Source organism: Martes martes (genome assembly GCF_963455335.1).
Source record: "Martes martes genome assembly, chromosome: 5".
In the NCBI taxonomy this organism is placed as follows: Eukaryota; Metazoa; Chordata; class Mammalia; order Carnivora; family Mustelidae; genus Martes; species Martes martes.
In genome coordinates this window covers 88225889-88490837 of record NC_137892.1, presented here as the reverse complement: position 1 = coordinate 88490837, position 264949 = coordinate 88225889, and the positions used below count along the sequence as shown (strand labels likewise).

Sequence of the window (264949 nt, the reverse complement as noted above, 5' to 3'; positions counted from 1 at the left end):
AATACTATATTATATATTTGAAAGTTGTTATCAGAGTATAGGTTTAATGTTCTCACCACCACAACAAAAACATAAGGTGGTAATTATATAAGATAAAGGATATATTAGCTAACTTTATTGCAGTAAACATTTTGCAAAATATACATATATAAAATCATCACATCATACACCTTAAACTTACATAATGTTGAATGTCAACTCTATCTCAATAAAGCCAGAAAAAAGTGGGGGAAAGCAGAAAAACAGAAAAGCACAGGTATAGGTCATAGCTCATGCACAGGCTCACTAAAGACTGAGATGTGATCATAAAATTTTAGAATACTTCCCCTCCTCCCACAACATACCACCACATCAACAGGGCCCCTGTATAACAGAAAATTGCAACTGAAAGTAGTGCATGACTCAGACCTTATTTAAGAAGGAGTATCAAAGGAAATCCAAAGACAACAAAGGAGACAAAACTAAGCACATTAGAGGAAATTTTAACCTCTGATACCTATAGCTAGATGTAAAAACAGCTTCTAGGTAAATGAAACAGTAAAAAAACAACTCCTGACAAGAAAATAAAAATTCACAGAAAAAGCCTATTTACTTCATTTCCTTTTACCTGATATAATATGTCCAGCTTTCAGAAAATTTTACAGGATATGTTAAAAGAAATAAAGACAGAGCAAACATTAGAACCAAATTCAGATATGACAGAGATATTGGAATTACAGTACTTAGAATTTAAAATAATTAGCATTAATATACTAAGGGCTCTAATAAAAAGGTGGAAAACACACAAGAGATTGATAATGTAAGCAGAGACATAGAAAATCTAAGAAAGGGTTAAATGGTAATTCTAGAGATGAAACCCAAATAAGTTGTATATAGTTTTTTTTTCCTTAAAGCAAAAACCCACACAACAAAGCAAATGTTTTCTCCAATTATCCCAAGAAAATTTGCTTACCACAGGGTGACTACTGCAATTGCTGCAACACAATCAATTGGAATTCGAATCTTCCATAAATTCGAAGATATGATGAAAAAGAAGCAATGCAAGCAAAACCTACCCTTAACAATAATCTAAAATGAGAATACTGAGATACAAAAACCTCTTTCATTCCTCTTCTCTTGATAGGCAAAAGTTTTAAAAAATTCATCTTTGTAAAAAGGCTTTAGATCTACGATGATTTGTTTTAAATATATAAGAAGATTTTGTTCTTTATCTTCTTCTGGTACTGATATGGTAATTATTTCAGGTGATAGATGTAACCTTCAAGATTTCATCAAGTGGGGTGGCCCAGTAACCTGGACTGCGTGGCCCAGTCAGTTGAGCATCTGACTCTTGGTTTTCCACTCAGGTCATGATCTCAGGGTTGTGGGAGTGGGCCCCACTTCTGGCTCTGTTCTCAGTGTGGAATCTGCTTGTCCCTCTCCATCTCATTGTCCTGCTTGGGCTCATTCTCTCTGTCACTGTCTCTCTCTCAAACAAACAAACAAATAAATAAATTTAAAAATCTTAAAAAAAGATTTCATTAAGTAATGTCTGACAATTCATGCTGCTATTTGTAGAAGAAAAACCAAATGCTTAAGGATGTGAACAAGAATGACAGCAATCTGTTATCAGATTTGGCACTTCCAGATTTGAGTAGAATCCATGTGATTGATCACTACGTACTCACTGAAAGAGTTGGCTAAATGGTTTTTTGGGAAGAAAACATTCCAGGCAGAGGGGAAAACCTAGAGCAAAGTTAAAAAAGAAGATATGTTCTTGATTTGTTCAAGGAATAGCATAAATGTTAGTGTGGCTAGAGCAGAGAAAGGATGAAATGAGGTCAGGATGGTAATGGGAGAACCAGACAATTTGTACTTGTTACAGTAAGGCTTTGACTTGTATTCTGAGTGAAATGGGAATCTAGTATTTCTCTTTTCAGGATGGGAGTGATATAGCTAAAGTCAGACTGACTGCCATGTTGAAAATGTAATGCAGGGAGGAAAGGGTAAAAGCAGAAAGATATAATAAGAGGCTATTTCAGTAATCCCAATGAGAGGTTATGATGACTTTGGGCATGGTGGTAGCATTTGGGGAAAAAATAGTGAGATTCTTTTGTGTTTCTTTTTAAGATTTTTATTCATTTGAGAGAGCAAATGAGAGCATGAGCAGGGGGAAGAGGCAGAGGGAGAGGGAGAAGCAGACTCCCTGTTGAGCAGAGAGCCTGATGCAGGACTTGATACCAAGACCGTGAGATCATGATGTGAGCTGAAAGCAGATGTTTAACCGACTGAGCCACCCAGGTGCCCCAAAATAGTGAGATTCTTGGTATTTTTTCAAATTTGAAAACTTCAAATCTATAGACAACTTGCAAGAATCGGTCAATGAACATTCACATATCCTTCACTTATATTTACTAATCATTAACACCACATTCTCTCTATATATGGAGATATCTATATATCTATGTCTATATTTGTTTATGTGTATTTGATGTATGTATACATATATATGAAATATATAAAGAGAAATAGAAAATTAAGACATTAAATGATTTTTATAATGTTACATGAATTTTACAAATGTTAAGCCATTTTATAGTCAGTTGAAGACATCATACTTTATACTGCAGTACTTTATGTATCTATTTCTTAAGAACAAAGACATACTGTGATGGTTAATTTTTTGTGTCAGTTTGACTAGGCCATGGAGTGACCACATATTTGGTTAAACATTATTCTAGTAGGTCTGTGAGGGAGTTTCTGAATGAGTTAACATTTGAATTGATAGACTGAGAAAAGCAGATTGCTTTCACTATTGTGGGTAGGCTCATCTGATCTTATGTTATTCCAATCTTAAAGATAATGCATGTGAAATTTCTATAACAAGTGTAATTTATGCTATAGTTTTTTTATGCTATAGTTTTTAACATATAATTTTTCAAGAAAATAAATATTCCTAAGAGTTATTTTTATTTTTTTTTAAGATTTTATTTATTTGACAGAGATCACAAGCAGGCAGAGAGGCAGGCAGAGAGAGAGAGGAAGGGAAGCAGGCTCCCCGCCGAGCAGAGAGCCCGATGCGGGGCTCGATCCCAGGACCCTGAGATCATGACCCGAGCCGAAGGCAGAGGCTCAACCCACTGAGCCACCCAGGCGCCCCATAAGAGTTATTTTTAATCAGAATTATGTATTTAACTTTACTGAATACTGTAGTGGGTTGATAAGTGGCCCTTCAAAAGATATGTCCATGTCCTAATATGTGTTCCCTCTGAATGTTACCTTATTTTGAAAAAAGACTCTGCATATGTAATTAATTAATCACCTTAGAATATCCTGGGTTACATAGGTGGACTCAAAATTCAATAGCAAATGTCCTTACAAGACAGAAGAAAATACAGAAAAGAGGAGAGCCATATAAAGGTGGAGGGAGAGACTGGAGCAATAGAGCCAAAAGGAATGCCAGAATAGAGCCACCAGTAGCTGTAAGAGGTAAGTATGGATTCTCCCTTAGAGACTCTAGAGGAAGTGAAACATTGCTAACACCTTTAATATCACAGTGTGGCCTCTAGAACTGTGAGATAATAAATTTCTGTTTTTTAAAGCAATCAGGTTTGTGGTAATTTGTTACCATAGCCCTGGGAAATTAATACAGATGCTTTTATGCATTGTATGGTTTTTATTGTTTAGTTTGTTTTTAATTGGGAGCATATTCATAGGGAAAATCATGTGTTTACAATGTTATTGGAAGGCTCTATCTAGTAAGCTACACAACCCCCCCCAAAAAAACTCCAAAAAACCCCCCACTAAGTACAAAAAAAGGGCTTACTATTAAAATTATTTCTTTAAAAAAACATTTTATTTATTTATTTACAAGAGGAAGAGAGAGAGAGTGTGTGCCAACATGCACAAGGCAGGAAGGGGCAGAAGGAGGAGCAGATCCTCTCCTGAACAGGGAGCCTGATGTAGGGCTCAATCCCAACAGCCTGGGATCATGACCTGAGGCAGAGGCAGACACTTAACTGACTGAGCCGCCCAGGCACTCAGTAAAATTATTTCTGCTTAGAATGCCATTAGAAGCATACCAATCTACTTCTGAAGCTTCTTCTATTTGTCACAACAACATTTGAACCCAGAATTCTGGAGAGTGTCCACTAAATATGTGATCCACTAGTTAAGGAATCAGATTAAGAAATAATACAGTTGTTATTTGTTATAATATAGAGGACAAGGGTAGATGGAGAGGAGAAGGGAGTTGAGGGAAATTGGAAGGGGAAGTGAACCATGAGAGACTATGGACTCTGAAAAACAACCTGAGGGTTTTGAAGGGGTGGGGGGTGGGAGGTTGGGGGAACCAGGTGGTGGGTATTAGGGAGGGCACAGATTGCATGGAGCACTGGGTGTGGTGAAAAAACAATGAATACTGTTACGCTGAAAATAAAAAAAAAAAGAAAGAAATAATACAGTTGAACTCAAGTCCTCTATTTTCAGAAATGATTGAAAGTGTGAAAGCATGCTTGAGAGGTGTCAGGTAACCCCAAAGGAATATTTTATCCAAAGTATTATCTATGACAATGACCACTTACAGACATTTAAAAAGTAATTCATATCCTTACAGTATTATTAGAACATTTTAACTGGTAACATCTGCATAAGTAATATCATAAATTTAACCTTTTTCTCAAAACTAAGAAAATTTTCTCTAAAAATGGTATAATCATTAAGAATGTGGAATGTCCTTCAGTAATGTGCATCAATTTACTCAACATAAGAAAACTCATAGTGGTGGAAACACAGTGAAAGTAAGGAATGTGAGAAGGTGAGGTTTTTAAATTTAATTCTGTCCTTACCAATATAGAGAATTCATATAGGGTGAAATTTTATAAATGTTAAGAATTTGAGAACATCAGGGGCTCCTGAGTGGCTCAGTGGGTTAAGACTCTCTGCCTTCAGCTCAGGTCATGATCTCAGGATCCTGGGATCGAGCCCTGCATTGGGCTCTCTGCTCATCAGGGAGCCCGCTCCCCGCCCCCACCACCACCACCTCTGCTTGCCTCTCTGCATACTTGTGATCTCTGTCTGTCAAATAAATAAACTCTTAAAAAAAAAGAATTTGAGAACATCAATATTTGTGTGGATAATTTAGTCACCACCAGAAAATGCACACTGGTGAGAAAGTCTATGAATATAAGGAATGTAGGAAGGTCTTTAGAGCTGAGTTTTCACCAACCAGCAAATTCATATTGCAGATAAGCTCTGTGAATATTAGTAATGTAGGAATGCCTTTACTGTGTGTGGACAAGTTACTTAATATCAAGAAATTACACTGACAAGAAACCTGGTGAATGTACAAAATGTGACATGATGTTTAAACTTAATTCAGTCCTTATTAAATATTAGAGAATTCATACTGGTGAGATTTTTTTTTTTAATGAACAGGAGAAATGCATTAATGTCTTTACTGTGTGTGGACAATTCATACAGGTAATAAATCATAGGAATATAGAGAATGTGGGAAGTTCTTCAGACCTGATTGAGTTCATCTTTCAAATCAGAGAATTCATACTGCTGATACATCCTGTGAATGTAAGGAATGGGGAAAGCCTTTACTATGTATGGATAAGTTACTCAACATCAGAGAATTTATACAGGTGAGAAATCACAGGAATATGAAGAATGTGGGAAGGTCTTTAGACTTAAAATTGTTCTTTCTTGCCATCAGAGAATTCATACTGATGATACTCTTTATGAATGTAAGGAATGTGGGACAGCTTTTATTGTGTGTGGACAAGTCACTCAATCCAGAGAATTCATACTGGTGAGATACCTGATTAAATGTAAGAAATTTGGGAAGATATTTAGACCTCATTCAGTCATTATTATAATATAGAGAATTCATACTGCCGAAAAGCTTTATGAGTATAAGAAATTTAATAAAGTTTTTACTGCATGTAGACAACTTATTTAACATCAGATTATGAATATCATTAAAAACCCATAACAATCCTATGAATGTAATAAAAATGGGAAAACCATTAATATGCAAAAACAAGTTACTTGAAAATAGAGTATTGGTAAAAAGCTCTTTGAATGTAAGAAATGTGGGAAGGCTTTTACATATCATTCAAAACTTAATATATGTTGGTGAATTTATACTGGTGTGAGTTATTATTGAATGTAGAGAATGTGAGAAAACCTGTAGTCAAGGAAGACACCCTCACATGCAAAAGAGAATTCATACATGTGAAAAACATTTAATATAAAACATTGTGGAGAGAACTTCAGTAATGGCTATCAAATTACTCAACCTCAGAGAATTCATATTTGAGAAAATCTGTGAATGCAAAGTATGTGAAAAGATCTTTCCAGTGGCAAACTTTCATTAATTGGTATGAATAGTTTTCCATCTTGAAATTGGACTCACTAAAATTGCCTCACTAAATAAATCCTTAGCTAAAGCAAGTTAAATACATGAGAAACTTAGAACTGCTTCATTTGTAGATCCATAAAACCTTGTTATACTTCTTTACCTATCTCCTACTCTTCTCTTACACTTCTCCACCTCCAAGACCTTGTTTAACTTTCTTTGATTCCTTAAATTTACTCCTTCTCCTCCTTTTTCTTTGCTCACAGTACCACCTTGATGTATCTTAAAATTGATATTCCCTTTTGGGGAAAACCTCAAAATCTAGTCATGTTTAGATCTTTGTGTTATTGTTTGGACTTCCCATATCCCAACATGAAAAGAGAAGTGCCCTTCAAGATGATCATGAGGTTTATAACTTTGCATTACCAGGATTACCATGATTAGTCACAATGCATGATTCTTTTTAAACATTGCTGAATTCAGGGGTGCCTGGGTGGCTCAATTGGTTGAGTGTCTGACTCTTGTTTTGGGCTCAGCTCATAATCTCAGGGTTGTGAGACTGAGCCCTGAGTCTGGCTCCATTCTCTGTCTCTTTTTGCCCCTCCCACACTTCCCCTCTCTAAAAAAAAATTAAAAAACATTGGTGGAGTCAATGTTCTAGTATTTTGTAGAGTATTTTTGTGTCTATATTTGTAAGAGAGATTTGTAGGGCTTTTTCCTTGTGATGTCTTTGTCTGGTTTTGTTATCAGTAGCCTCATAGAATGACTTAGGAAGTGTTCCATTCTCTATTTTTTGGAAGAGTTTTGTAAATAATTAGTGTTAATTCTCCTTTAAATGACTATCTGGTTCTAGGCTTTTCCTTGTTGGGAGGGTTTTTTAAAAAAAGATTTTATTTATTTATTTGAGAGAGAGAGAGAGATCACAAGTAGGCAGAGAGGTAGGAAGATGGGGTGGGGTAATCAGGCTCACTGCTGAGCAGAGACCCTGATTCAAGTCTCAATCCCAGGACTCTGAGATCATGACCGAAGGCAGAGGCTTAACCCACTGAGCCACCTAGGCGCCCTTGTTGGGAGGGTTTTTTAAAAAAATTATTGCTTATTCAATATCTTCATTTGTTACAGATATATTCAGATTTGTATATGTATTCTTGACTTAATTTTGATTGTTTGTGTCTTTCTAGAAATTATTCCATTTCACCTGCATATTTAGTTTGTTGGACTATAGATGTTCATAGTACAACCTATTGTTCTTTTTTTCTTCCACGTTTTTATTTCAATTCCAGTTAGTTAATATACAGTGTAATATTAGTTTCTAGTGTAGGATTTGGTGATTCATCACTTACAGACAACAGCTAGTGTTCATTACAATAAGTGCCCTTCTTCATACCCATCACATATTTAATCCATCCCCCCACCCACCTCCCCTCCAGCAGCCTTCAGTTTGTTCTCTATAGTTAAGAGTCTGTTTTATGGTTTGCCTCTCTCTTTTTTCCCCTCATGTTCATCGCTTTGTTCCTCTTTTTTAAAGATTTTATTTACTTATTTAAAAAAATTCATTTTAAATTCAATTAATTAACAATATATTATTAGTTTCAGATATAGAAGTCATTGATTCATCAGTCTTATGTAATACCCAGTGCTCATTACATCATGTGCCCTCCTTAATGTCCATCACCCAGTTACCCCATCCCTCCATTCACCTCCCCTTTAGCACCCCTCAGTTTGTTTCCTATGATTAAGAGTCCCTTATGGTTTGTCTGTCTCTCTGATTTCATCTTGTTTTATTTTTCCCTCCCTTCCCCTATGATCCTCTGTTTTGTTTCTTAAATTCCACATTCAAGTGAGATCACATGATAATTGTCTTTCTCTGATTGACTTATTTCACTTAGCATAATACCCTCTAGTTCCATCCATGTCATTGCAAATGGCAAGATTTCATTTATTTTTTTATTTTTATTTTTTTAAAGATTTAATTTATTTATTTGACAGACAGAGATTGCGAGTAGGTAGAGAGGCAGGCAGAGAGAAAGGTGGGGGAAGCAGGCTCCCTGCTGATCAGAGAGCCCGATGCGGGGCTTGATCCCAAGACCTTGGAATCATGACCCGAGCCGAAGGCAGAGGCCTAACCCACTGAGCCACCCAGGTGCCCCAGATTTCATTTATTTTGATGGCTGAGTTGTATTCCATTGTATATATATACACCACATCTTCTTTATCCATTTATCTGGCAATGGGCATCTGAGCTCTTTCCATAGTTTGGCTATTATGTACATTGCTGCTATAAACATTGGGGTGCATGTGACCCTTGGGATCACTACATTTGTATCTTCAGGGTAAATACCCAGTAGTGCAATTGCTGGATCATATGGTAACCCTATTTTCAACTTTTTGAGGAACCTCCATACTGTTTTCCAGAGTGGCTACACCAGCTTGCATTCCCACCAACAGTGTAAGAAGGTTCTCCTTTCTCCATATCCTCACCAGCATCTGTCATTTCCTGGCTTGTTCATTTTAGCCATTCTGACTGGTGTGGTGGTACCTCATTGTGGTTTTGGTTTGTATTTCCCTGATCCTGGGTGATGTGAAGCATTTTTTTCATATGTCTATTGGCCATTTGTATGTCTTCTTTAGAGAAATGTCTCTTCATGTTTTCTGCCCATTTCTTGATTGGATTATTCATTATTTGGGTGTTGAGTTTGATAAGTTCTTTATAGGTTTTGGATACCAGCCCTTATCTGGTAAGACATTTACAAATATTGTCTCCCATTCTGTCAGTTGTCTTTTGGTTTTGTTGACTGTTTCCTTTGCTGTGCAAAAGCTTCTTATCTTGATGAAGTTCCAATAGTTCCTTTTTGCTTTTGTTTCCTTTGCCTTTGGAGGTATGTCTAGGAAGAAGCTGCTGTAGTCAAGGTCACAGAGGTTGCTGCCTATGTTCTCCTCTAGGATTTTGATGATTCCCGTTTAGGTCTTTTATCCATTTTGAATCTATTTTTGTGTATGGTTCAATACAGGGAAATGGTCCAATTTCATTCTTCTTCCTGTGGCTGTCCAATTTTCCCGACACCATCTGTTGAAGAGACTGTGTTTTTTTCATTGGATATTCTTGCCTGCTTTGTCAAAGATTAGTTAACCATAGAGTTGAAGGTCCATTTCTGGGTTCTCTATTCTGTTCCATTGATCTATGTGTCTGTTTTTGTGCCAGTGCCATACTTTCTTGATTACAGCTTTGTACTAGAGCTTGAAGTCAGGCATTGTGATGCCCCCAACTTAGGTTTTCTTTTTCAATGTTCCTTTGGCTATTTGGGGTCTGTTCTGGTTCCATACAAATTTTAGGATTATTTGTTCAGCTCTGTGAAAAGTTGATATTTTGGTAGGGACTGCATTGAATGTACAGATTGCTCTAGATAACATAGACATTAAATAACATTTGTTCTTTAGTCCATGAGCATGAAAAGTTTTTCCATTTCTTTTTGTCTTCCTCAATTTCTTTGATGAGTGTTCTATAGTTTTCTGAGTACAGATTCTTTGCCTGTTTGGTTAGGTTTATTCCTGAGTATCTTATGGTTTTTGGTGCAGTTGTAAATGGAATCAATTCCTTAATTTCTCTTTCTTCTGTCTCATTGTTTGTTTATAGATATACAGTTGATTTCTGTGCATTGATTTTACATCCTGCCACTTTGCTGAATACCTATATAAATTCTAGCAATTTTGGGGTGAAGTCTGTTGGGTGTTCCACATAGAGTATCATGTCATCTGTGAAGAGTGAGAGCGAGAGTTTGACTTTGCCAATTCAGGTGCCTTTTATTTCTTTTTATTGTAGGGTTGCTGAGGCAAGGACTTCTAGTACTATGTTGAACAACAGTGGTGATAGTGAACCTCCCTGTTGTGTTCCTGGTCTTAGGAGAAAAGCTCTGTTTTTCCCCATTGAGAATGATATTCATTGTGGGCTTTTTGTATATGGCTTTTATGACTTTGAGGTATGTTCTCTCTATCCCTACACTGTGAAGTTTTAATCCAGAAAGGATGCTGTATTTTCTCAAATGCTTTTTCTGCATCAATTGAGAGGATCATATGGTTCTTGTCCTCTCTTTTACTAATATAGTACATCACATTGATTGATTTGTGGATGTTCAACCACCCTTACAGTCCAGGACTAAATCCCACTTGGTCTGGTGAATAATCCTTTTAATGTACTGTTGGATCCTATTGGCTAGTATCTTGTTGAGAATTTTTGCATCCATGGTCACCAGGGATATTGGTCTGTAATTCTCCTTTTTGATGGGGTCTTTGTCTGTCTTGGGGATCAAGGTAATGCTGGCCTCATAGAAAGAGTTTGGAAGTTTTCCTTCCATTTCTATTTTTGAAATAGCTTCAAAAGAATAGGCATTAATTCTTCTTTAAATGTTTGGTAGAATTCCCCTGGGAAGCCATCTGGCCCTGGACTCTTGTTGGGAGATTTTTGATTATTGCATCAATTTCCTTGCTGGTTATGGATCTGTTCAGGTTATCTATTTCTTCCTGTTTCAGTCTTGGTAGTTTATGATTTTCCAGGACTGCATCCATTTCTTACAGATTGCCTAATTTGTTAGCATATGGTTGTTCATAATATGGTTTTATAATTGTTTATATTTCCTTGGTATTGGTTGTGATCTCTCCCCTTTCATTCATGATTTTATTTATTTGAGCCCTTTCTCTTTTCTTTTGAATAAGTCTGGCCAGGGGCTTATTAATCTTATTAATTCTTTTAGGGGTTCCTGGGTGGCTCCGTCAGTTAAGCACCTGCCTTTGGCTTGGGTCGTGATCCCAGGGTCCTGAAAAACAGATATGCATTCATCAGTCAATGGAAATTTGGGCTCTTCCCATAATTTGGCTATTGTTGATAATGCTGCTGTAAACATCAGGGTGCATGCCTGGGTTGCATGCCCTTCAAAACAGTATTTTTTATATCCTTTGAGTAAATAGTGAGTAGTGCATTTGCTGGGTCATAAGATAGTTCTATTTTTAACTTTTTGAGAAACCTCAATACTGCTTTCCAGAATGTCTGCAACAGTTTGCATTCCCACTAACAGTATGAGAGGGTTCCCCTTTCTCTGCATCTTTGCCAAAATCTGTTGTTTCTTTTCTTGTTAATTTTAGCCATTCTGACTGGCATGAGATGGTATATTATGGTGGATTTTATTTGTATTTCCCTGACAATGAGTGATGTTGAGTATCTTTTCATGTGTCTGTTAGCCATCTCCTTAACTGGATTATTCATTTTTTGAGTGTTGAGTTTGATAAGTTCTTTATAGATTTTGGATACTAACCCTTTATCAGATATGTTGTTTGCAAATATCTTCTCCCATTTTGTGGGTTGCTGTTTAGTTTTGTTTAGTTTAGTTGATTTTTTTTTCACTCTCTGTGCAGAAGCTTTTTATCTTAATGAAGTCCCAATAATTCATTTTTGCTTTTGTTTCCCTAGCCTCCAGAGATATATCTAGTAAGAAGTTGCTATGGCTGAGGTCAAAGAGGTTGCTGTCTGTGTTCCTCTCATATTGAGTCATATAGTATTTGATGGTTTCCAGTCTCACATTTAGGTCTTTTAACCATTTTGAATTTATTTTTGTGTATGGTGTAAGAAGGTGGTCCAGTTGGGGAAACTGGACAATAACATGGACTTTTCAAATTTTCTGTCTCTTCCTGATTCAGTTTTGGGAGATTATATATTTATAGGAATTTACCTACTTCTTCTAGATTGTCCAATTTGTTGGCATATAATTTTTCATAATATTCTTTTAGAACTCTTTGTATTTCTGTGGTGTGAGTTATTTCTCCTCTTTCATTTCTGATTTTCATTATTTGAGTCATCTCTCTTTCTCTTTCTCTAATGAGTCTGGTCAAAATTTTATCAATTTTTTTTTCTATCCTTTCAAAGAACCAACTTCTGGTTCCATTGAACTGTTCTATTCTTTTAGTTTCTATTTTGCTTATTTCTCCTCTAACATTTATTATTTCATCCCTTCTACTGGTTTTAGGTTTTGTTTGTTCTTCTTTTTCTAGCTCCTCCAGGTATAACATTAGGTTGTTTATTGGAGATTGTTCTTGCTTCTTGAGTTAGGCCTGTATGGCTGTAAACTTCCCTCTTAGGTCAGGTTTTGCTACATACCAAAGATTTTGGACTGCTGTGTTTTCATTTTTATTTGTCTATATGTATTTTTAAATTTCCTCTCTGATTTCTTGGTTGACCCATTCATTGTTTAGTATCATGTTTTTTAACCTCCATGTATTTCTTCTGTTTCCAGATTTTTTTTCTTATCGTTGATTTCTAGTTTTATAGCATTATGGTGGCCCAGTATGACTTCAATATTTTTTAATTTGACTTATTTTGTGGCCTAATATGTGATCTGTTCTGGAAAATGTTCCTTGTGTACTTCAAAGAAATGTGTATTCTGCTGTTTTAGGATGGAATGTTCTGAATATATTTGTTAAATCCATGTCATCCATTCTGTCATTCAAAGCCACTGGTTTCCATGATTTTCTGTTTGGATGATCGGTCCATTGATGTAAGTGGGATGTTAAGGTCCCCTACTATTATTGTTATTACTATCAAACTTCCTTTATGTTTGTTATTAGCTTCTTTATGTATTTGGGTGTTACTATGTTGGATGCATAAATATTTACCATTGGTATATCTTCTTGTTGGATTGCTCTGTTTCTGAGTATATAGTGTCCTTCTTTGTCTCTTGTTACAGTCTTTGTTTTAAAGTCTATTTTGTCTGATACAAATATTACTACCCCAGCTTTCTTTTTATATCCATTTGCATGATAAATTCTTCTCCACCCATTTATTGAAAAAATTTTTTATTTTTTAATAGATTTTATTTATTTATTTATTTGTTTATTTGTCAGAGAGAGAGAGAGTGAGCGCACAAGCAGACAGAGTGACAGGCAGAGGCAGAGAGAGAAGCAGGCACCCCACTGAGTAGGGATTCCCCACGCGGGGCTGGATCCCAGGACCCTGGGATCATGACCTGAGCGGAAGGCAGTGGCTTAACCGACTGAGCCACCCAGGCGTCCCCCCTTTACTTTTTTTTTTTAATTTTAATTTTAATTTTATTTTTTTTAAAGATTTTATTTATTTGACAGACAGAGATCACAAGTAGGCAGAGAGGCAGGCAGAGAGAGAGAGTGGAGGAAGCAGGTGCCCCACAGAGCAGAGAGCCTGATGTGGGGCTCGATCCCAGGACCCTGGGATCATGACCTGAGCCGAAGGCAGAGGCTTTAACCCACTGAGCCACCCAGGCACCCCTACTTTTTTTTTTTTTTGAAGAAATTTTTATTTAAATTCCTGTTAGTTACCATACAGTATAACTTTAGTTCAGGTGAACACTATAGTGATCCAATACTTCTGTACATCATGAGGTGCTCATCACAACAAGTGCTCTCCTTAATCCCCATGTCCTGTTTAATCCACCTCCACCTCCCTTCTGGTAACCATCAATTTGTTCTCTATAGCTAAGTGTCTGAGGGGTACTTGGCAGGCTCAGTCAGTAAAGCATGCAACTCTTCATCTTAGGGTTGTGAGTTTGAGGCCCACATTGGGGTATAGTTTACTTAAAAAGATAAAATAAAGAGGCTGCTTCTTAGTTCGCCTCTATCTCTTTTTTCACCTTTGCTTGTTTGTTTTATTTCCTAAATTCCACATATGAGTGAAATGATATGGCATTTGTCTTTCTCTGGCTGACTTATTTCACTTAGCATAATACTCTCTAGCTCCATCCATATCATTGCAAATTTCATTCTTTTTATGGCTGAATAATATTCCACTGCCCATACACATTTACATTCAAAGTAATTATTGATATATATGTACTTATTGCCATTTTATTACTTGTTTTGTCATGGTTTCTGGAAATTTCCTCTGACCCTTCCTTGTCTTTCTTTCCTTCATGTTTTACTGATTTTCTTTAGAGATACATTTGAATTTCTTTCTTTTTTTCTGCATGTTTATTAGTGGTTTTAATATATGGTTGCCATTAGGTTTGTATATAACTTTTTCTGTATATAGCAATCTATATTAGGTTGATGGTCATTTAAGTTTGAGACCATTGTTTTCTCCTATCCTCCCCATGTTTTAGATATATGTTATTATATTTTATATTTTTTGTGAGTTCCTTGACTGATTTTCTTACAGAAATACTCATTTTCACTGTTTTTGTATTTCTTACCTTTAAACTGTCACTTTTGGTCTCTCCTTTCCACACAAAGTATCCCCTTTAATATTTCTTTCTTTTTTTAAAGTAAACTCTATGCCCAGTGTGGTGCTCAAACTCACAACCTCAAGATCAAGAGTTGCATTCTCTCAACTGAGCCAGTCAGGCCCCACCCACACCTATAATATTTCTTGCAGGGTTGGTTTATTAGCCATGAACTCCTTTAATTTTTCTTTGTCTGGGAAACTCTTTATTTCTCCTTCTAATCTGAATTCTTCTAGCCTTGCTAGATAGAGTACTCTTGGCTGCAGAATTTCCTCATGCAGTGCTTTGAATATATCATGCCACTGTCTTCTGGCTTGCAAAATTTCTGTTGAAAAATCTCCTACTAGTGTCCACAATAGCCAAATTATGGAAAGAGCCAAGATGTCCATTGACAGAGGAATGGATAAAAAAGATGTGATATATATATATATATATATATATATATATATATACACACACAATGGAATATTACTCAGCCATCAGAAAGGTGAAACCTTATCATTTACATAGAGATGGATGGAATTGGAGGGCATTATGCTGAGTGAGATAAGTCAGAGAAGGACAATTATCACATGGTTTCACTCCTGTGAGGAATATAAGAAACCACACAGAGGATCATAGGGAAAGGGAGGGAAAAACAGAATGGGAAGAAATCAGGGAGGGAGACAAACCATGAGAGACTCTTAACTATGGGAAAGAAACTGAGGGTTGCTTGAGGGGAGGTATGTGGGGGGATGGAATAACTGGGTGACAGGCATTAAGGAGGGCACATGATGTAAGGAGCATTAGGTATTATATGCAACTGATGAATTACTGAACTCTCCATCTGAAACTAATGATGTTCTATATGTGGCTAATTGAATTAAAAAAAAAGAAAAATCTGCTAGCCTTTTGACTTTTCCCTTCTAAGTTATTGATTTCTTTTATTTGCTGCTTTTAAGATTTTTTTATCACTATATTTTGCAACATAATTACAACATGTCTTGGTGTGGGTCTGCTTTTGTTGATTTTAATGGGAGTTCTCTGTCCCTCCTGGATCTGGATAGATGTCTGTTTCCTTACCCAGATTAGGAAAGCTTTCAGCTATTATTTCTTCAAATAAATTTTCTGTCCCCCTTCTCTCCCAAACGTTACTATGTTTGGTGGAGTCACTGAGTTCCCTAAGTCTATTCTCCTTTTGTATAAATTCTTCTCTCTATTGTTCAGCTTTATTGCTTTCCATTTCTTTGTCTTCTAGGTCATTGATTGGTTCCTCTGCTTCTTCCAGCCTACTGTTCATTGCATCAAGCATGTTTCTGATCTCATTTCTTGCACCCTTTATCTCTGATTCTTTTTTAACTCTTTTATCTCCTTGGTAAGGATCTCACTGATGTCGTCCATTCTTTTCTCAAGTCCAGTGAGTATCCTTACAATCATTGCTTTAAATTCTCCATCAGGAGTGTTACTTATATCTGTTTCACTTAGATCTCTGGCTGTGGCCTTATTTAGTTCTTTCATTTGGATAAAACCCTGTATCTTCTCATTTTGTCTAAGTCTCTACTTGCTTTTCTGTGTTAGAAAATCCAGTCCTGGGTCACCTGGGTGGCTTAGTCGATCATGCCTCTGACTCTTGATTTTGGCTCAGGTCGTGATCTTAGGGCCATGAGCTACAGCCCTGCATTGGGCTCTGTGTTCAGCAGGGAGTCTGCTTCTCTCCTTCTTCCTCTCCCTTTACCCTCCCCCACTGCAAATAAATACATGAATAAATCTTAAAAAAAAAAAGAAAGACCAGTTCTATCTCCTGCTTCTGAAAGTAATGGCCTAACGAAGAAGAGGTCATGTAGTGCCCAGGACCTGGCACTTCAGAGAGTATTTCCATTTTGTGCTGTGTGCACTCTGTTGTTGTGTTCTGGCTGCTCTACCCTTTAGGCCAATCATCAGAAGAGGTTCTCCTTGCTTGCTGTGAGCAGTGTTTAGTCCCTGGCCTGAATGTAGTGAGTTTTAACTAGGTATGCTCTGAACCGCTTGTGAAATGAGACCTGTCACTACTTTCACTGGAACTGAGGCCCAGAAAAACTTTCTGGTCAGGAGATGTGTGGGCAGGGGTTTGTGAAGGTCTTCTGGGAGAGGGGCCTTCCATCCTGGTGGAATGATGTAAGTGTGACGTAAGTGTGATGTAAGTGTGACTGAGAAGGGCAGTTCCTTTGGAGCACTGGGGCAGGGATGGGTGGCTTAGTGTACATAAGTTAGGCAGCCAGTGTCCATGCTGCACTTCTTCCCACAGGTGGCTCTGTGTTTATGTTGAGGACAGGAGAAAGAAATGGCACCTGCTAGTTCCTTTATTCTCGGACATGCTCTGAGAAGAGCAAATAATCTCCCTGCAGTGTGCCTCAGGCACTCTTCAGATAGTTCCATGCTGTATGCCCCTGGGGTTGTTTGCCTGCCTTCTCTCCAAGAGCAGCATAGAGCCCTCCAGGCTCTATTGTAGTCAAATCCAGTGACCATTAAGCTCCAGTGGTTGCAAGAACGTATGAAATTGGGCCTTCCTATTTTCCAAGCAATTGGCTATGGGAAAACATTCTTCTTGTGTGTTCCCCTGTGTGTTTCTCTCTCTCTTGCCCTTCTCCATGACTATGTCTCACTCCCCTCTACAGCAGCCAGCATCCATTTCTCCCCTAAACCATGTCTCTGAACTTCTTACCTTCTCCAATGTGGCCTTTCCTCTCCCTTTAGTTGTGAAGTCTGTTCTGTCAGTCTTCAGGTCAGTTTCTGGAGTGCTTAGGATAATTTGATAGTTACCTAGTTGTATTGATGGGATGAGGCAATCCTAGTGTCCAAATCTGCCATCTTCCTGTCATTCAATCCCTTTATTTTCAATCTGCATGTGTCTTTAGGTCTGAAATGAGTCTCTCATAGATAATATACAGATGGGCCTTGTTTTATTATGCTTTCCATCACCCTCTTTTGACATCACCCTGTGTCTTTTGATTAGAGCATTTAGTCCACTGACATTCCAAGTATTCATTTTCCCCCCAAAATATTTCATTTATTTTACAGAGAGAGAGAGAGAGAGAGAGAGAGAGAGAGAGAGAGAGAGAGAGAGAAGACACCCACAAGCAGGGGGAGCAGCAGAGGGAGAGGGAGAGGCAAGATCCCTGATGAGCAGGGAGCTCAATGTGGGGCTCAATCCCAGGACCCTGGGATCATGACCTGAGCTGAAGGCAGATGCTTAACTGACTGAGCCACCCAGCTGCCCCATCTGCCTGACTTATTTTGCTGAACATAATATACTCTAGCTCCATGCACATCATTGAAAATGGCAAGATTTCCTTCCCTTTGATGGCTGAGTAATATCTATCTATCCATCCCACATCTTCTTTTTTTTTTAGATTTTATTTTATTTATTTGACAGAGAGAGGGATAGAATCACAAGTAGGCAGAGCAGCAGGCAGAGAGAGAGGGAGAAGCAGGCTCCCCGCTGAGCAGAGAGCCCTATGTGGGGCTCGATCCCAAGACCCTGAGATCATGACCTGAGCTGAAGGCAGAGGCACCCAGGTGCCCCCATCCCACATCTTCTTTATCCATTCATAGTTGATGGACATTTGGGCTCTTTCCATGGTTTAGCTATTGTTGATAATGCTGCTATAAACTTCAGTGTACCTGTATCTCTTTGAATCTGTACCTTTTTTTAATCCTTTGAGTAAATACCTAGTAGTGCAAATGCTGGATAGTAAGGTAGCTGTATTTTTAACTTTTTGAGGATACTCCGTGCTGTTTTCCAGAGTGGCTGCACAAGTTTGCATTTCCACCAACAGTGCAAGAGGATTCCCCTTTCTCTGCATCCTAGCCAACACTTGTTTCTTGTGTTGTTAATTTTAGCCATTTTTTCCTGTTTGTTACTGTGTGAATCTGGCCATGTTGCTGCAGGTAAATCTCATAATATTGTGGAAGTCCTCCATGACTGCTTCCCCCTGGAGTTATCAACTCTCAGACTTCTCCGCACTGAGCCTCCAGTGTCTCATCAATTATACTTCAGTATAATTATCTTAAGCACTCTAGAACTTATCCAGAACTTTCCTTCTCCAGTACTTATTACCATGGTGGTTTCTACTCTTGAGTCTCTGTACCAGTAAGCTGTGACTTCTTGTATCTCCCTGTGATTCTCTAACATTGAAGTCATTGGTTTGCCCTATGTCCTCCCATCTTCCCATCTTTTACACATCCCAAAGAATTATTGATTTTTCAGTCTGTTCACCTTTTTTTACTTTTGTTGAGATGGAGTAATGATCTCCAAGCTCCTTACATTCAGAACTAGAAACTGGAAGTCTTTGTGGTATCTTTTAATGGAAAATATTTTCAATTTTTATGAAGTCTAATTTGTCTATCTTTTCTTTTGTTGTTTATGCCTTTGGTATCATATCCAAGAATCACTCCCAAACCCTATGCAGTTTTCCCCCTATGTTTTCTTCTAAGAAATTTATAATTTTAGGTCTTATATTTATATCATGGATCCATTTTGCACTCATTTTTGTATGTGGTGTTAGGTAAGGATATAACTTCATTCTTTTACAACCTGTTTTTCCAGCACCATTTGTTGAAAGACTCTCTTTTCTCCCATTGAATGGTCTTGGCATCCTTGTTGAAACCATTTGACCTTATATGTGAAGATTTATTTCTGGAATCTCTATTCTATTCCATTGGTCTAGATGTTTGTCTTCATGCCAGTACACCCTGTTTTGATTACTGTAGCCTTGTAGTAAGTTTTGAAATTGGGATGTGTGAGTCCTCCAGTTTTGTTCTTCTTGTTCAGGACTGTTTTGTCTATTTGAGATTCCATATGAATTTTATTTTATTTTATTTTTTAAAAAGATTTTATTTATTTATTTGACAGAGAGAGATCACAAGTAGACAGAGAGGCAGGCAGAGAGAGAGAGAGGGAAGCAGGCTCCCTGCCGAGCAGAGAGCCCGATGCGGGACTCGATCCCAGGACCCTGGGATCATGACCTGAGCCGAAAGCAGAGGCTTAACCCACTGAGCCACCCAGGTGCCCCAGATTCCATATGAATTTTAGAATGAGATTTTCTATTTCAGCAGAAAGCATCATTAGGATTTTGGTAGGGATTGCATTAAACCTGTAGATCACTTTGTGTTGTACTGACATCTTAGCAATAATAAGTCTTTCTTTTTTTTCTAGAGAGAGAGAAACAGAGAGATGGGAGGGGAAAGGACAGAGGGAGAGGGAGACAGAGAATCTTTTTTTGTTTTAAATGGAGCTTATTTTATTTTTATTATTTTTATTTTTTAATAGTACATCATTAGTTTTTTATGTAGTGTTCAATGATTCTTTAGTTACATATAATACCCAGTGCTTGTTACAACCCATGCCTTCCTTAATACCCATCACCCCGTTACTTTTTTGAAAAGATTTTATTTATTTATTAGAGAGAGAGAGAAGGGGCAAGAGTGAGCACACATGAATGGGAGAGGCACAGAGAAAGAAATAGGCTCCCCACTGAACAAAGAGCCTGGCACAGGCCTCGATCCCAGGACCTTGGAATTATGACCTGAGCCAAACAAAGACACTTAACCAACTGAGTCACCCAGGTGCCACTTAACAGTAATATGTCTTTCAATCCATGAACATGATATCTCTTTCCATTTATTTATGTATTCTTTAATTTATTTCAGAAATGTTTTTGTTGTTTTCATCATACAAGTTAAGTTAATTCCTAAGTATTAGTTAAGTTAATTAAGTTAGTTAATTCCTAAGTATTTTCATGGTATTGTAAGTGAAACTGTTTTCTTAATTTCCTGTTCAGATTTTTCATTTTTAATATATAGCAATGCAACTGATTTTTGTGTATTGACTTTGTATCCTGCTACTTTGTTGAATTCATTTAATAATTTTAAGTTTTCTGTGTTATCTTTAGGGTTTTCTACATTTGAGATCATATCCTCTCTGAGCAGAGGTAATTCTGCTTCTTCCTTTCCATTTTGGATGCTTTTTTTTTTTGGCCCAGTTGTTCTGGCTAGAATTTCTAATACTATGTTGAATAGAAAAGGTGAAAACAGGCCTCCCTGCTTGTTCCTAATCTTAGATGAACAACTTTCAGTCTCTCACCACTGAGTATGTTGTTTGCTGTGCGTTCTTCAGAAATGGCATTTTATTATATTGAGGTAGTTTCCTTTTATTCCTAGGATTTTGAGTGTTTTTATCATGAAGGAGTGATGAATTCTGGGGCGCCTGGGTGGCACAGTAGGTTAAGCCTCTGCCTTTGGCTTGGGTCCTGGTCTCAGGTCCTGGTATGGAGCCCTACGTTGGTCTCTCTGCTCAGTGGGGAGCCTGCTTCCTCTTATCTCTCTGCCTGCCTCTCTGCCTACTTGTGATCTCTGTCAAATAAATAAATAAAATCTTTTTTTTAAAAAGCAGTGCTTAATTTTGTCAAATGCCTTTTCTGCATCTATTGAGATGATCATGTGTTTTTTTGCTTCCATTCTGTTAGTGTGGTGTATTACATTGATTGATTTATGTAGATTGAATCAGCCTTACATTCCAGGAATAATCATGGTGCATAATTCTTTTAACATGTGGCTGAACTCCCTTTTCTATTTTTTTTGAGGATCTTAGCACCACTGTTCATAAGGGATATTGATCTGTAGTATTCTTTTCTTGTAGTGTCTTTCTCTGACTTTGGTATCAGGGTAATGCTGGCCTCATAGAATGATAGTGTGCCTTCCTCTTTGTCTATGTGGAGAAGTTTGAGAAGGATCATTATTATTTCTTCTTTAAATGTTTGGTCAATTTCACCAGTAAAGACATGGGGCCTAGAACTTTTCTTTGTCAGGAGATTTAAAAAAATTACTGATTCATTCTCCTTACTAGTTATAGGTCTACTCAGACTAAAAAAAAGGACTTGCTTATTTTAGAAAGAGAGTGTATGTATGAGTGGGGGGGAAGGGAGAGAGGAAGAGAACCTTCAAGCAGACTCCCAGCTGAATGTAGGAGCCTGATGTAGGCTCCACCCTACTGCCCATGAAATCGTGGTCTTAGCTTATCTGACTAGGCCACCCCGGCACGCCAGATCTATTCCGATTCTATAGCTATTTGCTCTGTAGTTACCATGGACATTGCATTTAATATCTTAAGGTTATCACAGTCTAATTTGAGTTTATACTAGCTTAACTTTAACTGTTATTTTAACAGCTCTGATAACAAATTTTGCAGGCATTATATTCCTGTTTATTTTTCCTTTGAGGATAGTATTATGTAGTCTTTTATTTTCATAATCACAACCATGTAATCCATGATTTACTATTGTTTTGTTTCAATTAATTGTCACCTAATCATTGTAAATGACATTTTTCTAATATTGAGAATATCTTCAAACTGAACAATTTTCATAAAAATAAAGAGGATGAAACATTACAATATGGCTGAAATTATATTTAAAGATTGTAGTTTTCAACATTAAAGCTTGATAATTATATAGTATTCGGTTAAATATACAAAAGGTAAAATAAGTGTTTAACTATAGAAAACAAAGTATATTTAATTCAACAGTTTTATGTTTGAAATATTTGGATGCCAGTAGATTGTGGTTAGCATTTATTCTATGTGTTCTTCATAGTAATAAAATGCACAAAAGGAAATTTATGCCACATTAAAGTACCTTGCACATTAAAATATTAACAGTATTGTCTAAATTTACCGGTATTTTTAAAAGTTCCAAATTCTGAATTTGCTTCATTTTGAGAATAATTGATATTTGAACTGTACCACTCTTTAAAAGACATAATTGAAAATGATTGCATTGAGTAAATTGCAAATGAATATATAGACATTTGGAAATCAATGAATGAATCTAAAATCTACACCATTAGCCACATGATGTCGCTGTGTACCACAAAGTCTTGTCATCAAAAACTAAAGAGGAAAGCTCCATTTTGTCACAGCCTGAGAGAAGACAAAAACGGCCGGGAGATATATTATTCGAGATATAAAGTAAAGAGAGTATGACTTTGAAGTGAGTGAGAGGTACCAAATTTGTAGTGGTTTTGCGATGCTGTTTCCCAGGCGAGAAGGCAAGGGAACCCTGCGCTTGCTGCTCTGCGTTCTGCTCCTCGAAGCCTGGAAGACGGGGAGTGGTCAGGTCCACTATTCGGTCCTGGAGGAGGCCAAACACGGCACCTTCGTGGGCCGCATCGCCCAGGATTTGGGGCTGGAGCTGGCAGAGCTGGTGCCACGCCTGTTCCGGGTGGCGTCCAAAGGCCACGGGGACCTTCTGGAGGTAAATCTGCAGAATGGCATTTTGTTTGTGAATTCTCGGATCGACCGGGAAGAGCTGTGCGGGCATAATCTGGAGTGCAGCATCCACCTGGAGGTGATCGTGGACAAGCCGCTGCAGGTTTTCCATGTGGTGGTGGAGGTGAAGGACATTAATGATAACCCACCGGTTTTCAGAGCAAGAGAACAAAGGTTTTTTATTCCTGAATCTAGACTGGTGGATTCACGTTTCCCGATAGAGGGCGCCGCTGATGAAGACATTGGTACCAACGCTCTTCTAACTTACACCCTCAGCCCCAGTGATTATTTCTCTTTGGATGTACAAGCAAGTGATGAACTCAGTAAGTCACTTTCACTTGAATTGAGGAAATCTTTGGATAGAGAAGAAACACCAGAACTCCATTTATTATTGACAGCCACTGATGGGGGCAAGCCAGAGCTGGAAGGTACAGTTCAGCTGCTGATCACAGTGCTGGATGTTAATGATAATGCCCCATTGTTTGCCCAGGCTGTGTACAGAGTCCATTTATTAGAGAGTACAGCAAATGGAACATTAGTGACTACATTAAATGCCTCTGATGCCGATGAAGGTGTAAATGGCGAAATTGTTTTTTCCTTTGGCAGTGATGTTCCTCTAAACATTCAAAAAAACTTCAAAATTGATTCCAGGTCAGGAGAAATTAGACTAATTGGTAGACTGGATTATGAAGAAACGAAATCCTATGAAATTCAGGTAAAAGCAGTTGATAAAGGAAATCCTCCAATGTCGAATCACTGCAAAGTTTTAGTGAAAGTGCTGGATGTAAATGACAATGCTCCACAACTGGCAATCACACCTCTGTCTTTGCCGGTCAGAGAGGACTCTCCACTAGGCACCGTCATCGCCTTTGTCTCCGTGTCCGACCGTGATTCTGGTGTCTACGGGCAGGTGACCTGCTCTCTGATGCCTCCTATCCCATTCAAGCTGGTGTCCACCTTCAAGAACTACTATTCGCTGGTGCTGGACAGCGCCTTGGATCGCGAGAGCGTGTCGGACTATGAGCTGGTGGTGACAGCACGGGACGGAGGCTCGCCTTCACTCTCCGCCACGGCCAGCGTGTCCGTGGAAGTGGCGGACGTGAACGACAACGCGCCGGCGTTCGCGCAGCCCGAGTACACGGTGTTCGTGAGGGAGAACAACCCGCCCGGCTGCCACATCTTCACGGTGTCGGCGCGGGACGCGGACGCGCAGGAGAACGCGCTGGTGTCCTACTCGCTGGTGGAGCGGCGCGTGGGCGAGCGTGCGCTGTCGAGCTACGTGTCGGTGCACGCGGAGAGCGGCAAGGTGTACGCGCTGCAGCCGCTGGACCACGAGGAGCTGGAGCTGCTGCAGTTCCAAGTGAGCGCGCGCGACGCGGGCGTGCCTCCGCTGGGCAGCAACGTGACGCTGCAGGTGTTCGTGCTGGACGAGAACGACAACGCGCCCGCGCTGCTGCCGCGGCCTGGCGCGGGCGGCGCGGGCGGCGCGCTGAGCGAGCTGGTGTCGCGGTCGGTGGGCGCGGGCCACGTGGTGGCGAAGGTGCGCGCGGTGGACGCGGATTCCGGCTACAACGCGTGGCTGTCGTTCGAGCTGCAGCCGGCGGCGGGGGCCGCGCGCAGCCCGTTCCGCGTGGCGCTGTACACGGGCGAGATCAGCACGACGCGCCCGCTGGACGAGGCGGACCCGCCGCGCCAGCGCCTGCTGGTGCTGGTCAAGGACCACGGCGAGCCGGCGCTGACGGCCACGGCCACCGTGCTGCTGTCGCTGGTGGAGAGCGGCCAGGCGCCAAAGGCGTCGTCGCGGGTGTTGGCGGGCGCCGCTGGCGCCGAGACGGCGCTGGTGGACGTCAACGTGTACCTGATCGTCGCCATCTGCGCGGTGTCCAGCCTGCTGGTGCTCACGCTGCTGCTGTACACGGCGCTGCGGTGCTCGGCTCCGCCCAGGGAGGGCGCGTGCGGGCCTGGGAAGCCCACGCTCGTGTGCTCCAGCGCGGTGGGGAGCTGGTCGTACTCGCAGCAGAGGCGGCAGCGGGTGTGCTCTGGGGAGGGCGCGCCCAAGACCGACCTCATGGCTTTCAGCCCAAGCCTACCTCAAGTTCCAGGCTCCGCAGAAGAAAGACAACAACCCTCAGAATCAGAACACTTAGGAAAGGTGAGTCTTTCCCCTGGATTCCAGAATTGCTCTATTTCCTTTATTTATGATTCTATTATTTTGATTCATAGCTTTGTTCTTATTTTTTTTATCATTATCCTGTTGTGCAATATATGGCTTGAAATAGAGGTTAATTTCTTCGTTGAAAACAATTTACTTAAATGGTTTTTTTCACATTTTTTTTCATAATTAAATCTGTTCGTGAATAATTGGAGCTTGAAGGACTGAAAAACAATTCAGCTACTTTTAAAAACTTATTTCCTGTAAATACTTTTCTCAAAATTAAAAAAAATCATAATTGGAAAAATTTTAAAGAGAATGAATATATAAAATGCATATTTCCAATTTACATCATCCATCCATGCTGTTAGAATATGAATAGGTGTATGTTATTTAGAATAGGTGTATATTATTTAGCTGGACGTTTTCTGAATTATTTTTTGATCAATAATTCATTTGTCTTTATCTGCTTGTGCAACAGGTAATAAGTTAGGTTTTCTTTTCCTTGTTTTTGAAAGCAGCCTGAATGGATCTTTTAATGCCAGGACTTCCGAAAATACCTATCGTAGGTCATTAGAATACATGACATCACTTAGGAATAACTGCTAATAATAAATATGTCTTTCAGTAGTCAAATAACCTGTTATTTGAGATAAAGATTTCACGCTTGCAAAATCTATAGAGTTTTAAGGCACAATAGAGAGTTCATTGAGAAAAGAATCCCCTCTCTGGAGCACCTGGGTGCCTCATTGGGTTAATTAATTTCTGTGGCTCTATCTGTTGGGTGCCTGACTCAATTTCAGCTCAGGTCATGATCTCAGGGTAGTGGGATCCAGCCCAGTGAAGGGTTCTGCAATCAGTGGGAAATCTCCTTGTCCTTCTCGCTTTGCTCTTCCTAGCCCCCCTGGCAGGCACTCTCTCTCAAATAAACAAAAAACAAATAAAATCTTTAGAAAAAAAGAAAAGAATTCTCTTTCAGTTTTGTTAAAAAAATATATATATATATTATTTTTTTTTGAGAGAGAGAGTGCAGCGGAGTGGGGAGGGGCAGAGGTAAAGAAAGAGAGGGAGAATCTTTTTTTTTTTTTTTTTTTTAAAGATTTTATTTTATTTATTTGACAGAGAGAGAGATAGAATCACAAGTAGGCAGAGCAGCAGGCAGAGAGAGAGGGAGAAGCAGGCTCCCCACTGAGCAGAGAGCCCGATGCGGGGCTCGATCCCAGGACCCTGAGACCATGACCCGAGCCGAAGGCAGAGGCCCAACCCACTGAGCCACCCAGGTGCCCCGAGGGAGAATCTTTTTTTAAAAAAAAGATTATTTAGGGGCACCTGGGTGGCTCAGTGGGTTAAAGCCTCTGCCTTGGCTCAGGTCCTGATCTCAGGGTCCTGGGATGGAGCCCCACATCTGGCTCTCTGCTCAGCAGGGAGCTTACTTCCCTCTTTCTCTCTGCCTACTTGTGATCTCTTTCTCTGTTTCAAATAAATAAATAAAATCTTTAAAAAAATAAAAAGATTATTTATTTATTTGTTTGAGAGAGAGAGAATGAGAGAGAGAGAGAGCATGAGAAGGGACAGGTCAGAGTGAGAAACAGACTCTCTGCCAAGCAGGGAGACTGATGTGGGACTTGATGTGGGACTTGATCCTGGGACTCCAGGATCATGACTCGAGCCCAAGGCAGTTGCTTAACCAGCTGAGTCACCCAGGCACCCAAGAGAGAGAGAGAGAGAGAGAGAAAGAGAGAGAATCTTAAGAGGGCTCTATACCCAGCTCAGAGCCCAATGAGGGGCTAGATCTTACAACCCTGAGATCATGACTTGAGCTGAAATCAAGAGCTGGACATTCAACAGACAGAGTCATCCAGGCACACTAAAATATTTTAACATTAAAAAAAAAATCTTAACATTAAAAAAATTACATTGTGGGGTGGCCAGGTGGTGGGACTTTTTTTCCCCCCAAAAGTGGTGAGTACTCTAGCCCCCTTGTTATGCTAGTGGGTTGCGCAGTCATCCTTCCCAGTATCTGTATCATTAGGTTAATGTATGCAGGCCTCCCACTGTGCAGAGAATGACTACCTGCCTCTGGCACCACACTCTATGCCTGGGATAACATTTTCCACAAGTGTGAGATCACTCACTTTCTCCTGGCAGCATCCATATAACTAAGGAAGCTGGAGTTTTCCCAAAAGGTGAAGACTGATATTGAAAGACTGCATTTTAATTGGAAACTCCTGTGTTGGGTCATTAAAACGTAAACTTGACAAGTAAATGTTACACATGGAAAGGAATTTTGAAACTTCAAAAGAAAATGTCTTAGACAGTGAAATAACTGTCTAAAACTGTCTTCTATTTTGTTCTTAGTTATTTGCTGTTTTTTTCCCTGTATGTATGTGAGTGGGTATTGAAGTGTAGAAATTGAATTGTAGAAATAACTTCCACTAAGTGATCTGGCCTTAGCCATTCAAAAGATAGGCCATATATTCATTTTCATCTGAGATCTGCTTTTAAAGGATTTGAGAAGTTAGGTGGGGAATTCTTTTTTTTTAATTTTTTTATTTTAATAAACATATAATGTATTTTTATCCCCAGGGGTACAGGTCTGTGAATTACCAGGTTTACACATTTCACAGCACTCGTGGTGGGGAATTCTTTTAAGGACAATCCATTTCTACAGAAAACTTCTTAGCTCCTGTTAATAAGCCTTAAAGTTTAGGGAGTATATATTTCCTGGGAATCAGAAAAGTTTATCTGAGGCTATACAGGGAAAAAAGTGACTTGGGCAAATAAGTAAGAAGCTCTTTCTTGGGAGGAGTCATCCTACCTACAATGTCATAGCTACTCACCACCTTTGAGACTTGTATGCAGAAAGCATAAATGATCAGGTGAACTCTGTACTACTAGAAGTTTGGCCTCTATGTTTGTAGTACAGGTAAATGGTAAGCTGTTAAAACTATATCCAGGTATACTCAGATCTCCAGGAGTCACAATCTGTCATTTAAATTCTTCTTGGTTTCTTATTCCTTATTCACACTTTTAAATTAAGTTACCTAGGGAGATATCTAAGTGAGAGTAGATATTATTCACTGATACTTTATCCACATAGTGACTCAATCTTCTAAACTCATGTGTCCTTTAGTATTACTTTCATTGCCTAATAATCATTATGGAGTCTACTCTATCATAAATTGCCTGTGTCATTCTACTTTGCAATTAGTGTACTCTCAAATGTCATGAAATGTATAATATTATAAGAAGTTGTCAGAGATATTCCATTAATATGGAGTCCATGATGTCTTTAAATTTATTTTTATTTTTTAAAAGATTTTATTTATTTATCAGAGAGAGAGAGAGCACAAGCAGAGGGAGCAACAGGCAGAGGGAGAAGCAGGCTCCCAGCTGAGCAAGAGGCCAGATGCGGGACTTGATCCCAGGAATCTGGGAACATAACCTCAGCCAAAGGCAGACACTTAACTGACTGAGCCACCAGGTGTCCCATGGAGTCCATGACGTTTTAAAATTTTAATTCTGTATCTCATTTTAAAACTAGCTATTACTTTTCAAGATTCTTCAAAGCACTAACTGGCATACAGGTATCTATAATTATTACCTTGATTCATGCTTTTCCAAAATAATTCTTAAATGTTTACTTAGTTCTTCTTCATTAACTAGTACAATAGAATCAATTAGAAATTATATAAGTTTGATATTAACAAATATCATTAATGTAACTTACCTCTTATGTTACTCAAGAAAGTTTAAAATACTCATTTATCCATTTAAACACTAATTGATGACTTATTCTGTTCTACACTTGATCTTAGCCAAAAGGCCGAGAAGCGATGACTTATTCTATTCTAAATGTGAATGATAAAATGCAAGCAAGTTGCAATCCCGGCATGCTTTCATTGAGTGCATGGGGGAAAAAGTTGGTATGAAAACTTTTCTCCTAATATTTAAATCATGTATTTGGTTTTATTTCAAGAAGCTCTGACTATAAGCAAAACTTTGGACATCCTCTTACCTCTCTACGTTCAACCTCTACCCATGAATTTTCTCTGGTCAACTTGCAAATATTCAGCAAACTTATGCCTCTTGCTGAATTCACAGAGACCTTTAGAATATTACATTGCCTCATCTTTCAGATATTGGATGGTGAATTATGTTCCAAAGTTACTTTTCTCTCTTTTCTCTACTGATCGGTTAAGTTACCAATACTTCCCAATGACAACTTTTTAAGAAACTGGGATCCAGAAATTCATCTAGAGTGGAGATCATTAAAAACATAATTATTTCATACAGTGACTATTTTAGGATAAGCAGGCAAGTTGAAATGTATAAATGGTGAGGAAATTTAAAAAACAAATATAGTCTGACTTGATGTCATGAATGTAACAAATATTTAAATCACATGGTATTGTCATATAGTAAACCAAATTTATAAAAGAACTGCACTGTAAAAATTAACCTTTGGCATCCTTATAAAATAACATTTAAGACAGACAGCAAGGATATAATCACTGGATAAAGTACACAAGAGTCCTTTATCCATAATAAATAAGTAAATAAATTTGGTAAATTAACAATTGCCATAATAATGTAGAAGTAAACATGTATGTGTATATGGATATGTATATACACATGCATTTTGTTGTTGTTAAGTATGATCCACACCCAATGTGGGGCTTGAACTCAGATCCCGAGATTAAGAGTCAAATGCTACACCAACTGAGCCAGCCAGGCATCCTATATACACATACTTTCAATGTCTTAATGTTTTGGTGGGCACGAATATCAAAGGCCTGAATTTTTTTAGGTCCTCTTTCTGGAATTCTTGTTTTAAAGATTTTATTTATTTATCTGACAGACAGAGATCACAAGTAGGCAGAGAGGCAGGCAGAGAGAAAGGAGGAAGCAGGCTCCCTGCTGAGCAGAGAGCCCGATGCGGGGGCTCAATCCCAGGACCCTGGGATCATGACCTGAGCCGAAAGCAGAGGCTTTAACCCACTGAGCCACCCAGGCGCCCCTATTAATTTGAGAGAGAGAGAAAGCAAGAGACAGAGCACGAGCAGGGGGAGGGGCAGAGGGAGAAGCAGACTCCCTGCTGAGCAGCGACTGGAACCTAGGACCCTAACCCAGAATCACAACCTGTGCAAAAGGCACACACTTAACCAACTGAATCACCCAGGTGGCCCTGATTTTTCCATAAAATGTAGACTTTGGGCCAAGTGGTAAAAGTTAGGGGTCTTGAATCAGATTGAGATCCCACCCTATTATCACTAGTTAATATTTTTAAGTTACTAACCGGTATGTGTTTTCACTTTCTTGTTTGTAAAAAGTGAATTGTATTAATACCTGTCTTGGGTAGTTGATGTGAGAATTTAATGGGGAAAAAAGAATTTAATGGGCACCGCCTGGGTGGCTCAGTGGGTTGATGCTCTGCCTTCAGCTCAGGTCATGATCTCAGGGTCCTGGGATCCAGCCCCACACCGGGCTCCCTGCTCGACAGGAAGCCTGCTTCCCCCTCTCTCTGCCTACCTCTCTGCCTACTTGTGATCTCTCTTTCTGTCAAAAAAAATCTAAAAAAAAAAAAGAATTTAATGGGATAACCCCATTAGAACACCATGCTTGTCACATGGGGAATATTTCACTACTGTTATAACGTTAATCATTCTACTGTATTTTACTGTCATGGATTGGAATCTTTGGAAGTGATGAATTAGTATAAAAGCTATATGGATGTATTTTTATAAATATAAAGAATTTGACAAGTGCTCGAAGGGAATTACAACTAAAATAGAAATTTTGGGAAAGATCAGACGCAAGTATACGGAGAAGGTTAAGTACATTTATTTAATACTTACCCATTTAGCCACATGATGTCGCTGTCCACCACAAGGTATTTCACCACAAAAGAAATGCCGCATGCGTTATGTACTCTGATGCTGCTTTTCCTCACCATCTCTGAAATACGGGCATGGTGAGGTTATTTAAAAAAAAAAAATGAGGAACTCAAATTCTTTTCTGAAGTTTGGATCGAGGCAAGAACGACGCCATATTTGGGAAAGGCTTGCAATGGTGTTTTCATGGAGAGAAGAAGGTTCAGGAGCCCGGCAATTACTGCTTTCGCTTCTGCTCCTTACAATCTGGGAGACTGGGAGCGGTCAGGTTCATTACTCAGTCCTGGAGGAGGCCAAACATGGCACCTTCGTGGGCCGCATCGCCCAGGATTTGGGGCTGGAGCTGGCAGAGCTGGTGCCACGCCTGTTCCGGGTGGCGTCCAAAGGCCACGGGGACCTTCTGGAGGTAAATCTGCAGAACGGCATTTTGTTTGTGAATTCTCGGATCGACCGGGAGGAGCTGTGCGGGCGGAGCGCGGAGTGTAGCATCCACCTGGAGGTGATCGTGGACAGGCCGCTGCAGGTTTTCCATGTAGAGGTGGAAGTGAAGGACATTAACGACAACCAGCCGGTTTTTCCAATGGCAGTAAAAAAATTATTTATTTACGAATCCCGGCTGCCTGGTTCTCGGATTCCGCTAGAGGGCGCATCAGATGCAGATATTGGAGCCAATTCTCTGTTGACCTACAGTCTAAACTCTAATGATTATTTTACCTTGGATATTAAAAGAAATGATGAGAATATTAAATCCCTTGGACTCGTGTTGAAAAAAGTTTTAAATCGCGAGGACACTCCTGAACATCACTTACTAATAACGGCAGTTGATAGTGGGAAACCAGAACTCACTGGCACTACTCAAGTGAAGATCACCATTCTAGATGTCAATGACAACGCTCCAGAGTTTGAAAGGTCTGTCTACAAAGTCAGTTTATTCGAAAATGCACCAAACGGTACCCTAGCAGTGATTGTTAACGCCTCTGATTTGGATGAAGGAGTAAATAAGGACATTGTATATTCTTTCAATACAGACATGTCAGCAGATACTCTTTCAAAATTCCACTTAGACCCAGTTAGTGGATACATCAGTGTAAAAGGTAATATAGATTTCGAGGAAACTAAGTTATATGAAATCCAGGTAGACGCGACAGATAAAGGAAATCCCCCAATGGCAGGTCACTGCACGGTTCTGGTGGAAATTTTGGACGTCAATGATAATGTACCTGAGTTGGTTATCAAATCACTGTCATTACCTGTATTAGAAGATACTCCCCTCGGCACGGTCATTGCCTTAATAAGCGTGTCTGACCGCGACTCTGGTGCTAACGGGCAGTTAACCTGCACCCTGTCACCCCATGTTCCTTTCAAGCTGGTGTCCACCTTCAAGAACTACTATTCGCTGGTGCTGGACAGCGCCTTGGATCGCGAGAGCGTGTCGGACTATGAGCTGGTGGTGACAGCACGGGACGGAGGCTCGCCTTCACTCTCCGCCACGGCCAGCGTGTCCGTGGAAGTGGCGGACGTGAACGACAACGCGCCGGCGTTCGCGCAGCCCGAGTACACGGTGTTCGTGAGGGAGAACAACCCGCCCGGCTGCCACATCTTCACGGTGTCGGCGCGGGACGCGGACGCGCAGGAGAACGCGCTGGTGTCCTACTCGCTGGTGGAGCGGCGCGTGGGCGAGCGTGCGCTGTCGAGCTACGTGTCGGTGCACGCGGAGAGCGGCAAGGTGTACGCGCTGCAGCCGCTGGACCACGAGGAGCTGGAGCTGCTGCAGTTCCAAGTGAGCGCGCGCGACGCGGGCGTGCCTCCGCTGGGCAGCAACGTGACGCTGCAGGTGTTCGTGCTGGACGAGAACGACAACGCGCCCGCGCTGCTGCCGCGGCCTGGCGCGGGCGGCGCGGGCGGCGCGCTGAGCGAGCTGGTGTCGCGGTCGGTGGGCGCGGGCCACGTGGTGGCGAAGGTGCGCGCGGTGGACGCGGATTCCGGCTACAACGCGTGGCTGTCGTTCGAGCTGCAGCCGGCGGCGGGGGCCGCGCGCAGCCCGTTCCGCGTGGCGCTGTACACGGGCGAGATCAGCACGACGCGCCCGCTGGACGAGGCGGACCCGCCGCGCCAGCGCCTGCTGGTGCTGGTCAAGGACCACGGCGAGCCGGCGCTGACGGCCACGGCCACCGTGCTGCTGTCGCTGGTGGAGAGCGGCCAGGCGCCAAAGGCGTCGTCGCGGGTGTTGGCGGGCGCCGCTGGCGCCGAGACGGCGCTGGTGGACGTCAACGTGTACCTGATCGTCGCCATCTGCGCGGTGTCCAGCCTGCTGGTGCTCACGCTGCTGCTGTACACGGCGCTGCGGTGCTCGGCTCCGCCCAGGGAGGGCGCGTGCGGGCCTGGGAAGCCCACGCTCGTGTGCTCCAGCGCGGTGGGGAGCTGGTCGTACTCGCAGCAGAGGCGGCAGCGGGTGTGTTCTGGGGAGGGCGCGCCCAAGACCGACCTCATGGCCTTCAGTCCCAGCCTTCCATCTGGTCCCATTGGCGGGGATAGAGAAGAGCAGCTGAATGTGGACGGTGATATTTCTGCTAAGGTGAGTACAGTTTTTAAAATCCTTTGAAAATGCCCTTGTTTATTATTCCTCAATGTTTTTACTCTTTTTGAACATGTTTTTGGTAATTGGTTTTCAAGGATTTTGTGGTTAAAATGTTTGAATTTCTTTTGACTAATGTTTTTGAACTGAATCGGAGTTAAGTAATGAGAACAATACTTGTAGTTTTTCTCATTGTAGTAGTAGTGGTGGTTGTTAGTAGGTGCAGTAGTAGGATTATTTTATTGATAATGTATGGATAGAAGCTAAATATATTTTCCTTGATGAATTGTACTGTTTAGAATATTTAACTCCAATTGTGGTGTACTAATCCTTGCTCAATGCTTCATTTGGAATTCATTTGGAATTCTTTCTTACATGTGTTAGTCCAAATGTCACTGGCCCATTTTATGAGTTTACCATAAATCTCACCACTTCCTGATTGTTCTTTATATCTTCAGTTCCAAATATTAGTTTATTAAGCTTGTTGTCTCCCTGAAGACTTTTTTACTCACTCATTTATGTGGAGTCTTAGTTCTTTCTTTCTACTTGAACATGATTCATTTTAGTCCTTGTGCTCACATTTGGTAGTATGTTGTATTGTTGCTAGTTTTCCAGTTGGGTAAAGAAAACCACATACACACACACTCCATAAAAATAATTTTATTACTTTAGAATCATATCTTTGTACATCTTAAGGTTCTCACTACTTTTACTAGTAAGCATTGAAAAAATCAATAGGAAGTGAAATTTTATACTTTCTTCCCTACATCATCATTTACAAAATATTCTTTCTAAAAGGTTATTAATTTTGTTAAGAATTGATTTCCAGGGGCGCCTGGGTGGCTCAGTGGGTTAAAGCCTCTGCCTTCAGCTCAGGTCATGATCTCAGAGTCCTGGGATCAAGCCCCACATCAGGCTCTCTGCTCCGCAGGGAGCCTGCTTCCTCCTCTCTCTATGTCTGCCTCTCTGCCTACTTATGATCTCTGTCTGTCAAATAAATAAATAAAATCTTTAAAAAAAAAGAATTGATTTCCATCAGAACAATTTGTTGAGAATACTACTCTACATCTAATTTAGAAACTATTAGGGGAGCTTGGGTATCACAGTTGGTTAAGCATCTGACTCTTGGTTTCAGGTCAGGTTCTGGTCTTAATGTCCTGAGATTTAGCCCCTCCTGGGGCTCCACCCTCAGTGGGGAGTCTATTTTTTTTTAAGATTTTTAATTTTATTTATTTGACACACAGAGAGAGAGAGAGATCACAAGTAGGCAGAGAGGCGGGCAGAGGGGGAGGGGGAAGCAGGCTCCCTGCTGAGCAGAGAGCTGGAGATGGGGCTTGATCGCAGGACCCTGAGGCTTAACCCACTGAGCCACCCAGGCGCCCCAGCGGGGAGTCTTTTTAAGACTGTGTCACCCTCTGCCTCTGCCCCCCACCCCTTGCTCTCTCTCTAAGATAAAAAAAATTAATCTTAAAAAAGACTATTCTATAGCAAACTTATTAATCATTAACCTATTTTGCAAGCAGTATTAAATATGCTAATGTTCAAAAACTCCAATAAGTTAATGTTATTACTCCTGAGTGTTTTCCTCTGAATACCAGCTTGTCCATTAATGTGTGTTACATAGTACATAAAACTCCAAATAACTGGAACCAAATAATACAAAATGAGATTATTTTGTAGTCATTTCCCTATTTGGCGTTTGATAATTTCTCCAAATAAATGGACTTCCATTCAAGTTTCCTTGCCACTGGAAACCGAATTTTAGCTATATAAGAGACTAGAAAACAAGTGATTATTTCTCAACCATCAAAGATAAAAATAGAATATTAACTTTCTTCTGGGAGGCCATTGGGTTCCAGTATATACAATTATATGGAAGATTTTACATAAATTATAACTGCAACTTCCTACTTCCTGTACAAGCTTCCTTGCTGAAATCTGGTTAATACTCAGTGACATTGTGGGTGAGGCTAACATATACAAGAGAGAGATGATCCTCTTTTTTCCCGTTTTCATTTCATTTTCTGTCACTGTCCTTTGTTAACCCCTGTCCATCAAGTTTTAGCCACAGCCTGTCCCACCTGAGTTCACATATTTTTTCATTTGGCCTGGTTTTCATCCTGTTGAAATTAATAGGGTCATCCAAAGTTCTTCTCTCCCAGGATGTGGGACTTCAATCTTCAAATTGAGCTCTCTTCTTCAAATTCTTGTCTAATAAGATTCTCTATTAATAAGATACTTTAAAGACTTTTGAGTTTTTCTCTTTAGAGATAAATTGCTGCTACACCAGAGGAATACTAATAGTTCTCACATAAATATCCTTTATATTTTGTTGCATTCCTCATCTATGCATTTAATTATTTTCAAAAGAAAGTAAGTGGACAGGGAGTCATTTTTGGTTTCTTCCAGTGTGTTTGACATTTATGATCATTCTGTACAAATCTACATTTTGGGTCCTCAAACAGAGAAATTACTCTGATTCATGTTTTAATTCAGAAAAGATGTTTTTTATATGTGTGAGTGTGGCTCTTCATAAAGTGGAAACATGAAGCTATTTCCAGTAGATTGATCTTTTTGTTCCAATAAACCATGAGGGAAAGAGGTTTATGAATGAATGTAAGAGGCAAAGAGAGTTTGAAAATATTTACCATCATGTCCATTTGTGTTAAGTTTCCTTATGTCAGGAAAATATATTGTGCTCTACTGATTGAGAATTTTTCATTGTGTATTAAAATTCAGGATGTGTCTAAGATCATGACTACCAGGAACCAGTATGAAAACTAAGCTAAAGTCCAGGTTTTTGATATGGAAATTGAAATATATCTTAAATATATCTTAACTAGGGCAAAGTAAAGTATTTTTGTGTCTCTGGAAAATTATAGAGGCTGCTGCTGAGACATAATATTTTCCTAACCAGCTTTGTGACCACCTTAATTTAATGCATTTTATTAGGCAATTGAAGAGAACCAAACTATTCTATAGGTAAATATTCAGCAAATACTAGGTTTGTATTCTGAGCTCTTAAACTAAGAAGACACAAGTATGCTCTTTAAAAGTTCATATTTTGGGGCACCTGGGTGGCTTAGTGAGTTAAGCTTCTGCCTTCGGCTCAGGTCATGATCTCAGGGTCCTGGGATGGAGCACCAGAGTTGGGCTCCCTGCTCAGCAGGAAGCGTGCTTCTCCCTCTCCCTCTGTCCTTCCCCCTGCTTCTGAACTCTCTCTCTCTCTTTATCAGTTAAATAAATCAAGTCCATATAAAAAATAAAAGTTTATATTTCATAAAAGAAGTTTCCAGTTATTTGGACCTTTGTGCTTTTTACATTACACCCATGTCATTAGACACACATACCTAAATGCCTACAAGAGATATTAATGTAATAAATTACCCAAATGATTCCATCTGTATGCTATAGTATATAAAAGAAAGTAAAAGTATCTGCTTAATTGGGTTATTCATGAAAGTCTTCATTTTATGAAGAGGTCAGTAAATTTTAAAATGGTTATATAATAGGGAAAATTGCTTTGTGAAGCATTTGGAAATGGTGGATAGTACTTAGAGGATGAAATGAGTGTTTTTTAAGTGAAAAATAATATTTGAAGCAGGAAATGATCCACTTTGGCTAAAATACATAAGCACAGAAGTTTATGCATCTTAGATACTGGAGAACAGGATTTACAAATTTAAGAGACAGGATTTATAAATCTAAGAGACAAATTGAGAATACCCAATCTTGCTTGTGGAAGTGAATGTATTTGTTAATAAAATCACTTGCAATACTTTCCCATACCAATTATATACCACAACATCCTACTTCCTTTATAACGCTCCTTGCACTTTCGGCCCTTAGATGAATTAACGACTTTCAGTTAAATGCTGGTGATTTTTCTTCCTTTTAAAGGACATTTTAAAATGTCCCAGCATTTTTAAAGTTATCTTTCAATGGCTTATTCTTGGCATTGGAGGTTTCCTAGATCAGAGGATTCTCTGAAGTCTTCAACACCACAAATATGAAATCCAAAGAGGAAGACTGTGTCATCATTAATAACTACTTCCCCCCATCCTCAGGAACACACAAACTCTGTCAAGAATTTTCATAATCAACACTTAACAATTCTACGTTTACAAAGTGTGTGTCAAGTACAGCTAGGTCTCTATAAATACTTAAAACCTTTGTGGAAAAAAGGATTTCCACTGAAGTAAAAGCTGCCTCTGTGGTGAAACTAAGGATCACAGTCAATCAACAGTACAACCCGTGGACCTTAATAATATAAAATGTGTTTCTAAAGTATGCGGAATGGCTGAAAGAAAAAGACTAGGGGTGGGGGCGCCCAGAAGTCTCAGTCCTTAAGCGTCTGCCTTTGGCTCAGGTCATGATCCCAGCGTCTTGGGATAGAGCCCCACATCGGGCTCCCTGCTCAGCGGGAAGCCTGCTTCTCCTCCCCACTCCCCCTGCTTGTATTCCCTCTCTCGCTGTCTCCCTCTGTCAAATAAATAAATAAAATCTCAAAAAACACTTATCGGTATCAGAATCCATTACTTACGGTTTGGAGCCACATGATGTCGCTCTGTACCATACAATTGATATTACAACGAAAGAAAAAAAAATCCCTTCTGCTCTTATAAAGAAGCTGCATCCACTATTCAGACTGAGAAATGGAGGATACAGCGTCATTGGACTGAACAGTTAGATTTGTCTTGATTTTGAAACAAGATCCCTTAATAAAAACAAAGCACTGCGGGCTGGAGATGGAGTTTTCCTGGGGAAGCAGCCAGGAATCCCGGCGTTTGCTGCTCTCTCTTCTATTCCTCGCAGCCTGGGAAGCAGGGAGTGGCCAGGTTCACTACTCAGTCCTGGAGGAGGCCAAACACGGCACCTTCGTGGGCCGCATCGCCCAGGACTTGGGGCTGGAGCTCGCGGAGCTGGTGCCACGCCTGTTCCGAGTGGCATCCAAGGGTCACGGGGACCTTCTAGAGGTAAATCTGCAGAATGGCATTTTGTTTGTGAATTCTCGGATCGACCGGGAGGAGCTGTGCGGGCGGAGTCTGGAGTGTAGCATCCACCTGGAGGTGATCGTGGACAGGCCGCTGCAGGTTTTCCATGTGGAGGTGGAGGTGAAGGATATTAATGACAATCCGCCTGTGTTCCCTGGAACGCAAAAGAATCTATTTATGGCAGAATCCAGGCCTGTTGACTCTCGGGTTCCACTAGAGGGCGCATCCGATGCAGATATCCGGGCTAACGCTATGCTGACCTACACACTGAGCCCCAACGAGTATTTCTCGCTGGAAAAACCGTCAGATGACGAGCGGGTGAAACGTCTCGGGCTACTGTTAAGGAAATCTTTAGACAGGGAAGCAGCTCCGGAGATTTTTTTAGTTCTCACAGCCACTGATGGCGGGAAACCTGAGCTGACCGGCTCTGTTCAGTTACTCATCAAAGTGCTGGACGCAAATGACAATGCCCCAACTTTCGACAGAACACTCTATGCGGTGAAATTACCAGAAAATGTTCCCAATGGAACGTCGGTAATGAAACTTAATGCCTCAGATTTAGATGAAGGCTCGAATGCGGACATTATTTATTCATTCTCAACTGATATTTTACCAAATGTGGAATCCAAGTTTCGCATAGATCCAATTACTGGAGAAATTATGGTAAAGGGATCTATCGATTTTGAAGAGAGCAAATCCTATGAAATTCTTGTAGAGAGTATTGATAAAGGACAACCCCCACTCTCTGGCCATTGTACAGTTATGGTGGAAGTTGAGGACACCAATGACAATGTCCCAGTAATGGAATTCAAGTCCCTGTCGCTCCCAATCAGAGAAGACGCTCCATTAGGCACCGTCATCGCCCTCATCAGCGTGTATGACCTCGACTCAGGTGCCAACGGGCACTTGACCTGTACTCTGTCACCTCACGTTCCCTTCAAGCTGGTGTCCACCTTCAAGAACTACTATTCGCTGGTGCTGGACAGCGCCTTGGATCGCGAGAGCGTGTCAGACTATGAGCTGGTGGTGACAGCGCGGGACGCAGGCTCGCCTCCGCTCTCCGCCACGGCCAGCGTGTCTGTGGAAGTGGCGGACGTGAACGACAACGCGCCGGCGTTCGCGCAGCCCGAGTACACGGTGTTCGTGAGGGAGAACAACCCGCCCGGCTGCCACATCTTCACGGTGTCGGCGCGGGACGCGGACGCGCAGGAGAACGCGCTGGTGTCCTACTCGCTGGTGGAGCGGCGCGTGGGCGAGCGTGCGCTGTCGAGCTACGTGTCGGTGCACGCGGAGAGCGGCAAGGTGTACGCGCTGCAGCCGCTGGACCACGAGGAGCTGGAGCTGCTGCAGTTCCAAGTGAGCGCGCGCGACGCGGGCGTGCCTCCGCTGGGCAGCAACGTGACGCTGCAGGTGTTCGTGCTGGACGAGAACGACAACGCGCCCGCGCTGCTGCCGCGGCCTGGCGCGGGCGGCGCGGGCGGCGCGCTGAGCGAGCTGGTGTCGCGGTCGGTGGGCGCGGGCCACGTGGTGGCGAAGGTGCGCGCGGTGGACGCGGATTCCGGCTACAACGCGTGGCTGTCGTTCGAGCTGCAGCCGGCGGCGGGGGCCGCGCGCAGCCCGTTCCGCGTGGCGCTGTACACGGGCGAGATCAGCACGACGCGCCCGCTGGACGAGGCGGACCCGCCGCGCCAGCGCCTGCTGGTGCTGGTCAAGGACCACGGCGCGCCGGCGCTGACGGCCACGGCCACCGTGCTGCTGTCGCTGGTGGAGAGCGGCCAGGCGCCAAAGGCGTCGTCGCGGGTGTTGGCGGGCGCCGCTGGCGCCGAGACGGCGCTGGTGGACGTCAACGTGTACCTGATCGTCGCCATCTGCGCGGTGTCCAGCCTGCTGGTGCTCACGCTGCTGCTGTACACGGCGCTGCGGTGCTCGGCTCCGCCCAGGGAGGGCGCGTGCGGGCCTGGGAAGCCCACGCTCGTGTGCTCCAGCGCGGTGGGGAGCTGGTCGTACTCGCAGCAGAGGCGGCAGCGGGTGTGCTCTGGGGAGGGCGCGCCCAAGACCGACCTCATGGCTTTCAGTCCCAGTGTACCTGACTCTAACGACAGAGAGGATCTGCAGCCAGCAACTGGAGATTCCCTTTCAAAGGTTAGTTTTAAATACCCTTTATTAATTTTGATTTTTAATCTAAAGTTTTATTTTCTGTATTCTATCAATTTCTTCCTAATTAAAAAACGCTCAGGATGAATCATTAATTATGATTGGCGTAGTTTAAAATAATCCCTAAAATTTCCTTTCTACTTCTCTTCCTTTATTATCTTTATCTGGATTAGTATATTTTAATTACTCATTTTCTCTATTATCTTTTCAAATATACAGTATATTCTTTTACTAATTTTTTAAAAAGGTTTTATTTATTTATTTGACAGACAGAAATCACAAGTAGGCAGAGAGAAGCAGGCAGAGAGAGAGAGGAGGAAGCAGGCTCCCCGCTGAGCAGGAGCCCGACGTGGGGCTCGATCCCAAGACCCTGGGATCATGACCTGAGCCGAAGGCAGAGGCTTTAACCCACTGAGCCACCCAGGCACCCCTCTTTTACTAATTTCTTTATTGATTTTCTGGATTTTAAAATAAGCATTAATAACTTATTAAAATTTAAATTAAATTAGTCCTTTTACCACTTTCAGACAATGGTAGGACCTTGAATAATAATTCCATTTGCCTGCTTCCACTTTTGCTTGGTATTATGCCTTTCAGTTATACATTTGTTCTACATACAGATTATGTAATTATCATGTTTTGTACAGTTCGTTCTCGGATCATTTTTCTCCTGAAGAAATTCTTTAATGTTTGTTTTACTGGTGGTTAAGCATTCTCTAACTTTTTCTATATCAGAATGATGCTTATTTCATCATCACTTTTGAAAAATAGTGTTGCTGAGTACCAAATTCTGAGTTAAAACTGATTTTTTTTCTGAGCACTTTCAAGGTGATATCCCTGAATATGAATGCCATTCTTGAAATAAATTGCTGTCAAGTTTATTGTTCAGGTAGTGTTCCCTTCTTATTTTCCTCCAGCTGCTTTTTATACTTTTCTTAGTTTTTGATTTTCAGTGGCTTTATTATATGCTGTTTTAGTTTTCTTTGGTTTTATCTTGTTTGAAGGATTGAAAGCTTCTTGAATATGTGGCTTTGTGTCTTTCATCAGTGCAGAAAAAATTTCAGCATTCTGCCTTCAAGTATCACTTCTGTGTCATGTTTTTTTTATCCTCTTCTTCTGTAACTCAAGGAATATGTGTGTAAAATATTTTCACCATATCTCTCCTATCTTCCATGCCACTTTCTGTTTCTTTTTTTTTTAAGATTTTATTTATTTATTTGACAGAGATCACAAGTAGGCAGAGAGTCAGGTGGGGGGGGAAGCAGGCCCCCCCCACCCCCGCTGAGCAGAGAGACCCCCCCCCCATGTTGGACTTAATCCCAGAACCCTGGGATCATGACCTGAGCTGAAGGCAGCAGCTTAACCCACTGAGCCACCCAGGCGCCCCAGCCCCTTTCTGTTTTTTAAAGATAATTTTTGGTCTCTTTATTACACGCTAGACATTTGTTCTGACTAATCTTCTAATTTATCACTTTTCTCTTCTTACTTCAATCAACTATTAAAATCATCAATGGACTCTAAACTTCAATTGTGAAATTTTTTAGCTTTAGAATTGTAGTTTTCCTTTTGAAAATAGATTTCAGTTTTCTGGTAAAATTCCTTATTTTAGTATGTGTTTATTTCAATACAGTAATCATAGTTTATTTGTGCTCTATCAGATCACTGTGATATTTTTTTCTCATGATCCTCTTGCTCGGTAAGCCTGATAGTTTTGTAGTGAGTTTTGGATATTGTACTTGAGAAGTTATATTGTTGTAGATGTCATTACTTTCCTTAAAAGGTGGATAACATAAATAAATATCTCACAGATATAGATTTAGGGCATTTATGGAAAAGTTTTACTTAAAATAAGTATTTTATTTCTTTTTCTTTTTTATCTCCTATAATGATGTCTATCATTATGAATCTTCTGAACATTTTTTCTTTCCCACTCACTTCCCAGTTCTATTATGTAGTATTTGAAATAAAGTTAATAGAATAGAAATTTTGTACCTTATTTGAAACTTTGTTTCTTCTTCCTCACTACTAAATCATAATAACCAAGCTTATTGAATTTTATTACTGTTTAATTACCCTGCTTTCTTCTTTTCCACCTTGGACACTGGCTAATGATATAAGAATCTTACACCTCAGCAAGTTTCTACTTGCTTGATCTAGGATTTTAAAACTTAATATGACCTAAAAGAGCGTAGTTTCTCTCAATTAAATGATTAATAAACTGTGCCCAGGACAAAAAAGTTGCTTGAGGCTACACGGATATTAATGTGAATACAGATAATAGAACCAAAAGTTTTAAATTTTAGCTCTCTTGTGTCTTTCTACTTTTAAATGAGTCTATTTGGCAGTTAGAAAGGCAATAGGACTGTGAGTAAATATTATACTTAATGTACTTTACTTTTTCATTTAGAGGTTCTTTGAAATTACTCTCAGATTTTTCTCCCCAGAATGCATATAAAATATAAATATTTTAGCACAGTATTTTATAGGGATGATGAACCATTAAAAAGTAATGTAAAGATATATACCATATGCACAAATGTGTTTTCATATGATAATTTTTTATAATTAATTTTTTGGTCAAATTTGACTCAGCTGCATAAATTATTTATAAATCCTTATAAGATGCAACTTCACCTGTAGTCTCTGGGCAATGTGGTAGAACTATGTAAATTTTTACAGGTAAGGGAGAAATATAGCTTATTAAAATTTTATTCTGGAGTTTTGTAGGTAATGAAGGGCATCTAGATTCCAATGCAAAGTTAAATTTTCTAGCATAGCTTTGTCTTGGAATACTTCCCATTGTATTAAGTAGAGATGCCTCAAAACTCTAGCTGATTTTCTTAACCTAAATTCATGGTCAAGGAAGGAGTTTAATTTCTGTAACAAAGTTTAAAAATTAAAAAGAAACTAGCAAGTGAAAAGATCAGTTAATAAGGTAATCTATAATATTTGATTGAAAGAATGGTTTGGAAGAAGATTTAAAGAATTTTCACTACCTATGGAGTTGTCTGTGGAATTAAGACAAGAGAATCTTTTTTTTTTAAGAGAGTCTTTAATTATTGAGAACTCAACCTCCCCCAGAACAGTTGAGCATTGAAAGACTAATGCAACCAGGTGGTGGGTATTAGGGAGGGCACGGATTGCATGGAGCACTGGGTGTGGTGAAAAAACAATGAATACTGTTATGCTGAAAAGAAATTAAAAAAAAAAAAGAAAGACTAATGCAAATGGCAATTCAAAAACTTAATATTAGGGGCGTCTGGGTGGCTCAGTGGGTTAAGTCGCTGCCTTCGGCTCGGGTCATGATCTCAGGGTCCTGAGATTGAGTCCCGCATCGGGCTCTCTGCTCAGCGGGGAGCCTGCTTCCCTCTCTCTCTCTCTGCCTGCCTCTCTGCCTACTTGTGATCTCTCTCTGTCAAATAAATAAATAAAATCTTTAAAAAAATATTATTTAACAGATGTGAAGATGGGACAAATGACAAAAGTCTTGTTTTCTCTTGAAATATCTATATATTTACATGAAAAAAATTACAAATGAGCAAGTATGTGATACTGTTGATGCCATTTTTTCCATTGTGTATATTTTTAAAATGTTGAAATATATACTGAAAATATTCTGTAAATCACCATGCATACATAGTTAACATCATACTGTCAGTTTGTCTGTTAAATACTTGACATTTACTTTTTTCAAAAATAAATTTATTTATAGTATGGTTTTGGAGTTTCATATCAGTCATGGTTCCATAATAGAAGATAAATAAACCTTAATTGATGATATTTTCAGCACATTTACTATTATTTTTGTTTTTTTAGCTGTTGTATATTAAAATGTTTTCCAATTATCATTATCGGTAACAGATAAGTAATCTGGAAAATTGATTAGTGTTCAGATTCCTTGGTGTTTGGGTAATCTGAGTCCTAAGGAGAAAGTCATATTAGTAGAGAGAGTAAGAATCTTTGAAAAACTAAAGGGAATGTTAAATTTTTTTTTTAAAGATTTTATTTATTTATTTGACAGAGAGAGATCACAAGTAGGCAGAGAGGCAGGCAGAGAGAGAGGAGGAAGCAGGTTCCCTGCTGAGCAGAGAACCTGATGTGGGGCTCGATCCCAGGACCCTGGGATCATGACCTGAGCTGGGGGCAGAGGCTTTAATCCACTGAGCCACCCAGGTGCCCCGGGAATGTTAAATTTACTGTTAAATATTATATAAGAAGTGAATCCAGTAAAATTATTCTAATTCTTGCCTACTTTGAATACTGGGAAGCAAAAGAATTTCAAATGATTTTGTATTTTCTAGTAATTTCTTATTTATCTTCTCACTATTCTTTATATTATCATTTTCCACATTTGTTTTATAAATTGACACAAAAATAATACTTCAAGTCTTACATGCAACTTAAACCAAAATTAAGGAATATATTTGGGGTTTATGCTTTACATGTAAAAGTGTCAAGTAATAGAATTATTGATCTCCAATGTCTTCATAAGTAAGGAGGATTTTTTAATATTTAAGGAGTTCCAGGTAGTATATACACAAGCAGAAGGTTAAATTATTTTTCAGTGGAAAAAATTGGTGACATTTTCTTTTGGGACATTTTCTTCTGGTCATATTTATAAGTAAGTCTAAGTGGTATCATGCAGTAAATCAAATGGGTGATTAAAAAGAGATGAAATTAACATAGTCCAGTTAGTAATGAGGTTTATTCTCAATGTTTTAATTTTTACTGGAACTCAAACATTTAATGGAGTACTCTATCTACAGGAAAATATTAGTATTTTGATTTGCTGCATTAAAACAAAGATATGTACTTTCACAGTTTATATGACCTGTGATTTATCAGTAGTTGAAGAAATGCTGCTTAGATGCCTCTAATTTGAAAAATGGTGTCAAGATACTGACCAAAAGTGTTTTTACTATGATTTTGGCTTCTAGAAAATTTACATTTCCACATACGATTTTTTAGTCAACATTAAAAGTAGGTGATATAGGGAGAAATTAAAGAAATGGATTTTTAGCAATTTGAATATCAGACTTGAAAACAGTAACTCACACAAGAACGCTATTCAAATAGTTTGTTACTTTAAATATAACATCAACAAAAAGCCAATATTAAGTGCTGCAAATAGGAATATAAAATTGTTTCATGAATAACATAGAAGTAGTGTACAAACATCCCATGAAAATAATAGAAAACACTCAAGAAATTTAATAAGATATATTTAAATATGGAAATAAATGAAAAACTAAAACCTTTAATTTTAGTTAGGAATTATAGAAAGCCACTCCCTAAATGGAATAGACCAATACAAATTACTCTAGTAAAGACTGGTGTGGCATGACTAAAGTAGTATTGATTTTGCAATATTTTAATGAAAACAGATATTCTTTATTATAGTCTTAACGATGCGTTTATATTAGAGATGAGGAAAATAAAGAACACCTAAAAGTCATTGTAATTGGGAAATATTTAACGAATCTAAGGCAAATAAAGCATAATAAAGTAAAAACTCACGCTTTCATCCACATGATGGCGCTGGAAACCGCAAGTTTGGTGGTTGGCTTTTTTTTTTTTTCTTTCCCAATAAAGGGATACGGTGAGTTTATTTTCCTTAGAAAGGAAAAGGCTACTCCGTGTTTTACTCTGCTGCTGAAGCTGAAAAGGTGAGCAAATAAAAAAATTATAGCAAATTGGGAATTAGGTTTCCAAAAGCTATTCTTGTTGTAGTACAATAGACATTTGAAAATTGCAACGTATTTGCGATGGTATATTCCCAGAGAAGTCCAGGTTCCCGGCGCCTGCTGCTCTCGCTTCTGCTCCTCACAGTCTGGAAGGCCGGGAGCGGCCAGGTCCACTACTCAGTCCTGGAGGAGGTCAAACACGGCACCTTCGTGGGCCGCATCGCGCAAGACCTGGGACTGGAGCTCGCGGAGCTGGTGCCACGCCTTTTCCGAGTGGCATCCAAAGGTCATAGAGACCTTCTGGAGGTAAATCTGCAGAATGGCATTTTGTTTGTGAATTCTCGGATCGACCGGGAGGAGCTGTGCGGGCGGAGCGCGGAGTGTAGCATCCACCTGGAGGTGATCGTGGACAGGCCGCTGCAGGTTTTCCATGTGGAGGTGGAGGTGAAGGACATTAACGACAATCCGCCAAGGTTCTTCCGAAAGGAACAAAGATTATTTATTTTAGAGTCGAGAATAGTGGATTCCCGGTTTCCGCTAGAGGGCGCATTTGATATGGATGTCGGAGCAAACGCAGAATTGAGATACAAACTAAATACTAATGAATATTTTGATTTGGATGTTAAAGCAAATGAAGAAGAAACAAGCATTTTAGAGCTAGTCTTAAAGAAAGCAGTAGATCGGGAAGAAATCCAGGAACATCTTTTATTACTGACTGCAACTGATGGAGGAAAACCTGAACTAACAGGTACAGTTCAATTATTGATCAACGTATTGGATGCGAATGATAATGCCCCCAAATTTGATAAATCAGTTTATAATATCAGATTATTAGAAAATGCACCAAATGGGACATTAGTTATTAAACTGAACGCCTCGGATGCAGATGACGGCATTAATAAGGAAATAGTATATCTCTTTAGTGATCTTGTTCTTGACAATGTTAAATCTAAATTTATAATCGATTCGAATAGTGGGGAAATAAGAGTTAAGGGAGAACTGGATTACGAAGACTGTAATTTATATGAAATTAATATTGATGCTGTAGATAGAAGTCCATTCCCATTAACTGGACACTGCAAAGTAATAGTAAAACTCCTGGATGAGAATGATAATACCCCAGAGATGGCCATAACCTCCATATCTCTGCCGGTACAAGAAAACGCTTCAGTGGGGACCGTCATCGCCCTGATCAGTCTGTCTGACCGCGACTCCAGTCTCAATGGGCAGGTGACCTGCTCACTAACACCCCGTGTCCCCTTCAAGCTGGTGTCCACCTTCAAGAACTACTATTCGCTGGTGCTGGACAGCGCCTTGGATCGCGAGAGCGTGTCGGACTATGAGCTGGTGGTGACAGCGCGGGACGCAGGCTCGCCTCCGCTCTCCGCCACGGCCAGCGTGTCCGTGGAAGTGGCGGACGTGAACGACAACGCGCCGGCGTTCGCGCAGCCCGAGTACACGGTGTTCGTGAAGGAGAACAACCCGCCCGGCTGCCACATCTTCACGGTGTCGGCGCGGGACGCGGACGCGCAGGAGAACGCGCTGGTGTCCTACTCGCTGGTGGAGCGGCGCGTGGGCGAGCGTGCGCTGTCGAGCTACGTGTCGGTGCACGCGGAGAGCGGCAAGGTGTACGCGCTGCAGCCGCTGGACCACGAGGAGCTGGAGCTGCTGCAGTTCCAAGTGAGCGCGCGCGACGCGGGCGTGCCTCCGCTGGGCAGCAACGTGACGCTGCAGGTGTTCGTGCTGGACGAGAACGACAACGCGCCCGCGCTGCTGCCGCGGCCTGGCGCGGGCGGCGCGGGCGGCGCGCTGAGCGAGCTGGTGTCGCGGTCGGTGGGCGCGGGCCACGTGGTGGCGAAGGTGCGCGCGGTGGACGCGGATTCCGGCTACAACGCGTGGCTGTCGTTCGAGCTGCAGCCGGCGGCGGGGGCCGCGCGCAGCCCGTTCCGCGTGGCGCTGTACACGGGCGAGATCAGCACGACGCGCCCGCTGGACGAGGCGGACCCGCCGCGCCAGCGCCTGCTGGTGCTGGTCAAGGACCACGGCGAGCCGGCGCTGACGGCCACGGCCACCGTGCTGCTGTCGCTGGTGGAGAGCGGCCAGGCGCCAAAGGCGTCGTCGCGGGTGTTGGCGGGCGCCGCTGGCGCCGAGACGGCGCTGGTGGACGTCAACGTGTACCTGATCGTCGCCATCTGCGCGGTGTCCAGCCTGCTGGTGCTCACGCTGCTGCTGTACACGGCGCTGCGGTGCTCGGCTCCGCCCAGGGAGGGCGCGTGCGGGCCTGGGAAGCCCACGCTCGTGTGCTCCAGCGCGGTGGGGAGCTGGTCGTACTCGCAGCAGAGGCGGCAGCGGGTGTGCTCTGGGGAGGGCGCGCCCAAGACCGACCTCATGGCCTTCAGTCCCAGCCTACCTCAGGGTCCCAGCTCTGCTGACACTGTGAGTCTCAAAAATATCTTTCACAATAATTTTCGTTTTACATCTTTAATATTTATTATTTCCCTCTCTCTTCTTTTTATTTTAAATTATGGTTTTATACTTATTATCTCATCACTTCAGATGTAAGTTTTGTATTGGTACTAATTCATTTACTAAATACTACAGTTATTCTTAGAATTAATTTTAATTTGTGGCAGACAATCGCTTTGCAGAATGAATTTATTTCAGGAACATTCCTCTTTTTAAAGTTTTAAAAGTTGGCGTGAATAGATTACTTTTCTTTGCATGATAGAAATTGTTTCCCAAAATAAATTTTAATAAATATTTTTTCAGTCTTTCGGAAGTGTTGTAGGGAGGTACTTATATGACATATTTGGAGTTATTTACTTTCAAATCTCATATTAGTACTGCACTGAAATGTTTTAACGTTTTTGTGTCACTTTCCCTTTTCTTTTCCATTGAATATCAATTATTTTAATGTTTTTATTACACCAATTTAATTTCCTTTTTAAGTAATATTTGTACACTGAATGATTCCTTTAGGTTTCTCTAAATGGTTGGCTTTCGCATACTTATGATGAATTTGATATTTATGTTTTTTTTTAACTGTAGGAGTTTCATTTATTTTTTCATATGAAATACACTTACATGGTTTACAAAGTTTTAAAATGTTTCCCTTCCACCTCCAGTATCAAGCCACTTAATGTACCTTCTTGGACATTTCTAAGGTGTGTTTTTTTTAAAGTAATATCTACATCCAAGGTGGGGTTTGAACTCACAACTCCTAGACAAGAGTCACATGCTCTACTGCCTGCCAGGTGCCCATCTTCCTTGACTATTTCAAATGTTGCAATTTCTTGGTTATCTTCCCACAGATCTTTTCTTTATATACAAATAAACACTCCTCTTCTATTTTAAAACATATGGTCATATAGCTTTTCCTCTGTTTTACTTAATATATCTTGATAATCATGATGTAGCTTCTTGAGAATATGCCATATCACTTTTTCCAGATTTTTGGTGCCCCACTTTGCAGATATATCATCATTTTACCCCTTACTCTAACATCAACATTTAGTGGAACAATGATTACTTTTTCTCTAACTTGCCTTTTTTTTTTCAATTGACAAATTATTATATTGGTAAGAAGCAATTCTGAGCTCTCACAGTTGGGGAAATCTTAACATATTCAAATTAGACATTACTGGTATGGTTTTTTTTTTTTACAATGTTATGTCAGTTATATTTCAATTTTAAAAATGCATACCAAATTTCAAAGACAGTACAAAACTAAAAATGAAAAATATTTCATCAGTACATTTAAAAGTAATATGTACATGTTGAAATGGTAGTATTTGGGATACATTCAGTTAAATAAAATATCATATTAAAATTTCACCTACTTGTTTTTACTTTTTAAAAATGTGGCAACTGGGGTTCCTGGGTGGCTCAGTTGGTTGTGTGTCTGACTCTTGGTTTTGGCTTAGGTCATGATCTCAGGGTCTTGGGATGAGCCCTACCTCAGGCTGGGCACAGCGAGGAGCCTGCTCCAGATTCTCTCTCTCCCTCCCCCTACACTCCCCCTTGCATTTTCTCTAATAAAAAAACGGGGCTACTAAGGGACACCTGGCTGGCTCAGTAGGTAGAGTGCATGACCCTTGATCTCAGGGTTGTGAGTTTGAACCCCACATCAGGTGTAGAGATTATTTTTAAAATGTGACTCCTTGAATTTTTAATTACACATTGGCTTGCAGCGTATTTCTTGTGGAGCTTAACAACATGGAGTTCTTTCACCAACTTGGTAAGAGTAGACTGCATGAGATTCAGTAATCCCTCAAAAATTGTTTATACTCAGATAAGATGGAATCATTATCTAATACTATTATGTCTAAAATTCAATAACAAAATTCACCAGTAAAATTCTCCTAGACTTTTAAAATGGGTCTTGCTTTAGAACACAATGATGAGTTTATGTATGTATATATGTATGTATTGATATACAGTGTTATGTTAGTTTCAGATGTACAATAGATTCAGCATTTCTATACATTATTCAGTGCTCTTCAAGACAAGTGTACTCTTAATCTCCTTCACCTATTTCCCATCACCACCCCCCTCCACTCTGGTAACTATGTTTGTTCTCTATAGTTAAGAGTCTGTTTCTTGGTTTGTCCCTTTTTTTCTTCATTTGTTTTCTTTCTTAAATTCCACAATATGAGTGAAATCACATGTTATTTGTCTTTCTCTGACTTATTTCACTTAGCATTATACTCTCTAGATCCATCCATGTTGTTGCTAATGGCAAGATATTTTCTTTTTTGTGGGTGAGTGATATTTAATTCTACACACACACACACACACACACACACACACACACACACCCCACATCTTCTTTATCCATTCCTCTTTTGATGATCACTTGAGACGCTTTGTAATTTGGCTATTATAATTAGTCCTGCAGTAAACATAGGGGTGCATATATCCCTTCAGTATAGTGTTTATATTCTTTGGGTAAATACCCAGTAGTGGAATTACTGGATCATAATGGCAGCTCTATTTTTAATATTTGAGGAACCTCCATACAGTCTTCCATAAGTGGCTGCGCCAGTTTGCATTCTCAACAGGAGTGCATGAGTGTCCCTTTTCCTCCATATTCTAGATAACACCTGTTGTTTCTTGTGTTCATTTTAGCCATTCTGACAGGTGTGAGGTGATATCTCATTGTCATTTTGATTTGCATTACCCTGAGGAAGAGTGATGTTGAGCATCGTTTTATGTGTCTGTTGGCCATCCGGATATCTTCTTTGAAGAAATGTCTATGTTCATGTCTTCTGCCCAGTTTTAATTGGATTATTTGTTTTTTAGGTGTTGAGTTGTCTAAGTTCTTTATATTTTTGGATACTAACCCTTTATTGGATGTGTCATTTGCCAATATCTTCTCCCATTCAGTTGGTCGTCCTTTAGTTTTGTTGACAGTTTCCTTTGCTATGGAGAAGGTTTTTATTTTGATGTAGTCCCAATAGTTTAATTTTACTTTTGTTTTCCTGGCCTCAGGAGGCATATCTAGAAAAATGTTGCATTGGCCAATGTAAGAGAAATTAATGCCTGTGCTCTTTATTGGGATTTATTGTTGCTTTTTGTTGTCAGATTTAAAAAAAAAAGGTACCACGATACAAAATCCCTATTGAGTTTGTTGTTTACCAATACAATTCTTTATAACAAAGTTGTAAGTTTGACTTTACCATAGGCAAGAGCAGTCTCTATCTCAAAAAACAATGTGGGTCTAGCAGATAATAAATGGCCCACATTTCATGTGATAAAAATTCAATTTCTTTTTTATTAGTTTGGCTATTTCTTGCATTCTCTACACGTTTTTAATTGTATAAATTATTTAATGTATAAATTATATAAATACACGTGTATCATACTATTTAAGTATTTCTAGTACTCTATTACTTTGAGGAAGTCCTGTACATTGAGAGGGAGTTCTCACCACTAAATTTGTAGTTAACACTTGTCAGCTTTTGAAAAAATTAAGTTAATTTATTTTTAAAATATAAACTCTTTGATTTATATTATAACTAAAATATTTCTTTGCTGGAAGAGGAAGCTGTCCATAAATTGACCAAAGTTTTTCTCTACATACTCTTTTTCCTTGACTGGAATGAAGTATTTGAGTAAATAAATGAACAAAAATATAAGCTGTTTCTTATGAGAGGACCAATATTTTCCTTTTCCATGTTTATTTTACAGGAAAGATTTCAGTAAAATTGCATAATTTTCTACTGGGAGCCAATAAACAGGATTATTACAAGAGTCCCAATAAACTAGATTATATATCACTCTTCTAGAAATTGTAATAGAGATTTGATAGTTAACTCTAATTAGCTAATTTTATTTATTTTTTATTTTTTTAAAGATTTTATCTATTTATTTGACAGAGAGAGATCACAAGTAGGCAGAGCAGCAGCCAGAGAGAGAGGGGGAAGCAGGCTCCCTGCTGAGCAGAGAACCCGATGCAGGGCTTGATCCCAGGACCCTGGGATCATGACCTGAGCTGAGGGCAAAGGCTTAACCCACTGAGGCACCCAAAAATAGCACCCCTATTTTTACTTTTTTAAAAAGATTTTAATTATTTATTTGGTAGAGAGAAAAAGAGAAGGGACACGAGTGGGGGGAGCAAGGGGCAGTGGGAGAGGGAGAAGCAGACTCCCTGCTGAGCAGGGAGTCCCACAAGGGTGCTCAATCTTAAGGATCATGACCTGAGCAGAAGTCAGATGATTAACTGACTGAGCCCCCAGGCACCCCTAATTAGGTAATTTTAAAGTTGAAATTCAAAGGCACTCTTCACATAGAGCCAAATTTATGTAAAATCTTAACCACTATATAGAGTATCCAAAATCTATAAAGAACTCAAACTCAAGACCCAAAGAACAAATAATCCGATCAAGAAATGGGCAGAAGACATGAACAGACTTTCCTGCAAAGAAGACATCCAAATGGCCAACAGACACATGAAAAGGTGCTCACCATCACTCAGCATCAGGGAAATAAAGATCAAAATCACAAAGAGAGATACCACTTCACACCAGTCAGAATGGCTAAAATTAACCAGTCAGGAAATGACAGATGTTGGCGAGGATGTGGAGAAGTGAGAACCCTCCTGCACTGTTGGTGGGAACGCAAGCTGGTGCAGCCACTCTGGAAAACAGTATGGACTTTCCTCAAAAAGTTGAAAATAGAGCTACCCTATGACCCAGCAATTGCATTACTGGATATTTACCTTAAGGATACAAATGTAGTGATCTGAAAGGGCACGAGCACCCGAATGTTTATAGCAGCAATGTCCACAATAGCCAAATGATGGAAAGAACCCAGATGTCCCTCAACAGATGAATGGATAAAGAAGATGTGGTATATATATACAATGGAATACTATGCAGCCATCAAAAAACCGAAATTCTGCCATTTGCAATGACGTGGATGGAACTAGAGGGTATTATGCCAAGTGAAATAAGTCAATCAGAGAGAGACAATTATCATATGATCTCCCTAATATGAGGAATTTGAGAGGCAGGGCAGAGGGTTGTGGGGAGTAGAGAGGGAAAAAATGAAACAAGATGGGACCGGAAGGAAGACAAACCATAAGAGACTCTTAATCTCAGGAAACAAACTGAGGGTTGCTGGGGTATTATGGGGAAAGGATAGGGTGGCTGGGTGATGGACTCTGGGGAGGGTATGTGCCATGGTGAGTGCTGTGAATTGTGTAAGACTGATGGTTCACAGACCTGTACCCCTGAAGCAAATAATACATTCCTTTAAAAAAAGGAAAAAAAAAAGAAAACTTTCAACAATAAGACTGCAAGTTAGGGGCACCTGGGTGACTCAGCTGGTTAAATGTCAGTCATGAAATTCCTGCCTTTAGTTCAATTCAATAATAGCTGTATTCCTGAAGATAAATATAGTGGTATGTGAAAAGACAGATGGACTGTTGATAGACTTTGAATAAGGCTGGTAAGGGAGGAGGACTAATAAAAAATTCATGGGGTGCCTGGGTGGCTCAGTGTGTAAAGCCTCTGCCTTCAGCTCGGGTCAAGATCCCAGGACCTGGGATCAAGCCCCACATCAGGCTCTCCGCTCAGCAGGGAGACTGCTTCCTCCTCTCTCTCTCTTTCTCTGCCTGCCTCTACTTGTGATCTCTATCTGTCAAATAAATAAATAAAATCTTAAAAAAATTCATGTAGGTGATGTGTAGAATGTTCATGCCATTAAAATAAAATGAGATTTTCAAGAGTTTGAATTTGTGGGTTAGTAATGATATCTACATAATCTTCAAATTGTAATCAAATTATTTTCTGAGAGTCATCAGCATGCATGGGTGAAAATGATAATTAGAACCATTAGAAAGGGGGGGTACCTTCGTGGCTCAGTGGGGTTATGTGTCTACCTTTGGCTCCAGTCATGATCCCAGGGTCCTGGGATCCAGCCCCAAGTCTGGCTTCCTGCTCAGTGGGGAGCCTGCTTCTCCCTCTCCCTTTGCCCCTCCCCGCTGCTTGCTCCTACTCGCTTTGTCTCTCTTTCTCTCTCTCTCTCTTGCTCTCTTACTCTCACTCGGCTGTCTCTTTCTCTCAAAATTAAAAAAAAAATTAAAAAAAAAAAGAGAACCATAGAAAGTGGGGGGAGGAAGATGTGCGTTTGGGAATACCTTCAGTAAAAGTCTCATTTGAAACATTGAGAGTGGATGAGACATTTAATGGAAAGCCTATACAAAGTTAAGATTGAGAGAAAAGGATAAACTCATTCAGGAGCAGCTGAAGAATCAGAGCCTGAAAGTATGACGGGTAGATATTCCACTAGAATTTGCAGTGATGAAGTATGTGAAGGAGAATTTTTTGAGAGGGAGGCCCGGTATAAAGTGTGGGAAAATTTGGAAATGCTGTAAAGAATATGCACTAAAAATTTCATCTTCCATTATTAAGTAAAAGAAAAAGCCTTAGGAGTGTTTGATATACATCAAAGAAAAAATGGACTTAAACAATCCATAAGGTTTTAAAACTGTGGATAAAATTTGTTAATTTAAAATTATATTCCATTCTTGGGACGCCTGGGTGGCTCAGTTGGTTAAGTGGCTGCCTTCGGCTCAGGTCATGATCCCAGCATCCTGGGATCAAGTCCCACATCAGGCTCCTTGCTCAGCAGGGAGTCTGCTTCTCCCTCTGCCTCTGCCTGCCACTCTGTCTGCCTGTGCTCACTTTCCGACAAATAAATAAATAAAATCTTTTAAAAAATTATATTCCATTCTTTTCTCAGAGCAAAATATAATAGCATGTCCTAGAACAGAAATATATACACATGTTTCTTCTCTACACAAAGAGTGTAGTATAGTTTGCACTTCTAATTCCCAGACCTACTTCAGATCACAAGTTTTCTGAACTGGCTGATAACAGTAATCAAATTATTAGGAGAGAAGTTGTTTTGCTAAGAATTATCTAATCCCTCACCCTACTCTAAATTAATAAAAGAAATCAGACAAGGTGAAACTGGCTCTGCAAATTATGAACATAAGGATATTTACTATTAAATTAAGGCAAAATAAGAATTTGGGCGGGGGGGCGGGTGGTGGTGGTGCCTGGATGGCTCAGTCCTAAAGCATCTGCCTTTGGTGGACCCCAGGGTCCTGGAATCGAGCCCCGCGCTGGGCTCCCTGCTTAGCAAGCTTGATTCTCCCTCCCCAATCTCCTTGATTGTTCTTTCTCTCTCTGTGTCAAATAAACAAATGAAATCTTAAAAAAAATTTTTTTTAACTTAAAGAACTACAGCTTAGTGCGGTTATGTGAATTCATTTCTTACCCTTTGTAGCCGCATGATGTCGCTGTCTACCATGAAGTCAATCTAGTTATTACAGTATGCAAAATCCATTCCTCCTATTACCGATTAGTTCCATGAGTGCTCAGTGATGGCAGGCCCAGAAGAATTGGATTAACAGACTCGGGATCGCACAAATTTTATCTTAGTTGCGAGACAAGATCTTCTGATGGAAATAAAACAAGTATTTGACATGATTATTACCCTGGAAAGCCGACTGGGATCTCAGTATCTGCTGCTCTCGCTTCTGCTCCTTGCAGCGTGGGAGGAGGGCAGCGGCCAGGTTCATTACTCGGTCCTGGAGGAGGCCAAACACGGTACCTTCGTGGGCCGCATCGCCCAGGACTTGGGGCTGGAGCTGGCAGAGCTGGTGCCACGCCTGTTCCGGGTGGCGTCCAAAGGCCACGGGGACCTTCTGGAGGTAAATCTACAGAATGGCATTTTGTTTGTGAATTCTCGGATCGACCGGGAGGAGCTGTGCGGGCGGAGCGCGGAGTGTAGCATCCACCTGGAGGTGATCGTGGACAGGCCGCTGCAGGTTTTCCATGTGGAGGTGGAGGTGAAGGACATTAACGACAACGCGCCAGTGTTTCGTTTAAAGGAACAAAGAGTGCTAATTTACGAATCAAGGCTGCCAGATTCTCTGTTTCCACTGGAGGGCGCGTCAGATGAGGATGTTGGCTCGAATTCCCTCTTAACCTATAAACTCAGCTCCAGCGAATACTTCGCCTTAGGTGTGAAAACCAACAGTGATGACAATACACAAATTGGGCTCGTGTTAAGGAAATCCTTGGACAGAGAGGAAGCTCCCGAACATAACTTACTGCTGACAGCCACTGACGAAGGCAAACCTGAACTCACTGGCTCTGTTCAGCTGCTGGTCACTGTGCTGGACGTGAATGACAATGCTCCCAGTTTCGAACAGACTGAATATGAAGTAAGGATCTTCGAAAACTCTGGCAACGGAACAACAGTCATCAGACTGAATGCTTCTGATCGGGATGAAGGAGTGAATGGGGAAATTTCATATTCTTTCAATAGTCTTGTTCCAACCACGGTTAGAGACCAGTTTAGAATAGATCCAAATACTGGAGAAATAGTAACTAAAGGGAATTTAGATTTTGAAAAATTAAATTTATACAAAATTCGTGTTGACGCGACAGACAAAGGCCACCCACCCATGGCTGGACATTGCACTGTTTTATTGAAGGTTTTGGATAAAAATGATAACGTCCCTCAGATTGCATTGACTTCCTTATCCTTGCCTATCCGAGAGGACGCTCAATCAGGTACTGTTATTGCCCTAATTAGCGTGTCAGATCTCGACATCGGTGCCAACGGGCAAGTGACCTGCTCACTAACACCCCATGTCCCCTTCAAGCTGGTGTCCACCTTCAAGAACTACTATTCGCTGGTGCTGGACAGCGCCTTGGATCGCGAGAGCGTGTCGAACTATGAGCTGGTGGTGACAGCGCGGGACGCAGGCTCGCCTCCGCTCTCCGCCACGGCCAGCGTGTCCGTGGAAGTGGCGGACGTGAACGACAACGCGCCGGCGTTCGCGCAGCCCGAGTACACGGTGTTCGTGAGGGAGAACAACCAGCCCGGCTGCCACATCTTCACGGTGTCGGCGCGGGACGCGGACGCGCAGGAGAACGCGCTGGTGTCCTACTCGCTGGTGGAGCGGCGCGTGGGCGAGCGTGCGCTGTCGAGCTACGTGTCGGTGCACGCGGAGAGCGGCAAGGTGTACGCGCTGCAGCCGCTGGACCACGAGGAGCTGGAGCTGCTGCAGTTCCAAGTGAGCGCGCGCGACGCGGGCGTGCCTCCGCTGGGCAGCAACGTGACGCTGCAGGTGTTCGTGCTGGACGAGAACGACAACGCGCCCGCGCTGCTGCCGCGGCCTGGCGCGGGCGGCGCGGGCGGCGCGCTGAGCGAGCTGGTGTCGCGGTCGGTGGGCGCGGGCCACGTGGTGGCGAAGGTGCGCGCGGTGGACGCGGATTCCGGCTACAACGCGTGGCTGTCGTTCGAGCTGCAGCCGGCGGCGGGGGCCGCGCGCAGCCCGTTCCGCGTGGCGCTGTACACGGGCGAGATCAGCACGACGCGCCCGCTGGACGAGGCGGACCCGCCGCGCCAGCGCCTGCTGGTGCTGGTCAAGGACCACGGCGAGCCGGCGCTGACGGCCACGGCCACCGTGCTGCTGTCGCTGGTGGAGAGCGGCCAGGCGCCAAAGGCGTCGTCGCGGGTGTTGGCGGGCGCCGCTGGCGCCGAGACGGCGCTGGTGGACGTCAACGTGTACCTGATCGTCGCCATCTGCGCGGTGTCCAGCCTGCTGGTGCTCACGCTGCTGCTGTACACGGCGCTGCGGTGCTCGGCTCCGCCCAGGGAGGGCGCGTGCGGGCCTGGGAAGCCCACGCTCGTGTGCTCCAGCGCGGTGGGGAGCTGGTCGTACTCGCAGCAGAGGCGGCAGCGGGTGTGCTCTGGGGAGGGCGCGCCCAAGACCGACCTCATGGCCTTCAGTCCTAGTCATCCACCCTGTCTGGTAGTGGGTGATATGAGCGAGCAACAGGATTTAAATGATGAGCATTGTGCCAAGGTAAGTGTGAATTTTCAAAATTACCAGTTACATATAGATGAAATAGTAAATCGTTTCCCTAGAATTTTTCTTTACATTATTCATTTTTAAAAAATTTGAATACATTTTCTTAAGATAATCTGTTCATTTTTCTGTTAAGTATTGTAATCTATTTAGTTTGTTATTAGTCTTAAACTGGAATCAGACATTCATCTATTTGTGGTGCATTTTTAATATGCATAAGTAGTAGCATTTTTCTAATTATTATGTAGAATTTTCATTTCTTTGCATTTGATCCAAATAGTGGTTAAATAGAAATTCAAGGGAACTTGCACTTTGATCAAGTAAATTCATATAAAATCTATATTCTTCAGACACTGCACATCTCTTATGTGAATTTTATTTGGTGTGTTGCTTTTCATGGATATATTTCTTCTTCTTCTTCTTCTTCTTCTTCTTCTTCTTCTTCTTCTTCTTCTTCTTCTTCTTCTTCTCCTCCTCCTCCTCCTCCTCCTCCTCCTCCTCCTCCTCCTCCTTCTTCTTTTTGATATTTCTTCTTTTTAAAAAAGTTTTTATTTGGGTGCCTGGGTGGCTCAGTTGGTTAAGTGTGTGCCTTCCACTCAGATCATGATCCCAGGGTCCTGGGATCAAGTTCCCATTGGGCTCCCTACTTGCTTGCTGTCTCTATCTCAAAAATAAATAAAGATTAAAACAAGTTTTTATTTAAATTCCAGTTAGTTAACATACAGTGTTATGTTAGTTTGATGTGTACAGTTTAGTGATTCAGCACTTTCATACAACATCCGGGGTTCATCAAAAGTAGACTTCCTTAATCCGGGTCATCTATTTAATCCATCACTCACCCACCTCCCTTCTGATAAGCATCAGTTTGTTCTCCATGGTTAAGAGTCTGTTTCTTGGTTTGCCTCTCTCCCTCTTTCTCTTTCGCTCTTTTTTCCCCTTTGCTGATTTGTTTTGTTTCTTAAATTCCACATATGAGTGAAATCATATGGCATTTGTCTTTCTCTGAGTTATTTTGCTTAGCATGATACTCTCTAGCTTCACCCACGTTATTGAAAATGGCAAGATAGTATTCCTTTTTATGTGGAGTTATATTCCATTGTGTATATATATGTATATTAACAAATATATATATCACATTTTCTTATCCATTCATCAGTCACTGGACACCTGGGCTGTTTCCATTTTTGGCTATTGTGCATAATGCTGTTATAAACATCAGGGTGCACGTATCCCTTTGAATTAGTATTTTTGGACCCTTTGGGTAAATACCCAGTAGTGCAATTGCTAAATCATAGGTTAGTTCTGTTTTTAACTTTCGAGGAACCTCCATTCTGTTTTCCAGAATTGGTTGCACCAGTTTTCATTTCCACCTACACTGAAAGGGAGTTCCTCTTTTTTCCCGGTCCTGGCCAACACCTGTTGTTTCTTGTGTTGCTGGTTTTAGCCATTGTGACAGGTGTGATGTGATATTTCATTGTAGTTTTGATTTGTATTTCCCTGATGATTAGTGACATTGGTTATTTTGTTGACACATATATGTCTTTGAAAAAATGTCTATTCGTGTCGTCTGCCTATTTTTAAGTGGATTTTTCATTTTTGGGTGTTGAGTTTTACAATACTTAATGTATTTTGGATACCAACCCTTTATCAGATGTGTAATTTGCTAATATCTTCTCCCATTCTGTAAATTGCCTTTTAGTTTTGTTGATTGACTCCTTCACTATGTAGGAGCTTTTTATCTTGATGAAGTCCCAATAGTTTTTGTTTTTGTTTCTCTTGCCTCAGGAGATATATCTAGAAAGAAATTGCTATGCCCATGTCAAAGATGTTACCGCTTGTGTTCTCTAGGATTTTTATGGTTTCAAGTCTCACATTTAGGTCTGTAATCCACTTTGAATTTATTTTTGTGTATTATTTTATGTAAGAAAATGGTCTGGTTTCATTCTTTTGCATGTTGCTATCCAGTTTTTCCAATACCATTTGTTGAAGAGACTGTCTTTTTCCCACTGGATATTCGTTCCTGCTTTGTTGAAGATTAATTGACCATATGGTTGTGTGTTCATTTCTGGGTTTCCTATTGTGTTCTGTTGGTCTCCGTGTCTGCTTTTGTGCCAAAACCATACTGTTTTGATCATTACAGCTTTGTAATATAATTCGAAGTCCACAACTGTGATGCCTCCAGCTTTGCTCTTCAAGCTTGCTTTGGCTATTCAGGGTCTCTTTTGTTCCATACAAATGATAGGATTGTTTTTTCTAGCTGCGTGAAGAATGCTGCTGATATTTTGATAGGGACTGCATTAGATTGCTTTGGGTAGTACTGACATTTTAACAATATTTGTTATTTCAATCTATGAGTAGGAGATATCTTTATATTTTTGTCATCTTCAATTTCTTCCATCAATGTTTTACAGTTTTCAGAGTACATGTCTTTTACCCTTTTGGTTAGGTTTATTCCTAGGTATCTTAATGTTCTTGGTGCAGTTGTAAATGGGATTGATTACTTAATTTCTTTCTGCTGCTTCATTACTTGGTATATAGAAATGCAACAGATTTCTGTATGTTGAATTTATATTTTGCGACTCCAATGAATTCATTTATCAGTTCTAGAATTTTTTTGGTGACATCTGTTGGGTTTTCTATATAAGGTATCATGTCACCTGCAAATAATGAAAATTTTACTTCTTCCTTGTTGCTTTGGATGCCTTTTATTTCCTTTCATTTTCTAATTGCTGTTTGGGACTTTCAGTACCGCATTAAGTAACAGTGGTAAGAGTGGACATCCTTGTCTTGTTCTTGACCATAGAGGAAAAACTATCAGTTTTTTCTCATTAGGATGATACTAGCTGTGGGTTTTTCATAGATGACCTTTATTATGTTGAGGTATGTGTCCTCTAAACCTACTTTGTTGAGAGTCTTTATCATGTACTTTGTTGGATGCTTTTTCTGCATCTACTGAAAGGATCATATGGTTCTTATTTTTTCTTTTGTTAGTGTTGTGTATCATGTTGACTGATTTGTAAAAATTGAACCACTCTTTCAGCCCAGAACTAAATATTAATTGATCATGGTGGATGATTTTTTTAATGTATTGTTGGATTTCGTTTGCTAATATTTTATTGAGAATTTTTGTATCCATGTCCATCAGGAATATTGGCCTGTAGTTCTCTTCTTTTGTGGAGTCTTTATCTGGTTTTGGCATGAGGGTAATGCTAGCCTCACAGAATGAGATTGGAAATTTTCCTTCCTATTCTATTTTTTGGAATAGTTTGGGTAGAATAGGTATTAACTCTTCTTTAAATGTTTGGCAGAATTTGCTTTGAAGCCTTGTGACCCTGGACTTTGTTGGGAGTTTTTGATTATGGATTCAATTTCTTTACTGGTTATTGGTCTGTTCAAGTTTTCTATTTCTTCCTGTGTCAGTTTTGGTAGTTTCTATGTTTCTAGGAATTTATCCATCTCTTCCACGTTGTCCAATTTGTTGGCATATGGTTTTTCATAATATTCTCTTGTAATTGTTTATATTTCTGTGGTGGTGGTTGTTATTTCTTCTCTCTCATTTGTGATTTTTTTCATTTGGGTCCTTTTGTTTTTGCTAAGTCTGGCTGAGAGTTTATCAATTTTATTAATTTTTTTGAAGAACCTACTTCTGGTTTCATTGATCTGTTCTATTGCTTTTTTAGTTTCTTTGTCATTTATTTTCTTTAATGTTTATTATTTCCTTGTTTCTCCTGGCTTTGGACTTCATTTGTTGTTCTTTCCTAGCTCTTTAAGGTGTAAGTTTAGGCTATTTATTTGAGATTTTTCTTGCTTCTTGAGTTAGGCCTGTATTACTATATACTTGCCTCTTAAGACAGCTTTTGCTGCATCCCAAAGGTTTTGGACCATCGTGTTTTAATTTTCACTTGTTTCCATGTACTTTTTTAAAAAATCTTTTCTTTGATTTCCTGGTTGAGTCATCCATTGTTTAGTAACATATTGTTTAACCTCCATGTATTTGTGGTCTTTCCAAATGTTTTCTTATGGTTGACTTGTAGTACCATAGTGTTGTGGTTAGGAAAGGTGCATGGTATGATTTCAATCTTTCTGTATTTGTTAAGGACTGATTTATGACCCACTATGTGACCTGTTCTGGAGAATGTCAAGCCCCACATCAGGCTCCACACTCAATGTGGAGTCTGCTTGAGATTTTCTTTCTCCCTAAATAAATAAATAAATAAATAAAATCTTTTTTTAAAAATGGAGTTGTTTTCTCTGAGAGAATATGGAACATGATGGGCATTCCTGGGAACAGACAAACTTAAGTAAATATGTACACAAAAAATTCCAATGTGTCTAGAAACAGAATAGTCTGCTTTGGTCAAAACATATGGTTCTTACAGGAAAGAGTATGAGATAAGGCAGGAAAAGTAACATGTGAAAAAGGGTTTGGATAAGTTAGAGTACTAGACTAAGAATTTTTTAAAAAGATTTTATTTATTTATTTGACAGACAAGTAGGCAGAGAGGCAGGCAGAGAGAGAGAGAGAGAGGAGGAAGCAGGCTCCCCGCTGAGCAGAGAGCCTGATGAGGGGCTTGATCCCAGGACCCTGGGATCACGACCCAAGCTGAAAGCAGAGGCTTTTAACCTAACCCACTGAGCCACCCAGGCGCCCCTAGACTAAAATTTTGACCCACCTCTAAAGTCATCTGAAAACTAAAAGTGTGAAGCAACAGGAATAAAAGGTGTATTTCAGGAAGATTTAGTGAAGGATAAATGGTGTTGTGGCAAAATAACACAATAAGAAGCTATTGAAATAATCCAGGGTAGCAGCAATATTTAGACCTCATTTAGGCAGAGTCAGGAGGCAGAAGCACTATGGAGGGCCAAAAGGTTGTGGAGCCTCATGCTGGGCTGTTTGGTGGCCTCTAAGTAGTGCCCCCTTTGAGAATGCCATCCCACAGCAAGGAAGTCTCAGATGTTCTTGTGGCCCTGGTGACTAGTACTGAACATAGTTGGAACAGAAAATTGGAACATGGCAACAAACCCTTCAGGACAAGGTTTTCAAAACAAAAACAGAGCTGCAATCTTGGCAGAAATGGGCAACAAGGAAAGAAAATTCCTAGTGTAACCAATCTTCAACCAGATCATCCTTGAGCTAACAATGCCCTCTCTTAAGAAGGACTTTCAGGGGCACCTGGGTGGCTTAGTCAGTTAAGCGTCTGACTCTTAATTTCAGCTGAGGTCATGATCACAGGGTCGTGAGATGGAGCCCAGTGTGGGGCTTGCTTAAGATTCCCTCTCTCCCTCTCCCTCTGCCCTTGCCCACCCATGCTTTGTGTGCACATGCTCCTTCTCTGAAAAAAAAAAAAAAAAAAAAAAAAAAAGACTTCCAGGTCATGTGAGCAGCAGCATATAACAACCCAGCAAAAAGTGAGTTTGCAGCATGCATGCACACGTTTGTCTGGATGCTTCATAACTCAAGATTCTGCATTTGGAATCATATTCTTCCTCTTTTACCTCTCCCTGACCTAGAATTAAGGAAATATTTGTAATGAAAGTGACTGTAATATCAAATGCACAAACAACTATCATCCAGATACTATCATTTAGAATTGAATTCAGTGACTTCCAGAATTTTATTGAACATTCATAATTTTTGCTTATTTAATAGAAGGGTATGTGTAAGTCAAAACAGAAAAGAAGGGTCACCAGGATGATGTAAGCTTTGGAAGTGGTATTATCTGAGTGACTGATTATGTTACTTATGGCTGTAAATTTTATGTAATAAACCTTGATTTTTTAACTCTAAATTAGGCTCTGATTTGGATGGTCACATAATTCACTCCTGCACCCCCAACTAGTTGGACTAATATGTCCACAATAGACTTTCAAGAACCGTTTATAGTACTTAACTTTAAACAAATGAGGATTCTTTAAAAATGTGAACCAGTAGACTTAAATTAGTTCATATTTATATATAAAAATATATATTAAATATAATATATTAATATATTTATTATTATTTAATTATTTATTAATATATTTATAAATAAATATATATATATAATATATATTTTTTATAGTATTCATATTTATTGTTTATAGAACAGATATCAATGTACCTTTTGAGTTTATTTATTTTTTAAATCTTTTTTTTTAAGATTTTTATTTATTTATTTGACAGAGGGAGATCACAAGTAGGCAGAGAGACAGGCAGAGAGAGAGAGGAGGAAGCAGGCTCCCCGCTGAGCAGAGAGCCCGATGCGGGGCTCGATCCCAGGACCCCGAGATCATGACCTGAGCCGAAGGCGGAGGCTTAACCCACTGAGCCACCCAGGCGCCCCTCCTTTTGAGTTTATAGTCAACATACCATCTTGAAATACTGTTTAACTCACAACTAGCTCCCCTCTTCTCCATTTTAAAAGGAAATCTAAGTTAAGACTAAGACTACCAACCAATCTTAAACATTTTTATAAAGCTACACCACTTAAAGTTATATGACTAAATGGTATTAATGACAATTAGTTTTGAGAAATGTGGTTTTGAAAATTCTACCTTTTATTTAGTGTTACTACATAAATGGTATGCTTCTGTGTTTTTATTGTCAATTTTTTGCTAATTGAAAACATATACAAGTTGAAAAAAACTCATTTAGGCAGGTATCAAAACTGGAAAGCAATATGGGTGTAATGGAAACACAAGAATGAAACATTCAAGAAAATTTGCTCTGTGAAGTAAAATTAAAAAGGATAAAATACCTCAAACTTGATTAAAGGACTGCTCTAAGTCTGACAAATGAGCACCAACATTTATCTAATGAAATAAATTTGTTATGAAATAAGAATCCAAGTTAAATTGGAGGTTATAAAAAACAGGTAGATATTCATAAAATGTGGAGCTTAGAAAGGATGGAAAGAATAAAGAGGTAAGAACGATGAACTTTTGGAACAAGGTTTATAACTTCTGATGAAAAGAGAAATTCAGAATACTTCCTCCATGCAAAATTCATTTAATACAAATGATTCTTCTTCAAAGATTCCCTAAACCTTCTATTATTGAATTTTTTCAGAAGTATATGAATTAGTTGCTTATATCCCTTGATTCCTAAAAACAAACAAATAACGCTTCTAAGTTTTTCTTCCACTAGTAAATATTTGAGATCTTGGATTCCTAAGAGGGACCAAGAGTTCTCTTAACAGAAACCTAAGAAAATGGAGTAACCTGAACTCTGAACAAAATATTTTAAAATATTTTAGTGTTCCTGCCGTGATTCACTTTATTGTCAGATTTTTATTTTTATTTTAAAACTGTAAGAAATGTGTTTTCAAGGCATAAGGAGACCACAGTAATGGTCACACTAAAGATTTAGAAGTTAAGTTTCTTACTGCTTTCAGTAAGCATGGGAATTGTGGTCCTGTGCTTTAACGAAACTGAAGGGAAAAAAATCAGAGGTTAAAATAAAACTTATCACTTATTAATAGAAAGTTGGTATTTGTAGTCCGTACTTACTATTTGGCCACATGATGTCGCTCTTTACCGCGAAATTTTCTCATTCAAGACAAGACTAAGTCACCCGTTTTCATACTGGAAAGACTCCTCATTCTGTTTCTCTAAGCCGACGAACAATGGCGAGCGCTTCAGGATAGTAAGGAAGAGATGAGAAGATTCCTCCAGATTTTGAGACACGTTACGATTTGAATGAAAAAAAAAAAAAACCCAATTAATTTGAAATGGTGTACTCGAATCGAGGCGACCGGGAGCACCGGCATCTACTGCTGTTTTTTATAATTCTCACAGTCTGGGAGACTGGAAGCGGCCAGGTCCACTACTCGGTCCTGGAGGAGGCTAAACACGGCACCTTCGTGGGCCGCATCGTCCAGGACTTGGGGCTGGAGCTGACGGAGCTCGTACCGCGCCTGTTCCGGGTGGCGTCCAAAGGCCACGGGGACCTTCTGGAGGTAAATCTGCAGAATGGCATTTTGTTTGTGAATTCTCGGATCGACCGGGAGGAGCTGTGCGGGCGGAGCGCGGAGTGCAGCATCCACCTGGAGGTGATCGTGGACAGGCCGCTGCAGGTTTTCCATGTGGAGGTGGAGGTGAAGGACATTAACGACAACGCGCCTGTGTTCCCCCAGACACAAAAGAATCTGTTTATAGCAGAATCCAGGATGCTAGACTCTCGGTTTCCACTAGAGGACGCTTCCGATGCAGATATCGAGGAGAATGCTCTGTTGACTTACAGACTGAGCCCGAACGAGTTTTTCTCTCTGGACGTACCAACAAATGACGAACAGGTAAAACCTCTTGGACTTGTATTACGGAAACCTTTAGACAGGGAACAATCTCCGGAACTTCATTTATTGCTCACGGCCACTGATAGAGGCAAACCTGAGCTGACCGGCTCCGTTCAGTTACTCATCAAAGTGCTGGACGCCAATGACAACGCCCCCGCTTTCGATAAAACACTCTATGCCGTGAAAATACCAGAAAATGTTCCCAATGGAACTTTGGTAATTAAACTTAACGCCTCAGATTTGGATGAAGGCTCGAATGCGGATATTATTTACTCATTCTCTAGTGATGTTTCCCCAGATATAAAATCTAAGTTCTACATTGATGCCATAAGCGGAGAAATTGTAGCAATAGGACATATTGATTTTGAAGAAAGTAAAACCTACAAACTTCGAATAGAAGCGATCGATAAAGGCTTCTTACCACTAGCTGGTCACTGTACAGTTCATGTGCAAGTTTTGGACGCTAATGATAATGCTCCTGAGTTGACAGTTACTTCCCTGTCTCTCCCTATCTCAGAGAATGCTCAGCCGGGCACAGTCATCACCTTGATTAATGTGTCTGACCGAGATTCTGGAGCTAATGGGGAGGTGATTTGCTCACTAACACCCCACGTTCCTTTCAAGCTGGTGTCCACCTTCAAGAACTACTATTCGCTGGTGCTGGACAGCGCCTTGGATCGCGAGAGCGTGTCGAACTATGAGCTGGTGGTGACAGCGCGGGACGCAGGCTCGCCTCCGCTCTCCGCCACGGCCAGCGTGTCCGTGGAAGTGGCGGACGTGAACGACAACGCGCCGGCGTTCGCGCAGCCCGAGTACACGGTGTTCGTGAAGGAGAACAACCCGCCCGGCTGCCACATCTTCACGGTGTCGGCGCGGGACGCGGACGCGCAGGAGAACGCGCTGGTGTCCTACTCGCTGGTGGAGCGGCGCGTGGGCGAGCGTGCGCTGTCGAGCTACGTGTCGGTGCACGCGGAGAGCGGCAAGGTGTACGCGCTGCAGCCGCTGGACCACGAGGAGCTGGAGCTGCTGCAGTTCCAAGTGAGCGCGCGCGACGCGGGCGTGCCTCCGCTGGGCAGCAACGTGACGCTGCAGGTGTTCGTGCTGGACGAGAACGACAACGCGCCCGCGCTGCTGCCGCGGCCTGGCGCGGGCGGCGCGGGCGGCGCGCTGAGCGAGCTGGTGTCGCGGTCGGTGGGCGCGGGCCACGTGGTGGCGAAGGTGCGCGCGGTGGACGCGGATTCCGGCTACAACGCGTGGCTGTCGTTCGAGCTGCAGCCGGCGGCGGGGGCCGCGCGCAGCCCGTTCCGCGTGGCGCTGTACACGGGCGAGATCAGCACGACGCGCCCGCTGGACGAGGCGGACCCGCCGCGCCAGCGCCTGCTGGTGCTGGTCAAGGACCACGGCGAGCCGGCGCTGACGGCCACGGCCACCGTGCTGCTGTCGCTGGTGGAGAGCGGCCAGGCGCCAAAGGCGTCGTCGCGGGTGTTGGCGGGCGCCGCTGGCGCCGAGACGGCGCTGGTGGACGTCAACGTGTACCTGATCGTCGCCATCTGCGCGGTGTCCAGCCTGCTGGTGCTCACGCTGCTGCTGTACACGGCGCTGCGGTGCTCGGCTCCGCCCAGGGAGGGCGCGTGCGGGCCTGGGAAGCCCACGCTCGTGTGCTCCAGCGCGGTGGGGAGCTGGTCGTACTCGCAGCAGAGGCGGCAGCGGGTGTGCTCTGGGGAGGGCGCGCCCAAGACCGACCTCATGGCCTTCAGTCCCAGTCTCCCTCCGTGTCCTGGATCTCTAAATGCAACGGAGGATCCAGAAGCTTCTTTGGAGTCCTCTGGAAAGGTGGGTTATTCACATATTTTATTCATTCATATATTTATTTTTCAAGTGTGAAAGACATTCTTATTTGCAGACGGGTCTTTTGAATAGTTTTTACTCATTTATTCTAGAGATCTGCGAATATTTTCTTATTATTCAGAAGTTGAATACTTTAAGTTTATACCTGCCTTTTGTATTTTGACTTCCAATTACGAATCATTAAAAACCATATATTGAGTAGTACTTAGTGGGTGCTGGAATCAATTTCATTTAAAATCTGTCATGGGAGTCATATTGAATTCCTAAAGCTGAGCTGCCACTGTACCTGAAAACTATTCGGTGAAAAGCAACTTAATTGCTACACATTAAGTATACTCCAACATCAGTCTATCTTTTATTCATTTCTTTGGAAAGAAAATCTTATTTATTTGAAAGAGACTGCGTGCGCGAACACGAGAGAGGGGAGGGGCAGAGGGAGATGGAAGAGCTCCGTGCGGAGCTGGGATGTGGGGCCTGGATCTCAGGAACCTGGGATCCTGACTGGAGCAGGAAGCATACCCTTAAATGCTTAACTGACTGAACTACCCAGACGCCTCTCATTTCTAAAGTTTGCATGATACTTCAGTGTATAATCTATTGTTTATAAGAAACCCAAAGCGGAAATACATAACTGTACTTTTCTACCTTTCTCTGGATGGAGACTAGAGACATGGTTGGCCAGCACTACTCAGTGTTTATTATTTCAATGAATAAATTTCAGTATACTCTAGAAAACGGTTACTTTACCTTAGGAATCTAATTCTGACAACAAATGCTAGAGATGTAACTCTCATTTCAACTTTTGTAAAATATGTTTCTATATACTAGGTTGAGAATATTGAAGTATATTGATTGAGAATCTTTTTTACATTTAGAAAATTTCTTGAAATTCATCTTTTATCTGATACTGGAGAAAATACTTCCTTGAGGTACTTTCTTTTTTCAAAAGACCTTTTCCTTTTTACTGAAATTTTTGTTAGTATACATACATGTTTGTGCATTACAGATATATGTACATTCCAAAGTTTGAATTCTCTTGAAATTCAGTCTATAACTGTAAAAAGTTACCCCTATCAGAGGAGATGATGATTTACTTTTTCTCTCAATATTCTGAAAGAAATCTGGAGATGGTCAATTGCACCTTTAAACTCATCACATATTAAATTTATATTTCCTGAATTATGGCATGTGACTTTCAGATTGGTGGTTCTTCATACTGTCTTTAGTCCAAGTTTTTGTTTTCTAATTTATATTTTAGAAACTTCATTTGTACTTCTGTTGAGTTTTGTTACATGACTTATTTTTCTATTCCAGTATTTTTAAATTGTGTTAGATTTTTAAAAAAAATTTTTATTTATTTTCAGCGTAACAGTATAATTGTGTTAGATTTTTAACAAGATATTCCTTAATTAAAAACTCAGCAGAGCAAAATCAGAGTAACTTTGAGAATAGAGCCACAATAAAACCATAAAAGTGCAAGTAAAATTCACTTAAATAATATATTTCAGTGATATTTTCTTTTCCCTTATAGAGGACATGTTTGGCATATGTTACAAAGTAGTCTATTTTCTTTTCTATATATATATATATTTTAAAGATTTATTTATTTATTTATTTATTTAAAAGATTTATTTATTTGTCAGAGAGAGGGAGAGAGAGCAGAAACCCACACAGGGGGAGCAGCAGGCAGGGGGAGAGGCAGGCTCCCCACCAAGCAGGGAGCAGGATGCAGGACTCCATCCCAGGACCCTAGGATCATGACCTGAGCGGAAGGCAGACACCTAATGACTGAGCCACCCAGGTCCCCCTTTTTCATTGTATTTCTTTCAAAACTTGAATATTCTCTGAACTCCTGTGATCAATCCTGTCCATGTCTGTCAGCATAATTCACCTTAAATCAAATATCTCTGTCCTTGCACTTTTTCATGCGCAAGAGCAACTGAATCAGAATTTGAATAGACTTTAACCTAAGATCAGTCTAAAGAAGTAGAGAAGTATAAAAACAATTTATCAGAATAGATGAATCAATGAATTAAATGAGTTGGGCCCAGGTATTTGATTATATGTTATGTAGATTGTATGGATTGAGGAGTGCTAGAAATTCAACCACCCCCCCACACTCCTTTAGTCTCTTAGAACTAGTATGATTTATTATTTACTATGTCTTCTATAATTATACATTTTATTCTTTATTATTGATGGCTGTATTGATATAATTGGTAATTTTGTCCTTAATTTTTATTTTCTCCTGAATATGGGCTATCATCATATGCAAATTTTCAGAAGACCAGTGAACATCTAGCAATGAATTTACCTTTTACATCATCAGGAAGCATGAGCACACTGTAATCCAAGGAAGTTAGGACTTAAAAGAGCTTGGAAAGTCAAAATAGAGGGGTGAGAGCATGGAAGACACTTCGGTATTTTGCTCAGCAGCTAGCTCTCTGTGTTTCTGTGGGTAATACTCTTCAATTCAAGGAGCAATCATGAAGCCAATAATGAAACTTCCCTATGCCAGTCCTTAAACTGTAGTTTTTATATGGGGCTAACTATCTAAGTTCTCACCCAATCTTAGACACTTAAGAGTGATGGGACATTATAAATAAATAGACAAGAAAGACCACAGACATAAATGGAGTATTTCCCAGGTACCTTGTGGCCTATGGTCAGCCTATCCTATCCTAGACCTGATAATGCTAAGTGCATTAGCAACATCTGGAGTTCTTATTAAACACTCTGGTTCCCAGATTCCATCCTAACATTTCTGAAATAATTAGGACAGGCAAATTTGCATTTTAATAACAACTCTAGATGGTTGTTATTCAACTGAAGCTTTAGATCCAATAGCTCTATGAGATGCTTGGCAAACCAAGTTCTTATTATTTGAGAGGATATCATTTCACTATCCCCTACTTTCTATTAATTATTGAAGACTTAATTGGCGCCTTTATGTTATTACTTGCTATAAAATGCACATTAACAGGAATGGAATTTAGTTTATATCATTACCTTGTGTTAAGATGATTATTCACTGATAAACTTATTATTAGATTCCAGATAATAACTCAGACTAAACATTGATTGGTATTGGTGGATGGATCCACAACTTGTTACACTTTAATTCATACTTTACAAGAAAAATACCCTTAAAATCAGAATTTAAATGGACTTTAACTAAGATCAATATAAAGCAGTAGAAAAGTGTAAAAAAATTTAGTAGAGCAGATTAACCAATGAATTAAATGACTCATGCCTGTCAATTTTCTTGTTCATAAATGTTGCTCTATTTTTCAGCTCTTAATAACAACTGGAAGAATTAATAATTTTTATCTCTTTTATAAATCACAACTCATTAAAGTAAATAAATTAACCTTTGGATAAGACCAGAGTTCCTATTATTAAGTTTTCCCTTCTTGGGAAAAGAGAATTTTCTTTCTTTTTTTTTTCAGTAGTGTAGATATATTAAAAGAGAATTTCAGTTGCTGAATATTTGGTTCCAAGAACTTTGAGAAACAAAATATTTTTACTGTAGGTAGTGATGAAGAGCTTTATTGGCACTGATAAAACTATTAGATAATTCCAAAACTGTAATTGGGGTCCTTGAAAAGATTAAATATAACAAAGATGAAAGCACTTGTCTCTGCAAGTGGAAATCACACATTTTTAAATTATTTTATTTAGAATCACAATTAAGGTTATTTTTGCCCATGTAAGATGCATATCAGAAAGTGAAACTTCTCCCTGTGTAACTGATTTCTCACTAAAAGTACTTTTCTGTTTTCCTAAAGACCGGAACCATGAATCAGCCTGTGCAGTAGTAACCGTGAAGACATTACACAGTTATAATATTCTACAGGTAATAATTTTTTTAACCAAAAAGCTTATTGTGGTCTTGACACAATGTGAAAATAAATGTGGCTAAATTGAGGCCTGAGAATATTGCCATTTATGAACCACTCACTCCCCTTAAGGTACAATCCTAGGCATTTAATATATCATAATTCATGCAACCACCATATTATTATTGTATGAATATTATAAAACTAAAAAGAGACAGAGAGGTAAAATTATTTTCCCCAGGTCACACAACTAGTAAGTTTAAGAATAGGAATCAGAATGGAGGCATTTCTGATGTTAAAGCCAGTGATCTTCTCTCAACGAACTAGTGATGATGGAAATTTAGGAGTTTTAAACAACTTAGAGAATTGATTCTTCAGATTAGTGTCTACTAAGTTTTATTTAATCTCAGATAATGACAAAGAGAAGTGAATTAGGTATCAAAACTTGAAAATATTTGGGGCTCCTGCCTTCAGCTCAGGTCATGATCCTAGTGTTCTGGGATGAAGTCCCTCATCAGGCTCCTGGCTCAATGGGGAGTCGGCTTCTCCCTCTCCCTCTGCTCCTCCCCGCCACTCGTTCTCTCTCTCTCAAATAAATCAGATCTTTAAAAAAACTGGAATTGGTCTAAAATTGTCATCCAGTAAAATACTAATACACTCAGTATATACAAATATTAAGACTATTTTCCAAAATAGCTAATGATAATCATTGCTGGGGAAGAAATTACTTCTCTGAGGTTCTCCACTCAGGAAACCCTGAACTAGGAGTATGCAGTAATTATTGTTATATACAAAAGAGACATCATGTGAACTTTTGGAGATCTGTAGAGATACAAATCCGTCAAAATAGAATGAAAAGCTATGACTGAAAGACAAGTTAAACGCACGGAATTGTACTTACACATTCAGCCACCGGATGTCGCTGTCTTCCATGAAATGTTTTTTAGAACAAAGGCATAATCCTGTTTCTCAAGGACTAGAAAGGAGCTACGTTCTCAGATCTCAGTCATTTATGATAAAATTAGATGTAAGAAGTCGAATAGGAAAATTCAGAGAACATGTTTCTTCTAGACCGCTGATTCATCAATTTGTAAATCGGCAGAAAGATACGATGTTGGTCTACACACCCAGCAACCAAAGAGCTTTGCGCCTCCTCTTGCTTCTGCTTCCCGCAGCCTGGAAGGCGGGGAGCGGCCAGCTCCACTATTCCGTCCCGGAGGAGGCCAAACACGGCACCTTCGTGGGCCGCATCGCCCAGGACTTGGGGCTGGAGCTGACGGAGCTCGTACCGCGCCTTTTCCGAGTGGCGTCCACGGGTCACAGGGACCTTCTGGAGGTAAATCTGCAGAATGGCATTTTGTTTGTGAATTCTCGGATCGACCGGGAGGAGCTGTGCGGGCGGAGCGCGGAGTGCAGCATCCACCTGGAGGTGATCGTGGACAGGCCGCTGCAGGTTTTCCATGTGGAGGTGGAGGTGAAGGACATTAACGACAACGCGCCGGTCTTCTCCGTCTCAGAACAAAAGCTTTCAATACCCGAATCTCGACTGCTTGACTCTCGGTTTCCGCTAGAAGGCGCATCCGATGCGGATGTTGGAGAGAATGCAGTGCTTACCTATAAACTCAGTCCAAATGGGTTTTTCATTCTTGATATTATAAACAAAAAAGACAAAGGCAAATCCCCAGTGCTTGTTCTAGAAAAAATGCTGGATCGTGAAGAAAATCCTCAGCTTCAGTTGTTATTAACCGCAACTGATGGAGGCAAACCGGAATATACTGGATCTGTTACTTTGCTGATCTTGGTGTTGGATGCCAATGATAATGCGCCTGTATTTGACCGATCCGTCTATGAAGTTAAGATGTATGAAAATTCAGCGAACCAAACGTTATTAATAAGGCTAAATGCGTCTGATGCAGATGAAGGAATAAACAAGGAAATGATATATTCATTTAGTGCTTTGGTTCCACCCAGCATAAAGAGGAAATTTCTAATGAACGAAAAAACGGGAGAAATAAGAGTAAATGATGCACTTGACTTTGAGGACAGTAACACTTATGAAATTCACGTAGATGTTACAGATAAAGGAATCCCACCTATGGTTAGTCACTGCACGGTACTAGTGGAAGTTCTGGATGAAAATGATAATTCACCTACGGTGGTTATCACTTCTCTGTCACTCCCGGTACGAGAAGATGCTCAGGTGGGAACTGTCATCGCCCTTATCAGCGTGTCCGACCGTGACTCTGGTGCCAATGGGCAGGTGACCTGCTCATTAACACCCCACGTTCCCTTCAAGCTGGTGTCCACCTTCAAGAACTACTATTCGCTGGTGCTGGACAGCGCCTTGGATCGCGAGAGCGTGTCGGACTATGAGCTGGTGGTGACAGCGCGGGACGCAGGCTCGCCTCCGCTCTCCGCCACGGCCAGCGTGTCCGTGGAAGTGGCGGACGTGAACGACAACGCGCCGGCGTTCGCGCAGCCCGAGTACACGGTGTTCGTGAGGGAGAACAACCCGCCCGGCTGCCACATCTTCACGGTGTCGGCGCGGGACGCGGACGCGCAGGAGAACGCGCTGGTGTCCTACTCGCTGGTGGAGCGGCGCGTGGGCGAGCGTGCGCTGTCGAGCTACGTGTCGGTGCACGCGGAGAGCGGCAAGGTGTACGCGCTGCAGCCGCTGGACCACGAGGAGCTGGAGCTGCTGCAGTTCCAAGTGAGCGCGCGCGACGCGGGCGTGCCTCCGCTGGGCAGCAACGTGACGCTGCAGGTGTTCGTGCTGGACGAGAACGACAACGCGCCCGCGCTGCTGCCGCGGCCTGGCGCGGGCGGCGCGGGCGGCGCGCTGAGCGAGCTGGTGTCGCGGTCGGTGGGCGCGGGCCACGTGGTGGCGAAGGTGCGCGCGGTGGACGCGGATTCCGGCTACAACGCGTGGCTGTCGTTCGAGCTGCAGCCGGCGGCGGGGGCCGCGCGCAGCCCGTTCCGCGTGGCGCTGTACACGGGCGAGATCAGCACGACGCGCCCGCTGGACGAGGCGGACCCGCCGCGCCAGCGCCTGCTGGTGCTGGTCAAGGACCACGGCGAGCCGGCGCTGACGGCCACGGCCACCGTGCTGCTGTCGCTGGTGGAGAGCGGCCAGGCGCCAAAGGCGTCGTCGCGGGTGTTGGCGGGCGCCGCTGGCGCCGAGACGGCGCTGGTGGACGTCAACGTGTACCTGATCGTCGCCATCTGCGCGGTGTCCAGCCTGCTGGTGCTCACGCTGCTGCTGTACACGGCGCTGCGGTGCTCGGCTCCGCCCAGGGAGGGCGCGTGCGGGCCTGGGAAGCCCACGCTCGTGTGCTCCAGCGCGGTGGGGAGCTGGTCGTACTCGCAGCAGAGGCGGCAGCGGGTGTGCTCTGGGGAGGGCGCGCCCAAGACCGACCTCATGGCCTTCAGCCCCAGTCTTCCTCCGTGTCCAGTACCAGACGGAGAAATGGAAGAGCAATCCAATGAAGGGGATTACTCTAGGAAGGTGGGTTATTACTTTTTTATTTCAATATGTTGTTTGGTAAATAATATTTTATTAACCGCTTTCCCCCCTCATATATGTCTCAGAATATCTCCATCCTTTCTAATATAGGATATTTCTGTAAAACCTCAAATATTTCTAGTAATATTTAATATAATATAATTTATTTTAAAAGCTCATTTTGGGGGCATCTCCTGGCTCAGTGGTAGAGCACGTGACTCTTAAACTCAGGTTGTGAGTTCAAGACCCACGTTGGGCATGCAGCTTACTGTAGAAAATAAAGAAAGAAAATTTCATTTTGTAATTTGTCTAGTGTATCCTGTGCGTCAAGTTTTTCTTGATACTTCAATTTTTTAAATTATTCAACTTATTTTTAAGTACTTATAGTTCCAATACAAATATTTGATGTAGTTTGTAGGTTTTGGGTTTTTTCCCCATAAACTAGTGTCTTTTTAATGTTACATGTAATTATGAGATTAGTACTTTAACTAGTACTTTATTAGTAGTTTAATTCTCAAATCTAAATTTTGAATGACCCTCTTACCTTAAAGACTGCTCTGGTCATTTCTCTTCAGGGTGGATATGTGCCTTTTCTCTCTTATTAAAGAATATGGGGGAGTGCAGAGAGGGGGGCTCAAGTCATGATCCCAGGGTTCTGGGATGGAACCCCACACGGGAGGGGGTTCCCTATTCAGTGGAAAGCCTGCTTCTCCCTCTCCAGTTCCCCCTTCTTGTGCACACACTCTCTCTCTGTCAAATACATAAGCAAATAAAATCTTAAAGAAATATATGGGGGTGCCTGGGTTGCTCAGTTGGTTACGCATGGGACTCTCCATTCAGGTCATGATCTTGGGGTCCTGGGATGAAGACTTACTCAGGCCTCCACACCCATCAGGGGAGTCTGCTTGCAGATTTCTGTTCCTTTCTCTCTGCATCTTCCCCCTTCTTGCTTGGTGCATTCGAGAGAACACACGGGTACTGTCTCAAATAAGTCTTAAAGAAATATCTGTAGTGCAATATAGCTTATAATGCATACTATGTCCTCAGTATTCAGTGTTTATATTTTTAAAAGATTTTATTTATTTATTTAGCAGAGATCACAAGTAGGCAGAGAGGCAGGCAGAGAGAGAGGGGGGAAGCAGGCTCCCCGCTGAGCAGAGAGCCCAATGAGGGGGCTCTGATCCCAGGGCTCTGGGATCATGACCTGAGCCGAAGGCAGAGGCTTAACCCACTGAGCCACCCAGGCGCCCCTATATTTTATTTTTAATGGTACTCTACGTAGACTTGAAGCTCATTTATAAATGTCCTAATCTACAAAATTAAGGGTTTTGAGCTTTTAAAGTGTTTTTGCATTTTTATTTTGGTAGTGGTGGTATCTCTGCTGTATGTACTATTCACTTCTTTGAGCAGAAGAAAAGTTTTATAGTTCTGTTGTAAAATGGAAGAGTTTAATGAGCTCTTCATGATCTACTCCTTTATCAGCATGAAATATTGCTTATTATGTGCAAGTATAAGATTTTGCACTGTGAAGAAAAAGTCATGATTATGTTTAATAATGGAGAACATTTGAAAATTCCTTTTAATTTTTTAAAGGATTTTATTTATTTACTTTACAGAGAGAGGTCACAAGTAGGCAGAGCGCAGGCAGAGAGAGGGGGGAAGGAGACTCCCTGCTGAGCAAAGAGCCTGATACTGGGCGCGATCCCAGGACCCTGGGACCATGACCTGAGCCCAAGGCAGAGGCTTAACCCACTGAGCCACCCTGGCGCCCCTAAAATCCTTTTTAATTTTAAGGAGGTTGAAAATAATTACTTTAGTTCAAATTAATATGAGAAATTTGAAGAGAACGCTGAATTGTTCTATTAGAACGTTCTCTACTGATTTGAGATCGTAGCGTGCATCTGGTTTATAGTTTCTCTAGCCATCTTAAACAGGGTTGTGTTGGATAAGGTAGACTGCGAAATGCAAGACAATTAAAGTGCAGGGTGCCAACACTATCCTATTCAGTATTCCTTTCTGAGACTAGTTGTTACATGATACCTATGATTTCATTTTTGTTTATTTTGCTATATCCCATTTTACAAAAAAAATAGTAGTGTTAACTAGTTTATCATCTCAACTCTGGTCTTTAGCAATACTTTTTCATTTCTGTATGCAGGCTGAGTTTTTACTCTGTGTGTGTTTCACAAATAGCTTCTAATAAAATGTGAAATCTCTATTCAAGTTTAGGAACACCAAAAAGACTGTTGTGGCAGGAATTTAAGCACGGCATTGCCTATTTACGTTAATACTTCCCTTGGTCAGTCTCCTATTCTCAGAGATTACAGATGATAAGTTAATGCAGAGTATTTCAACTTGCATATAGAATTCTTTTCCCTTATATCTGCCTTCTCTTTCCGCCCCCTTTTTAAAAGATTGTATTTATTTATTTATTTGACAGAGAGAGAGAGATCACAAGTAGGCAGAGAGGCAGGCAGGGGGAGGGGGGAGGGAAGGAGGGCTCCCTGCTCAAAAGGGAGCCCCAATGTGCCTCCATCCTAGGACCCTGGGATCATGACCTGAGGCAGAGGCTTAACTCACTAAGCCACCCAGGTGCTCTTTCTGCCTTTTATAATGTCACTTTGCCCCTCTTGCAGAAAAGTCTTATCCAAAGGTATCTCCTCATCTGAGCAATTAATGAAACACAGAATTGTGTGTTTACCAATTTATTCCTATTTATTTTACTTCTCTTTTTGGGGGGATATGTTTTTTTAATATTAATTTTTTAAAGTATTATTATTATTTTTTTAAGATTTTATTTATTTGCCAGAGAGAGAGAGAGAGAGAGAGAGTACACACAAGCAGGCAGAGAGGCAGGCAGAGGCAGCGAGAGAAGCAGGCTCCCTGCCGAGCAAGGAGCCTGATGTGGGACTTGATCCCAGGACTCTGGGATCATGACCTGAGCAGAAGGCAGAGGCTTAACCCACTGAGCAGCCCAGGCACCCCTGGGGGGACATGTTTAAAACACAAAAATTCACCAAAAGTTTAGCACAACCAGTTACCATTTTATCCAGCAACTTAATAATTTTAAAGTCTTTGGAGGAGGAAATGCAGATAGGGGAGGAAATGAGGTGAGATTTCAGGAGTAGTTGAGAGATAGCAAAGACACATTTTACTGTTTTTAGTTTGCCATTGTCTTCCTCTGTCTATATTTTTAAAGAGTTTATTTATTTATTTGAGAGAGAGCACAAGCAGTGGGAGTGGCAGAGGAAGAGGGAGAAGCAGGCTTCCTGCTCATCCCAGGGACTCCATCCCAGGATCCTACGATCAAGACCTAAGCAGAAGGCTAATGCGTAACTGACTGAGCCACCCAGGTGTCCCGTCTCTGTTTTATGATAAATATTTTTTTAAAGATTTTATTTATTTATTTGACAGAGAGAGAGAGATCACAAGTAGGCAGAGAGACAGGCAGAGAGAGAGAGGGGGAAGCAGGCTCCCCGCTGAGCAGAGAGTCTGATGTGGGGCTCGATCCCAGGACCCTGAGATCATGACCTGAGCTGAAGGCAGAGGCTTAACCCTCTGAGCCACCCAGGTGCCCCTATGATAAATATTTTTTTAAAAATTTATGGACAATTTCTTTCATTTAACTCCGAATTATGGAAATTTCAGGATGAAATCAGAAAATATTCCAAATTAAGGATTTAACATTCTTGCCAAAAAATAAATTAGTCAATTTCTTTTAAAACCATGACATCTTGAGGTACCTGGGTGGCTCAGTTGTTAGCGCCTCTGCCTTTGGCTCAGGTTGTGATCTCTGGGTCCTGGGGTCCAGCCCACATCAGGCTTCCTGCTCAGCAGGAAGCCTGCTTCTTCCTCTCCCACTTCCCCTGTATGTGTTCCCTCTCTTACTGTCTCTCTCTCTGTCAAATAAATAAATAAAATATTTTTTTTAAAAAACCTGTGACAACTTAGGAGTGCCTGGGTAGCACAGTTGGTTAAATGCCTGGCTCTTGGTTTGGGCTTGGGTTGTGATCTCTTGACTTCGTGAGATCGAGCCCTATATCAGGCTCTAGTCAGCATAGAGTTGGCTTGAGTTTCTCTCCCTCTGCCCCTCCTCCCAATGCTCTCTCTCTGAAATAAATAAACATAAAAACCCTCTAACATTTTAATTTTATAATCATGTTTAATATAATTTTATTAAATGGCATTAAAATGATGCTAATCATGAGTACTCTATGTCTCTTGATGACATAGTATTTGTTATAGTCCATTTTTTTTGTTATAGTCCATTTTAAGATCTGTAACCAACCCATTTGGCTTTATTGGTATACTATAATTATTGAGCTATATGATAGCCTTGGTATTCTGAGGGCTTTAAAAACTGTCTTTGATGTGTACTTAATTAATGAAGCAATTCCTTAAACCAAAAATGGAATGGACCTCCAGCCTGGCATATTCCCAAAGGGACTAGATTATTTAAATCAGCAAACACAAGGAGTCATGTCTTAGTCATGTCTTTTTCTGAATTTAGTAACCCACATGTGCTAAAAAAGTTTTTGCTCCTCTTTATGCAATATCTTCAGTTTATGGCTTCCACAACTTAAAAAATAATTACAAGTAGTTAGAACTATAAATCTTTTGCATAGATTTATAATCATTGAATCCCTATTTTTAGAAGTATTCCAAATGAAGACTGCAGCTCACTTTCTCATAAAAACCTAAGATTGCTGTGGGTAGCCATTTACAGTTTTTTTCAGTAGAGAAATTTGGTATTTTCCCAGTGGCTGCCATCTTATCAGAAGGATTTCAGATGTTGGATAGTTGGTTTCTTAACAGCCTTGAGAATGGTTAAAATATTTCTCTTTTACTATAAGACTGATAAGCTTTATTGTAATTGGTAACAGTTGTGATGCAAATTTCCACATGGTTTTTGCACTGGAGATAAGAACAGGAAAATAAAAATTGAGTAAATGAATTAGATTTGGAATGCTTTTATACTCTAGTCTCTGTAAACCAATTCTGGAGTAAAATGGATATAAACAAACAGAAAATATAACTTGAATTCCTGATTCAGTGGGTTTTCCTTGGGAGGGTTAGAAAGTATTTTATAAATAGCAATGAATGTAATGTGAATTTAAGTTGTACTTCAGCATGGAAACTACAACATTCATCCTGAGCAGATACAATAATTGAAAAAGCTTTAAAATGAGCCAACAATAAAAATACTTTGTATTTCTCGGAGTCAGTTCTTGGTAAATTAATTAATATCAAAGAAAATAAATCTTTGGATAAACTGGCAAGTAGCTTGCATTTCAGTATTGATTTGAAACACCATTATGTTGAGGTGGTAACTTAAGAGAACTTGTATCTTGAGTTATTCTCCTCACAGTTGAATGAAATGTTTAGAATAATTTAACATAGTATAAGGATTAAGCAATAGAAATTGTAGTATTAGCAATGGAGTAAGCTCAACAAGAGGCCATTCCAAAATGATCACTTTCCAAAAATCTAAAAAACACACCATCTCTAGTAATCTACAAGTATGGACTTCTTTAAGTGTTTATATACATGATAATATAGTTAGTCCAGTAGTGCGTTCTCTTAGATGTCTATATCCAAGGTAAAACTGATAGGATTCTAATTTGTAAGGCAAAAACCACCTTTAAAGAACCAGTGGTCACACATAAGGAATGTATAAAGAAAGAACTAAAGGCCTACAAATTAAAAATGGACCAATATATGAAGGAATTATGAGAGAAGCAATAGAAGTGAAAGAAATAGTATAAACACAAACGTACTTCCATTTTGAGCCACAGGATGTCGTTGTTCTCTAAGGAGCGGATTCTTTGAACAGAAGAAAATTACGATAATTCACGGACCAGAAAGAATCTCCATGGTTCCGGTGTTTTAAAGACTGTGCACTCCCATGTTGTTAAGATCAGTTGGGATCTCAGGAATAAGGACTCAAAAGAAAGATCTAGAAGGACTACATCTTTAGGCTGATGAAATGTTGATTTACTAACGAGAAGCAAAGCAGGATGTTAGCTTCAGGACGAGGTGGCCAGGAAACCAAGCGCTTGCTGCTCTGCGTTCTGGTCCTTGCAGTCTGGGAGGCCGGCAATGGCCAAGTCCACTACTCGGTCATGGAGGAGACCAAACACGGCACCTTCGTGGGTCGCATCGCCCAGGACTTGGGGCTGGAGCTCGCGGAGCTGGTGCCCCGCCTTTTCCGAGTGGTATCCAAGGGTCACCGGGACCTTCTGGAGGTAAATCTACAGAATGGCATTTTGTTTGTGAATTCTCGGATCGACCGGGAAGAGCTGTGCGGGCGGAGCGCGGAGTGTAACATCCACCTGGAGGTGATCGTGGACAGGCCGCTGCAGGTTTTCCATGTGGAGGTGGAGGTGAAGGACATTAACGACAATCCTCCTGTATTCCCAGCAACACAAAAAAAATTGTTTATTTCCGAAACAAGGGCTCTTGACTCGCATTTTTCACTAGAGGGCGCCTCTGATGCAGATATCGGGGCCAACGCTCTGCTGACTTACAAACTGAGCCCCAATGAGTATTTCTCTCTGGAAGTACCCACCAACGATCAGGTAAAACCGCTCCAACTAGTACTAAAAAAACTCTTAGACAGGGAAGTCGCTTCAGAGCTTCTGTTGGTGCTCCAAGCAACTGATGGGGGCAAACCTGAGCTGACAGGTAGCACAGAGTTACACATCACAGTGCTGGATGTAAATGACAATGCCCCAATGTTTGACAAAGCAGTCCATCGTGTAAAATTACTGGAGAATTCGAAAAACGGTACACTGGTTATTAGACTTAACGCCTCGGATTTGGATGAAGGTTCAAACAGCCACATTCTTTATTCCTTTGCCGCTGATGTCTCTTCTAATACAGAAGACTTTTTCCACATTGATTCGGCCAGTGGAGAAATAAAAGTAAATGGAAAAATAGATTTTGAAGAAACTAAATTATGGAAACTTCAAATAGAAGCAGTTGACAAAGGACATCCCCCCATGTTTGGTCACTGCACAGTCTTGGTAGAAATCTTGGACATTAATGATAATGCTCCGGAGTTGCTGGTGACGTCGCTATTATTGTCTGTTCCAGAGGATGCTACACTGGGAACTGTCATCGCCCTAATCAGTGTAACTGACCGTGATGCTGGTGAAAACGGGCAGGTGACCTGCTCACTAACACCCCACGTTCCCTTCAAGCTGGTGTCCACCTTCAAGAACTACTATTCGCTGGTGCTGGACAGCGCCTTGGATCGTGAGAGCGTGTCGAACTATGAGCTGGTGGTGACAGCACGGGACGCAGGCTCGCCTCCGCTCTCCGCCACGGCCAGCGTGTCCGTGGAAGTGGCGGACGTGAACGACAACGCGCCGGCGTTCGCGCAGCCCGAGTACACGGTGTTCGTGAAGGAGAACAACCCGCCCGGCTGCCACATCTTCACGGTGTCGGCGCGGGACGCGGACGCGCAGGAGAACGCGCTGGTGTCCTACTCGCTGGTGGAGCGGCGCGTGGGCGAGCGTGCGCTGTCGAGCTACGTGTCGGTGCACGCGGAGAGCGGCAAGGTGTACGCGCTGCAGCCGCTGGACCACGAGGAGCTGGAGCTGCTGCAGTTCCAAGTGAGCGCGCGCGACGCGGGCGTGCCTCCGCTGGGCAGCAACGTGACGCTGCAGGTGTTCGTGCTGGACGAGAACGACAACGCGCCCGCGCTGCTGCCGCGGCCTGGCGCGGGCGGCGCGGGCGGCGCGCTGAGCGAGCTGGTGTCGCGGTCGGTGGGCGCGGGCCACGTGGTGGCGAAGGTGCGCGCGGTGGACGCGGATTCCGGCTACAACGCGTGGCTGTCGTTCGAGCTGCAGCCGGCGGCGGGGGCCGCGCGCAGCCCGTTCCGCGTGGCGCTGTACACGGGCGAGATCAGCACGACGCGCCCGCTGGACGAGGCGGACCCGCCGCGCCAGCGCCTGCTGGTGCTGGTCAAGGACCACGGCGAGCCGGCGCTGACGGCCACGGCCACCGTGCTGCTGTCGCTGGTGGAGAGCGGCCAGGCGCCAAAGGCGTCGTCGCGGGTGTTGGCGGGCGCCGCTGGCGCCGAGACGGCGCTGGTGGACGTCAACGTGTACCTGATCGTCGCCATCTGCGCGGTGTCCAGCCTGCTGGTGCTCACGCTGCTGCTGTACACGGCGCTGCGGTGCTCGGCTCCGCCCAGGGAGGGCGCGTGCGGGCCTGGGAAGCCCACGCTCGTGTGCTCCAGCGCGGTGGGGAGCTGGTCGTACTCGCAGCAGAGGCGGCAGCGGGTGTGCTCTGGGGAGGGCGCGCCCAAGACCGACCTCATGGCCTTCAGCCCTAGTATTCCTCCTTGTTCAAATTCTGGAGATAGTGGAGAACAACAGATTTTCGGGCATGATGTAAGTACGGTAATTCTGAATGTATTTAATGCCTGTTGATGTCAATCGCATAATATGTTCAGCGACATTTGCGTAGGTTTATTGTTTCATATATTTGTTTTTGTTTTCTTTTCTTGGGATGGTTTATTTTTAAACACACTGGAAGTCTAGCCGTTTTTATTACTTTTCACCGAAATCTTCATGAACACAGCAGAACATTATTTAGTTGCTGGAAATAATAATAGTGGTACTAGTAGCAATAATGAAATAGATGGCTAAAGCTGTCTGTAAATGAAGAAGGCTAAGTTATCCAGGTGAGAATCACTGATGGGAAATGGAGGATGTAGGCAAACCTTAAATATTCTAGTTCTCAATTTTGCAGCAAGTTCACTTTTTCTGTTCAATTCCTTATTCTAATTGGTGTCCTCCACTCATTGTGTTCATGTATTAAAAATTACCATAATAATGCATAACTTCATAATTTAGTTGTTTTGAGTTTGAAATGTGTTTGAATTCTTACCTTCCTATAAACTATAAGTTTATTTATTACTAATGGGCATGGGCTGTTGAGATGGCTTCCTTTCATAAATAAATTTGTTTCTTTATAATCAATGGCATGCTTCTGAGATACTGAATGAAGTTGCAGTCTTACCTTTGGGGAGGACTTTACTTTTTCCTTTAATCCTTTCATGATTTCCTGATTATTTTCTTCATCATCTTCGGCTGCTTCAGATAAACTACATTTTTTCTTTATTTCCTAGTGTAATTTCAGTTTTGCTAATTGCCTGCTCAATCTATTGCTGCTCTCCTCCAGATTAATTCATTGATTTCCTTTTTTAATTGGAAGATTTATTTGATATTTGATCATATTTATGTTTCTTCCATTCATGGTACCTATTCTAAGGCTGTATGGAAATTTATTAGGGTAGGGTTAGGAAAATTCACACTTCCTTGTGCTTTGAGTTTAAGGGAGTCTTCCCATATATGGGGAAAGGTGGTACTGCTGCCTGTGTCCACCAAGCCACTAGGTCTTTGAAATGACATTGATTTAAATAGCTTAAGCATAACAACCATGGAGTATCTATAGATACTCCATGGTCACTTGCATTTGACAGTGATGGTGTTGGTCACATTTCACATTTGATGTTGTATACTTTAGATACATTTGATGCAAACTCATGATGTGAATTGTCTTCTTTAAAGAGATCACAGAGAACTTGTATTTAGACCTGTAAGCATCTAAATCAATTGATGTGAAAGTTTATTTTGTCCTTTTTTTCCCAGTGTACAAGTTAGAAGCCTTTTTTTTTTTAAAAAAGATTTTGTTTATTTATTGGTCAGAGAGAGCACACAAGCAGAGGGAGTGGCAGGCAGAGGGAGAAGCAGGGTCCTTTTTGAGCAAGGAGCCTGATGTGGGCCAGTCCCAGGACCCTGGGATCATGACCTGAGCTGAAGGCAGGTATTTAACCAACTGAGTCACCCAGGCTTCCCTAAGTTAGAAACACTTTAACTGTATTGTGTGAAGAAATAGATTATATATGATATATTTACATTGTAGAGAAGAACCATGTTATGGATAGGGTAAAGTTAACAGAAATACTGAGGAGGCATTAGTCACCATTTTTACACACAAAAAAGGATGATCTCCATGAAGATGAACATTAGGAAATCTTCTGAAAAGGAAAAAACATGCCCTAGTTTATCATACTGAAATTCTCTTCAACCATAGCTACAAAGTAGAACAAGAACAGTCACCAACTATAAATAAGCCACTACTCTTTGAACTGTTTCTGTTTTTTTTTATATGTATATATATATATATACACACATATATATTTTTAAAGATTTATTTATTTATTTATTTATTTGTCAGAGAGAGAGAGAGGAGCGAGAGTGAGCACAAGCAGACAGAGTGGCAGGCAGAGGCAGAGGGAGAAGCAGGCTCCCTGCTGAGCAAGGAGCCCGATGTGGGACTCGATCCCAGGACGCTGGGATCATGACCTGAGCTGAAAGCAGCTGCTTAACCAACTGAGCCACCCAGGCGTCCCGAACTGTTTCTGTTTATTAGAACACTGTGTGAAGGACTTAAAATACATAATTTTATTGAGTCCTCTTAACAACTAATAAAATACCTGTGACTATCCAAATTTTAAAGATGAACTAAGAGATGGTAAGATAATTTTCTAGCTTGTCTACTGCCATCCAGCTAGTACATGGTAAAAATGATATTCAAAGGTATATCTTTTAGATTCTAGAGCCATTCTTTTTTTAATTGAAGTATTCTTAAAGATTTTATTTATTTATTTGACAGAGATCACAAGTAGGCAGAGAGGCAGGCAGAGAGAGAGAGGAGGAAGCAGGCTCCCTGCTGAGCAGAGAGCCCGGTGCGGGGCTGGATCCCAGGACTCTGGGATCATGACCTGAGCCGAAGGCAGAGGCTTTAACCCACTTAGCCACCCAGCGCCCCTAGAGCCATCCTTTTATTCACTGTAGAGTTTTCTACAATAATTTTTTCTCTGCTCAGGCATAGTTATGGCTAAGAAAATCAAGCACGAAGTATATACAGGTGAATCCTTCTTTCTGTTTTGCTTAAGAAAAAACCTTCTTCAAAAACTATGATTATCCTCATAGTTAATTTTGTACAATGCTGTAATTGAGATAAGAATTGAGGGTTTTTTGTGTGTTAAGTGACTTTTTTCTCAGAAGATGTTCATGAGCATCATTATCATTTGTTGTAGTGTCACATTGGGATAGGTCTTTACATCGTTCAATGTAATGTAGATAATGTAGATAATGAAGAGTTGCCATTGTAGGGACAAGGTATCCATTGTTTGGAGATAATATAAATAAGAAGAATCATTTAATATATGAGAAAACCTGGAAGACTGTGATCTGCAACCTTCTAGCAGAACACCAAAGCCGAATGACAGATATGAAAATGACCTTGTCCTTTTTTTAAAAAAAAAATTATTTATTTATTTATTTGACAGAGATCACAAGTAGGCAGAGAGGCAGGCAGAGAGAGAGGAAGGGAAGCAGGCTCCCTGCTGAGCAGAGAGCCCGATGTGGGGCTTGATCCCAGGACCCTGGGATCATGACCTGAGCCCAAGGCAGAGGCTTTAACCCACTGAGCCACCCAGGCACCCCGGCCCTGTCCTTTTTAGGTTGTGAATAACGATAATGTTTGGACAAATTTAAGTGGTAATATGATTATTTCAAGGATTCTGGATATCAACAAAGGATTCAATAAGTGTTTCCAAAATTGTATACTTCAGTAACAGCCTAAAAGGTGTATGTTTCCCATGAAAATCTTTTTTTATTAAAGATTTTATTTATTTGTCAGAGAGAGAGCACACATGCACAAGCAGAGGGAGCATCAGGCAAAGGGAGAAGCAGGCTCCCTGCTGATCAAGAAGCCTGACATGGGACCTGACCTGAGCTGAAGGCAGACGCTTAACCAACCGAGCCACCCAGGTGTCCCTCCCATGAAAATCTTTGAATGTGTGTGGGTATTTGAGAATTCAGTCTTCTTCAGTTTTATTGTTGTCTGTGAGATTTGTGCTGACTGAACAAATGATCTGTGATCATATAACTGTGTATACTTCAATGAGCCATGATAGCAAAGAGTGAACATCAATAAGTATCTCCTATAATTTTATTAATACAATATTGGATAGTATTTTTAATCTATTGATTTTGAAGACTCTCCTGAGTTTCCAAGAATGGTTTCAAGATTTGTTTCTCTGTTATGTTTTCAATAAAAATATTACTAGACCTGTTATGCTATATTAGCAAATGATGAGGACTAATAGAATATTAAACCATGTACTCTAATACATGACTAGCAGGATATACAGTAGAAACTTAAGACTAGTGGCACCTGGGTGGCTCAGTCATTAAGCATCTGCCTTCAGCTCAGGTCATGATTCTAGGGTCCTGGGATCAAGCCCCGCATAGGGCTCCCTGCTGGGCGAGAAACCACTTCTCCCTCTCCCACTCACCCTGCTTGTGTTCCCTCTCTCGCTGTGTGTCTCCCTGTCAAATAAATAAATAAAATATTAAAAGAAAAAGAAATTTAAGACTAACCAGATTGGGATGCCTGGGTGGCTGAGTCCGTTGAGCATCTGACTCTTGGTTTCCTCTGGGGTCGTCATCCCATGGTCATGGGATCCAGCCCCTCATGGGACCCCTCATGGAGCCCCTGGTGTGGAGCCCCACCTTGGGCTTCATGCTCAGTGGGGAGTCTGCTTGAGATTCTCTGCTTCTGCCCCTCCCCTGCACGCTTTCTCTCTCTCCCTCTCTAAAATAAATAAATCTTAAAGAAAGACTAACCAGTTTGGGTTAGTAAAACTCTGGCACAAAGTTCTTCAGGTTTTCAATCAATTTTACAAAATCAGTGTTAATATTGATGTGAACTTCTTCGCATTTGCTTATTGTCAGATCTCAAGCTTATCCCTAAAGATGAGTTCAAAGATAGCATAATCTCTTTTGTATGAATTAGTTGAGATGGTGCTATTTGAAATATCATAGCTAAAATGCAAAAGATGGGTCATTGGTTTATACAATATATCAGACTCTTTTATGACTTGCTGTTCATCCAGTGTCCTTTCATATACTAAAAAAATACCATATTACTGGAAAGTAATTGCTAAATTAACATCTGGTTTTAGTTCAGACATGTAATATTTGGGTATACTTCCTGTTGTTCATCTCTCTATTTACCTATTTACCTTTGAGGATTCCATATTGCGTATACCATCTCAATCCCCAAAGTCCATAATGAAGAGGTTGGAGAATTCTTGCTTCCTTTTTCTCTAAAATAAATCTGACAGGCTTCAGATAGTATGTTAAGTCTACTGTTAATGGAGTCTGATGTTATATTTTGATTAGAGGCCCTTATAACTGATTGTTTCATGGATGCATAAGATAATTTTGTGTTATAAAAAGTGACAAGTCTGCTTGCCTTATTAGTTTTATAAGAAAGAAGTTTCTTTTTTTAAAAGATTTAATTTATTTATTTGACAGACAGAGACCACAAGTAGGCAGAGAGGCAGGCAGAGAGAGAGGGGGAAGCAGGCTCCCCACTGAGCAGAGAGCCCAATGGGGGACTCAATCCCAGGACCCTGGGATCATGACCCAAGTCGAAGGCAGAGGCTTTAACCCACTGAGCCACCCAGGTGCCCCAAGAAAGAATTTTCTATTTACTAAGAGTTCTAGCAGGATGATAATATGGGGAAAAGAGTAAATTTGAAAAAAATGAAACAAAATCTGAAATTAGCAATAGTGTCTGTGTGCATTCAAGATGAAGAAAAATACTATAATGCAAACAAATATAATAGTATTTTTTCTTGTGCTATTTCAATATTTTTAAATTGGAGAGGAATCATTAATCATACAACAAAATATTCAAGCTAGAGTGATATTTATTCTAAATCGCTTTCTACTTTAAATTTCCATTGGCTTCTCTTTTGACACCCTTAAATCCAAGGCTACATGAAAAGACAAAGACACATAACCGAGTTATATCTTCAGGCAATGATAACTCATATCAACAATTCTTATTTTCTGCTTGGTATTTTATGAAACCGAATTTACACAAACATTAAAATCACTTGGCATATGGTTGAATTGTTTGATCATTTTATGTGTGTGTGTATGTTTAACACAGTAATATGCATTTAGAGGAAGTATAATTAAAAATCCTTCCTCTTGTTTTGAATGAACTTATGGTCTCAAATCCAGAATTCTTTCAACAAGAAACAGGTCATTCAACCATTTATTGAATGCCCACTGTGTGCTGGGAACTCTGCTATGTGCTAGCCTACCTCATGTCATACCTACAATGCTACAACAGCTCCCTGCTGTTCTCCTGGGTTCTAGTCGTCTTCCCTTCAGTCCACCTTACATACCTCACCAGTCTCAGCTCTCCTAAGTCTAACTTTACTCTTTTGGTCCAGCACATCCAATGGCTCCCCAGTGCCACCAAGGTCAAGTCCAGTTCTTTAATGTGCTGGTTAAGCCTTCCATGCTCAGGCTATGCCCTCTCTAATGGAATTTCCTATCAACTGTATTGTCCCTTTGGTCCTCTCCTGTGCCTGGTACTCAGAGGTGCTTAATAAGCATTTGTTAACTGATAGGCAAAAAAAGCCAGCTATTTTCATGAATATATCTTGACAGATAAACAAAAACCAATGTTGGTCACTTGGAAATACCAATATGACCCACAGATTTTCATGGTGACTTTTATTTATTTCATTGAATTCTAATAAAATTTATTTTATAATTGAAAGACACCTTCTTCCATATCATTGACACCATCACATAAAGTGTCATTTGATACCTCATCTTATACTGTTAGCAAACTAATCTCCCTAATAAATCATGTATGTCAAATATAAATTTCACCTCTATCAATAAACTTTTCCCTTGCGAATTCTGTTTTATACACTAAATTTGAAAACATTTTTGTTTTTCAATGGATATAAGATTGCTTGCAACAAAAATGCAATTAAATGTAAATAACAAAAAAGAATTGCAACTAAAGAAAATAGGTATGAATAGAAGGCAAGTGCACAGAGATGAGAACACAACATACAGAACTTAAGGACTAAAGAGTTGTTACTAATACCTCAACTTTGTCTTTGAGTTTCCTAGCAGCCAAAGTAACAAAAGAGCTTAGAAGTAAAATGATTCAAATTTGATAACATTTTAATATGAGAAACAATATCTTTAGGAAATGTTTAACCCTAGTTTTTCATAAGGCTACCTGTAGAACTAAACTCTGTGTGTATTATGTAGCTAAGTAAAACCACAACTGTATAACTCTAAATCAAATGTAGGAACAAAAATTTCAATTTCATGTTAAGAAAAAAATGTCATTTTCCACATACCATCACTTTCAATATGACTTATACTATGAATGTTCCCACAATAAGCACTTTGGAAATACTATTTTGAGGATAAAATAAGATGAAACACATGAAGTTAATTATATTTTTCTCTTTAAGTAAAATTCTATCGTGTACGATGTAGTGCACAGTACTCACAATTCAGGCGCAAGGTGTCGCTCTTTACTTGGTGGAAATAGTTGTTTCAAGGGTTGGTCTGAACAGCCAGGAACGCCCCATACAAAAACGACTCCATCATGCCGAACGCTACTGTTAAAGGATTCTTTGAAACTTCTCAAAAATTCAGCTAGATTTTTAATCCCAAACCGGAGTCTCTGCTGCTGTAAGTGTAAAGAACCTTATTTTGGAAGTCAATGTCGTATGCGATGTTCAGCTCTCAAAGAAGGGGATTGGGCACTCAGCGTCTGCTGCTGTCGCTTCTCCTCCTTGCAGTCTGGGAGGCTGGCAGCGGCCAAGTTCATTACTCGGTCCTGGAGGAGGCCAAACACGGCACCTTCGTGGGCCGCATCGCTCAGGACTTGGGGCTGGAGCTCGCGGAGCTGGTGCCACGCCTGTTCCGAGTGGCATCCAAGGGTCACGGGGACCTTCTGGAGGTAAATCTGCAGAATGGCATTTTGTTTGTGAATTCTCGGATCGACCGGGAGGAGCTGTGCGGGCGGAGTCTGGAGTGTAGCATCCACCTGGAGGTGATCGTGGACAGGCCGCTGCAGGTTTTCCATGTGGAGGTGGAGGTGAAGGATATTAATGACAATCCACCGGTCTTCTCTCTCAAAGAACAAAAGCTGCTGATTCCTGAATCTAAGCAACCCGACTCTCATTTTCCTCTAGAGGGAGCTTCTGATGCGGATATAGGAGAGAATGCTCTATTGACCTACAGACTAAGTCAAAATGAGTATTTCTCTTTAGAATTACCAACACATAGTAAGCAGACTAAAAGACTGTCGCTTACATTAAAAAAATATCTGGATCGAGAGAAAACTCCAGAACTTAATTTGCTATTGACAGCTGCAGACGGGGGGAAACCAGAGCTCATTGGCACCATTCGGCTTTTCATCCAAGTCTTGGATATTAACGACAATGATCCAGAATTTGAGCAATCAGAATACAAGGTGAGATTGATGGAAAATGCCGCTAAAGAAACATTTGTGATAAAGCTAAATGCCACAGATCCAGACGAAGGAGTCAATGGGGAGTTAACCTACTCCTTGATGTCAGTGAAGCCCAAAGGAAAAGTCTTGTTTACACTAGATGAAAATAACGGAGAAGTGAGGGTCAATGGAACTTTAGATTATGAGGAAAACAAGTTTTATGAAATTGAAGTACAGGCCACAGATAAAGGGAATCCCCCAATGGCAGGTCACTGTACAGTCTGGGTAGAAATATTAGACGCCAATGATAATGCCCCTGAAGTCACCGTGACTTCCCTGTCTCTCCCAGTACGAGAGGACACTCAGCCTAGTACTGTCATTGCGCTGATCAGTGTATCCGACCGTGACTCCGGTGCCAACGGGCAGGTGATCTGTTCTCTAACGCCAAACGTCCCTTTCAAGCTCATGTCCACGTTCAAGAACTACTATTCGTTGGTGCTGGACAGCGCCTTGGATCGCGAGAGCGTGTCGGACTATGAGCTGGTGGTGACAGCGCGGGACGCAGGCTCGCCTCCGCTCTCCGCCACGGCCAGCGTGTCCGTGGAAGTGGCGGACGTGAACGACAACGCGCCGGCGTTCGCGCAGCCCGAGTACACGGTGTTCGTGAGGGAGAACAACCCGCCCGGCTGCCACATCTTCACGGTGTCGGCGCGGGACGCGGACGCGCAGGAGAACGCGCTGGTGTCCTACTCGCTGGTGGAGCGGCGCGTGGGCGAGCGTGCGCTGTCGAGCTACGTGTCGGTGCACGCGGAGAGCGGCAAGGTGTACGCGCTGCAGCCGCTGGACCACGAGGAGCTGGAGCTGCTGCAGTTCCAAGTGAGCGCGCGCGACGCGGGCGTGCCTCCGCTGGGCAGCAACGTGACGCTGCAGGTGTTCGTGCTGGACGAGAACGACAACGCGCCCGCGCTGCTGCCGCGGCCTGGCGCGGGCGGCGCGGGCGGCGCGCTGAGCGAGCTGGTGTCGCGGTCGGTGGGCGCGGGCCACGTGGTGGCGAAGGTGCGCGCGGTGGACGCGGATTCCGGCTACAACGCGTGGCTGTCGTTCGAGCTGCAGCCGGCGGCGGGGGCCGCGCGCAGCCCGTTCCGCGTGGCGCTGTACACGGGCGAGATCAGCACGACGCGCCCGCTGGACGAGGCGGACCCGCCGCGCCAGCGCCTGCTGGTGCTGGTCAAGGACCACGGCGAGCCGGCGCTGACGGCCACGGCCACCGTGCTGCTGTCGCTGGTGGAGAGCGGCCAGGCGCCAAAGGCGTCGTCGCGGGTGTTGGCGGGCGCCGCTGGCGCCGAGACGGCGCTGGTGGACGTCAACGTGTACCTGATCGTCGCCATCTGCGCGGTGTCCAGCCTGCTGGTGCTCACGCTGCTGCTGTACACGGCGCTGCGGTGCTCGGCTCCGCCCAGGGAGGGCGCGTGCGGGCCTGGGAAGCCCACGCTCGTGTGCTCCAGCGCGGTGGGGAGCTGGTCGTACTCGCAGCAGAGGCGGCAGCGGGTGTGTTCTGGGGAGGGCGCGCCCAAGACCGATCTCATGGCCTTCAGCCCCAGCCTTCCACCTGGTCTGGATAAAGAAGTTGGAGAGGAAAGGCAGGAGGCAGGATCAAATCACCCTGGGCAGGTGAGTCCTACAGATTCCTCTTATTTTGAAGTCTGTGTTAAATTTTAAAAAATCCACTTTATATCATAGAAAAACGTAATGAATATTCCGTATTTTGAGTATTAATGTTTTAAACGAGTATAAATGTTTTAGAGAACAATTTCTGTTAGTCAAATGCCAACTGATAAAAAATCCAATTTTAATCATGCGATAAATCGGGTTTTTTTTTTTTTCCAATAAATGCCCTATGTCTCCAAATGTTTTGGTAGAAAATGGTAAAGGAAGATGCAAAAATGACTCTCCTATCAGCACTTTATTAGATATAAATTATAATTTTCAGTGATGTACTTAGACCACTTATTTCATCTCAACCTCACTACTGTAGATAATTCCTGTGGTTATTTCCATTTGTTCGTCCTCTTTGTCTTTTAACACTACCTTTTGCTTTAATATTTTCACATTATTAGATAGCTTGACTTTTCTCACTTCAGGCTTGTATCAAAGATTGAACACTCTCTTCGTAAAGTCTGAAAAGATTTACCTTTTTCTGTAGAGTTAAGCATGGGTCAAACATTTATTTTCCATTAAATAATCTTTAGTTATGACTCAACTGATAAGATAAAACCTATTTTCTTATTATTTGCAGTTAAAAATTCAGTCTTGCATTATTGTTTGGTGGTTTCATTGAAATAATAGAACTTAAAAGTTCTGTCAATTTATTTTATTGCATGTAATGGGTACAGATTTATCTACAATATAGTCAAACAGAACTCCCAGATTTATGCTTACAAAGTTTACTAGGCAAATAAAGTTATTCATATCACTCCACCATGTCTCCCAACTTGCTGAAGACATGCATCTAGAAGATGCATCTAGAAGACATGCGTTATAATATCTGCAATATATGCTGGTTGGCAGTCTGCCCTACATTTTGTGGATTCATCTAGAAAGGAAAATGTTAAGTGTATTAAAGTGAAATGTAAATTATCATTTTCGCTCATCTGGCAATTTAAATTTCTTGTCTTTAAAAGCTTTATCTCTGATGTTTGTGAAATTTTCTTTTCGTGTGCTATAATCACTTCTGATGATTCTATCAAAGGTCATTTACCTTAGGTCATTCTTCTAATCAGTGATCCTTAGCTATATGCAGAGTGGCAGAGTAACTGATTTCTTTGAGAATTTGATAAAATTTGTATGTGTATGCTCTGCTTTAGCTTTAGGAGCTAAAATTTATAATTTAATTAATTTAATTTATAATTTAATTATATCTAACAGTGTGTGAGGACTACATAACTAACATACTACTTTTTCAATAAAGTTTCTAAGCAATCATTGTACATTGACTTTTTTGGAAAATGGCAGATAGAAAATGAAGGAGCAGGGTAGTGGTATTAGACAATTTAAGTAGCCCAACAGCATAAACACTCAATTTTTTTGATTACTTAAGAACCAGTTTTATAGTTGATTTAAGTTATCTTTTACTTGTGTAATGATTATTGATTATTAATTCCTGGTTTTATAAAGATTTCTTATCTTACTTCCCTTCATTATTATATGTAAAAGGAATGGTGACAAATTGTTGGCTTAAAGATTTTGACTTGAATTTTAATGAGCTTATAAATTTTGTATTTGTTTACGATTAGCTGTGGAATCTTATCTGTGTTTTGCTTTCCCTTAAAGCTGATCTTGAATTAATTAATAAAATTATGAAAAGTCCTTTGATTCTCCCTTGCATCATAGTCACCATTCTGATTTAGTTTTCTTTCTTTTTTTTTTCCCATTCTGATTTTCTGAAGAGAAGCAGATTTTGAGTGACTACTAACTGGCCTGAAGGGCACATTTAAAGGGAAACCAAAAATTCATTATGGAGTTTATTTTCATTTGATTTTAGTTAGAGAGACTGGGCTCCAAAACATGTCACAGATGTTTTTCATATTAGGGCTCCACAGCCATGTTAGAATACTGTGAAATTTGGAGGTTGTTTTTTTTTTTTTAAAGATTTTATTTATTTATTTGACGGAGAGAGAGAGATCACAAGTAGGCAGAGAAGCAGGCAGAGAGAGAGGGGAGAAGCAGGCTCCCTGCTGAGCAGAGAGCCCGATGTGGGGCTCGATCCCAGGACCCTGAGATCATGACCTGAGCCGAAGGCAGAGGCTTAATTAACCCACTGAGCCACCCAGGCGCCCCAAATTTGGAGGTTTTGATTCAACATTTTACATGAAAATGCTTTCCTCCTGCTAGAGTGAAACCTTACAGGATCTGTACCCAAGCTTCATTTTAATATGTTATGGGAATAAGAGCAGTTGTATGAAAAGTCATCGCATTTGAGCATCAAGGAACCAAAAACGACATGTTCCATATTTATGATGAATTTTTATATCCAACGGAAGTATGAATAAAATAATTTATATGAACGAAATATTTAGTTAGTAGAAATACTTTAGTTTCTTTTTTTAAAAAAGATTTTATTTATTTATTTGACAGACAGAGATCACAAGTAGGCAGAGAGGCAGGCAGAGAGAGAGGGAGAAGCAGGCTTCCTGCCGAGCAGAGAGCCGGATGCGGAGCTCCATCCCAGGACCCTGAGATCATGACCTGAGCCCAAGGCAGAGGCTTTAACCCACTGAGCCACCCAGGCGCCCCCTTTTTTTTTTATTTTTATTTTTTTTACTAAGTGCAGGAATTCTTGGGTTTCTCCTGAAGTCCTAAATGAAGTGCTTGTGAAGGATAAAAGTCATTACAAGTGAGAATTGTAAGCAAAATAAGGCCAAGGGTGATGTATATTATTCTTTATTTTATTCTCCATGATAGGCAAAGAGTTGCTTCTGACATTCTGTATTTCAATGATTATGATAGACTTCGAAGCAGAATATTTTAAAAACTGCAGTATAATAGAATGACTATGTTTTGTTACTAATATCTTATACATTAAAAAAAATAAGCATTTACAAAAAATCCATGAAAACATCCAAAGGTCAAAAAATTTAATGTGTCCTGGGAAGTGGCTAAACCAAAAAGAACCTCACGATCTGTCTTGTACTTACATAATCAGTCACATGATGTCGCTGTACACTCAGAAGGTGAAAAGGAAAAATTTTGTCTCCGCGCCCGGATTCCAACCATTGACAGAATAGGATCGACTCCATATTGACCGGAATGCTGGATAAATTTTACTATATCTACACCTACAGGAAGGGAGACTGCTCACAAAGGTTCACAGGTGAGCGATCCCTTAAAACCAACTGTCCCACCTCGGAGATCTTGTTAACTACAATGGTGTTTTCCTGGAGAGGAGGCCCAGGAGCCCCGCGACTGCTGCTGTCGCTTCTGCTCCTTGCAGCGGGGGAACCCGGGAGCTGCCAGGTCCACTACTCGATCCCGGAAGAGGCCAAACACGGCACCTTCGTGGGCCGCATCGCGCAAGACCTAGGGCTGGAGCTGGCGGAGCTGGTGCCACGCCTGTTCCGGGTGGCGTCCAAAGGACGCCGGGACCTTCTGGAGGTAAATCTGCAGAACGGCATTTTGTTTGTGAATTCTCGGATCGACCGGGAGGAGCTGTGTGGGCGGAGCGCGGAGTGCAGCATCCACCTGGAGGTGATCGTGGACAGGCCGCTACAGGTTTTCCATGTGGAGGTGGAGGTGAAGGACATTAACGATAACCCACCCGTGTTCAGAGAAGAGGAGCAAAAGGTACTGATTTCTGAATCTGCCCCGTTGGATTCTCATTTTCCTCTAGAGGGCGCTTCCGATGCGGATATTGGTGTAAACTCTCTTCTGACCTATAGGTTAGGTCTAAATGAGTATTTTACTCTTAAAATAATAACGAAAAACGACAAAAGTATATTGCCTGAACTAGTTCTACGGAAGTCTTTGGATAGAGAGGAAACTCCAGAACTTAATATATTGCTGACCTCCCAGGATGGGGGTAAGCCCGAGCTAACAGGATCTGTTCAGATTAAAATAAGCATTTTGGATGTGAATGATAACGCTCCAGAGTTTGATAAGCCTGGCTATAAAGTAGTGCTGTTTGAAAATGTCCCAAACGGCACGAGAGTGATTCAGCTAAACGCTTCTGATCCAGACGAAGGGGTGAATAGAGAAATTTCCTATGGAATCAGACTGATTTTGCCAGTGAGTGAGAAATGCATGTTTTCAATAAACCCAGAAACAGGTGAAATCAGAATTTACGGGAAATTGGATTTCGAAGAGAATAATGAGTATGAAATTCAAGTTAACGCCATTGATAAAGGGATTCCTTCCATGGCAGGTCATTGTACAGTCCTAGTGGAAGTTCTGGATCTGAATGACAATACCCCTGAGGTAATGATCACTTCGCTGTCGCTCCCGGTGCGAGAGGACGCTCAGGTGGGAACTGTCATCGCCCTCATCAGCGTGTCCGACCGTGACTCTGGTGCCAATGGGCAGGTGACCTGCTCACTAACACCCCGTGTCCCCTTCAAGCTGGTGTCCACCTTCAAGAACTACTATTCGCTGGTGCTGGACAGCGCCTTGGATCGCGAGAGCGTGTCGGACTATGAGCTGGTGGTGACAGCGCGGGACGCAGGCTCGCCTCCGCTCTCCGCCACGGCCAGCGTGTCCGTGGAAGTGGCGGACGTGAACGACAACGCGCCGGCGTTCGCGCAGCCCGAGTACACGGTGTTCGTGAAGGAGAACAACCCGCCCGGCTGCCACATCTTCACGGTGTCGGCGCGGGACGCGGACGCGCAGGAGAACGCGCTGGTGTCCTACTCGCTGGTGGAGCGGCGCGTGGGCGAGCGTGCGCTGTCGAGCTACGTGTCGGTGCACGCGGAGAGCGGCAAGGTGTACGCGCTGCAGCCGCTGGACCACGAGGAGCTGGAGCTGCTGCAGTTCCAAGTGAGCGCGCGCGACGCGGGCGTGCCTCCGCTGGGCAGCAACGTGACGCTGCAGGTGTTCGTGCTGGACGAGAACGACAACGCGCCCGCGCTGCTGCCGCGGCCTGGCGCGGGCGGCGCGGGCGGCGCGCTGAGCGAGCTGGTGTCGCGGTCGGTGGGCGCGGGCCACGTGGTGGCGAAGGTGCGCGCGGTGGACGCGGATTCCGGCTACAACGCGTGGCTGTCGTTCGAGCTGCAGCCGGCGGCGGGGGCCGCGCGCAGCCCGTTCCGCGTGGCGCTGTACACCGGCGAGATCAGCACGACGCGCCCGCTGGACGAGGCGGACCCGCCGCGCCAGCGCCTGCTGGTGCTGGTCAAGGACCACGGCGAGCCGGCGCTGACGGCCACGGCCACCGTGCTGCTGTCGCTGGTGGAGAGCGGCCAGGCGCCAAAGGCGTCGTCGCGGGTGTTGGCGGGCGCCGCTGGCGCCGAGACGGCGCTGGTGGACGTCAACGTGTACCTGATCGTCGCCATCTGCGCGGTGTCCAGCCTGCTGGTGCTCACGCTGCTGCTGTACACGGCGCTGCGGTGCTCGGCTCCGCCCAGGGAGGGCGCGTGCGGGCCTGGGAAGCCCACGCTCGTGTGCTCCAGCGCGGTGGGGAGCTGGTCGTACTCGCAGCAGAGGCGGCAGCGGGTGTGTTCTGGGGAGGGCGCGCCCAAGACCGATCTCATGGCCTTCAGCCCCAGCCTTCCACCTGGTCTGGATAAAGAAGTTGGAGAGGAAAGGCAGGAGGCAGGATCAAATCACCCTGGGCAGGTGAGTCCTACAGATTCCTCTTATTTTGAAGTCTGTGTTAAATTTTAAAAAATCCACTTTATATCATAGAAAAACGTAATGAATATTCCGTATTTTGAGTATTAATGTTTTAAACGAGTATAAATGTTTTAGAGAACAATTTCTGTTAGTCAAATGCCAACTGATAAAAAATCCAATTTTAATCATGCGATAAATCGGGTTTTTTTTTTTTTTCCAATAAATGCCCTATGTCTCCAAATGTTTTGGTAGAAAATGGTAAAGGAAGATGCAAAAATGACTCTCCTATCAGCACTTTATTAGATATAAATTATAATTTTCAGTGATGTACTTAGACCACTTATTTCATCTCAACCTCACTACTGTAGATAATTCCTGTGGTTATTTCCATTTGTTCGTCCTCTTTGTCTTTTAACACTACCTTTTGCTTTAATATTTTCACATTATTAGATAGCTTGACTTTTCTCACTTCAGGCTTGTATCAAAGATTGAACACTCTCTTCGTAAAGTCTGAAAAGATTTACCTTTTTCTGTAGAGTTAAGCATGGGTCAAACATTTATTTTCCATTAAATAATCTTTAGTTATGACTCAACTGATAAGATAAAACCTATTTTCTTATTATTTGCAGTTAAAAATTCAGTCTTGCATTATTGTTTGGTGGTTTCATTGAAATAATAGAACTTAAAAGTTCTGTCAATTTATTTTATTGCATGTAATGGGTACAGATTTATCTACAATATAGTCAAACAGAACTCCCAGATTTATGCTTACAAAGTTTACTAGGCAAATAAAGTTATTCATATCACTCCACCATGTCTCCCAACTTGCTGAAGACATGCATCTAGAAGATGCATCTAGAAGACATGTGTTATAATATCTGCAATATATGCTGGTTGGCAGTCTGCCCTACATTTTGTGGATTCATCTAGAAAGGAAAATGTTAAGTGTATTAAAGTGAAATGTAAATTATCATTTTCGCTCATCTGGCAATTTAAATTTCTTGTCTTTAAAAGCTTTATCTCTGATGTTTGTGAAATTTTCTTTTCGTGTGCTATAATCACTTCTGATGATTCTATCAAAGGTCATTTACCTTAGGTCATTCTTCTAATCAGTGATCCTTAGCTATATGCAGAGTGGCAGAGTAACTGATTTCTTTGAGAATTTGATAAAATTTGTATGTGTATGCTCTGCTTTAGCTTTAGGAGCTAAAATTTATAATTTAATTAATTTAATTTATAATTTAATTATATCTAACAGTGTGTGAGGACTACATAACTAACATACTACTTTTTCAATAAAGTTTCTAAGCAATCATTGTACATTGACTTTTTTGGAAAATGGCAGATAGAAAATGAAGGAGCAGGGTAGTGGTATTAGACAATTTAAGTAGCCCAACAGCATAAACACTCAATTTTTTTGATTACTTAAGAACCAGTTTTATAGTTGATTTAAGTTATCTTTTACTTGTGTAATGATTATTGATTATTAATTCCTGGTTTTATAAAGATTTCTTATCTTACTTCCCTTCATTATTATATGTAAAAGGAATGGTGACAAATTGTTGGCTTAAAGATTTTGACTTGAATTTTAATGAGCTTATAAATTTTGTATTTGTTTACGATTAGCTGTGGAATCTTATCTGTGTTTTGCTTTCCCTTAAAGCTGATCTTGAATTAATTAATAAAATTATGAAAAGTCCTTTGATTCTCCCTTGCATCATAGTCACCATTCTGATTTAGTTTTCTTTCTTTTTTTTTTCCCATTCTGATTTTCTGAAGAGAAGCAGATTTTGAGTGACTACTAACTGGCCTGAAGGGCACATTTAAAGGGAAACCAAAAATTCATTATGGAGTTTATTTTCATTTGATTTTAGTTAGAGAGACTGGGCTCCAAAACATGTCACAGATGTTTTTCATATTAGGGCTCCACAGCCATGTTAGAATACTGTGAAATTTGGAGGTTGTTTTTTTTTTTTTAAAGATTTTATTTATTTATTTGACGGAGAGAGAGAGATCACAAGTAGGCAGAGAAGCAGGCAGAGAGAGAGGGGAGAAGCAGGCTCCCTGCTGAGCAGAGAGCCCGATGTGGGGCTCGATCCCAGGACCCTGAGATCATGACCTGAGCCGAAGGCAGAGGCTTAATTAACCCACTGAGCCACCCAGGCGCCCCAAATTTGGAGGTTTTGATTCAACATTTTACATGAAAATGCTTTCCTCCTGCTAGAGTGAAACCTTACAGGATCTGTACCCAAGCTTCATTTTAATATGTTATGGGAATAAGAGCAGTTGTATGAAAAGTCATCGCATTTGAGCATCAAGGAACCAAAAACGACATGTTCCATATTTATGATGAATTTTTATATCCAACGGAAGTATGAATAAAATAATTTATATGAACGAAATATTTAGTTAGTAGAAATACTTTAGTTTCTTTTTTTAAAAAAGATTTTATTTATTTATTTGACAGACAGAGATCACAAGTAGGCAGAGAGGCAGGCAGAGAGAGAGGGAGAAGCAGGCTTCCTGCCGAGCAGAGAGCCGGATGCGGAGCTCCATCCCAGGACCCTGAGATCATGACCTGAGCCCAAGGCAGAGGCTTTAACCCACTGAGCCACCCAGGCGCCCCCTTTTTTTTTTATTTTTATTTTTTTTACTAAGTGCAGGAATTCTTGGGTTTCTCCTGAAGTCCTAAATGAAGTGCTTGTGAAGGATAAAAGTCATTACAAGTGAGAATTGTAAGCAAAATAAGGCCAAGGGTGATGTATATTATTCTTTATTTTATTCTCCATGATAGGCAAAGAGTTGCTTCTGACATTCTGTATTTCAATGATTATGATAGACTTCGAAGCAGAATATTTTAAAAACTGCAGTATAATAGAATGACTATGTTTTGTTACTAATATCTTATACATTAAAAAAAATAAGCATTTACAAAAAATCCATGAAAACATCCAAAGGTCAAAAAATTTAATGTGTCCTGGGAAGTGGCTAAACCAAAAAGAACCTCACGATCTGTCTTGTACTTACATAATCAGTCACATGATGTCGCTGTACACTCAGAAGGTGAAAAGGAAAAATTTTGTCTCCGCGCCCGGATTCCAACCATTGACAGAATAGGATCGACTCCATATTGACCGGAATGCTGGATAAATTTTACTATATCTACACCTACAGGAAGGGAGACTGCTCACAAAGGTTCACAGGTGAGCGATCCCTTAAAACCAACTGTCCCACCTCGGAGATCTTGTTAACTACAATGGTGTTTTCCTGGAGAGGAGGCCCAGGAGCCCCGCGACTGCTGCTGTCGCTTCTGCTCCTTGCAGCGGGGGAACCCGGGAGCTGCCAGGTCCACTACTCGATCCCGGAAGAGGCCAAACACGGCACCTTCGTGGGCCGCATCGCGCAAGACCTAGGGCTGGAGCTGGCGGAGCTGGTGCCACGCCTGTTCCGGGTGGCGTCCAAAGGACGCCGGGACCTTCTGGAGGTAAATCTGCAGAACGGCATTTTGTTTGTGAATTCTCGGATCGACCGGGAGGAGCTGTGTGGGCGGAGCGCGGAGTGCAGCATCCACCTGGAGGTGATCGTGGACAGGCCGCTACAGGTTTTCCATGTGGAGGTGGAGGTGAAGGACATTAACGATAACCCACCCGTGTTCAGAGAAGAGGAGCAAAAGGTACTGATTTCTGAATCTGCCCCGTTGGATTCTCATTTTCCTCTAGAGGGCGCTTCCGATGCGGATATTGGTGTAAACTCTCTTCTGACCTATAGGTTAGGTCTAAATGAGTATTTTACTCTTAAAATAATAACGAAAAACGACAAAAGTATATTGCCTGAACTAGTTCTACGGAAGTCTTTGGATAGAGAGGAAACTCCAGAACTTAATATATTGCTGACCTCCCAGGATGGGGGTAAGCCCGAGCTAACAGGATCTGTTCAGATTAAAATAAGCATTTTGGATGTGAATGATAACGCTCCAGAGTTTGATAAGCCTGGCTATAAAGTAGTGCTGTTTGAAAATGTCCCAAACGGCACGAGAGTGATTCAGCTAAACGCTTCTGATCCAGACGAAGGGGTGAATAGAGAAATTTCCTATGGAATCAGACTGATTTTGCCAGTGAGTGAGAAATGCATGTTTTCAATAAACCCAGAAACAGGTGAAATCAGAATTTACGGGAAATTGGATTTCGAAGAGAATAATGAGTATGAAATTCAAGTTAACGCCATTGATAAAGGGATTCCTTCCATGGCAGGTCATTGTACAGTCCTAGTGGAAGTTCTGGATCTGAATGACAATACCCCTGAGGTAATGATCACTTCGCTGTCGCTCCCGGTGCGAGAGGACGCTCAGGTGGGAACTGTCATCGCCCTCATCAGCGTGTCCGACCGTGACTCTGGTGCCAATGGGCAGGTGACCTGCTCACTAACACCCCGTGTCCCCTTCAAGCTGGTGTCCACCTTCAAGAACTACTATTCGCTGGTGCTGGACAGCGCCTTGGATCGCGAGAGCGTGTCGGACTATGAGCTGGTGGTGACAGCGCGGGACGCAGGCTCGCCTCCGCTCTCCGCCACGGCCAGCGTGTCCGTGGAAGTGGCGGACGTGAACGACAACGCGCCGGCGTTCGCGCAGCCCGAGTACACGGTGTTCGTGAAGGAGAACAACCCGCCCGGCTGCCACATCTTCACGGTGTCGGCGCGGGACGCGGACGCGCAGGAGAACGCGCTGGTGTCCTACTCGCTGGTGGAGCGGCGCGTGGGCGAGCGTGCGCTGTCGAGCTACGTGTCGGTGCACGCGGAGAGCGGCAAGGTGTACGCGCTGCAGCCGCTGGACCACGAGGAGCTGGAGCTGCTGCAGTTCCAAGTGAGCGCGCGCGACGCGGGCGTGCCTCCGCTGGGCAGCAACGTGACGCTGCAGGTGTTCGTGCTGGACGAGAACGACAACGCGCCCGCGCTGCTGCCGCGGCCTGGCGCGGGCGGCGCGGGCGGCGCGCTGAGCGAGCTGGTGTCGCGGTCGGTGGGCGCGGGCCACGTGGTGGCGAAGGTGCGCGCGGTGGACGCGGATTCCGGCTACAACGCGTGGCTGTCGTTCGAGCTGCAGCCGGCGGCGGGGGCCGCGCGCAGCCCGTTCCGCGTGGCGCTGTACACGGGCGAGATCAGCACGACGCGCCCGCTGGACGAGGCGGACCCGCCGCGCCAGCGCCTGCTGGTGCTGGTCAAGGACCACGGCGAGCCGGCGCTGACGGCCACGGCCACCGTGCTGCTGTCGCTGGTGGAGAGCGGCCAGGCGCCAAAGGCGTCGTCGCGGGTGTTGGCGGGCGCCGCTGGCGCCGAGACGGCGCTGGTGGACGTCAACGTGTACCTGATCGTCGCCATCTGCGCGGTGTCCAGCCTGCTGGTGCTCACGCTGCTGCTGTACACGGCGCTGCGGTGCTCGGCTCCGCCCAGGGAGGGCGCGTGCGGGCCTGGGAAGCCCACGCTCGTGTGCTCCAGCGCGGTGGGGAGCTGGTCGTACTCGCAGCAGAGGCGGCAGCGGGTGTGCTCTGGGGAGGGCGCGCCCAAGACCGACCTCATGGCCTTCAGCCCCAACCTTCCACAGTCAGGAGAAGATTGTTTAAACCCTTCCAGTGAAGTAAGTCATTAATATAATTTAAGTATATTTGTTTCCTTTAATAACTCTTTATTAGAGTGTAAATACATCCTCTCTTTTTTCTTCTTGTTATCTTTTAACCAGGGAACATCTTCCGTGGTATAATCATTCTCTCATTTTGAAATTTTTGTGTATTTCATGTTCATTTGAAACTTGCATTTGAAAATTCACTTTAAGTTTCATGTATTAGTGAGATACATAGGTGAAATACTGGTTTTGGATCACCACATTTTAAACTTCCTAATTCTATCATTTTTCCTGTATTATTGACCTTGAGAAACATTAGTACATAAGAGTAAAAACTGCATAGCTGTTTGAAAACTCAAGTTTATTTTTTATGATATTTTATAATTTCATGATCAGAGAATATTTGCAAGAGTAGTACAAATAATTTTCAGATACCATTAACTGGATTCTTTTACCATTCCTTATATACATAAGCTTCTAAAATATCCTCCTGAATACCATTTTAATTTCAGCACAATATCCTTCAGATATTATAATAACAATAATAATTATGTTAATTCTAAGGAATAATTTTGTTATTGTTCACACAGAGTGCCTTCTTTCTTTTAAGTGATATTGGCTACTTACTGTACTATCCTTCTTTACATAAAATATAATAAAGTAATTGCATATTTAATATATTATAATATGCACCTGAATCAGGATGCATCTTGTAATTGATGGTTTATAATAACTTTATTGGCTGTTTTTCTTTCTTGGTAGCACATAAGTAACGGTGCATCTTAGAATTAATGACTACTTTTGAATTCAGTAAAGTATAGTAATACTTACTGATCCCCTGTTATTTTGTAGAGCCTATGCTATGATCTCTAATTGCATCATTTCATCTAGTTATCTAATCAGTCCTGGGGCACTTAGCTGGCTCAGTGGGTGGAGTATGCGACTCTTGATCTCAGGGTCTTGAGTTTGGAGCCCCACCTTGGGTGTAGAGATTACTTGATAATAAAACGTTTAAAAAAAGAAACCAGCCTTATGGTGCCAGTACATTATTTATCATAGTCACTTTGCTGATGAGGAACCTGAAGCTTAAGCCACAAATAGAGAGTGAGAAGTAGCCCAAACTCAAGTTTCAGAGGATCCCAAACCCATTACGGTGCACTACTGCTCTGAGACTATTATCAGTTAAATCTTTTATTTATTTTTTAAGATTTATTTGAGAGAGAGAGGGAGAGTGCATGTGCACAAGTGGGGGGAGGGGCAGAGGGAGAGAATCTCAAGCAGATTCTCTGCTGAGCCCAGAGCCTGTGAGGGTGCTCAATCCCATCACCCATGAGACCATGACTGGAGTCGAAACCAAGACTCAGACACTTAACTGACTGAACCACCCTGGTACCCCCCAGTTGAGTCTTCTAAAATGCATTTAGCTTACTTCACATCTTGTAATTTTTTTCCACAAAAATATCCAGAGGCTTCTATGACTAGAGACTAAAGTCTTAAATCCTTCAAGCTAGTAGTGAAGGAATTAAACTTTCCTGCCTTTGCCTACTACTGTCTCAAATATCTTTAGTTTTTGAATATGAAATATAACATATGTTCAATCAGTAATTTTTAAAAGATTTTATTTATTTATTTATTTGAGAGAGAGAGAAAGAGAAAGAACAAGCATGAGTGAGGGGCAGACACAGATGGAGAGGGAGAAGCAGACTCTCTGCTGAGCAGGGAGCCCGATGTGGGGCTTGATCCCAGGACTCTGAGATCATGACCTGAGCTAAAGGCAGATGCTTAACTGACTGAGCCACCCAGGCACCCCCCCCAATCAATAATTTTTAAATACATATACAGTATTGAAATAAACCACCTAGGTTATTCCCTGCAGGGTAGAAGTGGGGGTGGGTTCCAGAGATTAGCCATGTTTTATCAAAGAGTGCCTTGAAAGATAGATAACTTTTTAACTGGAAAGTTTTACTGATGGAGAGATTAGTATGAATAAATGAGCAGAGTTTGCTCTAGTGACTGTGTACTTGAAGGATGGAACAGGGGAGATTCTGCAGGTAAGAAATCTAGTAAGGAATTTTTCAGAATTTTCTAGGTATCAAGTAATGGAGACAAATCATGACAGTCAAAATAGATTGAAAGAAACATGTACAAAAGGCATTAGCATATTAGAAGGAACCTAATAATAAATGATTCATTACAAATGATAAGAGAAAGACAGAAATACGGGATGACACCAACTTTTTTGTTTGGTCATCTAGGAGGATGAGATTGCCATTAACCAAAATGTAGAATACAGTTTAAGAAATACTTTGTGTATGTTTGTCCAGCTAGCAAATAGAAACATTTAAGAAAATGTTATTCTTGCGATGCTAAGATAATGCCATTGTGATTAGAAATACAGGTCAGGAGCTTGGGGATAGATTATAGATCTAGATTTGGGAGTAAGTCCCTTATGGGAAAAAAATCTATGAAAGGATAAAATCAGAAAAGACAGATTAAAAAATGAGAACAATGTGTCCAAGTAAAGAATTGAAGTGAATATGTATGCTCATTCTTGTGATTGCTATAGCGAAGTACCAAAACCTGGGTGGCTTAAGATAACAAAATTTTGTTCTCTCACAATTTTGGTGGACCAGAAATCCAAAATCCAACTGTTGCCAGGGCTGTACCCTCTGAAGCTCAAAGGGAAAATCTCTTGTCTCTTGCACCTTCTGATGGCTATCAGCAGTTCTTGGCTTGTGGCTACACCATTCCAAGCTCTATCTCCCTGGTCATATTGCCTCCTTTTCTGCATATCTTCTTATCCATATGTTTTTTTAATAAGGATACATGTGATAGTACTTAGGGCCCACCTGGGTAATCCAGGCTAAACTCCTTCAATCAATAATTTTTTGAATACATATACAGGACCCTAAACTTAATCATGTCATTTGCCACAGAAAGTAATACTCATGGGTTCCAGGGATTAAGACGTGAGCATATCTTTTAGGGGAGTCACTATTCAATCCACTATAATAGGCTTAAAATCATAAGTAGGCTGTACAACAGACAGCAGAAATGAAACTCCAAGTACAATACATCAAGTAAGTGTTAGAAGTTTAAGGTAGAGAGAAGGGTTAAACAGAACTTGCTTTTCCCACAAGAAGTAGCAAATTTAAATGTGTGTGTATAATGTGTGTTCATATGTATGGGCATGTGTATATGTAAAATATATATGTGTGTATATACATACATATGGACACATGAGTGGTTTTGTAGTGTGAGGAAAAGAAGCAAGTAAAAAAAGATACTGAAGATGTGACAGGTAGATTAAGAATGAAGATTTAAAAAAGGGGAAAGGAAGAAATAATGAAGATGAAAATGAGGGGCACCTGGGTGGCTCAGTCCTTAAGCTGCTCCCTTCGCTCAGGTCATGATCCCAGGGTCTTGGGATCAACTTTTGCGGTTGTTGTCATTGTCATTGTTGGGCTCCCTGCTCCGCTGGATGCCTGCTTCTCCTTCTCCATCAGCCTCTCTTCCTGCTCGTGCTCTCTCTGTCAAATAAATAAAATCTTTTAAAAAAGTATGCAGATGGAGATGAAAAATATGGGGGCATCTGGATGGCTCAGTCAGTTAAGCGTCTGACTGGATCTCAGTTTGGGTCTTGATCTCAGAGTCTTGATCTTAGGGTCGTGAGTTCTGGCGTGGAGCCTACTTAAAAAGAAAACATAAGAAAAGACGAAAAATATGGAAGAGGATAGAAGAGAGAATAATATTTTAAGAGCATAAGGTTGACTTTAAAAGTAGGGATCATTTTTCCTTAGTAGAGAAAGAAAAATGTTGATACAAAAAAAGAGACATTGAATTCATATGTGATTACTTATCTCTCTGTGTAAGTTATCTGAGAACGACATGGCAGGAATGAGTTTGGGAATTTGAGAAGGAAATATGGAAGAATCTCTGTATGCAGGAGGAAAGAGTTAATTAGGAATTCATTTGCAAGCCCAAATCAAATGTGAGAGTAAACTTGCAGAGAATATCGTGATCATGGAGAAGTAACATCCCTAAATGGAGAAGCTAAGTAAGAGGGAGAAAATGGTTAGACTGTGTGTTGGAAGCTAAAGAAAATGTTAGAGGAGTAATAGAAGTAGGTGAGTGCTTTCGGGGTATCTGACAAATTTCACATAGTTGACTCTGAAGTCTAGGTTAGGTGGAGTGGAAAGGAAAACAAGGTAGAACTTGATAGACAAGAACAACTACAAATAATCCAGGGACTGTTCGGTGATAGGAGTAAAGTCATGTTAATGAAAGTAATTTAACAGGAGAGAAGGATGGAGGTACGAGAATATCAGAGACTCTACTCAGATTTTCAGAGATGAGCAAAGACACAGAAATGAACTAAACTAGCCATCTATTGTTTCATAGAGAATTGTGCACAGGACAAGCAAGATAATTATTGTAGCTGTACTCTATTTTGCCTGGAACTTTGTGGCTTGGTAAAGATAGTTGTAGCAATAGGTAGAAGTAATATTCCCTTCCTTTCTTTTTTGCTAAAGATGTGTTAACATCTTTGCCTACCTGTTGATGTTTGGAAAATCAGAGTCAATTGAAATGATAGTAAAGTTTTTCCCAGGGACGGGGAGGAGAAGAGTGAAGCTTAACCTATTGGCATTAATTCAAATTCCATCAGATTCGTAGGATGCTAGTTCTTGGCATCTTTTATGCAAAGAAAATTTGAAAGTGTTGTTATATCTTAATGATCTAAATTATTGTGTTTATGCACATGCTCACATACAAACTCATACACATTGATAGGACACTTCATTTAAATACAAATATTTTATCCACATTTCACAATTGGGGGAATTTTATACATATGGTTTATTTACACAGCTGGTATATCACTTAATATTTTCCACAATCATCCGTTTTATTCTTATAATTGATTATATTTCCATTTGGACTTAATGGCCATTGTGTGAACAGTTCTAAATAAATATTACAGGAAAAAGACATTCTGAATTGAAACCACCAAAGTTAGGCAGAACTGGAGACTGGTTTCCAAAAGAGAATATCGAATATTCCTCTTTCAAAATTCTGCATGGGAGATCCTGGCTGGCTCATTCAGCAGAGCATGTGACTCTTGATCTCAGGGTTGTGAGTTCAAGCCCCACATTGGGTATAGAGATTACTTAAAGATAAAGTCTTTAAAAAAATTCTGCATGAAAGTTTTACACTTGCAAAATATATTTGTGGAAAAGTGGAATTCAAACAATTCTCAACTAGCATCCTATACAAGGCAGAATATAGCGACTTACTGTTTCTGGAAAGAAAGACATTTCATCTTCAGTTACGTATTTGCAGTGAAAAACCTCACGAAATGAAAACAAAACAAAACAAAACCCTCTGCATCAATGGAAAATGTGAAGATTTAATCATTTCTACAGTTACACCTTCATGCACATGGTGTCGCTCTTCACTGAGAACATTTCCGAGAAGAACGTGCCTCCGCTTCCTCCTTCCTGCAGAAAATTTGGCAGATAGTGGAAAACCTCTGTTGAATCCTCCCCTCAGAAGCCCGCGAGAGTCAGTTTGCAGTAAGGTATAACTTATACTTTAGATTACCTTTGAATCCTTTTGAGTGTACCATGCTGTTCTGGCGAGGAGGCCCAGGAACCCCGAGTCTGCTGCTGTCGCTTCTGCTCCTCGCAGCCTGGAAGACTGGGAGCGGCCAGGTTCACTACTCAGTCCTGGAGGAGGCCAAACACGGCACCTTCGTGGGCCGCATCGCCCAGGATTTGGGACTGGAGCTGGCGGAGCTGGTGCCACGCCTGTTCCGGGTGGTGTCCAAAGGCCACGGGGACCTTCTGGAGGTAAATCTGCAGAATGGCATTTTGTTTGTGAATTCTCGGATTGACCGGGAGGAGCTGTGCCGGCGGAGTCTGGAGTGCAGCATCCACCTGGAGGTGATTGTGAACAAGCCGTTGCAGGTTTTCCATGTGGAGGTGGAGGTGAAGGATATTAATGACAATCCGCCTGTGTTCCCTGAAAGTAAGAAAAGAATAATCATTGCAGAATCTAGACCCCCAGAAACTCGGTTCCCACTAGATGGCGCATCCGATGCAGATATTGGAGTAAACTCGGCCTTGACCTACCGAGTGGATCCCAACGAATATTTCGCTTTGGATGCACAGAACAATCGTGAACAGACGTCTTCGTTGTCACTTGTATTGAGGAAATCATTGGACAGAGAGCAAATTCAGGAGCATAGCTTAGTATTGACAGCCACTGATGGGGGTAAACCGGAGCTGACCGGCACAGTTCAGTTGCTGATTACAATTCTGGATGTGAACGACAATGCCCCAGAATTTGACCAGTATATTTATAAAGTGACAGTATTAGAGAACGCATTTAATGGAACATTAGTGATCAAGCTGAATGCCACAGATCTTGATGATGGTACGAATGGAGACATAATCTACTCATTTAGAAGGCCTGTATCGCCTGCGGTGCTATATGCATTTATCATAAACCCCAACAGTGGGGAAATTAGAACAAGAGGTAAACTAGATTTCGAAGAAAAGAAGTTGTATGAAATATCGGTGGAAGCAACAGACAAGGGGAATATTCCAATGGCAGGTCACTGTACTGTTTTCGTGGAAATACTAGATATAAATGATAATACCCCAGAAATTACCATCACTTCTCTGTCACTTCCGGTGCGAGAGGATGCTCAGGTGGGAACTGTCATCGCCCTGATCAGCGTGTCCGACCGTGACTCTGGTGCCAATGGGCAGGTGACCTGCTCACTAACACCCCGTGTCCCCTTCAAGCTGGTGTCCACCTTCAAGAACTACTATTCGCTGGTGCTGGACAGCGCCTTGGATCGCGAGAGCGTGTCGGACTATGAGCTGGTGGTGACAGCACGGGACGGAGGCTCGCCTTCACTCTCCGCCACGGCCAGCATGTCCGTGGAAGTGGCGGACGTGAACGACAACGCGCCGGCGTTCGCGCAGCCCGAGTACACGGTGTTCGTGAAGGAGAACAACCCGCCCGGCTGCCACATCTTCACGGTGTCGGCGCGGGACGCGGACGCGCAGGAGAACGCGCTGGTGTCCTACTCGCTGGTGGAGCGGCGCGTGGGCGAGCGTGCGCTGTCGAGCTACGTGTCGGTGCACGCGGAGAGCGGCAAGGTGTACGCGCTGCAGCCGCTGGACCACGAGGAGCTGGAGCTGCTGCAGTTCCAAGTGAGCGCGCGCGACGCGGGCGTGCCTCCGCTGGGCAGCAACGTGACGCTGCAGGTGTTCGTGCTGGACGAGAACGACAACGCGCCCGCGCTGCTGCCGCGGCCTGGCGCGGGCGGCGCGGGCGGCGCGCTGAGCGAGCTGGTGTCGCGGTCGGTGGGCGCGGGCCACGTGGTGGCGAAGGTGCGCGCGGTGGACGCGGATTCCGGCTACAACGCGTGGCTGTCGTTCGAGCTGCAGCCGGCGGCGGGGGCCGCGCGCAGCCCGTTCCGCGTGGCGCTGTACACGGGCGAGATCAGCACGACGCGCCCGCTGGACGAGGCGGACCCGCCGCGCCAGCGCCTGCTGGTGCTGGTCAAGGACCACGGCGAGCCGGCGCTGACGGCCACGGCCACCGTGCTGCTGTCGCTGGTGGAGAGCGGCCAGGCGCCAAAGGCGTCGTCGCGGGTGTTGGCGGGCGCCGCTGGCGCCGAGACGGCGCTGGTGGACGTCAACGTGTACCTGATCGTCGCCATCTGCGCGGTGTCCAGCCTGCTGGTGCTCACGCTGCTGCTGTACACGGCGCTGCGGTGCTCGGCTCCGCCCAGGGAGGGCGCGTGCGGGCCTGGGAAGCCCACGCTCGTGTGCTCCAGCGCGGTGGGGAGCTGGTCGTACTCGCAGCAGAGGCGGCAGCGGGTGTGCTCTGGGGAGGGCGCGCCCAAGACCGACCTCATGGCCTTCAGTCCCAGTCTTCCGCCTGGTCTGAGTTCTACAGAGGGAACCGGTGAAAGAGAACCAGACATAGAACATTTGAAAGAGGTGAGTTCGTATTAAAAACTGCCTTACTCTTTTAGCCTAACTCACAGCTTTATTGTTTAAGGTTCTTCATTCTCAGTTGTAACATTATTCTTTAATTTTGCTTGTCGTCATGGTATTTAGTGAATGTTATTGACATTATGGATTGAGTTATTGTTCAGAGTGGGGCTCCTGGGTGGCTCAGTTGGTTAAGCTTCAGACTCCATTTCCGCTCAGGTCCTGATCTCAGGGTCGGGAGATTGAGCCTCAGGTGGGGCTAGCTCTAGGCGTTGAGCCTGCTTAAAGATTCTCTCTCCCTCTCTCTGCTCCCTGCCCCCAGCGCCTTGTTGAAATCGTTAAGTAAAAGCCACAATAAATTACCCGTAATGCTAATCATTTGTAAGGTTTTTCTTAGTAGCAGTTTGTAAGTATTTATTTCCTATGTGCACATTTACAAGAAACCATACATTATGAATACTTGAGCATTCAGAAAGGTTTGTTTGAATGAGGCTAATTAGAATTTTTTAAAAAATATTTTATTTATTTATTTGACAGAAGGCTAGCGAGAGAGCACAAGTAAGCAGAGCCGCAGGGAGAGGGGGAGAGTGATAAGCAGGCTCCCTGCTGAGCAGGGAGCCAGATGCGGGCTGATCCCAGGAACCCAGAGTCATGACCCGAGCCTAAGGCAGCCGCCCAACCAACTGAGTTACCCGGGCGCCCCTAATTAGAATTTTTAAACGAATGTCTTTATTTTAAAAATTTATTGATATACCATATATGTTTTATTTTACTTATTTTTTAAAAGATTTTATTTATTTATTTATTTATTTGACAGAGAGTGAGATCACAAGTAGACAGAGAGGCAGGCAGAGAGAAAGGGGAAAGCAGGCTCCCTGCTGAGCAGAGAGCCTGTGCGGGTCTCCATCTGAGGACCCTGAGATCAAGACCTGAGCTGAAGGCAGAGGCTTAACCCACTGAGCCACCCAGGTGCCCCTATGTGTTTTAATTTAAAGACCACATAACCTTTTATTACAAAAAATGCCCTTTAAAAGTTCATTTAAAAAAACACTTTATTTATTTACTTGAGAGAGAGAGAGAGTTCAGAGGGAAAGGGAGAGGCACTCCCCACCCCCAAACAAGGAACCACATGCAGGGCTCCATTGCAGGGCCCTGGGATCATGATGGAGCAAAGACAGACACCTAGCTGACTGAGCCACCCAGGTGCCCCAGTTCATTTTTGTTTCTTAAAAAAAAAATCTTCTTTGATTTGGTCCCTCCTCATTTCTTTCTGGTCATCTCACCATTCCCGTCAGGTATCCAGTACAAAGGAAGCTTGTGATTTTCTTTGCACATATTTATTTGCAATCACTTAATTGCTCCACACATGTGTACGTCTCTTAGATTTTTTTGTTGTTTGTTTTAGAAAGTTTATTAGGACAGAGAATGCATTTTATACTTTTTAGTCACCAATGTCTTTGGAAATCCCTACAAATCTGATATTTTTAATAGCTGTCTAGTCCCCCATAATGCAGAGTGAATCACTGATATATTCAGTTATTTACCTGTTGATGAATCCCGCATTTCAAGTGTTCTTTAGCCCTCATAAGCCATGCTATACTATTATTTACATATTCCTAAAATATTGGTGCTTTTATTTCCGTGAAATTCACTTTCAGATGTGGAATGGACACATCAAAGTGTATTAATAATTTTAATTTTAGAATGTGTTGCTAGAGTACTGTTCAAGTACTTTTAATTGCCACCAACAAGTTATGAGCACCCTTTCTTGTCTCTAAAATCAGTCGTGGTTTTATATCTCATTGTTACTTTAATTTTAATTCCACATACCACCAGTGAATTTGAGCATATTATCATTTGTATTTGGTTCTCTTTGATTTGTCAAGTAAATTACTGGTCCATTAAAAACTTGAAAAGTTTTTTTTGTTGTTTTTCAGTTTGGGAAAGTTCTTTGTAAAATATAGATATTAACTGTTATCTTCTACCTATTTCACAAATATTTTTTCCTCCTATACAATTTACATTGATTTGTTTATAGTATATTTTGCCAGATAAAAATGTTTTTCATATTTCTATATTAAAATATGTTTATTTTTCTTTTATGGATTTTACAGCCTCCATGTTTAGTTAGGAAGATGTTAATTTTTTTAGGAAGATGTTAATTTTTATATGGATCATCCAATAATTAAATTAGTAAACATTTATTTCTAATTTAAGTTTATTTGAAAAATTGAAGTATAATTGACATATAACATTATATTCATTTCAGATATACAATGTAATTATTTGACATTTGTATATATTGGGAAATGATCACCACAATAAGTCTAGTTAATACTTATTACTGTACATTGTTATAAAATTTTTTTCTTGTAATGAGAACTTTTCAGATCTACTCTTTTAGTGACCTTCAAATATGCAATTCAGTGTTATTAAAAATAGTAACTATTCTGTGTATTATTTATTTTATAATCAGATGTTTGTACTTTTGCCCAACTTCACCCATTTGCCTACTCCCATCCACTGCAAATGGCAAACACCAATGTGTTCTCTGTATCTTTTAGTTTTTTTTTTAGGTTCCACATAAGTGACATAGTTTTTCTTTTTCTTTCTTCTTTTAAAAAAAATACTTCATTTATTTACTTGAGAGAGAAAGAGAGAGAGCATGCACAAGCAGGGGAGGAGGGACAAAGGGAGAAGGAGAAACAGACTCCCCACTGGGCAGGTTGCCCAATGTGGGGGTCCATTCCAGAATCTTGGGGTCACAACCTGAGCGAAAGGCAGACACTTAACTGACTGAGCTACCCAGGTGTCCCCTTTTCTTTTTTTTTTTTAAGATTTATTTATTTTAGAGCAAGAGAAGGAGAGCTGGGGGGAAGGGCAGCAAGAGTCTTAAACAGACTCCGCTCAGCACAGAGCCTTCTCCATCTCACAACCCTGAGATCATGACCTGAGTGGAAACCAAGAGTCTGATACAACTGACTGTATCACCAGGTGCCCCCAAATAATTTCTTTTAATGTAGTTATTTATTGCTATAAATTTCCCTCTTAGCCCTGCTTTTGCAGCATCCTATAAGTTTTGGTACATTGTGTTTTCATTTTCATTTGTTTCAAAATATTTTTTCCCTTTGATTTCATCTTCGGCCCACAGTTTTTTAGGAGTGTGTGTGTGTGTTTTTTTTAAAGGAGTGTGTTATTTAATTTCCACATATTTGTGAATTGTCTAGTTTTCCGCCAGTTATCAACTTCTAGTTTCATATGATCGTGGTCAGGAAAGCTACTCTGTGTGATTTGAGTCTTTTAAAGTTTGCTGAGACTTATTTTGTGACTTAGCACATGATATATCCTGGACAATGTTCCATGTGCGCTTGAGAAGAATGTGTATTCTGCTGAAGTTGGTGGGTATGTTCTGTACATGTCTGCTAGGTCCATTTGGTCTAAACTAGAGATAAAGTTCAGTGTTTTCTTATTTATTATCTGGGTGATCTATCCACTGGTGAAACTGGGGTTTGAAGTCCCCTGTTATTCCTGTACTGTCTATTACTCCCTTCAGATATGCTAGTATTTGCTTTATATATTTCTGTGCTCTGATGTTGGGTAGATGCATAAAAATTGTTACATCCTCTTGATGACTTGACCCCTTTCTCACCATATGATGATCTTTGTCTCCTGTTACAGTTTTTTACTTAAAGTCAGTTTTATCCGATACAAGTATAGCTATTCCTGCTCTCTTTTTGTTTCCATTTGCATGGGATATCTTTTTCCTTCTCTTCATTTTAAACCTGTGTGTGTCCTTGAAACTGCTGGAGGCGGCATATAGTTGGATCTTGTTTTTAATCCATTCAGCTGCTCTATGCCTTTGATTGGAGAATTTAATCCATTTTCATTTAAAATAATAATAGGTAAAGGGGCGCTTGGGTAGCTCAGTGGGTTAAAGCCTCTGCCTTCGGCTCAGGTGCTCAGGTCGTGATCCCAGTGTCCTGGGATCAAGCCCCTCATCAGGCTCTCTGCTCAGTGGGGAGCCTGCTTCCCCCTCTCTCTCTGCCTGCCTCTCTGCCTACTTGTGATCTCTATCTGATAAATAAATAAAATCTTTAAAAAAAAGAATTTCTAAAAAATAATAATAATAGGTAAGGACTTACTATGTCCATTGTTTTCTGGCTGTTTTATAGTATCTCTGTTCCTTTTTTTCCCCTGTCTTGCTATCTTCCTTTGCGAATTGATTTCCTTTTCTTTATCTTGTATGTATCTTTGATTTCCTTTTCTTTATTTTGTATCTACTATAGTTTTTTTAATGGTTACCTGTACTTTAATTGAAGCATCTTATAGACATAAGCCTATTTTAAGCTGACAACAACTTGGCTTTTTTATGAAGATTTTATTTATTTATTTGAGAGAAAGGGAGCATAAGTGGTGTGAGAGGCAGAGGGAGAGTGAGAAGCAGATTCCTTGTCGAGCTGGGAGCCCGATATGGGGCTCGATCCCAGGACACTGAGATCATGACCTGAGCTGAAGGCAGACACTTAACCAACTGAGCCACCCAGCCACCCCCGTAAGTTGGCTTTCATCACATGCAAAACTCTACTCTTTTACTCCTCCCCATTTTATGTTTCTATTGTCATAATTTATGTCTTTTTATAGGGTGTATCCATTAACAAAATTATAACTATTTCTATTATTAATATATTTGTTCTTTAACCCTTTGAGTATGGTGGTTATCACACCACTATATTACAATATTGGGTATTGTTAACCTGACTCTATACTTACTTTTACCAGCATATGGTATGTTTTCATATGTTTTTATTTACTAGTTATCATTGTTTCATTTCAGCTTGAAGAACTCCTTTCAGCATTTCTTGTAAGGCAGGTCTAATGGTGATGAACTCCCCAAGCTTTTGCTTATTTGGGAAAGTCTTTATCTCACTTTCATTTCTGAAGGATAACTTTGCTGCATAATGTTTTCTTGGTCAGTGGTTTATTTTTATTTCAGGACTTTGAATTACATCACCCCATTCTCTCCTGGCCTGCAGTGTTTCTGGTGTTAGCCTAATGGGGGTTCACTTATAAGAGAGAAATTGTTCTCTCTTGTTGCTCTTAAAATTCTCTTTGCCTTTGATTTTATATAGTTTTATTATAATTTGTCTTAGAGAAGAGTGTTTTGGAGTGACATTTTGGGGTGACCTATTAGCTTCATGAACTTGAATTTCCAAATCTTTCCCCATGTCCGAGAAGTTCTCCCTCATTATTTCCTTAAATAAGCTTCCTACCCCTTTATCTCTTCTTCTGAGATTCCAGTGATAATTTCTTTTAAAGGTGTCTCCAGGGCCCACGGGTGGTTCAGTCAGTTAAGCATCTGTCTTCAGCTCAGCTCATGATCCCAGGATCCTGGGATCGAGCCCCATATCAGGCTCTCTGCTCAGCGGAGACCCTGCTTCTCCCTGCTTGTTCTCTCTCTCTCTCTCTCTCTCTGTCAAATAAATAAGTAAAATTTTAAAAAATTTCTTAAAATAAAGTTGTCCAATAAGTCCTGTATGTCCCATAGGTTTTCTTCATTCCTTTTCACAATTTTTTCTTTTAGCTCCTTGAAAAAAATTTTTAAAATTTAAATTCAGGGGTGCCTGTGTGGCTCAGTGGGTTAAGCCTCTGCCTTCGGCTCAGGTGATGATCTCAGTGTCCTGGGATTGAGCCCCACATCCCCCTCATCGGGCTCTCTGCTCAGCAGGGAGCCTGCTTTCCCCCCCTTCTCTGCCTGCCTCTCTGCCTACTTGTGATCTCTATCTGATAAATAAATAAATAAATAAAATCTTTTATAAAATTTAAATTCAATTTAGTTGACATATAGTGCATTATTACACGAATAGAATTTAGTGATTCCTCAGTTGCATAAAATACCCAGTGCTCATTACATCACGTGTCCTCCTTAAGGCCCATCATCCAGTTACCCTATCCCCCCACCTCCTCCCCTCCAGCAACCCCCCAGTTTCTTTCCTATAGCGCTCCTTTTGACTGGAGATTTTTTTTTTTTTTTTTTTTTTTTTTTTGGACGGGTTAATTTAAAATGCTCTTTGTTGCTCCCTCTAGTGTCTATCTGCAGCATTTTGGTTTTCTGGTTCTATAGCAATAGTTGTCCCTTGTTCTCGGTGGTCACTAGGCATCCAGAGGATGCTGGTTTCCTGTCACCAACCCAAGTCAGGTAAAACAGATACCAGTTTCTTAGGCAGCTTTCCAAAATCCCAAAAGTCTGGACACATTCTCACTTTTCTCCCTCCTTCCAGAAGGAGAAAGCTGTCCCCTTGGTATTTTCTTTTGTTCTCCATAGCCTTCAGGCATCCAAACTATGCCAGTTCGATCAGTTCTCTGATTGGGGCAATATAGAAATTAGTCCTTTAAGGCAGCCTTCTGAGAAGCTGATACATTGGATACATGCTGTGCTCTTTTCTTTCCTCTGGAAGGGCCAGTAGCAAGCCAGAGTATTCTTTCTTGGTGCTGAGATGGGTCAACGTGGGTGCAGGGCTGATGTGAACCAAGTAAAATTTATTCTTTGTACTTGTTTCAGCATAGCTAGTTCAGCCTTGTGTTCACCTGGGGGTACTCCAGCTTTGTAACTGGACTCTGGAATCCTCATAAAGGAATTTTGGTTTGTATATTGTTGCTAATTGTATTTTTGTGGGAGAATAAGGGCTGGGAATTCCTATTCTGTTATTTTGCTGGCATCATTTTGATATACTCTGAGTTAACTTTTGTAGATGGTGTGAGGTAGTGGTCCACCTTCATACTTTTGCAAGTGGATATCCAGTTATCCTGGCACTGTTTACTGAAAAGAACTATTCTTTCCCTGTTGAAATGTTGGGGAACCATTGTTGGAATTCAGTTGATCAAGGAATGCCTTCCTGTCGGTAGGGCACAAGACTCTTGATCTCTAGGTTGTGAGTTCGAGCCCCTTGTTGGGTGTAGAAATTACTTAAAAATGAAATCTTTAAAAAGAAGAAAGAGAAGAAAATCAGTTGATCAATAAATGTGGGAGTTCATTTCTGGATTCCCATTTCTATTCCATTGATTTATATGTCTGTCCTTATCCCAGTACCACACTCTCTTCGTTATTATACTTTTGAGGCAAGTTTTAGAAATTATTTGTTCTCCAACTTTGTTCTTTTTCTCAAGATTTTCTTGGCTCTTCTGGGTGACCTGCATTTCCATATGAATTTTAGGATCGGTTTGTCAGTTTCTTCAAGGAAACCAGCTTACTTTTGATAGGGAGTATGTTGTAGATCCATTTGGACAGTATTTCCATTTTAATAGTGTAAAGTCTTCTGGTCCATGAACATGGGATTTTCCCCACTTAGATGTTCTTTAATCCCCTTCTTTTTAATTTAATTAATTAATTACTTATTTTTAAAGATTTTACTTGTTTATTTGGTACACAGAGAGAGAATAAGCAGGGAGTGCAGCAGAGGGAGAGGGAATAGCAGACTTCTTACAGAGCAGGGAGCCCAAAGGGCTTGGATCCCAGGACCCTGGGATCACGACCTGAGCTGAAGACGATGCTTAACCAACTGAGCCACTCAGGTACCCCTTCTTTGACTCCTTTCAACAATGTTTTGGAGTTTCCAGAGTACACATTTTATATTTCTTTTGCTAAATTTATTCCTTAATATTTTCTTTTTTAAAAGATTTTATTTGTTTATTTGACAGAGATCACAAGTAGGCTGAGAGTCAGGCAGAGAGAGAGGAAGGGAAGCAGGTTCCCTGCTGAGCAGAGAGCCTGACATGGGGTTCAATTCCAGGACCCTGGGATCATGACCTGAGCTGAAGGCAGAGGCTTTAACCCACTGAGCCACCCAGGTGCCCCTCCTTAATATTTTCAATTTCTGATGTTATTGTAAATGGAATTGTTTTCTCATTTCATTTTTTAAACTTTTTTTAAAAATAGATTTTATTTATTTATTTCACAGACAGAGATCACAAGTAGGCAGAAATAGGGAAGCAGGCTCCCTGCTGAGCAGAGAGGCTGATGCCCACATGGATCTCAGGACCCTGAGATCATGACCTGAGCCAAAGGCAGAGGCTTTAACCCACTGAGCCACCCAGGTGCCCCCTTTTATAAAAACATTTTTTTTTATTTGACAGATAGAGATCACAAGTAGGCAGAGAGGCAGGCAGAGAGCGAGAGAGGAGGAAGCAGGCTCCCTGCCGAGCAGAGAGCCCGACGTGGGGCTTGATCCCAGGACCCTGGGATCATGAACTGAGCCGAAGGCAGAGGCTTTAACCCACTGAGCCACCCAGGCACCCCTAAAAACATTTTTTAATAGATTTTTCATTTCATTTTTTATTGGTTCATTTTTACAGCAGTTAGTGTATAAAATATAATTGATGGGTTTTTTATATTAATCTTTTATCCTATAACCTTTCTGATGTCATTTATTTGTTTTGCAGTTTTTAGTGGATTCTTTAGGATTTTCAATATACAAGGACATGTCATCTCTAAATGGAGATAGTTTTAATCTTCCTATCCATTCCATCTGAATGTCTTTGATTTTGTATTCGTCCCTAATTGGGCTAGCTACAGCCTCTAGCACAATGTTGAATAGAAGTAAGTGCTTAGAGAAAACTTTCCTGACTTGTCGCTGACCTTAGGCAAAAGCACACTGGTTTTCACCTATAACTATAATATTACCTTTCAGTAGGTCCATGAAAATGACCCCTCTTTCATTTCTGGTTTTACTAATTTTAGTCTTGTGGCTTTTTCTCTTTGTCAATATAGCTAAGGTTTTGTCAGTTTTCTTGATCTTTTCAAAGAACCAACTTTGGCTTCATTGTCTTCCTCTTCAGTTTTCCACTCTATCTCATGAATGCCCCTATCAGGATAAGGAAATTCCCTTCTCTTCCTAGTTTGATGGTTGATTTTATTATAAAATGGTGTTGGATTTTGCCAAATGATTTTTCTGCGTATATCGAGATAATCATGTGGTATTTGTATTTTAATCAATTGATATATCACTATGGGCTGAATTGTGTCCCCCCAGAATTCATGTGTTGATGTCTGAACCCAAGTACCTCAGAATATATTTGGAATTACATTTGGAGATATATATTTTTAAAATTTATTCCATTTTTTCAGTGTTCCAAGATTCATTGTTTATGTACTACACCTAGTGTTCCATGCAATCTGTGCCCTCCTTAATACCAACCACCAGGCTCACCTATCCCCCCACCTCCCTCCCCTCCCAAACCCTCAGTTTGTTTCTGAGTCCACAGTCTGTCATGGTTCATCTCCCCCTCTGTTTTCCCCCAATTCACTTTTCCTTTCCTTCTCCTAATGTCCTCCATGTTATTCCTTATGCTCCCCAAGTAAGTGAAACCATATGATAACTGACTCTCTCTGCTTGACTTATTTCACTCGCATAGTCTCCTCCAGTCCCATCCATGTTGATATAAAAGTTGGGTATTCATCCTTTCTGATGAGTCATAATACTCCATAGTATATATGGACCACATCTTCTTTATCCATTCATCTGTTGAAGGGCATCTTGGCTCTTGCCACAGTTAAGCGATTGTGGCCATTTTTTAAGAAGTAATTGAGGTAGGCTTGCCTGGGGTGGCTCAGTTGTTGGACATCTGCCTTTGGCTCAAGTCACCGTCCCAGGTTCCTGGGATCAAGCCCCACATCAGGTTCCCTGCTCAGTGGGAAGCCTGCTTCTCCCTCTTTCACTCCTCCTGCTTGTGTTCCCTCTCTTGCTGTGTCTCTCTCTGTCAGATAAATAAATAAAATTTTTTAAAAAGAAGTAATTGAGTTAAAATGAGGTCATTAAGGTGAATCTTAATGCAATATGACTGATGTCCTTTTAAGAAGAGGAAATTAGACCTCTGCCTCTGCTCACACCCTCTCTCTCTAAAATAAATAAATCTTTAAAAAATCTTAAAAAAGAAAAGGAAATTAGTTCATCAACACACACAGAGGGAAGACCATGTGAAGTCACAGTGAGGAGATGGCCATTTACATTTCATTTCATTACATTTACATTACATTTCGAAGCCTCGAAAGATATTAACACTGGTGATACATTGATCTTGGAATTCTAGCCTTCAGAATTACAAGAAAGTAAATTTCTGTTGTTTAACTCACCCAGTCTGTGATACTTTGTTATGGCAACCTGTACAACCTAACATATATTACATTTATTGATTTTCAGATGTTAAACCAGCTTAGTGATGGTGTATAATTCCTTTTATATATTGCTGAATTTGGTTTTCTGGTATTCCATTGAGTATTTTTGTGTTTATATTCATAAAAGATAGTGGTCTGTGGTTTTCTTTTCTGGTCTTGTCTTTAGTTTTGGATATCAGAGTAATATTACCCTCAGAATGAGCCAGGAAGTGGTGCCTGGGTGGCTCAGTGGGTTAAGCCTCTGCCTTTGGCTCAGGTCATGATGTTGGGGTCCTGGGATTGAGCCCTGCATTGGGCTCTTTGCTCAGCAGGGAGCCTCCTTCCCCATCTCTCCCTGCCTACCTCTCTGACTACTTCTGTCTACTTGTGATTTCTCTCTCTGTCAAATAAATAAAAAATCTTTTTTAAAAAAAGAATGAGCCAGGAAGTATTTGTTCTTCTTCTTTTTTTTCTTTTTTAAGAAAAGATTTTATTTGTTTATTTATGAGAAAGCAGGGGAGAGGAGGAGCAGAGGGAGAGGGACAAGAAGATTCCATGTTGAACTCTGAGCCCTACATGGGACTCGATCTCAGGACCCTAGGATCATGACCTGAGCCAAAACCAAGAGTAAGATGCTTAACCAGCTAGCCATCCAGGTGCCCCTTGCTCCTTTTCTATTCTTGGGAAGAGTTTGAAAAGAACTGCTATTAATATTTATGAAAATGTTTGGTAGAATTCATTCATGATGCCTTTTGTTTTATTTTTTCCTGTGTAGTTCTGATGTTACTAATTCAATCTATTTACTTTTCATATGTCCACTCAGATTTTCTACTTTTTTTTTTACCCAATTTTGGTATTTGTGTATTCTAAGAATTTTTTCATCTAAACTACTCATTTATTGGCACACAGCTGTTCATAGTATTCTCTTATCTTTTTTATTTCTTTAAGGTTTGTAGTAATGTCTTCTCTCATTGCTGGTTTTAGTAATTTTCATTTTCTTGATTTTTCTCTTGGTCAATCTAGGTAAAGTTTTGTCAATTATGTTGATCTTTTCAAAGAACCAACTTGTGCCTTTGTCATCTTTCTCTACTGTTTTTCCTCTTTTTATTTCATTTATTTCTTCTTTAATCCTTTAAATTTGGTTTGTTTTTATTTTTCTGGTATCTTAAAGTAGGAGGTTAGGTAATTGATTTGAGGTATTTCTTCTTCTTCAGTGTCAACATTACAGCTATATATCTTCCTTTGAGCATTGCTTTAGTTGCATTCCATAAGTTTTCATATATTGTGTCTTTCATTTCATTTATCTCAGAGTGTTTCCTAATTTCCCTTGTTCTTCTTTGACCCATGGTTATTTTAGCATATGTGATTTAATTTCTACATATTTCTGAATTCCCTAAATTTCAGTTTGTTATTGATTTCTAATTTTATTCCATTATGGTCAGATAACACATTTTGTATGGTATCAGTCCCTTTAAACTTACTGAAGTTTATATTATGGCATAGTGTCAGGAAGGGCATTCTCATGTGCAATCTTTCTTTTTTTTAATGATTTTTTAAAGTTTTTTAAAAAAATTATTTGACACAGAGATAGAGAGTACAAGTAGGCAGAGCAGCAGGCAGAGGGAGAGGGAGAACTAGGCTCTCCGCTGAGCAGAGAGCCCCATGTGGGGCTTGATCCCAGGACCCTGGGATCATTTAACCGACTGCACCACCCGGGTACCCCTCATGCGCAGTCTTTCAGATTTCACTTAGTCATGTAAGAGTGGATCTTGGGCTTGGAACACTTCTTTACCAAGAAATGGAGTCTACACAGCCTGTGATAGTCTTATCATCTTGTGTGGAATATCTTTCCCTCTTTCAGGCTCACTGAAGCTCTTGTCTCTGCTTGGAGCATGTGAATCATGTGGCACCTGACCAAGCCCACTGTTATATCTGTCCTCTGTGAAGAGGAGAAAAGGTCTTTCTACTGTGGTATAGGAGGGGTGCACAGAGAAACCCACTGGCCATGGGGTACTGATGCCCAGTACTGAAGCTGATCTTGGTCTGTCTTTTCTCTATGTAAATACAATGTTGTTCTGTCCTGCTTGACTGTATTGTGTTCTTCTTGGCAACTCTGATGCCAAGATGCAACGGGCAGAAGTATTTAGAGTCCTCCCTTGGGGTTGATACCTGGTGCACAGTAATTTGCTTGACACTTAGCATGTGGTCTGTTGTGGAGAATGTTCTTGTGCAGTTCAGAAGAATATATATTGTGCTGTCAGTGGGTGAGTATTCTGTAAATGTCTTTTAGGTATAGTTGGTTTACAGTGTTTTTATTTTTTATTTTTTATTTTTATTTTTTTTTTTAAAGATTTTATTTATTTATTTGTCAGAGAGAGAGAGAGAGGGAGAGAGAGCGAACGAGCACAGGCAGGCAGAGTGGCAGGCAGAGGCAGAGGGAGAAGCAGGCTCCCTGCTGAGCAAGGAGCCCGATGCGGGACTCGATCCCAGGACGCTGGGATCATGACCTGAGCTGAAGGCAGCTGCTTAACCAACTGAGCCACCCAGGCGTCCCGTTTACAGTGTTTTTAAAGCCTTCTATTTCCTTACTGATCATCTGTCTAGGTGTTATCCATTGCCGGAAGTAAGGTATTAAAATCTCCAGCTTTTAGTATTGAATTGTCTATTTCTTCTTTCATTTCTGTTAGCTTTTGCTTTATGTATTTGGGGGCTCTGTTGTTAACTGTCTATATTCTTATAATTGTTATACTTTCCTAATCAACTCTTGTCATGATGAAATGTCCCTCTTTATTTCCAGTAATATTGTTGTCTGATATTAGCATAGCCACTGCAGCTCTCTTGTGGTTGCTATTTTTATAATATATGTTGTTCCATCCTTTACTTTCAATTTATTTGTATCTTTGGGTCTAAAGTTGCCTTCTGTAGGTGACATATAGTTGGACCTTGTTATTTTAATATCTAGTCTGATAATTCTGCCCAAGAGTGAACCTGGTGATGTAGTAAGGAATCTCACCAAGTTCTCACAGTGAAAGATCCCCTTGTGACTCTGGCAGTGAGACAGATGTACATGTGTATTTTCTAATCTTTCTTGTAGTATTTATGGAGATCCCATTTTGGCTTAGTTTTTTTTTTTTAAAAGATTTTATTTATTTATTTGACAGACAGATCACAAGTAGGCATAGAGGCAGGCAGAGAGAGAAGGGAGGAAGCAGGCTCCCTGCTGAGCAGAGAGCCCGATGCGGGGCTCGATCCCAGGACGATGGGATCATGACCTGAGCCGAAGGCAGCGGCTTTAACCCACTGAGCCACCCAGGCGCCCCTTGGCTTAGTTTTGATTACTACTCATTATTGAAAGTAGTTCCTTTAAGACTAGCTATCTGCAGGTGAAGAATGTAAATGGATGGGCCAGCAGAGCTCTGGACTAACATGAAGGTATCCTTATTAATGTTTGGTAGAGTGGTTTGTGTGTACCTTAGTTTCTGCATATCTCCAACTGATGAGAATTGGCAGCTGCAGAGCAATTTGTTATCCAGAATTTTCTCTTCACCTTACTACATACATCCTTAGCTTCACTCTTGAAATAATAGTGCTTCTGCTCTCTGTCACATTTAGTCCTGCTTTCTCTTATATTTTGTGGTGACAAATAGGATGATAGGAGAATCCTGCCTGATTCAGCCTATGTACCTAGATCTTTTTGTTCAGTCTGGGGAGGAAAAATTTTCTTCCACCCTTCAAACTTCTTGTGGCTGGTCTAAGAATTAAATTAACATGAGACAGATTAACAGGAGAAAATAAAATTTGATTAAATACATGCAGGGGAATCCACATAAACATTAGAGATTCCAAAGACAGTTAACAAAATGAAGTACATATATGACTTTCTGAACTAAAGAGAAAACGGTAGGATCTAAGTCTTCAAAGGGGCAGAAGGCAATTCATAGGAAGAATGGAAAGAGTAAATGTCTGGTAAACAAATGTGTGCTGGGTCATCCAAAAAAAAATATGACATTGGGAAGACTTTGATCAAACAGGCCTTGCTAGCTTCTTCCCTGTCTACCATATCATATTATGCTGCAGTTATCTATGGTGATAGCTCCCTTCCTGGAACAGGTCCTGTAAATTATTTTAGGCAGTTAGAGGGGAGATTTTTTTAAAAAGCCCTCTGTTTCTTAAAAATAACCAGCCTATGAGGAGCACCGGTTGTTGTATATAACTTTGAAGCATTTAATTTTACAACTGAAACTAATATTGGACTGTATGCTAATTAACTGGAATTTAAATGAAAACTTGGGAAAAAATAATCAGCCTAAAATAATATACCAGCCAAACAGACACATTTTGGGATGGCAAATTATGCATCCCTGTCATTCCAAACAAAGAATCATTCGTTTTGTTTTTCAGTATGAACCACTACTCGGGAAAACTCCAGTCTATCAGCTCTTCCCAAGTTTCCAGTGGGACGAATTCACTCTTAGCATTTTCTCACATCTTGGTCCAATTTTCATGGCACTTGGTAACTTCTCTTCGTATATATTATTCTTGAAGTTCATTTGTTTTATAGAGTTTCATCAAAGATGAAAGCTGATCATGTCACTGAACCCCTTTAGTTCTAATTATTTTTTCTTTATTTTTCTGGGATTTCATGAGTAGAAAATTATATTACCTATAAATTTATCATCTAACAATATATGTTATTTTCCTTTCTAACACACATACACATTTTCTTTATTTTATATTGACTAGCCTAGCATAGCCAAGTCAGTATTGAATAATAACTATGACTTGAAGTATCTGGTTATGCTCATGATTTTTCATGGAAATTATTCTGGTGTTTTATTGTTTAAAATGAAGATGGGGGATGCCTGGGTGGCTCAGTCAGTTAAGCATCTGCCTTTGGCCTGGGTCATGATCCCAGGGTCCTGAGATCGAGTCCTGCATTGGGTTCCCTGCTCAGCAAGGAGCCTGCTTCTCCCTTTGCCTGCTGCTCCCCATGCTTGTACTCTCTCTCTCTCTCTGACAAATAAATGAATAAGATCTTTAAAATATATATATAAAATGAAGATGGTCATTGTTTTGTGACAGCTGTCAAATTTTTATCAAATTGCTTTTAAGCATCTATCATAATGATGCTCTAGTAATATTTTGTTTAGCATGTTTTGAAACTATAATGTGAGATTTGTGTAGAGTCTTTTTTAAGAGAATGTTGATAGAATCTTTGTCATATTTTTATTTCAGGTTAAGCACTATCTAATAAATTGATGTCAGATGGGTTAGTTGGTAATGATTGCAGGCCTTCCTTTTAAGCTACACTTGATGAAAATTTTCATCCACAGCTCAGAGGAAGATCTAGTGTGACTGCTTACCAAATATGTGCAATACAAAATTTGAATGTAGATTAAATATATTATGTAATTGAACAAGATAGGTTGGCTTTTAACCCAGTAATATTCAGCAAATTGGAGTAAAAAGAAAAAGTACAAAAGTCTAGGACTTTTTGATCTGTGGCTTAAGACCATCTAGAAAAAAATAGGTATTAATTTTAGTTTTCAATCCATCATGAGAAAAAGTATTTGATTGTGTTTTAAAGAGCTAGATGTAATTTTAGACTCTATTCCTTGATTTGTAATATTTAGAATCAAAGTAATACAGCTGGCTGGGTCCAAGGATGCAGAGCAGGGTCCCACAGGACCAGCCAAGAGGGTCCTTGGCTTCACGCAGGATGGAAATCAAATGTGAGCCCTGAGAAGTGAGAACAGAATTTATTGAAGATACGTGGAGAGAGCAGATACAGACAGTCTGGGAGACTCAGCAAGAAACAGGGAGAGTGTCTCATCTTTGCTTGGCATTTGGGGTTTAGATTGAAGACAGTGGTCTGGTGCATGTGTCCCTTCAGACATTTCAGGAATTGGCCAAAACAAGGATGAGTTCTTAGACATCCAAGACAGTGGTCTTGGAAAACATTCATGATGACCTTGCTTGGGCACTCCTTGGATGTTATCTGGAAGACTCTGAAGAAATCATTAACTTCTTGACTGTTACAAGGAGGACATACATTAAGGCATGTGTAAGAATAGATCTAGACAGGGAAACTGAAGGGACTGCATGAAAAAGCTGCTTTTTTTGTTCCTTTTCCTTCTTCTATTCTTGCTAGGACCTATACCCCTACCTTACACATGCCTTAATGTATGTTCTCCTTATAAAGGAGAAAAGATCTCTTTGCTTCAGATGTGACCAACCTGGAGTATGACTTTAAGTTCTGAGGACTACACTTTGAAGAGGAAATAGAAAAAGATTTTTAGAAAAAGGTAATTTTTCGGGGCACCTGGGTGGCTCAGTGGGTTAAGCCTCTGCCTTCAGCTCGGGTCATGACCTCAGGGTCCTGGAATTGAGCCCCACATCAGGCTTTCTGCTCAACGGGAAACCTGCTTCCCCCTTTCTCTCTGCCTGCCTCTCTGCCTACTTGTGATCTCTGTCTGTCAAATAAATAAAATTTTTAAAAAATCTTTAAAAAAGGTAATTTTTGGAAAATTGGCAAGTAATTGTAAAAAGTAGTGCATAAACACTATATAGAGTCAGAGTGAAGATTCACAAAGAAAGGTTCAAGATACTTTATATGGTATTATGTCATGGAGAAAAACAAGTTACTTGGGATTAGAAATTTGAGAAAGAGGGACGCCTGGGTGGCTCAGTTGGTTAAGCGGCTGCCTTCTGCTCAGGTCATGATCCCAGCGTCCTACATCCGGCTTCTCCGTCTGCCTCTGCCTACCACTCTGTCTGCCTGTGCTCGCTCACTCTCTCTCTCTAACAAATAAATAAATTTAAAAAATTTTTAAAAAAACAGTAATTTAAGAAATTTGAGAAAGAAATTCTGTAGTAATGTTTTATTGGTAAAAGATGCAAGTAAAAAAAAAAGTAACATAGGATGTTGTATATTGAGAGTGCGTTAGCCACTTAATTTGTGTGCCCAGAGCATAGCTAGATACTTAAGAAACAAAATTTGAGTGATGTAGATCTCTACCCCCAAAGAACTACTCTGTTAGACTTGATTTGGGATAAAAAAAAAAAAAGACTTGATTTGGACACTTGATCAGCTTTTACAGGATGAAAATTTGCTTAATGTGACACTGATATCTTGTCTTTAAATTTACTTTAAGTACATAATATGTTCCCAAGGAGTAATCTTAAGCACTAAGAAAATCTGGTTTAGGGACACTTGGGTGGCTCAGTTGGTTAAGCGTCTGCCTTCGGCTCAGGTCATGATCCCAGGGTTCTGGGATCAAGTCCCACATTGGACTCCTTGCTCAGTGGGGAGCCTGCTTCTCCCTTTACCTCTGCTGCTCCCCCTTCTTGTGTTCTATCTCTCTCTCTCAAATAAATAAAACCTTTGAAAAAATAAAATGTGTTTTAAAATCTTAATTTTGGGGACACCTGTGTGGTTCTGCCTGTTAAGTGTCTACCTTCAGCTCAGGTCATAATTCTGGGGTCCTGGCTTCAAGTTCTGCATTGGGCTTCTTGCTCAGCAAGGAGCCTGCTTCTCCCTCTGCCTGCCTCTGTCCCTGCTTGTGCTCTCTCTCTCATAAATAAATAAATCTTAATTTTGTTTTAAAAACAATATCCTTTTGTTGCAGGTCATCAAGCACAATGGCCAAGAAATTCTTGAGACACAATATGGTGTAACTTAGTAATTTATTTAGGTAGTATGGGACAGGACCCATGGGCAGAAAGAGTTGCACTTTTTGCTGTATGAAGCTGGTGGATAAATGCTTAGTGCTCAAGGGGGACAGGACATGCAGGGAGTATTAAATCATAAATGTTTCTTTGAATTTCTACTCATAACACCACTTTTGTAAGATTTCTCTTGTGCTTATCATTCAGTTTAATATTAACAAACAGTGAGGGGCGCCTGGGTGGCTCAGTGGGTTAAAGCCTCTGCCTTCGGCTCAGGTCATGATCCTGGAGTGCTGGGATCGAGCCCCACATCGGGCTCTCTGCTCAGCAGGTAGCCTGCTTCCCCCTTTCTCTCTGCCTGCCTCTCTGCCTACATGATCTGTGTCTCTCAAATAAATAAATAAAATCTTTAAAAAAATATTAACTAACAGTGAGATATACAGGCAGTAATGAGACCCTTTAAGGATGTATTTGATCCTTATTAATACTATGCAGGCTAGTGGTCAGTCTTCTGGGTTAAATGTGAACATTTTTCTGCTTCTATCCCTCGTCACTTTTGTGGTATGTGTCAGATTTACTATTTTCTCATTTGGCTGCAAGATCTCTGGTAGGAGCTTACGCGTTATGGCTAGAAATCTCTTGAATCTATAATTTAAGGCTAAGCTCGGTTAGGAGAGATTTATAATAATGTCTTGGCAATAGAACCCAAGCAGAAATCAAAACTGTTTTTGTATTGAGTCCACTTAAAGTTGTACTTGTACTTGAGTAAAGATCGAAAATGTCTGAATTAGGGGAAACTATGGCAAATGGCATAAAATGGCAAAATGAAATATTAGGTTTGCTAAAGAGAAGTTTTACTGATCGTTGATTTAGTGTTCACCTAGTTATCTTATACAAAAGGAAAGACTCTTGAGATATCCTCATCTTCGGGATATCTAAATATCCCAAATATCTCCTGAATATTGCTTTCCCACAAATCCCAGTTATGCCTACAGATAGGGAGGCAGGTGACAGAACAAATCCCACTAGGTGAGTGCTATTCACTTATTCTTGACGGAAATTAAATCCTTTGAAAATAATCATCAGTGGCAGGTTAGACAGAGAAATGGGAAGAGAGGGGAAGCCAGAAGTCTGAGAGGTGTGTGTAGGGGTAAGAATTTTTGTCAAGATTTTCCATTCGATTCTCAGTATGAGTTTTTCCTTTTCCCCACTTACTAATCCACACCCACACATACTGTCCTAGACAGAGCTCGGAAATCCCAAACCCAATATAACTGGAAACTTGATTGCAGGTCTTAAAATCAGGGGCCTTCTAAAAGTTGAGTGCGTCTCTCCAGATGTATTTCAGGGGCTGCTAATGGAAAAGTGAAAAGTACAACCTTGCACCCCAAAGCTGTTAGCTTAGCTGGCAGCATTCAATGAAAATGAGGAAATGCAAATCCTAATCTCTGGCACTGAAGTAGATAATTAATTCTGATTCTGAAATTTGGTGAATAAATTTAATTTTTATGGGTTATTTCACATCCTAATGAGCATTCTGCATGATGGCTATACTTACAGCTCTACCTAACACTTCAACGGGGCTGACGTGTTTTCTGCTTTGATTTTATCCAAGACTTGGCGTCAATGATTTTCTTGGTTCCTTAACTCATAAAGACAAATTAGTCTAGGACATTTACTACTTAAATTGCCTTATGTTGCTGCTTGCCCTGCTTCCCTGGAAGAGATAAGTGTTTGGGTTTGTACTCTTCCCAGGGAGGTGATTGGTTCTTAGTGGCATAATGAATTTACCAATCCCACTTACAGTCTTAAAGCCAGAATGCTAAAACAGCCTGCCTCCCCACCCCTCATTTTAATCAGCAATTTAAGAAACTATTATAACAGTGTTCAAACATATACCCAAGTTAAGAGAATTGTGTAATTAGCTCCCTAGTATCCAGCTTCAGCTTCAATAATTATCAACACTTCTAGGCAGTTTTCTGAGCAGAAAATACATTGCCCTGGTAAGGCTGGGTGGCTCAGTCAGTTAAGCGCCTGCATTCCACTCAGGTCATGATCCTGGGGTCCTAGAATCCATTCCCACAGGGGGCTCCTTACCCAGCCGGGAACCTGCTTCTGCCTCTGCCTGCTAGCTCCCCCTGCTTGTGTCCTCCCTCTCTCTCCTTAAAAAGAAACAAAGAGAAAGAAAAAAAGAACATCCCAGTGAAAGCTTCAATTCTTGATCAGTATTCAGCTTTTGTCTTTCAAATTTTGGTTCCTGCGGCTTTGGACCCTGCAATTGTATTAAAAGAAGTTTAAGAAATTCAGTACTTAATAGTCATTTGAAGGCACTCTCTTTTTTCAGCTCTCCTCCCCTTCAGGGAAATCGCCTCCCGCTCAGGGAGATCCTCTGGTTGTAGGGTGCAAGGCGAAATTTGGAGATATTTCTTATAGCTCGGAGATGTTTTTCATAGAACTGATCAATATCCCGATTTCCCTTCAGGAGACCGGCCTAAAAAGGAAGTTGGAGAACGTATGGACAGCTAGTCAGTTCCTACCCTGCCTCAATGCTATTTTCCAAATATCTACAGAGAGTAAATTTACAGACTAGTTTCCTGGTCACACTCTGGAGAGTATCTCAGTGACTTTCTTCCCACTCCACTTCTCACGTCCTGCTGGGGATGAGTGTCAGTCTGAGTTTCAGGTGCTTGTATTGACTGGTTTCTAACCTCTCTCATCCAGAGCGTCAAGGGCGGCTGGTGAGGCACTCCGCCCCAGGGCCTCCTGGGGAAAGAGAAACCGCTGACCCACAAAAAGCCAAACTGTAAGCCTTGTGCTTGCCCACCTGGGTGCCTCGAAAAGCCAGAGTCCCAGGGAAGCTTGAGGAGGCATCTATTTCCCAATTTGCCCCCTCGCTGGTCGCCTCTATTGAAAATTTGGCTCCTGGTATAAAAGAAGGTGCAGGAGAGGCTTTAACCCGCCGCGGAGAGTCTGGGAATCCAGCATGCGATGCCCCTCAGCCCTTAGGTTGGGGGCTCCTGTTTCCTTAAGCTTCGAAGGCGTGGTCATTCGTGGCTCGGATCCCGCCTCTCTCCGCCTCCGCCCCGCGGTTTTTCTGGCAGTTCCGCTCTCTTCGCCCGCACCGTAGGGGTTCTGAGGGGTCCGAGGGCCCGGGACTAGCCCCGGACTGGACGTTCCGCTGTCACACCGTGGCGAGAGAAGCCCAGCCCAGCTCAGCCCTAGTTACGCGGGGTCTTTAGGCGGCGGCTGTGGAGGTTACGCGGAGGCCGGCCTTAGGGCGTTGTCCTTAGAAACGCCGTTCGAGGGAAGATGGGTTAGCTTCTCCGCGCGTCTTCCGTGCCCCGCCCGGCGCCGGCCGCCGGGACTTCGGAGAGATCCCAGCTAGCGGCGAGTGGAGACGGCGCCTCCCTAGCCCGAGCCGTTTACTTCGTCTCTGCACCCCTAGGCGGCGCTGCGCTCCTCCGCACCCGCCAGCTCCGCTTTCCCAGACGGCTGCCGCACCTCCAGTCCGGCGAGCAGAGCTTCCAGCCGGCCAGCCCCGGACAACTCCAGTGCGTCCAGGCGGCCGAACGTCGGCGGTCTGGGCACCTCTAGCCCGCGGCGGCGGGCAGCCGGCCCTTGCTCTTTCCTGCCGTTCGTGCTTTCCGGGAGTCCGGAGCATGGTCCTGGGTCGCTGCTGGTGGAGCGAGGACGCCGAGAGGGAGGATGCTGGGCTGGAGGGTGGCGGTTCTGTGTCTGTGGGTCTCCTGCGGCTCTGCCGCCGGACAGCTGGAATATTCAGTGCTGGAGGAGACCGTGCGGGGGGTAGCCGTAGGCAATGTTTCCGCGGACTTGGGGCTGTCGGCGGCCGCCCTGTCCTTGAGGAACTTTCGCTTCCTTTCCAGCCACCGCGAGACCTACTTCGGGGTGGATCCGGCCAGCGGTAGTTTGGTGGTCCTAGAGCCGGCGGACCGCGAACGGCTGTGTGAGACCAAAGCTGTCTGCGTCTTGACCTATGAGCTGGTGCTCGAGGACCCGCTGGAGCTCCACACGATGCGAGTTCACGTCGTGGACACCAACGACAACTCGCCTCTCTTCCCTGCCGGCGACGTGCAGCTGCACATCCCCGAGTTCCTGATGCCCGGAGCCCGCTTTACCCTCCCTAGTGCTCAAGATGCTGACGAGGGAAGCAACGGGGTCCTAAGCTACAGTCTGAGCCCCAGCCAGCACTTTCGCCTGATCATGGGATCGCGGGTGGACGGCAGTGAATACCCGGAGTTGGTATTAGAGAAAGCGCTGGATCGGGAGCAGCGCGCCACCCACCAGCTGGTGCTCACCGCCAGGGACGGCGGGCAGCCGGCGCGCTCCGGAGACGCACACGTTACCGTCCTAGTGGTGGACACAAACGACAACGCGCCTGTATTTGAGCGCACAGTCTACCGCGCCAAGGTACCAGAGACTGCCCCCAACGGGACTGTGTTATTACGAGTTCAGGCCTCGGACCCGGATGAAGGCTCCAATGGGGAAATCCGGTACTCCTTAAGCAACAGCACGCGAGCATCGCTGAGACACCACTTCCACGTGCACCCTAGAAATGGGGAGGTGCGAGTAGCTGCTTCTCTAGGTCCGCCTGAAACGTTGTTGGAGGCGTACATTGAGGCGAGGGATGAGGGCACCTTCGGTTTAGCTAGTACTGTCAAACTGCTGGTGGAAGTGACTGATGTGAACGATCACGCCCCTGAGGTCAATTTCCTGACTCTCTCCAGTTCGGTTTCTGAGGACGCTCCCCCTGGCACAGTGATTGCTCTCCTTAGTCTCAGGGATGAGGATCTCGGTCCCAATGGTAAGGTCATCTGTAGCATGTCCAGCGGAGGCCCTTTCAAGCTGAAGGCTTCCTTTGACAACTACTATAGCTTGCTGACTGATGGGCCGCTGGACCGGGAGCAGGTCAGCGAATACCAGGTCCTGATCACTGCCTCAGATGGTGGCTCACCCCCCTTGAGCACCCGCAGGACACTGACTGTGTCTGTTGCTGATGTGAATGACAATTCACCAAGCTTTGCTCAACCACAACAGGAACTTTTTGTGGCTGAAAACAATGGTCCTGGGGCGTCTCTAGGCCGTGTGTTTGCCCAGGATCCCGACCTGGGGAAGAACGGCCTTGTCTTCTATGAGTTGTTGGATATTATCTCTGAAAGGCAGAGAGTCTCTAGCTTGGTGGCAGTAGAATCACCCAGCGGGGCTATTACTGCCAAAATTTCCTTTGACTTTGAGCAGCTCAGGGGGTTTCACTTCCAAGTGGAAGCCCGGGATGGTGGTGTTCCTCCCAGAAGTGCAACAGTGATCGTGAATTTGTTTGTGATAGATAGGAACGACAATGCTCCAGTCATCTTGTTTCCTGTGCCCAGGAATGGCTCTGTTCCAGTAGAAATTGTGCCCCGCTCTGCCAGGAGTGGACACTTGGTCACAAAAGTGGTAGCGGAGGATGCAGACAGTGGCTCTAATGCTTGGCTTTCCTACCATATTTCTCAGGCTTCTGACTCCAGGCTTTTCAGAATTTCAGCCAGTATGGGAGAACTCCGAACTGCCCGCTTAATTCTTCCCACTGATGCGGTTAAGCAGAGGGTGGTGGTCGAGGTTCGGGACCATGGAGACCCACCACTTTCCTCTTCCGTCACATTGGGTATACTCTTGAGCAACTCTGCTCCTCAGGTCCTTCCAGACTTTGAAGATACCTGGGAAACAGGAGGCCACCTTTCTACCCAGAACCTGTATTTAGTGATTGCTCTGGCCTGTATTTCCTTTTTATTTCTGGGGTGCTTACTTTTCTTTGTGTGTATCAAGGTGAACCAGAGCCCAGTTTGTTGTTCTCAAAGCTGCTGTCGCTCTCCAGAGAAACTGAGGTATGGGAGGAAGATGGCTTCAAATCCTCGGACATCAGCCACAATAGATGTCACTACAGTTGAGAGACTTTCTCAGACCTATCTCTATCGGGCCTCTCTAGGACCTGGTTCTGATAATAACAGTTTGCTGTTGCGTGGGGAATACAGTGCTGCTGACCTGAGAAATCTGGCTACTGGGGTAGGACTGAATTTGCCAATCTCCTGCATTCACATTCGGAATAGGAAGGGGGATCACTTAAATGTCAATGCCATGGTAAGCAAATTTGGAGGGATTTGATTCCATTGGCCAGGAGGTGACTGCTTGCTATGTTCTGAAACGCTTCTTAGGTGAGTCTTTGGCAACACTTAATCCATTGAATTGAATACTCCTGCTTAGCACCCCCTGTGCTAAGAATTCTGGGAGTATATGAATAATAAAAGACTGTCCTTGACCTCAGGGAGCTTATAGTTTATTTTTGAGAAACAAGGGTAAGAAATTCAAACCCATTAAAGAACAATAAAAGTAATATAATGTAAAGGTCTAAAATTAGAAAGAAGACACCAGTTTTTGGTACGGGTAATAAATGACCTGGAAGGTCTTTAATTCCTTTTGGGAATTGGTTTAAGGAATTATTTAAAGCATAAATCCGTCGTTCAAAAAAATATTTTGAGCAACAGATATGTGTAAGGCATTCTGATACCAAAAGTGAGAATGAAAAATATGTAATACTCTTTGCATAACATAAGCATAATACCATGGAAGATGAGATATTTCCTCAAACTATAATAATACACGATTTAACGATGATAACCTAAAAAATGTAAAAATAAATTGCAATGGATGTTCAAAGAAGAGAGAGAGACTGTGAGAGAACATCTGGGAATGGAGGAGGGAATCAGAGAAGGCATGGTGGTAGAGATGGCATTTGAATTAAATCTTGAGTGATACACCATTTAATAAAATGCTACATATTTTCTAGGTCAGACTTTAAATAAATGCCATTTTGGCAAACTAGTCTTTTTTGAGAATGACACTCTAAAACATAGCTAATAGCTCCACACAGTGTTTCTAAGTATATGGAAATTATAAGCATGCCTCAGAACACATATTTGTATTGATAGAATATAAAACTATTGGGTATAGGACTTGACAACCTTTAATTTTGTGTTTCTATTGATATATTTCACAAAAATAAAAGATGAGTTAATTATTTTTTAATTGTAATTCCAGTACAGTTAAAATACAGTGTTATATTCAATTCAGGTATACAATATAACGATTCAAAATTCCATATATTACTCAGTGCTTAAAAGAGAACTGTTACATCAGAAACAGTTGTGTGTTCAAATTTGCCATTCAAAATCCATTTAACTTAGACTTAATTTTCTTATTATTTTAGAGGGCAGTATACTTTGAAATAAGTAAATACCGTATTTGAGAATAGTACATCTAGTGAAAGTTAAATTATTCAAATACTTAAATGTATTCATAGTGGCCCTTTACATTTCAGAAACTTTTTGAATAGTGTGAGGACAATCTTCAGCAATTTTACAGTATGACTTTCTGACTTCTCATAGAGATCATGGATACAAGGGAAGGAGGTACGCAGAGATTAGGAAAGGGAATGGAAGATTCCTTGTTTTACTATTCCAGGTAATAGGGGAAAACTGAGTTATAAGTTATTCTTCTCCAAATAATGTTAACTGCAAATAGATTAACATGCCTTACAATTTTGCATATTTAATATTGTCACATGATGGAATGCAATATATGAGATATGATTAGTAAATGCTTGTTGAATGAAATAATAAATACATTTGCTAGTGTATGAATTGGGTGGTAACATAGAACAGTTCAACATAAGGGCAAAGATTTAACTCACTTTTCCAATTTATATGTATATATATTTAACATTTTAAAGATCACTTTCAAATATATTATTTTAATGGTTATTTTCTTCCTCATATATAATAGAACAAAATAATGGGATTTTCTGGTCCTAGAGCTAGCTTGAAAAACCTCAGTGCTGTGTTTTGGCACTAAATATGATTGCAGTTCCTACTGATGACAAAGTGATTAGTAGGAATGCACGTCTTTGCACTGTGAAAGTCACAGTGGATGCAAATTAAAATGCAGTTAACTTGGGGCGCCTGGGTGGCTCAGTGGATTAAGCCGCTGCCTTCGGCTCAGGTCATGATCTCAGGGTCCTGGGATCGAGCCCCGCATCGGGCTCTCTGCTCAGCGGGGAGCCTGCTTCCCCTTCTCTCTCTGCCTGCCTCTCTGCCTACTTGTGATCTCTCTATCTGTCAAATAAATAAATAAAATCTTTAAAAAAAAAAATGCAGTTAACTTTAAGGGAGAATATTGGTGTGCTATAATGTTAATATTTCAGGTATCAAAACACTTAGTGTATAAACTCTCTTCCTATCAAGAAAATTCATAACATTTCTTTTATTTCATTGCTTTCTCTAACCAAGAGAGATGAGAATACCAGTAATGCCTGAAGTTTGGGAGTTGGATATTGTTTGAAAAACACATTTTGAGTAGACTTGAAAGGAAATGGGTCTGGAAGTTGGAAAATTCTTTAAAAGGAAAAATGCAGGGATACCTGTGTGGCTCAGTTGGTTAAGTGACCAACTCTTGACCTCAGCTCAGGTCTTGATCTCAGGGTTGTGGGTTCAAGCCCTACTTTGGGCTCCATGTTGGGCATGGAGCCTACTTAAAAAATGTATAAATAAGGGGCGCCTGGGTGGCTCAGTGGGTTAAGCCTCTGCCTTCGGCTCAGGTCATGATCTCAGGGTCCTGGGATCAAGCCCCACATCGGGCTCTCTGCTCAGCAGGGAGCCTGCTTCTCCCTCTCTCTCTCTCTGCCTGCTGTTCTGCCTACTTGTGATCTCTCTTTCTGTCAAATAAATAAATAATATCTTTAAAAATATATATAAATAAAAGGATAAATATAGCTAATAACACAGAAAAATATCTCCAGCCACCAAATATTTAAACTTAAATGAGTGACAGTAACAAAGATGAACTGTTGATACATGCAGGAATACTGCGCCATTCCAGTCATCCACTTGAGCAGTCTTTTTCTATCAATGTTGATGTTTTACTTTTTAGGTAGTCCACTGTCTGCCAATAACTTTGTGGACTGGATATTTCCTTACATATAAAGTGTGATGTATAAGAGCATGAATAAAATAACTTCTAGAGAGCTGGAATATTTGTAATTCACCCAGGCACTTTGTTACTTTCTTCTTCCTCTCCAACTGTGTATTGATCCAATCATGATTCTTTAGAAAAGAATGCTTGTCATAGTGTTCACTGAGTGCCTTAATAATGACTACGTAATTCTAGAAAGGAAATATTTATTGCTTGATTTTATAAAACAAAAGTCCTTTGGAAAGAGTGCAATTTCCTAACAATTTTAACTGTGTGCCTGAGTCATACAGAATCATGTTGATGTATATGTGTTTCTATTTTGTTTAAATAGTAAGTCCTTCTTTTTTTTAGTTAAGTTCAAAATTTTTAATTCCAGTGTAGTTAACATACAGTATTATGTTAGTTTCGGGTGGACAATATAGTGATTCAGCAATTCAGTACATCACCTGGTTCTCATCAGGACAAGTGCACACCTTAATCCCCACCACCTGTTTCACCCCACCCCACCCCCCACCTCCTCGCTGGTCACCTTCAGTGTGTTCTCTATAGTTGAGAGTCCATATCTTGGTTTGTTTCTCTCTCCTTTCCCCACTACCCCTCTCCCCCGCTTTGCTCATTTGTTTTGTTTCTTAAATTATACATGTGAAGGAAACCATATAGTATCTGTCTTTCTCTGACTGTTGTGAATGTTATTTCACTTAACATTATACTGTCTAGACACTAATCCCTTCTGTTAGTTTACAGTGTGTATTAACATATTTTACAATACTGGGGCACTTGGATGGCTCAGTTGGATAAGTGTTTTAGCTGTTGATCTCAGCTCAGTTCTTGATCTCAGGGTTGTGAGTTCAAGCCCAGTGTGGAGCTTACTTATAAAAACAAGCATATTTTACAAAAGTAAAATCTATCAGTTTAGGAAATTCAGGAAAGCATTTTCATCTGTACTTCTCCTATTGATAATATTTTACAGATAGAAACAAAATTGATATCCTGTGCAACAGTAGACAACATGTGTCTCATATTAATTTTTTCTAAGATTTTTGATGGGCAATTTAATTTTGTTTAGATTGGTATCTAAGGTGTTACCTCTGAGATGTAAATTTCTGCTTACTATTTAAAATTAATTACATTAAAATTAATTACAAATTTTTTAGAATAAATATATTAATGTGGCAAAAATGCACAACAGCGAACAACTGACTTAATTAAGTATTCCATATGAAAATTATAGTTTGGACACATCAATGTTATGTTAGTGTATTGTTCTTCTGGAGTTGAAACAGTTTGCCCTTTGCCAGGATAGGTAGGGTATAGAATGTTTCCCCTTTGCAGTGTTATTAGTTAACAGTGGTAGAATGTTTTTGACATTTCCAGGTGTTTTTATTTGTTAAAATATATGCCCTTAGTAGGCTTTCCCATAGGTTAATTAGATATTTTCTCACATCTGTTTTGACTTTGAAACTGATAACTGCACTTTGAAAACCCTTAGAGTGCTGTAACTAAGAAAGCTTGCAGAGCATATGAAATACATTTGGGGGGCACCTGGGTGGCTCAGTGGGTTAAGCCCCTGCCTTGAGTTCAGGTCATGATCTCAGGGTCCTGGGATCGAGCCCCACATCGGGCTCTCTGCTCAGTGGAGAGCCTGCTTCCCCCTCTCCCTCTGCCTGCCTCTCTGCCTACTTGTGATCTCTCTGTCAAATAAATAAATAAAATCTTAAAAAAAAAAGAAATACATTTGGATTTAAAAAAAACTAGACAGTACAATAGAATTCATTGTACAATAGAGAAACCTCAAACTGGTAAGAGGGAAGGAAAAAGATCTTAGTAATTTGAGTAAACAGAAGGAAGAAACAATGCCTGGAAAATATATGAATGATAAAATTTTAACAACATGATTGATAACGATCTCTTGGTGTTTGTTGCCTTCAATATTTGCAGTTAGAGAAAAACAATAATATCCCAGAGACGAAATACATTTTGCTGGGTTGGGGTGAAGATGGATTAAATTGCGAAGAGGCTTTTACATTGGATATAATGGATATAATATGAATATCAGAAAGAATTAATATTTGGAAGAATGTCAAGTGAATGTGGATCATAGCCTAGGGTTCTGACTGAAGTATTATGGGAAGTAAGGAGTTTGTGGGTAAAGATTTTTCTTAAAAACAAAAACTAAATCATAAAAGTGGTTACTCACTTTGTTCCCAGTTTTAATTGACAAGATGAGAATGGTTCAGGATACAAATAAATTGTATGTCTCTTTTATACTGCATTTATGAAAAAGAAAAGAATTAGGACAACAATTTCCTCCTCAAGCTAAAACCACAGAAGGTCATTATATATTCATCTGGAACTTGTCTTTGAATCTAGGAATGAATATGCAATCACATACTCTCTCTCCTGTGCTGCAGAGAAAAAGGAAAAACTTTTCTGTTTCATCCTAAATTCTTGGCTGTTCTAGAACCATCTGTTTGCCATCTACATACATACTGTTTTCATAGAAGAGCTGTAATAATGACATACCCTCAAAAATGTTCTCTGAATTCATGCACATTATGCTTACTCTTTAGAATCTCTAAGCAAAAATTACAGCTGTTTTATTTAGTCTAAAAATGATGTTCATACAAAATAAAAACAACCAGTTAAGACATCATCGTAGTGGGGTTTTGCCTTTATACTTAGCCCTCAAGATAAGTTTGTCATTTTCCTTTCTTACAGGGGTTTGGGGTCAAGGTTATTAAACAAATTCAAAGTTTTTTTTCTCTCTTTTCTATTCTCTGAACATGTTTATTTAGATTGGTGATATTTCTTTCTTAAATATTTAGTGGAATCACGAGTGATGTTCTCTGTGCCTTAGTTTTCTTTGTGGGAAGTTTTAAGTCATGAAATTATATTTCCTTATCAGTAATAGAATTATTTATATTTATATTTTTATTGGTTTATAAATTGTGTTTCCCAAAATTATGTTAATTTCATCTAAGCTTTTTTTGGTTATGATGTTGTTAATAATGTCTTGTTGTGATCTTTTTAACATCTGTAGGATCTGTAGTGCTATTCCCCTTTTCAAACCTGATATTAGTTATCGTCACCTCTTATTTTTCCTGACTAGACTGGGAAGTGGTTTATTAATTACATTGGCCTTTCCAAAAACTAACTTTTGACTTTTGGGATTCCATTTCTTGTATATTTGCTTTCTATTTTATTAACTTCTGCTCTTAACTTTATTTCCTTCCTCATATTTTCTTTGTATTCATTTATTGAGATTAAAGTTTTTTTTTTCAAATTAAAGTTCTTTTTTCAGTGTTCCAAGATTCATTGTTTATGCACCACACCCAGTGCTCCACTCAATCTGTGCCCTCCTTAATACCCACCACCAGGCTCACCCACCTCCCTAAACCCCCTCACCTCCAAAACCCTCAGCTTGTTTCTCATAGTCCACAGTCTCTTATGCTTCATCTCCCCCACCAATTTACCCCACTTCATTTTCTTTCTCCTAATGTCCTCAATGTTATTCCTTATGCTCCACAAGTAAGTGAAACCATATGATAATTCACTTTCTCTCCTTGACTTATTTCACCCAGCATAATCGCTTCCAGTCCAGTCCATGTTGATACAAAAGTTCAGTATTCATCCTTTCTGATGGCTGCGTAATACTCCACTATATATATGGACCATATCTTCTTTATCCATTCATCTGTTGAAGGGCATCTTGGCCCTTTCCACAGTTTAGTGATTGTGGCCATTGCTGCTATGAACATTGGGGTACAGATGGCCTTCTTTTCACTACATCTGTATCTTTGGGGTAAATACCCAGTAGTGTAATTGCAGGGTCATAGGGTGGCTCTATTTTTAACTTCTTGAGGAATCACCACACTGTTTTCCAAAGTGGCTGCACCAACTTGCACTCCCACCAACAGTGTAAGAGGGTTCCCCTTTCTCCACATCCTCTCCGACTCTTATTGTTTCCTGTCTTGTTAATTTTGGCCATTCTAACTGGTGTAAGGTGGTATCTCAATGTGGTTTTGATTTGAATCTCCCTGATGACTAATGATGATGAACATTTTTTCATGTGTATGTTAGCCATTTGGATGTCTTCTTTGGAGAAGTGTCTGTTCATGTCTTCTGCCCATTTTTTTGACATGATTATCTGTTTTGTGTGTGTTGAGTTTGAGGAGTTCTTTATAGATCTTGGATATCAGCCCTTTGTCTGTAGTGTCATTTGCAAATATCTTCTCCGTTCTGTGGGTTGCCTCTCTGTTTTGTTGACTGTTTCCTTTCCTGTGCAAGAAGGACTTCCTGATGAAGTCCCAAAAGGTCATTTTTGCTTTTGTTTCCTTTTCCTTTGGAGACATGTCTTGAAAGAAGTTGCTGTGGCTGATGTTGAAGAATTTACTGCCTATGTTCTCCTCTAGGATTTCGATAGATTCCTGCCCAACATTGAGGTCTTTTATCCATTTCAAGTTTATCCTTGTATGGTGTAAGAGAATGGTTGTGTTTCATTTTTCTATACATAGCTGTCCAATTTTCCCAGCACCATTTATTGAATAGACTGTCTTTATTCCACTGGATATTTTTTCTTGCCCATAGAGTTGTGGGTCCATATCTGGACTCTCTACTTTGTTCCACTGGTCTATGTGTCTGTTTTTGTGCCAGTACCATTCTGTCTTTGTAATTAAAGCTTTGTATTAAAGCTTGAAATAAGGCAACGTGATGCCCCACCTTTGTTTTTCTTTTTCAACATTTCCTTCATGATTCAAGGTCTTTTCTGCTCGTGGTTTCTTACTTTTTCTCTCTCTATTGAATAAATAGAGTATTTAAAAATAAATAAATAAAAAGCTCTAAATTTCCACTAAACTTGGTGTTAGCCGCTTCACACAAACCTCACTTTAAAAATTTTTAATTGAAGCACAACATACATAAAAGTTCATGTAACATAAGTGTACAGCTTCATGAACAATCCAAAGCCAACCCAATCATGTAACCACCACAGAGGTAAGGAAGTAGAGAATTACCAGCAACCCACCCCACCCCACCCATCTATCATTATTCTCTTCTGATTTAACCATTATCATGAGTTCCAACACCATAAAAATAAAATCATATAGTATCATTATGTTTTTGTGTCTGGTTAATTTCATTCAGTATTATATATGTCTCCTTTCTCCCACAACAAAAATCCCAGTTTTCATTTATACCAACCTAATTACTCATTTGTTACCTTACACTACTCAAACAACAGACTTAGAAAACAATACCAGCACTACACCAACAATATGATTATAGTATCAATTTAGTATTTTTGTCATTATCTTCATTTGTAGGGTGTATCCCCCTAGGCATGAACAAATTATTGTGTATTAAAGTATCTTGGAATAGTTCATCTCTGTGTAGTTAAGCTGCCAAGTACATACAAAGTTAGGTTCATTTATTTTAAGTTGCTTTCAAATTGAGGCCTGAAACGAATATTACACTGTATTTTAGCTAACTGGAATTTAAAGAAAAACTTTTAAAAATAGGGCTTACTGTTCTCCAAAGTGGCTGGACCAGTTTGCATTCCCACCAACAGTGTAAGAGGGTTCCCCTTTCTCCACATCCTCTCCAACACACGTTGTTTCCTGTCTTGCTAATTTTGGCCATTCTAACTGGTATAAGGTGGTATCTCAATGTGGTTTTGATTTGAATCTCCCTGATGGCTAGTGATGATGAACATTTTTTCATGTGTCTGGTAGCCATTTGTATGTCTTCATTGGAGAAGTGTCTGTTCATATCTTCTGCCCATTTTTTAATATGATTGTCTGTTTTGTGTGTGTTGAGTTTGAGAAGTTCTTTATAGATCCTGGATATCAACCTTTTGTCTGTACTGTCATTTGCAAATATCTTCTCCCATTCCGTGGTTGCCTCTTTGTTTTGTTGACTGTTTCTTTTGCTGTGCAGAAGCTTTTGATCTTGATGAAGTCCCAAAAGTTCATTTTCGCTTTTGTTTCCTTCGCCTTTGGAGACATATCTTGAAAGAAGTTGCTGTGGCTGATATCAAAGAGGTTACTGCCTATGTTCTCCTCAAGGATTCTGATGGATTCCTGTCTCACGTTGAGATCTTTTATCCATTTCGAGTTTATCTTTGTGTACGGTGTAAGAGAATGGTTGAGTTTCATTCTTCTACATATGGCTGTCCAGTTTTCCCAGCACCATTTATTGAAGAGACTGTCTTTTTTCCACTGGATATTTTTTCCTGTTTTGTCGAAGATTATTTGACCATAGAGTTGAGGGTCCATATCTGGGCTCTCTACTCTGTTCCACTGGTCCATGTGTCTGTTTTTATGCCAGTACCATGCTGTCTTGGTGATCACAGCTTTGTAGTAAAGCTTGAAATCAGGTAACGTGATGCTGCCAGTTTTATTTTTGTTTTTCAACATTTCCTTAGCAATTCGGGGTCTCTTCTGATTCCATACAAATTTTAGGATTATTTGCTCCAGCTCTTTGAAAAATACTGGTGGAATTTTGATCGGAATGGCATTAAAAGTATAGATTGCTCTGGGCAGTATAGACATTTTAACGATGTTTATTCTTCTGATCCAAGAGCATGGAATGGTCTTCCATCTTTTTGTGTCTTCTTCAATTTCTTTTAGGAGTGTTCTGTAGTTCCTCGAGTACAGATCTTTAACCTCTTTGGTTAGGTTTATTCCGAGGTATCTTATGTTTCTTGGTGCTATAGTAAATGGAATCGATTCTCTAATTTGCCTTTCTGTATTTTCATTATTAGTGTATAAGAAAGCCACTGATTTCTGGACATTGACTTTGTATCCTGCCACATTACTGAATTGCTGTATGAGTTCTAGTAGTTTGGGGGTGGAGTCTTTTGGGTTTTCCATATAAAGAATCATGTCATCTGCGAAGAGAGAGAGTTTGACTTCTTCCTTGCCAATTTGGATACCTTTTATTTCTCTTTGTTGTCTGATTGCTGTTGCTAGTACTTCTAATACAATGTTGAACAAGAGTGGTGAGAGTGGGCATCCTTGTCGTGTTCCTGATCTCAACGGGAAGGCTGCAAGCTTTTTCCCATTGAGGATGATATTTGCTGTGGGTCTTTCATAGATAGATTTGATGAAGTTCAGGAATGTTCCCTCTGTCCCTATACTTTGAAGCGTTTTAATCAGGAACGGATGCTGGATTTTGTCAAAAGCTTTTTCTGCATCAATTGAGAGGATCATGTGGTTCTTCTCTGGAGAACAGTGTGGAGATTCCTCAGGAAATTAAAAATAGAGCTTCCCTATGACCCTGCAATTGCACTACTGGGTATTTACCCCAAAGATACAGATGTAGTGAAAAGAAGGGCCATATGTACCCCAATGTTTATAGCAGCAATGGCCACGGTCGCCAAACTGTGGAAAGAACCAAGATGCCCTTCAACGGATGAATGGATAAGGAAGATGTGGTCCATATACACTATGGAGTATTATGCCTCCATCAGAAAGGACGAATACCCAACTTTTGTAGCAACATGGACAGAACTGGAAGAGATTATGCTGAGTGAAATAAGTCAAACAGAGAGAGTCAAGTAGCATATGGTTTCACTTATTTGTGGAGCATAACAAATAATATAGAGGACAAGGGTAGATGGAGAGGAGAAGGGAGTTGAGGGAAATTGGAAGGGGAGGTGAACCATGAGAGACTACGGACTCTGAAAAACAACCTGAGGGTTTTGAAGGGGCGGGGGGTGGGAGGTTGGGGGAGCCAGGTGGTGGGTATTAGGGAGGGCACAGATTGCATGGAGCACTGGGTGTGGTGAAAAAACAATGAATACTGTTACGCTGAAAATAAATTAAAAAAAAAAATAGGGCTTACTGGGGCACCTGGGTGGCTCAGTGGGTTAAGCCTCTGCCTTCAGCTCAGGTCATGATCCTAGGGTCCTGGAATCGAGCCCCCAGCCCCGCATTGCATTGGGCTTTCTGCTTAGCAGGGAGCCTGCTTCCCTTCCTCTCTCTCTGCCTGCCTCTCTGCCTACTTGTGATCTCTCTCTGTCAAATAAAGAAATAAAATCTTTAAAAAAATAGGACTTGCTTTTTAAAATTTAATTTTCTTTTATAGTTGGTAAAATATTACAATGGTTCCAAACTAAATTTATAAAAGAAAGTATATTTAGAAAAGTCTCATATTTGCTATGCTTGTTCCTCTACTTTAGTCCTTCTTTCCTCTTATAAGTAATCAAATTTTTATCCTTTTGCTATTTCTTTTTGTATGTGTATATATGTATATATGTGTGTGCGTGTGTGTGTGCGTGTGTGTGTGTGTGTATATATATATATATAAGCAAATATATATGTGTGTCTATCTTCTGCTTTTTAGGATAAATTATAAAATACAAAACATATTCTTCTCTGCTTTGGTTTTTCACTTTAGAATATAAACCTGTGATCATTCCATAGTAGTATATAGAGATACTCTTTGTCTTTTAACCAACTGAGCCACCCAAGCGCCCCATTTACTCTTTGTCTCTTAATGATGTCTCTTAATGATTAACAGGAACTCCTAATTTTTTTTAAAGTTCTTAAACTTTTTTTTTTTTAAAGATTTTTATTTATTTAACAAACAGAGATCACAAGCAGGTGGAGAGGAGAAAGCAGGCTCTCCACGGAGCAGAGAGCCCGATGTGGGGCTCGATCCCAGGACCCTGGGATCATGACCTGAGCCGAAGGCAGAGGCCTTAACCCACTGAGCCACCCAGGTGCCCCCAGGAACTCCTAATTTTAATGAGATCCGATTTTTTGTATTTTCTTTTTACTTAGTACTCTTTTGTTCCTTTTAATGAAACATAGCCTACTTCAAGGTCATGACAACATGCTTCTATGTTATCTCCTAGAACATTGCTGTCTAATGGAACTTTTCTATATGTTGGAAATTTTCTATATCTGCATGTATAGGACATACGGCTACTGAGCACTTGAAATGTGGCTAGTGAAACTGCGGGACTGAATATTTAATGTTACTAAATTTAATTCAAGCTTACGTTTAAATAGCCGTATCTGCTTAGTGGTTGCCATAGTTCCAGCAGCTTTCTTGTTTTAACATGCACATTAAGAATCTTAATCCATCTGAAATTGTATTTTAGAGTATTGTGTGTTGTCAGAGCTGAGATTGTTTCCATGTGTAAATCCAGTTGTATTGTCTGCATATACAGCACCATTTAATAAAAAAAGACCACCCTTTCTTACTGTTCTGCAGTGCTATCTTTGTCATAAACCAAGTGACTGTATAATTCTGCCAGTTTCTAGACTTTGATTCTGTTTCATTGGTCTAGTCCTCTATTCTTGTCCCAATACCATCCTATATTAATACGTATTGATATACCATTGTGTAAGTTCTCCCGCTTTGTTCTTCTGCCTCCACATTAATTTAGCTCTTTTTGGTCCTTTGCATTTCTATAGAAATTATAGAATCAACTTGTCAATTCCTACAAAAAAACTCTGCTCTTCTTTCAATTGGAATTACACTGAATGGGCAGAAAATATGAGGCATATTGACTTTTTGACAAAATTTTACTTGGATTTTTATTTATTGTGTAAAAAAATATGGGATTTATTAACATAATGATAATATATCCATAAATAGCTGGTCTGCTAACAGTATATGTCCTTCTACTTATTTTATTTTTTCCTCTCAGTGTTTATGTGTGATTAATGTGTGTGGAGGGATATTTTATACAAGTTCATTAGATATTTGGTATTTTGTTGCTATTGTAAATGGCATTTAAAAATTTCATTTTATAATTGTTTTTGTTGCAGGTATATAGATATAAACCTAACTTTTGTATTAAGTTTGTATCATGTCCTTGCTAAATTTTGAAATCTCACATTTTATATTATTTTATATTTTCTAAACACACTGTTATGACATTTCCAATATTCTTAGCTTTATTTATTTATTTTTTAAATTTCTAATCATATAGTTTCTGTATATGGTTTTGTGGCATTGTTTAAGTGATGATAGCCTTGTTTTATTTCTGATCTCAGAGTGAAAGTTTCTTGTATTTGATATGAGATAGATTTTTTCTCCAGAGGTCCTTTGTCAGGTTAAGGAAGCTTCCTTCCTTTTCTAATTTACTAAGAGATCTTTAAAAAATTATGAATGGATATAAAATTTATCATATATTTCTCTGCTTATTGAAGTGATCGTATGATTTTATTCAAATCATGAATCACATTGGTTGATTTATTAATAATAAATATTGCTTTCTTGGAATAAACCTTGGTTAGTTTTAATGTATTACCCTTCTTTATATGACTGAATTTAGTTTCCTAACATTTTGTTTGGAATTTAAAAAAAATCTGTGTCTATGATAGAAATTAGCTTGTAATTTTCCACTCTTGTAAGGTTTCTGTAAGAGTTTGTTATCAAAGATATCCTGGCCTCATATAAGAAGTTAAGAAGTTTTACTTCCTTTTCAATTCTTTGGAAAGTTTGTGTAAATCAGTGTTTTCTTCTCCCAGAAATATGTGGAGAATTCAGAAGTAAGCCTTCTTGGATTAAAATTCTTTTCATGAAAATGTTTTCAATTTTAAACTCAATATCTGCAATAGGTATAGAGCTATATAAATTTTATATTTCTAGTTCTGTCAGTTTGGCAAGTTGTTTTTTTCAACAAACTTGTGCATTTAATCTAATTTTTATAATGTAATATATAGGCTTAACTTTACTGTATTTCTCATTATTTTAGTGTAGTAGGAACCATAATGGTGTTTCTTTTTCTTTTCTTTTTTTAAAAGATTTTATTTGTCAGAGAGAGAGAGAGCACAAGCAGGCTCCCTGCTGAGCAAGGAGCCTGATACAGGACTCGATCCTAGGAACCTGGGATCATGTCCTAGCTCAAGGCAGATGCTTAACCAAGGCATCCCAATGGTGTTTCTTTTTACATTCTTCATATTGGTATTTTTGCTTTCTTTTTTTTAGAATAAGTTATGCCAAAGATTTGTTGACTTCAATAGTCTTTTTAATGATCCTCTTTTGACGGCCAGAAAATAAAAGACCTATTATGTTTATTTATTTAGAGAGGGAGAGAGAGAGCAAGTAAGCAGGGGCTGAGAGAGCATGAAGGAGAATATATATATATATATATATATATTTTGAAGATTTATTTATTTGTATTTTTAGAATGAGAGATTGAGAGCATGCACGTGCACATGCACTCAACTTGGTGGAGGGGCAGAGGTAGAGAGAAACCCAAGTAGACTCCCAGCTTAGGCAGGGCTCGATTTCACCACCCTGAGATCATGAACCTGAGATGAAATCAAGAGTCAACTGCTTAATCAACTGCACCACACAAGTACCCAGACCTATCACCCTTAAATGAGCAATAGCAAGACTGACAACTGACTTCTTGAGAAAAAAAATGGAAGCCAGAAAGCAATGAAGTGACATAGCAGACAACTGCAAGCCTAGAGTTTTATGCCCAGCAAAAATATCCTTCAGAAAGGAAAATAAATAAAAATATTTTCAATCAAAACTGAGGAAGTAGGGGCACCTGGGTGGCTCAGTGGGTTAAGCTGCTGCCTTCGGCTCAGGTCGTGATCCCAGGGTCCCCGCGTCAGGCTCTCTGCTCAGCAGGGAGCCTGCTTCCTCCTCTCTCTGCCTGCCTCTCTGCCTACTTGCGATCTCTATCTGTCAAATGAATAAATAAAATCTTTAAAAAAAATAACTGAGGAAATATATCCTAAGCAAATTTTTGCTGAGGTAAAGAGTGATTTCTTTAGGTATATGGAAAATATTTTCAGATAGAAGCTTAAAAAATACGGAAAAGAAGGAAGGATAATGGGAAGGAGGGGGGAAGGAGGAAAGGAGGAAGGGGAAAAAGAATGAAGTAGTGGAGGTAAATAGTCACTGAATAAAACAACAATAATACATAGTAAGATTTAAAATATAAAAAGAACTGAAATATATGAGAATGATAATGTTCTCATATATGAAGAAGGGTAAATAGAATTAATGAATTTAGTAGAATTAAAATTTAATACAATTAAAAGATTCTAAGGCCATTGTGTCATCCTAGAAGTGGTAAAAGTAAAAATTTACATTAGACTTTAATAAGTCAAGGATGCATGTTGTATATTCTAGGGTAATCCATTTAAAATATTAAAAGAATATGTGGGGGTGTCTGGGTGGCTCAGTCAGTTAAGTATCTGCCTTAGGCTCAGGTCATGACGGAGCCCCAGGTCAGGCTCTCTGCTCAGCGGGGAGCCTGCTTGGCCTTCTCCCTCTGCCCCTCCCCCCTGCTCATGCTTGTGTGTGAGTGCATGCAACACACACTCTCTTTCTCTCTTAAATGAATAAATAAAAAATTTTTTTAAAAAAGAGTATGAGACTGGACGCCTGGGTGGCTCAGTCAATTAAGCCACTGCCTTCGACTCAGATCATGATCCCAGGGTCCTGGGATCGAGTTTCGCGCATCCAGCTCCTTGCTCATCAGGGAGCCTGCCTTTCTCTCTGCCTCTGCCTGCCACTCTGCCTGCTTGTGCATGCGCTCTCTCTCTCTCTCTCTGACAAATAAACAAATAAATAAAATCTTTAAAAAAAAGAGTATGAGACCAATAAGTTATTAATGGGGAGACAATAGGATAAAAATATACTAAATTAATCTATATAAAGGCAGGAAAGGGGGGAAAAGACAAATTAGAACAGATAGAATAAAAAAATAAGTAGTAAGATGATAGCTTTCAATTGAAGTGTATCAGTAGTTAATTAAATGTTAACAGACTAAACATTCCAATTAATAAAGATAGACTGGTTAGAAATTAAACAACCGTATGTCACTTATTGGAGACATACCTTTATTAAAAGGATAAAGAAGTTGAAAGTGAAAGGATGGAAAGAGATGATTTCATGCAAACACTTATCAAAAGGAAACTATATACAGTATTTGCTATACAAACATGACTTATAGTACACCTTAAGGCAAGAAACTTAATAGTTATAGAGACATTACATATGATAAGATGGTCAGGAAGATAAAATAACTGTAAATTGCATCCTACACATTTTAATAATAATTATTAGGTTATCTTGCTTTAGGACACCTGAGCAACTTGAGTGTTTACACTCAAAGGGAAAAATGCTGGGTTTCCCCCCTAAAATTCCTTTTGTAGTTTACAAACCTTTTGAAGCTCTATAGTGATCTTTGCCTATTTCTTCCTAGTTGTGAAACGAGAGTTTAGAACTGTCTCTCTTTCATTTAATCATCTATTCCACTATATAGTTCCCATCACTCCAGAAATATCTGTTCATGCTCTCAGCTTCTAATATTGGCTAATTCTTTCTGTTGATGATTGTGGTTAAGAATATTGTCTTAACTTCTCTGCTGAATCTGCTTCTGTAATTGTTGTAGGTCATGAATTATTCTCTGAGACGTAATTCTCTTTGGTTCCTATTTCTAGCCATAGTTGGGACTGTTTTGGAAAATATTAAAAATAGTCCATTAGGTCCAATAATTAATCCCAAATTGTCTCTAGTCCCCAACTCGGTACCCAGAAATAACATAGACACTGAGGAAGTTAATAAGAGAGCTTGTTTTTCATTCCTGTTCTTTTGATTTGGAAAATGTCATGTAATAGGAAAAAAAAGATTTTATATTTGGCTTCTTCTCTCAAAAAGAAGGACATATTCTTCATCTCCATCAAAGTTTTTACGGGATACCTTCCTAAGGTTAACAACAGCCTGAGCAAGGTAGTTCATTATTAAGGTTTTTGAGATGAAATGCATCTCCCAAGCACCCGTTCTCTACCACCAAAAATTAGAGTATTGGGAAGATTATAGCTGTGCTGTCTGCATTCTGGTGTGTGGTGAATCACACCTGGTGACTTCTGATGCTTCTCAACTTTTGTTGAACTAAAAATCAGATTGGTCTGAGTTATAATGATGCTCCTTGGAGAGCAAAGGACCTTGGTTCTTATGTAGTGTGCTTCATCATCTGTGACCCTTGGGCTCACAGTTTGTTCATACTGATTTTTTGCCACCGAACAAGAAGATTTACTCTCTGGGGGTGCCTGGGTGGCTCAGTCGTTAAGTGTCTGCCTTCGGCTCAGGTCATAATCCCAGGGTCCTGGGATCGAGCCCTGAATCGGGCTCCCTGCTCAGTGGGGAGCCTGCTTCTCCCTCTCCCACTCCCTCTGCTTGTGTTCCCTTTCTCACTGTGTCTCTATCAAATGAATAAATAAAATCTTAAAAAAAAAAAAAGATTTACTCTCTGGGTAGTGAGGAGTTGAAAGTAGTTCATGTTCATATTTGCAGTTACGATATTCTGTATTCAACCTATTTAAATGAGCAGAGGGATAAGCTGTGAAAACTTATCTATTTTAGGCATATTTCAGCTGCCATCTGCCTCATTCACTTTTGCCTCTCCTCTGAAGTACAATGTCCATTTTCATTCTATAAATCATTTACAAATTAATTTTATCTATATAATCTATTTTATCTACTTATTATTGTTCTCATGCGATGTTCTGCTGAAGGTTGTACCCTAGAGTGGTTTGATTCAACTTATGTTGAGCTTTTTTCTCTTTTTTGTCTATACAATGGCTGCATAGTCTCCTTGTATTCAAAAGCTTACTTAGGGGCTTTTAGAAATCCAAGAAGAGGAGAAACTCAAATCAATTTTTGTATTTGAAGATTTCATTTGCGGGTTATAACATCAATAGAGTTTGTTTTACATCTAAAATAATACAAAAATGTTGCACAGAAACTGTAAATCCCAAGAATCCCCCAAGGTATTAAGTAACCTAAATTTAGATTCACAACTCTATGCAGTTAAAGGAGTGGAATAACTTCCTTTTTTCCCCCATCATCTTTCTCTTTTTTAAAGATTTTAATTATTGGACAGAGACACAGGGAGAAAGGGAACACAGACAGGGGGAGTGAGAGAGGGAGAAGCAGGCTTCCCGCTGAGCAGGGAGCACAATGTGGGACCCCAGGATCCTCAAATCATGACCTGAGCCGAAGGCAGACGCTTAACAACTGAGCCACCCAGGCATCCCTCCCATAGTCTTTTTTTCTTTAATTTATTTTTTAAAATTTCTTTTCGGTGTTCCAGAATTCATTGTTTATGCACCACACCCAGTGCTCCATGCAATCTATGCCCTCCTTAATACCCACCACCAGGCTCACCCAACCCGCACTCCCCTCCCCTCCAAAACCCTCAGTTTGCTTCTCAGAGTCCACAGTCTCTCATGCTTTGTCTCCCCCTCCGATTTCCCCCAGTTCACTTCTCCTCTCCATCTCCCCATGTCCTCTGTGTTGTTCCTTATGCTCCACAAATAAGCGAAACCATATGACAATTGACTCTCTCTGATTGACTTACTTGACCCAGCATAATCTCCTCCAGTCCCATCCATGTTGATAACAAAAGTTGGGTATTCATCCTCTCTGATGGAGGCATAATACTCCATAGTATATATGGACCACATCTTTCTTATCCATTCGTTCGTTGAAGGGCATCTTGGTTCTTTCCACAGTTTGGCGACTGTGGCCATTGCTGCTATGAACATTGGGGTACAGATGGCCCTTCTTTTCACTACATCGGTATCTTTGAGGTAAAATCCCAATAGCACAATTGCAGGGTCATAGGGAAGCTCTATTTTTAATTTCTTAAGGAATGTCCACACTGTTTTCCAAAGTGGCTGTACCAACTTGCATTCCCACCAACAGTGTAAGAGGGTTCCCCTTTCTCCACATCCTCTCCAACACTTGTTGTTTACTGTCTTGTTAATTTTGGCCTCCCATTGTCTTTTAAGATTTCAATCAAGTACCTCAGGTAGTTGGGTCAGGACAAAAAACAAAAGGCCAGTATCCACATCTGCTTAAGAACTTTTAATTTTTATAGTGACATTCATAATGTATCTGGCTTTATTTTTATCAACTTTATTATAGTAGAGTTAGCTAATATAGATTGCATCCATTTAAAGTATATAATTCAGTGAGTTTTGATGATTGTATACACTCTTGAAATTACCATGAAGATTCAGAATATTTCCATCCCGCCCCAAAGTTTCCCTGTCCTTTTGCATTCATTCCCCTCCCTCGGTCCCAAGTCCCAAAGAACAACGGATCTGCTTTCTGTCGCTGTTAGATTAATTGCATTTTCTAGAATAACATATAAATGGAATTGTTCAATATGGACTTTTTGTGTCTGCCTTCTTTTACTCGGCCTAGTGATTTTTTTTTCCTAGTGATTTCTTTTTTTAAAGATTTTATTTATTTATTTGACAGACAGAGATCACAAGTAGGCAGAGAGGCAGGCAGAGAGAGAGGAGAAAGCAGGCTCTCCACAAAGCAGAGAGCCCGATGTGGGGCTCGATCCCAGGACCCTGGGATCATGACCTGAGCCGAAGGCAGAGGCCTTAACCCACTGAGCCACCCAGGCGCCCCATTTTCCTAGTGATTTTTTAAAAAAAGACTTTTTATTTGTTTACTTGAGAGAGAGAGAGCGCATGAGGGGGGAGAAGTCAAAGGGAGAAACAGACTCCCTGCCCAGCAGGGAGCCAGATGTGGGACTCGATCCAGAACTCCAGGATTATGACCTGAGCTGAAGGCAGTTGCTTAACCAACTGAGCCACCCAGGCACCCCTTGGCCTAATGATTTTGAGATTGATTCATGTTGTGTATATTCAGTAGTTCATTCCTTTCCATTGTTGAGTAGTTTTTCCATTGTATAGGTATATCAGATTTTTGTTATCCACTTACCTGCTGATGGATCTGTGAGCTGTTTCCAATTTTTGTCTACTATGAATAAGATTTCTTTGCACATTTGTGTGCAAATCCTTATATGAATATATGTTGTTCCCTTTTATTTCTCTACTACTGTGAGTATGCTGATCAGGTTCTGTAGTGGTTTCATGGTTTAAGAAACTGACAAATTGGGACACCTGGGTGGCTCAGTTATTGGGTGTCTGCCTTTGGCTCAGGTCATGATCTCAGAGTTCTGGGATCAAGCCCCGCATCGGGCTCCCTGCTCGGTGGGGAGCCTGCTTCTCCCTCTCCCACTGCTTCTCTGCCTGCTTGTGCTCTCTCGCTTTCTCTGTCAAATAAATAAATAAAATCTTAAAAAAAAAAAAAAAGAAACTGACAAATTATTTCTCAAAGTATTTGCACCATTGGGGCACCTGGGTGGTTCAGTCAGCTGGGCATTTGCCTTTAGCTTGGGTCCTAATCCTAGGGTCCTGGGATCCAGCCAGGGTCCTGTGATGGAGCTCTTTGTTGGGGCTCCCTGCTCAGTGGGGAGTCTGCTTCTCTCTCTCCCTTCCCCTCCCCCACTTGTGCTCTCTCTTATGGGTGCTCTCTCTCTGTCAAATAAATAAATACAATCTTTTTTAAAAAAGTATTTGCATCCTTTTACATGTTCACTAGCAGTGTATAGGAGTTTCAGTTGTTCATATCCTCACACACATTTGCTTGTCAGTCTTTGATACTATCCATTAGAATGGGTGTGAACCATTATCTCATTGTAGTTTTAATTTGCATTTCCCTGGTGACTAATCATGTTCCTTGTGTTTCTTTTAATGTGCTTCTGTTTGTACATCATCATCTGTAGAGTATGTTCAAAATGTTTGCCCTGTTTAATTGGTTTACATGTCTCATAATCATTATGTTGCAAAAATCTATGTACAAGTCCTGTATCAGATATATATATATATAGGAGATCTTTTCTTCTGTTCTGTGGTTTGCCAATGTGTTTTTTTAACAGTGTCTTTTGAAGACCAAAGTTTTAAATTTTGATAAGGGCAAATTATTTTTCGTTTTATTATTATGTCTTCTGTGTTCTGTTTAAGAAACTTTTGCTTATCCCAGGTTCACAGTTTTCTCCTTGAAGTTTTATAGTTTTAGCTTCTGGATTTAGTTCTGTGATCCATTCAAGTTAATTTTTGTGAATGGTATAAGGTAAGTATCTAGGTTTATTTTTCTTTATTTGAATATCCAATAAACCATATGTTGAAGAGATTTACTTTTTTCACTGAATTATCTTGGCCTCTTTGTAAAAAATAAGTGGACTTCATTCTGGACTCTATTTCATTCCTTTGATCTATATGTCTGTCCTTTCACCAACAGTAGATTGTCTTTATACTGTAGCTTATAAGTTTGGAAATCAGCTGTGTAAGATGTCTTAAGATTTTTCATGCGAACAGTCATACGATCTGGAAATAAAGACTCTACTACTTTTTTTCCAAACTTATATTTAGTATTTCTTTTTATTTCTTTATTGCAATAGCTAAGACCTACAGTACACTGCTGAATAGAAGTGTTCAGAGCCAGCATCTTTGCTTTCTTTCCAGTTTAGGAAGCAAGTGTTCAATATTTCACAATTAAGTGTTATGGTAGCCATAGATTTTTCATAAATGGTTTATCTAATTGAGGAAGTTCCTTTCTATTACTGTTTTGCTCAGAATTTTGTCATGAATAGGGACGCCTGGGTGGCTCAGTCAGATCAGTCAGATCATCAGGTCATGATCCCAGAGTCCTGGGATGGAGTCCCACATTGGGCTCCTTGCTAGGCAGAGAGCCTGCTTCTCTCTCTGCCTCTGCCTGCCTCTCTGCCTGCTTGTGCGCATGCTCTCTCTCTGACAAATAAGTAAATAAAATCATTTTAAAAAATTTATAATTTTGTCATGAATGGTTGTTGAATTTTGTTACATGCTTATTTTATCTATTGAAATGAAAATAAGGTTTTCTCCTTTATCTTACCAATATGGTGAATTACATTGATCGATTTTTGAATATTGAAACAACTTTACATTTCTTGGATAAACCCCACTTAGACATGATAATTACCTTTTTATATGTTGTTGGATTCAATTTGTCCATATTTTGTTAGATATTTTTACATCTGTCTTCATGCAAGATATTTATGTATAGTTTTGTCAACTTTTCTTCTTTTCCTTCTGCTTTTTGTTTTTAATGTCTTTGTCAGGTTTTGGTATTATCTGACCCAATAAGGTGACTGAGAGAGTGTTCATTCTTCCTCTGTTTCTTCGTTAAATGAAACCTTCTTTTTTTAAAAAAATTTTTTTTAAATGAAACCTTCTGTAGTTGAGTTTTCTTTTTAGAAAGATTTTTGTGAATGACTTGTTTCTATAATAGATTTTTTTCAATTAAAAATGGAAACACTACATTTTTTGTTTCATCTTTTGTTAATCTTAGTAAGTTTTATTTTTCAGAGAGTTGAAATCCTTTGAAGTATCTGTTTTGTTTTATTTTATTTGTTACATTTGTTGGCACAAAGTTAATAATACTTTCTCATCTTTCAGTGTATGTAATCTATAGTGATAGTACCTCCTTCATTATGGATACTGGTGATTTGTGTTCTGTTTCTTTTTTTCTTTTTAGTCTAGCTAGGAATTTATGAATTTTGTTGATCTTTTCAAAGAGCCAGTTTTTGACTTTGTTGTTATATTCTCTGTTGTTTTTCCATTTTCTATTTCTTGATTTCTGCTTTTATCTTTATTATTTGCTTTCTACTAATACTTTGTGTTTACTTTTCTCTCTGGATTCTTATGTAACTGATTTAAGACATTTTTTTCTTAATATAAAAATTAAAGCTATAAATTTCTTTTTAAAGTACTATTTATCTGGATTAAACAAATATTTTTATATGCTGTATTTTTATTTTTGTTCATTTAAAAATACGTCATACTTTCTTCTATTATTTATTTTTTTATCCATTGATCACTTAGGAATATGTTCATATTTATAAATATTTTGGTTTTCCCAGATATCTTAGTGCTTTTAATTTCTATTTAATTCTCTTTTGATCAGAAAAGTTACTCTGCATGATATCAGGCTTTTAAATTTTATTGAGACTTAGACAAACCATAAGAGACTCTTAATCTCACAAAACAAACTGAGGGTTGCGGTTGGGAAGGGGTTAGGGAGAGGGTGGTTGGGTTATGGATATTGGGGAGGGTATGTGCTATGGTGAGTGCTGTGAAGTGTGAAGTCTGACGATTCACAGACCTGTACCCCTGGGGCAAATTATACATTATATGTTAATAAAAAATTAATTTTAAAAAGTTTTAAAAATTAAAAAAAAATTATTGAGACTTATTTTATGGCCCAGCATGCAGTCTATCTTGGTGAATTTACCAAGTGCACTTGAAAAGAATGTGTATTCTCCAGTCTTCAGGTGTAGTGGTTTATAAATATAACTGGGAGTCAGATTGTCTTTAGTGGTTTTCTCTAATTCTACCAGCTGCTCAGAGAGCAGCGTTAAAACCTTTATTATTTTTTTATATTAATAAAACTTTTATATTATTTATATTATATTATTTTTATTATTTTTATATTAATAAAACTTTTATTATTTTCCTTCCTTTAGCTATGTTCATTTTCACTTCATGCATTTTGAGGCTCTGTTATTAGGCATATATATATACATTTATGATAGCTAAAAACTTCCTGATTTATTGATTTCTTTATCATTATGAAATATTTCTTTATTGCTGCTAATACTCTTTTTTTCTTCTCTGAAGTATATTTTTTATGATACTAAAGTGGCCATTCCAGTCTCATGTTTAGTGTTTGCATGGAATACATATTTATTTACTTAAAGTAAGTCTACTTACTTTCTGTTTTTTAAAATTTAAAATGTGCCCTTGTAGGGCTCCTGGCTGACTCACTTAGTAGAGCATGTGACTCTTGATATTGGGGTTGTAAATTCTAGCCCCACGTTGGGTATAGAGATTACTTTAAAAAAAAAAACAACTTTGACTAGATAACAGACCCATGAAGGGATGCTCAACATCCCTCAACATCAGGGAAGTATAAATCAAATCTACAATGAGATACAACCTCATGCCTATCAGAATGGCTAAAATTAACAACACAGGAAACAATAGGTGTTGGCAAGGATGTGGGGGGAGGGACTCTCTTAACACTGTTGGTAGGATGCAAACCAGTGTAGCCACTCTGGAAAATAATATGAATGTTTCTCAAAAAGTTAAAAGTAGAACTACCCTATGACCCAGCAATTACACTACTAGATATTTACCCAAAGGATACAAAAATAGTGATTGGAAGGAGCACATCCCCTCAATGTTTATAGCAGCATTATCAACAATAGCCAAAGTATGGAAAGAGCTCAAATGTCCATCAGCTGATGAATGGATAAAGAAGATGTGGTAGGCTCCCTGCTCAGTGGAAAGCCTGTTTCTCCCTCTCCCTCTGCTGCTCCCCAACTTGTGCTCTCTCTCTCACCATCTGTCAAGTAAATAAACAAACAAACAAATAAATAAATAAATATCTTCTTTAAAAAAAAAAAAGAGGTGGTACATATACACAATGGAATATTACTCAACCATAAAAAAGAATAAAATCTTGCCATTTGCAACAAAGTGAATGGAGCTAGGGTATATTATGCTAAGCGAAATAAGTCGGTCAGAAAAAGACAAATGACATGTGATTTCTTTCATATGTGAAATTTAATAAACAAAACAGATGAACATGAGGAAAAAGAGAGAGGCAAGCCATAAAACAGACTTTTAACTGTAGAGAACAAACTGAGGGTGTTGGAAGGGCGGTGGGTGGGGGGACTAAATGGGAGATGGGTATTAAGGAGGGCACTTGTGATGAACACTTGGTGTTAAATGAAAGTGGTAAATCATTAAATTCTACTACTGAAACTAATATTACACTACATGTTAACTAACTAGAATTTAAATAAAAACTTGAAACATTTTTTAAAAATTAAATAAACAAATACATACATACATATATACACATACATAAAGTGTGCCCTTGTAGAAAGAGTATTTTGGATCTTGTTCCTTTATCCATTTCACTAATCTCTGTCTTTTAATTGAAAGCGTTAGCCCAATAATATTAGAGTAAATTTTGATGTGTTTGAATTTGTGTTCTCTAATATATTATTTGTCTTTTATTTGTCCCCTCTTATTTTGTTCTTCTGTTTCCCCTTAACTGTTGTCTTCTGAATTACTAGAATATTCTTTATAATATCTTTCCATTTTTAGATATATCTATTTTAACCTATATATGTACTTTCATTTTTTAGTGTTGGTTCTAAGGATTATAGCATACCTCTTAACTTTTCTCAGTCTACTCAGAGTTACTAGTATACCATTTTCATAAAATATAGAAACATTGTGGGGCACTTGGGTGGCTCAGTATGTCGAGCCTTTGCCTTCAGCTCGGGTCATGATCTCAGGGTCCTGGGATTGAGCCCTGCATTGGGCTCTCCACTCAGCAGGGAGCCTGCTTCCCCCTCTCTCTCTGTCTGCCTCTTGCCTACTTGTGATCTCTCTCTCTTTCAAATAAATAAATAAAATCTTTAAAAATATATAGAAACTTTGCAACTGTGGAAGACCATTTAGTTCTTCCTATGCTATTGCTTATGTTATAATTTCTGTATTAAATGTCAAGCAATATTAGTCCCACAAGACAAAATTATAATTTTTGATTAAGCAGTCAAAAGGCCATTTGTTCCTTTAGAGTTGATTTTCCTTATAGTATCTTTTCATTTTGACCCAAAAAAACTTCATTTAGAATTTTTTTGTAATGCATGTGTGCTGCAACAATTTCTCTTCCTTTTCCTTTATGTGAAAATGTATTTATTTCTCATGTATTTTGGATGATATAGAATTCTGGGTTGATAGAGTCTGTTCTTACAGCATTTCAGAGATTTTATTCCACTGTCTTCCAGCCTCTATGATTTCTGATGAGAAGTCTATAGGTATTTGAGTCATTGTTCCCTTTTTGTAATATTGTTGTTTTTGTTTCTCCATTTGGGGGGTGAGGGCACCAATTTCAAGGTTTTTTTTTTTAACTTATCTTTGTTTCAGAAGTTTGACTGTGATATGTTCATTTGTGCTTTTCTTCATATTCATCCTGTTTGGAATTGACAGAGTTTATTGAATGTATAAATTTATGTTTTTCACCAAATTTGGAAAATTTTTAGTTTTAATTTCTTCAAATATTGTTTGGTTCTCTTCTCTCTCTCCTCTCTGGATTCCAATTATTTACATATGATACATCTTGATATTGGTTTCATCATAGTAGGGTTAAAGTTTGGTCTTTAATAATATTCATTCCTTATATTCCTTTCTTGTCCAATAGGTGTCTGAGACTTTGTTTATTTTATTTCATTTCTTTTTCTCTCTCTTAATTCATATTTGATCATTTGTATTGCTCTATTTTCAGGTTCACTGCATTTTGCCTTTGTTATTTCCATTCTTCTACTAAGCTTACCCAGTGAATTTTTATTTCAGATATTCTGCTTTTTAGTAACGAATTTCCATTTGGCTCTTTTTTATATTTTCTATTTCTCTGTTAAGATTTACTTTCTTTCTGTTCATACTAGCACATTTTCCTTTATCTTATTAAATATAGTAGCTACTTTTAAGTCATTGTCTGCATTATCTCAGGTTTGATGATGAACTTCTAAACGGTCTTTACCCTTGAGAATACAACACATTTTCCTGGTTCCTTATATGCTAAGAAATTTTGAATTGTGTCCTGGATATTACATATATTTTGTGGAGACTGCATTCTATTATATTCCTTTGAAGGATGCTAATATTTTTTAGTAGAGGAAGAACTTGATTGGATTAAAAATATAAATTCTCTCTTGTTTGTGATGGGCAATAGTTCAAATTTTAGTTTAGTTCTTTTAGCTTTAGTATTGTTTTCTATATGTATGGTTTGGGGATCTCTAGAGACATGGGAAGAATTCAGGTACAGACTTTAAAGATCCCTTTTTTGGTTCTCTCTAGCTCAAGTCTCCTCCCCTACTCCCCACCCTGCTTGCTTGTTGCCACTGGCTCCTTCCTCTTGTTCCTCATGGAAGAGAAACTGAGAGCTATCTGTGCTTTAGTTTCCTCATGCTTTGCCACAATCATGACTGTCTTCATTCCAAAGCAATGGAAACTCCATGCTAATCCCTTTTTCCAAATTTTGACTCCATCCCACTTCCCCTCAAATCTCCCTGCTTTTGCTTATTTTCAGGAGCTCTCAAAGAGTTGCTTTATAAATTTGTCCAGAGGCTACATTTGTTTTCTCTGAAAGGCCTGTTGTGACCTTACTTAGATATACTGGATTCAACTTCAGATCTTATGTTTTTAAGTTTTTGTTAAATATCATATTTGTCCAATAATTAAATATCATAATTTCTTTATTTTTGGCTAAAGTGTTTGGAGAGTGAGATATCAAGAAATATATGTTCTTAAAGGAATAAACTTTAACCCTGTTGGATATAGGGTAAAGATGATATAAAATACTATGATAAAACCAGTCCATTTAAGTAAAATAAATTCAAAGAAGTAAGCAGGCTTTTTCAGTGAACATTTAGGATTCATGCAAGTCATATGAAATACATTATAATGTGAGATCTTTTTATTAAGGAAAACAAAATACTGCTGTGAATGTGATTCTGTGTTTCTTTACTACATCATGAACTAAGAATTTTGGAGACAAATCTGAAGTCAATGAATTGGCTTGTTTACTATTGATTGAGAGTATAAATTGGCACAAAAAATGTAGGGCAGCATTTTGGCCTAATGAAAAATTAAATGTGCATACTTTTAACTAAGTACCTTTCAGAATAAACACACAGGCATATGCATGCACATACTTTCAGAAATGTACCTAAATATTCAGTCATGGAGTAAAAATAAATTATGAAATATCCATACATAACTGAATATCCATTCTTAGCTATTAATAGGAATGAAACAGAATTTTAGGCATTGACATGGAAGGATGTCCATCATATATCTTTTGTTTGGTTGGTTTTTGTTTTCTTTTAAAGATTTTTTTTATTTGAGAGAGAGGGAGAGAAAGCAGGAGCAGGGGGAGGGACAGAGGGAGAAGCAGGCTCCCCGCTGAGCAGGGAACCTGAGTGGGGCTCGATCTCTGATCTCTCTGGACCCTGAGATCATGACCTGAGCCGAAGGCAGACACTTAACTGACTGAGCCATTCAGGCATCCTTGCCCATCATATATGTTAGTGTATAGCATATATATATATGTGTGTGTGTGTTATATATAGCATATATATATAGCATATATATATGCTATATATAGCATATATTCATGATAGTGTATAGCATATGGTTACATTTTGACAAAATATATATGTACATATTTATATATGTATAAACAAAAGTCTGTAGGGATATACAATTATCTGTTAAAGGTGTAGTCTATAGGAGAATGGGATTTGAAAGGACTTTCAGTTGTTTTTTTTTTTTTTTTTTTTACAATTCTGGGTGAATTGAATTTTGTATAAGAACCTCTTATTGAACCTAAATCAAGTAAATAGAATACCAATAAAAAATAAAAATAAATCACATAGTATAACTAAAATTTATGTCCTTTAAAAACCTTAAATATATGGATATGTTGTATTTACTTGTTCAAAAAGCACATGTGTATAATAGAGGCTCTTTTTTACAGCAGTAAAAGCTGTATTTTGGTGGCTAGTGGTCCCCAGATTTTTTTTTCCTTTATTAGTTTCTTCTAAGAATATCCAGAACACCAAGTACACTTTGCTTTGGGTAGGTCTTCTGTACAATTTTGTAAGTATTTCAGAAAGGGATCTATATATAAGAAATAAGGAGTATTGCTATGGCAGAAAATGAGAGTAAGGCCAGTACAGGAAGCAACTATCAAAGGATAAGGGATTACTCTGCCCCTTTTCCACAGTGTCCACATTCATTCAGAAGATATTTATTCAATTGTAATTTTATTTTTAAAAAATATTTTATTTATTTATTCAGCAGCGAGAGAGAAAGAGAAAGCACAAGCAGGGGCAGAGGAGAGGGAGAAGCAGGCTCCCCACTGAGCAGAGAGCCCAAAATTTGGGGCTCAATCTAAGAACCTTAGGATCATGACCTGAGCCGAAGGCGGACGCTTAGCTAAGCTTGACTGAACCACCCAGGCGCTCCTGTAATTTTAAATCTTCAGCCCAGACCCTTCTGCTGAGTTCCAAACTCTATCTGATTGCCTAACATCTCTGCTTGGCTTTTTTCAGGCAGTTCACACGTGTCTAAAATGGAATCCTTGATTTCCAGACCTGCTCAGACCATCTCTTCCCATAGTCCTTAGAAACTGGTTCCATTGTCCACCCAGTTCTTCATGGAGGAAGCTGGGGGGTCATTCTTGACAGCTTTCTCTCTAAAGGGTATCTTGTCATTGCTCTTTAATTAATCAGTCCTATAAATTCCACCTCTGAAACTTAGTTGACAGGTATCTATCTTCAACCAACAGCTGCTACCTTGGTCCACATCACCATCTTATCTCCCCTGAATGGATGCAATAGCCTTGTGACTAGTTTTCCTGCACCCTTATCTCATTCTCCAAATAGCAATTATGGTAGTATTTTAAAATATATATATACAATGAATCATCTCATGTACTACTTAAAACCTACAATGGCTTTTTACCTTGGAATAAATGGAATAAAATCTAAACTCTTTATGGTAATGTGCAAGACTGTAAGATCCCTCCCCTGGTTATTTCCCATCCATCTTAGGCCACTCTCCCATTGCTCTCTATGCTTTAGCCACACTATCTGTCTTTCTAATCTTCAAGTCTGGCTGACTTTTTCTACTTTAGTACCTTCACACTTGCTGTTCTCCCAGCAGGGAATGCTCTCCTCACTAGTCTTTGCTTGGCTAGCCTCTTCTTACCCTTCAGGTCACAATTTTTAAATGTCACCTCATCCTGAAGGCCTTTGCTGACAGCTATTTCTAAATATATTTCCTTCAGGGATCCTTTATCATAATTTCTTGGTTGTTTATGACATTTTTACATTTTGCCTACTTATTTGTTCACTTGTTTATCATCTACCTCCCTTACTGCACTACTCCATGATCAATATCATGTCTGTTTCTTTTGCCATTATTCCTCCAGTAGCCAGCAGATTGTCTGACAGCTAATGGTTTTTCATTCAATATTTGTAGCATGAATGAGTAAACTCAGTGTCTTAAGCATGTTGAACAGGGAAAATATCTACATGTGTTACCCCAATTTGACATATAAATTAAAACTGTACAAAAGAAGTACCAAGAAAGTGTTATAGAAGTTGAGTATTTAGTTCAGTCCTGGCCACAAAGTTAATGTTCAATAAATGTTGAATGAATGAAAAGTTCCCCAGCATCTGAGGGTGGACGTGATTTCGTGTGTGTGTGTGTGTGTGTGTGTGTGTGTGTGTGTGTGTCTAAACAAGTATTTAATGCATATATTCCAAACATCAGGAGAATAAACTATTGTTTAGAATCATGTTTGTTCTATGTAAGAAAATCAAGAATATCACCTGTGTGTGCTCATAGAATAAAAGCATTCCTATTCTTTTTTTTTTTTTTAAAGATTTTATTTATTTATTTGACAGATAGAGATCACAAGTAGGCAGAGAGGCAGGCAGAGAGAGAGGAGGAAGCAGGCTCCCTGCTGAGCAGAGAGCCTGATGCGGGGCTCGATCCCAGCACCCTGGGATCATGACCCGAGCTGAAGGCAGTGGCTTTAACCCACTGAGCCACCCAGGCGCCCCAAAGCATTCCTATTCTACTTTAACAATTCATTCCAATTCATTATCCTATCAGACATCAAGTAAGTTCTTTTCTTTAAATAATCTCTACCCTCAATGTGGGGCTCAAACTCACAACCCCAGGATCAAGAGTCACGTCCTTTGTGGACTGAGCCCGTTCAACACCCTAAGTAAGTTATTGGATGGAAGATCTGCATTGGAGAGACAGCTGGGACATGTTTTATTTTAATAAAAATATAGTGAGATTGTTTCATTCAGACTTATCTCTGCCATTAAGATTCTTATACCCTAGGGGTGCCTGGGTGGCTCAGTGGGTTAAGCCTCTGCCTTTGGCTCAGGTCATGGTCTCAGGGTCCTGGGATCAAGCCCTGTTTCTGGCTCTCTGCTCAGCAGGGAGCCTGCTTGCCTCCCTCTGCCTGCCTCTCTGCCTACTTGTGATCTCTCTCTGTCAAATAAATAAATAAATAAATAAATAATTTTAAAAAAAGATTCTTATACCCTAACTTAAGACAATTTTTTCTCTACAAATTCTGAGATTTAAAAATTAAAAAAATAGACATAAGGTAAAATTAAATGGAACTGAAATGCACATATTTCTCAAGGGTATGTTCCAAAATAACTTTGTATGGTGAATATAATATGTAAACAATAGTAAGCTTGAAAAACACATAAATTTTTCAAGTACAATGTTCCTACTTGTATTGGTACCACCTTGAGAAATTGTCATGGATGCTAAAAATTGAGAGCCACTAAACTTACCTAAATCAAGGAAGAAAAGAAATGTCTCCATCTAGACATTCAAACTTTTCTGCCTTTAATATTAATGATGAGTGAGGGTTTGTTGGAGAATTATGAAATGTCTGCTTGCCTACAGGGTTTATGACATACACTTAATGTTGACTCAATAATCTTAATGCATATTAAAATATTTCTTTAATGAGATTGGCACATACTAGATTATGAATCCTTGATGAAGTTGAATTTAAATCTAGCTTCATTGGACCAACATACAAGAGTTTTTGAAAAAGTTGTATGGAAATAAATGTGATTTCCTACTTCCTGTATTTCCAAGTTAGCACTTCCTGTTTAACACCACTGAATCCCTTCATATTTTTTTTCAAAATATATTGGCCCTGGGGGAAGTAAGATTAGGGAATAATTAATGATAATTTTGTGTTTGTCTGCAACCTACAATTGCCAAGTTCTCAGAATTATAACCTGTGTTTTCAACCAGAAATGCAATATTCATCTTTGTACCCAGGAAATCACAGCCTGACTTTATCAAGGTGATTGCTACTTTCTTAAGACATCATTATTGGAAAGAATGACTTTTTGTAATTTGAAAATCCTCTTTATTCCTCAACTCTTGGTAGCTTAAGGAGCACTAAATCCACATATTCTAAGAGACAGAGCTGTCCAATATATACTATGTATATATTGATTTATGAACCAATGAATGTTTCATATACAGTTGAGATTTTAAATGAGCTTATAATAATTGGATCAAAGGAATACTAGTCTTGCTTAAGGGTACTGTAGACAACTAATCATGGGAGGTTATGATGAAATTTTAATTGTAAAGGATATTGAAAATCCTAGGGTGACAACTCTGTTATAATAGATGTAACACTGAATTGGAAAGAGAGAAAGTGCAATTTTTACCCGTGTCTGCTTGAAATCAACTCCATATTTCTAGTAAATTATTGAACTATTCTCTGCCTCAATTTTATATCTTTGTTAAAGTTACCACTCCATTGTCTTTGGTTCACTGGATTTATTGGAGAATTCTCCAATAGATTTAGTAAAAAAAAAAAAAAAGTCACAGGTTAAAGTGTTGATTGATTGGGGAATTTTATGTATATATTTTTTCCTGTTCAGTGCTGAAAAGCTGAAGTTGGCATCAACCAATTATAGATGCCTCAACTTAAATGATTTTAAGATCTTTTGAGACCATTAATTCAGAGATGCTGTATAAATAGAACCAGTACTAGATTTTCTTCCACTCTACCTTATTCTGTCAGTTAGGTAGAATAAGCTTTTTTTTGCTTGTAATATAAAAAGAGAGAGAGAATGCGGAAGGTTGGATTCCCCCCCCCCCCCGCCTTTTTTTTACTCCCTTCTCCTCAGGTTATTTGGATAGTTTCATGAGATTTCTATCCCTATGCTACCCCTTCTTTTTTCTGGCTAATAATCACTGAGAACTTATATACTGAAATTTTCACATGCTTTATCTCAATAAACATTTATAGTAAGTACTATGTGTTTCTTATTTTACTAAGCTGAGTTTTAGGGAAATTAAACAACTTTTTCAAGGACACATAATTAGTAAACAGTAGAGCTAGATCTTGAATCATAGAATTTGATTTTACTTTAAGCAGGAGTACTAGAAGAAGGCCCTACCTACATGCATGATTTTAGCATTCAATGTGATTAAAAACCTTGAAGGAGTTGTTGGGGGGTCTATAATTGCTGGTGGAATTTAATCTTAGATCTTACTATCTAAAAGATGCTTTGTAAGAAATTCTGAGGTTACTACAAAATTGAAGAATCTATATGTCTTTCCTGAATCACTTTAAAAAAAGGAGCTTGGGGGCGCCTGGGTGGCTTAGCCGGTTAAAGCCTCTGCCTTCGGCTCAGGTCATGATCCGAGGGTCCTGGTATCAAGCCCCGCATCAGGCTCTCTGCTCGGCAGGGAGCCTGCTTCCTCCTCTCTCTCTGCTTACCTCTCTGCCTACTTGTGATCTCTGTCTGTCAAATAAATAAATAAAATCTTAAAAAAAAAAAGGAGCTTGGTAAAAAAAAAAAAAGATTTTATTTATTTATTTATTTATTTGAGAGTGAGAGAGACAGACAGACAGAGATAGCAAAAGAGAGCACAAGGGAGGAGGAGAGGGAGAAGCAGGCTCCCCACTGAGCAGGGAGCCTAACTTGGTGCTAGATCCCAGGACCCTGGGATCATGACGTGAGCCAAACACAGATCCTTAACTGGCTGAGCCTCCCAGGTGCCCCAAAAAAATCTTTGATGAAGAAAGTTTTTTAGGTAACCTTAATTATCTCATCAAAATGCCTTAAAAGATCTTTTAATATTCACAGAAAACACACTACGTATTAACTTAGCTAATTTAAAGGATTTATATTTTACCCACCTTATAATGTATTGTATACATAACTGCTGAAGGAATTATGTAACAACATCTATCTCAAGAAATACATGAGTGGGATTTATATCAGAAAAGTCCGAATCATTTGTAAAACCTCATTTGTAAATTTAAGCAAAATATTGTAGGTGGGAAGATGATAAAGGAAAGGTTGGGGTATGAAATAAAAATTTATTTTGTATCATAATTTTATCAAGTCTAGTCATTAAAAATATCAGAAGATCCGATCAAAGTTTCTAAAAGAAAAAGAAATTTGTAGTTATGGAAACAATTGAATAGGATCCCATTTGAAATACTTGGAAATTAATAGCTCTCGAGACCAAATAATACAATTTTTTAAACAATTTTATTGATTTATTTGACAGAGAAAGGGAAAGAGATAGACAGCACAAGCAGAAGGAGAAGCAGGCTTCCCACTGAGCAGGGAGCCCAATGTGGGACTTGATCCCAGAATCCTGGGATCATGACCCAAGTTGAAGGCAGACGCTTAACTGACTGATCTACTTGGGTGTCCCAAATAATACAATTCTTAATCAGGAGTACATGTGTAATGGTCAGATATTATAGTAGAATCTTAAGAAACAGAGGCATGGAAAAAAGTTTCCTGGAGATTCTGATCCAGTATTTACATCAATACCAACCTCACTGCGCTCTTGTGAGGATTAAATGAGATAATATGTATAGAAATAATAACTGTTAAGTGCTAAGGCATCAGGGTGAAAGAGGGATCCCCAAAGCCAACAATTACCTCATACTTTGAATATATGAACAGATACTTCTGAGAAATATCTGAGAGGTACAATTTTGTTTGTTCTTTTCTAAGCAGCAAGCAAATTATGGCCTTCACTTAGACTGAGCCCAGGTCATATCTTGGAAAACAGTTTAAATTCAAGGAACCACAATAATATGTATGGTGGTTTGTTTTTTGTTTTTTGGTTTTTGGTTTTTTTGAGAAAGAAAAAAAAACATCCAAATCAATGAATGCTTTGGCTAAAACCCACTTGGGAACAAAGATGTTCGTTAGTGCCAGATTCTTGTCTTAGTTCATTTTATGGCTAAAATCCCAAGAATTACAAGGAGAAACAGGGCCAGACAAGGATTTCTATTAAAATAAGAGGCCTCAAGTGATGAATGGAAACTTGGAACAAGTTTTAATGGCAATACTAGAAGCCAGAAATTAGTTTAAATACAAACTTAGGAATTTCTGGCAGGTATTGAATCTCAAATGGAATACTGGTGCTATTTTCAGTGAGTTAGAAACATGGCTAACCTAGGCAGTTGTTTTCATTCCAGAGAACTCAGTTTGTTCCTGGATTGGCCTAGACACTTGATGCTTCCTTGTCTTGAGTCATTGATACAATGTTAAATAGGCTAAGACCAGTCAGTTGGATTGTTGTGTTCACCCAGTTAGATTTAACATTCTAAAGCATTCCATTAATAAACACTCTTTGGCAGTGTTATTCACACAGTTAAGCAATCACCTAATTATACTGTTTTGCAGCTTTTCTTTCTTCATTTTGTCTGCAAGGTTATATTGGGAGATTTTGTTTAACTGTCTCTATGAACTTCAGAGAAGTTGTGCCTGTAGAATTTCCCTTATCAAAGACTGGTAACTGAAAATCTAGAATGCCAATGTGAAATATATTTTTTTAAGTCTATGCAATTGGCTTGATGTTACCAGTTTTGTTAAGTAGTCCCTAGCATGAATGCCTTCATTTCTAAGTGCTCATAAACAATCACTTTATTAATATCAGAGTTTTGAAGGAATTTATATCAAGTTCAAAGGCACTCTTTAAAAAAAAATAGGAAATTTGGTTCCCTGGTCACATCTGTAAATTCTTCCATTACCCTGGAAGATCATATATCTTGTTAAAGACACTTGACTTACTTCTGGCACCGATCTTGAGGTTTAAGTTCTGCTTAAACATTTTCTTCAATGAAAAACAAAGAATCTGGGCAATACATTTTCTATATATCTTTCAACCTTTAACGTTCTATAATTTTTGTTAGGCTATCTCCATTGAGAATACTGATAGAGAAGCAGAGCCAGAAACTAATTGAACAGTTTGGTTTTATCTGTTAATGTTGCACTGTCTGCCCCAATCCTTTAACCTAGTCTCTCCTTTTACTGTTACTCATCCAAAGATAGTTTGAATCCCTTTGTTTATTCTAAGCAATTTTTAGATGCCTCGGTTCAGAATCAATAGTATATTAGTTTCTCAGAACTAAAAATGTAGAGGTCTCTCCCTGAAAGCTAATGCCTTCTGGAGGGAAGGGGATGTGAAAAAAATTGAGCTGTCATGTTACACGAAAAATCTTTTTTATGTCCCCATCCACTGGGTGGTGTACCTATAGAGAATGCTGTAACCATATAGGGAAGTATTTGACTTCTGGAGATGCATCAAGACCAGAAGTCCTGGTCCTTTATAACAAAGTGAAAATTTTTAACAACTTTGGGGCTGCACTAATAAAAATCCTTCCTGATTTGGCAGATAGTCTCATCATGGTCTGCCCAAAAAGCCCGATCAAACTAATGGAGTATGTCCCCTTGCCCCACGGCCAAAAAACTCCAGATGATTTGGTTCTGATCATTTCAAAGTGAAATTATTTGTAATGATGCAATAATATAGGAAAAATTTATGTGAATTAGGAGAGTTCACTGAGTGCCAGTATTTTTCTTATAGGCTTAATTCGGTTGTTTTGTAATTGGTTTTGCTCTTGTGTCCAGTGACTTCATGATAGATTCATTTTACAAATATAATGAAGGGATATAATTGAGGAATACTATCTCAAAATTATTGTCTACCACGGGGATAAACAAAACCGTGTCTACCGTGGCACAAAACCTTGCCTATCATGGCACTTCTCTTAACCTGTCACTTTTTTTGTTAGTTATAAGCAGCAAGTACTTGTACTTTATGATTACAATATAAAGTGGAAAGAATGATCACTTAATACTTTTGGGCAGAGCCTTTTTTAGAGTTCAGCAACTTTATTAGTGGGATTCAGTTCTCTAGGGGTATATACAAATATGAAATACAAAGTATTTCAAATTTTAAAGTAAAAAATCCACAGTAAATTCATTTCAGACTCTTGAGCCCCCTCTCCATTAGACATAGTCTGTCCATATACAATGAAGAGGACAAGCCTAAACTGTAGCAGCTCCTGAATTTGCGAAAAAGGATCTGAAGAAAATGACACAATTATCATTTATTGAGAGTTTATAAGGTTTCCCACACTGTGAAAAATACACAGAAGTGGGGCACCTGGGTGGCTCAGTGGGTTAAGTCTCTGCCTTCGGCTCAGGTCATGATCTCAGGGTCCTGGGATCGAGCCCCACATCGGGCTCTCTGCTCAACAGGGAGGCTGCTTCCTCTTCTCTCTCTGCCTGCCCTTCTGCCTGCTTGTGATCTCTCTCTCTCTGTCAAATAAATAAATAAAATCTTTAAAAAAAAAAGAATACACAGAAGTATAGGACATGACTTCTTTTTGCAGGTTGTTTATAATTCAGGTAAAGAGATACTATTAAAGCATTTGAATGAATGAAGAATGACACATGTCAGCATTCAGAAATATGTGGTAGACTGCGGAAGAGGGGAGAAAAGGCCATTATGAGACTAGACAATGTTTCTTGGGTTAGATGAGTTTTAAGATGGATTTTGGAATGTATGTAAGACTTGGGGGGAGCAAATAGAAGAAGCTGTTTCTATTTCAGAGAATTGCGGAAGTTGTATATTTAGTTCTGTTCAAAAAACATTAAATAAGTGCCTAGCACTGTGCTATGTGCTGGAGATTACAGCATGTTTGGGAACTCTGCTGTGCTCTGTTGCTAACGTATTTTCACATATCCTAAAAAGTTGAATCTCTGGAGACACCTGGGTGGCTTGTTAAGCATCTGACTTCGGCTCATGTCATGATCTCAGGTCCTGGGAACGAGCCACCACATGAAGCCCTATATCAAGCCCCACATTGGGCTCTGCACTTAGGGGGGTCTGTTTACCCCCCTCCCTCTGCCTCTCATCCCCACTTGTGCATGCTGTCTCAAATTAATAAATGAAGTCTTTAAAAAAAAAATGTGAATCTCTTGTGAGGAAGCAAATCCCTTGAAGGAATTCTCATGGCAGAAGTCCCTTTTCCTTAGCGATATAAAAAGGGACTGGTTTTTGTTTTCAAAATATAGGCTAAGCTCTAGAAGTTATTGGGAAAGCTTAACTTTGGTGTACACTCAGCTTCCCATCATCATTGACTTCCGCCATGCTATATAGAGACTGTCAAGTATTATCTGATAATAAATTGTTGCATTTTCATAATAATAATAATAGTTATAACATACTTGTCAGTCACTATGTAAATTGCTTTAAATACAACATCTCGTATAATCATAACTGCCCTTACTTAATATTGTCTGTCTTCCCTGATTAAAATGAGTAAACTGAAGCTTACATTTCAGTGCCTGTCCAAGGCCATATGGTTAGTCACTGGCAAATGGATGACCAACTCCAAAGTCTGTTTTCCTAAACACTGTGCTATTCTGCTTTTTAATAGGGGTTCTTGAAGGTCCAAGGGAAGGAGTACGTAGTAAGGGAAGCAGTGGTCAAGGCATTAACATTCATATTGTCGACAGGGCACTTGCCAGCAATCTGAGCAATCTCATTCCACCAACTAGGAAGGTTGGCAAGAGGCTCAGTACAGTAGTGTGTGGAACAAAATCCTTGTAGTGCCAAATATAGTACAATCTCTTTAGGACAACGTCTTTGAAAAGATGACTGATTTGTGTTGGCTTTCTGTTTGCCTTCTCAATCACTGAGGGTGTAAATACTAGTTGAAACTTGTGATCCTGACACATCAAAACGGATAACCTGGCAGGTGTCCTTCCTGAAAGATGAAAAAATTGCTAAAAGACAAGCCTTGTTTTTTCTCTAGAGATGTGACACTTGGGGGCTTCCATTAAAGACTTCACAAAGCCTCTGTCACTTTAAGTGTCACTCTTCCTTAAGTGCCTATGATCTTTTCAGGGGCACAGATCCATGCATGGTCAATACCCAGTGGCCAGGTTTCTGAGCTGTGGCAGAGGTGGCAGTGACTGTCAGGCCCTGGGAGGAGATGAAAAAAGAAAAGGTCACTCTTCCTGACAACTTATAACTTGATTCCACTTATAAACCATTTATTTTCAGAAATAAGTAATGGGTGAAGACACAGGCCAGGCCTACAATTCATGCACTTGAGAGTTTAAGGCTTTCTGAGATCAAATTACCATAGCAAATAGAGACAGAGTTATTGTAGGGACATTTGGGGAGGAAGCAGACAGAGAAGGAGAAGCCAGAGACCTAAGAAAAGAGACAGGAATAGTATGTGATGGAAATTGCTTCCCACTCTGCACCCTTGAAGGAATGAAGAGGACAAATAAGAAGCAGCAGTGATAGGAGGAATCTGGGAGCATCTCTGGAATCAAATTGATTGGGTTGTGGAGTGTTGTCAGCAAGTACACTCAGTGGGTGGGAAGGAAGGGAAGTCCTAGTTCAGGCCTTTGAAATCTGGGTGTTAGGATCATTGCCTTGGCCCCTTCAGCCATACCCTCAAGGAGGGAAGAATGCCAAATGTCAGCTCTCATTCTGGCTTTATTCCAGCCCATAGCTAGAAAATGACCCACAGAGGGAGATCAAGGAGTGAGAGGATGCTGGGAGATGAGAAAGGGACAGGACTTTTTGGTGAGTGCTTTTTGCACGTGGGGCAATGGATTTTAAATTCCTGTGGAAGAGAGGAGATGGCCTGGGAAGAGAGGGTGTCTGGAACAGAGAAGAAAAGGCAGTGACACAGCACAGAGACACTTCCTCTGATCCTTTAGTCTTCTCATTCACTGAAGAGAAACTGGTTGTCTTTTTGTTGTCTCTGTAGCAATACAAGGTTGAGTCTTAGGAGAAAGGAGGGCCAGAGGTGGAAAGGAACCTCATATTTATGGGAGGGGAGCTGCAGCCATTGAAACTGCTGACTGTTGTAAGATAAATCCCAATGTCCCCCATTTTGCTTAATAACAGCAGATTTTTCACTGCAAAGCATTCATGGAGTCCAAATTCTAGCCTGGCTTGGGAGATCAAGAGTCACCCTCTTGATGTAATGGTTTTGCAGGCTCTTGAAGACATTGTCATCTGTTCAAGAAAAATTTTTAAATCACTCTGGAAAGAACAAAGAAAATGTCTTGGATGATAAATTAGAAAGATTTGGAGTAAAAGAAGGAAAAACTTGAGGGAAGAATTTCTTTAAAATTTTACCAGATTTCCCCACTCTGATACAAAGGGGTCAAATAAGACCTTCGCCTGAAGTTTCATGGAGCCAGTTTTTAAAAGAAATTTTTGAATGTTTTCTTGGTTATTTGCCAAGGTACAGGCTGAAAGCAAGCGCCACTTGGCTACTAGCAGAACTGAGTATTGGGATCCCAGGATGTTACTTTAGGGCTTGCGCCGCAGAAGAGAACCGCACTTGCCATCCCCCTCCCTTTGCCCCAGGAGTTGAATACTTTCTGCACTATTCAGGAGTATTGTAGGGAAAACGTTGGGGTCAGGTGAATAATCCCCATCGTCAGCAACCCCAGAGCGCCTCCCTTGCGCTTGTTTCTCTTGCATGTGGAGCCGCCGCCCAGATGCCCCTACTAAGCTAAGGCCCCGAGTTTATTTTCCTGAATCGCGCTTGGAAATCTTTTCCTGTGAAGGTGATAGCCCAAGTCCTAGAGACAGAACTGCTTGTCCTAGAATAATCTCTTTACGAGACGCGTTAGCCGGCGGAGGGACCGGGGAGACTGGCTGAGCAGGGAGCTGGGGGCAGGGAGAAAGGGAGTGGCCGCGTTCCCGCGGTCTGCCGGGATCCCGCGGGGCCAGGCTGAGGGAGCCGGGGCTGGAGTGGCTGGAGCGACCGATCACTCCCGGTCGCCGTCTGCCACCTCGGTGCGGAATCCGAGTCGGACTTGCGGAGCGCTCCTCCCCCTCCCCTTCTGCTTCCTTTTCCCTCCCCCTGGAGCGGCGGCGGCGGCAGGCAGGCAGGCAGGCAGCGGAGCCAGGCTGAGCGGCTCTGAGGCGAGCGGAGGAGCTGGGATATGGGGCGTCGGCGGGGGCGGCGGGGCCAGGAGCCCTCCGGAGGGCCTGCGAGCGGAGCGGCCCCCGGCGTTTGCTAACGCGTGAGCGGTGGGGGAGCGGGAGCAGGGTGGCCCGAGCGGAGGCGGAGGCGGGGCCCGGGCGTGGAGCACGGCTGGGAAAACTGCTGCCTCCGGCCCTGCCCCGCGGCTCCCACCTCCGCCGCGGCCGGTGGCTATGGAGCTGGCGGGTACCCGACCTGGGGCGACAGAGCATCCCCGACTCCGGCCGCCCATGTCCTGGCTGCTGCCGCCGCCGCCTCTCCTGCTGCTACTGCTGCTGCCGGGCCCAGCGGCCTCCCAGCTGCGATACTCGGTGCCGGAGGAGCAGGCGCCCGGCGCGCTGGTGGGCAACGTGGCTAGCGCGCTGGGGCTGGAGCTGCGGCGCTTGGGGCCCGGCTGCCTGCGCATCAACCATCTGGGTACGCCCAGTCCGCGCTACCTGGAGCTGGACCTGACGAGCGGAGCGCTCTTCGTCAACGAGCGCATTGACCGGGAGGCGCTGTGTGAGCAGCGGCCTCGCTGCCTGCTCAGCTTGGAGGTGCTGGCGCACAGCCCCGTAGCGGTGAGCGCCGTGGAGGTGGAGGTGCTGGACATCAACGACAACTCGCCGCGCTTCCCGCGGCCCGACTACCGGCTTCAGGTGAGCGAGTCGGTGGCCCCTGGAGCGCGCTTTCACATAGAGAGCGCGCAGGACCCCGACGTGGGCGCCAACTCGGTGCAGACCTACGAGCTCAGCCCCAGCGAGCACTTTGAGCTGGACCTGAAACCCCTGCAGGAGAACAGTAAGGTGCTGGAGCTGGTGCTGCGGAAGGGCCTGGACCGCGAGCAGGCCGTCTTGCACCACCTGATTCTCACAGCTGTGGACGGCGGCAGTCCAGCCCGCTCGGGCACGGCACAGATCTCCGTGCGTGTCCTGGACACTAACGACAATTCTCCCACCTTCGACCAGTCCACTTACCGCGTCCAGCTTCGGGAGGACGCCCCGCCAGGCACGCTGGTGGTGAAGCTGAATGCCTCGGACCCGGATGAGGGCTCCAATGGCGAGCTCAGGTACTCCTTGAGCAGCTACACGTCGGACCGGGAGAGGCAGCTCTTCAGCATCGATGCCAGCACTGGGGAAGTCCGGGTAAGTGGAGCGCTGGATTATGAGGAGGCCTCTTCCTACCAGATCTATGTGCAGGCGACTGACCAGGGTCCAGTGCCCATGGTGGGTCACTGCAAAGTGTTGGTGGACATCGTGGATGTGAATGACAACGCACCAGAGGTGGTGCTCACAGACTTGTACAGCCCAGTGCCTGAGGACGCTGCGTCCAATACCGTCGTGGCCCTCCTCAGTGTCAATGACCAAGACTCGGGCCTCAACCGGAAGGTAAGCCTGGGCCTGGAGGCCTCTCTGCCTTTCCGACTGAACGGCTTTGGAAACTCCTACACACTGGTGGTGAGCGGTCCGCTGGACCGGGAACGTGTGGCCGCCTACAACATCACAGTGACGGCCACCGATGGGGGAGTACCCCAGCTCACATCCCAGCGGACGCTGCGGGTTGAGATCTCTGACATCAATGACAACCCACCAAGCTTCCTCCAGGACTCCTACTCCATCTACATCGAGGAGAACAACTTGCCAGGGGTGTTGCTCTGCACTGTGCAAGCCACAGACCCAGATGAGAAGGAGAATGCGGAGGTGACCTACTCCCTCCTGGAGAGGGAGATCCAAGGGCTGCCAGTCACCTCCTATGTTTCCGTTAACAGTGCCAGTGGCAGCCTTTATGCTGTCAACTCCTTTGACTATGAGAAGTTTCGGGAGTTCTTTGTGACCATGGAGGCCCAGGACAAGGGGAGTCCACCACTGAGCAGCACTGTGACCGCCAATGTGTATGTGGTGGACATGAATGACCATGCCCCCCACATCCTGTACCCTACCTCAACCAACTCTTCAGCAGCCATTGAGATGGTGCCTCGGACTGCCCCTGCCGGCTATCTGGTCACCAAAGTCATAGCCATGGACTCAGACTCTGGCCAAAATGCTTGGCTCTTTTACCATCTGGCCCAGACTTCTGACCTGGACCTCTTCAAAGTTGAGCTACACACAGGAGAGATTAGGACTACCAGGAAGATGGGAGATGAGAGTGGAACTACTTTCAACCTGACGGTGGTGGTCCGAGACAATGGAGAGCCATCACTGTCATCCTCCGTGGCCATTACAGTGGCTGTGGTGGACAGAGTCTCCAGAATCCTCCCGGATACTCAGAGACACGTTAAGAGTCCGCGGACATATTCTGAAATTACGCTCTACCTGATAATAGCATTAAGCACAGTGTCTTTTATATTTCTTTTGACAATCATTGTTTTGAGCATCATCAAGTGCTACCGCTACACGGCGTACGGCACCGCGTGCTGTGGGGGCTTCTGTGGAGTGAGGGAGCGCTGCCCCGCCGAACTCAACAAACAGGCCAATAACAATATTGATGCCAGGATACCCCATGGCCTCAAAGTGCAGCCTCACTTCATCGAAGTGCGAGGGAATGGCTCCCTCACCAAGACCTACTGCTACAAGGCCTGTCTGACAGCAGGCTCAGGGAGTGACACTTTCATGTTTTATAACACAGGGGCACAGACAGGACTGGGGCCTGGGGGAGCCCAAGCAGCCGCGAGTGACAGCAGGCACCTCACAGGCCAAAGTGGGCAGAGTGCCGGGAACCTGATTATTCTCAAAAATGATGCTGTTTCTCAAAACGAGGTGAGATAGCAGTCAAGGGGTCATGCGTTTTCACACATCCCCTTCCCACGCCCCAAGTGTCATTGGCTTCATTGAGTTACTAACAGTGACGGGGTTACCTGGTAAACTGAATATATATAGTACCTGTGACTTGATTATAATCTGTGTTGTTCCCAGGCTAGAAAAGTAACATCAGAGAATTGTTTTACTTTGTTTTCTTTCCAGACGTATGAAGGCTTAACCATAACAATGTTGGAGAAATAAGGATTGGTCTTAAATATTTGATGTTAAAACAGAGCTCTGCAGAGGGCTGGAACAGGCTTGAGAATAAGATGATGCCATACTGGGTAATGTTTTGAGATTCAAGGAGAAATGGCCTCTGCTGTATCATCTAGAGGGAAAGTTCTCTTCAGAAGTACTCTAGGAGTGTTGGTTTTCAAAAAGCTCTGAGACCTCTACAGGTTGTGGTGGTCGACTCTGCATGCTGTCCAGTTTATACCTTGAAAATTATCCAGTTACTATTTCTGGTAATTGCGCCGAACTGACGGGATAGGATCTTCTGGCAATTCATGTCAGAGGTCACGTAGACTGTAGATCTCACTTTGCAGCCCAAGTGTGCTTTGGCTCATTGATACGGTAATTCTGCTGTAGGGGCTACCTGAGGAAATGAGGGATGGTAAGGCAAAGAGACCAAGAACGAATTTGTCTGATTGGGCTAGGGAGGTATTAGCACAAGTGGACTGAGGAAGTGGGGATGTGGTGGATACCAGGACAAGCTGGGATTGGGGAGAAGGAGAAAAGAACTCCCGTTTGTCACCTTTCTTGGCACAGGGCACGTTCACTGTAATATGATTTCCCTGCAGTAGATTAAATGTAATCTGTAATCTCCTGACTTCCTGTGGACAATTTCAAAGGTTTTAATGAGATGTGAAGCAGCCTCTCAAGCCCTTTCTATCTTTAAGTTAAATGACAGGACTTCAAGGGATAGTCCAACATATTCCAAAGCACATGTTCGTTTTCTGGATCTAAGATTTAGTTTGCAATGGCTAGAGAAGCCTTGGAAAATGGATGGCTTGCTGTACATCAAAGACAGGTGTTGGTAAATGCACGGGCTTTAAGTTTTGTGTTTTAAAAATTTATTTATTTATTTATTTATTTATTTATTTGAGAGCGAGAGAGAGCAGGAAGGTGGGGGTTTGGAACAGAGGGAGAGAGAGTCCCAAGCAGACTCCGTGCTAAGCACTGAGCCTGACTCAGGACTCGATCTCACAACCCTGAGATCATGACCTGAGCTGAAACCAAGAGATGGACACTTAACCGAGTGTGCCACCCAGCCTCCCCTTGAGTTTTAAGTAGGCAAAGGCCACTTGCTCATTATTATGAAGAAGATATGTAAATTACTGGATGGTGCATGAATGTGTGGATGCGTTTGTGTAGTGTGTCTCCATATGCATGCTTGAAAATAGAGGTCTGCTTTGTGATACTTTGAAGTTGTATTTTAGAAGCCAGAATTTTGTTCCATCCATAGTGATGAATTGTTATCGTCCCAAACAACTCTTTGTAGCTAGGACTTTCAGAGGTACTACAAAAGGAATTAATAATATTTGTCCCTCCTATATTTTTGTGATGTATTTTCATTGACATGCTGCTATCTTTTTTTAAAAAATGTCCACAGTTTCACATTCTAAATTCCTGCTAATCTTGAGGAAAGTAATGCATACAATACAGAATAAAGCCCAGATGGATAGAGTATTTCCCACGTACATTGTAAGTGGATGTATCAGAGAAGCCTGTTAGCCAATATTGAGCAACCACGGGAGGCCGATTGCAGATTAAGAAGAACAGGGGGACAAAATCAAGGAGTTTCCAGAATTCTTTAGATCATAGCTTTTGGAGGCATGTAAAAAGGCTTAGCTTTCAATAAGGATGCTGTAGACATTTGCTTAACATATTCTTGTGAAGCCCCTCTGGGCCTGGGGTGGGCTGCAGGTGGTGAAGAGGCTGGGAGAGCATTGCCACCAGCTGTGAGCTGGAAGCCCAGCTGAATGACACTCTTCCCCTCCTCCAGGCTCAAAGCTTGGGGCAGTTTGATACATGAACTATTTCTGTCTTACACTGACCTGTGTGTTAATACGGACTTTGATACACAAACCTTTAACTGAGGGAGGAAAGTATGTCAGAAAAGTGCTTGCTCCTGTGGGATTTTGGCAGGAAAATGAATGCATGATTTTAATCAAGGCAGATTTCTGCCAGCCACATTCAAAAATCCAATGAAGAACCCTAAGATCTCTAGCTCCTGAAATTATTACAGTTAGGAGGAGGGAGTGAGTCAGGTCAACGTGGCAGAATGGAAGCAGAAGTCACTCAGCTCTGAAAGTCATGACTGCTAGATCAACCTGTTAAACTCCCATGGTAGGCTTTCTCTTTTCCCTATCTAGTTATTACAGATGGCGGGGAAACTTCATGCCGTGTGTGCACATTAAATGAGATGAAGATGATAAAGGATGAGTAAGGGAATCTGCACTCGGTGACCACTATGCTATATAAAAATATTCTGCTTTGCGGTATATGTGTGATTTCATTCTCCGTAAATCATACATGAAAGAAACACTTGCCAGCATCTAACATCTAAGGAAATAGGCTCAGAGAGGTTAAGTAATACACACAGTCATTCTCTTAGTCTATTTTCGGTCCTGTCTGTCTGATTCCAAAGATTATGCTGTTTCAAATAGTATGTGTAGACAGAAATCCCATTGTTTATACTCCTTTTGTTATGTGATAATCTGGCATTTTGGCTACTACATATGGGTTCACCTAGTAGTGTAAATTGACTGCTTCAGGAGAAAGAGTAATTCCTTGCATAAAAGTAGGTCACAGTCGGGAGGATCAATGAGTAAAAATGTTACTATCAAGCTGATATCTTTTTGTTTATCTGCTTCACTTTGGCATAGACTGTGGCGATCTTTCATCTCTGTTCTTTTTCTGATTTCTCTTTTGTTGCTTATTAAAGAGCATTTAACATCAGACTCTTTTGATAGATTTCACCCCCAGTGAGCTGATTTCATGAGCCATTTGTGCAGTGAGCTCTCCGAAGTAACTTTTTGGCAATGGGGCAGAATTTCTCTTTGGAGATTTCTGAAAACCTGATATTGAATGTGGTTGGCGCCCCTTTCAGAGCCTCCAAGAAAAGAAAACCAAATCTTAAGGTAGATTCTGTGCCTTTGTGGTCCTGTGACTCCTCATGAGTCACTCTGAGTGCTCTGGGTATATCTGTCCAACTGTGCTTCCGTGGGAGCGGGTGGCATAAGATGTGGAAATCACAAAACACTAGCACAAGTCAGTTTGCTGCCATTTCTTTTCAAGCAATTTGTAGCCATCAGATCTTATGTATTTCTGCCACTGTGTATACACCTGCACTGCTAACTGCGGACGCGGTGATTTGAAAGAGCTAATCCTTCTTCTAGTGGCACCTAATTTTTTCCCCTAGGACCAACCTTTCTATCTGGTGACTCTGTCCTGTATCAGAATTTACACTTAGTGCAAAGGGACATGGTGGTGAATTCATGAAACCTGTGTGATGGTCAGAATAGGCAAAGAAATTCTATTTGTGAACTTCTATTCCAGTGTTCCATCCTCTCATGGCTGCTTTTGAGTGATGGGCTACTTCGTTTTGCCATTTCCATATTGGTTATAGGACTGTTCTTCTGAGAAAAGATTCTCTTTGGTCTGGTAATGTAATAATTTCTTCAAATTACCTCCTTCCTTGCTTTTTCTGCAGATCTGCTGAGCCAGATGGAATTGTGGCTGAGCTCTTCTATGTCTCTTTATCTTGCAAATATTCTGACTGATGAAGAAATCTATTTATTGTAGCTTGAATGTCATTGGCTTACCCTTTCCTCTGACCCAGGGGTGAGCTGTCACATGGGCATCTGGTCTACCTCCAAACACTGCAGGGACACAGCCTGGCATATTATAAATTGCCCATTGGCATGCTGTCTGCTTGACAGAAGAGCAGAGTCAGTTCTGGATACTTGCCTTGGTTTGCCACCAATTTCTGCTCTCAATGAGAGGTTAGGATGATGTCATATTTGAGGAAAACTTGCCATTACTGAGTCCAGAGGTTTCGATGAATTTAATGGAGATTTATAGGTGTCTTTGAATGTGACTTTTGTTAGGAGTTCACCTAGTTCAAATTTCCTGTGCATATTAAGTATGAATATAAATTTAGTTTGTCCATATGATCATAGTTTGAGCATTAGAACCTATAATCATGATTTCAAAAATCAAAGGGCAAGACGATTCCTTAGCAACATTTCAAATCTGCTCACCTAAAAATTACAATTTTTTTCTTTCAGGAATTTGAACTTGACAAATGCAAAGAAATATCTGACATTGCAAAGGTGAAGAAAAATGTTAGTTCCTTGGCACACAAGCAACAGCAGTTCCTTTCTGGCCTTGCAGGGTCAGGACTCTGGGCTCCAGGGAAGTGAAACTGTGAGTGAGGGAGTAACTGCTGTGCTAGCAGGCTGTGCATCCAGAATTAAGCAAACCTAGCATTTTCTGTTGTACTAGAACCCATTAGTATGTTTCAATACTATATTTATTTTACTTTCCTGCTTCATGGATTAGCAAGAGGATCAGAGGAAAGTAGTTCACTTAAAATTCTCATATTTCTCATCTTTTCAATTGCTTTACTAGAAGACTAAATGTAATATAACAGTGATTATTTTAAATGTTATATTCCTTCTTGCCTTATTGACCCAACGGTTTATATATTCATTTTCTATTGCTTTGTAAGAAATTGCCAGAAATCAGTGGTTTAAAACAACTCCCATTTACTATCTCAGAGTCCTACAGGATGTGAGTGGGTTCTCTGCTTAGGTTTTCACGCAGCTGAAATCAATATGGCACCTTGGCTGAGCTGTCTTCTGGAGGCTTTGAGGAAGAATATGCTTTCAAGTTCATTCAGGCTGTTGGCAGATATTACTTCTTTGTGGACTCCATACTTACCTAGGGGTTGTGCTCAGGTCCTTGCCTCATGATACCCTCCATCTTTGGAGCTAACAGTGGAGAATCTTCTCTCCTGTGGAATCCCTCCCATGCTTCAAATCTCTCCAACTCTGTCTCTGATCTCTAGACCCAGATTTAAAGGGCTCATGTGCTCAGGTCAGTCCGGCCCAGATGATTTCCCTGTTTTAAAGGCAAGTGTGTCATATGTCATAATCCAAGCAAAGTAAGAGCCATCATATTTATTATTGGAGATTATGCAAGGCACATACACCAAGGTGTGAGGATCTTGGGGGGAATTTTAGGATTCTGCCTCTCATAGTTTATACTAATGAAGAAAAGGAGACACTGCATGTAGTTTCATGTCTCAGAGGGTGGTTTACCAATAGCATCAGCATGGATTTCCATGACAAAGAGTGTCATTTCCTGAGTGGTCCTATGATTTTTTTTCTTTTTGAAGGAGATAAAGTATTTTAAACCTATTTTATTTTAAATTTGTCCTGAAAGAGGTGGTTCATCCTTCTATAGCTCAGCTATTCTATGGTGTAAATAATAAATAATATCTTTACAGGATAAGTTAAATCTTTGTTATAATTTTGGTAGAAACTTAAGTGGCTTCTTGCTCTTCATTAATGCTACGTTACCTGTATGGACTACCTAATTCAGTTTTTCCACATCTGGAGTTTTGTGGCTATTAGTCTCCTGAAGGACTAAGCTTTGAAACAACAGAATGTAGTGGGGCTTTCCACCAATAGGAATTAAGCATAGTTCTGGAATATAGCAAGTGTTAGAAAACTAAACAATCACACTTCATTCAAATCCTTAGTATTTGTCCCCAATGTGTCTGGTATATCAGTAGTCAACTTTTAAACTTGAGTTTTTCTGATTTTAATCAAGCTTGGGTGAAACCCACATATATTTATTTATTACTTGAAATTTTGTGTCATTTAAAAATAAACCAGTATCTGGGAAACTCAGATGTAACAAAGAGAAAAAAGAAAGTATAGTTGGGGGGCGCCTAGGTGGCTCAGTGGGTTAAAGCCTCTGCCTTCGGCTCAGGTCATGATCCTAGGGTCCTGGGATTGAGCCCCGCATCGGGCTCTCTACTCAGCGGGGAGCCTGCTTCCTCCCTCTCTCTCTGCCTGCCTCTCTGCCTACTTGTGATCTCTGTCTGTCAAAAAAAATAAAATAAAATCTTAAAAAAAAGAAAATATAGTTGGCCTTTGAACAATACAAGGTTAGGGATGCTAGACCCAAGCACAGTTGAAAATCCAAGTATAAATTTTGATTCTTCAAAAACTTAACTACTAATAGCCTACTTTGCCCGGAAGACTTACCAAGAATATAAACAATTGGTTAACACATATTTTATATGTTATGTAAATATTTTATATGGTGTATTTTTATATATTTTATATGCTTTATATTATATATAGTATAAATATATTTTTATTTATATTGTATATACTTTATTTTACAATAAAGTAAGCTAGAGGGAAGAAAATGTTATTAAGAGAATCATAAGGAAGAGAAAATACATTTACAGTACTATATACGGTATTTATTGAAAAAAATCGACATGTAAGTGGACCAATGCAGTTCACACCTATGTCATTCAAGAGTCAACAATATATGTCATTCCATGTAAATTAGTCTAAAACACAAACCTTTGTGGGACACCTGGGTGACTCATTCGGGTTAAGTGGCTGACTGTTGGTTTCAGCTCAAGTCATGATCTTAGGGTCCTGGGATGGGCTCCATCCTCAGTGAAGAGTCTGCGAAAGTTTCTCTCTCTTTGCCCCTCTGTCCCTGTTACCCCACTCCCCCCCAGTCCCCTGCCTGGCTCACATTCTCTCTCTCTCTCCCCCGCAAATAAATAAATAAACCTTTTTTTTTAATGCACAGACTTTTGTGTTAGGGAGACCTAAATGTAACAATCAGCCAAACCCACCAATCAGGCAAGTGATTTAATCTTTCTAAAGCTCAGATTTCTTATTTCTATAAATTTAAGTACATTAATGTTACTCTTCCATAATAGTTTATTTGTTCAGAAACATTTTTAAAACCTACCCAATACCTGAACCATGTGAAGCTCTGAGGACATAGCTCTGTATTATGAATATCTGAGGATCTTCATATGTTATATGGATGAAACAGATACACCTTGTATAGAATTAGTGTTCTAAAAAAAGTGTTAGGGTAAATGCAACAGTATGTTTAAAGTGCTTATCCTATTGCCTAATATCGTGGAAACTTAAAACACTATATATTCTTCCTTTCCTTTTCCCTGCCCAGTCTTACTATGGTAAGACATGTCATAACTACAATTCTGATAAATGAATCTGAGAAGCACCTTGTTGCTGATGGACTATTACAGAAAATAGCATGACAAGTTATAGTTGAGGAAGTGAGGTTGTGTAGTGAACTGAGTTCCTTTTTTTAAAGATTTTTATTTATTTATTTACTTAGTTGAGAGGGAGAGAATGAGAAAGAGAGAGAAAGCACAAGATGGGGAAGGGGGAGAGGGAGAACAGACTCCCCGCCAAACAGGGAGCCCGATGTGGGACTTGATCCTGGGACTCCAGGATCATGACCTGAGCCGAAGGCAGTAGCCTAACCAACTGAGCCACCCAGGTGCCCCAGGAACTGAGTTTCTTAGTCAGTCCTACTAGAACTGTGCCTTTCAGCAAAACGAGGTTGGTGCTTTCAGTCCAAAGATGAAGTCGCAGCAGTTTTCATCACAAATGTTACCCAATCACAGAAAAATTGGCAACATTTACCTAATGGATATCCAAGTCTTTACTAAAGGAAGGTTCTCGACGTTGACACTAGTGCTGCTGATGGTAAGGGGAGAGATGGTGATAATCGGATTAATAGGAAATATTTCAGTTGTTTTTCCAGCTTTACAGAATGAGTTGCAAATCGTTTCTCTTTTGGTCCCTGGAACACCACTAGTAGAAAATGAGAACCCTTTCGTTTCATCTGTAGAGTTTTATGCTACTTTAGATGGAACATCCATAGAATGCTGTGAATTTAACCACCAAGGATGATATTCCTATCTTGCCAGCAGAGTGGAAGGGACCAGAGAGGGCAGTTAATGTATGGGGACATTTGCAGTAAAGTATCTTAGAGTTGCTTTTTCTGGGCCTTAACTTTAGCTGTTTCTGAATACCATCCAGCCACCTGCAAGTCTGTCTGGGAGTTGAGATGCTGATTACTCCTTCCCTAGGTGTTGTGGAAAAGTGTGGCTATGAAATACTCTGCATCCTTTGAATAAACAATACAAAGGATAAGAACAAGAATTGCTGACATTTTGAAGTAGTTTATTGGTATTTCTGTGGCTTTGTATCTACAAAATATGATCGTTATAATCCAGAGGAATTTTTAGAATACAACCTCCATCTGTTCACCTTTCCACTCAAATAGACTTCAGTATTCAGTGACAGAGCCACTTTAATCTCTGCCCATGAAAACATGTTGAGGGGAACATCCATCAGGGGTTTTTTTGGTAAAGATTTTTCTTATTTTTGAGAGAGAGAGAGAGAGCACGCATGCACAGAGGGAGGGGCAGAAGGAGCAGCAGACTCCCCACTGAGCAGGGAGCCCAATGTGGGACTTGGTCTGTGGACCCCGCCAGGGATCATGACCTGAGCTGAAGGCAGATGCTTACCCGACTGAGCCACTGGGTGCCCCTCACAGGATTCTTTTATAACAAAATTTTGCTAATACATACCAGATAGTGATGGCGGTTCGTTTTGTCGCCAGTGATTCCTGAGTACCTTCTACGCAACCTATAACTCCTCCAACAGCCTTCAGGGGCCTATATTTTCCTTTTTCGTCCCCTCCACTTGGAATTGACAGTTTGTGGACAAAGGGTAACAGATCCTTCCAATACACAGGTCCTGCAGACTGAGCTAGCCCCTTTTTGCATTTCAGGCACTCCCTGTTAAGCAATCAGAGCTGAGCGAGCAGTAATTGAGGGAGGAGGCCAAACACTCTGCAAAGCAGGGAGCGGGTAGGATTTTATGAAAAGGACTGTGTAGCAAAACAAGTTCAGACTCCCATCGTGGTTTGTTTTCCTCTCCCTGGGACTCCTCTCCAAGCAGCAGCAGAGGCAGTTCTCAGTCGCTGGCCTGCGGCCGGGCCCCATCCATCCTGGGTGGGACATGCTGCAGTCTGCAAAGCCGGCAGCAGATTGCAGTCCTCTGCAGTGTGGCCGGCCAGCAGAACTCATGGAGTTTGAGCCCTGTTCTAGCTAGAATACCAAATGGGAGACATTCCTTTAGTGAAGCATTTGAAGGCAAAACAATGAAAGCTTTCCCTGCCTCAAAATAGCCTGCCCTCCCTCTAGTGCTGCTTTAGGAACTTGGACCTGTTTTGAGCAAGGCGAAGCCACAGCTGGTCCTCACAGCATCATTAAATCTGTTTTTTCCATGATATGGAGTCTGTGGAAGGACCCCGATGAGCTCATTTTCTCCTGAAGTGCTATATATATATATGGATAGCATCTTAGAGTTGCCCATAAAATGGCTCCTTCGATACTTTTTTCAGATACGAGAAATATTTCAGAAACAGGCTAATCAATCACAGGGCGATCACCACTCTGCCTTATTAACAAAACCTACCTTTGTGATTTTTTGCAGCCGAGACAGCCCAACCCTGACTGGCGTTACTCTGCCTCCCTCCGAGCGGGAATGCACAGGTATGTAGTTCCTTTCCTTTTTTTTTTCTGTCGGGAGAACTTTAACTTTGTATGGCTCGGACGCATTCTGTGTCCAGGGGCTGGAAACTGCTGTCAAACTGAGAAGTTTTAGATACTTTGCCAGGAGAGAGTCGTTCCTTTTGTCTCCATATCTCTTCCTTGAAACATTGGAAGTAGTGCCAAATGCTTATCGGGGCTGGCAAATGAGAATTCCCTGTAAAGTTACAGAGACAGGCTGCTGGGTACTTTCTCCCATCGAAAGTTCTGTAAGGAAATAATTACAACTTCCTCTATCCCTTCCCCACCTATACTTTCTGTCCCTCCCTTAGAAATTATAATTAATCCCGATGATTTTGGACCCGAATATAAGTACGTGTTTTCTACCTTGGTTTTCTGTCACACATCGACTCTTATATCCTATTAACCACAATAACTGGCTGTTATTCTTGTTCATGTTCATCCATATTAGAATCTCCTTATCTTTTCCATCTTGTTACTCTCTTGTTCCTATCAATGGCGTGGGCTCTTTAGCGGATGAGCCATGTGAAAGGCCTTTATTGAATATCTGGAGACCAAATCTATCTTATTTTAAATGAAACTAGAGTAATAGTATTACTCTAAGACTCAGATTAAATATAATTTTGGTTTCTCTACTTTGTCTCATTGACAGTAATTGATTAACTACCATTATCCCCAGAGCTGATTTAGTGCCATAGGGCCAAATAAAAGATTCTTCACTTTTGAGTGTCTTTGGAAACCGGGAAACTAATGATCACTACCCGCAAAAGGATTTTGTTTCAAGGGAGGAATGAACTCTAAACTTAAGCCCCTCAAAATGTCTGGACAACAGTTCAGTAGATTTTTACCAAACCTACATCAGTCTCTAAAGAGAGAGCTTACAAAGTATGTGTTAAGTTCATGAAAAATTGGGGCGCCTGGGTGGCTCAGATGGTTAAAAGTCTGCCTTTGGCTCAGGTCATGATTCCAGGGTCCTGGGATCGAGCCCTAGGTCGGGCTGCTTCTCCCTCTCCTTCTGCCTGCCGCTCCTCCTGCTTGTACTCTCTCTGTCCAGTAAATAAAATCTAAAAAAAAAAAAAGTTAAAAATTAGTTTTAAGTCCATTTAGAAATGCATTAAAGTGAAATAAATTAACATAGTCTCAAGCATTACAAGTCGAGCAGAGATCATTATAATGCGTGCTATTTCTGACCAAGAACCAATCAGCGAGGGCCTGAAGATCAGCAGTGGGCATAGCGAGATGTCACATTGGAACCTGGGTCATAACTTTAGCCCAGAAACACTTGTGCGGATGTTTGAATACTAGTGGCAGGAGGGCTCTTCCTGTTTGTTAGGGACCAGCTCATGCTTTTGCCTGCATCTGAGCTATTGCTGCAAACCATGCAGTAGGGAAAAGCATGGTTTATAATACCAGCTTTTTCTCTCCTGGCTGAACTAGTGCTTTACTTGAAAAGTGTCAAAGCCATGAGATGTGCCTTAAAGCTACATTTGGAATAAAATGCTAAAATATATCACTTCCTTACTCCATTTTCAAATGGAGGGAAAAAAAGCCAAGTGTGCTCCTATTCAGGTTTCAACTAAGATACCATGAGATATAAGTAGGATGAGGAATGAACTAAAAAGTGCAGTTAAATGTAACTTATTCCTCATAGTACAGTATACTGAACATATATTAGAGTTGTAAACTCAAAGAATACTCTTCTCTTTTTACACATGTGCTTGGCTTCTTGGCTGTTCTGGCCTCAGACCTCATGCAACTGTTTTTTTGAAAATTCTGCTTTGAGTTGAGCTGGTTCCAGGGTGGTTACATCTCCAGAATGAATCTGACTGAACCCATAGAATTTGCTGGAAGAATCTGGGAACACATGAAGGATATTAATATTTGGGGGGGAAAAGATTCTAGAATGTAGATGAAGGGAAGAATTGTAGTAGGGCAGAGCTTAATGAGTGAATTTTGATTAGATATATTATTCAGAGTCAAGAATGAAAGAATATTCAATTGATAGATGGGCTTCCCCCACAATAGTTCATCTGCTTCGCTGCCTCACATAACCCTTCGAATAGTAGTGTAAATTTTGAGTAACTTAATTTGCAAGATGAACCAATGTCTTTTTGAAAAGAATCCTCTAGGGGCGCCTGGGTGGCTCAGTGGGTTAAAGCCTCTGCCTTCCGCTCAGGTCGTGATCCCAGGGTCCTGGGATCGAGCCCCGAATCAGGCTCTCTGCTCAGCACGGAGCCTCCTTCCCTTCCTCTCTCTCTGCCTGCCTCTCTGCCGACTTGTGGTCTCTGTCAAATAAATAAATAAAATCTTAAAAAAAAAAAAAAAGAAAAGAAAAAAATCCTCTAATTCTGGTGAGGATTCTTTGGGATGATGTTTACTCTTACGGTCCCGTTTGTTCCTTCCTTCCTTCATCCATCCCACAAGTATATGAGGGTCTCCTATGTGTGAGCATTGAACATATATAAATGAATACGATGTTTGCCCCATTCCTGAAGGGTTTATGTTCTATCTCTGCTTGCCTCCAAGGGAGTCCCAGTTCATGCCTCACTCCCTGCAATATTTCATGCTGAATTAATCTCTTCTGAATTGGGATCCATGAGTGGTGGTGATAGGCTTCCTCAAGTCCCAGGAAATATAGGGTGTGTGGTCTATAAGCAAAAAATACAGAAAGAGTAAAACATGAAATACGTTAAGAAGTAATTGGGTAACTAATTTGGAATAATGCTACAGTCAACAAATAATTTTCATGTATTTTCGTCTTTGCTATAGAGGACCCAGAAAAAGGAGAATCAGCAAGAGAGGCCTGGGGCTTCTGAGAACAAGTTCTCCTCATCTGGTTCAGCAATAACGTGTTAAAATGGCATTAGCCCTCTGATGGGCTACCTATTAGATTTACTGAACACCATGTGGCATTAACGACAACCAGAATTGCCACAAAGATAAAACATGTTTATTGCCCGAATAGTATAACAAGCAGGAAGTCAACGATGCTTTTGCAGTTTATGTAAGGTAATTGCTCAGCAGACATTGCTTCAAATATGAGTACAGTGTGTTAGCCGTAGCCCTGCCTTCAGAGAGCCATGCGCTTTCTCAGGGTGGAAGAAGATCTGGAAAGTCATTTATGGTCTAACCATTATTTGGGTCTGTGTGTTTACTCAGCTCTGTGCACCTGGAGGAGGCTGGCATTCTACGGGCTGGTCCAGGAGGGCCCGATCAGCAGTGGCCAACAGTATCCAGTGCAACACCAGGTAAAGACCCAAGGTCTCTCTTCTTGCTGGGTTCTAGAAGGCAATTAGATGACTAGTTTGTTTGTTTTTTAAGATCAGGAATGCTAATGGTTTTCTTTTTAGTCTTTCTTCTTTTCCATACATGTATGACTTCCTTATACTCTTGCATGATTATTTTGATTTTCTACTTAATGTCCTTCAAGAATTAAAAACAGAGAAGAGTGCACGTGTATATAAAGTTCTACTGTAAAGTAACCAGGGGTCTTTCATGTGCTTAGGCTATCCGAGCCACACAGAGAAGATCTGGTGGCCTCATGTGCAGACGTGACACTGTTAGCAAAGATCTTTTGGTTGAAGATGATGCAAACCTGTTCAGAGTGGTAAGCAAAAGGGAGACACATAGATCTACAGACAGATACATGCAGTGGAGTTTCTCGTGGAAGTGGAAGGTATAAAAACCAAGGCACCACTCTCTTTGACTGCAGGTCAAAGTCAGACCTGCTTCTTTCTGCATACCTACATCATTCTGCAGACTGACTTTTACTGCCTTGACATGTACATTTGCACATGTGACTGTCTCACAGTTTCTTAGTTTAGAGGACCAGTGAGGGCTGATTCCTAATCCATACTTTCAGGAAGTAGAATCTGCTAGATTGGATCAAGAACCCAGTGGCTGGGAGAGCATAGAGAAATTCCTTAAGCTCATAATTCCTTAGTTTCCTTATTCTTGTCTAATCACTAAAGCAATGTCATACAATAAAAATATGGCTTTGTAGGCCCATCCCCGCGACAGTTTTCAGAAAGGAAGGATTTCAGAGACTGCAAATGGTGTCTGTCATAATCCTCTATTAATAGAACATCATGATGATGATAATAGTTCCTGATTATTGAGCCATAATCTACCCGGACATTGTGCCGAGCACATTAAACATGTGATCTCATTTATCCCCCATGACAGCCTTGCAAGGGATTTATTATGACTATTTTACATATGAGAAACTGGAGACACAGAGAGGATAAGAAACATACCCAGGTTCATGTAGTTTGTTAGTGGCAGAATAGGATTCATACCCAAGTGTGTCTAGCTCCAAATCCAAGTGTATGTAGCACTTATATTCCTAGCATGGCTGGCCTGCAAGAACCCATCCAAATTCAAATACATACACAGATGCATTACAGATGACACAAGTGTGCGTGTGAAACATTCTTTCCAAAAATAATCAGGTGCCTTTCAATGATTAGGCTATACGAGTAACATGTGCAGCTAAGGGCCCATTTTTGCTGGCAACTCTAAGGGCTTTCGTCGATTCTAATCAGCCAGCATTTGCTATTTATGAATGTGGCATGATTCAACTAAAAGTCACATTTGTCAAAAAAAAAAAAACACAACAGAAAATGCACAAGTTAAAGCAATTCATTAGAGAGTAATATTGCCAGATGGCAAGGAGAGGAACATAAAATAGTTCATTGACAAATCTGCAACCCCAGTGCCAGGGATGGAGTGAAGAAGTGGTGGAGGAGGAAGGGCTGTTGGGCTGCCTAGTACTGCAGCATGGGAGGCACCTAGAATGTCAAGATCTGTTCTGAAAGCAGCTACACCCACGCCCTGCTCACCTGCCTTCATTTTAGGGCTTTTCCTGTTCTCACGGGACTTTGTAGGTCACTCTGGTGAGCCAGGAACTAAGTCGGAATACATTCTCTCTTTCACTGATGATGCTGGTGGCTGCACGTTCCTAGGCAAATGTGCGGTAGGAACCGTCCACCAGTTTTTTCATTTGCATCTGGCCCTTCAGATCTGAAAGAATGTTAGGACTTCTTGACAGAAGATAAGGAAGGAGTCGCTATTGCTCCCCTTCATTATTGTCTAATCCCTTCTGTCCAGGACTGTGCCTGGCTCCTGACGCACGAGTCACCATCCTCATGGACTGAGCTGGACACAGCTTCTGTCTTCCATGTCGTCCACGGTGACCTCACCATACTTTTCCACACACCTCCTCACCACTGACTTGAAGTTAAAGGGATGCCCCTCTGCTTTCTGCTCTGTCCTTTCAACGTTTTTAGGTTTTAGGACTCAAAAACATGTTCTGCTGAGTCAGTAAGGAATACGGCATAAGGATTAAGATCATGATTTGGAATCAGATCTGAATCAAATTGCAATTCCAGACTTCCTTGCTGGGTGAGCATAGGCAAATTGCTTAAATTCATATTTTCCTATTACTCCATCTATAAACTGGGTATAGTGATAACCCCTATCTTAATGAATTGCCATGATTACTAAAGAAGAAAGAACTGAATATAGTGCTTGACAAACAGTGTTAATAAATGCCTAATTTTATCTTTTTTTTTTTTTTCTGGAATGGTTTTGCATGATCCATGACATGGCCTAGGCTGGTGACCTGGTGGCCAGAATTCAGTAATCCTCATTTATGGACCCAGAGACACACCCTCTAAGGTTGTCTGGATCATCCTGACATCTATACAGTCCAGGCACTCTCCCTACACCCCTACCCCAGCTGCCCTTCTGGAGATGGAATGAGGAGGCTTCGTTAGCTCTACCCAGAGAAAAGGAAAATGCTTCAAAAACTTGTTTATTTCCGGTCCCAAGAAGAGCCTGCCTTTCATTGATTCTGTTGCCCTTAGTGCCTCATGATGAAGGTGCATTTGCTTCCAGAAGGTTTCCTCTTGTTGTCTGGGTCTCCTTACACTTGTGTCTGAGACCCCCTCATGAACCACTACCTTTTCACACCTAAAAGAGCTGCAGCCTGCGGCCGTGAAGAGAAAGAGGCCGTCTGTGCCCCAGTCCTCATTCACATGTCTTCCTTGCGGTTGTTTCTCCTCCATTGATGCATTCTTTTGCTTTGTTGCTGAACTGTTCATTTATCTTCACAGTCCACAAAAACCTAGGATAAGACGTCACGCTCTGAAAGGATCCATGGGGACATCACCAGGTGATATCTCTTGCAGGATAAACCAGTCAGGCATCAAATTGGTTAATCCTGATTCCTGGCCCCCTTCTCCAGCCTCACCTCTGTGTGAGCAGACCAGGACAAGGGCTTCTTCTTTAGCAGCTTCCCGTGAGACTGAGCAGAGGAAAGAAAATGGGCTGAGGAGGGAGAGCATCCAGTTACAGCTTCTTCAGAGGGAGGGGTGGGGCGGGGGAGCATTAAAGGGCCAGTCATTCCCATTTACAACTCTCACTTTCTCAATGTGAATGTTCTGAAGAGGTTTTAATGGGTGCCCTCTTGTGATCAGTTCCTAGAGGGAAGCCCGAGAGGTTATAAAAAGACTGCCCCTGCCTTTGAGAGAGCCTGTCTGGCTTCAGCGCACCAGGCTGCTTTGCTATCCCCTAGTGCTTCTTCCGGGCCCCCTTTTCTACTTTTCATTACCTCAGGCAACAGATTATTTTTGGAGAGGGAGATCCTATTTTCAAAAGCCCTCAGGGACTTCCAAAAACACACCGCACTGCCAAAGATAACACTATGGCTTGTCAAGGAAGACCCCAGGGGATTGGGACTAGGCAGTGGAAGGTTAATTAGGCAGGCCAGATGGCTAAGGCAGGGAGGCCTAGGGCACCTTAGTTTAGAGTGACCGGACAGTGGTTCTCAAAGTACACTACTTGGAGCAGCCGCACTAATTCCTTCTGAGTCAGAAATTCTCAGAGTGGGGCCTAGAAGTCTGTGTTTTAACAAGCCCTCCATGTTTTCCCAATGTACCCCAAAGTTTAAGAACTGGTGTAGAATTGAGAGTAAATATTCCTGAGATTGCATGATACCTTTGGAGGCTCAGAAACCGTGTGAGGAAGACATCTACTCATGATTCTTGCAGGAAGCAGGAGCCCTGTCCCTACATCAGAGAGAGAATCATTAAGAGTTCAGGCTCCAGGTCAGAGTAACCCTTCTTTGAATTCTAGCTCGGCCGCTGCACAGTTCTAAGTCCCTTATTTAACGTTTCTGATTCCTAGTTCCCCTGTAAGATGGAGATAATAGTGGTGCCCACCTAATAAGGTTGTAACAAGAATTAAATGAGATAATACATGCATGCTCCAGAACCTGGAGAATAACATTTGGTAGATGGTAGCACTTTTTGTGATTTTCCAAGGTATGAGTCTATCTTTCACATTGAGAATTTAGGTCTGAGTTGTTCTTAGTTGTCTCTGTGGGAAGACTCTATTCTGGAGATTTTTCTTAATGCACCTGTTTTTGTTTTTGTTTTTGTTTTTTCTTATCCCTGGGGGATTATTTTTGCCCTGGTTTGCCAGATGTCTTTACTCTGTGGATGATGGACACAGTTTATGTGCCCTAGTTTTATGGGGGGGGGGTGGAGCAAGATTCGTGCTTTTATTTGTTTTAGGGATTCCTACCTCTGGCAAAATCATCTTTCCATTTAGGGGCTTCATGTAGAATCCATCTCTGACTCTTCTCCCGAAAGAAGCCATGATCCTTGAGTTTTTTTGGAATCCGTTCAGGAGCGCTGCCAACATGAATTTTCCCACTTCATGAGTGAGTGCAGCCTTAGGCCTCGTTTGAGGATTTAGAAAGCCTGCTGTTCCACTAACCTGCTCACCCTCAACTTCTGCTGTTGTCATGGCAATCACGGTCCTGGGAGGTGTGTACAGATCCTTATTAGGAAACAAAATGAGATCAGCAATCTGTGTGTGTGAGGCGGCTCCCTCATTCACATCCTCCACTGCCACCGGGCGGCACAGGGCCAGGCTGAGAGGTCTCTAGCTGAGGAATGTGAGTCCTTGGGAGGTGCACTTTTACTTTCTGGGGGTTCGGGGCTCATCACGTCTGCTGTAGTTCTCTCTGTAGCTTGTGTTTTGTGTTCTGATCTGGCCTGGAGGGAAGGAGCAAGACAGTGTGGGAATGGGGAATTAGAATCCATGAAACTTAAGTCTTCACTCGCTTTATTCATTCACCTTTGCCTCCTCCTTTAGAAGAACACCCTGCACCTTCTATTTTTAATGATCATGTAAACGAAAAACTAGCATGAAAACTTCCTGGTTTTCCCACAATTGAACATTTCTGTTTACTGGGGGTTTTCTTTAAGATTTTATTTCTTTATTTGAGAGAGAGAGCATGAGCACAGAGGGAGAGGGAGAAGCAGACTCCCTGCTGAGCAGAGAGCCCAACGCAAGGCTCCATCCCAGGACCATGCAATCATGACCTGAGCCAAAGGCAGACACTTAACCGACTGAGCCACCCAGGCGCCCCTCGACATTTCTGTTTAATAAGTGGATTCTGAGATAGTTCTTTCCCTCAACCCTGTGTTTCCTCCACCTCCCTCATTTTTTTCTACACCATTTTTTCCAGGATTGATTAGCTCAGGGCAGAATACAGTGAGGGGTGGGACCATGATACAAAATAAATAAATTTCTTCCTTAAAAGTGACCCACAACAGAGTTTATATGCCTCCTGAAAATCCAGTCCCATCTTCACTCCAGCTTATGCTTCTGGGCATACCTTTTAGAGGGGATAGTGAGGAAAGAAGAGTAGCAAGAACTGTTCCCTTGGGCTCCGCTTTCCTTCAAATCCCCCAGAGGCAGAGAAGCAGCTAAGGCGGGGTCAGGAAATGGATACTCATTATAGTTCCTTAGGTTATCATTGATCCATTTAATGTGTCGCTGGAGCATACAGACTGGCCCCTGAAAACTTCATCATGAGAAACAACTTTTGAATCATGTCTTTGAAAAATAATACACTTTTATCCTTCTTTTGTTGAAGAGTGTTGCAGGGAACAGTAGAGTTTCCCAATTACCTTCTCTCCTAGTTGTGTACGTACACCATAGTTTGTAGCTAAAATTTTAAACCCCTTATCAAAAGGGAAATTCAGGTTTCTACTGGGAAGATTCTGATGTCTCAAAGGACCAAGGGAGGGCAGCGATCACCAAGTCTGCCACCTGACTTGGCTCAAAGATGACAGGCTCCCTGTGTAGCCTGAGAGCACTGTGGCAAAGTGGGCGTGAGTCTATACTTCATTCAGGAAAGCTGGCTTGGATTGTTTGGAATTGGTGGGCTTAGAGCTCCTCTCTGAGAGATGCTTAGACAAAAAGGACCTACCTATAACCTGGTTTGAGGGCAGAGGAGAGGTAATAGCTTGTAATTACTTTAAGCTTTGCAGCCGGAGCAAGAATTGCCTAAAGCCTCACTGATTCTAGTAAAACAGAAATGAAAGCCTGTCCCCAGCAATAGCAAGGCTCTTTAATGACAAATATTTTCAGAGAAACTCAGCCCAGATTCCAAAAGAACTTGAAATGTTCATTTCCACAGAGGCAGTCAACTTTGAGTTGAAAAGGTCATTGCCTAATTTGGAGAAACATATTCAGGTCAAGCACTGGTTAGAGCCTAGGGGCCCTTAGGGAAGGGGCATAAGAGAGTTCATTGCTAGGAGACCTGGACTTGAGCATGTGGACTAGAGAGATGTCTCTTCTGCCTCTGCACGTAGAGCTTGCTACCCACAGTCAGAAAAGGAGAGGGGAGGTGCCTTAGTGGCTCATTCGGTTAAGCGGCTGCCTTTGACTCAGGTCATGATCCTGGAGTCCTGGGATTGAGCCCCGCCTTGGACTCCTTGCTCAGTGGAAAGTCTGCTTCTTCATCCCCCTCTGCCCCTGCTCATGCTGTCTATCTTGCTCACTCTCTCTCAAATAAATAAATAAAATCTTTTAAAAAAGAAAAAGGAGGGGTGCCTGGGTGGCTCAGTTGGTTAGGCAACTGCCTTTGGCCTGGGTCATGATCCCAGGGTCCTGGGATCAAGCCCCAGGTCAGGCTCCTTGGTCAGCAGGGAGCCTGCTTCTCCCTCTCCCTTTGCCTGCTGCCTACACCAGCTTGTGCTCTCTCTGTCAAGTAACTAAATTAAAAAAAAAAAATTAAAAATTAAAAGAAAGAAAAAGGAGAGGGAGCAGAAATCAATGGCATTCCACTCTAATCTCAATGAAACCAAGCGTTTCCTCAGCAGTGGCCCTGCCTGGAATGGTTTATCTCCAAGGGAGTGGGCAGGTGAAGGATGGGAGAAGGCAGTCCTGAGGATGGCAGTACCAAAAGAAATAAAGTGGGGCACCTGGATGGCTCAGTGGGTTAAGCCTCTACCTTCAGCTCAGGTCATGATCTCAGGGTCCTGGGACTGAGCCCCTCATCGGGCTCTCTGCTTGGCAAGGAGCCTGCTTCCCCGTCTCTCTCTGCCTGCCTCTCTGCCTACTTGTGATCTCTGTCTGTCAAATAAATAAATAAAATCTTAAAAAAAAAAAAAGTGAAAAAGTACACCTGAACCCAATATAATACTGTATGTTAGCTACACTGGAATTAAAATAAAAACTAAAAAAAAAATTTTTTAAAGATTTTATTTATTTACCCGACAGAGATAGAAATCGAGAGAAGGCAGAGAGGCAGGCAGAGAGAGAGAGGGGGAAGCAGGCTCCCCACTGAGCAGAGAGCCCAATTCGGGGCTTGATCCTAGGACCCTGAGACCAGGGCCTAAGCTGAAGGCAGAGGCTTAACCCACTGAGCCACCCAGGGTGGGGCTTGATCCCAGAATCCTGAGACTGAAGGCAGCCTGAGCTGAAGACAGAGGCTTAACCCACTGAGCTACCCAGGCTCCCCAAAACTTAATAAATTTTTTAAAAGGATGTTTGTGGGCATCTAGGTGGCTTGGTCGGTTGGGTGCTGCCTTTGGCTCGGGTCATGATCCTGGAATCCTGGGTTCAAGCCCCACGTCGGGCTCCCTATTCATTGGAGTGCGTGCTTCTTCCCCTCACCCTGATCATGCTCTCTCTCTCTCCGTCTCGGTCTCTCGCTCTCTATCTCTCAAATAAATAAAATCTCAAAAAAAAAATTTTTTTTTTAAATGATGTTTGTACCAGTATGGAAACACAAAATTGAGAGCTTTATAGAAGTCAGACTTGGGGTGTCTGGGTTGCTCAGTTGGTTAAGCAACTGCCTTCAGCTCAGGTCATGGTCCCAGGATCCTGTGATCAAGCCCTGCGTTGGGCTCCCTGCTCAGTGGGGAGTCTGCTTCCCCCTCTCCTGCTGCTGCTCCCCCTGCTTGTACTCTCCTGTTCTCTCTCTGTCAAATAAATAGATCAAGCCTTTAAAAAAAAAAAAAAGAAGTTAGACTCACAGGTGTAACTCTAGAAGGTTAAGGTATAAAAAGGTAACTTTTAGGCAACAAATTTGTATCTATAAGAAAACAGGGGTGATGAGAAGCTTATTGTTACTAGAGTTGTGGCTCTTAACTGCTGAATCCCAACAGTGTACCTGGCCTCTGGATTACAGCTGCCAGTGAATGTAATAAACAACCAAACAAACTTAAAAAATGTAGGAAGTCTGAACAAACACATTTGTTGTTGATGGTCCAAGAATGCTTACTTCCAACATTGGACCAATCCTGTGCCCAGAGCTGTTGCTCTAGCTAGCAACATGGGCCAACCTGAGTAGTGAGGTGACATTTCCCAAGTCTTCTCTTTTATGTTTTTTGACTCTGCACTATAGATACTGTCCTACCCAAAACACATGTGTCACATCTCTTTTCCCATAATCATCTAGGGTCAACCAAAAGTCTGCAGCAAGGCTCAAAGCCTCAGCCTGTGTGAATTAATGATTTACTTTACATGATGCACACCAAACTGCGTGTCAGAGAGTTTTGGGGGGGAAAAGAGTATCACCAGGTATGTAGACAGCCCTGAGGTGGACACATTTGAGCCTGTGAGATTGGATCTGTGTTTAATGATGAACCATGGGATACAGACAACCTATTAGCAAGGAAATATGTATGTTGATGAGGCGGTCTTTGTTGTTGAAGTTTCAGAATCTTTAAATCCTGTGTTGTTGCCCCCTGTTGTTATAAAATAATCTTTTAGAACAAGAGAGAGGAAGACTTAATGAATTATTATTTATTGAAACTGTGACAAGCACTTTATATGCATTGGATACTTAAACAAGAGAGAAACACATTGTCATTCCCATGTTTTGGATAAGGAAATTGAGACTCATAGAAATTAAGTGATTTCCATACATTTACACATTAAGTGTTTTTTGCTCACTGTTATAGTCCCAGTATTGAGCAAGGTGTCTAGCACATAGTGGTGTTTAATATTTGTTCACCCATATCTGCTCATATCTGCAGATATCCCCCATGTCTGCCTGCTAGTGAACCCTGTGCACTTAACTAACACATTACTGATACTTTGTCCCACATGCCAGGTGAAGGGAATAGTTTGGTAACTTGGACAACACTATTCATTGTCCGAGTTCCAGGCTGACTGTGAGATCTGTATTAGTTTCTCATTACTATTTTTTTTTTAAAGATTTTATTTATTTATCTGAGATAGAGAGCAAGAGAGAGAGCATGAGCAGGGGGTGGGAAGTGGGAAGTGGGGATTGAAGGTGGGGGTCAGGGGGAGAGGGGGAGGGAGGAGCAGGCTGTCTGCTGAGCAGGAAGCATAATGTGGGGCTTGATCCCAAGACTCTGGGATCATGACCTGAACTGAAGGCAGAGACTTAACCGACTGAGCCACCCAGGTGCCCCTTCTCATTACTATTATAACAAGTTACCACAAACTTCATGGCTTAAAGCAATGCAGATTCACTGTTGTACAGTTCTGGAGGTGAGAAGTTTTACTTGGCTTAAATCAAGGTGGATTCCTGTTACTATATAACAAGTATCCACTTTCCTTCGGTTTCTAATAACCTGTTTCTCATTTGCAGTAGAGATGTCACTGACAGCCTCTTTAATTGTCCATATTTCTACTACCAGTTTGTTCATGACCATTTAGGTATTCCCTAAGATGGTGATATGTTTTCTCTAACATTTTTCACTTCTTCCTGAATCCTCTCTAGCAGTGTCTTAGTAACTACTTTTCTACTAAGAGTCTGTTCAAAGTATGCTAAGCACTTTATCTCATGCTTCTCAGAATTTTTCCAATCTCCAACCATTGCTCAATTCCAAAACCATACGAACATTTTTAGTTATTTCTTTTCTTTTTTTTTTTTTAAAGATTTTATTTATTTATTTGACAGAGATCACAAGTAGGCAGAGAGGCAGGCAGAGAGAGAGGGGGAAGCAGGCTCCCCGCTGAGCAGAGAGCCCGATGCAGGGCTCGATCCCAGGACCCCGGGACCAAGACCCCAGCCGAAGGCAGAGGCTTTAACCCACTGAGCCACCCAGGCGCCCTCATTTTTAGTTATTTCTAATAGCAAGACTCCACTTATAGGTACCAAAATCTGTATTAGTTTCCCGGAACTGCTGTACCAAATTACCACACATTAGGTGGCTTACACCAATACAACTTTATTATCTCATAGTTCTGGAAATCAAAAATCTAAAATGGATTTCCCTGCATTTAAATCAAGATGCCAGCAGGGCTCCATTCCTTCTGGATGCTGTAGGGGAGGGGCTCTTTCCTTGCCTTTTCCAGCTTCTAGAGGTTGCCTGCATTTCTGGGCTCCTGGATCCTTCATCTTCCCAGGCCAACAGGATAGCATCTGCAGATCTCTCTCTGACTCTGAGATCTCTCTCTGACTCTGACTTTCCTGCTTCCCTCTTTCCCTTAGGAGGACCCTTGTGATTACATTGGGCCTACTTGGATAATCCAGGATAATCTGTTTTAACATCCTCAGTTTAATCACATCTGCAAATTCCCTTTTGCCACGTAACATCACATTCACAGGTTTCAGGAATTCGGATTTCAGCATTTTGGAGGGACCATTAGCTCAGGGTCTTTCATGTTCAGGCAGCTGTGGCTGTGTGCATCTGTGTGTTGTAAACTTCAGTAAATGTAAAGGTAAAATAAAGTGCGTATCAGGACCATGAAGAGGTATGACGAGAGTCCGTGCGGACTAGACTTTACACAGCTTTGGAGGCTATTATTAATTGTCTGAACTTTGGTGGAGACTAATTAATCACCTCCCTTTCCCTCTAAGTCTTAATTAATTAAGAATAGATTCAAGGAGCCAACTGAGGAATCAAAGTTCAGAATCAGATTTGTTATTGGTAAAGATGGTGTGGGGAATATGGTAGAGCCTCCACCTCCCAAATACAAGGGAGGAAGATCAAGAATGGCAGACCACTCCCTTGGTGAGGAGGAGGAACCATCCTGGTTTGATTACCAAACGGAGGTAGAGCAGAGAGTGACAAAGAGTCAGAGGAGAGGTATATCGTGAAAAAACAGTGACTGTTACTGTTTCCCAACCAAAAAGCATGATCCATTTGAAATATGACTTATGGTAATCTCCCCAACTGGACAGATAACTTTTTCCTTCCTGGGAAGGAAAAGTATTACAGACCTATTCTCATACTAGCTGCCTCCTTGAGATCAGAGCAGACCAGGCACCTCCAAAGCCTAGAGCCTCTCAGCCCCCTCAGCAGCTCTGACTGGGGACCAGATCCCTCCCCGCGCCTCTGACAGTGATTAGGCCTGAGACCCATGACAGAGCCTCCCTGGAGGCCAGCATCCCCTCTACAGGGGATTGCATCACCAAGAAGTTAATCCAGCTGTCTTCCCTGTGGTCTGCAGTGAGTGGGGTTGCGTTTAATCAATCGTCAGTGCCACGTCTGTTTCCTTCTGTTGGACCAAGTATAAATTGATTCTAAATCTTCGCTTTGGGGAAATTTCTTTCGGAAGACGTGAGCTCTCTCTAAATTGAGGGATTTCGAGATATAAATTAGCTTCTTTTGTCTTCTCTCCCTCAGGGTTGCAGCCCTGCATTTAGGATACTAACTGTTTATATGGTTGTAATTTTTTTTTTTAAGATTTTATTTATTTGTTTGAGAGAGGGAGACTGAGAGATCACAAACAGGGGCAAAGGTCGTGCCAATACCATACTGTTTTCATTACTACGTCTTTGTGTAGAGTATCTTGAAATCTGGGATTATGGTACCTCCAGTTTTGGGTTTTTTTTTGTTGTTGTTTGTTTGTTTTTTTCCAAGATTGCTTTGGCTATTCAGGGTCCTTTGTGGTTCCATACAAATTTTAGGATTACTCTAGTTCTGTGAAGAATGCTGCTGGTAAGGGCACCTGAGTGACGACTCAGTTAAGTGTCTGCCTTAGGCTCAGGTCATGATCTCAGGGTCTTGCTCAGCGGGGAGTCTGCTTCTCCCCCTCCCTCTGCCTGCTGCTCCCCCTGCTTGTGCTCTCTCTCTCTGTCAAATAAATACATAAAATCTTAAAAAAAAAAAAAAAAGAATGCTGCTGGTATTTTGATAGGGATTGCATTAAATCTATAGATAGCTTTGGGTAGTATGGACATTTAACAATATCTGTTCTCCCAATCCATATGCATGAAATATCTTTCCATTTGTTTGTGTCATCTACAATTTCATTCATCAGTGTCTTCCAAGTTTTCAGAATACAGGTCTTTCAACTCCTTGGTTAAGTTTATTCCTAGGGATTTGTGGGGGTTTTTTATTTTTGTTTTTGGTGCAATTGTAAATGGAACTGGACTGTTTTCTTTATTTCTCTTTCTGCTACTTCATTATTAGTGTACAGAAATGCAACAGATTTCTGTATGTTGATTTTGTATTTTTTTTAAAGATTTTATTTATTTATTTGACAGAGATCACAAGTAGGCAGAGAGGCAGGCAGAGAGAGAGGAGGAAGCAGGCTCCCTGCTGAGCAGAGAGCCCGATGAGGGACTCCATCCCAGGACCCTGGGATCATGACCTGAGCCGAAGGCAGAGGCTTTAACCCACTGAGCCACCCAGGCGCCCCTGATTTTGTATTTTTAAATTTCTTTTTCATTTCTAGTAGGATTGGAAACTTTTTAGAAATGTGGAACCAGGGTGCCTGGGTGGCTCAGTGGGTTAAGCCTCTGCCTTCGGCTCAGGTCATGATCTCAGGGTCCTGGGATGGAGTCCCTCATCGGGCTCTCTGCTCAGCAGGAAGCCTGCTTCCCCCCTCTCTCTGCCTGTCTCTCTGCCTACTTGTGATCTCTCTCTGTCAAATAAATAAATAAAATCTTAAATAAAAAAAAAAAAGAAAGAAAGAAATGTGGAACCAAGTGGCGCCTGGGTGGCTCAGTGGGTTAAAGCCTCTGCCTTCTGCTCAGGTCATGATCCCAGGGTCCTGGGATTGAGCCCCACATCGGGCTCTCTGCTCAGTGGCGAGCCTGCTTCCTCCTCTCTCTCTACCTGCCTCTCTGCCTACTTGCGATATCTCTGTCAAATAAATAAATAAAATCTTTAAAAAAAAAAAAAAGAAATGTGGAACCAAAAGAGAGGCGATTACAGCATTTTTGTAAAATGGACTGGCCTTGGAAATGTTCTGAGCTAATGCTGGTGTACTTGATCTGATCTTGTCTGAGAAAATGGGGACAGGGAGGCCAAGTTTGTTTAAATTTTGCCTTGGTTTGCTTCTTAAGGGAGGCAGCACAGCATTGCACAATGGCTCAGGTCCCTGTTCTGCTCAGTCATTGTGCCTCAAATTTATTAGTGTGTAAAAGGGGAGAGACTGTTGCTGTTAGGATTAAATGAGCTAGTGCAGGCAGAATGCTTAGTGCCGTGCTTATTAGCTCATGGTAAACATTCAAAAAATGTTATCATTTATGCGATTTAATATTCCTGGCACTTAGCACAATGCCTGGCACACAGTAAAAACAGGATTCAAAATGGTTTTGCTAAATAAAATGAAATGGTATAGGAAGTGCAAGGGGGTGTGGAGTAATGGTGGTGCAGAGGGTTTTCCCCAGATGACACTCCTTCTCTTGTCCTCCTCCTCCTGTAGTGTTCTGATGGCACTTCCATTTTATACCCTCTGTGCAGGGAGATCACTGCTTGTCTAGAAATGGTTGCTCAAGGCTGAGAAGTGACACAGCAACACAGGGCCTGGGATTGCTGCCAAATTTTAAGAAGCGCAGACTGCAACCAAGTGAGGGGGAAGGGGAGAGAGGAAAAGTTTGAAAACCCAACCAGACCCACCCAGAAGCAGTTTTTTTGTTGGGTGAAAGGACTGTGGTTCCCAGTTTCAGGTGGGGCCGGTGCAGGAAAGATGGAGGAAGGGTCCCTGTCTAGTTGTGGTGCTGAAGAAGGGACCCAGCAGGGGGCTCTTGGGTCCAGCCAGGGCTGCTTCATGGGGCCTTGTGCCTAGAAAGGCCTCTTTGGTTTAATATTATGCTGTCACCATCTTTGAGTACTTAGGGGAATTTTTTATGGGCTCTGCAAGTTATGTAGCTGGTCCTGGGTCCAGACTGTCTAGGGCAGCAATGTTTTGTTTCAGCTAATTTTTGAGCCAGTTTTTGCATTTGCAGCGGATTAAGTAGGGGCTGGGCTAGTCATCTCTCCCTGATTTAATTATAAGGCCAAAAATTGTGACAAATGAAATCCATACAAAAGTACAGTAAAATGACTAGTACCTTACCTCCCATCTCCAGTCACGCTCCCAGGAAGTCACACTATCAAGAGTTTAGTGTGTAACCCCAGCTTTTTGATAAACATAAAGTTTAAAGTGCTGTAGAATAAAATAACATGTAATTGTATTGTTGGTATGAATATTAAACAGTACAGCATCATTTGCATGAAAATATTCATTTCCCTCAATCCCGCTTCCCTTCAGTGAGATAACCACTGTTAACAGTTTTGTGTGTATCCTCAAAGTATTGTTTTAAGTTAACACTATTTATTTATTTATTTATTAATATTTATTTATTTATTTGTCAGAGAGAGAGAGTGAGCACAAGCACAGGGAATGGCAGACAGAGGGAGAAGCAGGCTCCCTGCTGAGTAGGGAGTCTAATGTCTCCATCCCAGGACCCAGAGATCATGACCTGAGCCGAAGACAGATGCTCAACCCACTGAGCCACCCAGGCGCCCCAACAGACTTTATTTTTTTGAGCTGTTTTAGGGTCACAGGAAAGTTAAGTGGAGAAGACAGAGAGTTCCCATATGGCCCGTCCTCACAGGCGCACAGCATTCCTGGCTCCTGCTATCCAGGACCACAGTGTCCATTTGGCACATTGGAGGAACCTACGATGACAGGCATGATCACCCAGAGCCCATCGTTTACACTAGGATTCCCTCTTCCAAATATTTTTCGAAGTAATTTTTAATTACATAATTCAACTGAGCCAGCCTGGCACTCCTGAATGGTTTTTTTGCTTGTTAAAAACAAATAGCTTTTCAAAAAGCAAAATGAGATGTTATGCGTAGTAATATAGAGCTTTGTTTTTTAACAAACACCTTTTCAACTCAGCACATATTTTTAAATAAGGATATAGTGTGTCGTATGCCTGTATTATTACTCATTTATCCAGTTTCTTATTGGTATCTCTGTTTTTTAAACAATGCAATGTACATTCTTATACATATATCTTGTGCACTACAGAAGTGGGATTACTGAGTTATAGGGTACAAAAATACCAAATTGGCATGCTCTTACCTAGGATTAGGCTGCGTTTGTCATATGCTTCCCTCTGACCGTATGTCACTATATCACTTAAGTTAACAATCCCACCAGGCTTGAGAATACGAGAGCAGAGATTAAGAGAGAATTTCCTTGCGAATAATATTAGTAATAGCTTACCGGTATTAAGCACTTAAGCCATTTTGTTTACTTAAGCCAAGCACTATCTTAAGCACCTTACATGTAATATCTCCTTTACTCTGTATAGCCTCTCCCAGAGATGAGTCTATTATTATACCCATTTTAATGCCTAGGAAGTTGAGGTACCTAGGGTTAAGTAAGATCCCATATCTGTCTAGTTAAGTGGTGGGGACAAGATCCGAAACAGGGCTCTTTAATTTCTCAACCAGTGCTCTGCACACACTGTCTCTAGAAAGTTTAATGCCATCTCTTTGCCAAAGTTTCTCTACCTTACTTATTCCTTATTTTGCTTTTTGAAAACCTATTTATTATTTTTTTAAATAAGCAAAAAACATTTGGGGGTGCCTGGCTGGCTTAGTCGGAGGAGAATGCGACCCTTGATCTCAGGGTTGGGTGTAGAGATTACTCCACACCCCATTACTCTACTCCCCATGTTGGGTGTAGAGATTAATTAAAAATAAAATCTTAAAAAAAAAAAGTCATGTATCAACTGGGGCCCAAGGGTGCAGGGGCACCTGGCTCCGGGGATCCCAAACAGACCAGGTGTGGTTACTCGCTGCCGACAGAATCCAAAGGCAGAAAGACGAGGGGTGGGGAAACAAGAAAGGAATTTATTTCAGGGAGGCCAGCACTGTGAAGACAAGACAGCGGATTGGTGTCTCAAAGACCATCTCCAAGATGTTGCCGTCTCCAGTGTGGGGCCAAGGTCGGTGGGTGGGTGTGCTAGGCAGTAAGGGTTAGGCTGCTCACTGTGTTGAGGTCAAACACTCAGGGTCTTACTGGAGTCAGGGCCTTAGTTAGTGCTTGAGGGGGCAGTTTCAGTTCCTATCAGGGGCCACTTTGCCCGCTGGGAAAGATAAGCTGGAAAGAAGAACTTAATAGGTTAGAAAGTACAGACTGAGGTCACAGCAGAGGCAGTGAAGTCCCTTTTCACTTAAAACAGCATTGTGTTTATTCATTTGCCTTTTTCTGCACTTTAGCTCTTTGAGAGCAGGGCTCAGTGTCCTAATATTATTCATATCCCTGCCCTTATTCCTAGTGCAATGTCTCATTTATTGTCCATGATAAATACGTTTAATGGCTTAACAGTGCCTCTTGGAGGTAGCTGCTGTGTCCAGCCTATGGGTGAAGAAAACCCAAGTCGGTGTAGTGGAAAAAAGAGTGGAAGGCAGAATGGTAGGGCTGCAATTTGAACCCAAGGCTTTTGATGCCCCATCTGTTGGGCGGTCCACTGTGTCCAAACTGCCTCCTCCCCGCCAGCCTCCAAAGGCTCTGGAGAATGGCTCCCTACCTAGCAACCCGTTCCAGAAGCTGGGAAACTTCACAGCTAGGGTTCTTTAATGATCTCTGGGAGGGGCAGAGCCAGATGGGAAGAGGGCCCCTGGAAAAGAGAGTTCCTGGCAGTACCGCATCTAAGAATAAATGGGGGGGCAGGGTCCGTGGGGAGTCAGGTTCCTCAGAGGGATGCTATGTTGTAATAATACCTATCCTCTATTCTGGCTTCTGCACGCCAGGCATTGTTCTGCGGATTTATGAGCATTGTGTCTTCTTAATGCTCACAGTTCCATTAGGTGGATATTGTTATCTCTATTTTACATATGAAAGAACGCAGGCTGAGAGGAGAAGTGACTTGCTCAAGGTTGCACAACAAGTAAGTGATAAAGCTGGGATTCCAACTCCAAGCTGTGTGTGTCCCCCAAACCTCCATTTTAAGCCTACTGCTACCCCTAGGTTATAAGAGCCTGCTGAGGCTGGGGGCAGTTTAAAAAGAAAGCTATAAAGGGAAAGTGCCCTCTGGACTGTGGGGAACTCTAGCAACCAGGAATAAGGTACAGAAAAACTTGTAGCTTGAGCCCTGCTGGGTTAGGGGGTCATGGAAAGAAATATATATATATTTTTTCTAGCTGACTTTGGAGAGCTTAGAAGATTTGAAACCAGCCATTCCAATTTTTGAATCTAGGTTCACAGCACATGATGCCTTTCTACTCTTAACCTAGAAATGGTAGAGTTATTTTGGGCACAAAGCAAGAGCTGTGGCTTTAAAAATATGCTGCTGGATTTATCTCTTCCGCTCCAAGATTACTGAAAATTAGCCCAGCTGTGGCCTGAGGCAACAAAGAGCCACAAAATCTCCTTCCAGATCCTGCAGACCCCCACCCCCCAACCCCACTCCCGAAGGAGGCGAGACACCCAGGAGTGGCAGCCTGGGCTGGGGGTGGGGGAGGCTGGATTCAGATCGTCCTGTCTCCCATCACACTCACACCACCCCCTCCCAGCAACTCTAAGGGTCAGAATGCTAGGTCTGTGAATGAGCTCTACTCTCCTCCCTCATCCCCAAGGCTTCACAGAAGTAAAATAATAGTAACAAATCGATTACTAAGCTGGGGAATCCGTGTGAGAAGAATTTTTCAGCTTTATTACCAAATCCCTGTGTGATTTAGAGCAAATCACCTTGTTGTAAATTAAGCTTTCAGTTTCCTTACCTATAATATGGAAACCCTTTTCTATATATGTAAAGAGTTATATACGTGTGTGTGTGTATAGAAAAGGGATATATATATATATAAGATTTATGTATATATAAGGGTTTCCATATATAACTATAGAGATAAACATATAAATATGCAGATATATATTTAAATATATAAAGATATATTGTCTCCTTTTCCCATGAAAACTGAGATATTAAGTGATTTGTTAAACATCACATAATTTATATGGTATAGCCATATTTAAACTTACTATTCTGATCATAGAGCCTAATGTCTTAGAGAACAGGCATTATATTTTTACGTTGTCTTGTTTCCATGGAACAGTCTTTCCACCATCATTTGAAGATCTAAGAAGCAGTGGGGAAATGGTGGAAATGCTAGCCCAGGTGGTTTGAGATTTCTCCCCCTCTCTCTGATCCTGGACAGGATTTGGGTTGCAGACCACGGTTCTCCTGTGATTTGTGGGCTGTAATTACTCAGATTAACATTGCCCAATTCATAAAGGCTGAGCGAGGAAGAGGAGGCGGAGCTTGTTCAAGCAGCCCACAAGCCCCACAGATGGTAGGTGGGGGTGGGGACGCAGCTAGGGACACTGTACCGCGTAGTCTTTCCACAGGTTTGATGGTGGATGGTTTTTGCCTTTTGGTCAGGCTGAGCATGTATGATTCTACAGTCTGCCAAGTTCTGCTACACACACACACACACACACACACACACACCTGAGAGACAGACAGACACATGAAATGGTTGCTCAAAGCCAGGAGGGTACAAACAAATTCAGAGCTGTTTGAGCTGCAGTGGCTGGCTTGGGTAGGGAGAGGAGTCAGGAATGGGGAGAAGGGGGGTGTCCCTACACAGAAAGCCTGGACGTTCACCTGCAAACCCAGAATGCACAGAACCATCCGTGCTTTGACTTTCCCCTGGGCAGCCAGAGGCAGCAGCAGCAGCCCCAGCCAGATAACAAGCGAGCAATCCAGGGGAGCTGTCTGGCTGGGCCGGAAATGGCTGTAATCATTTAATAGCCTTTGCTGGCTGCATGGACATAGCAGAGTAGGCGGGAGGCAGGCTCCAGAGTGCTGTCTGGCAAGATTGCCCCAGCTTTAATAAAAATGATGGGTTTTCTGGAAGCTCTTTATTAACCTTAGGACCAAAATCCCAAGGATGGCAACAAAGGGATGAATGGGGAGGAGAGGGGAGGGCTGAAACCTGCAGAATGGGCTGGGATTTTCCTGAGCTTGTCACTCCTGCATTCGTGCCCCTCCCCCAGCCTCCACCCCTTTCTGCTGATTCTAGCTTAGAGGTTTCTGCCTGTATCTCTGTCTCCCAGATGGTGGCAAAACAAATAGGATCAAAGTAATTGCAAGGGTCTTCATAGACAGCTCAGGATGTGGTGCAGTGAGACCACCTAGAGTCCATCCAGCCCTAGGCTCTACCTGTTCATAACCACAAGACTGTTGGTCTTTAGTCTCTTCCTCTATAAAACAGACATATCTACAAAACAGACATGGACATTGACAATATTTACTTCATATGGTTCTTGTAAGGAGCAAAAATTATATTGCATGTAGGTCTGCGTAGCCCAGTGCCACACACATAGGAAAATCCCAGTAAACATAAAATACATCTATAATCCTGTGGTGTAGACAGGAAGGTAATCATCTCCATTTTATGGATGAAGAAACTGTAGTTCAGAAATATTTATGTAAGTTGCCCAGGACTGCGTGCTATTAAGTGAGAGAGTCAGGGCAAGCTCTCAAGTTCAGAAGCAAGATGAACAGAAGAGAAGAGAATTCACCCTCCGGCATTCTCTAGCCCTTGCCCCTCCAAGATCTTTCCTGAAAACCCTATCCTTGGTCAGAATGACTTGGTTTTGTTCTTTTGGGGAGAATCAAGGTCAATCAGAAAAACGCTGTGCTAGTCTAGAGCCATTCAGAATAGGGGTTGGGGGTGAGTTTACAAGTCTGACATTCTCTTCACAATTTTCAGGACCTTCCCCACTATCTGCATTGGCAAAGCCTCCAGCCCTCTCATTCCCAGTCCCTGAGTCCAAACTCCAGCCTGAGTTCCTTTAGCAGAAAAGAGGAAAGTGGAGGAATGTTGCCAAAAAGACCGGGGCAGTGCCTAAGGGGGGAGGTGTCTAAAGTGGCTTATAGGGTTAAATATTGTGGCCAGTTACCTCCAGAAGGCAGTTTTTTAAATAGCAGACCTATACACATTTTTAAAAACATGTATTTTTTTTTATAGTATTCCTACCTATAGTGGAGAAATCAGCCAATACTGGAAAAAAAAAAAAAAAAAGGCAAAGCCATTTACTGTAATTATGCTTATATGCTATTAAAGCCTTTTTAAATCCCATTGGGTTGTAATCTGAATGTCAGGGAAGGGCTCTGCCTAAGAATCCAGACCCCTGCCAGCTTGGTGTGTACCTGAAGTCCTCTTCCTGGGCTCTAACAGAGTCTTGACTGCCTGTCAGTCTTGTCCTTGCCAGTGAGCTAGATCCCCTGGGACCAGAGAAGAGGGACTTGTGGGTAGTCACAGGAGGGGGAAGGGAAGCAGCACCAAATGAGGAAACAGTCCCTTAACTGACTATTTGTTGGTGCTGGCCTTGGTGTCTCTTCCTCTCTCATCTTCTTGAAAGAGGAGTCTCTCCTTGATTTGGCCCCAAAAGTCCCAGCATTTTACAGGCAAAGCCCACCAGTGGTCTCTAGTCCTCAATTAGGAGGTCAGTAAATGTTGTTTGTCAGATCCTGAAGCTATTATTTCGCCTGAATGAGCCCCTGGAGATGTTTGCTTACACTTCAACTAGAACAGGTCAGTCACAATGGTCTGTGAGAGACTCGAGAAACCAGATTTTGCTCTGCTCCGCAGAAGCTGGATCAGAAGGGGATGCACGGGAATGGATCTCTCTCATTGCTTCTTGGAGTTTAAGGCTGAGTCAGACCAACCAAGGCTCCCAGCAAAAGCCCAGAAGCTCACTGACATGTAAAAGCAGCTCATTAACTCTTAGCATTCCTGCTGTGAGGGGCTTGCTCCGCCAACCCGCAGAGCCATTCACATCCTTTAATTCTGCAAGATAAAGTTATCTCTGAGCTCTGCATCTCCAGGTGACAGTCCTGAGGCCTCCTGCGGAGTCCTGGCTGTGGTTGAAAAGAGTTTCCATCCTGGTTTATGTCAAGTCCAGGACTATGGAGTGGTAGGAAACCCAGTTTTCCTAGCTGTCAAATCCCAGGCTTTTTTTTTTTTTTTTAAAGATTTTATTTATTTTTTTGATAGAGAAAGAGAGAGAGAGATCACAAGTAGGCAGAGAGGCGGGCAGAGGGAGAGGGGGAAGCAGGCTCCCTGCTGAGCAGAGAGCCTGATGTGGGGCTCCATGTGGAGCTCCATCCCAGGACCCTGAGATCATGACCTGAGCTGAAGGCAGAGGCTTAACCCACTGAACCACCCAGGTGCCCCAAATCCCAGTCTTGCTTTTGTTTCCATCTCTAAGGGACAAGGCCTGCTCTTTGAAGGTAAGCAGGTAGGTTCTGGCTGAGCTCAAGTGCAGATTTATCTCAGTTGGGTCAAAGACATTAATCTCAGTCTTAGAGAAAAAGCATCCATGGCCCTATGTCCAAAGAGCTAGCAAGGAAGCTCCACCAGGGGAAGGAGGTTTAGGGGAGAGAAGAAAGGTTCTTGCTTCGTTTCCCGACTGCTTGCTGGTACTTGGACTAAATTTGCAATATTCTTAACCTGCGTTCCTTGCCCCAAGAGCTGTGCCATATATAGTTGCCCATATGTGATTTGGTTTACTGGGCTCTCACATGGAGCTGGTGATCAGGCTTAGTGCTTCCCACACGTGACTTCACTGTCTTTAGGTACAGGAGAAGTGCAGCGAGCTGAGAGCTGCTGGATCTGCTGGAGTGGCTGCCGCTTCTCATACAGTCTTTTCATTCACCCACTTCACAAGTATTTATTAAACACCTGTTGAGGCCAGGAACTACGCTAGATGTTGGCTGTGTAGTGGTGAACAAAACAACTATGTTTTCTGCCTCAGTGACAGATGGAGGTGAAGGGGCTGCTGCTTGGCTAGGAGGGTCATAAAACGCCTCGGTCATGGGGTTACGTTTAAGCACAGACTTGAAGAATGAGAAGTCACGCTAAGAATGGAGGATAGATCATTCTAGACAAAAGGAAACTGTGTGTGTACAGAACGTGAGGCAAAAACAGTCCCAAAGTGTGTTTGATGAACTGAAAGAAGACCTGTGTAATAAGAGGGAGACTTGTAGATGAAATTGGAGAATAAAAAAATAATAGATTATTGATATACCTTTATATACCATGTTAAGGCGTTTGCCTTTTTTGTTGTTGTTAAGGCAATAGAAGGCTTCTGAATAATTTTAGGCAGGGAAGTGATGTAATCTGGTTTCTATTTTTGAAGGATCTTACTGTATGTATCCTATACGTCAGGTTTTTTTTTTTTTTTTAATTTATTTGACAGAGAGAGACACAGCGAGAGAGGGAACACAAGCAGGGGGAGTGGGAGAGGGAGAAGTGGGCTTCTCGGGGAGCAGGGAGCCCGATGCGGGGCTCAATCCCAGGACCCTGGGATCATGACCTGAGCTGAAGGCAGATGCTTAACCAAATGAGCCACCCAGGCGCCCCTCTATACTTCAGGTTTTTTTAAAAAAAGGGGACAGACTTAAGGAATGAAGAGAACTCTGGCTCCTGGGGGGGAGGGCTGGAGAGAAGACTGAAGGAGAAGAGGCTATTGCTGTAATTCACATTCAGGATAATGGTGCGCTGAAAAAAAAAGGGTAGTGACAGCTCAAATGCGGAGAAGAGGACAAAGTCAAGGTATATTTAGGAGGCAGGAACGACAGGTATTGATGGATGATAAATGCAGAATGGCTCTGAAGTTTCCAGCTTGAGCACTAGGTGAGCAGAGAGATGTAGAAAGGATTAGATGAGAGGCCTCAGGAGTTCTTTCAGCTTGAGATACTCAGTGAGGCTTTCCAGAGGAGATATGGGATAGGCATTTGGAGACATGAGACTGGAACACAGAGGGCTAAGGTCTCTACATGGAAATCTGTGTCTCATCAGCATCTTTGGACACTGTGAATACCCATGGACTTGGCTGAGATCCCAACAGGAGTGAAGAGATGAAGGTCTAGGGCCAAAAGAGAAAGGTCAGGACAGGGAACTCATAAAACCAGTGTCTCCAGAAGGGACTGACAAATGCCACTGAGGGGTTCACGACAGCGCAGACTAAATTGTGACTACTGGCTTTAGCAATAATGTGATTAGTGGGCTTGTTATGGGCACTGTTACAAAAGCAGTGCTACGGACGCCAGATGAGAAGAGACAGGGAAGTGATAGGTCAGGAGATGGAGAGAGCAGATGTAGAGAATCCCAAACTGCAATCAAACACAAACGCTTTCTTGGCAGAACTTTTCCTGATTCCACCAAAGGAGCAGTGTCAGATACAAGAACGCTACTGGGATGTCAAAGGGTTTCAATGTCATGGCCGCTGGGATTACTTTGCCCAGACAGATCATTACTCTTTCTCTCTAGCTCTGACCTCTACTCTTCTAGAAGTCATTGTGTCTTCCAGCTGGGCTCTTGGGAAAGTCTTACATCAAAAACCCCTGTGGATGCATAATAATTTTCCCCAGTCTCATTATTCCAAATTTCATCTCTCCTCTGGAATCTTCTTTGACTTTCTCAAATGTTTCACATGTACCTTGGTCATTGCATTTACCCAATTGCCTTATGATCGCTGGAGTGTCTGTCCCAGCTAGACTCTGAGCACACTGAGGTAGGAGACTGGCTTTGGAAAGCCAGTTGGCTCCCAGTGCTTTACCCCAGTAGACCCATGTTTACAACAGGATCCTTTCCTCCTGTGCTGGTCAGTATCCCCCTACACCCACACATCTTTCCATCGCTTCTCTGCTTCATCCAACCACCCCTCAGGGTCAGGGTGAAAGAATAGGGATCAAATAATTGATTCAACTAATTTATCTTTTGTTCTGGACAGAGTAGGTGTCAAAATACATGTGTAGCCAAAATTCACATGCTAAGATATTAGCATATTCTTCTTCTCCTTCTTTCCCCATCTGAAACTGCATCAGGTACCTCTAATCTAGGTTTTTTTCCCCATTACCTGAAGACCATTAAAGCATTTGGAGTATAATTGCAGACAAGCGTTCTGCAATCCCTTGGCAGTTCTTAGTTTGGTGACATCGTTCGGTAGTACAGAATCTACTTAGCTGCCTCTTCTGTTACCAGCACTATTGAAACCTCCATTTTAAAAATTATGACAGCAAACTCGAGACCCCAGACACCGTTAGAAGTGGCTTGAGAAACAGTAGCGTAGTTGTAGTCGGTGACACCAAATGAGATTCAGGTATTTCAGTGGTGATTATAAGAACAAATGCCCAGGGCATCTTTCATTGTAGAAAAGGCTAAAAAAAAGTTAACAGCACTAATTGCCCCAGGGAATGCACTGTTTACAACAGCTCTTAGAACTTCCGAGCTTTTGGTTTTTTTGTTTCTTTTTCTGAAAGAGATTCTCTTTAATAATATTATTTTTCTGGGGCTCCTGAGTGGCTCAGTGGGTTAAAGCCTCTGCCTTCGGCTCGGGTCATGGTCCCAGGGTTCTGGGATCGAGCCCCACATCGGGCTCTCTGCTCCGTGGGGGGCCTGCTTCCCCCCCTCTCTCTCTGCCTGCCTCTCTGCCTACTTAAGATCTCTGTCTGTCAAATAAATAAATAAAATCTTTAAAAAAAATAAAGTATTTAAAAAATAATATTGTTTTTCTTTTTACTGAGATATAGAAATACAACATTATATTAGTTTCAGGTGTACAGTATAATGATTTGATATTTGTATACATTGTAAAATGATCATCACATTAAGTCGAGTTGACATCTGTCACTATATAGTTACAAAAGAATTTTTGTGTGTGTGATGAGAACTTGAAGATTTACTCTTTTAGCAGTTTTCAAAAATGCAATACAGTATTATTAACTGTCATCACCATGCTAGAAGTTACATCCTCATGACTGCTTTATTTATAACTGTAAGTCTATACCTTTTGACCTCCTTTATCCATGTTGCCCATACCTGTCGCCTTCCTGCCTCTGGCCTCCATCAGTCTGTCCTCTATATCTATGAGCTTGGCTTTTTGGTTTCGGTTTTGTTACCGTGCTTGTTTGTTCAGATATCACATATAAGTGAGATCATACAGTGTTTGTCTTTTTCTTTCTGACTTATTTCGCTTAGAATAATGCCCTGAGAGTTCATCCATGTTGTTGCAAATGGCAAGATTTCAGTACTTTTTATGGCCGAATGATATTCCGTTATATAAATTGTCAAACCTAAAAATAAAATAGCCAGTTATTTTACCAGCAAAATGAGTTTATTAGGGAATAGCAGAGGAATTGCAATTTGGGACAAGCAAATTATGGCAAACCACAGGCAAGTCCAAAGAGACAAAGGAAACATAACCTCTTAATAGGTTTCAGGAGGAAACTGGGGAGGGTTGTTTCAAACAAAAGTTCTTTGTGCGGGGGTGGGGGGTGGGGGGGTGAGAGGTGGCGGGGGGGGGGGGGGGGGGCGCCTGAGTGGTTCAGTCAGTTAAGTGTCTGACTCTTGATTTCCGCTCAGGTCGTGATCTCAAGGTTGTGGGATTAAGCTCAGCATCCAGTTCCATGCTCTATGGGGAGTCTGCTTGAAGATTCTCTCACTCCCTTTCCCTTCGCCCCTAAAAAAAGTTCTTTGGAAAAGAGCAAGAGTCTGAGATTGTGGTGGTTTCTCTTTGACTTCAGGTGGTGGTTAGGGTGTTGTTGCTGGGACAGGAAGAGGTTGTCTTTTTTTTTTTCCTTAAAAGCAGGAGATAAAATTCCTATGTGAAAAGTATCTCTTTTTGTCAAGGTAAGAATCACCTTTCTTCATTCTTTTGGTAATGCAGGCTGCTAGGAGCGGTATGTGTGAGATATCTCTCCCCTTAGGGCTTCCTGACTCCCATTTTTTATTTTTATTTTTATTTTTTTTAAGTGAGCTCCATCTGCAACCTGGGGCTTAAACTTAACACCAGGAGATGAAGAGTCCCATGCTCCAGGGACTGAGGGAGCCAGGCTCCCCTCCTGACCCCATTTTATTTTATTTTTATTTTTTAATTTATTTTATTTTTATTGACCCCGTTTTAAATGAGATTTCCTTTACTCATTTTTACAATATATACCACATTTTCTTTTTTTTTTTTTTTTTTAATTTTTTTATTTTAATAAACATATAATGTATTTTTATCCCCAGGGGTACAGGTCTGTGAATCGTCTGGTTTACACATTTCACAGCACTCATCATAGCACATACCCTCCCCAATGTCCATTTCCCCACCACCCTCTCCCATCCCCCTTCCCCCCCGCAACCCTCAGTCTGTTTCTTGAGATTGAGTCTTTTATGGTTTGTCTCCCTCCCAATCCCATCTTTTCATTTTTTCTTTTCCTACCCCTCCCCAAACCCCCCCACCTTGCATCTCCACTTCCTCATATCAAAGAGATCATATGATAGTTATATTTCTCCGATTGACTTATTTCGCTAAGCATGATACCCTCTAGTTCCATCCACGTCGTCGCAAATGGCAAGATTTCATGTCTTTTGATGGCTGCATAGTATTCCATTGTGTATATATACCACATCTTCTTTATCCATTCATCTGTTGATGGACATCTAGGCGCTTTCCACAGTTTGGCTATTGTGGACATTGCTGCTATAAACATTCGGGTGCACGTGCCCCTTCGGAGCACCACGTTTGTATCTTTAGGATATATACCCAGGAGTGCAATTGCTGGGTCGTAGGGTAGCTCTATTTTCAGTTTTTTGAGGAACCTCCACACTGTTTTCCAGAGTGGTTGCACCAGCTTGCATTCCCACCAACAGTGTAGGAGGGTTCCCCTCTCTCCGCATCCTCGCCAGCATCTGTCATTTCTTGACTTGTTAATTTTAGCCATTCTGACTGGTGTGAGGTGGTATCTCATTGTGGTTTTGATTTGTATTTCCCTGATGCCGAGTGATGTGGAGCATTTTTTCATGTGTCTGTTGGCCATCTGGATGTCTTCCTTGCAGAAATGTCTGTTCATGTCCTCTGCCCATTTCTTGACTGGATTATTTGTTCTTTGGGTATTGAGTTTGATAAGCTCTTTATAGATTTTGGATACGAGCCCTTTATCTGATATGTCGTTTGCAAATATCTTCTCCCATTCTGTCAGTTGTCTTTTGGTTTTGTTAACTGTTTCCTTTGCTGTGCAAAAGCTTTTGATCTTGATGAAATCCCAATAGTTCATTTTTGCCCTTGCTTCTGTTGCCTTTGACGATGTTCCTAGGAAGAAGTTGCTGCGGTGGAGGTCAAAGAGGTTGCTGCCTGCATTCTCCTCAAGGATTTTGATAGATTCCTTTCGCACATTGAGGTCCTTCATCCACTTTGAGTCTATTTTCGTGTGTGGTGTAAGGAAATAGTCCAATTTCATTTTTCTGCATGTGGCTGTCCAATTTTCCCAGCACCATTTGTTGAAGAGGCTGTCTTTTTTCCATTGGATATTCTTTCCTGCTTTGTCGAAGATTAGTTGACCATAGAGTTGAGGGTCTATTTCTGGGCTCTCTATTCTGTTCCATTGGTCTATATGTCTGTTTTTGTGCCAGTACCATACTGTCTTGATGATGACAGCTTTGTAATAGAGCTTGAAGTCTGGAATTGTGATACCACCGACTTTGGCTTTCTTTTTCAATATTCCTTTGGCTATTCGAGGTCTTTTCTGGTTCCATATAAATTTTAGGATTATTTGTTCTATTTCTTTAAAAAAAATGGATGGGATTTTGATAGGGATTGCATTAAATGTGTAGATTGCTTTAGGTAAAATAGACATTTTCACAATATTTGTTCTTCCAATCCATGAGCATGGAATATTTTTCCATTTCTTTGTGTCTTCCTCAATTTCTTTCATGAGTACTTTATAGTTTTCTGAGTATAGATTCTTTGCCTCTTTGGTTAGATTTATTCCTAGGTATCTTATGGTTTTGGGTACGATTGTAAATGGGACTGACTCCTCAATTTCTCTTTCTTCTGTCTTGTTGTTAGTGTAAAGAAATGCGACTGATTTCTGTGCATTGACTTTATATCCTGACACTTTACTGAATTCCTGTATAAGTTCTAGCAGTTTTGGAGTGGAGCCTTTTGGGTTTTCCACATATAGTATCATATCATCTGCAAAGAGTGATAGTTTGACTTCTTCTTTGCCGATTTGGATGCCTTTAATTTCTTTTTGTTGTCTGATTGCTGAGGCTAGGACTTCTAGTACTATGTTGAACAGCAGTGGTGATAACGGACATCCCTGCCGTGTTCCTGACCTTAGCGGAAAAGCTTTCAGTTTTTCTCCATTGAGAATGATATTTGCGGTGGGTTTTTCATAGATGGCTTTGATAATATTGAGGTATGTGCCTTCTATCCCTACACTTTGAAGAGTTTTAATCAGGAAGGGATGCTGCACTTTGTCAAATGCTTTTTCAGCATCTATTGAGAGTATCATATGGTTCTTACTCTTTCTTTTATTAATGTATTGTATCACATTGATGGATTTGCGGATGTTGAACCAACCTTGCAGCCCTGGAATAAATCCCACTTGGTCGTGGTGAATAATCCTTTTAATGTACTGTTGGATCCTATTGGCCAGTATTTTGGTGAGAATTTTCGCATCTGTGTTCATCAAGGATATTGGTCTGTAATTCTCTTTTTTGGTGGGATCCTTGTCTGGTTTTGGGATCAAGGTGATGCTGGCCTCATAGAATGAGTTTGGAAGTTTTCCTTCCATTTCTATTTTTTGGAACAGTTTCAGGAGAATAGGAATTAATTCTTCTTTAAATGTTTGGTAGAATTCCCCTGGGAAGCCGTCTGGTCCTGGACTTTTGTTTGTTTGGAGATTTTTGATGACTGTTTCAATCTCCTTACTGGTTATGGGTCTGTTCAGGTTATCTATTTCTTCCTGGTTCAGTTGTGGTAGTTTATACATCTCTAGAAATGTATCCATTTCTTCCAGGTTGTCAAATTTGTTGCCATAGAGTTGCTCGTAGTATGTTCTTATAATTGTTTGTATTTCTTTGGTGTTGGTTGTGATCTCTCCTCTTTCATTCATGATTTTATTTATTTGCGTCCTTTCTCTTTTCTTTTTGATAAGTCTGGCCAGGGGCTTATCAATCTTATTAATTCTTTCAAAGAACCAGCTCCTAGTTTTGTTGATTTGTTCTATTGTTTTTTTAGTTTCTATTTCATTGATTTCTGCTCTGATCTTTATGATTTCTCTTCTCCTGCTGGGTTTAGGCTTTCTTTGTTGTTCTCTCTCCAGCTCCTTTAGGTGTAGGGTTAGGTTGTGTATTTGAGACCTTTCTTGTTTCTTGAGAAAGGCTTGCACTGCTATATATTTTCCTCTCAGGACTGCCTTTGTTGTGTCCCACAGATTTTGAACTGTTGTGTTTTCATTATCATTTGTTTCCATGAATTTTTTCAATTCTTCTTTAATTTCCTGGTTGACCCATTCATTTTTTAGAAGGATGCTGTTTAGTCTCCATGTATTTGCGTTCTTTCCAAATTTCCTCTTGTGATTGAGTTCGAGCTTCAGAGCATTGTGGTCTGAAAATATGCAGGGAATGATCTCGATCTTTTGGTACCGATTGAGACCTGATTTATGACCCAGGATGTGGTCTATTCTGGAGAATGTTCCATGTGCACTAGAGAAGAATGTATATTCTGTTGCTTTGGGATGGAATGTTCTGAATATATCTGTGATGTCCATCTGGTCCAGTGTGTCATTTAAGGCCTTTATTTCCTTGTTGATCTTTTGCTTAGATGATCTGTCCATTTCAGTGAGGGGAGTGTTAAAGTCCCCTGCTATTATTGTATTACTGTTGATGTATTTCTTTGATTTTGTTATTAATTGGTTTATATAGTTGGCTGCTCCCATGTTAGGGGCATAGATATTTAAGATTGTTAGATCTTCTTGTTGGACAGACCCTTTGAGTATGATATAGTGTCCTTCCTCATCTCTTATTATAGTCTTTGGCTTAAAATCTAATTGATCTGATATAAGGATTGCCACCCCAGCTTTCTTCTGATGTCCATTAGCATGGTACATTGTTTTCCACCCCCTCACTTTAAATCTGGAGGTGTCTTCGGGTCTAAAATGAGTTTCTTGTAGGCAGCATATGGATGGGTTTTGTTTTTTTATCCATTCTGATACCCTGTGTCTTTTGATTGGGGCATTGAGCCCATTAACATTCAGGGTAACTATTGAGAGATATGAATTTAGTGCCATTGTATTGCCTGTAAGATGATTGTTACTGTATATTGTTTCTGTTTCTTTCTGATCTACTACTTTTAGGGTCTCTCTTTGCTTAGAGGACCCCTTTCAATATTCCCTGTAGAGCTGGTTTGGTGTTTGCAAATTCTTTCAGCTTTTGTTTGTCCTGGAAGCTCTTTATCTCTCCTTCTATTTTCAATGATAGCCTAGCCGGATATAGTATTCTTGGCTGCATGTTTTTCTCGTTTAGTGCTCTGAATATATCATGCCAGTTCTTTCTGGCCTGCCAGGTCTCTGTGGATAGGTCCGCTGCCAATCTAATGTTTTTACCCTTGTATGTTACAGACTTCTTTTCCCGGGCTGCTTTCAGGATTTTCTCTTTGTCGCTAAGACTTGTAAATTTTACTATCAGGTGACGAGGTGTGGACCTATTTTTATTGATTTTGAGGGGCGTTCTTAGCATCTCCTGGATTTTGATGTTTGTTCCCTTTGCCATATTAGGGAAATTCTCTCCAATAATTGTCTCCAATATACCTTCTGCTCCCCTCTCTCTTTCTTCTTCTTCTGGAATCCCAATTATTCTAATGTTGTGTCGTCTTATGGTGTCACTTATCTCTCGAATCCTCTCCTCATGTTCCAGTAGTTGTTTGTCTCTCTTTTGCTCAGCTTCTTTATTCTCTGTCATTTGGTCTTCTATGTCACTAATTCTTTCTTCTGCCTCATTTATCCTGGCAGTGAGAGCTTCCATTTTTGATTGCACCTCATGAATAGCTTTTTTGATTTCAACTTGGTTAGATTTTAGTTCTTTTATTTCTCCAGAAAGGGCTTTTATCTCTCCGGAGAGGGTTTCTCTAATATCTTCTATGCCTTTTTCGAGCCCGGCTAGAACCTTGAGAATTGTCATTCTGAACTCTAGATCTGTCATGCTACCTATGTCTGTATTGATTAGGTCTCCAGCCTTCGGTACGGCCTCTTGTTCTTTTTTTTGAGGTGAGTTTTTCCGCCTTGTCATTTTGTCCAGGTAGGATTTGCTTTCTCCTGCTGTGGAATTCCGCTGTTCTTGGTGACTGAAGTTGGTTTTGGATGGTTTCTTGTTGATCTTCTTGGGGGAGGGGCCTGTTGTAGTGATTCTCAAGTGTCTTTGCCGCAGGCGGAATTGCACCGCCCTTGCCAGGGGCCAGGCTAAGTAATCCGCTCGGGTTCGCTTTTGGGAGCTTTTGTTCCCTGAGCGCTTTCCGTAGAGTTCCGGAGGACGGGAATGAAGATGGCGGCCTCCCAATCTCTCGGCCCGGAGGAGCCGAGAGCTTGGGGTTCCGCTCCTCAGTGCACTCTCAGAGCAAAGCGCCCAATAGCCCCGCCTCCCTGGCTTGCGGTCGCGACTCGAGGAAAGCAGTCAATTGTTGGAGCTGGAGAAAAGCGCCGGGTCGCTTTTGTCTCCGTGGCCTCCGGCCGCGCTCCGAGCCCACCCAGCCTGCGACCGGCACAAGGTAACCCCGGGCTTAGAGCTCACTCCTCGGCTTTGTCGCTATAGCCGGCTTCCCCGCTCTAATACCTGCGAGCTCTGCGGCACTCAGACATCCCCAGTCCTTCTGTGACCCTGCGGGTCCTGGGATTATGCTGACCCCGCCTGGGTTTCCCCCCAGTTTAGCCTCTGGAGTGATGTCTCCCAGTGGAGCCGACTTTTAAAAGTCCCGATTTTGTGCTCCGTCGCTCCGCCGCTTGCCGGGTGCCGGCCCCTCCCCCTGGGGTCTATCTTCCCGTCGCTTTGGATTCACTTCTCCGCAGGTCCTACCTTTCAGAAAGTGATCGATTTTCTGTTTCTGGGATTGTTGCTCTTCTTCTCTTCGATTTCCCGTTGGATTTATAGGTGTTCACAATGGTTAGATAAGCTATCTAGCTGATCTCCTGCTACCCGATGTCGTCTCAGCCTGCTACTTCTCCGCCATCTTGACCTATACCACATTTTCTTTATCCATTCATCCATCTATGGACACTCTGGTTGTTTGCATATTTTGGCTATGTAAAATAACACTGCAGTGAACATAGGGATGCACCTTTATTTTCAAGCTAGTGTTTTCATTTTATTATTATTATTATTATTATTATTTTAAATTCTACTTATTTGACAGAGAGAGAGAGACAGTGAGAGCAGGAACACAAGCAGGGGGAGTGGGAGAGGGAAAGCAGGCCTCCTGCCAAGCAGGGAGCCCAATGCGGGGCTCGATCCCGGGACCCGGGGATCACGACCTGAGCTGAAGGCAGATACTTAACGACTGAGCCACCCAGGTGCCCCATCATTTTATTTTATTTTATTTTTTTATGATGTATGTATTTGAGAGAGAGAGCGCGCGCTGGGGGAGGGGCAGGGGGAGAGGGAGAGAGAGTCTTTTTTTTTTTTTTAAAGATTTTATTTATTTATTTATCAGAGAGAGAGAGAGCGCGCGCGCGCGCGCGCGCGCGCGCACACAAGCAGACAGAGAGGCAGGCAGAGAGAGAAGCAGGAACCCTGCCGAGCAAGGAGCCCGATGCGGGACTCGACCCCAGGACCCTGGGATCATGACCTGAGCCAAAGGCAGCAGCTCAACGCACTGAGCCACCCAAGCGTCCTGGGAGAGAGAGTCTTAAGCAGAATCCGTGTTGATCGCAGAGCCCAACATGGGGCTCAGTCTCAACCACCTGAGATCATGACCTAAACCGAAACCAAGAGTCAGAGGCTCAACCAGCTGTAAACATTCAGACCCCCAAGCTAGCATTTCCTTTGGATCAATACCCAGAAATACAGTCACTGGATTGATGGTATTTCTATTTTTAATTTTGGGGGGGAACCTCCATACTGTTTTCCAGAGTGGCTGTACCAGTTTGCATTCCCACTGACAATGCACAAGGGTTCCCTTTCTACATGTCCTCACCAACACTTGTCATTTCTTGTCTTTTTGATGATCTCCATACTGACAAGTGGGAACCAATACCTCACTGTGGTTTTGATTTGCATTTCCCTGATGGTTAGGGATGTTGGGTACCTTTCCATGTACCTGTTGGCCATGTGTCTGTCTTCTTTGGAAAAAAGTCTATTCAAATCTTCTGCCTATTTTTCCATCTGATTGTATGCATTTTTGCTGTTGAGTTGTAAGAGTTCTTCATAGATTTTGGATATTAACCACTTATCAGATATATGATTTACAAATATTTTCTCCCATCCAGTAGCTTCCCTTTTCATTTTGTTGATGGTTTAGTTTGTTGGGCAGCAGCCTTTTATTTATTTTTATTTATTTATTTTTTTTTTAAGATTTTATTTATTTATTTGACAGAGAGAGATCACAAGTAGGCAGAGAGGCAGGCAGAGAGAGAGAGAGAGGGAAGCAGGCTCCCTGCCGAGCAGAGAGCCCGATGCGGGACTCAGTCCCAGGACCCTGAGATCATGACCTGAGCCGAAGGCAGCAGCTTAACCCACTGAGCCACCCAGGCACCCAAGGGCAGCAGCTTTTTGGATGTAGTATAGCTTCTTTTTGCTTTTTTCTCTTTGGCTTTTAATGTCAGATTCAAAAAGACTAATGTCAGGGCACCTGGGTGGGTCAGTGGGTTAAGCGTCTGCCTTCAGCTCAGGTCATGACCTCAGGGTCCTGGTATTGAGCCCCGCATCAGGGAGCCTGCTTCCCCTTCTCTCTCTGCCTGCCTCTCTGCCTATTTGTGATCTCTGTCTGTCAAATAAATAAATAAAACCTTAAAAAAAAAAGACTAATGTCATTGATCTTATTGCCTATATTTTCTTTTAGGAATTTCATGCTTTCAGGTCTTACATTCAAGGCTTTAGTCGGTTTTGAGTTTATTTGTGTGTGTGGTGTAAAATGGGGGTCCAGTTTCATTCTTTTGCATGTAGCTGTCTGGTTTTCCCAGCACCACTTACTAAAGAAACTCTCCTCTCCCCACTGTATATTCTTGTCTCCTTTGTTGTAAACTAATTGACCATATATGTGTTGGTTTACCTCTGCGTTCTCTATTCTGTTTCATTGACCTAAGTGTCTGGTTTCATGCCAACACTATACTGTTTGATGACTGTAGCTTTGTGATATAGCTTAAAATCAGGAAGCATGATGCCTCCAGCCTTATTCTTTTTTTCTCATGATTGCGTTGGCTCTTTAGGGTCCTTTGTAGTTCTATACAAATTTTAAGATGTTTGTCCTATTTCTGTGAAAAATGCCATTGGAATTTTGATAAGGATTGCATTGACTCTGTAACAATATTAATTCTTCCAGTCCATGAGCACAGAATATCTTCTCATTTATTTGGGTCATTTCTTCAATTTCTTCCATAAACATCTTCGAGTTTATATACAGGTCTTTCACCTCCTTGGTGAAATGGATTCCCACTCCTTTTATTGCCTAGTCTGCTTTAACCCAGTATATTTCCCGTCTTATTCTCAGGCAAAAGAATCACAACCATATTCTTTAGGAAATTCTTCACAAGGAACCAAAAGTATGTCACTAGAAAATTAGATTTCCAGACCTTCTGGTGAGAAAATCTGCCTTCCTGATTGTTTCCAAATACTGACCTTTCCCTCAGGCTTGAAGAAAGAACCCTTGATTTCTCAGGGTGGGGGTCAGGCTCATCTGTGCAGCTTCCCCTGTCTCCCCAGACTCGTGTGGCCTGGAGGGCGTGTGTTGACTCCTACTGACTTGTGACCTTCTGTCTTTCAGAACCAGAGGCAGGAGAGGTGTCCCCTCCAGTTGGGGCTGGTGTCAACAGCAACAGCTGGACCTTTAAATACGGACCAGGCAACCCCAAACAATCTGGTCCCGGTGAGTTGCCAGACAAATTCATTATCCCAGGATCTCCTGCAATCATCTCCATCCGGCAGGAGCCTACTAACAGCCAAATTGACAAAAGTGACTTCATAACCTTCGGCAAAAAGGAGGAGACCAAGAAAAAGAAGAAAAAGAAGAAGGGTAACAAGACCCAGGAAAAAAAAGAGAAAGGGAACAGCACGACTGACAACAGTGACCAGTGAGGTCACCTCATGGAAACAAGCCACTTAGCCAGTTTTTGTAATAATGGCAAATCTCTCCCATGTAGCAACTCCCCACTCCTTTCTCCTGTCTCCATGAGCCCTCTCCTGTAGACCTCAGAAATCTGCAGAAAGTTCCCTGTGTCTGTGTAGATTCCATTGAACAGGTTTTGTCTTGAAAGCTTTACTAAGTCTGGTGTTAACTCTTTCTCTCCACTCTGGCTTGTTTTCAGAACCTAAAAAGCAGACCCAAGTTTCCTTTCTCCTCCGGCGCAAAGGAGAGGCTTCCCAGTCCCGCCAGTGAGAGGTTGGAAACTCTCTGCCCTGTGCTCCGGGGATGCTGTCTTGATGACACTTGCAGGGCAGGCACAAAGGTTTTGAGATTGAGCAGCTGGGGTTGGGGGTGGGGGGGACCACTGGGTTGGTGTGATCACTGGCGGTGCGGGAGGGAGCGCCAGACCTCAGCTGGGCGGGGCCAGATGAGACTAGCCCGCATGAGGAGGGCTGGTGGGAAGAAAGGCAAAAGAATGGCAGGAGTTGCCAAGGGACCAGACTTTCTAAACCTTATGACTCAAGAGGCGGTGGCCACCCTCCCGCAGACAAAACTGCCCCCACTGACCAGGCCCTAGGAGGCCTTGAGTCTGTCGCTGTGGTGTCGTGATCCCTACAACTCACATCACACGGACAAGCCAACAGCTCAGTGTTGCATGGGGCCAGCCAGGGCGACAGAAGCAGATCTGATGTGTTTGCCAGGGATGTCCTTGTGCTCACTTTCTTACCCATTCTTTTGCACACAATGTTTATGAAAAGGCCTGGTCCTTTTCCAACACATATGCAAAAGCAAAGACAAAAGAAAACCCCAACACCTCACTTGATGCTTTTGTTGTTTGATAGATTTATTTAAAAAAAGAGAAAAATCTATAGCTATAAATCTTTAAAGAGAAATATGATGACTACAGTTCCCCTCAACTCTCCTCAAAAGAGAATCCAATCTACAGCCATTTAAACGACCATTGCTGCTACAGAAGTGCTTTAAGAGAATTGCCTGGAACATCTGTATTATACTGGCCACCTGCCAATCACAGCTTTACTCTTTCAGGTCACTCTGGGGCTGCCTCTTGCATGTATTAATTCCTAAATAAAAAGATCTTTCTCTCTCTTTTCTAAGAAATGATTCTGTGCACTTTGAATACACAACCTTCTCTAGCCAACTATATCGAGACCCTGAAATTGAAGAAAAATCATTGTTTTCTCAAACACACAGTGAGCCGACTTTTCAATCCTCGAATTCTGTGCTTTGTCTTGGTGTGCTAGCCCACACCTCCTCTTTGGTTTAGTTTGCCTTTTTTAGAACACTCTGAATTGCTAATCTTGCTAACACCTATGATGTTACCTGAAATCAATCTCCCATATGTATGCTGTATGCTATTATAAGACTCCTGAAATATACTTACTCTGTGCTTGTGTATGTGAATGTTAATGCAACTATTACATAGAGTGAACTTTAAGCTTTATTGTTGAATGTAATTCCATCCTATTTCCTTTTGTACACCTGTGAAAAAGTGGAGTAGTGTTTTTTTAACCATTGTTTAATCAGCTTTTGTGTATTAAAGACACAGTAAAATTTCTTTCTTAAATCAAGACACTGGTGATTCAAGGAATTTTATTTATGGTCAGCCAAGAGCTGTCTCTTGCCAAGACTCCTCCTGGCAAGGGAATGGATAAAGCTGTTTTTTTCTAGTAACAATTCTGGAATGAATACCGCAGTTATTCCCTAAAGGTATGCAAGCACAAAATTTACCAATCTGACCTCGCTGAAGTCGCAGAATGCTTTGAAATTCTAATGACATCTGGAATATCAGCTCATAGAGAAGAATAAAATTTACTGTCACCTTAGATAAGAAATTTTAATTTTGTTAAAATGTACAATTTAGAAGTTTAATTATATTATCTTTTCAAAGTTATCATAAAAGAGGTAGGAGTCTGTTATTAAAACAAAAACATTAAATCTCAAAAAAAAAAAAGCCTGTTTTGTCTACTTTAGCTTCATTCTCCCATATTTTGAAGGGTGTGTAACTTCAGCTCTGCAGGATTGCATGGGGTAAAACTTGTTGCCAACACATGTGAACCATTGCTACATTGTAGGTTGTGATCATTTTGCCCCATTGAACCCATGTATCTGACCTTACGTGCCTTTTGAATACTAGGAGAATCGGGCTAATTTATTAATGATGATAATTATAATGTATCTGTACAGCACTTTTTACATTTGCAAAGTGCTTTCCAGTCCATGTTAGTTCCTAGTTATTACAGCTGTAAGGATAAAACACGTCATGTGGATTCATTTTTAATTGGTGCTATTGGTATTTATTCTGTTATTGCTAATAAATGGAAAATGGTGGTATGAAAGGAATGGTGGTCATTTCTAAGTATAAGAGTAGGAGAAAAACAGAACACTGATTATCATTAGCTGTTGTCATTGAAGAGGTTTGCAGTATGAAACTTACACGGTATCACTCTCTGGCTACCTCCCGGGCTTTTGTGTTCAGCACTAAGGCCAAACACTCAGGGGAATCAAGACTCAGACCCCACAATGTGATCAGAATGGGAAGCCAGGAGGCTTCTGGGTCACTTCCCAGTACACAGTTTCGGTGTTCTCTAGGAAAAATCGCAACAAACTGATTTTTATCACTAGAGCCCTCCGGTCATTTTAATTCATTACTTGCTTAGGCTTTGCTCCCCTCCACAATTGGGCAGTCAGATAATGCCCCCAGGAAATAAACCTTTATTGAGTACAGGGCACATGCTAGTCACAGTACAAGGCAGGTTCAGTTTGCAGCCTATGTTCCATAACAAATAGATTATATTTTCCTTCTGTAGTTAAATTTTATGAGCGGTTGTTCTCAAGTGGACGCAGTTCTGCTCCTCAGGGGACATTTGGCAACACCTGGGGATATTTTTGGGGTTTTGTTACATGGATGGAATGCTACTGGCATCTAATGGGTAGAGGCCAAGGATGCTGTTAAACACCCTGTAATACACAAGACAGCCCCCACCACAAAGAATTTTCTAGTCCCAAAGGTCAATAGTACCAAGGGGGAAAAAACCTAGAGATAGAGTGACCATATATTTTGTTGAATCCATTTTTGAGATGGAAATAATAATCAGGACACAATGGGGCGCCTGGGTGGCTCAGTGGGTTAAAGCCTCTGCCTTCGGCTCAGGTCATGATCCCAGGGTCCTGGGATCGAGCCCCACATCGGGCTCTCTGCTCCGCGGAGAGCCTGCTTCCTCCTCTCTCTGCCTGCCTCCCTGCCTATTTGTGATCTCTCTCTCTCTCTCTGTCAAATACAAAAATAAAATCTTTAAAAAAAAAATAATCAGGACACAAGATATAAGCTGGGACTATCCTGGGAAAACAGAGATGTATGGTGACTCTGCTTAAAGAAAGAAAGAGACACTAATGTTACACCATATGTTACTAACTGGAATTTCTGTATTTCTTTATTTAAAGATTTTATTTATTTATTTGACAGAGATCACAAGTAGGCAGAGAGGCAGGCAGAGAGAGAGGAGGAAGCAGGCTCCCTGCTGAGCAGAGACCCTGATGTGGGGCTCGATCCCAGGACCCTGAGATCATGACCTGAGCTGAAAGCAGAGGCTTAACCCACTGAGCCACCCAGGCATCCCAACTAACTGGAATTTAAATAAAAACTTGAAAAAAAAAAAAAAAACCTGGAAAAGAAAGAAACAAACAAATAAACCAGTATCGCTCTGTCACTCACTAACCGGGGACCCTTGGGCAAACCATTGTGTCTCTCAGTAGTTCAGCCTCAGTTTCATCATCTATCAGATAGGAATAATCACGATACAGATTTGTTGGGCAGACACAGCAAGACAATCTCACAAAGGTTTTAGCACAATGTCTGGCACACCACAGTGCTCAATAAAGAGTTGTTATTCTTAATAATCCTTTTCTTCCATTTCTTCACCCTCCCCTTTTTTAAAAGATTATTTATTTTAGGGGCACCTGGGTGGCTCAGTGGGTTAAGCCGCTGCCTTCGGCTCAGGTCATGATCTCAGGGTCCTGGGATCGAGTCCCACATCGGGCTCTCTGCTCAGCAGGGAGCCTGCTTCCCTCTCTCTCTCTCTGCCTGCCTCTGTCTACTGTGATCTCTCTCTGTCAAATAAATAAATAAATCTTTAAAAAAAAAAAGATTATTTATTTTAGAGAGAGCACGTATGCACACGAAGGGTGGGCAGTGGGATGAAGTGGGGTGGGGGGAGGGCCAGAGAGAGTGAGGGAGCACACATCACACCCAGAGCTAGCCAAATGAGAGATTTGATCTCACGACCTTGACATCATGACCTGAGCCCAAATCAAGAGTCAGACGCTCGGAGCACCTGGATGGCTCAGTGGGTTAAGCCTCTGCCTTCGGCTCAGGTCATGATCTCAGGGTCCTGGGATTGAGCCCCGCATCGGGCTCTCTGCTCGGCGGGGAGCCTGCTTACCCCTCTCTTTCTCTGCCTGCCTCTCTGCCTACATGTGATCTCTGTCTGTCAAATAAATACATAAAATCTTAAAAAAAAAAAAAAAAGAGTCAGACGCTCAACCGACTGAGCTACCCTGGTGCCCTATCCACTCACCCTTTTTCAGAAATGTAGCTATTACATTCAGGACACTTTTCCTACTGATTAAAATGTGAGTGATGGATCACAAGTCAACTTAAACTGCAATAAAAAGAGTTTTAATCCTTTACATTTTGCTCACCCCTGAAGAAAAAGCAGTCAAGTCAGTTTCATAACACTTTACCTACCTCTATCATGAACAATAATCAGGTCTTTAAGTGGTCAACGGACCAGTTTGTTTACAGCTCTTCCACATTAATGATCAGGGATCTGAAAGCCAGAGACCAAAGGGCTTAGAAGTCACTTTTCGAGTTGCAGTGAATAAATTCCACGTGAGCCTAAGTGCAACAGCTTGACAGAGAAAGAGGAGTCACCTCCAACACCTTCTTTTGGCAGATGGTCAAAACACCAAAGATCCACAAACTTGCCTAGTGTCCTACAGCTAATCAGGAACAAACTAAGTTTATCTCCTGTAAGCACCCAGCTGCTTGATGTGGGTCTTACAGAGAGTGCGGGATTCATTCTTTTGAAGAAATACAATTCATCTGATTTTAAAGGATGAGGTTCCTCGAGGAGTGTCAGAGCCTTTACACTCCTCGAGGGCTTTTAGGCTAAAGTAAGATTCTAATTCACAAGATGTCCTATTAATGTATTTTAAGTTTTATAAGTTCAAAACCCAATCCGGAAGCACCAATGTAGCTGACCAAACACTAAAGCAATTCTAACGTTAAATCTAGATTTTAAAACCTCCAAAACAACCAGAGACATGCTCAGACAAACACACAAAAAACTACAGATAAGCTTCCTTAGGATCTGAAAATTCCAAGAGCTTCCTTAAGAAATGGCAAGCTGGCCACTCCTTGACCCTGTTTCATCACTTTTGTATATGTTTCCTCTCCTTGCAGAAGCAGCAGATCACATAATTTCTCCCCAAATTAGCATGGCTGTTGGCTAGCAGGACATATATTTGCAAGCTGGGATGCCCCTTCTGATTTTCTGTAGACATACGTACACACATGGACAGACCCTTCTGTTATAATGAATCAGGTGGCTTTAGTAAATGAGCAGTGTGCTCTTCTACCTTTGAAGTTGAGCCTCAAAGAGGTATATCTCAACCTCACTGTCACAACCAGTTGGGTAAAATGTGTCTTGGTTCCCATTTTCTATTGGGTTGATCCAGGGGGAAATGCCTGCTGCAACATGAAATCTTAGAAGTCTTTTGCTTCAAAAAAATTCTATGAATTTATCTCTGCGCCTAAGTTTCTGTGAGACAGAGACTGACTGCTACATTTACTTCCATAACATGGAGTATAATCTGCACAAAGAAATAAGGGAGATTAGGCAGTGAAAAACATAAATCCCAGCAATTCGTTAGGTTATTCAATTATCCTGAGGTTGGGGAATCATCAATCCACAAGAACATGAACAATTCAACCACTTAGCCAGCAGCTGGTCTTAGAGCAGAGTTAAAGAAATTGACAACTGAGACATAAACATACAGAAGACTTAATGAAACAGTTCTCATTTTTTTTAATTAATTTATTTATTTTAATAAACATATAATGTATTTTTATCCCCAGGGGTACAGGTCTGTGAATCGCCAGGTTTACACCTCTCACAGCACTCATCATAGCCCATACCCTCCCCAATGTCCATATCCCCAACAGTTCTCATTTTTAAGCTTGGCTTTCACTAGCCTAACTTGATTTAATTTTACGTGACACTGTATTTTTATCATAAAAGTATAGATTCTTCCTTATAAATCAAAGAATCTTACAGTTCTCTTTCACACAGGTATCCAATGTCAACATATTCAGGTGTGGTTTTCAGGTGTGCATATTTTCCTCTATGTGCACACACATGCACATACACACACAGGAAGATTAGTCAATGAGCATGGTGCTCTTTTCCCTTTGACGTTGTGCCTAAGAGGGGTCTATAACAACCCTATTGTCATAACCAGATAAGTAAAAGATAGAAAATTAAACTTATATGATACATGTGTATCACATTATGCATGTGTAATTGTTTTTTCAAATTAAAAAAAAGAATACCATACTCATCACCCTAAAGCTTTTTTTTTTCACTTAGAGTAACATGGAGACTTCCCCAGTTTAACTCTAAATCACTCCTTTTAATTCCTATACAAATTTCATGTAATGGTCAGATCATAATGTCATAGTAATTTGCCTGTTCTTTTAATTAATGGACATTTAGGCCAACCCAGATTTTTGCTACTAGGAACAAACAATGGCACTTGTGTGCAATGATAAATTCAGTACCTGAGCTTTACAAAACCTGGTCTAGGGGTATCTCCAAGAGGAATTTTATAAGGCCTTTCATGAGCCTTATGTGACTCTCTCCATAAAAACCACAGTCCTCCATCTGAACACATACTCAGTTTTGGTACTCAGCGTTAAATTATGGCTCTATTTATATAGATGAATGATGAAAACAGAAGAGACATTCATGAGAAAGATAGAAGTGAGAAAAATTTGTTTTCATTTACTTACCCAAAATAATTTCTTGGAAGCTCCATTTCACCCAAAGACTTTTCTTCATCCAATCACAGACTGAGCTGCACATATGAAAGAGGGAGCCTAGAAGACAATTCAAGTACTTGCTTACGTCTGCGAGATATTAATACCATCTGGTTGAATACTGCATAGAAAGTAGTCCAATTGTCTTCAAGGTTGTTACATCTTAGCTGAGAAGTAGACATATGAACCTAGTACCTTTGGTACAGATTTCATTTTAAGAAAAATTAATTGTTTATCAATAATGACTCTGAGACAGCCAAGGATCAAGGTGGACATTCATGTGTTAATCTCAGTTACAAAATCATCTGGCTCATAGCTTTGAAAGATCTGCCTCACTAAATTATTGATACAAATCAGCCTTTCAAGAAAGAATTAACAGTCCCAAGTCCTTAGGTTTATTCCATTCTCTATGGCTAACAGCATTCATTACCCAGATGAAATACACATTTCCTCTCAACTGCAGTAACTTTCCAGATCACTTTCCTCTTTGTCTTCTCCAGGCCTCTGGCCAATTTTCCAAGAGCAAGGGAGTCTAGAAGGCTCCATCTTCCTTTCAGAGTGTTTACAGTGGCACAGCTAGCTCAGAGCCCCATCAGATGTCTGATAAGCCATCTGGGAACGGAGGTGGGTGGTACACATGTTTGGGAGCATAGACAGTGCTGGATCTAGTGTGGGATGCTTGGAGGGCAGGGAGGTGAGTTTCTACAGGCAGAGCTTCCATCAGAAAGGTAGGAGCGTTCAGTTACTGTCCTTGCATAGATATGGAATGAGAGGGCAAAGGGGCTGCAGGACAGGTCCATTCTGTGGGCAGAGATGTGCCCCGTAGAACAGATTTTTGGTTGCAAGTTAAAAAAACCAAATCCATCTAGATTAAGCTGAAAAGGACAATTGATTATAAAGGCAGAGGTTGTCTCATTGAAACCAAGAATGGGAGTGCAGCTGGGACCCCAGAAGAGACCTAGAGGCCAGAAAGCCAGAACTATTGTTGTCTTTTTTAAATTTAATCTTCTCTCTAATTATCTTTCTTAATCTGTTTCATTCTTACCTATCTCTACAGACCATTTTTTCTCTCCTCATTTCCACAGCTTCTAAATGTATTTATCCTTAGTGGGCCTCAAAAACTTACCTTCTGGGACGCCTGGGTGGCTCAGTTGGTTAAGCAGCTGCCTTCGGCTCAAGTCATGATCCCAGCGTCCTGGGATCGAGTCCCACATCGGGCTCCTTGCTCAGCAGGGAGCCTGCTTCTCCCTCTGCCTCTGTCTGCCAGTGCTCACTCACTCTCTCTCTCTCTGACAAATAAATAAATAAAATCTTAAAAAAAAAAAACAACTTACCTTCTCTTTCCAAATACCCATTCTAAATTCTTCATGGAGAGAAAAAATGGATTGAATTGCCTGGAGTCTGGTGGTCAGCTGTGGTGCCATCAGCTATGGGCCAGGGGCTACAGATAGAAAAGAGAATTCCCATTAAAAGGGAGATCAGACATTAAGAGACAATGCTAAAAACTTGCTGACCACTGATATTCCTCAACTGTAAATTATACATCAGTGTATAGAATCTTTGAAAGCTAAGGCCTATTCGAAACTTATTTAACAAGTAAGAAAACCGAGGAAGGGAAAAGTCTTATTCAAGATCACAGCCAGTAAGTGAAAAAACAAAGTCATTCTTCTTTTATCAGGGACTGCAAGACCAGAGGCCACTGGGAGTGAATGACAATACCCATTTCATGATATCCTTCACAGCTGTAAGTAGTCTAATTTAAGGAGGCCATGTTTATTTTATTTTTTAATATTTTATTTATTTTTCAATTACTTATTTATTTATATTACCTGGAGAAAATGGTGGCAAGTGGGTTTTTTTGTTTGTTTGTTTTTGTTTTTTAAGATTTTATTTATTTGACAGAGACATAGTGAGAGAGGGAACACAAGCAGGGGGAGTGGGAGAGGGAGAAGCAGGCTTCCCACTGAGCAGGGAGCCCGATGAGCTGGATCCCAGGACTCTGGGATCATGACCTGAGCCAAAGGCAGACGCTTAACCAACTGAGCCACCAGGCATCCCTGTGCATATATACACAGGATAGTATTAGTCTTACTTTCTGTACCTTGCTCTTTCCTACATACAAATACATCTTTTGAATTACTTGTATATATTTCCTGACATGGTTATACTATAATTTATTTAACCAGTCCCTGTTAATTGATATTAAAGGTTTTGCATATTTTTACCACTGTAAACAGTGCTACAATGAACACTCTTTTACCACGTTTGGCACATTAATCCAATATTCCTGCAGGATAGGTTCCAAAAAGTGGAATTACTAAGACGTAAAAAAATACGCACATTAAACCTTTTTATACATACATATTATAAACTAGGCCCCTGGAAATGCAGTATACTCCTACCAGCAGTTCATGAGAATTTCTTGCCTAATGGATATTATTATTCTGTTTCATCTTTGAAAAGAAGATAAGCAAAACATTGTGGTTTAGTTTGTATGTTTTTGATTACTGTAGAGTTGCACATTTTTTCTATCAGATTATGATTTAACTGATCTGATTTAGGGTTTTAGCGTACACTAAGTAATAACAGGCTTTTCTTTTTGTTAGGCAATTGCCTGACTTAAGTTTGACTGCTGAGGCATTCGCTTTAATAAAGGCCTCCACTGCAAAGATGGCTATGTTAAGTAACTGCCAGCCCCAAGACTCCAAAAACAGCCAGCCACCGCCCTCAACCCCCATCTTGGTTGATTTCCATACCCGAACTTTCCGGTAGCTGCTCCCCCCACCCCCTTTAAGTTCCCCTTCACATGTTTTAAATTCACCAATAAAGAGCGAGGCCATGAGACTCTTGCCTCTAATAAAAGCAGAACCGCAGGTGTGCACGCACGCTCTCTCTACGCGACCTTGCTCTCCGTCCCAGCTATGCCTCATAGTTCCCAGAATCTGTAAGTAGGCAAGTGTTTTGTTTTTGTTTTCTCCCACAGAGTTTTCTTATGGTTCTTGCTGGGGGCATCTTGCAATCATTAAGAACCACAAGGGCCTGTCCAGCCACAGCCGTGGTTATTGATAGGCTGAGATCAGTCAGCGCAGAAAACGTGTCGAATATTTACCAGGATACAAGAGGTCCTTAGGAATCCAAGCAGCAAATTTGGCCTCAAAACAGTGTGAAAAATTGATGGTGTTTTTTGGCCCAGTAGATATGTTAGATAGATTACAGGGTGTGATCTCAGAATCTATTCAGTCCATATATTTGTGTGACAGATAATTACTCTATAATAAATGCAGACTTGACATTTCAGTAGAAGGATGCATTAGGCCTGTGGGGTGGGGGGAGAGGCTTGCTGATCAGAGCTTAGAAACTGTGGAGCACAGTGGGCCACCTGCCTTTCTTCTAGACTTTTTTTTTTTTTTAAAGATTTTATTTATTTATTTGACAGAGAGAAGTCACAAGTAGACACAGAGGCAGGCAGAGAGAGAGGGAAGCAGGCTCCCCACCGAGCAGAGAGCTCGATGTGGGGCTCGATCCCAGGACCCTGAGATCATGACCTGAGCTGAAGGCAGAGGCTTAACCCACTGAGCCACCCAGGCGCCCCTCTTCTAGACTTCTACCCTTCAGTCTTCATAGCAACTCTGAGACGAAACCAGCGCCTATGCAAGATTTTGTATTCCATTTTCCTCAAAAGGAGCCCACATGTCTTTGTTTCTGAGTCCCTGAGCCCACTGGTAGAAGTTTGACTAACTCTCCAAGTAGCAGACCTAGAGCCTGTTAGGTGTGGGAAAGTTCAAAATAAAACTCCTTTGAGATAGACTTCTTTCACCCATCGATTAAAATGGTTACGCAGTTTAATGCAACAGTGTGTTCGCAAGGGTGCCTGCCAGTCACCAGGTGTCCTCATTTGCTTTCTTACAGATACTTCTTGTGCCTTCCCTCATGGCCTTTAAACTTCACCTCTGATTCTGCTGGTTGAGGTGATAAACAAAATCTTCTGTGGGCTTAGACGCATTTCTGGCTGACAGGGTTCTGCCTCAAGCCTGCATTTAAGTCTTTTGCTTTCTTTCCTAGGGCTTTTCTGTTGTCTTATCATGGAGCATTGGTGCTTGAAGGCACTGGTTGACCTCCAAGTGTGGGATTTACCACCTCTGGGTCAACCTTCAACCAATGAGTGCTGAGAAACAAATGTTTCTCCTGGTTGATCCTTGGCCGAACAATTACAAGAGACATCCTACATCCCACTCTGGGGTTCTGGCTGTTGGGCACTTGGTTGCTCACAGTGGTGATCTCGATAATGCGTCCTGGATTGGCTTTTTTCTGTCTCACTTTTCCTGGTCCTTTGGATCATCTCCCAAACTATGATCTGTACACAGACACTTGTCTCAGGCTTTGCTCTTGAGAGTAAATTGAGCTCAGATATATTGCTAATGGTATATAAATGCGTAAGAGTAGTTTGACAGTTTCGGGGCACCTGGGTAACTTAGTCGTTGAAGCCTCCAATTCTTGATATCAGTTGGGGTCTTGATCTCGATCCCAGGACCCTGGGATCATGACCTGAGCCAAAGGCAGGTGCTTAACCAACTGAGCCCCGCAGGTGCCTCAAAAAAAATTTTTTTAAAGTTTCCATTAAAGGAATTAGGGTAAATTATACAATGAACCCTCACATGCCCATGATCCAGCTTTGAACAATTTACCATCATCTTGCCAATTTCATTTTCTTTCTCTCCCCACTTTCCCCCCGGAGTGTTAAAGCAAATGCTAAATATTTATCGTTTCACCTGTAAAAATCCGTTACTTTGAAAGTTTCAGTGCTTCACTGATTGGATCTGACATGGTATATTTTAAAATTCTAGTAAATGCACAAAGGAATATAAAACAATAACAAATAGCAAAAGGAAGCAAATACTCAAAAGGTTTAAATTGGATGAATTAAATGAAGCCTGATGTATTATAAATATATGCAATAGAATATGAAAATAATACTTAATAGTTCCTTAGAAAGTAACAGCCTAAAAATGAATCCTTGAACTGCCCAGAAATGGGAAAAACATTACTTTTAAAAAGATGCAAACTTATTCAGAAAACATTAAATAAAGCTGTCCAATCTGTGTGGTCTACATAACTAGAGCCAATTCCTGAATAAAACTAGAGTTATAGGTAGAGTTGCCAGATTTAGCAAATAAAAATGTAGAATAGCCAGTTAAATTGAAATTTTAGGTAAATAATCATATAATCATATCATTACATATATATGATTATCATATCATCATATATAATTATATCATAGATATGTTCCATGCAATATTTGGCACATATTTATATAAAGATATTATTATTTTTGTCTGTATTACTCATTTATCTGATAATACCTAGATTCTACCACAAGCAGAATGAATCAGAATTTCTGGGGTTGTGGCCTGGGCATTACTTTTTAAAAAATTCCCTAGGTCAGAATTACCTACTTCTGAGATTAAGAACCACTGCTCTAGAAAATGCTAATTTTAGCCAAATCAATTAGGTCAATTCCATCTGGAGAATTGACTTTAAGTGGAATGGTATCAGGTGAACTAAATCCTCATCACCGTCTTAGCATGCTGCTTCGAAACGGTGTCCAACCCTCTTGGTGTGCTATGTCCTTCTAAGATAGTAAGAACCTGATTGATTTTGTAGACATTACTTATAGGGTCCCACCTTGAATTTGGCATCTGCCTCTGGAGATCCTCTTTGCCTGAGTGAGGCGTCTTCTGGGAGGAGCAGTTTTCCTTTTTTGCCCATTAGCTAAGTCCTAGAACTGAAGATGTGAAGGTTTTTTCTAGGTTGAAGGCTGAAACACCCTGGTCTCAAGTCAGCCTTGGCTCAGAAATCCCCTTGGACATTTTGGGGCAGTTTTACTTTTCACTTGCATACATGGAGAAGCTGTAAGAGTAAGTTGGTGACTTGTAAGTGTCAACCAGAGGCAAACTAACATACCCTAACTTCTACCTAAGTTGATTGAGAAAGGGTAACATGATGAAATTTTCCAGTATTGTTTAGGGTTGCTCAGAAAACAAGCTTGTATGTTTCTAGACTTTTCCCAAAACAAAATGTCACCTGAAAGTACTTCTTTCTCCTTTTCTGTAGCTAAGGTGCTATCTGTCTCCCCATCAGCTCCCAGTGGCCCTGGTGGCAAAGAAGAATGGTCTGTTATTTGATGCCAAATTGAATCTGCAGAGATTCAGTGAACTAAGACTAGAAAATTATTACAGTGACTCAGAATATGTGTGTCTCTCTGTGATTTTAAGCATTGATAGCAAGGAAGACTTACTTTTAATTTCCTTTTAAATATTAGGATGTTTCAAAATGTCCACAGTTACTGATTAGGCCAGTGTGTTTTTGATCTTGGTGATAGAAAGTAGCCAACTTTTAAAGTTAAAAAAAAAAAAAATTCCTCTGGAGGCTGTAAGTGAACTCCCCTATTTCAAGAGCACCCTTGGTAGCCATAGCAAAAACATGAGCACTCTTCTGCTCAGTAGTACTTGTCAAGAAGATGTTATTGTTGCCCTGGGGCACCTGGGTGGCTCAGTGTATTAAGTGTCTGCCTTCCTCTCAAGTCATGATCCCAGGTTCCTGGGATCGAGACCCACATTGGGCTCCCTGCTCCACAGGGAACCTGCTTCTCCCTCTCCTTCTACCTGCTGTTCCCCCTGCTTGTGCTCTCTGTCAAATAAATAAATAAATAATCTTAAAAAAAAACCCAAACTATTCTTGTCACCCTTTGGTTGTCCCAGGCCATTGCTTCCAGTGAGAAGAATGGGTGGCACTGGCAACACCACTATCACCCCAATGTTCTGGTCTTTGGGGAAGGTCTTTGGGGAAGCATGGGCTTCAGGACTAGATTTGTCCTCAAATTGGGTAGAAAACGAGCACCTTTTGATTCCTCCTGCTGTGGATAATATCCAAGGCAGTGGAAGGAAACTCTGATGTTAGATCATAATTGTCTTGTGTCTCAGGCCTCTGAAACTGTGTTGGCAGGGTTTGGAGGGGTCTCTTTGTGGCCCTGTGCTGAAGGGAAGACACCAGTTTTAGCCATGTGAGAGCCCAAGAATTCTGAATGTTTCTGATGAGACCCCCTGTACCTTACCCCAGAGTCACAGCCTTATCAACACTATCTGCCCTCATGGCCATCAGCATTAGCTTTCTAGTTTATGTCCATTTCCAGAAGTTCAGAACTCTGCCATCAACTCTTTGCCCCCAGAGAGTAGCTCCCGTGTTGTTCTGTGGATTTCTTTTCTTTTTTTTAAAATATGATTTCCAGGGCGCCTGGGTGGCTCAGTGGGTTAAGCCGCTGCCTTCGGCTCAGGTCATGATCTCAGGGTCCTGGGATCGAGTCCCGCATCGGGCTCTTTGCTCAGCAGGGAGCCTGCTTCCCTCTCTCTCTCTCTGCCTGCCTCTCTGCCTACTTGTGATCTCTCTCTGTCAAATAAATAAATAAAATCTTAAAAAAAAAAAAAATAAAATAAAATATGATTTCCACCTTCTTCCATTCTTTTTTTTTTTTTTTTTTCTTAAGAGAAAATGAATGAGCAGGGGTGGGGAGGGGCAGAGGGAGAGGGAGAGAGAGAATCTTTTTTTTTTTTTTTTTTACTTTTAAAAAATTTAATTTCTTTTCAGTGTAACGGAATTCATCGTTTTTGCACCACACCCAGTGCTCCATGCAATACGTGCCCTCCTTAATACCCACCACCAGACTCCCCCAACCTCCCACCGCCCCCCCCCGCCCCTTCAAAACCCTCAGATTGTTTTTCAGAGTCCATAGTCTGGGAGAGAGAATCTTAAGCAGGCTCCATGTTAAGCCTGAGGTGGGGCTCAATCTCCTTACCTTGAGATCATGACCTGAGCTGAAGTCAAGAGTGGATGCTTAATTGACTGAGCCACCCAGGTGCCCCACAGCTACTTCCACTTTTGAAACCCTTCCACTGTACCCTCTGGTCAGTCAGCAAAATCCCCTATATCCTCAGTGTCTTCTCTGAAAATTCACCTTCTAACTAAAACCTGGCTGTCCCTGAAGACATTACTTCTTCTTCTTTTTTCTTTCCCATAATGTAACTGTGGTTTGTCTTTTTAGCTCTAATACTACTGGGGCAAGAAAGAAGAAATTCCCTTCCCGCTCCTCATTGCCACTTCCATATCACTCTACCCCCTACCCCCTGAATGCCTAACAACATTCAGCTTGGAATCTCATGTCGTAGTTTTTCTGCCTTCTGCCTCTCCTTGTGGCTGCCATCTAATGACCCTGTGTCACTCATCCTCATTTCTTGAAGATTTTAACTGTTGACGCTTCATCACCCTCTCCAGTGTTATTCCAGTCATAATTCTTGGTAAAATTGATGTCACATAGGTGTGTTTTCCAGTAGCCTCTCTATCCCTTGACCACCTCTCCTGCAGTTAGTCAGTGTTCTACCTGCCTCAGCCACTTACTCCTAGCCAAAGTCAGATACAGACTTCATGTTATTCATACTTCCTACTTCTCTGTTAGCCATTTTAAGCATCCAGCTGTCTGGCTACCCCCTCTAGTTTTTCCAGCTCATTCCCTATAGCATCCTAACTTCAAAAATAACTCCAGCCACTCCAAGACATAAAATCCATTAGTCCTGCCATCTTTCATCATCCCTACTACCCCCATGAGCTTACTTCTCCTTATTGAGCTAAAAGCCTATGGCCAGTCATTATAAACATTCCATTTTATATACCCTTAACACCCTGACTTTCTTGCATTTTAATACACATGCTTCTGAACAATCCTACTCCTCATAAATCCAAAACTTTGTCTATACCAGGCCTCTATTCACATTGATTAAAGTGATAGTAGAGAGGTGCTCATCTGGCTCAGTTGGTGGAGCATGTGACTCTTGATCTTGGGGTTGTGCGTGAGTTTAAGCCTGAAGATGGGTGTAAAGATTACTTAAAATCTTTTCTCTCTTTCTTTCTTCTTCTTTTTTTTTTTTAAGAGTGTGAACATGGTCATGAGTGGGTAGGAGCAGTTGGGTAGAGAGAGGAAGAGAGAAAACCTTAAGTAGGCTCCATGCTCAGCAGAGCCCAACTCAGAGCTCGATCTCATGACCCTGAGATCATGATCTGAGCTGAAATTAAGAGTCGGATGCTTAACCAACTGACCCATGCAGATGCCCCCAAAATAAAATCTTAAAACAAAAGTCATAGGAGAAAACACCACAATATTTTGGGCTGTTCTCACATTTTATTTGTAATTACAAATTTCAAATGGACTTTAATGCTGCCCTGTGGTCATATTGTATTTTCCTAGTCCATAAGCCCTCCTACTCTCACCTGCTTGCTTTGACAACATCATACTCTCTGCTCTTCTCAACCTTCAGCACACCCCAACTTCTCTATCAGTAGAGCATCATCTTTACTCATTGATAAATGAAGCAATCAGAAGACTATGGCCACAAATTTGCACCACGTTGACCTTCTGACCTGTCTTTGTTCCTTTCTCCCCTACCTGATGTTCTGTGGCTGTTAGCTAAGTTGTCCATGCTCCTTGCTAAAGCCACCTTTCCACAAGTACTCAAATCCCCTCCCACGTCATATATTCAAAGACATTGCTTTCTATCGCCCCTGTATGTATTATCAATCTTCTCCTTTCTACAGGATCTTTCCTATCAGCATACAGTCATAGTGTTATTTCTCACATCTTAAAATAACCATTTATTGACCTCATTTTTCCTTCTTTTTTTTTTTTAAATTTTATTTATTTGACAGAGATCACAAGTAGGCAGAGAGAGAGAGGAGGAAGCAGGCTCCCTGCTGAGCAGAGAGCCCGATGCAGGGCTTGATCCCAGGACCCTGGGATCATGACCTGAGCTGAAGGCAGAGGCCTTAACCCACTGAGCCACCCAGGCGCCCTCTCATTTTTCCTTCTAATTACAGTTCAGTTCTCTCTTCTTAAAAAAAAAAAAAAAAATTCCTTGGAAGATTTCCTTCTACTTACCACTTCCATTTCCTCTCCTAATCTTCCCCCCCCCCAAGTGAGAAAAGTTACATATAAAGAATTAGTACTCATCAGGGTGCCTAGGTGGCTCAGTTGGTTAAGTGTCTGCCTTCAGCTCAGGTGAATGACTGTAGTGCTGACTATTAGGTGAAATGAAATAATCTTTAGAAAAAAAAGTTTCTCAATGTAACAGTTCTGTGAAAAAGAGCTGGCATAGATCATTGAGAGGATTGCATTCTAAAACTTCTTGCCTGCGCCCATGCAAAGGATTTAGGAGCTCTGTAAAGTGGACACCTTGTGAGATTAGGGGGCTTGATGATCATGATGGTGATTACTGGAAAAAGCCTCACCATCATATAAACACAAGTAATGCAAAGAACTAGTTTGCAAACATCAATGTACCATGTGGAGGTCTTGGAAAATGCTTTGAAATGCTTGGAAAATGCATTGGTTTAGTTAAAATAAAAGTTTTAACGAAAATCTCTCCACAGGGAAGTTTGTTTTCCTATTTCCAGGCACAGAGTAGGCATCTGTAACCACTTCAGAAGAGGGGAAGAATTTAAAACTGATTTCTGTTATTGCAAATTATGGGCAGAGCATAAAGTAGTATCTTCAGAGCTATGAAGAAGTAGTCTCAGTATTTTCTCCCACCAACATCATTACAGTGAATCAATCTATATACTTTGATCTAATACCAAGAAATTGTGAATTTAGAAGTTTTGCCAACTTACTCCATGTTTATAGATTAGCAATCTTGGCAGTTCATATAATCTGTACTTCAAGTAGCAGTATTTAAAAGGAATCCAAGCTGAATAATATTTTCATAATGGATTATCACATTAGATCAGGTTTTTGTTTTTTTTTTAATTTCATCATTTCATTGAATCTACTCTGCCAGGGTCACAGGGGACCTCCATCTTTCCCATCTCATGTTTCATCTTATTAAACTCTCAGCAGTGTGTCCTTCCTCCTTCTTGAAAGTTTTTCCGCATGACTTTCAGGGCACATTCTCTCCTGGATTTCCTCCTACCACACTGGCTACTCCCCCGAGTCTTACTGGCTGGCTTCTCATTTTCTAGACCTGTAAGTGTTGCAGTGCCCTACGACTGGCCAATCTTCACTATCTTCTTATGTGATCTTATCCAGTTTCATTGCTTTAATTATAGTTTTCCTAATCTTTACTCTAAAATTCCCATTTCTAGGTGTGCTATTTCCCCTAACTCCCCAGACCCAAATATTCAATTGCCCTATCAATGTAATTTATAACTTTAACAAGCCTTTGAAATTTAACGGGTATAGAAGTCTTGATTGGCCATTCTGAAATTAACCCTGACTTTCCCCATATCAGTAAATGGCACCACCAACCACATCCAGATCCATCATCAAACCATGTAAATTTTATCTTGAAAATGTGTCTCAGGTCCAGCCAAATTTTATTGACTCCAGTATGATCATCTTATTTTGAACTACCATTGTTTTCCATCTGTTTTCCTGCACTGGCATTCTAACTGGTCTCCCTTCTTTCATTCAGACAACAACCAGACTTTTCTTTTCATAACATAAATCAAATAACCATTCAAAACCTTTCTTCTTTATAAAACTTGCCATATCTCACATAATATTATATATCAATTTGTAGACACCCTAAACATAGGGACTTTGTATTATTCACACTATGTACTCAGAGCCTAAAAGCCTATTAACTGGATACTTAATAGATGATCAATAAATATTTCTTTTTTTAAAATTATTTTTATTAACATATAATGTATTATTTGCCCCAGGGTTACAGGTCTGTGATTCATCAGACTTACACATTTCATAGCACTCACCATAGCACATACCCTCCCCAATGGCCATAACCCAACCACCCTCTTCCTACCCCCTCACACCCCCAGCAACCCTCAGCAACCCTCAGTTTGTTTTGTGAGATTAAGAGTCTCTTATGGTTTGTCAATCAATAAATATTTCTTGAATAAATGAATCACCAAGTATTAAAAAAAACCTTTGGTATCTGATAGTATAAACCTGGTAAAACAGATAAACAATGATTATATGATGATATCTTCATAACTGTATCCTAGGATCAGACTTAGAGCCCTTTGTACCACATTTTCCTGACGTTATAACAAAGAATTACAACTTTTCATCCTTGATGATCTTTTCTTCAGTGGCATGACCCCTGCGATATGCTATATTCCAGGGGAAGGTAACTTACAAACTATCCTTGTAAGTACAAAAAAGAGATGAAGAGATGTATGGGACATATATGGGCTTTTATCTGTGGGCATTATTTTTTACAGCGAGCTAGTATGATAGAGAGTTTGAAAAACTGATTCTGTAATTCCCCCAGAAATTCCCCTCTTGCCAAGATGCAATATATATTTTTATATGAGAAGGAAAGATAAAGACCAAACAGAGCTGTTAAGTGTCAAAACATAAACCTAAAATCATAACCATCTATTTATTCTTTCCACTAAGACTTTTTGAACTCCTACAGTGCACCAGACATTAGGCTAAGCACTAGGGAAACAGCGGCTAACAAGACAGATCAGGTCTGTGCTGTCTTAGAATTTACATTAGATGGGCGCCTGGGTGGCTCAGTGGGTTAAAGCCTCTGCCTTCTGCTCAGGTCATGATCCCAGGGTCCTGGGATCAAGCCCCGCATCGGGCTTTCTGCTCAGCCGGGAGCCTGCTTCCCTTCCTCTCTCTCTGCCTGCCTCTCTGCCTACTTGTGATCTCTGTCAAATAAATAAATAAAATCTTAAAAAAAAAAAAAGAATTTACATTAGAGTGGACAAGTGAACAAGGAAACAGACAAAACAATTAAAAATTATGATGAGTGCTTTTAAGGAAATAAACAAGATGTCCTACAAAAAAGTCGGGGGGACTGGGGAAGGCAGAATATTGTCCCTTGAAAGATATGTCCAGAATTGTCAATATGTTATATCACTTAACAAGTGGGAATTACAGTTACTAGTCAGCTGACCTTGATGTCAGGAGATCATCCTGGAGTATCCGGGTGGACCCAGCATTATCACAAGAGTGGAGAAGAGAGGCAGGGGAGAGAGTGTCAAAATCAGATTTGAAGCTGCTGGACAGCTGACTTTGAGGATGGATGGAAGAAGGGGCCACCTGGCCAGACAGGCAGGCAGCCTGTAAAAGCTGGCACAGGCAAGGGGATGGGTTCTCCTCTACTGCCTCCAGAAGGAAAGTATTCCTGCTGATACCTCGATTTTAGCCCAGTGAGACACATTTTGGACTTCTGACCACCAGAAGTCTAAGATAACAGATGTGGTGTTTAAAGCCACTAAGTTTGTGGTACTTTGTTATAGCAGCACATATAATAATATCACAGGGGCTTTTTCTTTTAGATTAAAAAAAAATTTATTTATTTGACAGAGACACAACGAGAGAGACAACACAACAGAGGGAGTGGGAGAGGGAGAAGCAGGCTCCCCTCAGAGCAGGGAGCCCAATGCGGGGCTCAATCCCAGGACCCTGGGATCATGACCTGAGCTGAAGGCAGACAGTTAAGGACGGAGCCACCCAGGCGCCTCATAGGGGCTTTTGATAGGAGATTCAAAGAAAGCTTCTCTAACAAGATGTTACTAATCTGAGAGTGGAAGGGTTAAAAGGAGCGTGTCATGAAAAGAGCTGGCAATCATTCATTCCCAACGGGAATCAGCAAGTCCAAAGGCCCCAAAATTGAAAAGAGATTGATATGTTCTAGACACTGACGAAAAGTCAGAGTAATTCAAGTGTGATAGTGGAAGGAGCAAGTGGTTAATAAGAGATTAAAAATTATTAGTTTATTCAGGGCCTTGTAGATAAATTAAGGAATTTACATCATGCTCTCAGTGTAATGGGAAGACACTGAATGATTTTAAACGTAAGCACAAAATTATCTGTCCTGTGTGTTTTTTGGGTTGTTATTGCAGTGTAATATAATTAACACATACAAACATAGTGTATAGCTCAATAGATTTTCACAGAGCGAACACACCTGTAACCATCACCCAGCTCAAGAACTAGGATATTACCAATTTCCGTGAAGCCTCCCTTGAGCTCCCTGCTAGTCTCTATCTCCACCAAATAGAACCACTATTCTGACTTTAATCATTTTAGAGTAGTTTTTTTCAGTTATTGAGCTTTATATAAATAGAATCATATAAAACGTTTTCTTCGGTTTCTGATTTTTTTCTACTGAACATTATGTTTGTGAGATTTATACATAATGTTGCTATACGATAAGTCTTTTAAAATGTCATGTTGTATATATTTCTGTTTTTGGTGATAATATCTTTTCCATGCTACTATTGAGATACATTTGGGGTGCTTCCAAATTTGAGCTATGATGAGGATTCTTTTTTTTTTTTTAAGAGTTTATTTACTTATTTGAGACAGAGATCACAAGTAGGCAGAGAGGCAGGCAGAGGGAGAGAGGGGGAAGCAGGCTCCCCGCCGAGCAGAGAGCCAGATGCGGGGTTCGATCCCAGGACTCTGGGATCATGAACTGAGCCGAAGGCCGAGGCTTAACCCACTGAGCCACCCAGGCACCCTTATGATGAGCATTCTTGTACATGTCTTTTTTATGCACATGTAAGCATTTCTATTGAGTATGTATCTAAGAGTGCCATTATTGAGTTGTAGGGTATATGTATAAGATACTTGACTAAATGCTGCCAGGTTTCCAGAGTGATTGTACCAACTTACACTTTACCAGAGTGTGTGATAGTTGAACTTGTCCAATCCTTTCCAACACTTGAAAGTGTCATGTTTTATTATTAATTAATTAAGCCATTATCTTGGGTGGGTAAAGGCATTTTATTGTCATTTAAAATTCCATTTCTTTGATAACTAATGATGTTGAAAACATTTTCATATGCTTGTTGGCTATTAGGGTGTTCCTTTTTATTACGTGCTTGTTTGCTGACTTACTACTTGGGTTATTTTATTTTATTTTATTTTTTATTTATTTTTTTACTTGGGACTTTTAAAAGATAATTTTAACTTTCATGGAAAGATTATAATTATATTATCATTATATAGTCAATTTTAAGGACTCATTTGGCTCCTGGTGCAACATGAATGAAACTTGTTATATGCATAGAAAATTTATATTACCAGGGATGCCTGGGTGGCTCAGTCAGTTAAGCAGTTGCCTTCAGCTCAAGTCATGATCCCAGCGTCCTAAGGTGGAGTCCTGCATCACGCTCCTAGCTCAGTGGGGAGCCTGCTTCTCTCTCTGCCTGCTCTGCCTGCTGCTCCCCCTCCTTGTGCTTTCTCTCTGACAAATAAATAAATAAAATCTAAGGGAAAAAAAAAGAAAAGAAATTTATATTATCAGTGCTCATGTAGAGAGGGAATGCTACAAAGACACAGCCATTCAACACACCATCAAAGTACAGTTTATCTCTAAGATTAATCATGGAATTGTGAGTCAAATCATGCTTTCTGAAAAGTGTTAATCTATCTTGTTAAGACATCCTCCTCTTGCCCCCTGCCATAGCCAACTTTAAGAGTTTCACACACTCTTAAGAGTTGAATTTATTTATTTATAAAAGATTTCACTTACTTACTTGACAGAGTGTTAGAGAGGGAACACAAGCATGGGGAGTGGGAGAAGAAGCAGCAGGCTCCCCACTGAGCAGGGAGCTTGATGCAGGGCTCCATCCCAGGACCCTGGGATCCTGACCTGAGCTGAAGGCAGACACTTACCAACTGAGACACCCGGGCACCCCAAGAGTTGAATTTATTAATGCAACGTTGTCCTTTAAAAATAAGCTTTACAGAAATTTAATGTTTGAAGGAGAGAAAATGCAATGCCACATAAAACTTAGTTTAATGACCTCCAGGAAAAATTAATTTTACTAGTTTGAATCTGAGTTAGAGGAATTCTGAGACACAAATATATGTAGGAGAAAGGACACGTTCAATTAATGGGATTTCTGGCCTCCTGCCCAAGGAGATTCTGCAAAATCCTACAAGACTTGGTAAAACACCCCTGTGGAGCAGGGTGTCCAGAATGTGGAGGGCTCTTCCCAACAATAAATTAACTCTGTGCAGCATGCTCTATTGCTCTGCCCTGTGTCCTGGCAGGCTTTCTCTCATTGTCTCTCTCCCTGAGTAGCTTGCTTCACTTGTTTTGTATTAAAGATGACTCAGCCACACTCTTAGTCTTTCCTCTCATCTTCTCCTTTCCCTAGCCCTCAACCCCCTATTTTTTTTTCCTACAGTAGCAAAGCCAGAGCAGAGCCTTTTTTTGTTTGTTGATGTTCCAGCATACTGAGCTATTGATCCTGAAAGGTAAACTGCTTCTTTTCCCTTTGGAACCTTCATAAGTTACATTCCTCCTCTAACTAGGCTACTCCTGGCCCTCTTAATTCTCTGAAGCTAGTGATCCCATATATCAGTTGCTGGGATGGGGCTGCTTTTCATCCCTGCCCCTTCCTAGAACAACTACTGCAATCCCCTCTGCAGCCCCCAGCAAGGAGACACAAGAGCAGCCATAGATCCGAGGGTGACAGGGCGGGCACTCTGCCAAGATCTGTGTGCAAATGTCTTTCTGCCACACCTTCCTCAGCTGGTGTATATTTGAGGAGCCTAGTAAATTAATTTCTCTGGGGCAAGGGGAGGGGGGTGGGGGTATGGGGCGGGAGGAGGGAGTGTCTTAGGGGCGAAAGATGCAGCCAATTCGCCCTCTGCTGGTTAAAGATATGAATTATCACCGCAAAAACAAAGTGGGAAAGAAAGAAATTGGTTAAACATGAATAAATTACGGCTAAAACGAAGTCTAATTTAGCCTGTTGATGCAGCTTAAATAGCTACGTTCCTATTTAGCCCTACCTGCTGCCCCAGGACTGAGATTTAATTAGATTCTAATTCTAATTCCTACTGAGAGTTAAAGTTATGCTGTCCCGAGCGCATTTTCATTTGCCCTTGAGTTTTGCCATTTTGATACACGAATTAAAACCTGCAAACATGCTCTTTTTGTCTAATTTGTTGCTAAGCAACTGGAAACATAACACCTAAACCGTCACTTCTTAAGCACACTTGTGCTTCAGTCCAAACAGTCTCTTTGCCTGAAACAGTCATTTCATGTGAACAAAGACAGCTGCTGTTTGTGTTTTCAAGAGTAATTAATAGGAAAACAATGCGGATAAAAGCAGTCTATCTTCCATCTAGTTTCTTAGGAAAACTGACAAGCAGCTTTGTGCAAGATGAAGCATTGGCCGCCATAACTCACACAGACTTTTGTACCGCCTTTGCTGGCTTACGTATTTTGTTGGAATAAACCAACACACCAAGGTGGGATGATCTAATGTCTGTCACACACATGGAGACAGGATTCACAGCATGTGCTTAGAATCCAAGGGTAGTGAGAGAGAGAAAAGAAGGCATTTTGCAATAGGGGATATTATTTAATATAGACTGGTTTCTCCCAGCCTAAGTATCCAAAACCAAAGGGTTCTTACCCCCCTCCATATCTGGCATTATAACTTAGTCAGTCACGCGACCCTTGGAACAAGTTGGGATTGGCCAACTCCTTTGTCAGGTGAAAACCTCTGCAGCAAGTCATGGGACTAAACTGGGCGGTGTCGCTGTCCGCGTCCAGGGTGCTGAACTCCAGGCGTGGCCAAAGAGGGTTCCTTTACATGACAACTTCCGGTAGGGCGGGGTTGGCCTCCTGCTCCAAAAAAATGGATCCATCTGCCACCTGGTGGTAGAATAGGAAAATGCTTTTGATAAAGTTGAGGACTTTGGATTAAGACCCTAAACTCTAAAAATCAAATCCTAAAGGTTTGGGATCTTAGACGCCCCACCCCCCGAAGTGGTTTTTGGGAGATCTGCCTATTCTTAAAATCTGTAAAGATGTATAGGGGAATTGAGAATTTCCAGAGTGATCGCTCCCTTCTATCACATAAAATAATGTGCAAATAGACTGAGAATTTCCCAGGCATTTCTTCCAATACATCTTGTTTTCAGATACGTATTTGAGAAATATTTGTATATATAAGAATTTAGAAATATTTGCTAAAATATTCACAGAGTAAATTTTACTAAATTCTTTATCTTTCTAGCCAAATACAATCAAGAAATCATAGCTGAGAGTACTGCTCTGATTTCAGCTTCTGGGAGGAAAAAAAGTATAATTATATTTATATTTTTAATTTTTTAAAAGATTTTATTTATTTATTTGACATAGATATCACAAGTAGGTAGATAAAGAGGGGGAACCAGACTCCCTGGTGAGCAGAGAGCAGGATGTGGGGCTTGATCCCAGGACCCTGAGTTCATGACCTGAGCCGAAGGCAGAGGCTTAACCCACTGAGCCACCCAGGCCCCCCCAAAATTATAATTATATTTAGATGTGGTAAGAAGTAATAGGAATTCTAGCAGTAAAACTTGGTCACCCCCCCATTTTCTTCCTGCTAGTATGTAAGCTCTCAGTTGAAAACAGTAGGATTTTTTTGGTATGCTTATTGTTTTTTCTTTGTGTATAAAATTAAAAAGTGTAAAATAAAGTATTTTATGCTTGTTATCTTGTATCTTCCATATAGTGATGATTAAATCACTATGAATTACATGCAACCTCAGATGGGGAGCCTCTTAGGTTGATAAATGAGTAGAGATTCTTTGATAGATAGCAAGAAAAAAACAGGAGAAAGAGATAATGAAATGACTTATTCAAGTGTTGTTATTTTTTTAAAAAGATTTTATTTATTTATTTGACAGATAGAGATCACAAGCAGGCAGAGAGAGAGGAGGAAGCAGGCTCCCTGCTGAGCAGAGAGCCCGATGTAGGACTTGATCTCAGGACCCTGGGATCATGACCTGAGCTGAAGGCAGAGGCTTTAACCCACTGAGCCACCCAGACACCCCTAGATACATATTTTTAAAAGCTTAATCATAGGAAACAGACTGAGTGTTGCTGGAGGGGAGGATGGGGATGGAGTAACTGGGTGATGGACATTAAGGAGGGCACGTGATGTAAGGAGCACTGGGTATTGTATAAGACTGATGAATCACTGAACTCTACCTCTGAAACTAATAATACATTATGTTAATTAATTGAACTTAAATAAAAATGAAGCAAAATGCTAATAAATAAGCTATAAAGTCAAAAGTGCAACTAACCCTCAAATTTCTATGTCTATATTTGTAACCTCTCCTTTCTAATTAGTTTAATATCATTCTTTCCATTTTTTGAAATAAGTGACTGCTATATAGCCAGAGTTTTACTACATGTTCACATGTATGGATTACAGTATAAAGTTAATTCTAGCAAGTTGAGAGTAAAACAAAATTCTTTTTTTAAAAGATTTTTATTTATTTATTTGACAGAGATCACAAATAGGCAGAGAGAGAGGGAAGCAGACTCCCTGCTGAGCAAAGAGCCCGATGTGGGGCTCGACCCAGGACCCTGGGATCATGACCTGAGCTGAAAGCAGAGGCTTTAACCCACTGAGCCACCCAGATGCCCCTGAAATAAAATTCTTAAGTGAATAAATTTGTCAGTCTCAGAAAGGAAAGGCCTATTCAGGAAGTACACTTGTTTTCCTCAGTTAATATTTAGTATTTTTACAGATAATTTTCTCATGTGTTATTCTGCGGATTTTAAAAAAGTTTTTATTTATTTTTTTTTTGAGAGAGAGAGAAAGCAGGGGAAGGGGCAGAAGGAGAAGCAGACTTCCTGCTGAGCAGGGAGCCCCATGCAGGGCTCAAACATAAGACCCTGGGATCATGACCGGAGCCAAAGGACTGAGCCACCCATGTGGCTACTGCTCTGTGTATCTCAACATAGAAAATATAATTGTCATTTCTGTTTTAAGGTATAAAACATTTTCAAAATATTAGTTTCAATAAAAAACTCAGGTACTGATTTAGGGTTGTTATGTGAATTCAATTGTAAAAGGGAGAAATGGGTCAGAGTTTAATGACGAGAAAAATTATCACTCTAGCCTAGGCTTCATTTGACTAAATTGGGAAGTTTCCCAAAATACTCATCAAATTTCATGGAAAGACACCTGTAACCTATGCAACCAGTCAGCCTGGAAAACAAGTAAGCATGAATAAGGGCATGAAAGCCATCTGTTTAAAATAAGAATGTAATATAAATCTGGACTATAAGTGGTATTGGTTTATATTCTGTCTTCTTATGTTACTGTGAAAGACTGAAACATTATACGCACCTGCACATGGTGAACAATAAGAGGTATTGTCATTCAAAGCAACAGATGGTAGATCAAGAGCAGCTGCAGTACACTAAGATCCCTAGGAAAGACTCCTGGACCCCTAAAGCCTCCTGTTCCTGCCAGAATGAATAAGAAACCTAAAATGCATGAAAAGACACTTGGAAGAAAAGAATTCTAAAATAGTAGTAAAGTCTGTAACACAGCAGATGTGACCACAGTGTTTCAAAATACATTGGCTCCTAAAAATAGACAGGTTTTTTTTTTTTTCAGATTAAGGAGTATATAAAAGAAAATTAAAGGGGATCCCAGATATTAATATAGTATGACTATAACAGTAAGTATTACAAATAATACAACTATAAGACAACTTGAAGTTTGGATACAATAATAGAAACAACAAATGGAAAGATTTTCCAATATTCTAGTTAGGTAGGGTATTTTTTCTGAAAGAAGTTGACAATAGTGACAAAATTTTCAGAACAATTTCAGAAGCATTCAAATGTATGGTGTAAAGGTAAATGAGTAAACATAAGTGCCACATTTTACATAAATTTTGAATAGATTTTTATCTAAACTAGTTTTATAATCAGGAAATACAGAGTTGTATAGGACAGAACATGGGGTAAAAAAAGCTTGTTATCCAGTATGAGTCTAATTACATTTCTCGGGCTTGCCTGAGTAGATTTTCAAACAAATGAACAAACAAAAATTGCACTCGTGTAATAGCGTAATTCCAAAATTCTTTGGCATATATATATGTATGTGTGTATATATATACACACATACATATATATATATATATACACACATACATATATATATACACACACACACACATATATATATATATATATATTTAAAGATTTTATTTATTTATTTGACAGAGATCACAAGTAGGCAGAGAGGCAGGCAGAGAGGGAGAGAGGAGGAAGCAGTCTCGCCGCTGAGCAGATAGCCCGATGCGGGGCTTCCCTGAGATCATGACCTGAGCTAAAGGCAGAGGCTTTAACCCACTAAGCCACCCAGGTGCCCTGACATATATATATTTTTTTCTGACATATATATTTTTTAAAAGACTTTTTTAGAACAGTTTTTGATTCACTGGGAAAACTGAGCCCAAATTACAGAGTTTGCATATATTTCCTTCCCTCAAACATGTACAGGCTTCCCTCAGTATAAGCATCTTGAAGCAGAGTAGTGCATTTGTTATAATAGATGAACCAACAGTGAGTGATGCATCATTATCTCCCAAAGTCCATTTGGTTCATTTGTGGTGTACATTCCATGAACTTTGACAAATATATGATGACCTATATTTACCATTAGTATCTTACAGGATAGTTTTACTACCCTAAAAATTCTCTGTGGCTTTCCACTAAGGTGGAGAACAGGGCAAAACTGTTTCCTCTCACCGCTGCTTTTATTGATTTATTTTTTAAGATTTTATTTACTTAAGAGCACACACAAGCTGGGGGAAAAGGAGAGGGAGGAGAAGCAGACTCCCTGGTGAGCAGAGAACTCAGTGTGGGGCTTGATCCCAGGACCCTGAGATCATGACCTGAGCTGAAGACAGACACTTAACTGACTGACCCACCAAGGCACCCCTCACCACTGCTTTTAAACATTGCATGGAAAAAAATATTGTCTGGAAAAGGAAACAAAATGTATACTACTTAGGAAGATAGAAAGAAAACTGTTGGCAGATTACATGAACAGGCATGTAGAAAATCTAAAAGTCTCAACAAAAAACTCCTGGAACTAATAAGTAATTACAGCAATGTTGCAGAATATGAGGATCATATAAAAAAGATAATCATTTTCCTATATGCCAGTAAAGAACAAGTGGAATTTAAAATTAAAAACACAATACTAGGACACCTGAGTGGCTCAGTCAGTTGAGCATCTGCCTTCAGCTCAGGTCGTGATCCCAGGGTCCTTGCTCAGTGGGGGGTGGGGTTCCTTCTCTTTCTGCACTCCCCCTGCTTGTGCTCACATGTAGTCTCTCTCTCTCTTTGATGAATGAATAAAATTTTAAATAAATAAAAACACAATACCACTTACAGTAGCACCCCCCAAAATGGAACACTTAGGTTTAAGTCTAACAAAATATGTACAAGATCTATATGAGAAAAACTTAAAAATTCTGATAAAAGAAATCTAACTAAATAAACAAAGATATTCCATGTTCATGGATAGGAAGACTCCATATTGGCAAGATGTCAGTCCTTCCCAACTTGATGTATAGTTAATATCTCAGTAAAAATCCCAGCAGGATATTCTTGTGGATCTTGACAAACTGATTCTAAATTTATATAGAGAGGTCAAAGACCCAGAAGAGTCAACACAATATTGAAAAAGAACAAAGTCAGAGGACTGACACTGGCTAATTTGAAGACTTATTATAAAGCTACAGTAATCAAGACAAAGTGGTTTTGGCAAAAAAAACAGACAAATAGCCCAGAAATAGACCCACATAAAAACAGTCAACTGAGGAGTACCTGGATGGCTCAGTTGGTTAAGCCTCCTAACTCTTGATTTTGACTCAGGTCATGATCTCAGGGTTGTGGGATTGAGCCCTGCCTGGGGCTCCATGCTCAGCACAGAGTTGGCTTGAGAGTCTCTCCCTCTCCATCTCCCTCTGTCCATCCCCTTGCTCATGCTATAAACAAACAAATAAATAAAATCTTCTTAAGTCAACTGGGGGTGCCTGGGTGGCTCAGTTGGTTAGGCATCTGCCTTTGCACATGTAGGGCTGCTGCTACTCCCCCTCCTTGTCCCCCGCCCCCGTCAAATAAATAAATAAAATCTTCTAAAAAATGTCAATTGTGGTGCCCGGGTGGGTTAGTTGGTTGGGCGTCTGACTCTTGATTTTGGTTCCAGTCATGGTCCTGGTGTCAGGGTATCGGCTGGTGTCAGGTTGTGCGCTCAGCATAGAGTCTGCTTTTCCTTCTGCTTCTGCTCCAACCACCCCCCCCCATTTGCATGTACTCTCTCTGTCTCTAAAATAGATAAGTGAAATCTCTTAAAAAATCGCCAACTGACCTTTGACAAAGGAGCAAAGGCAATGCAATGGAAAAAACAATCTTTGCAACAAATGGTTCTGCAACATGTGCAGGCTTTCTCTCATCATCTCTCCCTGAGTGGCTTGCTTCACTTGTTTTGTATTAAAGATGACTCAGCCACACTCTTAGTCTTTCCTCTCATCTTCTCCTTTCCCTAGCCCTCAACCCCCCATTTTTGTTCCTAGAGTAGCAAAGCCAGAACAGAGCCTTTTGTTTGTTTGTTTGTTGATGTTCCAGCATACTGAGCTATTGATCCTGAAAGGTAAACTGCTTCTTTTCCCTTTGGAACCTTCATAAGTTACATTCTCCCTGTAACTAGGCTACTCCTGGCCCTCTTAATTCTCTGAAACTGGTGATCCCATATATCCAGTTGCTGGGATGAAGCTGCTTTTCATCCTGCCCCCTCCTGGAACAACCACTGCAATCCCTTCTGCAGCCCCAAGCAACCAAACAAATGAATCTAGATATAGACCTTATACACTTCATAAAAATTATCTGAAAAAAGGGAAATGGGGGCACCTGGGTGGTTCAGTTAATTGGACTTCTGATTCTTGATTTCAGCTCAGGTCATGATCTTGGGGTCATGAGATCAAGCCCCACATTAGGCTCTGTGCTGGGTATGGAGCCGACTTAGATTCTTTTTCTCCCTCTCTCTCTCTGCCCCCCCCATGCACACATGGGTGCTCTCTCTCTTAAAAGGGGTAAAAAAGACCTAAATATAATTACAAAACTATAAAACTTGTAGAAAATAACAGGAAATCTAGATATTCTTGGGTGTGGAGATAAACTTTTAGATACAATACCAAAGTTATGACCCATGAAAGAAATAATTGATTAGCTTGACTTCATTAAAATAAAAAAATTGGGGGGCTCCTGGGTGGCTCAGTCAGTTGAGCATCCTGTTCTTGGTTTTGGCTTGGGTGGTAATCTCAGGATCTTGAGATTGGACCCAGTGTCAGACTACTCGATTGCTGGGGAGTCTGCTTCAGGATTCTCTCTCTCTCTCTCCCCGTAGCCCTCTCTGTCTCTTTCTCAAAACAATAGATAAATCTTTAAAAAATTAAATTAAATTAAAAATTCCTTATCTGCAAATGACACTTTCAAGAGAACAGAAGCACAAGGCACAAATTGGGAGAAAATATTTGCAAGAAACATATCTGATAAATGACCAAGACTCATAAATATTCAAAATATGCAAAAATTCATAAACCTCAGCAATAAGAAAACAACCCAGCTAAAAAATGAGACAAAAACCTTAACACGCTCTTCACCTATATAAAGACGTAAAGATGGCAAATAAACATATAAAAAGATGCTCCACATCATATGTCCTCAGGAAAATACAAATTAAAACAACAATAAGATGCTACTACATACTTATTATAATGACCAAAATCCACAACCCTGAAAACACCAAATGCTGGTGAGCACATGGGACAATAGGGACTCTTATTCATTGTTTGTGAGAACGCAATATAGTACAACCACTTTGGAAGGTATTTTGGCAGTTTCTTACAAAACTATGCATTCTCTTTACCATATGATCCAGCAGTCATGCTCCCTGGTATATACCCGATGGAGTTGAAAACTTGTCCACACAAAATCCTGAATATGGGTTTTTACACAGCTTAAATCATTATTGCCCAAACTTGGAAGCAATCAAAGACATAACTAAAGGACATTTTGGTTTCTTCCAAGTTTAACAATTGTGAATAGAGCTGTTCTAAACATTTGTGCTCAGAGCTTTGCATGGACATAAGTTTTCATCTCCTTTGGGTAAATAACAAGGAGAGTGATTGTTGGATCTTACAGTAAAAGTACCATATAATATAAGATTTAGATAATAAGTAAATACATTGATAGTGTTGGGAAGCAAAGACTCTCACTTTGGTACAAGGCTAGTACAAATACAGGTTGGGGGTGGGAAGGAAGAAACCTGCATTAATGAATTAAAAGTATAAGTACTATGATTACATATATATAAGTATGTGTGTATGTACTAATTCAGGCAAGTATCACCCATGTATGTTGGGAAACACCAAATAATTGTTTTGGAAACAGCATATTCACATAGTTTTGAAGCATCTCTCCCCAGATAATTAATTAATTATGAAAAGAATTAAAAGGTACTTTTCCAATAGAGAAATTTGATGTAAGCTATTTTATAACCAAATTATCAAACTTAGTATCACCTGTAATAGGATAAATGACATTATATACCTCCTAATGTGATGCATTGAAAAGGATATAAAGTCACCAAAATATTTCACTGGAATTTAATCATGAAGACACAATGACAATTCCAAATTGAGGAATATGCTGTAAAATGATACTTTAGAAAGGGTGGTATCATGGAAAAGAAATCATTTATAAAAAATGCTTTCCTAGGGGTACCTGGGTGGCTCAGAGAGTTAAGCTCTGTCTTCGGCTCAGGTCATGGTCTCATGGTCCTGGGATCAAGCCCCACATTGGGCTCTCTGCTCAGCAGGGAGCCTGATTCCCCCTTCTCTCTGTCTGCCTCTGCCTACTTGGTTCTCTCTCTCAAATAAATAAACAAAATCTTAAAAAAGGCTGGGGGGGGGGCGGTGCCTGGGTGGCTCAGTGGGTTGTAAGCCTCTGCCTTAGGCTCCAGTCATGATCTCAGTGTCCTGGGATGGAGGCCCGCATTGTGCTCTCTGCTCAGCAGGGAGCCTGCCTTCCCCCATCCACCCCCCACCCCCGCCTGCCTCTCTGCCTACTTGTGATTTCTCTATCTCTCTGTCAAATAAATAAAAGCAGTTTTTAAAAAATGCTTTCTTTAGGGGCATCTGGGTGGCTCAGTCCTTTAAGCATCTCCCTTTGGCTCAGGTCATGATCTCAGGGTCCTGGCATGGAGCCCTGTAATGGACTCTCTGCTCAGCAGGGAGTCTGCTTCTCCCTCTCTCTCTCCCTCTTCTCTCTCTCTAACTCAAATAAATAAATAAAATCTTTTTTAAAAGATTTTATTTATTTATTTGACAGATAGAGATCACAAGTAGGCAGAGAGGCAGGCAGAGAGAGGAGGAAGCAGGCTCCCCGCCGAGCAGAGAGCCCCATGTGGGACTCGATCCCAGGACCCTGAGATCATGACCTGAGCCGAAGGCAGAGGCTTTAACCCACTGAGCCACCCAGGCACCCCCAAAAAGAAGATCTTTTAAAGAATGTTTTCCTTAAACTGTTGCAGTTTAAGAGAAAACATGACAATTAAATGCAATGTGCAATCCTTGATTTTATTCTGGGTTTTTAAAAACAACCACAAAAGGCAATATTGGAACAATTAAGGAAGTTAGAATATGTAATATATGTTACATATTAGTATTATATTCATGTTAAATTTCCCAAGTGTGATAATTGTATGTGAAGTTATGTGGGAAAATGCCCATGTTGAGGTATTTAGGGATGATATGTCATAATGTCTGCAAGTAACTCATAACAAAATTAAATGTTTACATATTGTGTCAGTGAGCTATGGTCATGTGGAACAGTGTAACAAAACACCTCAAAACTTAGCAGCTCAAAACAACATTAATTCCCACTCATGCATATGGGGGTCAGCAGATTTAGGCTGATATCAGCTGAGCTTGACTTTACTATGCAGGCTGTGTCTAGTGCTGTTCTGTCCTCATCCTTGGGTCAGTGGGCTATACAGAGTGTTTTTATCAAGGTGGCAGAAGAACAAGAGGGCAAGCCCAATTATTAGAGCACATTTCAAGCCACAACTTAGTTTATGCTGTGTATTAGTTTCTAGGACTGCCGTAATCAATTACCACAAGCTGGGAGTCTTAAAAAAAATACAATTAAAAAAATACAAATTTTTTAAATATTTAAAATTTATGGCTTTGGAATGAATTATTTGAAAATTGATTGTATTCTTTAAAAAGATTTTATTTATTTGTCAGAGAGAGAGAGAGAGCACAAGCAGGCAAAGTGGCAGACAGAGGCAGAGAGAGAAGCAGGCTCCCCACTGAGTAAGGAGCCCGATGTGGGACTCGATCATGACCTGAGCCGAAGGCAGCAGCTTAACCAACTGATCCACTCAGGCATCCCGAAAAGTGATTGTATTAAGATTTTCTCAGTGGTGACTGTAGTTAATACTGTATTGTATATTTGAAAATTGCTAAGGGAACAGATCTTAAAAGTTCTCAGCTGGGCAGGTGCATGGAGTTGAGTGAAATCAGTGATGGGGACTAAGGAGGGCATGTGTTGTGATGAGTGCACCCAAAATGCCTATAACACTGTTAACCATACTGGAATTAGGGATGACTGGCTGGCTCAGTCAGTTAAGTTTCTGCCTTCAGCTCAGGTCATGATCCCAGGGTCCTGGGATTGAGTTCTGAATCAGGCTCCCTGCTCGTTGGGGAGCCTGCTTCTCCTTCTACCTGCTGCTTCCCCGGCTTTTGCTCTCTTGCTCTCTCTCTCTCACTCTGACAAACAAATAAAATCTTAAAAAAACATGGAAATTAAAATACATTTTAAAAAGTTCCCATCACAAGAAAAAATATTTTAATTCCATGTGGTCATAGATGCTAACTAGACTTACCTTCTGATGATCATTTCTTAATATATACAAATACCAAATCATTATGTTGTACTCTGGAAACTGATATCATATCCATTATGTTACATGTCAATTATATCTCAGTTTTTAAAAAGATTCCCTAAGATGCCATAAGCGTCTGCCTAATGTGTGAATCACTGGGAGAAATACCTCCTTTTTAAACAAAGACTCTGTAGACATATATTAACTAAAGGTAATCATTTCTCATTCTCTCACTTATGATATTCAGGACTCATATTCAGAATATATGAAGAGCTACAAATCAATAGAAAAAAGGTAAATGGTCCAGTGGAAAAAATGGGCATGAGACCCAAACAACCCTACCCCCACCCAAAGGATAACCAGGTGACCAAAGACAAACTAAAGTCTCCTACTTCATCAATAATTAATCAACAGAGAAATGCAATTACACCCACCCTGAGATAGCAAGAGTGGTTAAACTTTAAAAAGATGAGGAATGCTAGGTGTTGGTAAGAATTTCAACACCTGGAGATTAGACTGCTGATCAGATTATAGATTGGTACTACCTCTTAGCAGCTTTGGCCATATGAAGGAAAGCTGAAAAGAACATACCCTATGACAGCAGTGCCTCCTCTGAATATACACCCCCTCACCCAAAATATGTGTACATGTTCACAAAGTGACATATACAAGGGCATACTGCTATGAACAGCAGCAATTCTCAATAGAATGACTAAATGAGTTTGCTATATTTATACTGAAAAAGACAAAAGCAATATCTGACAGCTAGCTGCTGGCCTGATGCTCCAAGCTGGGCGATGGCGTTCCCCTGTTGAACAAAAATAATTTCATAG

At 41.3% G+C, this 264949-nt stretch overlaps 6 protein-coding genes across 15 annotated transcripts; all 6 read left to right on the top strand.

The window, feature by feature from the left end:
* Nucleotides 1-22619: 22619 nt before the first annotated feature.
* LOC308343024 (protocadherin alpha-C2) lies at nt 22620-229152 on the top strand (the record flags this gene model as incomplete). 10 transcript variants are annotated; one of them, XM_080803824.1, is made up of 4 exons in its annotated part: nt 22620-25013; nt 190500-190558; nt 193736-193824; nt 228842-229152. In XM_080803824.1, 4 exons carry the CDS (start codon nt 22620-22622, stop codon nt 229150-229152), a joined length of 2853 nt encoding a protein of 950 aa, XP_080659950.1. The 10 variants fall into 10 exon arrangements, with proteins under 10 accessions (XP_080659950.1, XP_080659947.1, XP_080659953.1 ...); XM_080803821.1 differs by lacking the exon at nt 22620-25013 and adding an exon at nt 31083-33482; XM_080803827.1 differs by lacking the exon at nt 22620-25013 and adding an exon at nt 38216-40618.
* LOC308342623 (protocadherin alpha-7-like) lies at nt 66418-68992 on the top strand (the record flags this gene model as incomplete). The annotated part of the gene is given in 2 exon segments (XM_080803216.1): nt 66418-68847; nt 68849-68992. Coding segments are annotated over 2 exon segments (2574 nt in total).
* On the top strand, nt 73530-81903 carry LOC308342622 (protocadherin alpha-10-like; the record flags this gene model as incomplete). The annotated part of the gene is given in 5 exon segments (XM_080803215.1): nt 73530-73610; nt 73616-73629; nt 73631-73679; nt 73681-76209; nt 81799-81903. Coding segments are annotated over 5 exon segments (2778 nt in total).
* On the top strand, nt 82188-84608 carry LOC308342619 (protocadherin alpha-10-like; the record flags this gene model as incomplete). Its single annotated transcript, XM_080803213.1, has 1 exon — nt 82188-84608. One exon carries the CDS (start codon nt 82188-82190, stop codon nt 84606-84608), a length of 2421 nt encoding a protein of 806 aa, XP_080659339.1.
* LOC308342618 (protocadherin alpha-11-like) lies at nt 91822-94294 on the top strand (the record flags this gene model as incomplete). Its single annotated transcript, XM_080803212.1, is given in 2 exon segments — nt 91822-94220; nt 94222-94294. Coding segments are annotated over 2 exon segments (2472 nt in total).
* On the top strand, nt 97468-99943 carry LOC308342617 (protocadherin alpha-12-like; the record flags this gene model as incomplete). The annotated part of the gene is given in 2 exon segments (XM_080803211.1): nt 97468-99869; nt 99871-99943. Coding segments are annotated over 2 exon segments (2475 nt in total).
* Nucleotides 229153-264949: the final 35797 nt, after the last annotated feature.